General features: G+C 43.8%; 1 protein-coding gene across 1 annotated transcript; it reads right to left on the reverse strand.

Annotated features, from left to right (window-relative positions):
- Window positions 1–52,596: 52,596 nt before the first annotated feature.
- Window positions 52,597–231,293, reverse strand: LOC144800052 (cytochrome P450 4B1-like). The gene is made up of 12 exons (XM_078671650.1): window positions 231,029–231,293; window positions 211,098–211,242; window positions 188,780–188,824; window positions 171,183–171,310; window positions 169,040–169,164; window positions 167,476–167,627; window positions 167,279–167,385; window positions 143,919–144,109; window positions 124,858–124,991; window positions 100,354–100,418; window positions 75,833–75,915; window positions 52,597–53,108 (listed from the first exon to the last, which is right to left on the reverse strand). Exons 1-12 carry the CDS (start codon window positions 231,230–231,232, stop codon window positions 52,943–52,945), a joined length of 1,545 nt encoding a protein of 514 aa, XP_078527776.1. The 5' UTR covers window positions 231,233–231,293; the 3' UTR covers window positions 52,597–52,942.
- Between the last annotated feature and the right edge of the window lie 779 nt (window positions 231,294–232,072).

The raw sequence follows: 232,072 nt of genomic DNA on the forward strand, positions 1-232,072 counted from the left end.
CTTTCAGGGTGCTCCCAGTCGAACATTGGAAGTCGGTCCACCGGAGCTCTTCAGTGGGACAAACCTGGATTCTGGACTGGGGAACAGTTTAAGGTGGCTGGCTTGGGTCTTGCAGTTGAGTCACCTTATGGAGCTCCTTTCCAAAGTTGCTCCAAACCCCTCCAAACTTCTGTGCCTTGTTCCCGAAGCTCCTCTTGAGGGTTCAAAGGGTCCAAAACACAATCCAAGGGTCTGGAAGCTCTAAGATGGTCCTTGAAAGTTTAAAACCACAATCTCCACAATGCACTTGAACAAAACCCTTAAAAGTCGACTGGATGCACTCTAGGCAGTAGCCTCCTGGTGGTGATGATGAAGGTGAGCTCTGTTAACCTGTATCTTGGAGGGAATCCACTCTTTAATTCTTTAGAAGCAAGGTACATCCACAGAGCTATAGTTCAAGATTGTGCAGCGGGTGCAGTCAGTTAGAACGCATGGCCCTGTGGTGCAAATCAGGTTTTCAGCATGGCAATCTTTCTTTTTCTCTTAGTTTGAAGCAGCAGATGTGAGAGCGTCCGCACCTCTCACATATTCATTCAGTGTTCTCTAGGATCAAGCAGGAGAGCACTCTTGTCCAATGAGGTGCAAGGCAACACCCCAGACCATGACCACTTCCTCCTAAGTGTGGCATAATCGTTTCCCAGAAAGCAATATTCTTTCAAAATTCATCATCGCTGAAATCTCAGCAGAGCATAGAGAGCTAACTAAGCCAACTCTCAGTGTGGCTCATTCCCATCGCTCTCCAACTCCTAACATCTGCAGATTTCTTCCCTAAGCCTTCTCTCTTGTCGGGTCAGAGGGAATGGGGTAGGCAGACCTGGCATTCCCTGCCTGTCCGGCTACTCCCTTGAAGCCTCATGCTTTACGACATCTCCCCCCTGCTCTGGCATTCCTATGTAGCAGAACTCTTTTCAGCAGATAGCCTCTACCCAGGTGAGCCACTTATCACTTCATCAAAGCAGTCTGTCTAATCCTGTTAGACAAAGAAGACTGCTGGAAGACTTACAGTATTGAACTTCTTATAACTTCTTTTCTGTACAATTTAGGATGGATTCAATAATAGCATTGGATTTATCAATACCATTCTCCTAAGTATTTGAATGATATGTATTCAATTCCTAGTAATCTTTATGTGTTCCTAAACTATCGCAATGTTATTCTATAGGGCTAGGCATCTACAATGGGTAAACTGAAATGTGCAATTTCTCTATCACCAGTGATTTTATACGGGCCCTGCCTATAGTTACAAGTCTCCCTACCCCCTGGAAAACCTAGAGGAGACCATGGGGTGCTGAATATGCAAAGACTGTGGAGATCTTCACTCCACAGTGCTCTTAGCACCAAGTGCAGAAAGGGCTGCTGGCCTCTAAACTGCCATGAATTATTATATACTAGGGACTTATAGGAAGTTGTAATCCCCATACCCTATTATTTACATGGGGCGTATTGGGTAGGTCATGCCAATTGTAAGTGTACCCTTATGCATGTGTGTGTTTTCACTGGGTTTTCAACATAGCGCCATCCCTGGGCCTGGTTAGACAGAGCCTAGGGACAGTCAGGGTGCGTTACCTCCAGTAACAGGCAGCAAAAAGTGGGGGTGCACAAGGCACACAGGATGACTTTGCAATTCTGGTATAATAAGTGTTGCAAGCCCATTAGTAGCATTTCATTTACGTGCCCTGGGTACATGTAGTACCACTCTTTACTAGGGTCTTACAAGTAAATTAATTAGGCCAATTGGATGTAAGCCATTTTTACAATATTTACAGGAGTGAGCACAAGCACTTTCACACTGGTTAGTAGTGATAAAGTGAATAGAGCCCTAAAAGCAAATGAAAACAGGTTCAGAAAACAGGAAGTTGTAGGCAATAAGTTTGGGGAAGACACTGAAGAGAGGGCTTCAAAAGTATTTCACATTCATCAGCAAAGAGAAGCAAGATTAGTGACCGCTACATGAATATTTAGAAAAGAGGTTTGCAGAGAGGGCCTGAAAAGAAAATTATAAACTGCAGAAACAGAGAATTTTACTTGTTTGTCACTGTATCACAACCCATGAATGTCCACATTTTGTTGAATTTTGGATCAGAAGGGTTCCAAGGCTAGGACTAACAGCAAAGCAGTGATAATTTGAGCCAGTGGTTTCCGGTTCCTGGCACCAACACTTATTTGTCAACACAGGCACTTGTGGCAGTGTGCCACAAGGTGGCGCTGTCTGAGATGACCACAACAACATTCAATTATTAATTCAGTATACATTAAAAATTACTATTACCTGCCGCCCAGGCCATTCTTATAGCTTTAGGGGCCTGGAATAGTCTGCATTGTCACACTTGTAAGAGTGTGATAGTTAGTAGTTGTGTTGTTACTATCATTGGCAGCGCGGGCAGGGGCAATGTGTGGTGCAAGCTGCAGTGGCCTCCTGACAAGAGCTGCGGCTCTTCTTTTTTTTACATACTAAGCACTGCAGCCCTGTCTAACTCCGCGGTGTAAAGAGAGCAATGAGGATATTAAACCATTTAGAAAAACTGGAGCTTTGGGTAAGAAATATAGAAAAGAGACTAAGTTAATATACTTGAGACCTAACCCAAACCAAGAGAGAGTTGAGAAAATAAACGTCCAGTTCATATGAATAAATGCCTTCCTAGCATCTAAGGAAATGGCTTGTTGTTAAGATTTAGATTTACTCAGGATGGTAAAAAATTATGCTTGGCGGAAATATGACTGACTTTGACAAATCCTGATTGTCCCGTTCCTTCCCAACTGAACTTTGAGGAGCTAGTGTGGACCATTTCAGATAAGAAATTATAAGGAACTGAGGTCACGTTGCGGAGAGTGAACCCGAGGTATTCGGTAATAATTTGTGGCACCGCTTGTAAATATCAAAGTTTTGTTGCAGAAGAAAATGCAGACTAGAACACTCAACTGTTATGTGTGTTACAGTTACCCAGTGCTTAATATGTGCAGCTGTTTGGCATATGCACTAATTTTTTGGGGACCTTTGCTTATTTTTCATCATCAGACTTTGACCCAGCGTAAGCGCAAGAAATAATTAATGTGGAAGGTGAGATTAATAAACAATAAGTAGATCGAGTGACAGAGCGCTTGTCTCCTGAGGCGGAAGCCGGGAGCAGCATACAGCGCGTCTTTTTAAAAATTGTTTTAAAACTGTTTCCATTGCTGTTATTTGCACATCCCACTTACCTTTTCCCATTCTTTTAGTGGCCTTGCCCTCTGCAGCCGATTAGGCGCTGGGAGGGGAAACTGACAGATAGTTTTGCCGCCATTTTAGGGAAGGTGCAGGTTGACGGTGCAGTTGGCCAGACAATCCCCCCCCCAGTCAGTACTTAAGACGCCTACCTCAGCCGCGCGCATTAGTGACAGAGCGCTTGTCTCCTGAGGCGGAAGCCGGGAGCAGCATACAGCGCGTCTTTTAAAAAAATGTTTTAAAACTGTTTCCATTGCTCTTATTTGCACATCCCACTTACCTTTTCCCATTCTTTTAGTGGCCTTGCCCTCTGCAGCCAATTAGGCGCTGGGAGGGGAAACTGACAGATAGTTTTGCCGCCATCTTAGGGAAGGTGCAGGTTGACGGTGCAGTTGGCCGGACGATCCCACCCCCTGTCAGCATAAAATGACCTCATCCTCTCGGCCGTCTGCACCCGTTCGCGTGGGGACCGGGCCCAGGGCCGTAATCCCTGCCCAAATCCATCTTGAAAGGAGGAAGCTGATGTACTCTAGTCAGGAACTCCTCTCGCTAAGACCTAGAGCTTCTTGCCCTGTTATCGAGTTGCACAAGGAATGTAAAAACTGTCCGGGCTGCTCTCGCGCCTTTGCGTTCTCATCTATTGGGGAGTCAATCTCGCCCCTCAAACCGTCCAAGATATCAGATTGCAGACTCACCATCATTAAGGCAGGTTTAATAAATGCCAGGTCGCTGGTTAATCACAATACTCACACGGCGGAACTATTCGAAAGCCAATACCTTGACCTACTGTTTATTACGGAAACCTGGGCAGACGAAGCCTCTGATGCTGATCTGACCTTGGCAATTCCAGATGGTTTCTCCATTTGTAGAGCAGACAGAAAAGGGAAACGTGGGGGGGGATTAGCAATTATAGCTAGAGATGGGCTTAGGATCAAGAGTTCAGAAAAAGGTAGCAATCCGGACTGTGAAACACTGATCTTTCAGATCAAGATCACTAACAACTATACGGTTAATGGCCTATTAATCTATAGACCTCCCAGTGCCAAAACTCCATTGATTGAGTTACTAAGTCCTTTCTTAGAATCCAGTGTAACAGGTCCTGACTATACCATTCTGGGAGATTTTAATTTACACTTGGAGAAAACTTTCGACCCCAAGGTAGCCCCATTTAAGGATGCACTGGCTAATTTTGCCCTGGACCAAAAGGTTCTTCTAGATACTCACTGTGCTGGCCATTCTTTGGATGGCATTTTTACCTCCTATCAGGGCATAAGCAAAATAGGCACTCTTTTGGTCCCATGGTCGGACCACAAGTTGGTCACCTTCTCATTGGAAATTAAAGAAGACACGGGAAGGCCCGTTGAAGCTCTTAGGAAGGCCACCTATCCAGACTGGTCAAAAGTCAACTCACAGACTTTTCTTGATAAACTTTGTTTATCCTACCCAGATCTTGCTTCGGACAGCAACATAGCCTGTAAGCAATTTAATGAGTGGATAGATGCCGCTGTTCAGGCTGCAGTCCCACAAAGGAGAGTGATTTTCAAAAGGAAAACTCCCTCACAGCCTTGGTTTTCAGAAGCACTGAAGGCACAAAAACAGAACTGCAGAAGAGCTGAGAAAAAGTGGAGAACAAATTATGACACCAAGCTCAAAGAAGAATATAAAGCGGTCCTAGCCATCTATAAAAAACTGATTATGACTGAAAAAAGCAAATACTTTGTGCAAAAAATTAATGAGTCAAAAAATTCTAGTAAAGCTCTTTTTTCCACTGTAAAAAAATTATCAAAAATTGAAAATAATAGTACGGAGGCAATGGCTTCAGATTTTTGTAACTCATTGGGTGAATTTTTTGTTAAGAAGGTATCTTCGGTCTTCGATTCCTTCAAGACCCACCACTCAGCTACCTCAGCTCAGGTTTTTTCATACCCAACAAAAATAGCTGAGCGGTCAGCACAAACCCCATTGTTTCAATTTACTCCGCCTACAGCAGATCAAATCCTGCAAGAGGTGATTTCCACTAGTTCAGGCAGCCCAATGGACCCCTGCCCCCCTAAAGTTATGCAGCTCTTTCCAGAGCAGTTGAGTTCATTATTGGAAAAACTATTTTCACAAATCCTAAAAACCGGTACTTTCCCAGATGCCTGGAAAATTATATCGGTGATGCCACACTTAAAAAAATCGAATCTAGATCGCGAGGAACCAGGCAACTATAGACCCATAGCCAGGATTCCTTTCGCAGCAAAAATTCACGAGAAACTTCTAAATAAACAACTGTCTAGATATCTGGCGGAGGGAAACTGGCTGGATCACTCTCAATTTGGTTTTCGTGAGGGTCACGGAACGGAAACGGCACTGCTCACGGCGGTGGAAGAACTCAGGAGTGTGCTGGATGATGGAGGGAAGGCCGCCTTGGTTCTATTAGACCTATCGGCGGCCTCCGTCAGCCATGAGACTCTCCTGAACCGTTTGAGAGAAGCAAGGGTCCATGACTCAGCCTGTGCCCTCCTTGCATCCTATTTAGGGAACAGAAGTTTCTCGGTAGAACTAGGAGAGGCAAAATCCAAATTATTTAGTTCACCATGTGGGGTTCCTCAGGGGTCCTCTTTGAGCCCCACCCTTTTTAATTTATATGTTGCACCACTGGCAGAAATTATAAGGGCTTGTGGCTTTACTCCAGTATCCTATGCCGACAACACCCAGATAGTGGTGTTTATCAGCAAGGATGTGAACGAGACGGCAGAAAAATTTAAATTGTGTATGTCACAGGTTAGCCAGTGGATGCTGAATAATTGCCTAAAGCTTAATGGGGACAAGAGCGAGGTGATGCCACTGGGGGGGTGGCCTGATAACCTGGGCATTTGTCCAGATCCGTCAGAAAAAGTGAGAAATCTGGGCATTACTCTTGACACCAAACTTTCATTTGATGCACAAGCCAGCAAACTGGCCTCAACAGTCTGGTTCATCTTAAAGATGATAAAAAAAATACTGCCGTACTTACCAGAGGATTCACGAAAGACAGTGGTGACAGCTCTAGCCTTGTCGAGGTTGGATTATGGAAATGGTCTGTACGCCTGAGCTAGAGTAAAGATCCTAGCCAAACTACAACGCCTGCAGAATGCAGCCGCAAGGCTGGTGCTTGGCATCCCTAAATATGAGCCAATTGCCCACAAACTAAAAACCATACACTGGCTCCCAATAGTAAAAAGGGTGCAGTTCAAATCATTGTGCCTGGCCTATAAGGCGCTTCAGGGATCAGGCTCACAATTCCTGAAGACCCACTTGAAACTGTACAAACCGGCCAGACTTCTTAGATCCAGCCATCTGAAACTAATCAGAGTCCCGAAATTTAGACGGGCCAGTTGGGCTGGAAGAAGTTTCTTGGTGCACACAGCACGGGCCTGGAACCGGCTGCCTCTATCTATAAAAAATAGCCCATCTCTGGGGTCCTTTAGAAAAGCAGTAAAAACTTGGCTATTCACTGCGGTTATCTAGGTTGCCCGTCTCAGAAGTTTGCAGTCTGTCATAGCGCCAAGACGCCTCCGGGCATTCGCGCGCTTTACAAATGGATAAATCAAATCAATCAAATCAAAAAAGGCCTGAGATGGCATCAAGAAAGGGCACCCTTGGTATTTGCCAACCATTGCATGTGGTGTAGCCACTCTGGATCCACTTGAGAGTTGCCTGAGATGCATAATTGAGTAATAGTGGTAGGAAAGTTGTGTAAATGACAGTGGATTCTTGAATTTTTGAAAACATGTGGTGAATAGTTGGCCACATCCTAAACATCTTCGAGGGTCTGAAACATAGCTGTGGCCAGGTTGCATCTGGTTTGAGCTTGAACAGGAGTTCTTTAATGAGAACTGATAAATTGGCCAGCAGAAGTGAATCATTTTGCTTCCTTAAGGTTACCTGGGGGATATGTACAAGAAAATGGCGCAGCGCTGCACGCCATTTAGTAGTGCTGCGCTGGGTCATTTAAAAAAACCAGGGATGCACCATTTTTACAAGAACTCAGCCCTTCCCCTGTGTTTTCCCTTGTGCTGGTGCTTAAAAAGCTGGCTAGCGCCTACCCAGAGACCCTTGCTCCATAGTGCCAGGGTGCCTGCATTGCAGGGATGATTCCCTGCAATGCAGGCACCTTTGCACCACAGTGCAAGGCTGTCTGTGTTGCAGGGATTAACACCATAACCTGGGCTTCTATGGGAATTCACAAGGGCATATTATCAAGCCCATTATCGCCGCTTTATCAGCAGTTTCCTGCCGATAAAAGCGGCGATAATGTATCGCCTTTGCTTGATAATATGGCTCATGGTTCTTTTTGAGAACTAACTTTACTGGTCAAAAAAAGAGGTATATTTCTATGATAGTATGTAAAACTTTCCGGTTTTGTGCAGCAGTTGTACTCTCTACGCATGCGCAGCCTCGTTTCGAAGCCCACGTTTTTTTCTTTTTCTTCAAGTTCAACAAGCAAACCTTTCTTTATTTCAGGTATTAAATTTTGCGCTTTCTTTTCCCGGGTCGTTTTTATTATCCGCTGCTGTACTTTTGTAACATATTGATAATCATACTTTACCTATATTTATTTGAAACGTAGTGCCGAGGCGCCAAACGTTGATTACGTACTCCGTCCACCGCCATTTTAGTAGTTTTTCACCGTCATTTTTATTATATCTGTTACTTTCATTTTACCGTCCTCCTATTTTCTCTGTGATCGATGAGATTTCCTGCCACAGACACCACGGTGTTTGTCCTTGGCCTCTGATGTTATCAGACTTGGTCACACGTATACCTAAAAACTAATTTGAAGGACGTAAGCCACAGCCATTACAACGCGTGTTCGTCAACAGAAAGACATTATTAAGATTATGTGTTTATCATGCGTGGTAAATGCATACTAGTTGTAAACGCATGCGTGGTAAAGGCATGAGTGGTTAAGCTATATGCTTGCTAATGTCTTCGTGGTGACGATCACGCGTGCTTATGACTGCATTGTAATGGCTGTTTCCCCCAGGAAACTGAAGCAACCGGGTCTGGGCGTCGTGGACTCCAGGGCAGTAGGCGTAGGGCACGCAGCTCCTCATACAAGATAGAAATCTTTGTGGGGTGATTGTTTCCGTGGTTTGAGGGGCGTGATTGAGGTCCACACATTTAATTTTGTAGGGGGGTAGGTTTGCACGGGAATATGTCGCATGAGGTTTGTAAATGTGGTACACATTGTTTCGTATTATTTTGATTTCTTTTCTAAGTTGTAGTCTATCTAGAGGAAATATAACTTAGTAGTTTTCAATCCTAGTCTTGAACATCTTACTATAGTATTTTAACATTATTTTTATTGTGGACCGTCATACCCCCCACACCCCCCACAAAATAAAAGAAGTATGTAGTTTTTTTTATTAACTTTTATTAAAACAATAACTGTAAACAAAACTTAATTATAACTATATTAGAAGCAACTAGAAAAATACCTTTAAAAAAGAACAATATTGTAAACAAATTGTGAAATGGACTCCAAAATATGTCCGATTGGTAATCTGCAAAACAAAAAAGAAAATTAGAGTTTAGAATTATGTAGATGTGAGTAAATGAGCTGAAGCATTACAAGTCAAGGTAACTACGGTTTTACGTGTGCAGTGTGCCTGGTATATTTCACTTCTGTTATAGTGCCGCGTTCAAGTGGTGTCTATATGGAAGTGCCTACTGCGTTACTGACACAAAAGTGGCACAACGGGATTGTAAATATGCAGACTCATTTCTAATGCATTGCTATGAAGGCTTTGTAGATCTAGGCCTCTGTGCTTACCGTTGTATAAACACTGCGGCCAAACACTTCAGACAGTGGAATTCACAACTTCAGTAGGGCTGTTCTTCTACACGTTCAAGTGGACAGCAGTGTCTATTAGTTTAAAAGAGAAAGAGAAATGATGTCACAGAGAGTGAGAGAGAGAAAGAGAGAGAAAAGAACATTAAAACTGTCTCGCAGAGTCTGGAGTAGAGATTTTTTCTTGAAAAGTCAGACGTAGATTTACAAGCTCCTTGCGTCACTTTACCCATGTTAAAAGTGACTCAAAAGTGGCATAATAAGCTTGTAGATCTGTTTGGCAGACTGTTGTAACCTATCTGTTGTCACTGCTTGGAGGTAATTATAGGTTTTGCACAGAGAAGCTGCTGTACACTACGCACTCTCTCCTTTCACAAATAAAGGTAACACTACGGTTTTACGAGTGCAGTGTGCCTGGTACATTTCACTTGTTATAGTGCCGTGTTCAAGTGCTGTCTATATGGAAGTGCCTACTGCGTTACTGACACAAAAGTGGCACAACGGGATTGTAAATATGCCGACTTATTTCTAATGCATTGCTATGAAGGCATTGTGTATGTAGGGTGCTGTGCTTACCTTGTATAAACACTGCGGCCACCGGAGTTCACAACTTGAGTTGAACTCTGCTTCTATACGTCAAAGTATATCCAATACGTTGCAGACAATTCCATTGCTGTTGCTCGATAGGCCGCGATTGCTTCTGAAGGATGTTTGGTGAAGGAAATAAAAGGACATTTTGTTTAATCATCGTAAACTGATTTGCAAAACTACTGTCAAAAGTGAATTTTAATGTGGGTTCTTAATATTCCGTACTTAGACTGTTGCAGGCCTTTGAGTCGCAGAGTTTGTAGTTGAGAGTTTTTCTTGAAAAGTCAGACGCAGATTTACAAGCTCCTTGCGTCACTTTCCTCATGTTAAAAGTGACAGAAAAGTGGCGTAATAAGCTTGTAGATCTGTTTGTCAGACTGTTGTAACCTATCTGTTGTCACTGCTTGGAGGTAATCATACATTTCTAGACAGTGAAGCTGCTGCAGACTACCTAGTCTTATCTTTCACAAATAATTTGTTGTTGTTTCGGAAAGAAAGGGCCATATTATAAAGCAAGGGTGATACATTATTGCCGCTTTTATCGGCAGGAAACTGCCGATAAAGCGGCGATAATGGGCTTGTTAGTATGCCCTTGTGAATTCCCATAGCAGCCCAAGTTAACACAAGAACCTGGGGTGCTATGGGAATTTACAAGGGCATATTATCAAGCCCATTATCGCCGCTTTATCGGCACTTTCCTGCCGATAAAAGCGGCGATAATGTATCGCCCTTGCTTGATAATATGGCCCTCAATTCTTTGTCATCTAGTGCCATCGGGGTGATTGAAAGATGGTGCTCTACTTGTGGAAGAAGTATGTACTGTAATCAAGACAGTTAACTACTTCAACTTAGATAAGGTTGTATACAGCAGAGTGGAGATAGTAGCATCCTAAACTTTAAAAAAGAAGAGAAACGATGTGACAGAGTAAGAAAGAGAAAGAGAAAAAAAGGACATTAAAACGTGGGACACACACACAACAGGGGGTTGTACGTGAATCTAGAGGCGCAACCACAGTCCAAATTTTCGGGGGGGGGCTTAAGTTCAAGCAAAAAGAAGAGTGGAGCTGCAGGGGCTGTAAGCGGGGGGGACGACATCAAAGCCTCATTAACAAGCAAAATGTGTTTAAAAGACCTGTGACGTAGTCGGGTGCGAGTGTGTGTGGGCGCAGGAAGGTATGTCATCCCTACTGAAGCCTTGTTAGCCCAATGTGTGTTTTGCGCGCCTGCTGCATACTATAGATTCTCTTCTTTTACAGATAACTTGTTTCAGAAACAAGTTTCTTTGCTCACCTTGTGCTATTGCCGTCGTCCTTGTTACATAATCCATCGTAAGTTGTACATCTAAAAGGAATTAAAAGAAAGATGTTATGATTGATAATTGTTGCTATATTAATTTGGAGTTAGATAACATCGCGCTTTTATAGACGTTCATTGTCATATTTGTACGTACCAGGGGGCATATTGTCAAGGACCGGTGATAGAATTATCGCTGTTTTATCGGCAGAAAACTGCCGATAAAACGGCGATAATGGGCTTGATAATTGGCCCTTGTTAATTGCCATAGAAGCTCATGTTCTGGTGTTAACATGGGCTTCTATGGGAAATAATAAGGCCGTATTATCAAGCCCATTATCGCTGTTTTATCGACAGTTTCCTGCCGATAAAACGGCGAGAATTTTAACACCGGTCCTTGATAATATGTCTCTGTTTGTATCGTGAATGTATTCTGGACATTTCAGCGATTATAATAACGTTACTGCTATTGGGAAAAAAATTAAACATGTATATTAATACATTAGATAGGAGTGCGTTTGTGTACAATTTTAAGTCACATTTTTTGTATGTAGTCAGCTACAATCCTTTGACTCCTTCTGATGCGTACTCAAGTGTCACTGCTTACCTTTTGTGGAAACAACAGTTTCTTCATGATGTAGTCATGATCTCCAACAAAGAAGTCTCATATATGGTGTTGAGTCTTGATATCTGTATGGCTAACGACATACTCGTTCTCATATCATCATCGCAAGTTCTTCACCCGCTCAGTGCTTCGGGCACCACTAACTCAGTGACCAAAGAGGCCACACATGTAGTAGTGGGCCCCTTGTTCGGTGCTTTGGGAACAACTCTAAAATGGCGTATAACACGTGCGCTCCGTCTTTTTTATAGATAGGGTCACGTGTGTAGTGACGAATGCGCTGAATGGGTGTGGTGTGGGTGTATACCAACCATGAGGGAGTGTGGGTGTCGATCTGACAACTAGACCTGCAACTAAGAAATCACTTCAATGGAAGTTTGGGACTTCTTTTTTCTATGTGACGTTATAGAGTCAGCATGTATGGAGCCTATTTTGTGATGCATTTTATTGTACAATGCGTTTCAAAAACTAGTTGTGGTAGGGTGCTTTTAAATTAAACTGTGTACTCTGCTTACGAGTTTGTTGAGTGTAGAAGTATATATATTTTTTTCTATTTTGTATTCTATCATAATTGTGCTGACTTTTCTGCTTTAGCGTGCAGTACTATATTATTTTTTAAATAAGAAACTGTTGCAATCATGTTTGAAATTAGAATGTAAGCATGTAAGCTGCTCTCTGTGAGGAATAGCAATGCCGGCTCCCGCAGGAAGTGGGGAGCCGGCTGGGATCATGGAGGCCTTGGGGCTGTTTCCACGGTGCGCTACGTTAGATTTGAGCCCCGGGGCATGGGGTCCTCGGGAATTATAGAAAATTAGTGATAAAGGCTATTTTTATGTATGGTAGCTTTATCGTACGCATACCAAGCACGTATGGACGATGTGCAGCTGGAATATTGGAAGTCGTTCAGTAAGCGTACGTAAGCAAGAAAAATAAAAATAATTTTAGATATTTATGAAGTGTATTTCTTTATGTGTTGTGTGGCTCTAAAAAGAGCCCTTGTGTTTATTGGGAGATTTTAGTACCTACAAGTAAGTACCGATGCAGAGTCTTAAGTTTATGAGGAAGACTCTGTTTCCCTCATCTGTAAAATGTACGCCATCTCTCCTATAGATGTCATGCATATTGAAACGCAGATTGTTGTGGTAGATGGACCCCATTCGATAGTCTCAGAGAAAGGCAGAAACAGATTTATTCACATGTTTCCTAGCTTTTTCAATCTCTTGACAATAGTGGGTGGACCAGTTCCATTTCTGCCTTTGGCATATATTAGAATAGACAAAGGCAGTTTGGGGGAAAAGTGCCATCAATTCTCTAAAGGTGTCCTTCATAAGCATTTCCAGACGTACCCCAGTCAAAGTGCCTAGGTCATTGCCACCACAGTGCACAATTATGAGGTCAGGGTGTTGGAGATGTGAAAAGGATTTCACCAATGGCATCAACTGATGCCACTTTAATCCTCTCTGTCCAATCCATTTAATGTCTACATTTGGTAAACTTAGGTCTTTGTGAATTCTTTTCTGTTGTGCATACCTTTGACTCTAGAAAATATAGCTGTGTCCCACAATCCACACTGTAAGCATTCTGAAGAGAGGTCTGGATGCACTGAAATGGCAGTTTGAAAAGTAACATTTTTCTAAAATGGTGGACAACATGCAGTTTTTTAAAAAGAAAAGAAATGATTGGTTCTTTGACAACATTTTACAGAAAACTAGGGTGCATGTTTCTGTTTTTTAAAAGCCTTATTTTAATTGGTTAGGAAAAACTGATAGAACATAACGTTACATAAAATAAGCTGGTATATTCTCAAATCAAGCATACTTGCTGTTTTAATTTGCAACAATGTATGATGAACTTTACACCTGTGTGCTGAGCTAGGTGTTCCCTGAAATGTTTCTATGGTAACTGGCAGATTGTGGAATGGGGGAAGTGTTGAAAGTTTTGTCAGTTGGAAAGGGTGCAAAAGTTCAAGCAATATAAAAGTGTGTTTCTTTTTTAATTTAATGTGGGAATAAATGTGATTTTTTATTTATTTGTATATGTGTATAGATTGAGTATGTAGATTGATCGGAAAAGTTTACTATTTGCTATCGGACTTCCTGATCCCGTAGGACTGCTTAGGGGGATTTACAATAATCCCCAAGGTCAAAATCTTTGTGGCCTTTGTTGAGCCTTTGATGCCGGGCACGGAACGAAATTCGTTTTAATAATTTCATTGTTTACTTACCGGCAATCATCCAGATTCCGTTGTTTATCACCCCCACCCTGTCCCTTCCCCACCCCGCCTGCCTGCCCCACCGCAACTCCCTCCACGGGCCGCGGCTGAAAGACGCAGTAGCGATCTAGTCATTTACCACAGACTTGTGGGGAATCCTTGGTGAGGCGCGCGCTCACTAACGAGTGCCCACTTCACCTAAGACATTCCTGAGTTCAGACTCGTTTTCAATTGCTCCTTAGACATTCCTGAAGAGAAAGTGCAAATATTTTTGAGAGAGTTAAAGAACGTTGTATGACAAGTTAGTGAGTAAGTAAACTTACCTGACATTATAGACAATATTGAATGTATTCAGTCAATGTATTTTCTATAACTTAAAACAAGAAACGATAACATTCGTGTTAAGCAAGGTCTTAAGGGAAAAGAACACATTGAGTAAGGAATACTAGACAGACTTTTGAATTAAGAAGGAACATTAGTGAAAAACACAAGATATTCAAGGATTGATAGAATAGATAACAAGCAACTGCATAAAGAAAGGTTAGTAGAAGAACACAAGGAAATTAATAGTATAAAAATTAGGCCAACTGAGAGGGCTAGGTTAATGAATGTTAGGTAATTATAAGTTATAAGCAGTGAGAAAAATAAAGAACCGCAAGCTACAAGGTTGCAGATAAATACTAGAGGGGAGGCTAGTTCGAAAGTCGAAGGGGTAGGGAATTAGTAGGGTTAGACTAAGTTATAGATGAGGAATAGAGATAGAGTAAAAACATGAAGTATTCACAAAGTAGTGTGATAATGATGTCTAAATATACACAGATACACAGTGTTATTCTGGACAATGAATAGTATCTTTTGCATTACAGTAAAACATATTTAGTATTTTGAAATGGGTAATGTGAATAGACATATTCTACATTTTTTAGTCGTGTATTTTACTATAACAGCCTGAGTCTTTTCCTATAGTCATAAGGAGTGACTTGTTTCAAAATTTAAGAAAAGCTAAGAACAGGATATCCTTATAAGTAATTATATTTATATAACTTTGCAAAGGACTAAAACTCTACTAATGGAATGTTATTAGATAATAGTATTTTTGGGAGGCCCAAATAGGTGAAAATGGTAGTTTTATATTATATATTACGAAAAGTGATAACATTAACTGTTTATTTTTTTATAAAAGGAATAAGAACATAAAGGAAAAAGTATGGAAAGAGAACAGCCTCATACTTAGGAGATTTTGGATATTATCTTGAGTATAATTGAAGAAGTAATCGTATCTGTCACAGGCAATGACAGTGAAAAAGGGGAAATTAGTGCTGCAGACTTGGGGTGTGATTTTGAAGATGAAAACTTTGATGGAAATTTCCTGGAAGCATTAAATTATGTTGAAAGTTTAGAACAAATTAATTCAGAAACTGCTAATGAGGGAATTGATCTGAATGACATATCTGATGAACTTCTATTGGAATGTGTGTTAAATTATGAGATGTTTAAAAACAATGAAAGTTTGAGCATTATCTACTAATGTATTTATTGTACTAAAAGTTAAGCACTTATAGATTCAGGTATATATTTTGTAAATGTTTGTATTGATTTAAAAAATGCAAAGTGGGTCTGAGGGTATGGATTGCTTAAAATTCGTATGGAGTATACATGCAGTCTTGTATGCACCCGTAAACTTGTTTTTTATGCCTTCAATTCCCCAGTCTGTTTCTTTAGACTTCCTCCAAACACTCTGACACTGCTGTTTTAGTATTGTAGTGAGCCAGTCAGCAGTATGTTCTTTTCCATAGTACCGTGGTAAAACTGAAGCTGTAATAAATTTAGTGAGGAACTTTCTTTGCAGAAGTGTAATGATCCAGTTAGTATCTACATACTCATGTATTAAAAGAGGCTTTAGTCTATAGGTTGTTTCAAGCCTCTATAGACTGTGCATGCACTGTTCTATGCACCAGGAAACTCATGTTTTATATGTTAAATTTCTCAATGTGTATCCTTATACTTGCAGCAAACATTCTCACATTACTGTTTGAATATTATAGTTAGTTCAGCTAACTATAACTCGCGCGCCCGCAATGCACTACTAATGACGTAACAGATTACATCACTCATGACATGGTCAGTGACATCACTCATGACATCACTGATGACATCTTAAATGACATCACTGATGACATCATCCAGTGAATGTGTGTCTTTCTGAAAAATACATATTTTTTATATATGTATATCTAAAAGTTGATGGAAGAATAAATGGGTAAATAAGTGTCTAAATTGATGTTTTTTTCTAAAACGGATTGTATAACTGACTGATTAATTGTATCTTAGTGAATACATGGGTTAGTGAGTAATGTTTAAATATGTAAATATCTGTACCAGTCTCACACATTTTTTGAATCAGTGGCTGCATAGGTTGATGAGTGGCTACATGAGTGTCTACTTAGGTTATTAGTTGGTTTTTTGATTATCAGTATAATTGTCTCAGTGTCTATATGTTTCGGTGGGGGATATTACTTACCGCATAGATGCATGAATGAGAAACTCATTGTTTATATGTGTTTTGAAGACAGACAGCATGTGTGCAGGACTGTATGGGTGGATGAGTGTGTGCATAGGTGTGTTAGTGAGTGAATGACTGTTTCAATACTGTCTTTATGACTAAGTACATATGTCTTAAACTACTATATGCGAGTATTGGTGTATATAAGTGAGTATATATGATTATATATGATATATAGATTTCGGAATTACTGAATAGGTTGTTGTAACTGGTATTGGTATCTCAATTTTTTGTAAATTTTAGTTTCTATTTTTGAATGTCTGTATCAAGGTTTATATTACGCTGAGAGGAGGTCTGCCACTCTTTCATAACGATGATGTCATCAGTGATGTCATTTGAGATGTCATCAGTGATGTCATGAGCGATGTCACTGACCATGTCATGAGTGATGTAATATGTGACGTCATCAGTAGTGCATTGCGGGCGCGCGAGTTATAGTTAACTGAACTAACTATAACGGAGAAATTTCAATGGTTTTGTATGAGAGAAATGTCCAGCTAACTATAACATGGGTGAAACCTATGGTTTTTTCAGTGAATTTCTAAGGTTTTTTAAATGCTAATTCCTAACTATAACGTGCCTGAAACCTATGGTTTTTTCAGTGAATATATATATACATATTTTGCTCTGTGTCTTGTACATGCGATGCATGCCCTTTCTTTTGATGCACTGCAGTGCAGCAGGAAGGCTGAGCTGACATGCGTCAAAATATAGTAAATGGTCTCAAGGAGTTGAATCTGAACATTGGTGATTGGGTTTGCTTAAGAAGAGGGGTTTGAGAATGGGTAAAGCTATTTTTGGATTCAAGTTCATGATGATGCTTTCTTAGATAATCTGATAATTTGTAGAAAAAGCGCCTACGCAGGATCAGGGTAGTGTCAACCCCAATAATACAGGATGCAATGTGCCCCTAAACAGTACCCAAATGAACACAAATTAATGAGCATTTCAAGGAAAATATTCCCTCTGGAGTCGGAAGCAAATTAAAAACAGTTGAAGGTTTATTAAAATATTACAGAAATCATTACAGAAGGCAAAATATATTTCATCTAAAGAAATGCAGGCAAAATCATCATAGGAATTTTCTTATGATAGGAGTTCTGACATTAGAATCAGTCTCAAACAAAAATCTCAAAATAATTGTAATTTTTTTTTTTTTTTTTTTTTATTGAGAGTTCGTGTATTCATATCACATAACAAAATACAGTTCATTCCAGATGCAAAAATACAATAAACCGAGGCCAACAAACATAAACAAATTATGAACATGTATGAATATAGAGAGAAAACGGGAATTGAAAAAGGGGAAGGATTTTTCCTAGTTAAATTACATTAAATCTTAGCCATTCTTTCATTCCGTATCCCCGCTAGCAGCATTCTAGGATAGGAGAAACTGTACAGAGAAAAGGCCTAAGACAAGACACTTTAGTTCCCGTTCAGCTGACCCCTCATCCTTGTAGTTCTCCAACTAGCCACTGGTGCCCAAAGCCGTAGCCCCATCTCTCTTGTTTTTAAGCCCTTGAGTTCATATAGGGCACCCTCAATGTTGTGGATACCGAGAAACCTACATAGCCACATTTGAAATGTTGGGGCCTCTATATCTTTCCAGGCGGCTGATATTAATATTCGGAGTACTGCTGCTGCTATGAAAACTAAGGCTTCCTCCTCAATCCTTAATTTTAGTTTAATATCACATCCGATAATCAATAATGTTGGGGATAAACTTATTTTGACTTCTAGCAGCCCCTCTAAGAAGGCCGTTATCTCCATTTTAATTGGTTCCAGTTTCTCGCACCCATGAAACATATGTACAATATCTGCAGGTCCTTTTCCACATCTAGGGCAATCTTTGTCAACCCTCTTCCCCCAATCAAATAGCTTGGATGGGGTATAGTACAAATTAAATAAAGTTTTAAAATGTTGAGCTCTAAGATTGGAGGAACTCAAAAATCTTTTATCAAATGTAAGGGCTCTATCCAGATCAGTCTCTGGGTCCCCCAATTTTAAAGCCCAGGCTGCCTCCGTCTTAAGCATATCATCTGGAGAGCTTTCCATAAGAATTTTATACAGTCCATTAATTCTGCGCCCCCCCCCCTTCAGATAGCCCAGAAGAGTACTCCTTTTTCCCAAATTTATTCGGGGTCTTACTGATCTAATTGTATTTACCACCTGGAGATATTTATATTCTTGCCCTTCCTGTAATGAATATCGCAACCTTAGGTCATCCAGTGATCTACAAGCATCTTTCACCATTATTTGCCCGAGTGTTACAATGCCTTGATGCTCCCAATGTTTCCATAATCCATCCATACACAAGTTTGGGAAAAGTCCAGAATTCCATAGAGGAGTATGATGGTTATTTATTTATTTATTTATTTATTTATTTTAAAAATTTATAAAGCGCAGCGTATACCCATGGGTGTCTTGGCGCTATAATTTTGCTGAAAATCCCAGAATGAGGTGGTATCTGCCTTAAAACGTATTGTTACTGAGCGGATTATTGATCGAATAACCAGGTTTTTACCAATTTTCTAAATTGAAATAACGATGGTGACAGTTTTATTTCCTTTGGGAGCATGTTCCAGATTTTGGCTGCAGCGTTGGTAAAGCTTCTATCGCCCCATGTCACCGTCCTGGTGCGTGGTACTACCAGTGGGTGACTGTGTTCGGAGCGTAAGGATCTTTTTGGTGAATAGTACTGAAGTTTTCGTTTGAGAAAAGCTGGTCCGAGACCCTTAAGAGCTTTGTAGGTGAGACACAGGGTCTTGAATCTGATGCGATTTCTCACTGTTAGCCAGTGGAAATTTCTTATCGCATGCTTGGTGGACTGAAACTTAGGAATGCCAGCTAGTAACCTTGCGGCCGCATTTTGTATAAGCTGGAGTTTGGCCACCACCCTTGCCTGGGCGTTTACAAACAGTCCGTTACAGTAGTCGAGTGAAGAGAGTACTAAGGAGCTCACCACTGTTTTCCTAGCACTCTCAGGGAGATAGGGCAGGATTGTTTTAATGATCTTAAGCTTGTAGAAAGCAGACGATGCAACCTGGTTGGCATGGTTGGAGAAATTGAGATTGTCGTCAAATATAATGCCTAAGTTCCTGACCTTTTTTACTGGTTCTGGAGGGGCTCCGAGGGGTGTCGGCCACCAAAGAGTGGACCACTGTGGTGATAAATTTCCAAAGATCATTACCTCGGTTTTCTCCGAGTTGAGGCGCAGGCAGTTTTCAGACATCCATTCCTTGATGGCAAGCATGCCTTCTTGGAATCTGGCGGCAACCTCCTCACCGTTGTTCTTGATAGCGATCACCAGTTGGGTGTCGTCGGCGTAGGAGGTAAGGCTCATCCGGTAGTTCTTGATCACCCTTGCTAAGTCCGACACATAGATGTTAAAGAGTGTCGGACTTAGGGATGAGCCTTGCGGGACGCCACATGGGAGGGCGAGCTGAGGGGATTGAAATGCGCCCAGTGTCACTGCCTGTGTTCTATTGGACAAGAATGAAGCCAGAAGCTCTTTGGCCTTTGAGCAAATGCCCATCTCCTCGACACGGTCAATCAGGACGGTGTGATTGACCGTGTCGAAGGCCGCCGAGAGATCCAGTAGGACCAGTATAGCTGTTCCTCCTTGGTCCCTAATGGTTCTAATATCATCGGCGGCCTTAATGAGGGCAGTCTCCGTCCCATGAAGTTTCCGGAATCCAAACTGCGACTCATCCAGGAGATTGTTTTGCTCAATATATTCGGCTAGTTGAACATTCATTGCTCTTTCCACAATTTTAGCCAGGTAGGGTAGGCTAGCAATGGGTCTGTAATTTTTGAGAGTTGTTTTATCAATACCAGTCTTTTTCAATAAGGGTTTCAGCAGAGTGTTTTTTAACTTATCTGGGAAGATCCCAGATTGGAACATGGCGTTACAGATGGGGGTTATGACTTTGCTCACCACATCAGTTACTGGAATAAAAATTTTAGGGGGGCAGGGATCTAAGGATGAACCTGTTTTAACCAGTCTCATGATATCTCCTATTTCCTGATTCGTCATATCCCTAAATCGGGAAAACGAACAGTCCATGCTGTTTTTTGATGATTTAGGATGTGTGCTGGTGTTTGATGGAGTAACCGAGAATTCTGCATATATATCGTTTACTTTTGAAAAAAAGTAATCTGCTAAGTTATTGCAGAATTCCTGAGTGTGAGGAGGATTCAGATCTACCACCTTCCCTGCCAGAGTCTTAACTACTTCAAACAGTTGTCGACTCGAATTTTTTGATTGCTTAATTTGCTGCTCGAAGTAGTCCTTTTTTACCTCCTGAATCATTTTTTTATAGATGATGAGTTCATCTTTATACTGGGCTTTACTTAAGTTATCGTATGTTTTACGCCAGGTTCTTTCCTTATTTCTACAAATCTGTTTTTGCTGTCTAAGGTTTTTTGAGTACCACGGTGCTGAAGGCACCTTTCTGTTTTATGATATGGTTTTTAAAGGAGCGTGCATGTCTACCGCCTTGCCTACCCAGTTAAGATACTGCTCCACTGCTTCGGTGGGGTCAGACTGGATGTTCGGACAAGTGTTGGACAGGGACATCTTAAAGGTTTCGTCATCGATGTCCTTCCATACTCTGAATTTATTTTGATGATGGGCCTGTTTATCCGGTTTGGATCGTTTGAACGGTAGATGACAGAAAATAGCATGGTGATCTGTCCATGTGAGCGGCAGGATTTTAGATACCTCCAGATCACTGATGTTAGAAAAGATAGCGTCCAGGGTGTGTCCTGCGTCATGTGTTGGAGCTTTTATGTACTGGGTTAAGCCCAGTGTGTTACAATCTCCTAGTAGCGTTTGTGTATCCGCCTCATCTGTCCTGTCCAGATGGAAATTTATGTCTCCTAATGCCATAAATGAATCCTCAATGGCTAAGGGTTCCAACCAGGAGGTAAAGGTGGAGAGAAATTCTGAGCGAGGTCCTGGTGGCCTGTAGATAAGCACTCCCTTAAGATTGTGTGACGCATTCAGTTTAATGGCAAAATGCAGCGCCTCGCATGCCGACGATGGTACCGGGGAGAGTCTAACTGGGAAGATGACCCGTGTGATGATAGCCAGGCCACCTCCTCTTTTTCCCCCCTGTCTGTCCTGCCTATGCACCTTATAGCCTTCCGGTACCGCTACCTGAAGGTCGGGCTCGGATGTATCATCCATCCAGGTTTCGGTTATAAAAAGGATGTCTATTGCGTGATCTGTGATTAAATCAGCGATGTCCTGCCTATGCTTAGCCAAGGAGCGAGCATTAATGAGGGCGATAAATGTAGTGGGATGCGTAGTGGTACCGTCGGTCAGGTGTTTAACTTTGTCATTAATGAGGGGAATAGTAATTTTGCAGCTCCTACAGCTGATGGTGGCTTGATCTACATTACTTTCTGCACTGACGGAATTCCCATTACTTTCTGCACTGATGTCCAAACCCCCACTATACCTTCAAGCAATTTATACCGTGTTTTCTTATAATACCTTCTTTCCGTTCTTCTCAAGAGTACCCCAAATGCTTCGTTACCCAATGCCAGCTGAAATATGGATGGGATATCATCATGGCCCCTTTCCTGTCCCGTCCCCTCCTGATCAAAGAGTATTGCCATTTCTGTAAGAAGGCAGGACCAATGATAATTCCTAATATTAGGCATACCTAGCCCTCCCCTTTCCTGGGGTAAAGACATAAACCTGTTTGATCTTCTGATCTTGCCATATTGCCATAGGAATTTCATAAAAATGGCTTCAATTTCCTTTATTAGTTTATCCTCTATTTTAAATGGGATAGATCTGAGTTTATACAAGATCTTGGGAAACATAGTCATTTTAATGATGTTAGCCCTGCCTATTATTGATAGATGTAGTGTATTCATCCTCTTTAAATCTTGTTCCATTGATTTCAAAAGTGGTGTAAAATTATCTCCAATTATATTCCCTGGTTGTGAATTGAGTGTTATACCAAGGTACACCACCGAATTAACATACCTAACATCCCGTTTGATTATATTCTTGGAGCACAGAATTTGGGTCTTGGCTTCGTTTAATCGGTATCCTGAGCATTTCCCAAACAGATTTGTCATGGTCACTATTTCCCTCATAGCGGACTCTGGGTCGTTCGTAATAATAGCTAGATCATCCGCATATGCGAGCAGTTTTGTTTGAAATCCTTTTATGATTACTGGTTTTATCACCATGTTAGACATTATTTGTGTGATTAATGGGTCTATGTACAGCGCAAATAAGATAGGGGAGCAGGGGCAGCCCTGCCGAGTACCCCTCGTTATACTAATTTTTCCAGAGCTCCCCGCCATCAGCTGGATCCTAGCGGAGGGAGTAGAGTACATTGCCTGTATGGCCTGTCGGAACCTTGGTCCGAACCCCCTCTCCTCCAACACTTTCCACAGAAAAGACCACCTTACCCGGTCAAATGCCTTTTCTGCATCGAGGAGTACCATCGCGGCCCCCTCCCCTCCGGCAGCACAGATGTCAAACACGGTAATCGCTCTTCTAATATGATCCGTCGTGCCTCTTCCTGGGATGAACCCATGCTGCCAGGGCGAGACCAAAGCAGCGATGATCCTCCCGAAATGGGTAGCCAAGATCTTGGCATACAGCTTGTTGTCGGCATTGACTAGGGAGATAGGCCTATAGGACCCTGGATTTTCTTTGGGCTTGCCCTTTTTGTGGAACACCACGATATTGGTATTCATCCATGACTCCGGTATCTTGCCAGTTATCATGATCCCGTTAAATAGGTCTAGAAGAAGAGGGGATATTTCCTCCCGCAGACACTTATATATTTCAAGTGGTAGCCCAGCCGGGCCCACCGCCTTTCCTAATGCCAGACTTTGCAATCCTCCTATTACCTCCTCCATGGTTATAGCCTGTTCAAGATCATCCCTCTCTTGCTGACACAGTTTTACACCTATACTTTCCCAGCTGTTAATTGGGGCATCTGTCACCACCTCCTCCTGATATAGGTCTTGATAATACCTTCTGAAGGCCTCTAAAATTTCGGCTGGTTCCTCATATACTCTCCCTTGTTCCTCTATTTTTGTAATTATATTTTTTGACGTGACCTGTTTGATACGAGGCGCTAATGCCCTCCCGGCCTGTTCCCCTGTCTCGTACAACCTGGTTCTATGTGTATGGTATTCTGCCGCTGATTTTTTGGCCAGTTGGCTCTGTAATCCCGCTTTAATGGTATTGATCCTTTCGAGACTTTCCAATCCTTGTCGCCCCTGACATATATCCCTTTGATGCTGCATTTCTGCCTCACTCAGACTTTCCAGTAATTGCTCCCTTTCCAACTTGGTCCTTTTCCATTGTCTACTGGTGTAGCTAATGGTCTCCCCTCTTAGCCCTGCCTTATAACTGTCCCATACTACCCCCCGGGAGGCACTATATCTATTGGCATCAAAAAAAGCCTTTGACCAGTTTTTAATATATTCAATGTAGACGCTGTCGGTTAATAGTTTCCTATCAAAAGTCCATGGTCTGGGTCCTTTCGTAGGTCGGTTAACATCCATTATTATTACCAGGGGGTTATGGTCAGACATTATCATTGGAAGTTTAGAAATTTTAACTTTGTTCATTTCTGTAGCTGATACGAAAAAGTAATCTAATTTACAGTATTTATTGAAGGGATGTGAGAAGTAAGTAAACCCAGTATCCAATGCTTCTTTATTACCCCAAACATCTCTCAACCCATGTGACAGCAACAGCGCGGATATGGCTCTATATACCCTGGGTTTACGTCCAGTATATGGGGTACCATTAGTAAAATCTGCCGAAATATTGCAATCTCCACAAACTACTATTGGGGCTGGCCAGTCTATCAATTCCTTCTCGTTAAAATCGAAGGTCTCTGGATCATCCAAATTGGCTCCATAAATTGAACAGACAGTAAATCCCAAGTTCATTTCACATACAGCCCACCTGCCGAGGGCATCTGCCTTACAGCGCTTAATGCCTCCCAGGCCCGCCTTCCCAATGATGGCCACCCCCCTTGTAGTAGAAGTTTGAGAGGAGCAAGACAGAATCTCGAACCCTTTTAACTTAAGCCAATGCTTGTTCTTCCATGGCAAGTGAGTCTCTTGTATCGCCAGGATGTCTATATCTATTATTTTAAGATATTCCTCAAATCTACCCCTCTTCTTCCAGTCGGTCAAACCATTAATGTTTATGGAGCCAATCTTAAGCTTAGGCATATTCCTGAACCAGACATTGCCAACTTCTCATACGACAAAATAACATATTAGATATATAATTGCAACACCTCTTTTTTCGTACTTTTAGAATTGAATTTATGTGTGAATTAGTAACATGTGCTCTCTTTTCTTTTGTGTTTACTCCCCCGCATCCCGACCCTCCCCCCTCCCACTCCACCCTTACACCCCCCCCCTCCCTCACTGGCCCCTCGGCCACTCGCCCACCTCTGTGGGGTGCTCAGACTAGGTCTGTGCATGTCAAAATAATTTTAAGTTCAAAGCATGAAAGACAGAGGGTCAGTCTCTAGAGTCACAAGACAACTCAGGCTCACCTAAAAAATGTACCATCCTATATAGGAAAATATACAGCAAAAACTGTACAGTGAGCATAAAACAAGCAACATATTTCCCTGAGTTAACCATTAATATTAAAAAATAATGCAGCATCACTTACAACCATACAATGCCATCCCCTAAATATTATAATATTTAATGCACTTTTGACATCAAGTCAATGAATGTGTCAGTACAATTCTTATTATACACAAAACAATAACAAACTATTATTACCAGGCTTCTGAGCCATGACCAGATGAAACGAAAGGTTCTTGGATTGCTGCAAACTAAATGATCGCAGTATTTACTAAATACTCATTTTGCTTCATAGGCATATTCACTAGTGCACATTTTTAATGCATGCAGAAAGAGAGAAACGAAACACAGAGTCAGTCACTTGTAGAAAATCTACTTCAATTGTGTGCACAACTACTGTAAATGATATGTAAATATTAATGAATACAAAGGTATTTTTCATTGAATTATCGATTAATAAAATTGAGATTTTCCAATCTGGCTTAGAGATGGTCAATGGCAGTCAAAACATAACTTAGGGCCTCATTCTGATGTTGGGCTGAGCACCACCGATAAACTGTCAGTGGCGGTCCAACTGATATCTAGAGTATCAGTCAGACCACCGAGTTACAATTCCAGAAGTCAGAGCAATTTGGGCAAGAGGAATGACCAGCACCTCCGACAGGCTCAAGGAGCACGCCGGGACAGCGGTCAGAGCCTAATCCCTTCAACGGGGGCAGTGCCTGCGGAGGTACCACCACAGGCAGACAGAAAGGGAATTTGAGGGCACAAGCAGGGTCCCCCGTGGGCCACTGTAATGTGGCCTGGGGGCACATGTGGTGCCCTTCAACCATCTACTTAGAGCATGGATGTTTGACACCTGCCCATTTCCACTGCAGCTGGGGCTGCAGCCCTTTCCTAGGGCTGAAGCACAAGCCGCAATGAAAAAGAGCAGTTTTCCGACTACCTGCACGACAGTCGTATTGTTATCGGGCAAGTGGGGCCACCGACAATTAGTTAGTCAGACCCCTTCCTGAGGCGATGGTGGTCGGATGCTCGTTCTAATAGCAATCATAATGAGGGCCTTAAAGAAATTGCAGTTGAAAGTTCAGATAGTGGTTCTGTGCTGTGTGGATTTTCTGAAATAATTCCTTGTGAAATATCCAGTGGGGAGTGTGCATATACTGATCATACCACTTCACAATTAGATATATACAGGCCGACTGAAGGTAACACAATTGCCCAATAGTGTTCTTGACTTGCTAGATGAAGCAAGTGAAAAGAATATTTTTTACAAAGAGTGGTAGGACATTTAGACCAACCAAATATTTACATGACTAATGTGTTTTAGACCTTATTTTTTGTGAAAACACGAATCTCAATGAAACTATTTTTTAAAAGTGCTCTATTTTGCCTACTTTCTGCATTGAACCTTCCAGTGTTATCCCTCAAGAGGGAGTTAATGAAAAAAGATGCATCCTAAAACACAAAATACCCATGTATTTTCCGTAATTCTTTTTAGGAAGGGCTACCACTTAAACTGCTGAACAGCATGACATCAAATTTGGCAGGAAATTAGATAATAGTCCGCAGATTGTGCTTAAGTAATTTGGTGTAAATTTGGTGATGGGTATAGACGACATTTGGTGGAGAATCCAACGGTTTCCAATGAAGCACACCAAACTATAGAACTGCCATTGCTGTATTCGCTAGGCATTACTGCCTCAGAGATGTCCCTGATGAAGGGCCTCTGTGTTGGCCCGAAATGCATTGGATTGGATTGAACTGTCAGTATTAAAAAAACATTATGATCAGCATTTGTATGGATGATTCATGTGCAAGGATCTTATCTTTGGAACTAAATCAACTTGATTAAAGAAATTTGATTTATCCGGCCAACTGCACGCTGCATTGTTTGCTTCATTTTTATCTAGCTTATCAATATATACTGATGTATAAGCTGAAAACCCCATGTGGGATATAGTAGTGTGCACTGTGTCTAGACCGCTGGTTCTAGTTATCACATTAACTTTCAAAAAGTGGCATTTTCAGAATTGCAATTTAAAATACAACTACAACCAAATTTGGTGGTCCCATTTCTTCCCAATTGGAAATGACACTTATAAAATGTAATAAGGCGATCCTAATGTTATCCTGTTCTAGAGATAGACCTTGCAGTAGGGAAATAGGAGGAGAAGTAGGAAAGAGTATTTAACTACCAGGACATGTAAAACTTAGACGCAAAAGGGCATAGCCTTCCCTGAGCCTTTTATGGCCCTGGGGACCCCAGCCCCTACGGCTGACTCACATACTGTGACCTCCAGAGGACACCATCAGGACACAGCAGTTTCCCTGCCTGCACTGGCTTGGGCAGGGGAACTTGTGTTTGCACCCTCATGGCGGGAGTATCTTTGAACCTCCCGCCATGTGGGAGGAAATTTAAAATCTGCCTCCAGCAGGTTTGAGCTTTAAAAGTGCTTTCGCCAGCTGGGAGCAGACTTTTGATCTGTTTTCTACCTGCACTGATGTGGGCAGGGAAACAGAACAAGATATTGCTCCTGCCTGGAGGGAGCAGCATAAACAGCCTCTACCTATGGGCAGCAGCAAAGGCAGCTCCCGCAGCATGCATAGAGCTGGCTGGGGTGAACGGGCCCTTCAGCTTCCCTGCAGACCCCAACCAGGGCACCCACATTTATTTAATGTAGGCCCCAGGGGATGGGATCCCAGCCCAAAAACAACTAAGGGAGGTGGGCCACATGGCCCAATACCCTTTTTCTATGTTTCTGCCTCAGGGTGGGATCTTTGGTGTCTATCATGACTCATAGCCCTGGGGTCCCCGGGACCATAAAAGGTTGGGAAAGGGTGTCACGTGGCCCCGTCCCCTTTTAAAAACATAAGACCCTGGGGGATGGAGTGCCTAGGGCCTAATGAGCCACAAGGCTCACTCCCTTTTTATCTTGCAATTTGCCCCAGATGGAGTCCTCATGGCCCAAAGGCCAGGCTTATGCTGCACACGGCAAGGGCCATGGCCAGCATGGGTTTGGCTGCCTGCTAAGAATTTGTCTGCAGGGCCTGCTCACAGTCTAGGCCCTGAGGCCAACCCTGCATGGCAGGGATTAGCTTTACGTATGTTAATAAAATATTATTTTATGTTAAAAAAAACTAGAACTTCCGAAAAAAGCCAAAAGGTAAAAGTAATGGTTTAATTAGGTGTGGTAAAAAGATCAGTTTAGAAAATTCCCTTGAAAAAAACAAACATTAAAGTAACGTTATAGTTGGGAGAATATGCCAGTGACAACATTACATTTTGAAATAAGCAAACCACTTGAAATTAACCAGTTATAGTTAGCATTGCTAACTATAAATCCCTGCCCCCACCATGCACTGCTAATGACCTCACATCTTACATGACTCATGACATGTTCTATGACGTCATTTATAACATCGCTCATGACATCTCAAATGTCTTGTGGCCCACCCACACAAATGGGCTATCATTCTTATCGGGGGACATCTGGAAAATCAGGGTTGAAGGAAGTTTGTGGCTCCCTGCAGATTCCAGAATTTTCCATCACAGAAATTAGAGGAAATTTTGTTTTTTTAGACAAGGTTTGAGGTTTGCAAGGTATTGGAGTAAAAAAAAATGGTGAGAGTGTACACAAGTCACTCCACCCTGGTTTACCCCAGGTGTATAGTTTTTAAAATGTGCAAGTTTGCTAGCTGTCCTGAGGTGCCACATTGTAAAAAAAGGGTCAGTTTTGAGTGAAAAAATGTGATGTATCTATGTTGCGTTTGGCCATTTCCTGTTGCAAGAGCTAGGCTTACCCACACAAGTGATGTGTCATCTTTATTGGGAGACTTAGGGAAATGGTGGGTAGAAGTAAGTTTGTGGCTCCTCGCTGATTCCAGAAGTTTATATCTCAGAAATTTGAGGAAAATGTATGTTTTTTAAAAATTTGCTGCAAGCCATGCAATTCACCCCACCCTGGATTCCTCCAGGTGTCTAGGTTTTATGTGCAAGTTTGCCAGATTTCCTTAGGTGCCGGTTGACCTAGGTCCTAAAATCCTTAGCTGCCCACTCTGCAAAGAAAGTGTCAGTTTTCAATGGAAAAATATGATGCTTCCATTGTTTTGGCCTGTTTCCTGCCACAGGCACTATGTCTAACTACACAAATGAGTTACCATTTTTATGTGAAGACATTTGGGACTGTAGAAGAGTAGAACCTTTGTTATTACTAATTGGATTTCGTTGCAATTGTGCCTTCAAAATGTAGCCAGTGGGTAAGAAAGAAGGCATTTTGCAAAAATACCTACTAAATCATATGCTAGTATGAGTACCCAGAAATTCAGAGATGTACAAATAACCACTGCTCCTAAACACCATATCTTGTGTCCATTTCAGATATGCACAGGTTTCCTAATGCCCATTTTCCACTCTACAGATTTCACCATATGAATTTGTCCATACTCAGTAAACAATGAAAAACCGTTTCACAAGGCAGCTCAGGTGTTGGCTCTGATTACCTTGGATTCTTGGAGAACCTAGGAAACCTATATATTCCTGCAACCAGAAGGATCTACAGGATGTAATGGTATATTGCTTTTGTGAATCTTCCATCATGACAAAAAGTTACAGATAAAAATGTTGTCGCAAATGACAGTTTTTCCTACTCATTTGTAATAATATTTTATTCCAATAGTAAGGCCCTTATTCCAATCTCAGGCAGAAGGCCATTCGACAGCTTGTCAATGGCGCTCTACCTAACATTTGCTGCTGTGGTTCGACTGCCGCATTATAATGTGTGCGGTCAGAGGCAGAAGGTGGAGTGGCCGGCCAACGCATTCCCCTTGTTCTCCCGTGTAAAATAATACCTCACTTGTGTAGGTGGGCCAAAGGCCTGTGACTGGGAAGAGCCAAAAATATAGGGATTAAAGGTATAGCAACGCAAATTCTAAGCGCTACATTTTTAAAAAATAAATGTTTAGCGAATTCTGCATTGAACAGCCACACAAGTGAGGTATCATTTTACTCAGGAGACCAAGGGCAACACTAGGTGGTTGGACATTCATGCCGGCACAGTGATCCCACACAACAATGTGTGGAAAAAGTGTTTTTTATAGCTAAATTTGAGGTTTGCAGGGGATTCTGGGTAGGAAAACATTGGGGGATCCATGCAAGCGATACCTCACTGCACTCCACAGTGTGTCTAGTTTTCAGAAATGTGTGGATTTGGTAGGTTTCCCTAGATGGCCGCGAGCCCGGGGCAAAAAACCAGGTGCCCCCGTGCAAAACCAGGTAGTTTTACGATAGGGAATTTTGAAGTTTCCAGAGTATGATTTGGGCCATTTTCTGTTGCAGCCACTAGGCCTACCCACACAAGTGAGGTAGCATTTTTATTGGGGGACCTGGGGGAACACTAGATGGTAGGAAATGTGTGTCAGCTCGGTGATCCATCAAGATTCCTGGACAAAAAGTGAAAACATTTGTTTTTTTCAGCTAAATTTGCGGCTTGCAGGGGATTCTGGGTTGCGAATCGTTGGTGGATACACGCAACCCATACCTCCCTGGACTCCTCAGGGTGACTACTTTTCAGAAATGTGTGGGTTTGGTAGGATTCCATAGATAGCCGCTGATCCCGGGGCCAAAAACCTAGGTGCCCCCCTGGAAAATCAGGTTGTTTTGTGAAAGATGATTTTGATGTCTCCACAATAAGTTTAGTCGCGGGTTCTAGACCCACCCACACGAGTGAGGTATAATTTTTATCGGAAGACTTTGGGGAATGCGGGATGGGTGGAATATTATGGATTTACGCAGATTCCGGAACTTTCCATCACAGAAATGTGAGGAAAATGTGTTTTTCGACAAAGTTTGAGGTTTGCAAGGGATTCTGGGTAAGAGGACCTGGTGAGAGCCACTCAAGTCACCCCATCCTGGATTCATCTTGGTGTTTTTAAAAATATATAAGTTTGCTAGGTTTCCCTAGGTGCCGGCAGAGCTAGGGTTCAAAATCTACAGCTAGGCACTTTGCCAAGAAAGGGTCAGTTTTCACTGTAAAAATATTGGTTTTCCACATTGCGTTTAGGGTCGTTTTCTTTCGCTGGTACTAGGCCTACCCACACAAGCGAGCTATCATTTTTATAGGAAGACTTTGGGGAATGCTGTGTGCGTGGAATTTTGTGGACCCACACAGAATCCAGAACTTTCCATCACAGAAATGTGAGGAAAATGTTGTTGTTTTTTACAAAGTTTGAGGTTTGCAAGGGATTCAGAGTAGGAGAACCTGGTGAGAGTCACACAAGTCACCCCATCTTGGATTCCTCTGCATGTCTAGTTTTCAAAAATGTATAGTTTTGCTAGGTTTCCCAAGGTGCCCGCAGAGCTATGGTTCAAAATCTATAGCTAGGCACTTTGCCTAGAACCAAAAGAGGATTCATTTTTCACTGTAAAAATGTGGTGTGTCCACGTTACATTTTGGGCCGTTTCCTGTCGTGGGCACTACCCCTACCCACACAAGTGATGTAAGAATTTTATCGGGAGACTCAGAGGAACACAGAATTGTAGAGCAACTGTTATTACCCATTTACTTTGGATGCATTTCTGCCTTCCAAATCTAAGACAATATGTAAAAAATAAATCACTTTGAAAAATGTCCTTTAAGTCCCATGCTAGTATACGTACCCACAATTTCAGAGATGTGCAAATAGTTATTGGTTCTAAACTCTATATTTTGTTCAAATTTCAGAAATACATAGGTGTCTTTTATCCCGATTTTCCACAGTTTGTATTTCCCCAAATGAATTGCTATATACCCGGTACACAATAAAAAAACATTGCAAGATGCTGCTCAGTTATTGGCTCCGGGTTTGTCGGGTTCTTGGTGAACCTACATATCCCCACAACCAGAAGGGTCCATCGGATTTAACGGTGTATTCCTTTAAAAAGTTTATCATACTGAAAAGAAGTTACAAGTGAAACCGGTGGCACAAATGGCTGTTTTTTTCAACTCATTTTCAATTTTTCAGATATTAAACTGTTAGTTTCTATTAAAAAACCTTGAAGGATCTACACAAATGATCCCATGCTAAATTCAAAATGTTGTTTATGGTTTCAAAATGTATAGCTTTCCAGGATCCATTATTTCTTTCACACCCGATTCTACCAATAACTGGAAGGAGGTTGAAGGCACAAAACATAGCAAAAATAGGCTATGTCCCAGTGAAATGCCAAACAGAGTAAAAAATGTTGGTTTTCTCTCAGAAGTCAGTCTGTCCCTAAACGCTGGTAAGATGGTGATTTCAGCACCACAAACCCTTTGTTGATACCATTTGCAGGGAAAAAAACAGAGGCTTTCATCTTTTCCAATTTTTCCCCCCAAAAACAGAATTCGGCTGTATTTTGGCTAATTTCCGGGTCCCCTCCAAGGAAATCAACAAACCCTGGGTACCTTTAAAATCCCCATGATGTTGGAAGAAAAGGACGCATATTTGCCGTGGATACATTATGTGGTCAAAAAGTTACAGGGGCCTAAGAGCAAACTACCCCAAATAGCCAAAATATTGCTTAGCAGAGAGGGGTGGAGCCCAGCAGTGAAGGGGTTCATGTAGCCCAATTTTCTTTGAGGGAAAAAGGCTGTATTTAAAAAAGTTTAATTTTTTAAAAGACAATTGAAGGCATGGTGGTCTTGATGACCCTTGCAGGCCACCATCCCTATGTTGACAACCAATCGCTGTGTGTCGCAATTTGTGGAATTACCGCATTAATATTCATGGGATAGGTTGAATTCCGACCCACTCCAAAACTGAATTTTGGGTATTAACCTACTGGAAAATGGGTCAGTTCATAAAATTCTTTACTGCTTAAAATAATACTAGTTGCAAATTATATCTATATTTTTGTGACCATATCTTCCAACATCTGTGCATAGTATTTGATTCACTGGCTTCAGCCATCCAGATTCAAGACACTTGCACTATTATGCTAACACATAATTCTGTTGAGTCTCCCCCATTCTGAAATATTTCCACTGGTTCTCAATTCAAGCCAGAATGTAACGTGCTCTACATTATTCCCAGTTACATGTACTTCAAAGGCTCTAATTTCATTGTCAGTAGTTTATTACACCATATTCCTTTCAGAGTGCTTTGCTCCTAAAGAAAACCCCTCTAGGGGCCCATTCTATCTCTGTTGTTTCTCCCTTTGACAGTGAATGAGAGGAAGAGCCTTGGGTTTTAAGTATGCCATCATGAAGCTGCCCAGGAGAGAGGAAATTAGTGGTCTAGACGAAAACTATTTTAGGTGTTTAATAATTTCGTAAACATTTTTTTAACATATTAAACCTATGTTCCCGTTCATTTCGATGGAGAAATGGCATTTTTTTGGTTTCATTTACCTGGTGCTATTTTTGTTTACCTCAACCTTCGGTTTTTGAGTCTATTTATATCATGTTTAGTTAATTTTGCAGGGGTCCTCGGTCGCAAGAAGATGCTGCTGTTTGTTGGAACAGGTAAGTCCTTTTTAAATGTTATTTTTATGGTTTTGATGGTTGGGATATATTGAGGAAGTAATCAGTATTTTTATAGTGTTGCTTGTGGGTTTTAGTACATTTTAGTACATTTAGTTGTCATGATTGCAGTGTTTTCACTAGTGTGTTGATTTAGGTTTTCGCACAGTGTATCAGTATATTTGGTTATATTGTGTTATGTTAGCTGTTTTTTGATGATTAGGTGTGATGTGTATGAATTGATTTTTGTGGCTGGGTGAAGTGTTTTACTTTGCAGATTTTTCTTTATAAACGTGTCCTATGGATATTTAGAATTAGCAATTTTTTGTAAAGGAAATCCATTTTCGTTTCTAATAAACCAATATCTGTTACTTCGATTTCCTTTTTATCAGGTTTACAGGAGTGTTTCATTTTTCTAACAGTTTTGGGGGTTTTTATGATTCCTGGATACTTAGGATTGCTTTGATCGCTCTCTATTGGAATGGTTTTTTCTTTGTATTATATTTTCAGTTTTTGGTGGATTATACTTTACTTTACTTTACAATACTATGTGGATATGGAGGATGATATGCAGCTACAGAACAGTAAGTAATATTGAATTTGTTTTGGGTGGTAAATGTTCTATTTAATCATTAATGTGAGTGTTATGTAATTGCTATTTGATTATATATATTTTATGAGTTGTAATTATTTTTCAGAACAAATTGAATTTGTTGTTTGAAGTTTCTTGCTGGTTGAGGTTCAGGTTTTTATAGATACAATTATATTATTTTATTTGATCAGTTTCAATTAAAATTGGAGTTTTATTTAATATTTTGACTGATATAATAAAAAATTCTGTTTACTATTTATGTTTATTAAATAATTTTTGTAACATTGATTAAGGTTACGCTATACTTCTGTGGGAGCTTTGTAGGTTAGAATAGATTTTATAATACTTGGCTATTATTTTTAAGGAATCTATTCCTTTGTTGTTTATAAAGAGTTTTACTTTAAATTGTGGCTCGTCGTACATTCTTTTGATTTGTTTGCTAAATTAAGGTGCAATCTAGGTTACATTTTTTCAACCTCTTCGGTGCAACATGCCCACCCTCTACCCCCCTCACCGTGGCTGAATTTAAGCTGTGGCAAAGGGGTGAAGTGAGTTGTTTATGGTTCAGTGTGAGGAGCCATTGTTTTTAATGAGCCACTTGGCAATCTGTAATTTGATGATATAGGAATCCCTATCATGAATATAATTTGGAACCCAATCTATTTTGATTTTATGTATTCACATTTCATTTATTGTACTTTCCAATAAGATGAAATTCTAAGTTTATGCATATTGTTTTCATTTTCTCCTGCCATTCTTTTTCAAAGTATGTTTTTTATGTCTATCACCGCTGCCTTTATATAAGGGATTTGTGCATTCAGTCAAAAAAACGGCTGTGCCAAAGACCCGGCAGGGTTGAAACGTGCTGACATTAAATATCTATTGAAATCGACGCGGTGTGTATAGGCCCTTTATCTTGTTTATCTCTGCAAGATTGGTCGTAAGTGATTTAGTGGAAGTTGTGGTAAATATTGTTCAATTATGTGAGCACTCTGTGCAGTGTATCGTGAAGTATAACACACGAGACACACCAACATGGAATGACAGACAAAACATACAGTTACATCTAATTATATGCATGTAGCATTTATGCTGTTTACATACATGTTATGAGACCGTGGATGGGTCTCATGAGTCCAGCGAGGAGCGGATAGACGCCTGTAGTCAAATCCTACAGGTTTGTTTTGAGGAGAGAAACTCAGGTAAGGTTTTCCAGTGAGAGAGTAGCCTTGACGAAGTAAGTGAGCACGCACTCGACTGGCACATTCAAGCATTTTTTCACCTCCTTTAGGCTGCAGTTTAACTTCCGTGACTGCTCACATAATTAACCAATCTTTACCCCAATATCCACTAAATCACTAACGATTTTCACTTGACTGTAGGTCGTGCATTTTTAAATGTTTTTGTCTTTTTTTTTCAAACCTCTGAAGGATTTTTTTCAATTTTAACAGACCAATTAGGTGCTGTATAATCTTTATTTTCTGTATTTTTTTTTATTATTGTGAATTATAAGTTAATAGAACTTTAGGAGTGGGAGCAATTTTTCACCTTTAGGTCCTGAAGAAAAGCCTTTGGGTAGAGCTTGAAACTAGTCGACCGACCAGGGAAACGGTAGGTAGTTTACCTTAAGCATTTCCCATTTACCCCCAGATTTTAGCATATCAACTAGGGGAATGACTAAAGAGAAGAATGCTAACTCCTAAACCCAAGACAGCAGGTGTGGTTGACAGTATGCAATTAGAAACATATCTGACATAGCCAATCAGACATGTACTTACTTTAAATTTATACCACAGCCTATTTTAAACAGTGTGAAAGTAGGAGCATCTCCAGACTTCTCGTGTGTACTACTTCTCCAGCCTTCAAAATGGTTTGAGTGGGGGTATTAGATCATAGCTTTATCTTCTGGGCTATAGAGCTTGCTAGAAAGAGTAGGATTGACAGAGACCTAGATTTGCCTAATGTGGATATTAGTTGGTTTGGCCAGAGAGGGTGGAAGTGGAGCACATGCTTCCATTGGTTAAAATATGGATTCCAGACACACAGACCTCATAATCGTACACTGTGGTGGTAATTACCTGGGCACACTGACAAGGGTAGAACAAGAAATACTCCTAATGAAGACTACCTTTGAACAAATAATGCAACTTTTCCCTTACACTGCCTTGGTGTTATCTAACATATGCCAGAGGCAGAAATGGAAGTGGTCTTCTGAATTTTGCCCATAGATAGAGAAAGCCAGGAAACATGTTCATAAAACTGTTTCAGCATTCCTCAGAGACCATAATTTGTGCTCTGTCTACGATGATAATCTGCCTTTCAACAGGCATGGAATATACAGGAGAGATGGTGTTCGCTTCACTTACGAAGGAAACTTTCAACTCTGTATCCACTTGTATATGTAGAGATCATCCCAGCGCTGGGATGCCAAAGGGTAGTCATGTGCTATATCAAGTATGAATTAATAATAATAATAATAATAATAATAATAATAATAATAAAAATAATAATAATAATAATAATCATATACGCACAACAAACAAAATGGCTCTTTTAAGAGCCAACCTATTTCCAAATCAGCTATTACTGTTAATGCTTATTCCTTTTTTTTTTAAAGTACTGAGTCCTTTGATCCATCACGGATCGGCAAACCAGAAGCACATATTCAATGCAAAAGAACACATTTAATATTTCGACTAGAGGGTTCTGAATGGGTCTGAGAGTGGGTATAACAGATTCTAAATGGGAATCATTTTAGGTGCATAAGTGTCTTAGAGACTGTAACAGTGTCTTTATGGGTATGTCAGTGGGTGTGAGACTATCATTATGTGAGTGGCTATGCAAATTGCTGTATGGGTGTAAGTGTAAGTGTGAGAGTCTCCGTATGGGTTTGAAAATGATTGTAGTGGTGTCTCTAGGATATCTGAATCAGTGTGACTGTTTCTGTATGGGTGTGTGAGTGGATGTAAGAGTATCTGTATAGGATTAAGTGTGGGTGTGAGGATCTCTTTATGGGTTTGTTAATGGTGTAACAGGCTCTGTATGGGTGTAAAACTTAGTGTGGCAGTGTGTAAATGAGTTTGTGAATGGGTGCAACAGTATCTGTATGGCTGTAATAGTGGCTTTAAGAGTGTCTGCATAGCTTTGTGAGTGGGTGTGTATCTGTATGTGTATCACAGTGTCTTTATAGTATATATCTCTGTTGCACAGAGTCTCTCTATAGTTTTCTGAATGGGTATGCCAGTGTGTGCATAGGTTTGTGAGTGGATGTAACAGTGTCTGCATGGGTGTAAGAGTCGGTGTGAAAGTGTCTGTATGAATTTAACTGTGGGTCTGAGAGTGCCTATATGGGTTTGTGAATGGGTGTAAAAGTGTGTGTAGGATATCTGAATGGGTGTGACCATGTCTGTATGGTTATGTAAGTGGGTGTAAAAGTGTCTATATAGGTGTAAGTGTGGGTGTGAGAGTCTCTGTATGGCTTGGTGAATGGGTGTAAGAGTCTCTGTATAGGTTTGTGAATGGGTGTGACAGTGTCCTTATGGTTTAAGAGTGTATGTGAGACTGTCTGTATGGGTATGTGAGTGTATGTGACAGCATCTGTATATTTATTTTGGAGCCACGCTAGATCCACAGGTCCACCCTCAGAGTTACACGGAGACAGCCACGCTGAATCCCGCAACGGATCCTCGGATCTCGGGACTGGCCAAACAAAGCCTTTTTACAATTTCTGACCCCAGGACACATGCTCACCCCTTCATTCAAAATGCAAACAAGTTTTCAGCCCTGGGAACCATTCCCCAACAAACAAAATAGTGTCCGCAAGTTTTCTGTCAAGGTAGCGCCAGTCAATCAGGACTTTGCAGTGGTGCGTGAATCTGCACATGGAGAGTCTGCGTTCCTATATGTAATTTTTTTTTAGTATCCCTAAAACTCTCAAAAAGCACGATCTGTGGCCCAACACCTACCTTCCGGCAAAATTTGGTGTAATTCCGTCCAACAGTTTGGGCTGTAGTCATGTTTAAAAACCCTATGGGAATTAACATAGGGAAAATGTATATATAGAGAGAGAAAGCCAGGAAACATGTTCATAAAACTGTTTCAGCATTCCTCAGAGACCATAATTTGTGCTCTGTCTACGATGATATTCAGGCGAGATGGTGTTCAATTCATATATAATATATATATTTAGATTGATATTGTTGCATAAATGTATGCAGGTATTTGGGGTGATTTTATTTATTTTATTTTAATGATGTAATCTTTTTTTTATATGTGTATATGTTACTTATTAATTTTGTTTATTAATGATAATGCAATTATTTGGGGGATAATATTGTAGTCGATATTGTGTGCGACGATATTTGTGTCTTGTTATATTTTTATTTAAAGGTAAGAATATTTTTTTTACTGGTAATTTTGTTTTCAATATTAGTCAAAAACAACAATTTTTACAGTGATATTTATGTTAAGGTTATTTAATTTCCGATATTTTGTATATATCCATATTGTGTCAAGGAACCATGATTCTGGCATAATGTATCACGAGCAATAGACGCAATAGACACAAACCATACTTAGCTGTCCTGCATTGTCATCCAGCACCTCCAATGTTCACAAGCGAGACGTGACATAGAGTAATGGGGTAAAAAAGCAACACACACAGGTCTTCTACTGTATTTACTAATTGAAGTGAATAAATTCACATTTATGACTTGGAGCGCAATTATGCTCACGAGGAGGGAAAGAGGGGAAGAGGAGAAAAGGCAAATCAGCCTCAACCTCAGTAGCTGTTCAAAGGATTGCATGGTGTCCTGAATGGGCATTCAGCCCCCTCAACCTACAGATGACATTGTAGTTGGTTTGTTTGATACCCAATAATAGCTGGAGTTTGAAGTAATAATGTTTTGTTGCCCAAGTGTGTTGGCTGAGTGCCTAATTGTCTAAGAGTAGAACATATATATCTATAAGACTTAAGGGAAATAACCCTGCTGCATTTCAGATTCTCTAACAGCATTTGGATGTAGGAATACTGAGCAAAGTAATAGTATAATGCTGGATTAAATAGGCATGTTAGGTGTGGTCTAATCTTTCCAACCACACATCTATGTCACAATTGACATTACTGCACAACTTTTTTGAAACAGTCCTCTTTTTTGTTAAGCAGGACCCAGCCTCAAGACACTGACCACCTACTCAGTCTCCATGTTGCTTTTTGTCAGGTTTTCCTGTCAATAACCTTTCTTTGACAGTCCCAACCAACTCCACACAAGCAATCTCACACCCACTTTTCACCCACAGTGATTTCTGTCAATGATGCTCAGCTTTCAATAAATCTTGTCTGTCAGTAACTTTCACTAACCTAACCTAACCTTCCCACTTACCACCTACAATCACAGTGATTCCTATTCGACCATCCAGCCAATGATCCGCCCATTTTCAGACTTATCTTTGTCTACAGTTGGCAATAGGTATAAATATGTGAGTTTAAATTTGCTACTTTCTCTGTGAATCGAGACCAGGTTGTGCACTAAAGGTGGTAATCCAATTTCTATTTCCTAGGCTCAGGAAAGCATCTCATCACAAATGATTCAGACTCACAACTTTATCATTGGTATATGTATGAATAACATCAGAGGAGAATTAATGCTCCTCAGTACTGTGGAGCATTAGAGGGAAACAGTTGAGTAGTACAATTTCTGTATTACCTAAATAAGGGATCAATTGCGATGGCGGTGAATCCGCATCCTCCGGGCCAGCGGAAGCCACCGCCGGCCCGGAGGATGCGGATTCCCCGCTGTGGTCATAGCAAACACCCACCGCCAGATTATCATGGCGTTGGGATCAGCGCCGGACGGCAAGTCCGTCCGCCGCTGATCCGCGGTGGGTGTACGCAAATATGGGGTTCCGAGCAAAGTGAGTCCCCTGCTCGCTTTGCCACTGGAGTCAAGCAAGCCCGGCTGAAGACGGCTGTAATGCCAGAGACCGGTCCTGGGAAGCTTGATTCCGGTCCAGGGAAGACATGGCTTGGCAGTTCGGGCTGGACTGTTCCCATGAGGCACAGGGTCAGTCTGATTTGCATATTGCGATGTCTGAACTGGGGTGGCGGAGTGAGCTAAAGAACGGTGATGGATTAAACCCAGATCAGTCGACTGGGGGTGAGTGTTTATATTGTCAACGCTCCGTCCATCACCACCTTTGGTTTTTCTTTGTTCGCCCTAAGCTGGCAGGGTATGCTCAGACGTGAGTCCCTTGCTCGCTTTGCCACTGGAGTCAAGCAATCCCGGCTGAAGACGGCTGTAATGCCAGAGACCGGTCCTGGGAAGCTTGATTCCGGTCCAGGGAAGACATGGCTTGGCAGTTCGGGCTGGACTGTTCCCATGAGGCACAGGGTCAGACTGATTTGCATATGGCCATGTCTGAACTGGAGTGGCGGAGTGAGCTAAAGAACGGTGATGGATTAAACCCAGATCAGTTGACTGGGGGTGAGTGTTTGTATTGTCAACGCTCCGTCCATCACCACCTTTGGTTTTTCTTTGTTCGCCCTAAGTTAGCAGGGTATGCTCAGACGTGAGTCCCTTGCTCGCTTTGCCACTGGAGTCAAGCAAGCCTGGATGAAGACGGCTGTAATGCCAGAGACCGGTCCTGGGAAGCTTGATTCCGGTCCAGGGAAGACATGGCTTGGCAGTTCGGGCTGGACTGTTCCCATGAGGCACAGGGTCAGACTGATTTGCATATGGCCATGTCTGAACTGGGGTGGCTGAGTGGGCTAAAGAATGGTGATGGATTAAACCCAGATCAGTTGACTGGGGGTGATTGCTTGTATTGTCAATGCTCCCTACATCATTTCCTTTAGTTTTTCTTTGTTCGCCATAAGTTGGCAGGGTATGCTCAGACGGGAGTCCCTTGCTCGCTTTGCCACTGGAGTCAAGCAAGCCCGGCTGAAGACGGCTGTAATGCCAGAGACCGGTCCTGGGAAGCTTGATTCCGGTCCAGGGAAGACATGGCTTGGCAGTTCGGGCTGGACTGTTCCCATGAGGCACAGGGTCAGACTGATTTGCATATGGCCATGTCTGAACTGGGGTGGCAGAGTGAGCTAAAGAACGGTGATGGATTAAACCCAGATCAGTTGACTGGGGGTGAGTGTTTGTATTGTCAACGCTCCGTCCATCACCACCTTTGGTTTTTCTTTGTTCGCCCTAAGTTGGCAGGGTATGCTCAGACGTGAGTCCCTTGCTCGCTTTGCCACTGGAGTCAAGCAAGCCCGGCTGAAGACGGCTGTAATGACAGAGACCGGTCCTGGGAAGCTTGACTCCGGTCCAGGGAAGACATGGCTTGGCAGTTCGGGCTGGACTGTTCCCATGAGGCACAGGGTCAGACTGATTTGCATATGGCCATGTCTGAACTGGGGTGGCGGAGTGAGCTAAGAACGGTGATGGATTAAACCCAGATCAGCTGACTGGGGGTGAGTGTTTGTATTGTCAACGCTCCGTCCATCACCACCTTTGGTTTTTCTTTGAAGTAAGGATTATGCCTGCCTTCTCAAATCATATTCCGACTCATGAAAAATCCATATATGCAAGAAAATGGGCAGTGGCCCAAGCTCCTGCATTATACAAAAATCATGTAGGATGAGATGAGGATTCTCCTCCTCACAAAATCCAGTTAAAATGTCAACCCACTGCACAAAGGCAGTACCCGGTTAAACAAGAAGCTAAAAAGCAAGTCAGGGAGATCTTAGATCAACTTGAAAACCAGGGGGTGATTGAAACATGCACCTCACAAATGAACAATCCTTTGTTTCCTGTCTCCAAGCCAGACGATTCATATCGTCTAGTTTTGGACTACAGACACTTAAACTCCTGTTGCAAAACATTTGCAGTACAAAACTCACACAGTGCAGCACTAATGAATAACATCGTGCGCAAAAAATACAAAACGACATTAGACATCTCTAATGGATTCTTCTGTCAAAACATTGCACCTGAAAGCAGGTATTTGACCGCTTTCTCAATAATGGGGTTCAAAAACACTTCTGTCGACTCCCACAGGGATTCAAGAATAGCCCAGGATTATTCTCAGCAAGAGTAACAGAGTTACTACAAATATATGATGATGAAGCATTATCTTTTGTCGACGACATCTATCTCACAGATGATGACCCGGAGACTCACTTGAAAAGAGTGAACACCATAATACTTGGGTTCGCAGCAGAGGGTTACAAATTCAACTTTAAAAAGTCACGAATTGCCCCTCTAACTGTCCTGTTTTTAGGATATGAATTACCAAGTGAAGGCAAAAGCCTAGCAGACAACTTCTTAGAGAAGTGTGCTGTGCTCCAAGCACCTAAAACACTGAAGAACTTACAATCAATACTAGGTTTCCTGAATTTCGGAAGAACATACATTCTAAATTATGCAGAGAAGGTTAAACCTCTCTATGAATTAATAAAGCCTGATTTCAAACCAATAAATTGGACTCAGAAACATACAGAACTTTTAAGATCATTGCAAACAGACATGTTAGCTAAAACAAAATTACAAATTTGCGAAAACGTACGCAACCTTGTAATCCGAGTCATCCCAGGAAGATGCGGATTCACCTACCTGACCTCTAATGAGGGAGAAACGGTACCAATAGCTTACAAATCACACTTGTACACACAAGCTGAAATGAAATTCAGTTCTACTGAAAAGATCATAATAGCGGTTCAAACTGCTGTAGCAAAAGAAAGAGCCCAAGCCCAAGGCAGAAGAATAACTGTTTTAACAGCAGAATCAGCCCTTGAGACGTAAACAAGTCCACGCAATTTGACTACTGTTGCATTAGATCCAAAATGGGTACAATGGGAAAATTCTCTTGCTACAGAAGACGTGAAATACTATTTTGACCCGAAAATGAAAAAACTAGAAAATCTAGAATACGAAGAAGAATATCCTCTGCCAATCGAAATTCTGCCTCTCTAACAATACACATGTGTAATCTACATGGACAGATTTGCACAACACTACGATGTAGAGAAGAAATCCTACAACGCAGCGTGCGCGATTGTTAAAGGTCGCTGGCGCTTTGGTAAATTCAGACCATTAATTACCAAAACTGAATCACTTAGAAACTGCTCAACTCAGCGAGCTGAAATAAGATCTTTAAAGATGGCGCTTGAAAATGCCGATCGCAAATTCCCCACACTAATAGTGTGCGATTCGCATTTCTGCGTCAAGTCTTACAATAATGACATGCAGACCTGGATTCAAAACGATTACAAAGATGACACAGGTGCCACAATAAAGCATAAGAAGCTTTGGGAACAGGTAGTTCCTTTGCAGAAAGAACTACGAAAGACTCACGTGATACATACACTGAGTCATCAACGTGATGGCGTTCACGTTGCAGGGAATTCATTGGCTCCCAGAGCCACAGCGGAAGCAGCTCAACCGGCTTCCGTAGCCACAAAAAAGCGTACTAAAAAATACATAGATGGAGAAACCATGCTGGCGGTAAAAGTGTCTTTAAAAGGCGACTATGCAGCATTACCTCTGAACTATCCACTCAGTAATACATACATAATTGATGCAAACTCCGTTCCTTTTGCTCAAATCCCTGGAGTGGGGGATAAAGTAATTCCAAACACGAACAGGAGAGTCTTCTTGATTGAAGCGGCACATATGGTATTGGGTTTAAGGCACCAAGAGATCAAGGAATCTCTGAAAGAATTACAATCAGAATACTGGTGGCCGGGGATGAGCCTGCAACATTACAAATTTGCAAAGGATTGTCCTAACTGCAAAAGAGATCGCAGTCGTGAACCGGACCAGACTAGTGCCAGGATGCCTCTATTAGAAAGCATAAGGCTATCTATACGCAAAAATCCAGCAGGAGAAATGCATCCCGTTAATGTTTAAGACTAGATTCACTTAAAATGTGGCTCCAGCGCTCGGCTGACGCCAGAACTGTTATAAAAGATTTGCGAGTCTTTATCGGCACATTCGCAATTGGCATGCTACATTCTGACCAGGGTCCTGCGTTTAGCTCTAGGGCTTACAAGGAGGCCATGGCCAGCATGGGCATTGCATTGCGGTACTCTTGTCCCTTCCATCCTGAGGGAAATGCGGTAGTGGAAAGAAAAAACCGGGACATAAAGCAATCTATAACGGCGAGGGTATTAGGTTCGGGTGATGGGTGGGTCCAACATTTAACAAGTGTCCAACGTAGTCTTAATAATCTGCCAAGAAATTCTCTAAAAGGTCTCAGTCCGTACGAACTATTGTTCGGTACTAGAATGTACATTCAGGACCTTGATAGTCACACTTCAGTGGTAGAAGAAAAATGCTTTGATATCAAAGACCGTTTGGCTGTTTTACAGGAATTAAATGAAACAAGAAGAAACCTGAGTAACATAAGATTAAAGCAACAGCCAACAGCCACTGAAGAAAAACCACCTGTCCCAGCAAGACCTGTCTGGATTCCAAAGATTGGGGATCTGGTCAGAGAGAAGATCGCGGTGAAGAAGGAATTTGGGCCTTCTTACAGAAAAGCAGTACCTGTCTTAGCTGTCAGCGGAACAAGATCAGTTGTACTACCGCCCCTTGCTGGTAAAAAGGAGAACCGAGTTGTATCCATCGACCTGGTAAAACCACAATCATGTGGCCAATAATAAGTAGTAGGCCCAGTGGACTCCTAAGAAATAGCAGAATACCAAAATTTGCTACAATCCAAGAGGTTCAAACTGAGAGATTAATCACATTTGATAAACCTGCAGTGAATAAAAAAGGACTATGCAACAAAGCCATGGAACTTGTGCCTCTTGAAACCCAAAATGCAACAGTTCGTCAAGAAACACCTGTCTACAATGATGTAGCATCGGACTATACTAATGTCTCCAAGAAAGATCCAAAGACTAAAGAAAATCCGGAAGCAATTCCAACAATTGACAGAACTGCATCTGGCTACTTCATCAATTTCGATGACTTTTCTGATGATCCAAGTGAACATGAAGAAACGCCAGCAACAAAAAATTTCAAAGACAAAGTAACTGAACTCTTTCATCAACTCAAAGAAACCTATCTGATTTCTCCATGGATTGAATTTTGGATTGTGTTAGGTTTACTTTTCCTCCTGCTTTGGCTCATCATGGTTCTTTGTTTGGGAAAATTAATTGAAGGAAAATACAGTACAATGGACACAGCAAGTCAGAACATCAACTTGGTCCTAAAGCCTCACAAGTCATCTCACATCGAGAAGAAAGAACTATCATCAGTGAACGTCACAGCCAATCCAATACCCAGTGGGGTAGCATGGGACAGAACTGAGTATGACATTTTTGGCCCGATTGAGCTCTTGAAATATCTACACCAGTTTAAAGTTTCGTTAAGTGACTTTGTAAAACCAAGTACTTTCTCTGATGATTGGGACTTTGAAAATATAAATAATATGATGTCAGATTTAGTAATGTCAGCAAAATTTACAGAACATGATTATTTACAGGGTTCATCAAATTATGAAGAATTGTATTGTCATAATCATTTTGGTCATCACTATTTGCATAAATCTGCTCAACCAAGAAATGTTTTTAATTATAACCAATGGGAACATTGTGCAACACCACCCAAAAGCAGCTCGAAAACATTTTATGAGAAATTCCCATACTTCTCAGGGTTTAACACAAGTGATGCAGAAACGTTTTATTTTAAAATGTTAAATAAGACAGGAATGAAAACAATGTTGAGAAATACTAAATTTATTTATTCTGAAGCCTTTTATGAAAAAATGACTACATTTGGTTTTGAATTCTGGAAAAACAACATTGAAACAAAAACCATCTGGGGTACAAAAGAATGGCAGGTCCAAGGTTTAGAAGCATTATTTAGAGCCTGCGTGATCCCAGAACAATTAATATTCTTGAATGACACCATTCAACAGACTACTTGTCTTGGCCTAGCTAAGATAAAAGACTTAAACAAACCATCTATTCCGAAGCCCAGACCTGATAGTAATAGCACTACAGAAGTGGAGATAGAGGAATCCCATATTTTACACCAAAACAGAACACATCCTGATTGGAAAAAATGGTTGATCTGGTCCACAGACACAAATAACTGTCAAGATAGATTCCTGAACAAAATACAGGGGTTCAAAATGACCAGGCCAGACCCTAGATATTCCCAGAGACAACATCCAGGGATAGTTACAACATACAGTGTAGGGAAACTATGCCTCGAATGGCTACAGAAATCCACACTGGCTGAAATTAAGCAACACTTGACTTTACTTAAAGACGGTGCTGACTTGCATGACTTCATATTGGGACCACGCAAACAGCGTCAAAAACGTTTCATAGCGGCCGGTATATACGCTGCGTACAACGAGGCTTGGAAAGTAATACAAATTGAAACAGCAGAAAAAATACGAGAAATTGATCGTATTAATTTGGAAAAATCACTTTCTCTTGTGGACAATGGGTTAACGACTATGTCCTCCAGAATATATTCACTGGACAGTATTGTATCATCTGCTATTGATATAATAGAGCAGGACTTGCTAATGTTACAACATGGTCAGTCCCAATTACGTTCTATTGTACAGCTTGGCTGGACGTTGCAAAACCTGCGTTCAGGCTACGTGCCATGGCGTTTAATCAACACAACGTCATTATTCTCTATCTTTAACCTTACTGATAAACAAATCAGTTTGGCACAAAAAGGAGCAGACTATACGATTCTGAGCATTGAAAAACTTGAGAGATTACCATTGACAATGTCAGAAAGACCTGTCATTGAATGGATAATACACGGGATAATTACAATTCCGATAACAACTTTCCAGTTTAAATATTGCCAAGAGTATATACCAGCGGGCTAGTATGAAAGGTTGGGTAAAGGCTACATCAAGTCAACATGGAAATTACCTTATACACACAAATGTTATAATGAAAAGAAAAAGGAGATATTTCTTAGTGGTAACAATTGTAAAAAAATCACTAGGAGGTACACTTCTGTGTCAAGGTATTAACTTGCATGGGGCCTGCAAAGGGTCTTCAAATAACCTTTCATGTCACCTGCACGGCACTCCTGCAAAACAGATAGAGCCGTTTTTCAGACAACTTTCCAACTGCAGCTATGTTCTAATAAATGACCACAGCTGTTGTGGCATGGTGCCAGAAAAAGCCTATCTCGTCAGCGTTAGTTCCATGGTCACTTGCTGTATGCAAGTATTGTATCCAAACAGCACTCCAGACATGGAGGCGGCAATATGGCCTTATTTGAATATCTCTTCTATTCGAATTGATACTTTAAGCTGAATGAAATCCATTCTTTTACAAACAACTGTGCCTTTGACCTCGTCTAAAGAAACGTATGATCTGCAAGTCGCAAGGACAACAGCAGAGATACATTCCTTATTATCAACAAATTGCCCCGTGCATTTTGTAGAAATGTTAAGCCAAATCTTAAACATGTCAGATACCAGTGGCATCGCACATGTATTTAAGTCAATTTTTTCGGGACTGTTAACACCCTTTGCAACAGTTCTGGGCATCTTTCCCAATTTTGTCCATTCTGCCTTTGGCGGCCTACCTCTACTATTGGGACTCGTAGCAGGATTTTTATTTTTAATTCTTCTGCTCTGATATGGCAAGCCAAGCCGCAGACAAGACTCCAGCAACGATGGAAGAAACGATCCTAGTAATACGCTACCGGGACCGCATAACTAAAGTCCTCGGATTAGCCCGGCTAAGAGATCTAAATATGACCTGGTTTCTTTCATTCAGACCAATCTGGCAAGATTGCATCTTACCTGTGCTTCGGTGTATGCTATGCGGGGAAGAATGCGTGTTGGGCGTCTGTCTTACTCTACCATCAGCAGTACCAATGGATACAGATACCTTGCTAGGTCCGGTAACGACTCATGCATCGTGTTGTCCTCAGTGGCTACCTATTCTGATGACGGCATTCGTTGAGACTTCACCACTACGAGTATGTGGCAGTGGAGTACGAGATGAGAGCAGCATCACACACGTACAACCTTCAGTGAGCATTGCTGATCCTGACATCGATGATAGCAATCATTCTCACAACTGCACTGTTACAGCATTTTCGAACTTGGTCGAACTTTCACCTGAGGCTGTAGACCAATTTTTTGCAAGTCTGTCTGAAATGATGTTCTCCCCTGAACAACGGGAATAACTTTTTAAGCAACAAGCACACAGCGTTCCCTGAACTCTGATTTCGGCCTTCAGCTTTGATAAACAAAAGCTACTGAAAACATTTGGAACTATTTTTCCCTGAAAGCGAAATTATTTTTTTTCTCACTTCCAAAATATTTACCTTTTTCTGGCACAGAGTACTCTGCTTAAAGTAAAACTATTCTTAGAGAACATAGCTTCTAATTTAGGAACTCTAGAGACAATATTTTACCTCAACCTCTAGCATATGTACAGCATTTTGTATTTATATGTGATGGAATGGTCTCGACCTTCTCTTCTGTATTCAGAGCCATTTCAATTGTAATTTTCGCAATTCATTCAGCTGATATATATACGCATTTTTAACTGAATGATACCACTGCTTGAAAAGCGTACAGTACCAATACTCATTTTTCGTGTATTTACCATATACCATTTCAAATGCGATTTATGTATTTTGGGGTGGGTTGGAAAACACACATGCATAGTTATATGTTTACTATTGCTTAGTTTTAGTAATGATGGACATTAGATCGTGGAGTGGGTGTTGTGTTTCTATCTAGGACCCTAATTCGATATTCCCGATTTATGCCCTTATATGGCTATAATAAATAATATCCTTATAAAGGCATAAGAATCATATCCATATTTAGTAATAGCCCATGCAGTCCAAATACGGCAAGGCTACTTCCCTGGACTCCTAGAAAGTACAACGCATTCTTTAAACAAACCAAACCTCCAGCAACCTGGGAAATCCCCATGCTTCTGTTTTGATTTGTCCTAGAACTCCTGCGAGCACTGAAAGAACGGCCAGTTCTTAGTGACATCTTTATTGATGTCTTATGTCCAACCTTACGTCAAACCCGGCACCTTTCAGGTATAAATATACCAACGTTGCCTTAAGCAAACACACGGTGGTTTGGAGCAGAGCGGCTACCTACTTCCCCGAGAGCCCACGGAAGCCGCCCCTCCCTTTTGACGCACTGAGAAAGACGCTGTCTTTTTCTCCAGCCGAGAAAATCCAGCTTCGGTGTTTTCAGCCGCCCTTGCGGGTTGCTGGGATATCGAGTCCTGAGAAAGAGATACAAGACCTCCTGCTTTCTATTACCCAGGTACGGAGCTGACTAAACCCTTAAAGAGAATTCTTGATTCAGATTCTTGGCAAAACCAACTTAACTTAAACGGCTACTTACTTACTCCTTCCCACATATTAGGCTTAGGTCAGGTACACCGGGGTAGGCGTATCTAAAAGCACCAGTTGAGTACGTTAGTCAATGTTTTTATGTATGTATATATTTGATCTATTTTAAAGTATCATATGGCTAAGAAATCATATCAATGCTTTTACAGTATTATTTCATATTACTCCTTTTACTGTACGCACTTTACTTTATGATAAGTATTGCAATTATGGCAATTCATTTCTCTTGTATGAGAAAGAAGACTGTTCAATAAATAACACCTTATATTGAAAACGCCCGTCTCTCTTTTCTCTGCACTCTGGTGAAACTAAGTATGCACGATTGACTGAGTGAAATAGCTGTCTATTGTTTTCACACGACTCTAGAGATACACTCTTATTCTGAGGGAGCAAAGTTGTCATGTTTTATGGTTGTCAGAAGCTAATCCCTTCTTGTCTATCCAGGGAAGTTAAACTCCTCCTTGTTTATTCGAGAAAGTTTCTAGTGACCTCTGAGCTAGCTGGCAAAACTAATTAAGTCTAATATAGTCAGTAGAGACCTAGTCGACCTCAGTCCTACGTCTACACTGCTGTTTATATTATTCCAATGCGCAGAGCCTATTGGGAATATAGGAACTACACTACAGACTGACCCCAACCCCCACCCCAATGGCACCATGACTCAGGGGTACCTCTCAACTAAGGAGGACTCAGGCCTCCATTTATAAAGAGGAAAAAACCTCTAAGGATTATTTTTGTGCAGGAAAGTGCCCCTTCCTGCACAAAAACAATCCTGTCTGCAAGGGAGGCAGCACATTGTGTACCAGCTCAGAGGGAAAGGACAGGAATGGACTGTATTTCATAAATACGGTGCATTCCTGCCCTTTCACATTGGCGTAGGGCAGTGCAGCAAGAAGACTTGCGGCAACACCCAATGCTAATTCCTCAAAAATGAGGCTCTTACTGAGATCCCAAAAACCTCTTTTCTGAACTTTTTATGAAATTCTTTGGAGTACCCATCAGAGCCCAGGATTGTCTCTCATTTCAAGGAGGTAATGACTACATGCACTTCTTGGAAAATAATAAAGAATCCCTTTTTACTGATAGGTCCTATAAAATATTTAAATTAGTTTCCACATCAATATTATATGGTGTTTTTGTTCTTTTAAAAATATCTTACATAAAAGCCTCTTTAGTTCCTTTGGGTTCGGTCTAAGGAATGTTTTTTGCGATCTTATATTTAATGTGCCAATCTACTGTTCTCCAATTGCTGAAGCCTGTAAGCAAGCAAATAATCAACTCATTTTTCAATAGCTGTGTTTGTGCTGGAAATCTGTGAATTTTCCACTGTTTTGCATGATTAATTACCACCAATCACAAGTTTGAGGTAACTGTGCAAAAAATATAGCAAGTGCGATTTGTGCCTAGCTTCCTATGAGATCATGTGCTAAAATGGGCTGTGATGCTGTTTGCACCCACTTTTTTTACTTACTCATGGGTTAAGGTGACCATGTAAGGCAACAAGCAGAATCTTACCAAATAAATTCTAGTTGAACACTCAAGGTTAATATTGAACTGAGAAATGGGAAATTGATTTCAACTAATACAGTTTTATGTGTTCCATCGAGCGCATCTCACCCCTCACAAAATTAACACGTTTTTCGGATCTCACACAGCCTGCCCACGGTGCAAACTAGAAAATGCCACATTTGTACACATGTTCTGGGAATGGCCACTGCTACACGGGTTTTGGGGGAGAAGTCACGGCAAAACTCGGGTGAGATAACAGATAGAGATATTCAGCAGACCCCAGGTTTTTGTCTGATACACCGGTTCCCCCACACTGCCTGTTATAAGGTCACCAGTAAATTTATAGATTTAGGATTAGTCCTAGCTAAAAGAGAGATTACTAGCCACTGGAAGGCGGTCACTGCACCTAATGCTTCACGATGGCTGTGAGAATTAATAAAGTGGGCTGTCTGTGAGGGGATTTTTAGACTACAAATGGCTCAGAGAACCAATAACGATAAATTGTTGGGCACGGCTAGGGCATGGGTAGTGATGGTGGACTTGCTCAAGAGCCCGACAGATGATGATGACTGACCCTCTGAAGGGGGGGGACCCGTACTTGTGAACTGGAACGTTGCCTTTGTTGATCAGGAGATTTGGAACTTGGGTCGTGAGACTGGTATGAGAGCATCCTCCTAAGTGGAAGCTTACTTCCTGACACGGTGGTTCCGATTGGTCTGTGGGAGTGAATGCGGCGCGAAACAGTGGGGTACGGGGTAGAGCGACATGTCTAACGGGGAGTGGGAGTGGGCAGGGCTTGAGGGGGGAGGAAGGTAGGGGGAGAGTTGTTATCTAGTTAACCCATTGACGGTTGGGGTGATCCAGAGTTCGATCGAGCCTGGAGCAGTAAAGCTTCGACAAGCTAGATAGAATTGTAGATCGCAAATATCCTAACAATGTCGGCTGGGCGGACAATCCCAGGAATGTGGACGGAGGTGAGGACATCAGTGAGGAAGAAAAGGATACAACTGTGGCATAATATCTGCTCAGGATGTATGACGTTACAATGCATACTTTTACAACGCCTACCTTTACATCGCATTTTTTACAACGCATACCATTACAATGCATAATGCTTTGGGGCGCTGGATAGTGAATAGTTTAATTTACTATTCCAACTCCAGTCCCCGTGGATAGTAGGGAAGGTGTTGGATAGTACATTAAACCTATTCCCTATCCTAGAGCGCCCCCAAGCGCTATGCGTTGTAATAGTTTGCATTGTTAAAGTTGTGTCGTAATGGTAGTGCGTTGTAAAAGTTTAGTTGTAAAGGCTGTGCACCATCTGCTCAATATGTTAACAAATGTTATTTTCTGTGCACTATGGCTTCTGACTGTTGATCCTTATGTGCTTGTGATAAATGAATAAAATGTGTTTGCAAAAAAAAGAAATGGGAATTTGATGAAATGCATCCACGTTTAGGAATGCAGCAGAAAGAACGAATCATTTTAATCATTTAATTACAGATCCAAGAAGAACTGCTGGTATGTAGCCAAGTGAGGCTTAGTCCAGACAACCGTAGATATTTACGCATACCTAGGTGGAACCCTGATCATTACTCTGTAGTGATCAATGTATGAAGGAAGCCTTGTAGGAATACTACACGGTAATCTGGTTTTACATCAGATATCAGCAGCATTAACTTAAATCATCACTGAAATTTGAATTCAAGTTAAAGAGTCGTACTTAATCCATTTATTTAGGTACGCTTTACATATAAGTGATGAATTCTAAGGCCAAGTAATGTAAACAGATATTCAATTAAAATATACATTGATAATTTTGGTCAGTCTGAAATATACATGGTTTCCATATTTTAACATATAATATTACAACATAATATTGTGTTTTTTTACTACTTTGCATAGTTAGTTCCTTGGAAAAAATTAAATACAAATATAAACTACTAAATAGCAGTGTTTCGAAATTCTGTTTCTGCAAAATATCTTGTAGAAAGTCTATATTGAGCAGTTGTTAAGTCTCAATTTCTGTATTTAACCAATATCTGAAAATCAGATTTTCTCCAGCTTCAGATGAATCCCATTCTTTGAGCGTAGGATGAGTTGAGGAACTTTGATGGGAGGTTTACTTTCATCTGGAGAAAGCTTGAAGCGGAGCAGGGTCAGCGCCACAGCCACTTTCATCTCGTTCATGGCGAAGTTTTGTCCGATGCAATTTCTGAGGAAAGATATTGGATTGGTCAGTGTGGTAAATGAAAATTCCTCTTATCTTTTATATCATATTTGAAACCTATTTGAATACAATAAAGCTAGCAATAATAACACAAAAATTTCTATTAATACATTTATGTAACATCACTAATAGTAATAATAATGCAAGTGCTCCTAATATTGTGATTATTATCAATATTATAATAATAATTATTATTTGTTATTGTTATTATTGTTTTTGTTACTATTATGTGTTGTTAATGTTATTGGTATTATTAGTTTTATGATGATGATGATGATAACGTTGTTGTACAGTTGTTGCTATTATAATACTCAGATAGCCAAAGATCTGAACGTTTTTGCCCTTCTAAGGATTTGGGAGCATTTACAAATGCTAGTCATTTTTTATTTTCAGATTTTATTCTCATGTATTAGGGGAGATGATGTGACCTAATGGCCAGTGCTGCCGGCCTTACAGTTGGAGAACCAGGTTCGAGACCAGCGTTGGATCAACATTTTGTGCTTCTGGGCAAATCGCCTAATCTCCATGTGGCTTAAATAAAATTAGTCTGACCTTATGCAAGGTAATCTGTGCTGGTTTGTGCTATATAAATATGCAAACAAAAATAAAATGAGCACCCCAACTATGTTGATTTCTGGATTGAGGTTTTAAGATCTTCTGAAACCTGGTTCAGAACATTGCTTCATAAACATGTTTTGTAAAGTCATAAACGTACAATTTCTACAGCAAGACTGGTGCTAGTTTGAGGGGACAATGGTGTCTTATGTTGGAGAGATGACCAATTAGTCCCCTCAAAGAAGGTACCAGAGGTTCAGGAACCCAACTTGGATACCAAAAGCCATATTACAATTACAGGGCTCACAGCCAAGTCTATCCTGGGCGAACCTTTATCTGGTGTTTCCAGTGCAGTTAAAGACAGCGCTCCATATTATCAAAAATATGTGATGAGCAAATTCTTGGCTGAGCTGAGCAAACGCAATGGTGCAATATTGTAATAGGGGCCTGTTGGACCTGGCCCTTTTTGCAAGGTTATCACCCAAACGTTTTGCCTTCTCCCTCCTCTTTTTTCTGACCATTTTTTTGTTGGCTTTCAGGACTCAGGGCACTTTACCACTTTTGACCAGGGCTAAAGTGCATATGCTCTCTGTCTAAATTGTATTGGTGATTGGTTTATACATGATTGGCATATTTGATTTATTAGTAGGTCCCTAGTAAAGTGCTCCAGGTGTGCCCAGGGCCTGTAACTAAAATGCTACTAGTGGGCCTGCAGCACTGATTGTGCCACCCACATGAGTAAGCTTGCAAACCGGTCTCAGACCTGCCACTGCAGTGTCTGTGAGCGCAGTTTTCAAACTGCCATTTCAACCTGGCAAGCGCACCTACTTACCAGGCCCAAACCTTCCCTTTTACTACATGTTGGTCACCCCTAAGGTAGATCCAAGGCAGCCCCCTGGGCAGGGTGCAGTGCATTTAAAAAGTAGGACATGTCCTAATAGTGTAACACTGCTTATTTCGTTTTTCACTATTGCAGGGACTATCTTTCCCATTGGGATTGCCTTGAAATATCTTTTAAGTGTAATTTCCTATTGTGAGCTGATAGAGGTTTGGAGGTGGAGTCATCGAACTCACAATTTAAAATTACATCTTTTGGAGAAGTTTTTTTTTTAAATTGCGTGTTTAAAAAAGCCATTTTAAGAAAGTTTACACCACCAACAAATTGACAGTACTGACTACTCTTTACTGCACTTGATTTATATGAACACTCCCTTTAATATTAGGGATCATCAAAGCTTCGTTCACACATTTTTCATATCCTTTGCAGTTCTGAATTCTACTTGCCCAAAAAGGAAGACATATAGGTTAACATATTTTGTGATAACTTGCCAGTTCTTACATCAATGGGAACATGCCAAGATCTTCTAACCAGGGGATAGATTCATCAATTTTAAAACTATTTCACTGATTATAGTGTCTTATTTATTTGCTTGCAGGTTGCATTATTGTCGTCGATGTGTTTCGAGCAAGTCACATTATTCGTGGGTTTCTATCACAAAATATGTTAACCTATGTGTCTTTCTTTTTGAGAAGTAGAATTCAGAACCGCAAAGGTTCAATTTGAATTATAGATTCACAAAATCATTGCTGTTGTTGCTAATTAATTTGTTTGTTGTTTAGTCTCTGTATATGTATGTTGGGTGGGTTTTGTGAATTACTCAAGTATGAATTGTGTATGTATGATTTTTGTAATATGCTTCTGTATATGACATATTTTCAGATTGATGTGAAAAATGTGTACAGGAAGATTTGATGATTTCTATTATTAAAGTGAGTGTTCATATACATTAAGTGTGGTAAAGAGTAGTCAGTACTGGCAATTGTTTGGTGGCGTTTTCGGTGGCCTAGCCTTTTTGATTTATTGAGGCCCATCCCTCGTTGTTGGTACAACTTTTAGAAAGGGGGCATTTTCTAGCTTTGACATTCCGGGGCAGATTTACAAGCACTGGCGCATCCCTGCATATTAGCAGGGATGAGCCAGTAAAGATGCGACATGCAGGAATACCTTGTGCCACCAAGGATGTGTCACATTTACAATGCAAAACACCGTGGGGCAAAGATAGTCAGATGCGTGTCACCTCTTATGTCGTAAGGGCATCGCATTGCTGGAGTCGCGTTGTAAGCGCAATGCAACTCCAGCAATGCTCAGGGGCGCCCTATATATAACATGCTGCATCACCCCTTATGCCTGCTTCAAGCAGGTGTAAGGTTTTGATGCAGCATGAATGTAAAAGTGACTTAGCCTCACTTTTACCGGGCTTCCTTGCGACGGAACGCCCATCCTGCATACATTATACCTGATGCAGGTATAATGTAGCGCAGGGCTTTACAACATGACGCATGTCACTAGATGCGTCACATTGTAAATCTGTTGCATGGTGGCGCATTGTTTACGACGTCGGTGGTGATGCACTGGTGTTGTAAACATGTCGCAAGGGGCTTGTAAATCTGCCCCTCTGTGTTTCTGCCTGTCTGTTGAATCCATGTCTGGGTTAGGTTGACAGTTGGGCTCTTGTGAATTTACTGAAGACAGTCACATAAAGGGAGTTGAGTTGTGCCTTGCATATCTGAAGGGCTACCACCAGGCTGACAGGCCTTCCTGAGTTAGAGTGGTGGGAAGAGTTGTCACTGACACCTGAATAGGGTTGTGACTGTCCTCACACAAAGCTGTCTCCACCCCCGGTAGTGTATTTGGAGCCAGGACAGGAAAAGGCAGCGTCTTGTGCACTAGACTTTCCTTTGATGTTTACCTACTTCAAAGGCAGAGAAGGGTATAGGTGTTGGACCTGTGACACTCTCAAATCAGAACACTTTTGGACTAAAGGACATTCTGCCAGAAAGAAGAACAGGATGCTGTAGGAAGGACTGACACTCTGCCTGTTGCTTAGTTGTGCTGGTCTGCTGCTTGCTGCTTCTGTCCTGGGAGTGACAGGCCTGGACTTTGCTTTCTGAATCCTGCTTCCGAGGTTCTCCAAGGGCTTGTGTGTGCTTGCCTCCTGTTAAGAAGTTTCAGGGACATCAATGCTTCACCTACCAGTGCCTGGGATCTTCTGCTGAGAACGTGAACTTGCCAAGTGATGCCAAATCCATTTACTGAGCCCTTGCGAGTGCAAATTGCTGAGAAAATCTACACATCTGCTCTCAGCACCCATTTTCTCGATGCAGCACTAGTGTAGCTGAAAAATCAGCACCGTGCCTGCTTCATCGTTGCTGCATCGGCATAGCATGTCTGGATCTTCGACACGTCGTACTTCGATGCTGTCTCCTCATCAACGTTGCCCAGCAGTAAGGAAATTAAGATATGTGTCCGGGGATTGATAAGTCACCTTCCTTTCCAGTAAGGAACAAACGCATCACCTCCCCTGACACTAAAGAACCAACGTACCACCTCCCCCGCGTAGTAGTAAGGAACCAACACATCACCTCTCCTGGCAGTAAGGAACCAACACATCAGCTCAGCTGGGAGTAAGAAACTGGTGCATCACTTTGTGTTTCCAGTACTTCGCCTCCCTTGTGCCTGTTTTTGACTTTGAACTTTGACACATGCCAGGTACTTTGTGCTAAAAGTGACACATCCAAAGATTTCTATGGACTACATTTGCTTAACCCTTGAAAAGTGATATCTTTACTTGTGAATGTTGGACTTTTGTCATTTTGGTCTTGTTCAGATAAATATTGCCTATTTTTATGAACAGGTATGGACTCATTTTGTAGTGTTTTCACTGTATTACTGTGTGTTTAGGTACACACGCTGTACACATCATCTCTGAGATAAGCCTAACGAACAAGTTACTTACCTTCGGTAACGCTTTTTCTGGTAGATACTATATCTGCCTGTGGATTCCTCACCTTGTGAATATCCCCCTTGCGCCAGCAACGTTCGGAAATTTTCTTCGTAGTACGCCGACGTGGGCGACGTCACAGGAGCACGGCATCGCGCGCGACTCCGTCTGACGTCACCGACCCCATATCAGGCCCACGCCGGCGTGATGACGTCAGTTCCGCTCTTTTTTCCGTGCCTTCGAGGCACACGGACGGACCAACGATAGCAAATATGCAAATATACAATGTACACAGTACATATAGAACAAAATCAATAGTATAAACCATATATACAGCAAGACCAGGTATAGCAGAGTGGACAACGGGGAGGCGGGTGGGTCAGTGAGGAATCCACAGGCAGATATAGTATCTACCAGAAAAAGCGTTACCGAAGGTAAGTAACTTGTTCTTCTGATAGATACATCTGCCGTGTGGATTCCTCACCTTGTGAATAGATTCCCACAGCAGTCCCCACTCCCAGGGGAGGGTGCCCACTCTGCTACACCAGGAAGTCTTGGAGGACAGAGCGTGCGAAGTGACCATCCCTCCTCACCTCGGCATCCAAGCAGTAATGCTTTGCGAAAGTGTGGAGGGAGGCCCAAGTCGCGGCCCTGCAAATATCCTCAACAGGTACACCTCTAGACAAAGCAGATGTTGCAGACTTTGCTCTAGTAGAATGTGCTCTAATACCCTCAGGAGGGTCCTTACCAGCAAGGGAGTAGCAGATCTTGATGCACAGGATTATCCACCTGGAAAGTGTGCGCTTGTGCACCGCTCTGCCCTTCTTGCAGCCAGCAAAACCAACAAACAGCTGGTCGTCCATCCGGAAGTCTTTAGTCCTGTCCAGATAGAACGACACCGCCCTCTTAGGGTCCAGGCGGTGCAGTCTCTCTTCCTCCTTAGACGGGTGAGGGGGAGGATAGAAGGTAGGAAGGGTAATGGACTGCCCAAGATGGAAAGGAGTCACCACCTTAGGTAGAAAAGCAGCCCTGGTCCTGAGAACCATCCTTTCAGCATGAATGGTCAGGAATGGGGGTTTGGAACTTAGAGCTTGAAGCTCACTTACCCTCCTTGCCGAGGTGATTGCAACGAGGAAGATAGTTTTAAAAGAGAGAAGCCTCAATGGACACTTGTGCAAGGGTTCGAAGGGAGAACCCATTAAAAAAGTCAGCACAAGATTCAAATCCCAATGAGGAACAACAAAAGGAGTAGGAGGGAACATATTTGTTAGACCCCTCAAGAATCTCAAAACCACCGGAGATTTAAAGAGAGATGGCTGATCCGGCAAACATAGAAACGCCGATAAGGCTGAAAGATACCCCTTGACCGTGGCCACAGCAAAACCTTGCTGCGCCAGAGAAAGGGCAAACTGTAAAATATTAGATAAATGAGCCTTCAAAGGGTCAACATCTCTCTCCCTGCACCAAGAAACAAACTTTGACCACCTATAGGAGTAAATGGACTTAGTGGTGTCACGCCTGGCAGAGAGAATGACATCCACCACCTCGTGAGGGAGAGAAAAAGAACTCAAGTTGCCCCGTTTAATCTCCAGGCATGAAGGTGTAATGTCTGGAGGTGGGGGTGTAGAACCTGCCCCCCCATTTGAGAGAGGAGGTCTGCCCTGAGAGGGAGACGGAGCGGCGGGTGAGAGGAGAGGTGGAGAAGGTCTGAGTACCACACCCTTCTTGGCCAATCCGGGGCGACCAATATGACTTGGGCCCGGTCTTGACGAATCTTCCTCAGAACCCGAGGAATCAAAGGTATGGGAGGAAACGCGTAAAGGAGTTGATCTCCCCAACTCAACTGAAACGCGTCCCCCAATGCTCCTTGCATCGGATACTGGAGACTGCAGAATGAAAGGCAGTGAGCATTCTCGCGAGTGGCAAATAGATCCACCCGAGGATTCCCCCACATCCGAAAGATGTCGTGAACAACCTCCGGGTGAAGCCTCCACTCGTGGTCGGCAGAGAACTGCCGACTAAGACTGTCTGCACGAACGTTCAGAACTCCGGCCAGATGATTTGCCACCAGACAAATCTGATGATCCTGAACCCAGGACCAGAGACGCAGAGCCTCTCTGCAGAGACACTGTGACCCTACTCCTCCCTGCTTGTTGATGTACCACATCGCAGTCGTGTTGTCCGTTAGGACTTGAACAGAACGACCGCGAAGGGAAGGGAGGAAGGCCTTGAGCGCCAAACGTATCGCCCTCAATTCCAGAAGGTTGATGTGAAACAACCTTTCTTCCGGAGACCAAAGACCTTTGACCTCCAGGTCTCCCAGATGAGCACCCCACCCGAGAGTGGACGCATCCGTTATCACTGTGGCCAATGATGGAGGCAGTTGAAAAGGCTTTCCTTGCGACAGATTGCCTTCCACGCTCCACCAAGACAGATCCGCTGCAGCTTCTCTGGAGATCTTCACTGACTCCCTGAGATCTCCGTTGTGCTGATACCACTGCCTGCGGAGGCACCACTGGAGTGCCCTCATGTGCCAGCGTGCATGACTGACCAACAGAATGCAAGAAGCCAACAGACCGAGCAGACGAAGGACCTTCAGGACCGGAACAACCGCCCCGTTGTAGAATAAAGGAATCATCTCCTGACCGTTGTAGAATAAAGGAATCATCTCCTGAATGTCGTGAATCCTTTGAGGTGGAGGGAATGCACGACATACAGAAGTGTCCAGTACCGCACCTATGAACAGGTTGCGCTGGGAGGGCACCAGGTGAGACTTGGGTACGTTTATCGAAAAACCCAACCTGTGTAACAACTGAGTTGTCTCTTGCAGATGATGGAGCACCATCTCCGGCGACTCTGCTTTGATCAGCCAGTCGTCTAGATAAGGGAATACAGGAATCCCTGACCTTCTGAGATGCGCAGCCACCACTGCCATCACCTTGGTGAAAACTCGAGGCGCAGTAGTAAGTCCAAAGGGAAGAACCGCAAACTGGTAGTGCTGCGATCCCACCGTAAAACGGAGATACTTCCTGTGCGACTTCAGGATTGGGATGTGAAAATACGCATCCTGCAAGTCGATCGACACCATCCAGTCTTCTTCCATCAGCGCCAGAAGAACCTGAGCAAGGGTGAGCATTTTGAACTTCTCCTGTTTGAGATAGAGGTTCAAAATCCTGAGATCCAGGATCGGCCGAAGCCTGCCATCCTTCTTGGGAATCAAGAAATACCGGGAGTAGCATCCTTGACCCCTCTCCTGCTCTGGAACCACCTCTATTGCACCCTTTCGAAACAGTGCCAGGACTTCCTCCTGCAGGAGAAGCAGGTGGTCCTCCGAACAATAACCTTGGCAAGGAGGGTAATTGGGAGGGAACTTCTGAAAAGGAAGTGCATACCCATTCTCTACGAGATTGAGAACCCAAAGATCTGATGTAACCGATTCCCAATGTCGTAGAAAATGAGTAAGCCGACCACCTACTGGCCCTACATGATCCAGAATGGTGGATCTAGGGCTGCTTTGCTGATGCGGGTGGGGGTTGGGTATTTTTGGAGGAAGTGGAGGAAGAGGAGACTTGACGTCCACGTCCACGACCCCTCTGTCTACCTCTATAGGATCTATATAGAGGGTTCTGCTGCTGCTGCTGCTGCTGCTGTTGTTGTTGACCCTGCTTGAAGGGACGAAAAGAAGATTTTCCAAATCCTTTGAATTTTCTAGTCGTCGACCCTCTCATCTGCAGACCCAAAGATCTTGCGGTGGCACGGCTGTCCTTAAACCTTTCCAAGGCTACATCAGCCTTCTTACCAAAAAGGCCAGTTCCTTCAAAGGGTAAGTCCAGCAATGTAGACTGCACATCCGCAGAGAAATCTGAAGACTTTAACCATGCGGCTCTCCTGGTCGCATGGATGAACCCATAATTCTAGCAACAGAATCCACAGTGTCCATGCCACTCTGAATGACCATGCGGGCAGCAGCCTGAGTGTCAGAGACCACTTCATTAAAGTTCTTTTTATCCTCCTCAGGAAGTTTTGATGACAATTGCTTCACTGAGTCCATTAGAGCATGCACATATCTACCTAAAAGGCAAGTAGCATTTGATGACTTAAGAGCCATGCTCCCAGAAGAGAAAGTCTTCTTCGCAGACTGATCTAATTTCTTAGACTCTTTGTCAGCTGGCACCTGAGGGAAAGAGCCTGCAGCCCTATTAGAGCAAGCCGCCTGAATCACAAGACTTTCCGGAGATGGATGCGTAGAAAGAAATGCTGGGTCATCAGGAGCCACTCTATAGCGCCTTGCAATAACTCTTGAAACTGCAGGAGCAGATAATGGCCTCTTCCAAATCTCCTTTATTGGATCCGTCAAGGCATTAGTAAATGGTAGTGTAGGCTCAACAATTGAAGAAGGAGAATGCAAGACTTCAGTGAGGATGTTGGGCTTGTACTCCACTGTGGGCAACTTTAAATTAAGAAGGTCAGCAGCCTTCCTAATAACCACGTGATAGGGAGCCACGTCCCTAGACGGAGTATCAGAAGTCGAAGGTAGACCCCACTCGGGAGAGAGTTCCAGACCACTAGCATCCCGAAGCTCATCGAAATCATCATCATGATCAGGAAGCTCGCCCTCTTCCACATCAGAACTTTCATCATCCTTTTGCTCGAGAAGACGCTGAGCTCTTCGCCTCGACCACTCCAATCGAATCGAAGTCGACGGATCCAGGAGCCGGAGCAGCAGGACGAGAGTCATGAACAGGTGTGGTACCTCGATCTCGACTACGAGGTCGATCCGGAGTCGGCGAAGCCGTATGCGGAGTCGAAGACCTCGGTGGAGCCGTACCGAGCCATGGTGGAAGAGGCGTCGGCATGAAAGGCATAAATGGAGCCGGGCGTACGACTGAGGAATACCCAGATTGTACGACAATGGACCCATGGGACCAACAGGCGCTCCAGTGGGGTACATTGCCCTAGAATACACTCCAAACATCGCATTTAGAAAATGCGAGGGATCTTGTCCAGGACCAGGAAAGGGAGGGTACGGACCTACCGGATGCTCCAATGGAGGCCGTCCCGACACATTCTCACTCTGACCTTCCGGGTCCACAGGAGACTCCGCTGGAGCCGGTTCCAGAGGAATCACCTCTTCTTCTTCATGCTCCGAGGATATCGGATTCGGATCCGGCTCCGGTTCCGGCTCCGGTGCTGGAGAACCTTCTTTTGATAAAGCAGGCGAAGGAGAGACAAAGTCTTTACGATGTTTGTGAGACCTTCTCTTCGAATCAGAGGATTCCTTCTCCGAATGATGTTTCGAACTGTGCTTCCTCCTCTTATGCTTTCTCCTCGAGGAGCTCGAAGCGTGACCTGAAGCCGATTTAGATCTAGATCTAGATCTTTCTCTGGATTTTGACTTCGCTTTAGATCTCGACTCCTCTCCAGATCTCGAACCCACTCTGGACCTCGACGCCGATCCCGACTTCGATCGAGACCTTTGCTTCGACTTCGATCTTCGTGACGTCGATCTCGAATAACGACCAGAATCCTGTTTTACTTTTGCCAAAAGTAATTTAGCTTCACGCTCTCGAAGCGCCTTTGGATTCATCTTAAAACAGGAATTGCAGTTCTTGACGTCGTGACTCGAACCAAGACACCACAAACAATCCTTATGTGGGTCAGTGATGGACATCGTGCGGGCACAAGACCTACATGGTTTAAAGCCTGTTTTCCTCGACGACATCTTCGGAGAAGAATCAAGTCGTAAGAGAGAAACAGTGGCAATTAATTAACAGAAAGATACTAAGTATCGCAGAAGATCCCGAAAACCGTTAGCGTCGAAGACGCGGAAAAAAGGGAACTGACGTCATCACGCCGGCGTGGGCCTGATATGGGGTCGGTGACGTCAGACGGAGTCGCGCGCGATGCCGTGCTCCTGTGACGTCGCCCACGTCGGCGTACTACGAAGAAAATTTCCGAACGTTGCTGGCGCAAGGGGGATATTCACATGGTGAGGAATCCACACGGCAGATGTATCGATCAGAATGCTCATGCCAAGCAACCAATGGGGTGAGCAGGGGTTATCTTAGCTGTGTGACTCCCTTACACTGACTAGAGTGAGGGTCCCTACTTGGACAGGGTGCAAAACATTGCCAACTACTGACCCCATTTCTAACAGGGCCAGAGATTTGATAGTCTGTCTTTCAATGCAGCTGTCTGCCTTGAATTTAAGTAGAGAAATGGGTCCACACAGGTGGTTACAGTGTGTGATTGCACACATCTGTGGCAGGACACCTGGTAGCTCACTGCGACATATATATCCACTCACGCTACACTCTCAGGGAGCGCACTGACTCTGAATAACTTCCTATGTGACCCAATCAGTATGACTCAGGCCCCCTACACCTGAATCGGTAATAGGGTGAGGGAACACGGTAAAATGGTGTTCCCTCATTTACATGAAAAAATGAGTGAATGTCTCTTTGAGATATTGTAGGCATGAAATGTGGGTGCCCCATACACATTATAGACAGTACATAGCAAGCGCCTGCAGTCTCCTCTGCAATCTAAATGTCCTAGCGCACAAAAATATGCTCAAATGTCCCTGCCACCACCAAGAGTAATATGTCATCAGAATGCAATACGAATCATGATTGAGTCAGCTCCAAAACTGCATTGAATACCCCAAGAAGGAACTCAAACACGCATGGAGTCTTGGAGAAGTCATCAATGGAAATATTTTGACACAGCACATTTTAGGAAGCAGGAAAGTTAATTGCATATTGACATTAGCAGATATGGTCAAACTTTATTTTAGAGGGTGTGACTAAGTGGTAGAGGGAAGTAGATGGTACTCCTCTGAAGCATACTTAGCAGTCAGAAAACTTAGTTGCACAATATTGTAGGAAATGTACTTTTTCTGCATTGTCAGTCGATAATTTTTGTCTTTTGTTTTATCCTTTAGAAATGTGTGCACTTGAACCCTGCTAGCCAGGGGTTAAGGGCCTGTGCTCCCTCTTTCAACATGGTTGAGTAGGCATATTCTTTATTGGCATATTTAAAATGCCTGTAAATCCCTAGTATATGGCATAAAGTGTAAACTGGGTCTGGAAGTTAAATGCTGCCAGTTGACTACAGGATCTATTGTTCCATCCACTACAGTAGCAGAGCAAACATGGGTTGACTGAATGTACCACTGTAAAAACTGCAAAACAACCTGTAAAAATAAACCTTTTTCAACCAGTCAAAACACACCTCCCCTTTAAATATTAATACGTTTTCTAGAAAATTACCTTTTCCCAGCCTGAAGTTTGTGGAGGCTATTTTCATTTGTTCTCCAACTTCTCCCGCCAGTGATTAGCATTTGAATGGGTGTGAAGAAAGTTTTAGATACCACCCACAAGCAAAGAATAGGCTGACCTGAAAAGACTGAGATGACTCATCTGAACCTCACAGAATATGAAGGGTTGAGACTGGGGGCATCCTTTTTGACACTGCAGTGTCAAGTCTTGTTGGAGTGTCATATCTTGCTTTACAGTTCTGCTGGGTTTACATATAACACTTAGGAGTGCACTTGAAAGGGCGGGAGCAGGATGGGAAGACAAATGCTATGTTTTTATTGTCTGGGTGCTGGAAACCCTAATTTTGTTTTTCCAGTCTCTGTATCTTGATTTATTGGGGGTACAGTGGCTGCTTCAAACTTGATTTTGGTGTTAGATGTGGGAGGACACTAGAATTCACTATAGTACATTCTCTACACAGCCCGTGAATCCCCCAGAGCCCACGTTTAGAATAGCTGAAGTATTTCACCATCTTGAAAATGCCCAAAAGGGGGAGAGTTCACACAGGGAACTTGGGAGTAGGGCTCGCACAGGGAACTTTTACCTATTGGTTAGGGTGCACACGGGAGACATCCCCACCCACTAGCCCATGCCAGACAAAAATGTGGCTTTTCCAGGCACCCACTACAGAAAACAGGTGGATCTGAATAAGAGCAAAAGAAGTCAGACCACTTCTGTACCCGAGGCAGTGCAGAAGAGGACAGAACATTTCCTGGATCAGAGGAAGTTCAGAAGAGGACTGGATCTGCTGTTGGTGACATGAGAGGTGCCCTCCACGACTGGACATTCTCCTTCTTGTACTTAGGACTAAGAAGTGAACTCCAAGAATATTAAGGCTGACATCCCGTTAAACATACAGGGATGCATAAAGCTGCAAGAGGCGTTGCCTGCAACTGCCTGGTTGACCAATGGTGACTGGACTTGGACTTGACCCTGTCGTTGGCCTCTGCCTGAGCCATATAAGTCTCTAAGTGCCACCTCAGAGGTCTTTGGTGGCTTTAGTGTACTTCTTCGGTTGATTGGGACTAAAAGGACTAAGTCAGAAGGTAATAATAATAATAATAATAATAATAATAAGTTTATTGTATGTTAATAAAAGCCTTTACAATTTAGCATGTATAAAACAATAAAATGTTCAGGTCATGCATGTGAGAGAAGGTACGCCACAACAAACATATATGAGCACGGTTCTATTGAGATTTTAACTTGATCTTAACTGTGCCCTGTGTCTAATCTTATAAAGAGAAAGTGCTCTTGATGCACAAGACGTCACGCATGTACGACCCCTCTACGTCTGAATGTGCATGGAGTGGATGTATCAAACTTTATGAACACAATGGTGTTCGTTTTGAGTTCGTTTTGAGCATGTCTCTACTCGATAGCTTGGGATCATAAATTGTTTAATTTGGAAGCTGGAAATGAAGTTGACACAGACGCTATATTGCAAATCCATATACGTGTTCTTATGTTTTTTATTTTCAGGCTCCAATTGGTCTGGGAATTTCCAGAAGACCATACCGGTAGAAGTGAGTTTTACCACTGTAGGGTTCCACAGGTTAGGGTACACCTTAGCGTGCTTATACCGCCGTGGAACATCATAAAGTCCTGATGAATGCTTACCATTTGCTCCCATAAGGTGAAACATGTCGACCAAGTACTATTTATCTAAAAATCGGATCTCTCTAGCGACGCTAACTAGCTAGTTTACAACCGTCACTTTGTTTTTTATATTTGCCGGTTTACCTGGAATAAATTATTTAATAGGTTAAAATCGGTCACTTTTTAAATTGCACCACCCCAACAAAAACCTGCTCCGCTGTAATTTCAGGTGTCGAAGCACACCAGGGAGGCATTCTGCCTCTCTGGTGGGACCCGATGATGAAGCATGTCACCAACCAGGTTGGTGAGTGAGGGTTCTTTTAAAAACACTTTTGTTTTTCCCCTGCTTTTTCTTTCCTTTGGAGAATTTTTCTAGTGTATGCATAGTCACTCTTCCGTTGTTTTCCTAATATATTACTAGGGGGTTCAAGAGTGCCTCTCTCCCTCTTTCTCTCTTTGTTGTTACATATATTTTTAGGCCCATCTGCCAGCCAGTAGGGATTTTTTCTTACATGAACATTGTTGTTTTGGAGATCAACCACTTGGGTGAGGGTCGCTTTTCCATGAGGGACTATATATTTTTCCTGTTTCAGCCCCCCCGCCACCCTTGGGGGCAGATCAGCCATATATTTAGGGCCATCTTTTAAGGTTCAGCCTGACCTTGATCACTTTGCAGATCGATTTTCAGAGATCTATGTTCCAGGGAAAGAAATAGCTGTGGATGAGTCTTTGGTCCTGTTCAAGGGCCGATTGGCTTTTAGACAGTACATTCCTAGCAAGATGGCATGTTATGGAATTAAGGTTTATGTGCTATCTGAGAGTAGTTTTGGATATGTCTATAAATTCAGGGTGTACACCGGTAGGGATTCCAGTATTGACCCTCCTGGTTGTCCGTCTACTTTTAGAGTAACGAGAAAATTGTGTGGGAACTTAGTAGAGGACTTTTTAACAAAGGTCACCATTTATACATATATAACTTTTACACTGTGCAATTGTTCAGGGAATTGTTCAAAGTGGACACTGTTGCTTGTGCACAATTTGCTCTAACCGTAAAGGTTACCCAAAAGAGCTTGTTTGTAAACAACTCGAGAAGGCACAGTGCCTTGCATTGCAATGAACTTCTAGTTGCGCAATCTTCTGACGGGAGGGATGGCTACATGCTTCACAGGTGACTGTTTGAGGTGAAGTGGTTGAAGTTCACAAACCTGTGTGCATTTTAGACTACAATAATCACATGGGTGGTGTAGATAAAGTAGATCAGAGGCTGGAACTTTACACTGCTGTTCGTAAAGAAGTGCCTTTGTTATAAGAAGTTGGCTATCCATTTATTCCATTTAGTAACCTTCAATGCGTTTGTTGTATTAAAGGATTGTTCTCCAAAGTCAAAGATGGCATTTGTTCAGCTTCATCAGTCTCTGATGGGCAGCCTTGTTGTAGTGGAACAGACAAGAGTTCCTTGAGAAGCAGTGGTGAAGGATGTGGCTAGATTGAAAGATCTGTAGGTGGTACAAAAGGGGGTGGTGATGGACGGAGCATCAGAACCAATCAAACACTCACACCCAGTCAAAAGAACTGGGTTTGATCCATCACCGTTCTTTAGCCCACTCTGCCACCCCAGTTCAGACATGGCTATATGCAAATCAGTCTGACCCTGTGCCTCATGGGAACAGTCCAGCCCGAACTGCCAAGCCATGCCTTCCCTGGACCGGAAACATTGAGATTGAAAGATCACCACTTTCCTGATCACATTCCTCCCATGGTAAAAAAAAAAATTCCAGCTAAGAAATGTAGAGTCTGTGCCCAGAGATGTATCCGGAAGGAGAATTGTATGTACTTCCCTGATTGTCCTTCTAAGACTGGGCTGGGTGTGCCCACATGTTTAAAATTGTACCACACACAACTTACTTTTTGGGTGCAACCGTGAGTTTAAAAGTAAATTGATCGGTCTGTATTGTTTTATATTTTTTACTTTCAGTTATTAACAGTGCATTTCATTTTTTGTGAAATCTCTTGTTCATAACATTTTACACTCTGCATCTTCACTCGTGCCAAATCAAACCAGTGCGTCTAGGTACTTGAGGAATAGATGGATGGGCAGTAATGTTAGTCTTTTCTGTCTTTCTCTGGCAAGGTGTGCATTGTCTCTAGGGAAAATCTGCCAAATGTAGATATTTCTGTTAATTAAAAACCCAGGGGAGTACAGTGTAGTGTGCCTCACATGGATCTCGACAAGTTTTCCTACCCACAATGCTAGACAAGGATGTGTGACTTGCGTGGATCCTCTAATGTTTTCTTACACAGAATTCCCTGCAAACCTCAAATTTTGCTAAAAAAATCACACAAGTGAGGTACTCGTTTTATTGGGACACCCAAAAGAACGCTGGGTGATAGGAAATTTGAGTCAGCCGCGTGATCCCACAACTTTCCCACACAGAAATATGAGGAACTGTGATTTTTCTTGCAACATTTTTGGTTTGCAAGGGATTCTGGGACTTTCCCAGGTGTTTTGTTTACAGAAATGTCTGTGTTTCATAGATTTCCCTACATGGCCTCTATGCCCGGGACAAAAACGCAGGTGAAGTCGCTTGGAAAACCAGGTAGTTTAGGGCTATTTCCTGTTGCAGGCAATAGGCCTACCCACACAATGAGGTACCATTTTTATTGGAAGACTTGGGGGAAAGCTAGTTGGATGGGAGTGTGTGGCTCCACGCCGATTCCAAAACTTTCCATCACAGAAATGTGAGGAAATGTTTTTTTGTTTTTACAGAATTTGCAAGGGATTCTTGATAATAGAAGAGCCACACAAGTCACACCATCCTGTATTTCCCTGGGTGTCTAGTTTTAAAAAATGTACAGGTTTGTTAGATTTCCCTAGGTGCTGGCTGAGCTAGGGCCCAAAACGAAAAGCTAGGCACATTGCAAATAAAGGGTCAGCTTTCAGTGGAAGGGTCAGCATCTCGAGGAATCAGCACAGCACAGCACAGGAGAGCTATTCACAGTCATGTGATCCTGCATTCTGGCAGAAAGGTTAATTTGGTTTAGGTAGAAATAAGGCAACTTTCTAAAAGGGGCATTTCCAGAATAGTATCTTATGATCAGATTTTTCCATTAAAGAGTATTTTAAATTACAATCCAAATGAGTGGGAGAGGCATTTCTCTCTCTGTTCCCAAACAGAAGTTATCACTTTTTAAGTGCAATAAGGTAACCCATGGTTGAAAAACGACTTTGGAAGTTTTTCACTGTCAGTACATGGAAAACTTAAACACACATGTCCTGGTTTTAAATACAGTGCGCCCTGCCCTAGACGATTGTAGGGCCTGCATTAATGGTGACTTATAAGTATGAAAAAGGAAGGAAGGTTGAAGCCTGGCAAAAGATTTATTTTTACAGGCCGACATGGGAATATAAAACTGCAATACAAAGAAAGGTCACCCAGGCGACCCAGCCTAATACAGGCTTATTGCCTTCATAAACATCTAGGCAAAATGTTTTGTCTTGCTCATATTAAAGGACGTACAGTCATGAGTGGAGCAAATACATCTTATCCCAATGAATCAGATGAGCTTCCAAAAAGGATAAGGTACAAGTTTGAATTTTTTGCTGTAGGCATCCTGACAGAGAAGGTCCTTGCTGAAAAACCTCCTCTCCATGCCTGTTGGGTACATTTAAAATCTCCCATTGATAAGGTCCCAAGACAAAGGTGAAGGCGAAGCTTAAAGGATAGAATATCTCGTTATCACTACTCCAGGCAATTAAGATGCTATACACAGACACCTGTGTCATTGTTTTGTTGGGCGATGCAGCTACCTTAACAATTAAGATTCAGGTCAGTGTTGGTCTTAAACAGTAATAGGTGGAGATCTACTCTTATTTACTATGTACTTTCCTGACTTGAATTACCTGCTTGCTGAATCAACCTTCAATTCTTCTGGACTAAAGTTTCTGCCAATTTCAAGTCTTCAATACACAAACAATATTGTGTTGCAAGGCAAAACCTTGGTTGGTCTTCAGAAAATGATATGTGACTTTGCAGCCTTTACCAAAACAAATATAATGGAGATTAACTGAAAAAGACCTACATTTTGACTTTTGGAAGTTGTTTAAACAAGTCTGCAATATGTTTATCTAGAAGAGAAGTTGTAAACTGTCACAAAAAATAGTTATTTGGGTATCACGTTTGATTATCTGGGTTCCTTTAACATATGCAAGCAATTAAGTCAAAGTCCAGATCCTCTGTTCTTTGCATTTGCAGCATTGCAAATAACACTTAAGCTGCACCATACTGGACTCTCCATCTTTAGAGTAATGCATTGCAAAGGTCTCCCTTCGTTGACATACATATCAGGAATCTGTAGAGGGAAGGAGGCAACATTATTGGAATCTATATAGAAGTCTCCTTTCACACACAACTGTTTGGTCTGATGGTGAACAATACGCAAGCTCAGTTAAGCCTGGTATTTGGCCTTGCTTCGCACCAACTAGCTCGGCAAAGTGCATTTATAAAATCCAGTAAAAGAGATAAAGGAGGTTCCAAGGACCAAGTTGAATTACCATTTATGGCAAGAAATCCTGCAACCTAGACCTGATAACTTCTGGCAGAAATAGCAAGAATCTTTACTAAGTCAATTGGCCTTAACAATATGTGGACCTCGACAATTTTGGATGAAGTCTTTAGATGCTTGGTTAACAAAAGTGTAAAAAGAGTTTTGCGCAATTGTTTCAAATTCGTATGTTTTTCTTCAGTGCCAACAATATTTTATTATAATGTCCCGAGATGAAAAGCAGCATGGAAAAATGCAAATTGCAGACTTTGGATTTTAATGAAGAGACTGTTGCACAGTGTATGTATATGCCCATTTTTGCTAGAGGCTTGAAGGAAATTGCTAAATAAAGTCTTTGAATCAGATATTAAATTATCAACATATTAGGCTAAGCTGCAATTTTGTTACATTTATGGACCACTTTTCAAAGCTGTAGTACATTTTTTTTAGCAAGTTGAATTGTTCATATTGAATTCGCTGGTCACAATATTTTAATCGTAGTCTGATTTTAGCTTGTGATTTTACATAATAGTGTATGTTTTTATATTGTAATGGGTTTTATCACCCATACACAGTAAAGACTAATAATAAAGCTGCACTACATGGTGCATTAGGAGGCCTGGGGCATGTTTTAAGGAGCTACTTTAAAGGGTTGCACAAAAAGTGCAGCAGCCCACTAGTAGCATTTAATTTACAGTTCCTGGGAACATGAAGTACTGTTTACTAGGTGAATTCAATCTATCACTCAGTTGTAGGCCAGCATTATCATGGTTAGCAAGAGTAAAGTAAGCAGAGTCCTAAAAGCCAAGAAAAATGGATTTAGCAAAGGAGGTCAAAAAATGAGGGGTGACCCTACTGAAAGGGGATGGTCCAGCACACACAAATACAGTACCCTTTAGTCCTATCCATCCCTAGACCATTAAATAAATCGCCTACTTGCTCTCACCCTTACCCATCAGTGAAACATACACACCTTTACTACCCTTTACGCCTACCCATCCCTGAAACCTAAAAAGTCCTTACTACCCTTTAGCCATTCCCTCTCCTAACCCTAAGAACCCCTTTCTACAGCTTACCCTTATACATCCTGAACCCTAAAAATCCTTCACTACAACTTACCGTTACCCACTCTGAAAACTAGAGACTCATTACATTTTTTAAATTACACAAATCATTTTTTTTTTTTTTCACAACAAAATTTTATTGATTTTATAGATCAGGTAAGCAAAACCGCAGACCTCCACGGTCAGGAGAGTCCTGCCACAGTGTTAAGTATACAGAAGCAAAATGCAAGCCCAATCAAAAACAACCCCACCCAACCCCCCCCACTACCCAACACTCCCAGACAAGCCCACTACCCACCCCTTATCCCTCCCTAACCCCGTGCACGTGATCATTTCTAGTCACCAATAATCGGTCAAATCTGGTAAGAGAGCCAGTGTCTCCTCAGGCCCACAGCCCGTCCACTGAATCTGTTTCTTCGTCATCTGGTTCCACCGGGGGATCAAGTATCAAACCCCTATATTCCGCCCACCTTTTCCATATCTTGAAATGTTTACGGGGACACCCTCTTGCTTCAAATACCGGGCGCTCCAAACCCATGCAGTAATCAATACCTGCTTTCCAAGCACTCAACGGGGGGGCCCGCTCACTCTTCCACGCTTGCGCTAGGTCTCGTTTGGCAATGACAAGGCCCAACAGCAACAGATGACGCTTGTAAATGTTTCCCCCAACACCCTCGAGGACATGGAGAAGGGCCAAGCGAGGAGTCCGGGGAAGATCCCATCCCAGCACCTCCGATCGACAGCTCCATACACCCCCCCAGAACCAGGACAAACCAACACAGGACCACACAGTATGTAGCAGCGTGCCCATTTCAGCACCACATCGCAAGCACTCCGGAGACCCACTCAAGCTCGCCTTCCACAATCGCTCTCGTGTATAATAGGCCCTGTGTAGATATTTGAACTGTATTAGGCGCAAGCGCACCGCAATAGCAGCACCCCGCGGAGACTCTAGAGCCTCCCTCCAGTCATCCTCGTCCATTGGGCCAATGTCTCGCTCCCAGGCCTCCCGCAGTTTAAGGAGGGAAGAGGAACAGTGGGTAACCAACGTTTGGTATATGCGGGACACTTTCTTATCACCTAGATCGCCCATAAAAACTTTAGCCTCCAGGGGGCTGAACTCCGGCAGCGACTCCAGGCCCACCAAGCTAGGTCCTAGTGCGTGGCGGAGCTGAAGATATTTGAAAAATTGGGTATTGGGCATATGATACTCAACTCTAAGCTCTTGAAAAGATTTAAGTGCCGTGCCGGATACGACATGGCCTAGCGATGAGATCCCAATGGAGTCCCATCCCTCAAACCCGGATAACGTGGCCAATGCAGGAAGCTGCCCATTATGCCACAATGGGGTCTCGGCTGTCAGTCTGCCCCACCAACCCATACGGCGCAGCGCCTGGCGCCATATCGTAAACACCACCTGTGTGGCCTGGGGTAGCCGCCGCCGCAGCTCGGCCGAATAGAGAATCATGTGCAGAGTGTGGCCTCTCATCAGCAGGTGTTCCAACGCATATGCCGGGTCCCCTCTATTTCCATACCATCATTTGTTGAGGACCAGCAAGTGGGAGGCTTGGTAGTAGGACAATACGTCCGACGTCGCAAGCCCGCCACAGTAAGTGGATAGAAAACATGTACGCAGTGCCACCCTGGCGGCACCCCCAGCCCACAGGAAGCGTCCCAAGGCAGAGTTAACCCGCCGAAACCACTGGGGTGCAATCGGGTGCGGGTGATTCTGTAGTTGGTACAAGAGGCGCGAGAGTGCAACCATCTTAAATATTGCCGACCTGCCAAAAATAGTAAGGGGCATTCACGCCCACGTTTTAAGGCCCGACTGGACTTTATCCCAGACCGGCACCACATTCCACTCCCAGGAGATCGACGCAGATTCCGATAGGAAGACACCCAGATACAGTAGGCCTCCAACCGCCACTTTCAGGGCCGATGCCCATTGGCCCGCGCGCGCTCCATCGCCCAACACCCATAGGGTGGACTTTCGCGGGTTAAGGTACAGACCTGTGACTTCTCCGAAGATGAGCATGATTTCTAACACCCGCGGGCCTGACCTATCTAGGTCTGTAAGGAAGAACAGGACATCGTCCGCATACAGCGCAATCCTATCGGTGCATCCCCGGTCCCATCTAAAACCTTGCAGCTGTGCATCGATGCGCACCCAAGAGGCAAGGGGCTCCATTGCTAACGCGAAGAGGTATGGGGAGAGCGGGCAACCCTGACAGGTCCCCCGCCCGATTGGAAACCGCACAGAAACAGCACCCGAGACCCGCACGGCCGCCGTGATATCAGTGTAAAGCAACCGAACGTATGAAATGAAAACCGGGCCCAGGTTAAGGCGGGGCAGGAGCGCAAACAAATAGGCCCAGCTCACGGAGTCGAACGCCCTATCTATATCCGCCAGCAAAAGGGCCGCTCGCTCATCCGTGGCCCCCATCGCATCTATGGCCGTCTGAGCTCGTCTAACATTGTGTCGCGTCGCCCTGTGCGGCATAAAGCCTGCCTGGTCCGGATGAACCAAATCCGCTACATAGGGGAGAAGCCGGTTCGCCAGCACTTTCGCCAGTAGTTTAGCTTCTATGTTAAGCAGCGATATGGGGCGAATCGAGTCGTGCTTAGCAGGCGGCCTACCCGGTTTCTGGAACACCACTACCTCAGCATGTCGCCAATCAGCGGGCAACCGGCCCGACTCACGCGCAGCCTCCAGGGCCGCCTTATAGTGAGCCCCTAGTTGGAGCTGGAACTTCTTGTAAAATTCGCACGGGAAACCACTCGGTCCGGGCGCCTTTCCCGTGTTGAGTTGTGCCAGTGCGTCCCCTAACTCCTCCCCTGTGATAGGGAGGTCCAAGTTCGCCCGCGCCACAAATAATTTTTTAAATATGTAAAATAATATAATATAGACATGTATGGTACTTAACTGTGTGGTAAGGTGGTAAAGATGGTACGTGGAAAAATATGTATTATGAAGGGGACATAGCATTCACTCACAGGTCTATCCAAGGTGAGGTTTGTTTACATATATCTGCAGCTGTTCACACCCAGGCCGTGAAGTTTTTTTTGGGGGGGGAACCTCCAACTACATCTTTTGAAAGATTTGATGTTATTTGTGCTATTATATTATATCTTTGCTTCCCTTTGGACATATTGGAAATCCCGTCTGTTTTTTACCAGCCAAATAGCAAATATTGCCAGGAACAGACCCAGGGCCAGATTTATTAAAAAGTCATGCAGCACAACACAGCAAGACAACTTGTAGCGCTACACTGCATTGCAGGGAGAGAGCAGGAATGTGCTATTCCTGCTAAGATATGACACATTCCTGCTCTCTCCCTGCACCGGTGCACGGAGAACAGCCTAGCTCCCATGCAGGCACCCTTTGCACCAGGGTTTACAGGGGGCCTGAGGCTTTTGTCTCTTTCTAAGTGTTTTTGTATTTAAAGATATTTGTCCTTGTTGCACCTCTCTTGGGAAGACATATCATTTTGATACATTCCCATGTTTACTAGCTTTAGTAAATCTTGGGCTGTGCCAAAATACATTGGTAGATGCGTGGGAACACCCACTCTCCATTCATATAAAGTCACTGCCTTGCATATTGATGCAAGGCAGTGACTTACCCTGCCTTGATTCACTCCAGATTTACTTTGCCATGCAGAGTCACTCAAGGTGGCTTTGTGTGGCATAATAAATCTCACGTAGGATCTTGTGCTGCACTTGCATGTCTTAGCGCAACACATGGGCTAGACATGCTCTTGCCAAATTTGACCCTCAGGGGCTAAGACCTATTGTGACATACAACTTTATTTCTGTCAGACAAAGATTATAGTCTTAGAGGTACATACCTTGCTCCGGCTGCAAATGGTACAAAGGCATGTGAGTGCCTGTGGGACGAATTCTCTTTGGAAAATCTCAATGGATCATAGCGCTGAAACATGAAAATGTAGTACATTAATTAGGAAACAGGAACGTGCACTCACTTTACAGCATAAGGCACACATATGAGCAGAGCATGAGTTTCATTTGTTATAAATAGTGTGTGTTCATAAACCTGCTTGTCATGAGTAAGAAATGTACGTTACTGATACATAGATAAACTCAAATTCAATATGAAGTCCCAAAAGATCATGCATACATCTTTAACATGTACTTACATTCTTATCTATTTAGGCAGTTGTTTTGGAAAGCAGAGGTTGTGAAAGAAATCTACTCTGTAGCACTGATACATCACTTGTATTATCGAACAGAAGGTGAGCTATGAGTACTTTATTTAGACCACCTTTGTGAGCACTCTGTTACTCCGGGGAACGAAAGCTCTCATTTTCAGTTACCCTTTTTTTTGTTTTCACTAAAAGAAAAAGGGAGGTGGGCCCGCGTCCCCCTGTCCTGAGGCTGACTTTGACCGGGGACACCATCCCCCCGGGCTAGGCCTATCTTTATATTTTTTAATTATAAATGGGAGGGGGCCATGCGCATCCCTCCCCAAGCCGATTTTGGCCAGGGATCCCATCCTCCAAGGCCTGGCCAATTTATTTCTACATTTTCTATTTTTTTAATGGATGAGAGCTGAGCGGCCCCTCCTCCCCAGGCCAATTTCAGCCCTGTGGACCCCATCACCCAGGGCCCGGCCAACTTCTTGTTGTTCTTTTTATTTTTATTAAGGAAGGGGTCCAAACGGCCCTTCTCCCCAGGCTGATTTTGGCCCCAGGGATCCCATCTCCCGGGGCTTTGCTAACTTGTTGGGGACCGTGTGGGGAGCATCAAGATCCCGCGTTCAATGCTGGCTCCCCGCCTACTGCAGGAGCTGGCATTGCTTTTGGGCAGAGAGAGCTGCAAACACGCATTTTCAATGCTCTTGCTTCCATGAAGGGAAGCAGAGTTTGCTATGGCTTGGTAGGAGCAATGCTCCTGTACAGTCATAGCAAACTGCAATGTTCCGGGGGTGGGCACCCCAGGACATTGCTGGAGCCGGCCCTTGGGGATGGCGGTCACCAGAGACATGAAGGGCTCCTGGAGGGGGCTGCGCGTCCCCCCTCCAATAATATTTAACCCCCGGGGAAGTGGTGGTCCCTGGGGCAGTGTATGGGGAGCTCAAGGCCCCCCATACTTTAGCTCTAAATACAGCCCCAGGGAGTTGGCAGTCCCCATGACCATCACCATGTCATGAATGATATAATATGTTAGGTTATAAGCTGTGCATTGTGGTGGCACGAGTTATAGTTAGCTCAACTAACTATAACTGCAGAATTTCTCTGGTTTTGTATGAGTGAAATATCACCCTAACTATAACTTCCCTGTAACCTTTGTTTTTTAGTGTTCTAAGGTTTCTTAAATGCTAATTGTTAACTATAATGTTCAGGTAACCTTTGGTTTTTCAATTTCTAAGGTCTTTTAAAAATCTATTTCTTAATTGTAATGTCCATTTTGTTTAGCAAACCTCTAAGATTTTCATACTTTCTTTCTATAATTGGATATTGTGTTTTATGTTTACATAATACACTACTCATTTTAAAATATAAAAACATTAATTCTGAACATTGCCCTACACATATTACTCTATACATAGTTTTTTTAAAGCATGTTTAAACATATATTTTGGCACTAAGTTTCTTTAAAAACCATCTTTCAGACCTATTTTCCGTTTTTGCAGATATTCGGGATGTCGCAATGACTTCGTTAACCGAAACGATCACGCCTTTTCCATAAAGCGAAAACACACATGCGCACACATACTACATTATTGTACACACTAGGGGTTTCTTACAGTATTCTGTAAAGTCATGTTTTTGTAGAGAGTTTTTATAAAAACCCTCTGTAAAACCTATTTAATTTTTGTGACAACGGAGATTGCGATGATATTGGCAAGCACGATTCGCCCAGACATATCACCGAAGAGGAAAACAAAAGCAGACATTCAATGACCACCAACACATCTAAAAATAATATGTAAAAAAATCCATTCTGAACATTGCCCTACACACATTACTATATACATACTTCTTTCAAAGCATGTTTAAACTCATATTTTTGTACTAAGTTGCTTTAACAACCATTTTTCAGACCTATTTTCCATTTTTGCAGTTTTTCGGGACGTTGTGATGACGTCATTAACCGAGAGGATTGCGCCTTTTCCATAAAGTGAAAAGACGTATATGCACACACTTTACAGTATTCTATGTACAAGAGGGTTATTACTGTACACTTCAAACTCATGTTTTTCTACTGCATTTCTAGAACAACCATCTCTAAAACCTATTTTCCATTTACACTGTGAGGCCGGATATCGCGATGACGTCGGTCATCGCTAGCTCTACGGTTATGTCACAAAAGCAGAAACCAAAAGCAGGAATTCAATCGCCACCACTGCATAAAAAATTATAACTATATAGTTAATTCTAACCATCACAGTAGATATCTCACTATATAAATAACTCTATTAAAACATTTATCAATAGGTCTATACCAAGGCATACTAATGATTCATTGATACATTTTTAAAATATTTCCATCAATGTTCGTGACGACGTCAATAGTCGCAGTGTCCTTGAGATGGTACATGGTGGCATCGCGAATATCGCTCATGATAAGATTTTTGTCATTTACCTTCTGTCACTAACACCTCTATTTCTTAACCATGGGGTCAGAGTATATCCACCCTGACCCCTGATGTCGGCACAAATTTTAGCCCCGGGAACTGTACCCGATAGATAACATTGTGGCCGCAACTTTCTATTCAGGTTGCCTCCAGCCAATCAGAGCATTCTCGTTAGCACGTGCATTCGTGATTACTTGCGAAACAGTCACAAAATATCCGCGGCCAGTGATATCACTATAAGTTCAACATAAACTTCTCAAAAACTACTGAATGGATTAACACCAAGTAAGCAAAAAGCACTTCCTTGAACGACATCTACCATCCTGCAAAATTTGGCATAAAACCGTTTGGCGGTTCGGCCTGTAGCGGTGGCTAAAGGGTCCTTTCGACCTTAACATTACATATGCAACCTTATTTAGCTCCCCAAATTATCGGTCCCCATTGGACGGATCACCCGCAAACTTTCCCTATCAATAGTACCCATTGTGATAATTTTTGGGAAAAGTTTCATGCAGATTAGTCACACTAAGGCAAGTCAAAAATGCTTTACCTATGAAAACTAGGTCCTAACTATAACTACCTACTTGTGACCGCCAGTAAGTAGTTATAGATATGATGTAGTTTTCATGGGACGAGCATTTTTTGTTTTGCTAATAACTTTGGCATTGTTTTACTCACCCATACAACCACTGACACACACACAGAGCCACCCACACCGACACTCACATACAATACAGCCACTGACACATCCACTCACTAACCAATACAGCAACTCACCCAGCATTTCACTCACCCACACAATTACTCAAACACCCACTTACACACCCATACAGCCACTTACATACTCATACACACAAGGATACATACAGTGAAACAGCCACTCACTTAACATATGCTAGAAGTAGTATCTATCAGTAGTAGTGCATATAGTATACTAATTCAACTTTTGCTGTGGGTTAGTATCTATTTTTAACACACATAAAGTCTTTAAAACACTTACACTCACTTGTTGATGTCATCAGTGATGTCATGGATCAAGTCATGAGCGATGCAATATATGAGGTCATAAGCAGTGCCTTGCGGAGGTGTAAGTTATAGTTAACTCATCTAACTATAACTGCTGAATTTCACTGGTTTTGTATGAGTGAAATTTGAGCCTAACTGTAATGTCCCTGTAACCTTTGTTTTTTCAGTGAATTTCTAAGGTTTTTTTTCATTATATTTCCTAACTATGCCGACTCTGTAACCTTTGGTATTTCAAGTGAATATACATTACGTACTTGCGGTTATCAGTAGGTAATTATAGATAGGATGTAGTTTCCATAGGAGCATTGTTTCATTTGCTGATAACTTTGGCGTTATTTCACGAATCTTCATGAAATTTCCAAAACTACTTTACCTCTTACATTAGCTGCTGGCTTGCAAAGTTTGGGGTGATCTGTCAAGCGGGGACTGAGAAAACGGGGGGGGGGGGGCAGTTCCAAAACACGTTTTCCCAATGTTAATTTCCATAGGAACTTTAGACATGGCTACAGCCCAAACTGCTGAACAGAATTGCCCCAAATTTTGCAAAAAGGTAGCTGTTGGTCCAGAAAAGTGACTTCTATGTTAAATGGTGTAAATCTGTTCAGCAGTTTTGGAGTTATTTAAAGAAATTTCCGGCTGTATATATGGGGCCTGAAGCGTAAGTGGATCCTGACGCAGGGCTATGCGAATGCATGTGGCTAGAGGAAGGAATGCTCTTTTTTTTTATTAAAACAATTTTTTTTGGCAGAAGGACATATAATCAGGTTAACATTAGAGAGAACATATCTCAATCATAAGTGGATCAGGATGAAATAACTTCTTGAGGTGCCTTTTATCTAACAAACCCCCTATCAAACCACCCTCCATCCCTCCCACCCCTGTCAGTGCGTTCTAGTGCAATTGACAAACATTTATATCATTAAGATCTCGTCCTGCTTGTTTCTTGTTGCCAAAGTACTGTGAAATCTTAACAGGTGTCAGGTACGCGCGGTGAAGGGTGAAAAACTGAACCACCTGGAACCTGGCATTCCTGGTGCCCTTTCAGGCACGGCGGACCAACTGTGGCCAGGTCGCTTCTGGTATTGGTCGGCCAATATCTTGTTCCCATTTAATTTGCAGTTCGTCCATAGGCTGGAGAGTAGCGGTCGACAGTCTGCCATAGAGACAGGTAACGGCCTTGAACGTACCAGCCGCCATGACCACATATTGGCAGCCCGCCGATGTCGGCGGCTCGGTGAGCCCTCCCCTCCAATGCTTCTGGATACTGGCCACCAGTGCGGCATGTAGCAGATAATCTCCCCGCGGGAGATCATAAGTGTCCCGCAGTTCCTGGAAAGTAAGCAATGCGCCATCATTGTAGAGGTCGCTGACCATGTGCAATCCCACGTCCTCCCAGGTTGCCAGTGCCGACCAATCACCCCCATGGGGGAGGGCCGTGCACATCCCCAGTGGGATTTCAGGGGCATACGGGTGAATGTCAGCTAAACGTCTATGGCGAAGCCAGCAGCTACGAAAGGTACGCTCCTCCAGTGTGAGCTGAGTGAGGTCCAACTTCTGGTTCAGAATTATAAAGGAGATAATATGCCTGGGAATCATTCGGTCCTGTTGCCCCTCCGGCCCACGGAACTCCCGAGCTACCGCCTGGGTGAGCCACTGCAGCTGTGCCGCAATATAGTACCATTCGAAATCCGGAACCGCAAGCCCCCCGTCCCCTCTGGGCCGCATCAGTGTAGTCAGCGCAACCCGACGCCTGCCCGACCCCCAAATAAACCCCGACGTAAGAGAGCGGAGTCTGCGAAAAAACGCCGCCGGAACCAATACCGGCAGAGTGCGTAACAAATACAAGAAACGGGGGAGTGCCACCATCTTCAGCAACACCACCCGTCCCGCGACCGACAGCGGCAACGTACGCCAAAATCCCATGGACCCCTGCAAGGCTCGAATGGCCCGATTAATGTTGCCCTCCAAGAGATCCGGTGGGGAATGATAGATATACGTGCCCAGATAGGAGAGGCAACGACCTTCCCATCGCAGGTTTCCTTCCAACTGCGGCCCTTCCTGTCGAGGGGTCACCGGGAAAAGGCAAGACTTCCCCCCAATTAACCCGTAGCCCCGAAAGACAGCCAAAGTCACAGAGCAAGCGCCTAGCGCCATGGAGCAAATCGCCTGTGTTCGCCAAAAACATCAGTAAATCGTCCGCATAGAGGGAGATGTAATGAGGGTCACCCCTCAGCAGCAGGCCTTCATAAGCCTGGCCCAACCGAGCATAAGCCGCTAGCGGTTCAATGGCCAGCGCAAACAACAGGGGCGACAAGGAGCATTCCTGCCACGTCCCCACACTAACCTGATACGCAGCTGAAATCGTGGCCCCCGTCTTGACTCGAGCCGTGGCCGCCACATAGAACAAAGCCGTCCACCTTACAAACCGCTCACCCAGCCCAAACGCCTCCAATACGAGGAGCAGGTATGGCCACTCCACACTGTCAAAGGCTTTCTCAATATCAATTGAGAGTACAGCCGCCTCCGGGAGCCCACCAACCTCTCCCCCTAGAACCCGAAGCAGTCGGCGCACACAGGTGGCGGTAGCGCGTTGAGGGATGAAGCCTGCCTGGTCGGGATGTACCAGAGTCCGCATATGAGCCAGGAGTCGCGTTTCAAGCACTTTACTCAGGATCTTGTAGTCAGTCGTGAGCATGGAAAGCGGGCGATAAGCCGTGCGAGAGCTAGCATCACCACCGCGCTTCAACAGAGGTATCACTAGGGCTTCGCGCGCGGTTGCAGGCAAAGCCCCAGTCTCCCAGACCTCCCGATAAAAAATACACAACCTCGGGAGCAACACGTCTGCATAAGCTGCGTAGAATTCGATTGGTAAGCCATCCACCCCCGGGGTCTTGTTGCGAGCCATGTGCTTAATAGCGACGTGTATCTCGGCTTCTGAGATTTCCCCACCCAAGCGGTCCGCCTGGTCTGGATCGAGCCGGGGGAGCCGCGCCTCAAGCAAGAAGTCATTGAGCTCTGCAGGCGCATCTACCATCGTGCTCCAATAAAGGCGTTCGTAGTACGCACAGAACTGGGCGTTAATCTCCGACTGAGTATAGACCAGGCGCCCCTTCTCCGAAGCCAAGGCCACAATCGGAGCACCACGAGTCTCAGAGTTGGCCAGCCAGGCCAACAGCGAGCCCACCTTATCGCGCTCAGCTTGAGCCCTGACGAGAAACTCCTTATGATCAAAGCAGCGGAGCGTCTCCATCCGCGAGGCAACCTCCTCACGAGCGGCCGCTACAGCCCCGTGAGCGTCACAATCCTCATGGCTGGTGCGCTCAGCCGCGCGCAGTCGACCCTCACTCAGCTCGAGTTCCTGCAAGAGAGTCCTACGAGCTCCCGCGGTGGCCGAAATACAGACTCCCCTAATTACCGCCTTAAAGGAATCCCATTCTAAGGCCCTGCTCGATGCCGTGCCCTCGTTAGCCGCAAAGTAGTTCTCCACTCCCGTTCGCACATCCGCCTTAAAAGGCGCATCGTCCAGCGCCAGCGGGTTCAGTCTCCATGTGGGGATAGCTTGTCGTAGTCTGGTCCATTGGACCACCGCCATGCAGGGATTATGGTCGGATATCGTTTTGGCTAAATACTCGCTGTGTCGGATCAGACACTGAACATCAGGAGAGCAAAGAATGCTGTCAAGCCGGACATGCAGAGCGTGCGGAGGGGAATAAAAGGAGAAATCCCTCTCAACTGGGTGCTGTGTACACCATGCATCAACCAGGCCCCATCTATCTTGCCATTATCGTCTACTCTTCGCTAACCTATGGACCGCAGACTGCGCTAATGGAGGGTGAGATCTGTCTAGCCCCACATCCAGCACTGAGTTAAAATCTCCTCCCAGCAATACTGCGTTCGCTAAGACTGCCGCTAGCTTCCGAGATAGCCGTGCAAAAAAGGCTGATTGCTCTACATTGGAGGCATAAACACTACAGAGTGTCAAGTCCCTCCCGTCCAGTCTGCCCTGTACCGCCACAAACCTCCCTTCAGGATCCACCACTGACATCAAGGGCTGAAACGGGACCCCAGCCCTCACCCAAATCAGAACCCCCCGCGCAAAGGCTGAGCATGACGTGTAAAATAATTGACCTCGCCACCTGCGCTGCAAGGCCCGCCCCTCTGTCTGGTCTAAATGTGTTTCCTGTAGGAAAGCTATCTGGATCCCTCTACGAACTAGATAAGCATGTACTTTATGACGTTTCACCATGGAGTTCAGACCCCGTACATTCCAAGTCACACACCTCAATTCAGGTAGGGTCCCCATTCAAGTAACATATACAGTTTGAATCATCAGAAATCCCCAAGTGCACTGACAGTACCACAATAACGGAGTCCCAAAAAACCACCCAACAAGCCCTCTTCCCACCCACCCCCAGAATAGGCACTAAACTGCAGAAACCCATCCAAATACAACACCCCATGAAACTAGTCTCTGGCAACTACCAGAGTCTCACAGTAAGTGTGAGAGCGAGGGGGGCTTGGCACTTTACTACACGGACAGTGAGCTCCCATAGTTCGTCAGCCCCACTTCCCATAGTACACCCCTGGTGTCCTTTATCCGTACCGTTGTCCGCGGCAAGAACCACAATGCACCCGAGGCAGCAGTGCAATAGCTCTCAAACAGTCCGATGGAGACATGCCCACCCGAGTCCCATAGCATAAACCACAGACACAGATACAATACCACAGTGATGGAGATACAGGGGTTATTCATCCAGCAGGTCATCTGCAGTCCCTGGGGTGACATGAGGTAGCGCAGGGTCGCCACCTCCCGAACCCTCCGACGTCCCATCTTCAGAGCCCTTACGGGAGCCCGACTCCACCTCCAATGTCGACCCCACTGCACTTGAGATAGTAGAGACCGCCTTGAGGGCCTCTCTGCGCTCCAGCTCAGTCTGCGACACGGAGGAGGTCCGTGCAGTCGTCGGTTGACGTCTGTGTCTCCTGCTGCGTCTAGGCTTCGGCGCTTCCTTCCGTTCCACCTTAGATGGCAAGCGTGTGTCTGCTCCAGCTCTGTACAGTTCAAGCCAGTCCCAAACGTCTGCAGGAGAGTCGTAGAAGGAGGACTTATCATCCACCACAATCCGGAGTCGGGCCGGGAACAAAAGGGAGTAACGAATACCTTCCTCACGGAGAGCCTTCTTGACCGCCAGGAATGTAGAGCGCAGCCTCTGGACCTCAAGGGAATAATACGGATATATGGAGACTCGGGCATTATCCACTTGATATGGCCCTAGTGCCCGCGCCCTCTGTAAAATAATATCCCAGTCACGGAAATGCAAGAGGCGCGCAACAACCGGCCGAGAGGGACGGCCAGCGGCAGGAGGGCAGGCCGGCACACGGTGAGCCCGTTCCAGTGTGTAAAATTGCGTCAGGCCCTCCGGGACCACCACATCTCGGAGCCAAGCTTTGAGGTAGCCCACCATGTCCGCACCTTCGATTTTTTCCGGCAGGCCCACCACGCGTATATTGTTACGGCGATTGCGCCCCTCTGCATCTTCCGCTCTTCTTTCAAGCAACTGTACCCGCTGCTGCAGGTCTCCCAGGGAAGCCTCCACTGCCTTGTGGGTAGGCTCCAGCGTATCCAACCGAGCCTCCATCTGTTTGACCCGGTCCGCTAGTTTTCCGTGATCCGCCCTTCTGAGCCCCAGGCTCATGGATACTTGAGTGATGTCGTGATGTAAGGCTTCCCTCGTGTCCGTGATTGCTTTTAGGATTTGATCCAGTTGGCTTTGCGCAGGCCCGTCGCAGAGCCATTAGGTACGGTAGGGTGTTGACTGCCCGACAAGTCTTCCCCTGTGTCAGGCGGCGGTTTCTGGTGCGTTTTCCCCATGGTAGCCGTCCTCTCGTGCTTGACCAGTGGGCGCGGGGCTAGCCCTTGAAACAGCACCACTAAGGGTATACACCAATCCAGCCAATAGGAACTCAATCGCATAGACCAAAGAGTGCCCCAAGGGTCGCGCAGGTGGCAATATCTCCACAAGCCCACAGCGCAGGCCGTCGATGCCCAGCTCTAACCAACAGGACCGCCCCACCGGGGCAGGCTCAACCAGAGAGGTCCACAGCAGGGCAACCCCCAGCGTGGGTTCCGTGGCCCATCAGATGCAGCAACGGGTGAGTGTCTCAATAGTGGGCGATACACACCCCAGCTAAAAGCGCCAACAATGTTCCCGGCCGTCAATCAACTGCCTCCAGCACCCGGCCCAAACAGTTCCCCAGGTACCTCTGTAGGGCTCCAGTCCTCCTCACCGCCAATGGTTGATGAGCCACGCCGTGGACCCAGTGCCGATAAGCCCCAGTCCGGGGGCGAGTGTAACCCCTCCAGTCACCGCCGCCAGTTCCTCAGCTGGGCCCTCACAGCGTCGTCTCCCCCAGGACTCTCGTGGCTTTAGGGGTCCACCAGCGCTTCACGCCAGGAAGCCGGGTGTCCAAGCGGCCAGCAGAGCAGGGTATGGACGGGGGGAAGATCCCAAGCTCCAGCACCCGGTGGCGGCCCGCCCATGGGTGCCGACCGCAGCAGCCGCGGCCCGCAGTCCCGTCACAATTGCCCCCGGGGGTGCGAGGCCCCCTTCGCCGGTCCAGCTCCTCTCCACGTACCACAGGCGGGGGATGCAGGCCCCCACAGCTCTCCCCTGTCAATCTTGGCTGCTCGGGGGCACCTCCGGAGCCCGAAACCGCTCCGCGATCTGAGCCCAGACAGTCCCCGCCTCCGGCCAGCCCCGCAATCGAGGCCGGGGATGAGGCCGATCGCGTAGGCCGCGGGAAGATGGCCGGCGCCTCCCACAGAGGCTAAGCCGAGACTCGCCGGATCGTCGCCGCTCCGCCAGCTCCACTGCTGCGAATCAGCTCCTGATGGACCCCGCTGTGGGAGCGTGCAGTGTCATGTCCCCGGGGACACCAGGATGGCAGCAAACAGGATAAATGGGGAAGACGGGCACGGAGCACAGCGCTCACGCGTCCATTACCGTTGGTGGCCAAGCCACGCCCCCCTAGAGGAAGGAATGCTCTTATAGGCTGACCTCAAGATGAGGAAAATGTTTTGCCCACCATTTTATGCAGTGGAGCCGGTCCTGGAGGATGGTTTTAGAAGCTGAAAAGCACAGAAGGGTTAGGCTAGGAGTACTTTGCCCCCATAGGTGTATTATAAGGGCATTTTAGACGTCCATTATGAGTTTTGGAATGTGTAGGTAAGTTTTTTCCATGTGGATGTAGTCGCGACCCCAACACGGTGCTCATCGCGGACCCCCATGTAACGTGACGATGGAGGCGTGAACACACCAAAACCAATTTGTTTGAAAAAGGGCTGCCATTTTTTGAAACGGTGGTCAGTCCAGAGGAATAGTTATTAACTAGAAAAAATGTGGAAGGGGTCAGGGTTGAAGTACCATGACTTCATGGGGATATTGTACTTGTTATTGGTTGTATAATGTAAATATGTTTTTTTTAGTAACATGCAAGGAGTCACAACTCCATCTTGGTACTCAGCATGCCCCCATGTAATGTCATGGTGGAGTCGGGAACGCCACTGAAATAAATTGGCAAAAAATATACATTTAAACTAACCCTGGGCGAAGGACTTCGCTACGCCCACGAAGTGGGCGTAGTGTTGCCTACTTCACCCTTTGCAAAGTAGGCGAAGCAGGCAACACTACGCCCACTCCTTGGACGTAGCAAAGTTGCCCGCCACCCGCCTCCCTCCCTGCCTCCCTCCCGCCCTCCCGAACATAAAAAATTTATTAAATGGGCACATAGAAATAAATAAAAGTCACCTACCTTTCCGCGGCGTCCCGGGGCTCCCTCTGCTCGTTCACGCCGCCGTCTGCTAAACAATGCGCATGCGCGGCCGCCCACGCATGCTCATTGCTTAGCAGATGGCGGCGTGAACGAGCAGAGGGAGCCCCGGGACGCCGCGGACAAGGTAAGTGACTTGTATTTATTTCTATGTGCCCATTTAATAAAATTAGGTATGCAGGGGAGGGGGGGCATGTGGCGCGTAGTGGGGTACGCGAAGTGCACAGGTGGGCGTAGTTTCTCACCAACTTTGCGTAGGTTCGCGTAGCTTCGCGTAGCCCCACTACGCACACTACGCCCAGGTTTAATTTAAACACTCACTCATACATTAATGCATGCACTCACAGACTCACACAGTCACACAACCACTCACATATGCACTCAGATATATAGACCCACTCACATAACCACCCTCACACTCACATACCTTCTGACAGAGCCACTCAGAGTCACACACCCACTTACAGATCCATTCAAGGACTGATAGATCCACTCACTGACCCACTGAGACACTCAAGCACTCACATACAGTTCCACTGAGAGACTTACATAGCCACTTACAAATGCAGTCAGAGATCTTGGCATGCACTTACAGAGTCACTCAGACAGGTACTTGTCTACTCAAGATCTATTTAGACACTTAGGCACCCATTTACAGAGCCTCTCATAGGCTCACACAACCACTGATAGACCCACTCACAGACTTATGCACTCACCCACAGACCCACTCCTAAACTAATGTACTCAGAGACTCATGCACCCTGATGCAGTCAGAGACTCATGCATGTACTTATAGTGTTATACAGAGAGTCACTCACTCAGTCAGAAACCCACTCACAGACTCAAAGAGCCACTCAGAGACCTACTGAGACACTCAGGCACCCACTCACAGATGCACTCAGAGTTACAGACCCACTCACAGACACACTCACAGACTCATGCACCAACTCACAGACCCAATGAGACTGCCACACACCCACTCAAGACCCATTTAGTCACTCACATACCCACTCACAACCCCACCCAGAAATTGATGCACCCACTCACCGACCCACTCAGAGACTTACCCACCCACTCAGAGACCCACTCACAGACCCATGCACTCATTCAAAGACTCACTTATAGACTGATGGAGTTACTGAGAGACCTACTCAGAGACTCATGTGTTCACTCAGAGACTACTCACACTATCAAGCACTCACACACAGGCAGGGTCAGAGACTCATTTATCTACTCACAGATTTTCTCAGTCAGCTACACTCACACTGAATACCCATTTAGACACTGAAGCACCCACTTACAGACCCAGTCAGAGACTCACTCATCCACTCTCACACCCACTCACAGAGTTATGCAATTACTCACAGACCCACTCAGACTCCTGGACGCAGTGACAGACAGACTCAGAGACGTATGCGTTCATACACAGATGCAGTTAGAGACTCATGCATGTACTCACAGAGTCATATAGAGAGATGCTCACCCACTTAGAGACCCACTTACAGACTCATAGACCCAGTCACAGACCTACTGAGACTCTCAAGCACTCACACACAGAGCTACTCAGAGATTTACATATCCACTTACAGATGCACCCAGTCCCAGACCCTATCAGAGACTCATACACCCAAACACAGACTCACTCACACTGCTACACACCCACATGACCCATTTAGACACTCACACACCCAGTCTCATACCTACTCACACCCTCATGCACCCATTAACAGACCACTCAGAGACTCACATACCCACTGAGAGACGCACCCAGACACTTACGCACCCTCTCACAGACCCATTCGCACACTTAGACCCCCATTTACAGAATCAGTCAGATAGCCAGTCTTCCACTGAGATAACCACTGATAGGAATAAAAATGAAAATTTAAGTTAAAAACTTAAAGCAAACTTTTACTTTCCATACAAAATTGAAAAATAAACATACCAATTTAGCCAAGAAAAGCAAAGGTAACAAAGACATATTTAAAAATACAAGAAAAAAAAACTTTCCAATTTACTTAAAAAATCAAAAGTTACAAAAATGTTATACTTTAACCGATTACAAAAGTTAAATTAGTATAGTAGGTGCACTACTACTGAGTGATTCTACTTCTAACTTATATTATGTGAGTGGCTGTGTGACTGTATGTATCCTTCTGTGTATGGGTTTGTGAGTGGCTGTATGGCTATGTAGTGAGTGGTTGTGTGGCTGATTGTGATGCAGTGTGATTGGCTCTATTAGGAAACCAGTGGGGTTGTCAGTGGCTGTATAAATGAGTGAGTAGTGGTGTGAGTGACTCTGGTTGGGTAACTGGGTGTGTAGTGACTGTATGGGCGAGTGAGTGGCTGTCTGAATGGCTGTATGAGTGAGTGACTGGGTGTATAAGTTGATGTATGAGTGAGTGAGTGGCTGTTTGAGAGGGTGTTTGGTTAAGTGAGTTGGTGTGTGGGTGGTTGTATTGGAGAGTGAGTGTCTGTCAGAAGCAGATGTGTGAGTGCTTGTACGGATGTGTGACTGGGTATATAAGTAATTGTGTGGGTGTGTGAGTGAGTGATTGAATAGATGAGTGAGTGTGTTGAGGGGCTGCACACATAAGTGAGTGGGTATTTGAGAGATTGTAGGAGAATAAGTAGGTGTGTGAGTAGCTGTATGGCTCAGTGTATGTCAGCGTGAGTGACTGTTCTGTGAGTGTTAGAAATGGGGGTCTCTAGTTGGCAAGGGTTTGCACCTTTTTCCAAGTTGAGACCCTTCTTCCTAGTCAGGGTATGGGGGATATACCTCTAAAATAACCTCTGCTCACTGCCTTGGTAAATTGGTACAAGCAGACAGGCTTATCTCAGAGGCAGTGTGTAAAGCATTTGTGGACACGTCCAGTATTACAGTGAAAGCACTACAAATGGACACCACACCGGTTTAGAAAAATAGGTAATCTTTATCTAAACCAAAACAAGACAAAAATCCACAATACAGTAATCAAAAATTACTTTAAAATGGTAGAAAACAGTTCTGTTCCAAGAAAATGTTGGGTGCAACACTTTTACACAAACTACCTTGGATGCGTTGAAAAATGCTAGCAAAAAGGGTCGGAGGGAAGGTGATGCGTTGGTTCCTTACACCCAGGGAAGGTGATGCGTCAGTTTTGTGCTCCGGGGGAGGTGATGTGTCGGTTTCTTACTGCGAGGGGAGGTGATGCATTGTTTTCGTACTGAGCCCCCCAACGATGCAACAGACTTGGTACTTCAATGCGATGCGTGCAATCAGGCACAATGAAATGTGTGAAGACACGGAATGCGCTGCGAAGATATCAGCTGTATCACCTCAATGTGTTGGTTCCTCCACAGCAGGGCCTGCGTAAGAATCGGTGCAGTGAGCTCAGACATCGGAGGTCAGTGAACAGGATTCGTCGTACGACTTCAGCCATGAGCAGGCGCTGTATCAATTCTTTGGCGGCAGTGATGTGTCAGAAAATTCTTCTCGCACCTCTGCGATGCGTCAGATAAAGGCAATGCATCGATTTCCAAAGTTCCTGCAGTTTCCAGTCCCCAAATAACTTCCAGAGGTCCAGAACACTGGCAGGCACCTCTCAGCAGGCCAAAACTCCCAGCAAAGGAGTTCAGGTGGAGGACTGGTTAAGTCTTTGTGTCCATGAGACTTCAGAACAGGAGGCAAGCTCTATTTCAAGCCCTTGGAGATCTTCCTCAAGAAGGGGACACAGCACTCAGCAAACTCCTTCTCCTTTCCTTGGCAGTAAGTAGCCCTTAGTGGCCAACCCCAGACAGAAAACAGCACGGGCAGTATTCCTCCTCAGTTTCTCCTGCTCTTCTCCTTGGCAAAGGTTCCTCTTGATTCCCAGAATGATCTTTGAAGTCTTTTCTATCCCTCAGACTTCCAATAGGAGGCAAGTTCTACTTCAACCCCTTGGAAAAAACTCTAATAGCAGGATGATGAAAGCACAGTCCTGTCCTTTCCCTGCCCAAGACAGAAGCAACCAGTGCAGGCCAACCCCAACAGCACACAGCACAGGGGCATTACTTCTCCAGCTTTCCGGGTTCTTCCTCCTGGCAGGTTCCTTAGTTCAGCAGTAATCTAAAGTTCAGGGGTCTGGGCACCACTTTTTGTAGCACAAATTCCTTTATTCTCTAGAGGCGGGGAAGCTCTTTGCCCAGCCAAAAGCAGTTATCTCCTCTCTGGTGCAGCTGCCCAGTAGGAGGTGGAGACAGCATTATCCCAGGCATACCAGGCCCATTCAGGCGTGAAAGAAATCTCCTCCCCCTACTCTAAATGAAGCCAAGGCCTATTCAGCCCCGCCCTGACTCATTCAGGAAAGGCAGGGCGCACATCCACCCCTCCCCCTTGGTGGCCGTCTGAGAGAATGCACATACACAGACCCTGTCATTTAAAAGCCAGACAATCAATCCACAATCCAGCAGAGACACACAGGAATGCTAAGCAAGAAAATACCCACTTTCTAAAAGTGGTATTTTCAAACACACAATAAAAAATCATCTTTACTAAAAGATGCATTTTTATATTCTGAGTTCAGGCATACTAAATGCCATCTTTCTATCTTGTGTCATTGGGAATACACTCCCATTCTATCCTATCGGACAGATAGCTTTTCAACAATGAAAAACGAAATTGGCAGTAGTTCACTATCAGGACATGCCACAAACATCAGGGCATGTCCTACCTTTCATATACACTGCACCCTGCCCACAGGGGTACCTTCGACCTACCTTAGGGGTGACTCACATGTAAGAAAAAGGAAGGTTAGGGCCTGGCATTTCCAAACTGTGCACAGACACTGCGGTTGCAGGTCTCAGTTACATTTACAGTCTGCTCTTGTGGGTGGCACAATCAGTGCTGCAGGCCCACTAGCAACATTTGATTTACAGGCCCTGGGCTCACACAGTGTACTGTACTAAGGACTTACCAGTAAATCAAACATGCCAATCATGGAATCACCAATCCATCATAGCAATTTACAGGGAAAGCATATGCCCTTTAGCACTGATGAGCAGTGGTAAAACCAACCAAAAGAGGGCCCAAAACAAGGAGGCCAAAAAGTAAAAAGTCTGGGGATAAACCTGCTGGGCAAGCCAGGTCTAACAGTGAGTGACTGGTTGTATGAGTGGCTTTATAGGTAAGTGACTGGTTGTAGGAGTGGCTGTACACGTGCTTGAGTGGGTGTGTGAGTGGCTCATTGGAGGAGTGAGTGGGTGTGTGAGTACAGGTATGGTTCTGTAAATGGGTATGTGAGTGGTTATGTGGGTGTGTAAGTAGGCATACAAGAGGTTCTATGGGGGAGTGAGTGGTTCTGTGGATGATGTCATCAGTGATGTCATTTGAGATGCCATCAGTGATGTCACTGACCATGTCATAACTTTTGTAACATGTATCATAAGTCATGCATTGCAGGAGCATAAATTATAGTTAGATCAGGTAACTATAAAAGCTGAATTTCACTGGTTTTGTATGAGTGAAATCTGAGCCTAACTATAACGTCTCTGTAACCTTTGTTTTTTTCAGTGAAAAAAATAAATTTATTCACACACATTTATGGGTTTCAGGGGTGGGTAAGGGTATTAGGTTCTAAGGGTATGTTTAGGGTTTAGGAGTGGGTAAAGGAATTAGGTGGTAAGGGTGCTTTTAGAGTTCAGGGTGGGTAAGGGTATAGGGTGGGAAGGATGTTTTTAAGGATTAGGGGTGAGTAAGGGAATTGGGTAGTAAGGGTGAATGGGGTAGGTAAGGGAAGTGGGTGGTAAGGGGGTTTTAGGGCTGAGGGGTAAGTAAGGGTATTAAATGTGTTTTTAGGGTCTAGCAGTGGTAGGAGTATATGGTGGTAGCAGTAATTAATAAAGTGGGGTGTTTGCGTGAGTTCCACTCCCCAAAAAATAAAATGAATTTATTTTGAAATAAATTAGGGGTTTGTGGATCTCCACCCAAGAAAAAGATATTACCTGTGTGGTACAGATGTGCATGGTAAAGGCAGATGCATGGTAATTACATGTGCTATCAAAAATGCATGGTAAAGGCATGCATGATAAACGGCTACCTTGTAACCCACCCTGATGTTGATAGTTAGCCAAGTGCAGGATTGGACTGGCACTGTTCACAGGTAAGTGTGTATGCTGTTTTTTTGGCTAATTGTGGGCTAGTTCTATGGATTGCTGTGTCAGTTTTAATTGTTGAGTTCCCTTATATTCTGATATTAAAACAAACATTGCCTTCATCAAGCACAAATTCATATAGTCTTCCATACCTTACCAAACACTTATACAGAAGGTCTTTATTACTAAAAAAAGCCCCAATTTTCAAACATGGGGCACGTTTTTAGCATTTATTTCGCAAATGGGGGGGAAGGGTCAAATTTTTATTAACGTGCCCGGGCCAACTGTCTGCCCCAGTCTGATCCTTTCAAAGTGCAACTGTATACAAATAAATGATACTCATGGATTTAAGAAGTGGCTTTATCATGAGAGGTTGACATTTTTATTCGTTTCTAAACTTGACAGAGACCATCACCTTGTTTGCCATGTAAGCTACTTGAATCAGAGCTTTTGCACACTAGTTTAGAGTCTTTAGCAGCCCTCAATGAAATGGCCAAACTGAGTCTTTTGGATATTTGGGAAAGCAAATATGGTGTCTGCATTGACTGAGTTAATTGCCTTAGTCTTATCTCACAATAAATATATCTGGTTTCCAGAAGAACTGATTTTTGAACATCCATACCTCTAATCCTGACCAGGAAATTGATATGCTGATTTAGGTGTTATCTATTTATATTTTTTAGGTCAGGTCACCACATCATATCAGCTTGCACCAGGGTATTTTATAATGATACAACTTCTGAAGCATCTGTTTTTAATTATTATGTTAGATTTTACTATTAATTTTATCCTTGTTTAGTTTGAGTCATTTGTCTATTTTCTGCAATGTAAGAATGTTGTATTCTTCCACACTAATTCCTATTTTAAATAGTAAACATACAGTACTCCTGGGACATATTATAGAAGAATACATATGGTAACTGCTGCAATTAAAGCATCAATGCATGTACCCGAAGGGACCAGAGAGCAAGTTTTAGAACGCGGAAAATCACTGTCAGAGGCTTGCTCATGTAACTTGTTGAAGGGTGTCTCTGTTAGAGTGAAAGGTGATGGAACCAAAACCCTTTTCAGTTTTTCTTCACTTGTTTAGACCATGTATTTGGGCAACAGGAATTCACAGAGCATTAAACTGCAGGGATGATGTCAACAGATGCTACTAGACCATGTAACAAACCAGGTTCCATAGTGTGGTTAGACAAATGGTAATCTTTCCAATGCATCAACACCCTGACTGCAAAACCCTTCAAGGATAGCAATTCCCAAATCTCCTGATCCTTCTAATGGAACTGGGAGCCCAAATGCCCAAATGCACCTGGGGTGATGGGGGAAAGAATTGCTTAGGAAAGGGGCCACAGACACAATTCAAAACAGGAATTGCAAATTACGATGACTGTGGTATGACTGGGACAGCATAAACATATGTCTTAAGTAGTAATCTTTATTGCTTGATTAATTACAATCTTAGCAACTCACACAGCAGTATAAAAGTACATATATAACATAAATATAGAATTTCATTAAAAACATGGTATCAGTGTACAAAAACGAACAGTTGGTTAATTAAAATCCGTAAATTATAATTAAGTAAAAATGTAAAGTTCGGGTGAAGGCTGTGGGAGAGTCCCGGATTGAAGGCAACACGTGTGTCCGTGGATCTAATGGTCGCTTATTTAGTCATGATCTACTAGACTTTGTGTCGGTGAACAGCGGGTCGAGAAGTTACCGACTTGAGAGTCATAGGCAAGGGCGACTGTGCTCATGGTGCAGCACAAAGTTTTGTTTGTGCGATTTTCATAAAGCGGACAAAACTGCAGGTTAGTCTGGTGTTGACCCCATTAAAACATGCCTTCACTGCCTGTCTGCAAGACCGGATATGCATTTCGTTTATGTACGATTTTAACAGCTCTCTCCTTTCCCGGTCTAGAGACTTGCATATACACAGAAGATGCAGCATATCTTCTTTGGTTTCGCCGCATAATCTGCATGATGTGGTTGCAAATGAGCGTTTCCAGGGGGGCGTGTGGGGTTTGACAGGTAAAATGCCCATCCTCAAGATTAAGAAGCCTTCCTTTAGTGAGCCTGAAAAGCTGGTTCCGAGATATGGTTGTGGCGTGCATTTTAGGTAGCTTTGTATCACAAACCAGCTGTGGGCCCTCTTAGTTAGGCTTTCTTTATCGTTTTCAAGAGAGACAAGCTTTGCTGACTTGTTTACCAGGTCTTTAACATTTTTGAATGGAAGTCCTGACTCCCAAACATCTTCCAAGGCTAGCATCCTAATCCCTGACTGAAGGTAGGCCTTGGCGGGGGAGACATTTTTTCTTGATATTTCCTTCCATAGAAATGAGTTCAGTGATCCCGCCGCTGCGTTCTTTATTTTATACCAGCTTTTTACGTATGCGGCTTTCCTACTTATTGTCTGATTTGCTATTCCAAATTCAAGTCTTATTTGGGTAGGGGAGGTATATCTGGAAGCTTGAAGATTATCCTGAGGGCTTTGGCGACCGTTTTATTCAGGGTTTCTTCATCCAACCCTCGCATGGCCTCGCTGCCGTAGGTTAACGTTGGCAGCAGCTTTGCTTGGAGCACTTGAAGCAGCAGGAGCAGATTTGGACCAGTAATTTTATTTTTTAGATTTTTCAAAGTGATTGCTTGGATGGTCCCTCGCCTTTGAATCGCCTCCTTTTGTTGCTCATACGACCCGTTTTTGTCAAAGATGATTCCTAGATATTTATACTCTTTGACAACTTCAAGTTCACTCTCGCCCAGCTGCCATTTCAGTCGTTTTTTTGTGCTGCGCTGGTTTAGCACCATTATTTTTGATTTTTCTAGGTTAATTTCTAACCCGTTTTTTAAGGCGAAGTTGTTAGCGGTGTGAAGCAGATGCTGTAAGCCGACTGGTGTTTGACTGATTAGTATCAGGTCGTCGGCGTACAGTAGGTTTGAAAGAGGGAGGCCTCCCAGTTTTGGTGCATGGTGGTTGCAGTTGTCTAGATCAGTTGAGAGATCGGCCACAAAAAGATTAAATAAAGTTGGTGCCAGAACGCATCCCTGCTTCAGTCCTCTAGTAGTTGGGATCCGCCTGGACACAATCGTTCCGTCCCCCAGTTTTATTTGAACCCATGTCTCGGTACGTAAAAGGATGAGTTGATTCAGGAGAGCGGTAGGGATTTCCCATTGGGCTAGCTTTGACCATAATTTTCCACGATCTATGCTGTCAAAAGCAGCTTTATAATCGATGAAACAGACAAATAGTGTGTGTCTTGTCGCTTTTGAGGAGTCAGCTAAAAGCGAAAAAGCCAAGATGTTTGTGGTGGTTCCTACGTTTTCCTGGAACCCTGTTTGATTGATTGGGATTAAGGATTTTTCCCTTGCCCATTCCTGGAGTTCGGCCAGGATGACACCGGCGTAGTACTTAGCCTCGATGTCAATGAGGGCTATGAGCCTGTAGTTTTTTGGGTCGCTCTTGCAGCCTTTTTTGTAGATAGGGGAGAGGATGGAGCCTTTCCAGGATTCTGGGATTGTTCCTGTTGCAACGATGTTATCAAAAAGCCGTAATAATGTACTGGACCAGTATTTTTGATCATATTTGTATAGTATTGGTGGCAAGCCGTTGGGTCCGGGGGCACCATCTTGATGACTTTGTTTAATTCTGCCCTCAATTGTTTTTAAAGAGAAACTGAGTGCCGAGTTATACCTTTCGTGAGGTGGAGGGAGTGCAAGATGAGGTTCCGCTCATTTTTCCAAATAGCTATGGGGGTCTGCATTGAAGTAGGTTTGCAGATGGTTTGTCCAGACATCCTCCGTTATATGTGAGTTGATCCTAGGGCCCGATGGATTCTCTATGCTCTTGACAGTTTGCCAGAATCTTGCACTGTTGTTCGATCTGGCGTCATGCAATAATTTGGCCCAGACTAATTCCGTGTGGTCCTTTTTTGCACTCCAAATAATTTTCTTTTTCCTTGCCTGGAGTTTTCCTAGTTCATCTAAGGTGCCGGCTGTTGCGCTGTTTTGGCGCAAGGAGCGGATTGCTCTATTTATATCGCCTCTTAGTTGTCTTAGTTCGGCATGCTGGCTTGAAGTCAGATGAGGGCACTAGCTTGTACCCGCCCAGAAGTATTGTTTTAGCTTATGTTCTTGTTGTGCTGGTTTGGTAGCGGGCGGCGGGGCTGTTTGGCCCAGAGCTTTGGAGAAAGTATCCCAGGCGCAGACTGTACTTCCTTCGATGAATGTAATTTCGTCCCACAGTGTCTTTGCAGCGACTGATAACTTTTCGGGGTCGCGTATTTTGCATCGAATTCTCTTATGTTCGTATTTTGACCTTTGATGGAGGTGTGAGTTTGCATATGTCTTATTTTTGGAAAACCCCAAAAGCAGCACAGTGACTATTAGTATCACTCAATCATTCTATAGGTATGTCAAATGATCAACTGCTTGAAGAACTGGCTGAAGGTATTTGGTAAATTGGGTCTTGCTTTGCTCTTGGGTCTTGTGTAAAGTTTCTTGCATCTTTCAGGTTACCTTTGTACAGTATATTGTCATGACTTCAAAAGTAGTAACTTACCTTTGTGAATACAGAAAAGTAGTAAAGTTAGACTTTTGCTCTAAGTTTACCTTAATGAATACCAAAAAGTCGTAAAGTTAGAATTTTGGTCTAAGTTTACCTTTGTGAATACCGAAAAGTAGTAAACTTACACAAAGGTGTTAGTTTATCTTTGTGAATCAGGCCCAATCAAAATAAAAGGCTTATAACCTCAGATATAAATTACCTGTTCTTGGGCTAAAATGATCTCAGAATTCACAGTCAGACAAAATTAGGACAAATTAGTACATGATTTAATAGACAATAAGAGAGCTCAGTAATACCCAAGACTTCGTTGATGGTGAGGGGCGTTTATTTCTATTAACAGAATCATGGCCTGATTTACAAAGGGCATCAACACTTGTCGCAGAGGCAGAGGCCCCGCAGTCATGGGGAAGTCTCTGCACTCGGGATAGAATTTCAGAATGAGACTACCCCACGACTGCGGGGCCTCCACCTTTAGTGAATCAGACCCATAGTATTTTCTGATTCCTAACAAAATAGCAGGACCGTTTGAAGATGGATTGGTAGAGGAATTAGAGTTTGGGTGGTTCATTGCAAGTCCGTTTTCACTGCTCATAGTCTTATCCACCTGCTCCTCGACTGCTTCATCATAACTCCTCCTTTTAAAAGTCCTTTTATCCGTATTTCAAGAACCTTGCTAGAACAGAGCAATCGCACAGCCTGAGGTGTGGTGGTGAGCGTGCAGAACAATATGGCCACCTCTTGCATGTGAAACGTGTGGTGCTCTGGCAAGACTCTTCTTGCAAGCACCACAGACCACGCAAGTCCGTGTGTCTCGATCTGGCTTAACACACCATGGGGCAGATTTATGAAGGTCTTGCGCCGCCGGTGCGTCATTTTTAACATGGGAAAAAGTGACGCACCGGCGGCGCAAGGCCTTCATAAATCTGCCCCCATACGCCTAGTATCACATTGCAGGACCCTCTGTTGCCACAGGGAATGTTGAGGGAATGCTTGGTGTGCACCACCATAACAACACCAAGTATTATGACACTTGCTCAGGGCACATTGTACTCTTCTCTCGTCATTTATAAAATACATACGACTATTCAGCCTCTAAAATAAATAGACCACTAGATGATTTCACAATCGTTGAATATGCACCCCAATGTCCGAGTACAATAGTGTGCATCTGTGGCCATTAAAAACTATGATAGTCAGAATGATTTGGAAAGCTAGCCGCAGTACCAACTAAGGTTTTAGTGCCACTATTTTAAGGATTGTGCATACATATTCTGTAATGTAAAAACTCTCTGGGGCTGGTTGAACTCTCTGGACATGCACCTTTGGTTCCTGGCTGGTATTAAAGTCCAATTGATAAAATGAACAGCACACTGGAACGTTTACTTTGAATATTCTTCTACAATATATAAATGTCTTTTATTGTTATGGTTTTAATTGACTAAACAATAAACATTTACTTACTTACTTACTTCTTCTACAATAATTGACAAAACACATGAAATTGCCAGCGCTTACTAAACAGTATTTGGCTGGAAACATTAGTTAAATCAAACTGCCACAAGATGTAACTATTCAAGACCTCTAAACTCAACTGTGAACACTCCAAGTTCTCGAATTCTTTGGGAGGCTAGCACATACTGCAAGTAAAAGATATGGACACATATGTTAAGGAGTGTGCCTTCAAGTTCAGTAAGGCTTTTTCCCTGCGTTGGGTCTTTTCTCAAATCACTCCACAGTTCCCCTTTGAGCCCTCAGTGTTGGTCTGTACTGACACTGATGGTATGAGTTTAGGACATTGGTTTCAGTGCTGCCAATATAGACTCGAGGCCTGATTAAGAGGGTAGCGGCGATGAAACACTTGACAAAACTATATAATGTCCAGTCTTCCTATCGCTGCAAAGTTTAGAGGGGGTGTAGTGGGTTGATGCCATGTCAGCAGGAGACACAGCCATCACAATGGTCTTTTCCACAATAATGTGGTCAATTTCCACCTGATGGTTCCATGTGAAATAATAGACAAGTTGACCTTTACTCTTGTGTCTTTGATGTTTGGGAACCCCTGCGTTAAACACGTTCTAAATATTGATATCTGTCTATCTTCGGTTCAATAAATGTAAAGTAATTTGTTTGCCATATAGTGATTACACGTGGAACTTTTGTTGAAGTGCACTGTGCTTAAACCATATCTTTTGGCAGCATCCCTTGCAGTTTATCACAGGAAGTAAATATAAAAGTACCTCTGGATCTTCCCATACACTCGGGTTTCTGTGAATCCCATAAATATTAAATGCAATAATGGCACCTGGAAAAAGACAAAAAGGAGATGATGTTACAAGGTCAACTCCCAACCACCTTATAAAATGTGTTTATTGTTTCATTGAGAATTTTAGAAACCTTAAAGCAATGACAGGTGGGGACTTTGGTAAACATACAAAATACATTCCTAAATTAATAATCTACATATTTCCTCCACTCCTGAAGAAATCAGTCCTCCTACTATGAGTATGCAATAATTACCAATATATCCAGTAACTCCTATTACATTTGATAAATCTCAAACACCTCGGTGTCGAAATGTATCAATGCGATAATTATTGCATTAAAATCCAAACAAACTTGTAATGAGAGCCTGTGACTCGTGTCATTTCCAAGATCCTTCCCACTTTTCTGCATCCTATATTTTCTAAAGTCCCTCAGCCCTAGAATGACTGGTTGTTACCTATGGTCCACATTGCCCCCTTGGTCTTCTTGACCTTCCAGTCCTTCCTTCCTTAGCCTGCACCAGAGTGTCTATTGATTTAGTCATCCCCTATACAAATGAGCTTTAAAAATTAAGTTTTACTTGCTCCAGTTATCACACATCCTAGGACTTTGGTCATATAAAAGAAAATATTATAAGTTTGGAACAAATGCTCCCTAACTCTGAAAAAACACAAGCCCACAAAGAATCAAATAATAAGGGCAGGGTGGAAATGTTCATCTGCTGACAAATCAAAAGTAAAACTTTCAGCTTTTAAGCCTCAGCAATATCCTTCTTTGATGAACCAGGTAGAAGTTTTATGAGTGATGCTCCCGAATGGCTGCTGATCATCAAAACGGCTGCAGAGATACGCTTTGTTTGATGGACTGGTGGATCAACCTAAAGGCCAACTGTATGTTACATGTTGTTACTTTCTCCCCAGTCCACAGTCCATGTCCACTTTTATCGCCTTGTCCAAATCCTGGGAAGTCTACCTGACTAGTAAACTAATTAGAAGACGAGAAATGGTAGATAAGACTACACTTTCCTCTTTTGGAATTATGTCTAATGGTGATGTAATTATGTTCTGTATACAGTGGTGCTCAAACCATTCTGTCGTCTTTCCCACCTTGATTTACTCTTCAATTTCTTTGCTACCACTTTCTCATAGCCTTAGCAAATTTATTGTTTCCACAAACTTGCCCCACTACGCCATGTTAGAGGATCCTGAAGCAACCAACAAAGCTGTCACTGACAAACCTAGCTACCTACAATTTTGAGAAAGCACCAGTCATCCTCCCATGCAGTCCACTTCAGTGCATCCCTACCTCCCTCAGAATATACCTCTTGGTCTGCTGTAATGGTGAAGTTATTTCACTCTGCATCTTACGCATGTGTGCTTCATCTCATTTAGGAACCAGGAGCACATATCCTTGCTGAAGGCATAGCATGATTTCATGTTGGGTTCTCTTTCACTTTAAAATGTCTACTCCCAAGTAGAGTGAATGCACTAGAAATGCAGAGTAGGACTTGCAATGGGCATGCAACGAGCCCTATTAGTGAAAGCCTTGTAAAAGTTACTCACTGAAGTGATAGGTGATTATCTAGCTCACCCTATACCAGGTCATATCTTTCCGCGTTCTTCTGTGAAATTTGTGATAGAGCAGGATTGCTATCCCACCAAACGTTAATTTATTTTCCTTATAATGACCAAGTATTTTTAAAAGTAACTTACCCCTGTCAGAAAATGTTAGATCAGTCAACCTTGAAGTGATCTTCCCCCCAACTTTTTGCCTTCCTCCTCCATTTTTCCGACCTTGTTTTTGCTGGCCTTAGGACTCTGAGCACTTTAACACAGCTAACCAGTGCTAAATGTATGTTCTCTCTCCTCTGAACATAGTAATAGTGGTTCATACCTAATTGGCAGAGGTTCGTAATGAACTGTTAACCTTGCGACTACCTTTAAAATCTGAATTACCTACTCATCGACTAGGGCACATGTTAGATCCTATTTTCTGTAACTGGGATACCCTTAAAGTGTATTCCCCGGAACCCATGATCTGGACTGGCCATTATTTAGTTCCATTTCAGATCAACTGTTCCGCGGGAAGGGTCCCAGGGAAAGTAGATGGTATTTGTAAAAAACAGAGGAAATGGGCTAGATTTTCCCCGGTAGACTTCAAGGCTTGCTTGCTGAGGGGGGGATCTCCAGAAGGCCTCGGGTCATCTATTGATGAGGCCTGTGGAACATTTGATTCACGCATCCAGGCTGCCTTGGATGAGACCGCCCCTTGGTCCAATAGGGGACCCATGCGGCGCATGAAATCTGCAGCATGGTTTAATGATGACCTAAAAAGGGCTAAAACAGCCTGTAAGCGTCAGGAAAGGATTTGGAGACAAGATTATCTGCCGGACCATGAGAAGGCATATAAAGTGAGCCTTAGAGGGTATCATGCCTTAATAAGGAAAACCCGTGCCGCCTATTACACGGAGCGCATTGATAAAGCGGTTTGTTTCACGAAAGAACTATTTGTAGTATATAAGGAATTATCCTTACTGGCCTCTCTGGAAGAATCTGCAGTGACTTCTGTGCAATCATGCAATCAGATAGCCGATTACTTCCACAATAAAGTACGGGATATCTACACTGCTATTCCCAGTACGGCCAGGGCCCCGGCCTGCGAAAACATACTGAAGGAGGAAGGACCCTTGGTCATGAATAGTCTGTGTGCTTTTACTGTCCCAGACATTGACCAATTGGTCAAACTGGCTGGAGGTATAAAATCTGGCTCTCCTAGAGATCCTGCCCCAGCCAAAATTATGCGAGGCAATATGGAGGCGCTAGCGTCGTATGTGAAACATCTTCTGACCTTATCTTTTGAATCAGGCAGAGTACCAACAACCTGGAAACAAGCAGTGGTATTCCCAATCAAGAAGAAACCGCAGATTAGCTTAACCCAATTGAGTAATTTACGGCCTATCTCACTCCTTCCCTATATTTCGAAAATGGCCGAAAAATTAGTTAACCAATGCCTTTCGGCTCATATCGAAACCCATCAACTATTACACCCCACTCAGGCAGGCTTCCGCGCTCTCCATTCTACGGAGTCAGCACTACTCTACTCCACGGAGATGCTGCGGAAGCATGTGGATGAAGGTCAAACAGCGGCACTGATCCTTCTTGATCTCAGTGCCGCGTTTGACACTGTGGCACATCACACTCTGCTTCAGCGCCTGCGAGAGGGTGGAGTTGGTGGTAGGGCATGGCAATGGCTGGAATCCTTTCTCCAGGGGCGCAGTTTCTGCGTGGACGAAGGCCCCCATAGGTCTAGGGCTATTGCCCTGACCCAGGGTGTCCCGCAGGGTTCCAGTCTGAGCCCCACCTTATTCAACCTCTATGTTGCTCCAGTGGCATTAGTCACGGAGAAACATGGGGTTGATGTGGTGACATACTCTGACGACACTCAGCTGATTGTAGCCCTTTCTCAGCCAGCTGATCAGGCGGCCAGTTGCTTTGCCTCTTGTCTTCAGGATTTGGCCAGTTGGATGTCTAACAACTGTCTTAGGTTAAATGGGGACAAGACGGAGGTGCTAATTGTGGGCAAATCTCCGTCAGTATGGTCATCTGCTTGGTGGCCCCAGACTCTGGGTCCTCTTCCCCAACCTAAAGAACAGGTCAAGAATCTTGGCATCTGGTTGGATTTGAATTTATCTTTCGAGTGTCATACTAGACGAGTAGCTGGAACGTGCTTTGGCATCCTCCGTTGTTTGAGGAAGACCCTTGACCTACTTCCGGTGTCAGCTAGGAGAGCCCTGGTCCATGCCCTGGTGACTTCCAGGCTGGACTACGGGAATGCCTTATATCTGGGAGCCAATGTGAGGTGCCTTCAACGTTTGCAGCGTATTCAAAACACCGCTGCTCGCCTAGTGCTGACACTGCCGAAAAGATCCTCTTCTATGAAGGCCTTGAAGACGCTACACTGGCTGCCAATCAAGGAGCGTATTCTGTTTAAAACCCTCTGTATGGGTCACCGGATCACCCATGGAACTGGCCCTAGGTTCTTGCGGAACCTGCTCACATTGTACAAACCCACACGACTCTTGCGGCCTGAGGGTGCTGGATTAATGTGTATCCCTAAGATTACTAGGGCTAGGATGGGTGGCAGATCTTTCCGCCTGTTGGCGGCTCGAAGCTGGAATGCGCTTCCTCTCAGACTCCGGACGGAGCCCTCCGAGAAAATTTTCCGCAGGGAACTCAAAACATATTTGTTCCCAAAAAATTAACTGCACTAGATTGTGAGCTGTACAGGGTAGGGTTTCTTAGGCCACTGATTAGCGCGGGGACACACTGGCTAGTGTAACCAGGCGCTGTATAAACTCAGTAATAATAATAATAATAATAATTTATATGTCCCTAGTACAGTGCACTACATGTGCCACGGGCCTGTAAATTGAATGCTACTAGTGGGCATGGGACTCACGTCTGAGCATACCCATCCCACTCGGGGTGACAAATGCAAAAACAACAATTGATGGACAGAATGCAAAACAATGTCATACATTCACCCCAGTACAGAGATCTGGGCCTAAATCCATCGTTTTTTTGCACTCCACACCACCCCAGTTCAGACATGGCCATATGCAAATCAGCCTTGACCCTGTGCCTCAGGAGAACAGTCCAGCCCGAACTGCCGAGTATGCTCAGACGTGAGTCCTGTGCTCTCCACGCCACTGGAGTTAAGCTATCCTGGCTGAAGACAGATGATAGCCAGAAACCGGTCCTAGGATGCTTGATTCCGGTCCAAGGAAGACATGGCTTGGCAGTTCGGGCTGGACTGTTCCCATGAGGCAGAGGGTCAAGGCTGATTTGCATATGGCCATGTCTGAACTGGGGTGGTGTGGAGTGCAAAAAACGATGGATTTAGGCCCAGATCTCTGTACTGGGGTGAATGTATGACATTGTTCTGCATTCTGTCCATCAACTGTTGTTTTTGCACTTTAAGAAAGTTGGCATTTTCTTGCCTTAGCTATTTGTTGCCTGCAGCCTGTCTCTGGTCGCATGACTGGTTTTAATTGGCAGTTGGGCTTTGTGTATTCGTCCTAGACAGCCACACACAATGAGAACTTAGGTTTGACAGAATGGGCAATCACTGGCAAGATGGGAGGGAGAAGCTGTGCCCAGCCTCTTTTACACCTGAATATGCTGTTTCCTCTCTTCACACAAAAGACTGCAAACCCCTTGTAGTAAGTCTGGAGCCAGGGAAAGGATGGCAGGGAGGGCTGGGCATCTGTGGACATCAAAGGTGTGCCTCTAGAAGCTTCTGCCTACGTCAAAGGCACAACTGTGTATAAAAGAAGGACCTCACTCTTGAACCCAGAACCTGAAATGACTCTAAGGGATAGTTGGCTGGCTTCCTGACCTGAAGTCTCAGGGAAATTACAGGCTTCCAACCTCCTTGCACCTGCACTTAAACTCTGCCATCTGTGAGTCTATCCTGCCAAGTTGTTCCACCCCAGTACTTGACCCTAGGAAGTGGGCCTAAGGTGCATGTCAGCGGAACCAACACATCTTCTCTGCTGCGTGGTACATCCCCGAGCAGAACCAACGCATCACCACTGCTGCATGGATTGGACCCAACACAAAGACCTGCATCTCCCCCAAACGCTTCGGTTCCGACCCATTGCCGACAGTGCGCACATTGTCAGCCAGATTCTCGTATCTATCGACACCAGACTCCGCTTTGCAGCTCCTCGGAACCGTTGCATTCACAGCTGTGTGTCACATCTCTGACTCCAGGACTCCACATTACAAGCCCTGTCAATGGGATCCTCGACGATGACGAAACAGGACCTCGCACCGCAACCTCTCTGCATCTCAGAACCAACACATTGCTTAGGGTGCTCGGCTCATCTTTGACTCGGATCCATGCAATGTCCCAAAACCAGGATATTAGGTATACTCTGTTCAGCTTGCCTAACTGGGTCCCTGTAGCCAGCCTGTGTTCCATTGCAGTGGGCCTGAACTAGTGACTTTGTCCCAGTCCTGCATGACCAAATATCCCCAGTTGGCGCTTTGTGCTTTTTTAATTTTCACTGAAAAACCGAAAATGTAATATCTCTGGTTCTATTAATTGGAATTTTGTTGTTTTTGTCTTGTTTTATTGATTAACAATACTCTATTGTTCTAAATCTGTTGAGTGCTCCTTTTGTGGTGTTTTCACTGTTGTATTGTTTGAAGTCTTGCACAAATACTTTACATATTGCCTCTGAGTTTAGTGACTGCTCTGTGCCAAGCTACCAAGGGGGTGAGGACAGGTTAATTTGGGGTTTGTTTGTGCCTTACCCTCACAAGCATTGTGGTTGCTGCTTAACCAGGGCTTACCCCCCAGTTAACCAACAACCCAATATCTTAAAGAAAATATCTGGCAGTATTGCCGTCCATGCCCATCTTATTCTTTTCTCTCTCTGTACCTCTTGGTCTTTCTCCTAAATTGGAGCAGGAGGGACCATCCTCTCCCAAGTGGCTTGTCTCTTTTTCCCATCCTACAATCCTGAAAACTCTGACCTTGTCTTTCCATACGCTCTTCCATTTTTGTCTGTTTTTCCTCCTTATTAGTTTAGTGACCGAGATCTTTCCATTTTAATTGACAAGCAATTCTCTGTGAATGTAGAAATATTAATCTCCAGTAACATCACCCTTCTGATTCTTAATCTCATCTGACAAATCATTAAGGAATACATTATCCATTTAATTGATCAATATCATTTTAACACATCTCCCCACTGATCTCCTTCATATATAACATCAAGAGCTCTCAAATTAATTTGGGTCAAGCCCATTCCAACAAAACTAGATGTTGGGGTTTGTGGTCCGATGATGAACCATGCCACAATGTGTGGACCACAATAAACCTATCGAAAAGGATTCATGATGTATGCCAAACAATTATAGGCAACTCATCTCTTGACACCCACAACATTATATTTGTAGACTTAATTAACTTTCTTCATGCTGGTATTCAATTTACATGATCAGTGAATTCTATAAACATTTTGAATAAACAGACTGTTCTCCATTGTTTGCGCCATGATTGCACTCACCATTGCCCTTGCCACTCCGTATGCCTGCTTACTGTTGGAGTGCCAAAAGTTGGTAACAGTGTCAGAGAAGGTTTGATTCAAGGCATGAATTTGAAATAAGCTGATTCCACATAGAAAGAGCTTTTGCTCCTAATTCCTCTTAGACCCCAATGGATTTGTTTGAGAGAGCCTATGCTTCAGGTAGACAGCTTTATAAGAGAGGTGGTTGATGATTGGTTTGATTCTTGTGATGGGGAGCCAGTAGTTATTTAAGACTAGATGATGTGATCACATTTTCTTCAGGGTGCCAGAAATCTGGCGGCTCCAATCAGGACTTCTCTGATGGGGACAAGTGAAAATTGAGAAATCCCATCCAATGGCTAAGATCTAGTCAACTGATGGCCAATACATAAGCAGCCCTCTTGGAGAAAGGAAGGAGCAAAGGTGAAAGTTGGCCGAATTGGTAATTCTGTTAGTAAGGTAGAAGAGATAGTGAGAGATTGACCCCATAATTAAAGCCCTTATTATGCATGGTTTACATCTCTCTTTCCACTTCTAGCAGTTGGGACCAACACAGAGCCAAGTATAGATGACTACCTTAAATCTCTCCATGATTGAACGTCCTATTCAATTGCATCTAGAACATACCCATTATTGACTTTAATTATCTTTTCCAAATGTGTCTTCCATGTCAATGAACAAAAACTAATCTAAATGATGATTCCTAGATATAGATTTCCTATTTCTGGATAACATTTTCATTACATTTAATTATAGTTTTAACCACCTATTTCTTTATTCTAACACATTTATTCTAAGTATGAAGACTTAAAAGATAACAAGTTTTTGTGACACCCTTCTTAAGCTGCACAAGGGTTCTCTTCAAGGAATAATTATTTTCTGTCATTTGCTTAGTCATTTGCTGGTCACTGTTCTAGTTGTTTGTTGTACCAGCCACTCCTTGTGGGCTGGCTCACACTGCACCCTACACCCATCCAGCACAGGTGTCACATGAGATGTGACCCTGATAACAAAAGGTGGCGGTGCACGTGCAGAGAGCTAGTTCTATACCCTAACTAACTGTGTCTGTGTGCTCATTACTTATGCATGGGGGCCTAGGGCCCCACACCATTACATTGGCGACAAATGGGCAGAGCCCGCTTGTTCAGCCCTTTGTTGTTTGGTGGTTGAGGGGGAAAGTGTTGCCTGTGTCGAGGGCAGCCCCTACGAGCAGGCGGAGGACGAGCTTGATGGCCCGTGGTGCATTAGAAGAGCCCCGGGGGTGAAGGAGGTGGTCGGTACCCACCCCGAACCTGATGCGCCTGTGAAGGTATGCCGGCATCCGACTGCAGAAGGAGCTGCGTGGTGGGGTGAAAGACCAGAGCAATGGCCTGCTGAGGCCCCAACAGAAATGGGAGCAGAGCGAGAGCCCACCCTGCATCACAAGAGACCACTGAGTGGGAGGTGAAGGTACCCCGGCCCATCTGAAAAGTCCGTGAGAGTGGAGAAGAGACGCCCCGGAAGCCCGCAGTGCAGTGGACCTGATCGTGGGACCCCCACCCGGCACCCGTAACAGACAAGGAAAGTGCGGTGGGAGAGTAGAGGCCAGGCTGACGGCGCCCGAAAAAATAAAGGCCCTTCTGCGTCTGCTGTGATGACCAGTCAAGAGGGAGAATGTTGTGTGGCGTAAGCTTGTTTCCCAGGGTGAGTGGCATGGTTGGCGCTGCTGTGCGATGATACAGCAAGTGATAGAACAGCATGGGTGCAATAATACCCATGAGCAGAGGCACCCTGCAGCATGATCGAGGCGCCAGCAGATGAGGTAATAGAGAATGCGTTTAGGAGTGTCTCGTTGCTTGCCACTGGTGCAGGGTAGGCGTTCTGTAGGGGAGAGCCCCTGAATGGGAAGAACATGGCGGCGATGTCTTTTTTAAAACATTTTTTTTATTATTTATTATTCAAAGCAGCAGAATTAGTACACAAGTACACAGTAATTAAATCAATATAGATTGAATATAGTAAATCTGATTAAAAACCATAAATAAACCATAATAGTAATATCTCATTCCTGCAAATATTCCCTAAATGTTCCCCATATACTCAGGCCAATCCTGCGCTTCTTGGCCCCTTTCAAAGTAAACAGACCCCATTCTATTTTACAATAATTGCACATTTTCGCACGCCACAATTCAAACACTGGTGGTTCTTTCTGGAGCCATTCTTTAGCTATACATAATCGTGCTACGGTCATTGCAACAAAAAAAAAGAAATTCTATGTACATACAATGAGTTATCCCCATTGTTCCCAATTACCATCATTGCCGGTGTAATAGTCAACCGTGCTTTCAAAACTAATGACAAGAAATTTTCTAATTCTGCTATAAATCTCGACAACTTATCGCATTTAAAAAAAAATATGTACACTATCTGCATTTTCCTCTTGGCAGCGAAAACATCTGCCGTCATTTTTTGTCCCCCACTTAGCCATTCGCGCAGGAGTGTAATATAGATCAAACATAGATTTTAAAAAAACTGCGCCTTCAAATTTGCAGACATGAGTACTTCCATGGATAATACGATAAGTTTCTCGATATTAATATCTGGTTCCCCCAAATACCGCGACCATTTTAAACTATACTTATCCAAGTCATCCAAGTGATAAGCTAGTAATAATTGATATACTTCTCCAATTCTGCATTGCCGCCTAATTTTTTTTATTAAGGGATGGGGTTGCATGATAAAATTGGCCCGCTGTAGAAAGTCCCTTATCTGCAGATATTTAAAAAATGGTGTCCTGGGGATGCCAAACTGTACAGCCATTTCTTCAAAAGCCCTTCCTTAGAATAAAAGTTGCCTAAGATTCTAATGCCCTGTCTCCCCCATGCAGAAGCAATATTATCCTGACAGATACAAGGTAACAACTTCTCAGAATGCAAGGGTGTATAATAAGAGACCTTCCCAACTTTTATAATAGTTCGAATTCGTTTGCAAACTTTCTGAGCACTAATTAAGACCTTGAATCTCGTGCGCTTATAATAGCTGCCATCCACTTCAGAAAATAAACATTGCCTGGCGATAGGCCCCATTAACATTTCAAAAATCGTAGGTGTATTAGCCATACCGGTCGCCCCTTCCCCCGTTAGTATCCACCGCATTTTTAAAAGAAAGCAAACCTAAAAATACAAAGCCAAGTCCGGGACTGCTAGACCACCTCTCTCCTGGGGTAGAGTCATAAAGCGCATCGCCCGTCTGGGCTTACCTGGACTCCATATAAATTTCCCACAAATTGACTGTAGTGTTTGTAACATAGTATTTGAAACTTCTAAGGGAATGGAACGGAATAAATACAAAACCTTGGGTAGAATCTTCATCTTAATATTATTGCAGCGTCCTATTATAGTGAAATTTAGCCAACCCCATCTATCCAGAGAATTTTTAATATTTCCAATCAAAGAGTTCCAATTTACCTGCATCAGCTCATTAACATCCGATCGTATTAATATACCCAACTATGTTACTTCTTTAATTACTCGGTCATCTACAAACTGAGTACTATTTGAACAGAAAATTTGTGTCTTTAAAACATTGAGCTTATACCCAGACTTCGACCCGAACTCTAACGCTAGCCTCTCAATTTCATCCATTGCGCCAGCAGGGTCCACAGTAAGCACAGCTAAATCATCAGCGTACGCAAAAACAGAAAATTCATAACCATGAGCCAAAAAGGGAGGAATTCGAGCATTGTGCAATAATCGTTCTAAAAAGGTATTTATGTACAAAGCAAATAATAAAGGGGAGCAGGGACAGCCCTTCCGTGTACCTCGGGTAATAGAAACCACACCTGAAAGCAAACCCATTGCAGATATCTTCGCAGTAGGCAACTCATATAATGCCCTTATAGCTGTCAAAAATTTCTGTCCAAACCATTTCGCTCCATTATCTGCCAGAGGTACCCCCACTCCACTCGATCAAACGCTTTTTCCGCGTCCAACAATATTAATGCTAATTCCTTTTTTTCCACGCTAGCCAAATCAAACAAAGTAACAACTTTATTAATATATTCCGTAGTTCCCCATTGGGTAATGAAACCATGCTGGTTCACAGACACCAGGGAGGTAATAACTGAGGAGAGGCGATTAGCCAAGATTTTAGAGTAGATCTTATTGTCGCAATTTAATAAAGAAATTGGCCGATATGACCCAACCAAGTCTGGAGGTTTACCTTTCTAGCAAAAACCGCAATTGTGGCTTCTGACCATGATTTAGGTGGTTTCCCCGCCTGCGCCTGCAGGAATACCTTCAGCATCTCGTCCTTGATAAGCGGAAAAAAAGCCTATACACCTCCACCGGTATTCTATCAGGTCCTGCCACTTTTCCTGCCGTTAGACTTTTTACTGCCCTTTCTAATTCTATCAAGGATATCGGGGAGTCCAGCTGTTCTACAAGCATTGGATCGAATTCTACCACTTCCTCATAACCCATACCATTGTTCCCCCCATCTCCATTTCCGTCTCCATCTCCTTGATGTGTATACAGACCAGCATAAAATTCCTGAAATATAGCGAGTATCTTTTGCGGGTCCGAATGTATCACACCATTCTTATCTTTCATATTCTGAATAGCCCTCGCCGAGCCCTTCATTCTCAAACGCAGTGCCAGTGCTCTGCCTACAGTCTCACCAAACTCATGTAATTGTTGTTTCGAAATAAGATATTTCCTAGCATTCTCTTCGCTCCAGAAGCCAAGAACCCTCGACCTACATATGGCCACTGTATTTAATAACTCAGAAATATCCTGCATACCTGAACCAATACCTCTCGTTAACCCACATTCCGCCCCCCTGAGAGACTCATAATACCCAGCAAGCTCCTCCTTTTGCTTCTTCTGTAGATATAAACTAAGACTGAGCACTTCCCCTTGAAAACACGCTTTAAATGAATCCCAAATTATATCAATCGGTGCACACGTTCTGTTTTGCAAAAAGAAGTCCCCAATCCAAATCCCCATATGCTCCTTGAATTTATTATTTAGACACAATTTCCTGTCAAATATAAAGAAGTTATACAGCTTCCTAGCCCAAACGGCCAGAAGCTCTAGAACTACAGAGGCATGATCCGACGATATCCTTGGAAATATCTCAATGAGTGCACCATTTAATAAATAAGAGGGTGCAAAAAAAATTATCCAACCTAACTAATTTTTTATGTGGATGCGAGATAAAAAACGTGAACCCCAACTGCTGTCCCTTTATTTTACCCCACGCGTCTACCAGCCCATGATCCTGACTTAAATCATAAAGTGCTTTGAAAACTTTGGGTTTTCGTCCAGCGTATTTCTGAGGCCCCTCTAATAATGCCTGGTTTGTCAAATTAATATTAAAGTACCCACACATTATCAGGGGGGCTGGCCATGTCGCTAATTCTATGTTTAAGTCATACAAAAGCCCTGGCTCGTCCAAATTGGACCCATAAACCGTACACAGCGTGAAGTGATAACCTTCTAACTCACACTCCACAATGGCCCACCTACCCAGCTTGTCCGCCAACCTTCGCCCACACTTCACCAAACCGCTAGCTGCTAAAATTGCTACCCCCCTGGTCATACCAAGTTGCCCAGAGGCTATTAATAGCGTAAACACTAGATCTTTCAATATCACTCTATTGGACCAAGGAATATGTGTCTCCTGAATGCAAAGCAAGTCAGGCCGAATTTGACGAACTTCTGCTGCTATTTTTTGACGCTTAGCCCAATTATTAAGGCCTGAAACATTTAGCGTACAAATCTTTATCCCTTTACCCAGTATTGGCAAAGTTATACATCAATCCTCTCTCCACAACCCAAACAGGTCTATAAGAGAACAAATAAAGAAAATACAATGGCTTTACATCTCCCTCTTGTCTTTTATAACCTCTTGCATACACATTTGAATATACAGTTTGCAATTTGTACCATTTCCTGCTGCTTAGAAATTTTTTCCCCTTTTTTACCCCACAAACCCCCCTCCCTGACCCCCCGTGGTCCCTTCCACCCACCACCCTTGAAAGCCCCCCCTTCCCCGACTACCTCACCCCCCTCATTAACGAGGCTTTAGGACTTATGGTCCTTTAGATGCGAGCTCACCACCACCCCCCCTGCCTTTGCCCTCGGGCACAAAACCATTCTTACAACCTTTACACGACACTAAACAGAGAGCGAAAAAGTGGAAAGGAAGAAAAAAAGAGACCAGCGCTTCAATAAATTCTTTAGCCCTATAATCTAAGAGCGTCCTATCTAATTAACTAGTTACACTACATTAAGCCCCAAAATTATTTTGCTGATCTTATTGTCGTAAAAAAACGTGTGCGCTCTTCATAGATTATTTTCATTTTGGCAGGAAACATTAAGAATGCCTGAGCTCCCTTAGCTTGAAATTCAGGAATCCTTTGACGATACTGCCAGCGTAGCTCTACAGATTGCTTACATAAATCAGGGCGCACAAAAAATTCAAAATCACCTCCCCTTAATTTCTTGTCTGGCCGTGCTTTCACGAATACCTCCTCACAGGCACGAAAACTATTGAATGCCACTAATATAGCTCTCGGCTTCGGGTCTCGCTGATCAGCTCTAATAGAGAATGGAAATCGGTGCGCCCGCTCAACCTCCCTATCCCAGTCCCTCTTTGTCGCTTCCGGTAATGCTTTTCTAAAAAGATCAACAATAAACTCCTGGGCATCCGACCCCTCCTTCCCTTCAGGAACTTGCAAAACCCTCAAGTTATTTCGACGGGATCTATTCTCTATATCCGCTAGCTTCCAGTTAATATCTTTTTTGGTAGCCAAATGAGTCTCAATAGCCGTTTTATGTTGAGATACTTCATCCTCCAAGCTGGATATACGTGTTTCTGCTTCATTTACTCTTGACAAAAATTGGGCATGTGATTTGACCAAGCGCCTAACCGAATTCTGCAGTCTACGACAAGAGTTCTGTACCCTTTGGCTCTCTTCTCGAGTTTCTTCCCAGTGCTGCATAATTGACTGGTAAATCAAAGCCAGTGAGATTTCATTCGGCTCTACCTCTGTACCAGACAATAAATCACCCTGTTTCACAGGATTCTCTGAAAGCGTCTCCTTTCCTTCCTCATTCAAACGCAGTTTTCTCACTGTTTGGAGATCATTCTCTGGCTGATCTTCCAAATCCAAGCTGCTATGCATGCTACCATCCCCCATGCTCATGTGCGTTGCATACTGTAGGGCAAGATCCTCTGAAGAAGACATTGACTGCTCTGAAAGAGAATAAAAGTCAGCAGAGTCTGTCTCTGGAATCTGTGGCTGATGTTCCAGAATACCCTGACTTTCCGCTTTTGCACTAGAATCGATTTCCATAGATCGAAGGACAGGCTCCACCGCCTCTATAGAAATAGCCACCACACTACCATTCATAGCCGTTACATCTGTTGCTACATTTGTGGCTTCCATTTCCACTAATAGATGATTATCTGGGGCATTAGGAGTTTTTAAAGTCTCACCGACCTGGAATCCTTCTCTATTTTCAACTGGCTCAACCTCCACCTCCACCTCCACTTCAGTATCCAACTGTACCGGAGTCCCTGGGCTCCCCTCTGGTAGCTGGCTTTGCCCCCTCGTTGCTGTTTTTCAGTATCCTTATTCTTTGCAGCCATAAATAGCTCGGGAATTTTCTTGCCCATTGTCAGTGCAGCAGCCGCTACTTTGGCCCGAGTAGCCGCCACACCGGAGCCTAAATCAGTTACCTTATCCATTGTCTTGACCCCCTTCTCCGTCTGTGCAGCTGCCCTTGCCTTGGCAGACCCGGTTGCATTCTCCACCTCATCGGCTTGCTCCGTCCGCGGCTGGTCCTCCCTGCGCTCGACCTCGTCCACCATTATTTTTCGGCGGCATCTTTCCTCAAAGTGCTTCTCCCTGCACCGAGTCCTCTGAGGGGCCGCCAAATGCAGCACAGGTGAGCCGGTCTTCCAGGAACGCCCCCTGACCTCTGCACCGCAACCACCACGCTCTCAATGCCGCGGAGAGCCGAAGCCACAGCATCCGTTACTGCAACCCGTCACAACCAGCTAGCAATCAGCGAAAGGATCAGCAGACAGATGATTGTAGCTCTGCTGAGGCCAAACTGTAGTTTCACTCTCCTCCCCTCAACTCTAACGACGATGTCCGAGAGGTCCGGCAGGAGTGGTTCGCTCACGCGTCCATCGCGAACGCTATCTTGCCCCTCTGTAGCTCTGCTGAGGCCAAACCGTAGTTTCACTCTACTCCCCTCCACTCTAACGACGATGTCCGAGAGGTCCGGCAGGAGTGGTTCGCTCACGCGTATGTCAAAGATAGGCTGCATGGCACGCAGCGTGTGGAGAGATGCTGTAACCGCTTGAATGGATCAGAGCGACCTACCTCCCCGCCGCCCTAGAGTGGACAAAGTAACGGCCAGTAGGAGGAGAAAAATCAGACTAGGCACGTCCCGGAACCCAGCACTGCAGATGCGGCATGAGGACGGAGTCTTCACTCACCTGCTGTGATAATCAAAGCCACGCAGCGAAGGAGGTGGCATGGGGATCATCTGATGCTGAAATGAGGGGCTGCAAATGTGTAGAGAGAGAAACCCATACCAGCCATAGAGGAGGACAGTGGCAGCCCGCCCTGTGCCAGTGTGTACCTCCTGGTTGCAGGCAGGCGGGAGGAAGAGGTCTCGTTGGGGCAAAGGAATCTCTGGGACAGAGAGAGCAAGGAGGCCCACAGCGTTCGGAAACTGCCAGAGCCTTGAAATTTAAAGCAATACCAAAGGGGATGATGAACTGGGGTGGTGGAGTGAGCTAAAGAATGATGATGGATTAAACCCAGATCAGTTGACTGGGGGTGGGTGTTTGATTTGCTCAAACGCTCCATCCATTATCCCATTTGGTATTGCTTTGTTCTCCCTAAGTTGGCAGGGTATGCCCAGACGTGGGTCCCTTGCTCACTTTGCCACTGGATTCAAGATAGCCTGGCTGATGAGGGTTATGAACCCGAAACCGGTCCCAGGATAATTGTTTCCGGTCCAGGGAAGACATGGCTTGGCAGTTCGGGCTGGATTGTTCCCATGAGGCACAGGGTAAGACTGATTTGCATATGGCCATGTCTGAACTGGGGTGGTGGAATGAGCTAAAGAATGATGATGGATTAAACCCAGATCAGTTGACTGGGGGTGGGTGTTTGATTTGCTCAAACGCTCCGTGCATTATCCCCTTTGGTATCGCTTTGAAATTTAAAGCAGCAGTGGCCAGTGTGCAGCATTGCGCTCAGCTTAAAAGGAATATTGAACATGGACACGGCCGCAATAGTGTGAAGGAAAGCTGCTGTGACCTACAGAGAAGGGCTGACTGATGGAGGGCTGCCCTGCTGGCACGTGGGTGCCTCCAAGAAATAAATAAAACACCAAAAATAAAGAGAGAGGTAAAAAGGACCGTGACTGAGTGCCAACAAGCCAGCCCTAACAGCAGTGTTTTCCCCTCTTCAAATGCAACTTTCACAGGGCCCAGTGGAAAAGGAAACACACAGCAGCACCGGGACAGCTGCTGCAGCTCAACGTGGGGGGGGGGGGATATGTACCTTCCTAAGCTGAACTAGCAGACCCCCAAGACTGTAATGTGAGGTCTGCATACTCAATTAGTGAGTAAGCGCTAAAGGAACTTTATAAGTAAAGCTGCCATGGGCGGGGAAGGAGATATGCAGTGACGCCTCGTGGCCATAGGTGGTCACTGCAGCATCAAGGACAAAGGAAGTTTCGCCAACAGGAGAGAAGGCAGCAAGTCCCTGAAGGACTGAGGGAAGTGCGCAGCAGGTGGGCCCAGTGGTGAAAGAATGCTCCCGCAAGTGGAAGTCAGTGTGCAAGCAGTCCGAAGCAGGTCAGAGAGACAAGGTAGCCTACGAGAGTGAGAAGAGATCGACCTGCCAGAGGTCAGAGAAGACAACCTGCCAGAGGTCTGAGAAGGCGACCTGCCAGAGGTCTGAGAAGACAACCTGCCAGAAGGTCACAGAGAAGATGACCGAGAAGTCTGACAAGATTGACCAGAAGTCAAGATAGAAAAGTGCGAGACGGAGTGAAAGTAAGAACGTCTCAATGACAGGTCTGGTCACCGAAAGAAGAGTATGCAATGTCCTAGGGGTAGGACAGGACCAGGGAGAACCATGCGAAGTGAAAGTCACATGGAGAGGCCTGGCCATAGAAGAAGTGCAAGACCTGATGGGCCTAGACGGTGTTGCGAAGTGAAAGGGCAAGAAGGATGGAATTGTGTGGTATGACGCCACTGCGAAGGAACGTCAAGTAGAAGAGAGAAGAAGAGAGGAGTGTGTCATCTGACAACTCGTACACCAAAAAGTAGAGGTGACTAGGTCCAAGAACATTGAGCATCGAGCATAGTACCTGGAGAACATTGGTGGCACTTGAAGAACCTAGCTATCCATGAGTCTTCGGAATTCGAAGCAGACCTGGTGATGGCAGAGGTGAGCCAGCTGGACCATTTGTGACACCCACCTTTGGGGGCGAACGGGAGACTGGATGGCCAGAGTGCTCAGACGTCCTGAAGGAGAGGATCTGACCACTCCACACCAGACCGGGGAAATACAAAGGGCAAAGGCCTCGGGGATTCCAGTGAGAGCTGGTCCCGCCACGAGAGATGAGTCTACAGCCGCTTTTCCACAGGACCAAGGAAGATGAAGATCTTGTGCTAAGTGCCAGGGGCATCCCATGAGAGGGGAATACCCACGAGGGGGGCATTCTAGTGAGAGAGGGATGTTTACAAGTAATCCAGCAGTCCGTAGTGAGGAGCAATGCTGCCTTTATGAAGATGGCAGTGGTGGCTGGTGATTGCAAAAAGTGGTGAGGCTTAAGTCCATACATGGAATTGTACCATGCAAATGACCTACTTTCCCAAGGCGGGGATGTGGGGTCTACCCCTTGGACTTTTTTTATTGGACTAAAATAATGAACTTCACAGCAGACCCTAGCTAGGAACCACAATTACAATAGACATTTCTGAAAGAATTTCAGTAAATGAGCATGACCTTTCTGAGGGAAATTTGGACCTGGCAAGCCAGATCATCAGAAATTCTGCTTGCAGATGTGTCCATTTTCAATAAGTCGATCTGCAATTATTGTGAGCTGCTTCTTATCAAATGCCACCTGAAAACCAGCTTCACTCGATGCACACCAGTTTAGAAATTAACCATTGGTGACACATCTCCTGTCCATATCCAACACGGTATCCCGATCTGCATAGAACACTGCTTGGTTTTCTCAACTCACAATACATGGCATTTTTGAGGCCCTATTTACAATCTGAGAATTAAACAATTTAAAGGCATATTTTGTTTTCTCTGGTTTAAAAGTGTGTGCCTAGTTTTGTACCTTTGCAGTTCTCTGTCTTTTCCCTGTCCGTGTGTACCCATCTGTCTGTATCAGGGCAGGCGGTGTGTATGTGTCTGGTTGCCTATTTGTGTGCATTTACTGTATTTGTGGTCATCTGTTTTCTTGTGCCTGCTTACAATTTTGTATTTTTGTCTGGGCTTGTATGTGTTCTATTTTTGTTTAGTGCATAGGGATAGCTCATTTTGGGATAGCTCTTTCATAGCTAGTATTGACATTGAAACAGTGCTCTGTGTGATTGTGAGAGCACCATATTCTAAATTAAAGAAAAAGCACTATACAATTTCTCAATACAAGTAAACATGCCCACTGAGTTGAGGAGAGGTGGAAAGAGGAATTTGATCATCTCAATCTCATACTCTGAAGCCAAAAGGTTTAAGAGTACTCATGTTATCCAACAGAATGAAATGTTGACGGAGTTTAACAGGATTTTATCTGTACAATGGAGTCGAACACAGATCCTTCTTGTGAGTGGGCACATTCCTTAGCAAGACAGGGAAGTGAAAGCAAAACAAATACTTAAACAGGTTTTTGATTTTTACTGTGTAGCCACTCAAAAATCAGAACTTACTTTTTATTATATCCCAAAGTGCGCTAATTTACTCATATTGTGGGTCATATCTTGAGGTCACTTTAATGCCTGTTCCGTAGCTGTGGCAATTCACTAGCATTGACAGCTGGGCTGAATTGATTATATCAATTCTGCCGGTATTCCTAAACCCCTTTCATAGCTGCTGGAATACAGCATTTCACCCTGTCCTGCACTAATGAACAAAATGAAAGTGGAAACGGCCTGGCATTCCAGAAGAAGGAGTTTGCAGTATCTCGTACTCTTCTAAACTCTACCCATTTCGTAACAAGGTCAAGGTGGGGTGTGGTTATTGATTCTTCCTACCTGATTCCACCCCACCCTATGACAAAAGGAGAAAGGGTGGGGAAGGTATTCTTGATTGACGTTCAGCCTCCTGCAGCCTGAGCTGAAGAGTGAAACACCGAGGCTAATCTATATAGCGCCGCCCGAAAGAGGAGGAGACTGGGGAGCGACATCACCAGGGATCCGAGGCAAGACGAGGGCTGCAGGTGCATAAGCCCTTTTTATGTTACAGTGCAGCATCAAGACGTACATTTCAGCTACTGAAGATACCTGATGGCCTGTCCCTTGCATTAGAGCAAGACAGTCAGGCATGAACTTAGTTTAAAATGTGTAACTTCGTTTGTAGGTGAAAGGATATTAGTAAAGGGGCCACAAAGGATATGGGCAGAACCCAAATGCTCTTGTGCGCCAGCCGCTGCTAGAAGATGCAACAACAACCAGGACTGATTGGTGAAAACGTGACATCTACCAGATTCACCATCACTCCACCTGCACCGTCACAGAGAACTGGACATAGAGAGACATTGGTGTCGACTTCCACACCTGGAGTCTAAGGAGTACCGGACCTGTAGGCCAATATTTAACCGTGCCAGGCAGAACTGGTGATCCTAGCTGCAGCTGTACCATTGTCTTGTTTCTGCCAGCAGCTGAACAGACTCAGTCGAAGTTCCTATTTATTGTTTTATTCTCTCCCACAGGTTGGACTTTGTTATTCCAGTTTGAATAAAGTTTGGGAGGGACGTAGTGACCTGCTGGTCACTGTTCTAGTTGTTTGATGTACCAGCCACTGCCTGTGGGCTGGCTCACATCCCACCCCACACCCAACCAGCACAGGTGTCAAAGGACATGTGACACTGATAATAAAAGAGGCCGGGCGCACGAGCCCTAACTAACATTGTCTGTGTCCTCATTACTTATGCATGGGGCATTCACCATTACAGTCTGTATTGTTACCTACTACTCTACAGAGCGCGCTGACACCTTTTTATGAATAGACACCTGAATATATAAACAAAAATCATGGCTTGACTTGTGTAGTATGTTTATATCATTACATAATCTCCTTTTCTAATACATGCATTCTCTAAGTGGCATTAAATCCACATTCATTTGTAGGAGGCCTAGTAGCAGGCGTTTAGAGGTTCCATTGGCCAAGTTAATTGAATGGATTCCCTTTTAGGAATGTCAGTTACTGTGTGTAAAGGGCCATTGTCAATCTGAAAAATTGCAAGATGGGTGGCCAAGAGCAGTGCTTTGCAACACATGGCGGAACCACAGTTTCTTACAATGCACATTTAGATGTCTAACCTTACTCGCCAGTCAGAACATGGGTGACCATCCACTTAACTGACTTGAAACTAACAGGCCTTCCAATGGATTGGATCAACAAATGGAGTAGCCAGCGCTTTTACAGTCAGAAATGAATGAGACTGCATTTAACAAGCAATTGGACTGAGTGAGAAAACTCCTGGAGGTGCAGGATGGAGGGAGGAAGGAAGGACTCAATTGGGCTACTAGTAAAGGCATTACCTTGGAATTAGGCAGTATTACGTTCTTACAGTGCAGAAAATGACATCTGCCTTGTGATCGAGTTTACATACATTTATGAAGCCTTGGAAACTGAAGTTGCTATCCTGGAGTTGGCTAACATACATGCTTAAACAAGCTTTACCACAAATTGTCGAAAAAAGCCAGTTTATAGCATATTAATTTGAGACAACTAAGGAGTTACTTCGAGACTAGACTCCGGGCAAACACAATTAAATGACCAGTCTCAGAAAATCAGTATCCTTTAAGCAGCCAGAGGAGGCCATGTAGCAACATCAACATTAGGGGATTACCTGTCTGCATCCCACTTCTGAGATGTATGAAAAGAGCCTGCCTACTTCAGCAATTCGTTCCGCAAAGTGGATAGGCCAATGTTTAGCCTTTGCTTGAGAAACACAGGACCTGAAAATTCATTCTAATCATTCTAATCAGCCTATTTTGTTTAACTGCTAACACTCCCTCACATTTGGGCATACACAGATCTCTATTTCAGCCATCAATTGTTTTGGCAGTGGTACTCTCTCCTTGAATGAAGATAAAGATAAATATCCTCCATTCTGAAGCTCAACCTTTCATACCTGTGCAAGGCCCATCTCCTCTTCTCAATGGACTCAATCTATTTCTTTGATATAAAAGATAACACATGCTAATACAGGGCCCCATTATGATAGTGGGCGGATCGCCACCGCCCGGCTCCGCAGTGGCGATCCGCCCACCATCTGCACCTGATTCACCCCCTCCATATTAGTATGGAGGGGGTTCCGCGGCGGACAGATAGACTGTCCACCACTTTTCCGCCTGCAGACAATCGCTCCGATTGCCTGCTGTGTGGTTTTGGGGCATGATATGGTGGCACCGCCATCCATATTACAATGTGCAATTTTCATGGCCTTTCCATGGCGGCGATTCCACCATGGAAAGGCCAGCGGATTTTGCATTGGAGGCCTGTTACGGCCCCCTGAGGAGGTAGGGGGCTGCATGTGGGGGGTACCTATGGTACCCCCCTACATTGGCATACACAAGGTGGGAGGCACCGCATGCATATTTCACATTGTGGCGGATGCTGCTTACAGCACCGCCAGCTGCAATGTAAAATATGCAGGATGAGACTGCCAGGGTGGCGGTCGCATCCTAATGAGCCTAGCGGGACCGCCGTACCTCTGGCAGTCGGTCTCGTTTACTGTTAAGGTGGCGGGTGGACTATGTCCAACCGCCATCGTAATGGGGCCCTAGTCTCAGCGAATTCACATATCACTTGATTTTCCATATAGTTCCACACACGCCTCTGTGAATGTTCAAATCATCACCATGATCGATTATCTTGACTTAGTAAAAGACCTACTAAATTTACAAATCCTCATGCAAATATATTTTGTCTTCCTTACACACCTCACTGAACTCTGAGATTTGAACACATCCGATTGTATGCTTCTTTCATACTTTTTTAATTTAAATAAGTTCTGATGTAATAAAAAAATCCTCTTAGCTCTGAAAACACTATAAGAACAGGAAATTTAATAGCGCTTGGTCCCTTCACTCCTATAAATATCTGCACCGTTAACTCAACAGTGTCCACTTCATCATCTCAAAATGTGTCACTTTACTTACTAGCTAGCTTGTAAGATCTTCTCAGGGGAGCACCATGTGTCAACTAAGTAGCTGAGTTCAGGACATGTCTAGGTGCTTTCTTTCTCTGTCAGGGAACTAGCTGAGTTCAGCACAAGGGTAGGTAACAGAGGTCAAGGGAATTCAGGAGAAGCGGTTTAACATCTGCTAGTCTAACAACAAAAGGGTACAAAGGAAACAATAGATAAGCTATTTTACAAGATGGGTTGTATGCTACTAGGACAGTGATATCTACGTGGTTAAATAGATTTTACAAGAAGGCTAGGAGCAGATTAGTCTTACAATGTTCAGAAAGACACTCAGCATCTCTTATGGAGCAAGAGGGTTGGGTGGGCCTCTGTGCCAGAGGCACAAGCCTCGGGATCTGTATTTTCGTCGTACACGGGTCCGGACGTCGAAGTATGATACGAACAAGCGCGAAATCTCCGTCCAAATCGTTTCCGGGTCCGAACCGGTCCGTACAACTCAGTCACAAGCAAATCATGGCGCACAATGGAGACGTTTCACGACCGAGCTAGTACGATGCTCGATTCGGACAACCGGATCGAGTTGGAGCGTCTGGCTCGCAATAGCTCCCGGAGTTGGACTTTGGGGGTCCGCATCGGACCCCCTATTACCCGCATCCTTACAACTAGGACACAGAGGGAGACCCATGGGTCCCCCAACACAGGCATGTACGGTGCGGATGGCAATGACGCGTACCCACTGTAGGGGGCGCACTTGTCCGCGACGTACCGATTCAGTCAATGGGAGCCCATGTACGAATCGTAAGACCGGCTCCCATTGACTTCTATGGGAGTCCGACCGAACTGAGTCCGACAGCATACGGCCACATCATACTCGCTTTCCAACCCAGATCGGAATAGGCCCCCAACTAGAACAGGACAAGAATATGCAGCTAGTACAGAAACACAGACATAGGCAAGGAATTTGAATTTAATTTTCATGACAGATCAGGAAGTGTGCAGTCAGAACAAGGAAAAATGCAATCACATGTACAGAGGGGCAGGATAAACAAGAGGAAGAAGACAAATACAATAGCTTTCCAGGACAGTAAAATGGAACCAAGTAACAATGGAAACATAAATCAAAGAGCAATTGTGGAAATATACCATCAGGATTGTGAAAGAACACAAGCAGACTCAGCATCAAGGTCATCAGTGAGACCCTTCAAACTGAGCTCACAGAGTTGAAATAGCCTGAAGCAAGAAAGAGTAAACCAGGCTCACAGAATCAGGGAACCAGTAATGAAGGGAAGGCTGAATTGAGACTTGGGACCCATTAGGATGGCCGCCCAATAGGATGTCCGCCCGCCATCCCGTCGTACAAAGGGACCGCCCGCCATAAAAGCGGGGGTCCCGTGGCTACCATTAGGATGCGCCCACCACAGTGGCGGGCGCATCCTGCATTCCTAACATTGTGGCGGGCAGGGATCTCAGCACCGCCCGCCACAATGCCAGGAAGGCATGTTGTGCACTTCCATGCCTGCCATGTTTTGCATGGAAATGCGGGGGTACCATAGGTACCCCCCATGTGCACTCCCTCCCCCCAGAGTCCCTGTGGGCCCGCAGGCATCTTTCCGCAACCATGGTAATATTAAACCCTTTTCTGCCCGGTCAACTCGTTGACCGGGTGAAAAAGCGTTGGACGGTCTTCCCGTCCGCCGCGGTCCCCCCGCCATAGTGATATGGTGGGGGGGAAATGGGTGGCGGGTGGGGAAGGTTCTCAGGTGGATCGCTACCGCCATGCGGGCGTTGGCGATCCGCCTGAGATCCTTTTGGCCCTCTTGGAGAGGGGTAGACCTGGAAAACTAGGATGCAGAAAACACTGTATACCTACGTAGGCTGTATAACTAATGAGTCATATTAATCACAATTGTAGGATCTGAAAAAAAATGACATTGTATAGCTGAACATCTGTGAAACATGAGAAAAGATAATATACATTTCAGGAGCATAAGTATGACCTTCTGGTAAAGTTCGTCCATCAACAAATGTGATTGGCTTGATGAGCTGCCGACTCACTCTAGGTACTGGTGGGTAGAGGCGGAGACTTTCCTTAATACACATTGTTGTGTATGTCATTTGACCAAGGTCATCCCTGTAAGAAATAAAGTGTAGATGCTCTGAATAATGACTTGTGTTTGCACAGTACCACAGCAACAACTGGCTACATTACAAAACTCTGCATTTTAGATAGTCACATGTTGGGGATTATTGTTTTTGATTTTGTTTTTCCTCAAGAGTGTCCTTTTCAAATGGTGTTCCTGCACTTTATGTTTAGTGGCAGAAGAGAGAAAATGACAGGGCAGGATGCCAGTAGATAGGGAGTCCCTTCCTGGGTCCAGTGCCCAATCCCTGTTCCTGTCCCAAGAGGTGGGGATAGATAGGAGAGATGGAGTGTGGAGGAGAAAGGGCTAGCTCAGGAGGGTGGTTATCGCCTGAGTTTAGTATGTGTGTCTGGATTCCCCAGTATGGTAGGATCCAGTGGTGGCAGCTAAAATGTGTCCAGTGCGTGAAGTCCCATTCCCAGTTCCCAGAGTATGGTGCCTGGTGCTCAGTAGGAGGGGTACAGATTGAGAGTTAGAGGCAGTGAGGTACTGTCTCACCAGTCTGGAGGGGGAGTGTGTGGATGAGTGGTGTGTTTCCCTGGAGGAGTAGGTGTGAGTTCTTTGCTTGGCAAGAAGCTTGCATGGGAGGTGTACCTCTGGTGGTGTGCGGTAGGTCCTGAAGAGGCCCTGGAGGAGTAGGTGTGAGTTCTTTGCTTGACAAGAAGCTTGCATGGGAGGTGTACCTCTGGTGTGCTCGAGGTCCTGCAAAGGCACTGGAGTGTCTCCAAGTGTCCTAAACCCTGTCTCAGGGCCTGGAGGGTCCCTAAGGGAGCGCCAGGTCGGGGGCCTAGGCTGTACTTACAGGTCATTTGAGGAGGATCTTCCTGTGTCTAGAGGACGGGGAGTTTCTGTAACCAGAACTCCTGTGGTCCTGGTGTTGGGCAGTACCGCTCCTAAGTGGAGGGTGTAGAAGTCCTGGTTGAGGGGAGATCGGGGGAGAAAAACCCCAGTGGAAAAGCCAGTGGGTCAGGGGCCAGCCAGAAGGGCTGAGCCCCCCGTGAGGGACTATGGTGACGCCACTTCTGTTTCTTTGATAAGCAGACTTTCGCTCGACACATTAGTGATGTGTCACCCTCAAGGGGGAGCATGCGTGCTCCCCGTGAAGTCCGGGTTCGCTGGGCATTTCCCAGGAGGGGAAGGCCAAGTTCAGGTTGTAGCCTGACCTGGAAGGCAGGGCATCTGTAACCAGTGTCCTGGCCGGGTTGCCTTCTAGGGGTACCCCTGTGAACATAGGAAGGACCCATCCTGTGCTCCCTGACCTTTTCGCACCTAGCGCCGGTAAACCCTACTTGGGTATCTGTTGCGCATTACAAATTAAATATTTAAACTAAACTAACTAAACTAAACCCATCTGAAAGGAGAAGGAACCTGTGTTTCCCAGAAGGGGTGGTGCAGGCCTCGCCGGGATCCTTAGGGTCCCTGGCTGACTAGGGAAGTATTACCCTGAGCAGGGAGGGCCCATCTTAAAGGAAAGGGACCCTGCTCTACAGTGGGAGGGTGCAGAACTCTGGAAGGGAGTGCAGAGGGAGGGCGTCCTCGCCTCTGACCCCGGTGCATCCGGTGATTGTACATTCCAGACCAGTGATGGAGAGAGGTCCTGAACTGGTGGGAGAGTTGTGTTCTGGTGGGTGCTTCCCTGGGAGGGTGCAGAACCCCAGAAGTAGAGGTAGGGTGGGGCATTCTTGCCCGTGACCTCTGGTCAGCCTGAGGGTGCGGACCCTAGGCTGAAGGATCAGTGGTAGTTGTAGCTACACTGAGAGGGAGAGTGGAGAATGGCTATTGTGTGCCAGGGGTTACTGCCCCCCACTCTGTGAGTTTGTCAGGACCTGTGGCATCTGGATGGCCTAAGGCCTGGTCCTGGCCGTGGACAACTAGAGAGTACCAGTGGGGTATCCTAGTTGGGCCAGAGAGTTCTTGTTTGGAGGAAACCATGTGGGTTCATAATGGCGTAGAACCGGAGGGTGTCCCTGTTGTGTGGGCCCGCATCCGTGTTCTATTGCCCAAAGCAGGGAAGCCCATCAAGGGAGTGATTGGTCTACCCTGCATTTTGGCTGGAAAGGGGTTATGTTGGACTTGGCCCTTTTGGCAGGTTAACCCGGAAACTTTTTGCATTTGCCTAGCCTGTTTCTGTAACCTGGTGTTGGTGATTTTAGGCCTCTGTGCACTTTTTCACTGTGGTCCCGTGTAAAGTGCGTGCGCTCTCTGTGTATGTGTGGTGAGACTGGCCTGCCCTCCCATAGGAATGCATGGGGAATATGGTTGTCCATGGTAGTTCCTGATGTGTGGGTAGTGCAGGGGCGAGTTTGGTATCTGCGAACTCGTGAGATTAAATGCTGCGCGATGATGTGCGTGGAGTTATTGTGTCTAATGTGGAAGTCTGTGCAGTGAATGTGAATTAACTGTCTGGCTTGTGATTGGCTGGAGCTGGCTGGTGTGCCTGGCTCCAGGAGTCAGGATGGGTCTGCCCCGGTGGTTAATGGAGAGATCTGCATGTTGATGGGAGGGAGGAGTGCACCTGGGACCTGAATAGGGCTGGACCTTCCCTCCACAATGCTGGCTCCATCCCCTGTGGTGTGTCTGATGTCCCTGACCCACCCTGTGAATAGGGAGAGGGGCTGAGCAAAACAAAGTGCTCAGGAACCAGTTGCATCTGGTTCGCCCCTTGCCAGCACCTTTGGAAACAAAGGATTTAGGTGTATAAAAGAGGGGCTGTGACCCCATGAAAGTGTTCTCTCTGTGACCTAACTTGGAGGGGGCCTGCTGCTGCTGCTAGGCGCCAGGAGGACCACCACTGGGGATCGCCTCCCTGCTGGAGGGCCCTGTGAGCTGGCCCCTGGGTCAGCCTTTGCCCCCCTCCTGAATTCCGAAGGACTTCCCCTGGACTTCTTGCCTGTAGCGCCTGGGAGCACTGTATTTCTCATCCTAAACAAGAAGGCACTTTGGTTGACCTGAGGAGCGACGTCCTCGTGGGCTGCAGCGCCGAGCTGTGAGCGTCTACACAGGGGAACCCCCGGTGTGGAGTTTCCCCCGTGATTGTGTTTGTTTGTGGGGCGGGTGGCCAACCCGCACTGCCTGCCACCTAATTGCCGATTTTGGCGTGGGTGCCCACCCCACATATTTGCCTAGTTTGAAATCCCTAACGGGTGCCCACCCCACCAGGGACTTTATGCCTAGTTTTTACCCCCGGCGGGTGCCCACCCCACCAAGGAAGTTGTGACGATTTTCGTACCCCTAGCGGGTGCCCACCCCACCAGGGACTTTATACTGACACGGGAGCCTGCCGTGTATTGCCCCAACATTGCTTAAAACACCGCTGCCGGCCCGGGAGTCCCAGGAGCACCTCGCCAGCTCCCCGCTGACGTCAGAGGGGAGCCGCGCTGCGATTGGTGCTCGCACCGGGAGTTGCCCGGCAACGGAAGAAACCTACGGAAGCCTGCAAGGGGAGAGGCGCGTGATGTGAGGCTTGCCACCAGCCGGAAGCAGAGATGTGCTGCTGGTCCTGGCGGGGGTCCCTGGTGACGGTGGGAGCCTCGCAGATTGCCCCGAGGAGGGAGAAAGCAGAGCCTGAGGTGCGGCGGGAGCCTACCCCGCATTCCACCAGAAGGAGAGAAGCTGCAGCCACCGGTATCGAGGGGGGCATGAGGCGCATTGTCGGCGCCTGCCCCACTGCCTAACAGCCTGCCTGCAGCTTCCGCCGCACTGCTGCAGAGCGGAAACGGCACCGAAACTCTGGAGCAGCCCAGCAGAACAGAGAGCAGCCCGGTAAGTCGAGACCGGCTGGGGTGGGGGCTTCATGCATTCCAGAGTGCTGCTGAAGCAGGGCAGCATGACCCTACCTAGGTCATGAGCGGGCCCACCGTTGCGGGCGGCTCCAACGTCTAGGGGCACCATTGTTTTCAGAGTCCCCAGAGCGGGACTCCAATGTCTAGGAGCGTTGCCATAGTTTTGAGCGGCCCCGTAGTGCAGCGGGCTGCTCCTACGATCTGGGGGCAAGTTCTTTTTCCTGCTGGCCAACATTTGCCCTAGAGTCCCCGTGGGGGCATATTTTCTTTGGGGGCCATTTGTTTGGAAGTCCCAAGGAGGACTTGGAGGCACATCTTTCATCAAAGTCCCAAGGCGGATTTGGGGGAGTATTTCCTTTTAGAGCGCCCGTCGCTCCAATGTTTCGGGGCACATTTTATTTTGTAGGAGACCCAGAGGAGAGCCAGGAGGCACGCTGGTGCCAGGCTCAGTTTCCCCAGCTGCCCAACACCTAGTGGGCAGTTGCAACGTTTAGGTGGTGCCCCTGCGCCCTGCGCATTGCTGCAGTGGTAGCTTGTAGCCCTGACTCTGCTGGACAAAGGGCGTTTTGAGCCCCTGAGAGGCCAAGTTGGCCTGGGGACAGTATTAGGTGTCGTGCCCTCACTTAAGGTACATGGTTATGCCTCATGTGATTTTTGAGCAATGTGATTACCTACTATGTTTGTGATGATAATTGCCTAATGTGATTTATGCGTAATGTGCAATGCCTTTATGCCTGTGATACCTCTAAATGTGTTTATGCTTAGGAGGTTGTTTTTACCTAGTATGGTTATGCTAGTAAGGTTATGTTTCACTACGTGACCTATGTTTATGGTGACTAGTATTGCGTACTGTGTTCCTACCTTTTACCAGTGGTTACTGGTTGTGTTCTACAGGTGTGATTTTGTGCTACGGTTATTCTAAGTGCTATTCCTACTAAGTGCTATTTCTACTAAGTGCTTATTCTGACGGTGGCCCATGTGGCCCTGTCCTGTGTATATAATCCCCTGTAAATACTGCCCAGTGCCAGTTGGCACAGTGTAATTGTGTGATTATGATCTAATGTGTTTATGGTAATACAAAGGCTATTTTTATATATAAAAAAGTAGAACAAAAATAGAGAGTAAGGAAATTAAGGACTCATCCTTTTCCCTAGGTAATATACTTGTAAACACAATTGGACAAGCCCTTCAATGGAGTTATGCAGTCTATGCTCTTGACTGGAGAAACTCTTCGGGGTTTAAGCGCAAACAACTTCAGGTAGTTTATAGGAAACCCCTCACCCACCTACCTGGTAGGTGGCTAGCTTCATCATCGGGGCCCAGCCGGATTGCCTAGTACAATCCAGCTGTGCTACAACGCCTGAGTTACAGCGGAGCAGGTTGTTTGTGGTATAGAAAGTGAAGTGCTAAGTGAAGTGCGATTATGGGTTAAAAATGTCTCTGGGTATAACCCTTATAAAAGTTTTAATTGCTGGGCCCGAGGACAAGAGTTAAAAACACATGGAGGGATGCCCTTGAGGCTTTGCTATGTACCTCAGTATCCCAAATAAAAATAAAAGGAGGGTCTACTAGTTTCAGCCTTTCGGTTGTTTCATAAGGCTTTCTTCAGGACCAGAGTGATGTATATGACTCACAAAAAGAGAAGTCACTAGGGGAATAATATCAGCACACACCCTAAAGTGTGCTGTGAGTGTAGTGGAAACGTTACTTACGAATCCTCTGTTTTGAGAGTTCCTGAAAAGAAAAATTATGCAGCTGCCAATAGTTATTTTATGAGGTCATGCATTATTTAGTTATCGCGCTCTTTGATTTGTAGATATTGGTATCATGCATGTGACTGCGTGAAGACATGCACAATAATTATCCACAAAAAGACCATGCGTGGCTACAATGTGCCCTCATGGTATTTAAATAGAAAGAAATCTATGGGGGTCCATGGGGTGGTAGGACGCTCATATTTGCATATCGCGTTTTTGTTTGTGCTATATATCTCATCGCTTATTGCCACATTTTGTGTGAGGATTAAAATTATAAAAACCAGATTTGACGTGATTGCGCGTGGCGGTTCTTAAGGATACACATTCAAACATATAGTTAGACAAAACAATGACTGACAAAATGTATAAACTGACAACTTGGCCTCACTTTGACTCTGAGCTAGTTAGGCATCATGGCACCAAGCGTTTTCTGCTACTACTCTGCCGACACTATGGACGGAGAGAACGGGATAAGAAATGGAAAGGGATTACACTTTTAAAAGGCGTCCTGTTTGCTAAAGTGGCCACCGAGCAAGTCGGGTGCCAGTACTCACCTTTGTCAGGCGAGATAAAGTCAGTTCAACCTAAGCAGTCGGTCGGGTCCCGCTGGTGTGTCCGACCCGGCTTCCTGGTTTGTCTATAACGTGATTGTGGGCGTAGACGCGTGTGTTACAGGAGTCACGTGACTCCGCTGGTGCACAATGGCAGTTTGAGCGACTAGAGCACGAACCTGGCGCGTCATGTTTGTTGTGATCGTTAAATAAAGTTATTATTGACAATTGGTGAAGGTTCTCGACCTCAATGGATACATTGTGGAGATTACTGTGTCTATATTATAAAGGGTTAATGATACACTAGGTATTCTACGTTATGATAATGTAACCGATCTTTTAATGAGAGAGTTAGTATGCTGATGCATGTTGTGTCGAATGCAAGCAGATGATAATATGTTTAATTTAGATCGGGGCTCACTTACATTGTGGTTAGTGGCGTGTGTTCTCTAAATGCGGGTTCTTGAGCAGATAGGTTTAGTATAGATATTAAATTACGGTGACTGTGCCAATTTAGTGGGATAGGTCTTTATAGAATTAGCTATTTATTGGTGCACTATAAAGATGAGAAATTAAAATTAATGTTAGTCATTATTGCTAGATGTTTGGATTAGCGTAACTGCTACGTGGTATATTTATTGAGGTGACTGCTGCAGCTGCCTTTATTTTCTCTGTATGCTGTTCCACGGTACATTGTCATTCAGTCCGTTGGTGTGGGTTGATAGCCTGTAAACCCAGCGTTGTTCCTTTTCAAATAACTGATCATGGGTATTCTCCGTATGCTGATCTAACTGCTCAATGATTACCCAGGTCATGCCATTTGTGGTATATCCCACTGTTAGGTAGTGGTCTGTTAGTTTAGTGGTATTTCGTTTACAGCGGACGTTGCTCCTATGTTCGCATATTCTGGTTTTCACTTTCCTGCTGGTCATTCCAACATATCGTAGTCCACAAGGGCACGTGATGAGGTAGATTACGTTGGCCGAGTTGCAATTGGTGTGTCTTTTGATTTTCCATTCTTTCCCGGGTTCCAGATTAAGGGGCCCATTAGGATGGCGGGCGGATCGCCCCGCCAGGCTGGCGGTAGCCACCGCCCGCCTGGCGGGGGCAATCTGCCCGCCATCCTACCCTTATTCACCCCCGCCATATTAGCATGGCGGGGGTGACCACGGCGGACGGAAAGACCGTCCGCCGCTTTTCCACCTCGGTCGCCTTGCGGCCGGGGCGGAAAACGTTTAATATGGTGGCGGTGTCTATTAGACACCGCCACCCATATTAGCATTGCCCATAACAGATGCCTTTCCGTGGCGGCGATGCCGCCAAGGAAAGGCATGTGGTCTTCACTTCGGGGGCCCCCTGCGGGCCACCGGAGTGAAGGAGAGGTGAGGGGTGCACACGGGGGGTACCTGTGGTACCTCCCTGCATTTACACTAACAAAGCGGCAAGCACCTTGCGGTGCCTGCCGCTTTGTTAATATAAATGCAAATGTGCATTTTTATCATTGTGGTGGGCGGTGCTGAGAGCACCGCCCGCCACAATGATAAAAATGCAGGATGTCCCCGCCACTATGGGGGGCACATCCTAATACCCCCTACGGGACCCCCCTCTTATGGCGGGCGGTCCCGATTTCCGATAGGATGGTGGGCGGGCAAAGTCCGCCCGCCATCCTAATGACCCCCTTAGTGTTTTCACAGGTTGGGTCAAGTGACAAACACTACAATTGCCACATGGGAAATGGCCAGTGACAATTGGTAGACCCCATGCATTCAGAACAGTGTTCTGGGGTACAATTGTTTTTTGTGGCGAGTGGACACGAGACTGTCTCTGAGAGTTTGTGCTCTTTTGTAGGAAAAGAGGGGTTTGTCCCAGTTCAATTTGCCTGAGTTTACAATTTTCCAGTTACTTGGATTATTTTGGCGACCTTGTTTGAGATTGTGTTATATGTTGTGACACATGTTAAAGGTATGGTAGATGCGGTATCTTGTTTTGCTTCCAGTAGACTTTCGTGATTTTGATTTCTTGCTCTTTTTTGGGCTTTGTTCACAATTTTATTTGGGTATCCTCGATTTTGCAGTTTTACTGTCAGCTCATTGGCCTGTGCTTTGAACTCTTTGACATCACTACAATTGCGCCTTAGGCGGAGATATTGTCCCTAGGGCAGATTTTCTCGTAGTGGTCTTGGGTGGAAGCTTTCGAAATGCAGGAGGGAGTTCTTCGCTGTAGGTTTAAAGTGGGTTTTTGTTGTGAGAACCCCATTATTTGCCTCTATTTCTAAATCCAGAAAGGTGATGTGTTCACGGCTAGTGGTGTGTGTGAATTTCAAGTTTGGATCTGCAATGTGGATCCATACTAGAAACTGAGATAATCTAGATTCTGTGTTTGTCTAGATGAGGAAGACATCGTCTATATACCTCTTGTAGAACTTAATATATTGGTTAAATGGAGACTGTGGGTTTAGAATATATAGATATTCAAAGTTTGACACATACAACCCTGCCACGCTCGGTGCTAAGGTGCTGCCCATAGATGTACCATTTTGTTGTAGGTAGAAGGTCCCTTCATATTAAAAAAAATGGTCTTTTAGAGCCATTTCGGCACAACTCAGAATGAAGGACCTAGGTGTTCTGTAGTTCCAGTCAATTGTATCCAGTGATGTCCGGATAACTTCCAACATGTCGTCTTGAGGTAAGCAGGTGTATATGCTTTCAATATCTATGCTCACTAAGATGGAAGTTGTGGGGTCAAATTTTAGGTTGTTGATATGACCAAGTAGATCTTTAGTGTCCTTAAGGTAGGCAGGCGTTGCTTGTACGACCGGTTGTAGGTAGAAGTCACAAAAGCGGGACAGTGGTTCAAGGAGTGAGTTTATTCCGGACACGATAGGTCTTCCTGGTCGGGGTGTCTTATTGTTATGACTCTTTGGTATTGTGTAGAAATAAGGGGTTTTGGTACCCCCTGAAACCAGGAAAGATGCTTCTTGTTTACTAATGTCTCCATTAGCTTATGCTTCATGTACCAATATTCCTATCTTGGTTCTTAGGAAATTTCTTGGGTCTTGTTGCAGTTTTTTGTAGTTTTTTTGATCGTCCAGAAGACGTAAGCATTCGGTGTGGTATGCTTCTTGATTTTGTATAACAATTCCTCCTCCCTTGTCCGCTGGTTTTATGATAATGGCCTTGTTGTTTTTCAGGCTTTTGATGGCAGCAAGATGTTTGGCACTGGTATTTTTGAAGACCTGTGTTTCTGTTGTTTGTTCAGCCTCTTTGTAGATGGCCTGTTCAAAAGCGATGAGTTCTACAGGGGTTGTGTGTGGAGGCGGAATGAAAGTTGATTTTAATTTCAGAGTGGTATCTCCTTTGTCCAGGTTCTGGGTTTCCGTGGGTGTTTGATTTTCAAAAAAGGCCTTCAATCTAAGTTTCCGGAAGAATTCCGAAAGCTCACAGTGGAGCTTAAATTTTTCAAGATTTGCTGTTGGTGAGAAGCCTAGACCTTTGTTAAGTACTTCTTCCTCCGTGTCTGTGAGGATGTGGTTGGATAGATTGGTGACTAATGTTTTCTTGTGCTCATCCCTGGTTGTGGTTCCTTTGTCTTGCTGCGTGTGTTGTCGCTTGGGTTCTGGTCGTCTTCCCAATGGACTTGTCCTCTCTGGGGTCGTCCGCGTCCTCTTTGGCCTGTTCCTAAAAAAGGAAATCGTTGGTTCATATTTCGGAATTGTGGGGGTGGCTGAGGGAAGTGTGGGTTCCAGCCATACATTACGGGGGGCACCATAGGATGTGGTACCGGTAGATAGGCACCTTGGTAATTCATCTGTCCTCCTTGATATTTTTATATATAACCTTGTGTGGAGTTCCTTTTTGTGGTGTGCCTAGTGTGTTGCTGCTGTGTGTGTGTGTTGTGCAAATGCTTTACACATTGCCTTCGGGATAAGCCTGACTGCTTGTGCCAAGCGACCAAGGGGGTGAGCAGGGGTTATCTTGGCGTGTAACTCCCTTGCCCTGACTAGAGTGGTGGTTTCTGCCTGGGTTTGGAGCAAGCCTTAGCCAACCAGAAATCCCATTTCTAACAACAATGCATTTACGAATATAAAAATGTGTAAATTCTATTCAAATTGTAATTAAAAGAGTAAATATACATTCATGTTAAAGATTAAAAATAATTATATAAGTGATTATAATATAAGTGAAGATGATATACAATGAAGGGATACCTTAGGTTTTACGTTTTTCTGTCTCGGAAGGCAGTCTCGAAATTTTAAATTGTGCAAAGTGTCATTATAAGCTAAAAGTTCAATAAAGTTGCATACTAAATCCATTTTGTATGCAGGTGATACCTAACTTAGCCTATTATTTGTAAGTGAGTGGACTGTAGACACTCATACAGCAATGTAACAGGAGGGGGTCATAATATCCAAGTGCAGATAATTAGGCCAATAAGATAGAAAAAAGAAAAGATTTGTGAAACTTCACATTGAAGTTTCCTATGAGGAACCAGTGAACCTTGTATATAGTCTAGAGTGTGCACAAGAAATACATGTCAGTTTTGAAAAAAAAGAAGGTATGCTCATTTTTAAATCTTTGGAAAATCAATGGCTTCCACTGAATTAATTTGCCTATTTGGGGATTTGTGACACTAGACAATACAAGTGCATGTGACTGGGGGTGAATGTTTGCATTGTCCAGCATTCCGTTAATATATTTTTTCTTTTGTATATGTCGCCCTAAGTGGGAAGGGTATGCCGAGATGTGGGTCCCATGCTCACTACACCACTGGATTCAGGCTAGCCTGGCTGATGAAGGTGATGCCCTGAAACCAGTCCCAGGGTGCTTGTTTCCGGTCCAGGGAGAACCTGGCTTGGAAGTTCGGTCTGGACTGTTCCCATGAGGCAAAGGGTCAAGACTGATTTGCATATGGCTGGGTCCAAACTGGGATGGCATACTGGGCAGAAGAACAATGGATTAAACCCAGATCCTTGTGACTAGGGGTGAATGTTGCAATACAAAAGGGGATGATGGACGGAGCGTTTGAGCAAATCAAACACTCACCCCCAGTCAACTGATCTGGGTTTAATCCATCACCATTCTTTAGCCCACTCAGCCACCCCATTTCAGACATGGCTATATGCAAATCAGTCTGACCCTGTGCCTTATGGGAACAGTCCAGCCCAAACTGCCAAGCCATGTCTTCCATGGACCGGAAACAAGCATCCTGGGACCGGTTTCGGATTCATAATCCTCATCAGCCAGGCTATCTTGAATCCAGTGGCCAAGTGAGCAAGGGACTCACGTCTGAGCATACCCTGCCACACTTAGGGCGAACAAAGCGATACAAAAGGGGATGATGGACGGAGCGTTTGAGCAAATCAAACACTCACCCCCAGTCAACGGATCTGGGTTTAATCCATCACCATTCTTTAGCCCACTCAGCCACCCCATTCCAGACATGGCTATATGCAAATCAGTCTGACCCTGTGCCTCGTGGGAACAGTCCAGCCCGAACTGCCAAGCCATGTCTTCCATGGACCGGAAACAAGCATCCTGGGACCGGTTTCGAATTCATAATCCTCATCAGCCAGGCTATCTTGAATCCAGTGGCCAAGTGAGCAAGGGACTCACGTCTGAGCATACCCTGCCACACTTAGGGCGAACAAAGCGATACAAAAGGGGATGATGGACGGAGCGTTTGAGCAAATCAAACACTCACCCCCAGTCAACTGATCTGGGTTTAATCCATCACCATTCTTTAGCCCACTCAGCCACCCCATTTCAGACATGGCTATATGCAAATCAGTCTGACCCTGTGCCTCGTGGGAACAGTCCAGCCCGAACTGCCAAGCCATGTCTTCCATGGACCGGAAACAAGCATCTGGATTCAAGATAGCCTGCTGATGAGGATTATGAATCGGAAACCGGTCCCAGGATGCTTGTTTCCGGTCCATGGAAGACATGGCTTGGCAGTTCGGGCTGGACTGTTCCCACGAGGCACAGGGGCAGACTGATTTGCATATAGCCATGTCTGAAATGGGGTGGCTGAGTGGGCTAAAGAATGGTGATGGATTAAACCCAGATCAGTTGACTGGGGGTGAGTGTTTGATTTGCTCAAACGCTCCGTCCATCATCCCCTTTTGTATCGCTTTGTTCGCCCTAAGTGTGGCAGGGTATGCTCAGACGTGAGTCCCTTGCTCACTTGGCCACTGGATTCAAGATAGCCTGGCTGATGAGGATTATGAATCTGAAACCGGTCCCAGGATGCTTGTTTCCGGTCCATGGAAGACATGGCTTGGCAGTTCGGGCTGGACTGGTACCACGAGGCACAGGGTCAGACTGATTTGCATATAGCCATGCCTGAAATGGGGTGGCTGAGTGGGCTAAAGAATGGTGATGGATCAAACCCAGATCAGTTGACTGGGGGTGAGTGTTTGATTTGCTCAAACGCTCCGTCCATCATCCCCTTTTGTATCGCTAGGGGTGAATGTTAGCATTGTCCAGCATTCCATCCACATATTTTTTCTTTTGCATATGTCGCCTTAAGTGGGAAGGATATGCCCAGATATGGGTCCTGTGCTAACTACACTTGATTCAAGCTAGCCTGGCTGATGAAGGGTGATGCCCTGAAACCGGTCCCAGGATGATTGGGCCCGATTCACAGAATGAACTTAAGACTCAATCCTAAACTTACTACTATTTTGGTATTCACAGAATGCACTTACTACTTTTGGCATTCACAGAATGCACTTACTACTGTTGGTATTCACAGAATAAACTTACCACTTTTAGTATTCACAGAAGTTAGGATTTTGTCTTAAGTCTGTCTTAAGTCTGTCTTAAGTTTGTCTTAAGTCTGTCTTAAGTCGATCTTAAGTTTGTCTTAAGACAAACTTAAGACAACATCCTAACTTCTGTGAATACCAAAAGTAGTGAGTTCATTCTGTGAATGGCAAAAGTAGTAAGTGCATTCAGTGAATACCAAAATAGTAGTAAGTTTAGGATTGAGTCTTAAGTTCATTCTGTGAATCGGGCCCATTGTTTCCGGTCCAGGGAGGACCTGGCTTGGTAGTTCGGGCTGGACTGTTCCCATAAGGAACAGGGTCAAGACTGATTTCCATATGGCTGGGTCCAAACGGGGATGTTGTGGTGAGCAAAAGAATGATGGATAAAACCCAGATCCTGGTGGCTGGGGGTGAATGTTTGCATTGTCCAGCATTCTGTCCATTAATTGATTCTTTGGAATACGTCACCCTAAGTGGGAAGTGTATTCCCAGACGTGGGTCCTGTGCTCACTACAACACTGGATTCAAGCTAGCCTGGCTGATGAGGGAGGACCTGGTTTGGTAGTTTGGGCTGGACTGTTCCCATAAGGAACAGGGTCAAGACTGATTTGCATCTGACTGAGTCCAAACTGGGGTGGTGTGGTGAATGTTTGCATTGTCCAGCATTCCGTCCATTAATTATTTCTTTGCATAGTTGGGGATTTATGTCACTGGACAATACAAGTGCATGTAGTGATAAGAAAATGTGGACCTCAACATCACCTCAGTACTGGTTCCAAGATGCCCCTGAAATAAATTTTAAATGTATTCATAGCATTTCAGTAGACTGTCCAACAGCTAAATGCAATAGAAAACACTTGAAAATGGTCAACTGGAATTCTTCCTAGCAGTGCGACTTATTACGGGTGGTATTCTAAATCCTGTTCAATAAAAAGTCCACAATAAACATTTTAATACAGACCTGTCATTTGCCCTCGCTAGTTTAACCACTACCATGATGGTTCACTGACAAAATATTGAGGTCAAAAATATCGATCTACAAAATTATTGAGACATTAATATCTATTACAAAAATAATGATAATCTATACTTGAAAAGGTAAGTCCAAAAATATCGAAAACATCTTTTTGCATTAATATCGTAAAATTAAATATTGATTCTTAAAATAAATATAAAAAATAAAATTAAAAGCATTAAATATATTTAATGCATATTGCTACAAATACAAGAAATACACTAAACAAAGTTAAACACCCATACACATATATACATTTTTAATTGTCTTATAATAGAAAAATATTTGATAATATATATATATATATATAAATATACCAGGGGTCGATTTCGATTCGGGAAAAAACGCTCCGAATAGCCGTTCGGAGCGTTTTTCCCGTACGAATCGTACCCTGCAACGTCCCCCGTATGTACGACGAAGTACGATTTGTACCAGGAGCAGGACTCCGTACGAATCGTACAAAGACCGTACGACTCGAATCTCCGCACAAATCTCCCTCGGAACCCGCTGTACGCGACATCTGTACGATTAGGCTGCTTTTTCCGACCGGCAAGTACGATTCGTGTCGGGTACGCACCGTACGACCCTTTTTCTACGGGAGCTGAAAACAGCCGTAAAAGCAGAGTTCGCCCCAAAACAGGTACGGAACGGCCCCCCGGGTACAGTGCGTACACCCCATGATTGCAGGGGTACGGTGCGTACCCCTGCGATCTTGGGGTGTACGCACCGTACCCCGCGATCTTGGGGTGTACGCACCGTACCCCATGTTCGCTGGGTGTACGGTGCGTACACCCTGCGATCGCGGGTTACGGTGCGTACACCCCAAGATCGCAGGGATACGCACCGTACCCCTGCGATCATGGGGTGTACGCACCGTACGGTGTGTAAGTGATTGTGTGCTTTTCTGTACGAATCGCCCTTACCTGACGTGGACCATACCCCAGTCTGGATCGTACTAGTCGGGTCGTACGGCATGTGTACAAGTCGCATGGTTCACTGTTTGAGCCTTGCAATACGAACGGATCGCGATGATTCGGACGGATTGACGGAATACGGATCGTACTACGCGACTCGGACGGACGGGTAAGAATCGTACGGCGATGGTTTCGGATGACAATCGTACGGACGTTTTTTTTCCAGTATCGGAATCGTCCCCAAAATATTTAAATGGCAAACCACTTTAATTAAATGAAATAGCAAACAACACATACTTTTTACAATTTAATTAAAAAAATCACAAATAAAAATCATTAACAATTATACATATTATAATTTTAAATAAACAAAAAGATAATTATATCAATTAAAACAATATAACATAAATTATTAAATATTAATATGAATACGCATAAAATTCCAACTGCAATTTATACAAAAATACAAATATTTATACTAATAATATATAAAATGTTCTACTCCCATCTCACACAACAGTAATAAATTGATACATCCCACATAGGTAAAATGTACTACTCTCACTATAATACATGGGAAATTGGATAACATATTCTATTGCTGAGTACTAAAATGTACTATTCTCACTACAGTAGGAAAAGTGTTGGATTGCAGAGGGTAAAATGTCCTAGTCCCACTCCAGTAGGTGCACCAGTTGGGTAAGTGTTGGATTGCAGAGGGATAAAGTTCACTATTCCCACTCCAGTGAGTGCAAAAGTAGGGAAAGTGTTGAATTGCAGAAGGGTAAAATGTTATATTCCCACTCCAATGAGTGCAAAAGTAGGGAAAGTGTTGGATTGCAGATGGGTAAAATGTAATATTGCCACTCCAGTCAAAGCGACAGTAGGGAAAGGATTGGATTGTGGAGGGACAACATGTTCTATTCCCACTTCAGTCAGTACAATAGTAGGGATAGTTTTGAATTGCAGAAGGAAAAAAAAAGAATATTCCCAATGCAGTCACGACTACATTGGAAACAAACAAATTCCCTGCAGAACAATAAAATATTTAAAAAATATATAAGTTAAATTGTAAATATTGAAAAAAAACACAAATATATTCCAATAAAAATATTATTTAAAATAAATACATATTATAATGTTAAACACATATCACAAATAATTACAAACATTCTTAAAAGTTAAATTCAAAAATAATTTTTATATACAATTCTTTTTTTTAAATTATTTATTAACAGCAAAGAATGTATTAAATAATTTTTATTTTAGTTACTGCCTACCATATACCCCTACAAAACGTACACACATAACTCCTAAAACTTTACTTTAAAATCTAAAATCTAATTATTATTATTAATAATATTTACATTATTAACATAAATATTAAACAACAAACTAAATATGTATAAATACAAATTATTATTTAATTAAATGTAATTTTATTTCAACTACATACTCTTCCAAAATTTACAACACACTCCTAAAATGTAATTAAAAACGAATTACACAATTAACATAATACATTTTAATTTTAATAATTATAATCAATTAAAAATATTATTCTATTTAAAATTTAATTTACTTCCTACGATTTAAAAAAATATAATTGTACAATTAACATAAATAATTCTAAATTAAATAATCAATATTAAATACAAATATTAATATTAATTACCTAGAATTAATTTAATTCCCACCATGTATCCCTATAAACCCCACAATGAACCCCAAAATGAATTACACAATTAACATAATTATTTATCAATTAAATAATTAATATTAATTAACAATTCATTATTAAATAATTATAATTACATTACTTCCCAACCTGTCCCCTTAGAAGCCCCACAACCCGCAAATGATTTCTTTTAAAATATTAACATTATTAATTATTAATTAAAAAATAATATTACTTAAAAATGAATCATTATTTTATTGCCCCTAAACACCCACTCCCCCCTACAGTACTAAAAATAACACAACTTACTTACATTCAATTTAGTAACTACAAAAAAGTTTACAAATACATTACAAAAACATAAACAATAATTATACCCAAAAATTACATCATATACATTTAAAATATATACCACAATGCATAACAATAATTAAAAAACGATATTATAAACAACTATATTTTTGTAATCAATATTAATGACTTGGGGCCTGATTATAATGGAGGTCTGACTTTCGTCAAACCACCATCCTTTTGGGAATGGGATGGCCGACTCGCCGTCAATACGCCCACCATCAAGGCGGTCGCAATGTGTATTTTTTTTATTACTGTGTGTGCTGCTGGGTGCAGCACACGCCGCAGTCCAAAAAACGCACATTGTGCATATGCCTGCACTATGTGCCAGTCACCATGCAGTGCGTGTCATATGGTGCAGGGATATATAGGGGGATCGCAACACAAAAAAATCCTTGGTCTATACTAGCGTACAAAGGTGCCTGTGAAGTGATGTACTGGTGTCTCACGCAATCTCCAGTTGGGAGAAATCCCTTTCAGGACGAATCCCCTCACCCACCATAGGTGACATGCTTCATCATATGGGTATCTCCTCTTAGTGGGAAGACCTAGTCCCACTAAGGGCTACAACTTTTTTCACTGAGAGGAAGGAGCTCTGGGATGTTTTAAGATGTTTCTACAATATCAGTGATACTAAATGCCACAGATGAGTAATGGTGTAGTGAGGACGCAGTGCAAAACAAAATGTAACAAGTGAGGTAGTGAGGTTAAAACTGCCTAGTAGGACAAAAACACATTTTAATAACTTGCTCCCACTGATAGGATTAAAAAGCAGTGCAAAAAACAGTATGGATTTAAGCTGCTTAGTTATATAGACGGTCTACATGTTTCAGCCTGGTCGATCTACAAAAGATATCTAGGCTTTCGTCAGGACATAAAAGGTATTGCTGCTGCCAAAGAACAAGAAACAGAAATGTGTGTAATGATATCAAACCAGTAATCCTTCTTTTTTCTTGGACAAGCGGCCACACCTCAACCTGGCGGCAGCTCAGGCAAGGGGGCCCTCTCTGTCCGTCGGTACCCCGTTGTAGTACTGTGAACTGTGACCGGAGGTACCGAAGGACAAAGCGGGCCTCCTTCCCTGAGCTGCTGCCAGGTTGAGGTGTGGCCGCTGAGTAAGTTCGTATGAGATTTGGCTCTGCTTACATACTCCTCATTCTGCTAGTATGTAACTTATATCCTAGTGGTTCTGTCTCTGTCTCCCTCTCCCTCTGTAGGAGCCCAGGAGGCCCAGCTTCTATATCCTCAGCCTGAAGTGACCTTGCTATTTACCGGTAAATAATCCTACAAATGTTTATCCATCGATATGTTCAGTTTGGATACGTCACCCCACTAACCTCATCCCATTGTCAATAGGTGCCTCACATTCCCCCTCACCCCAGTCCTGATGAAGACCCCAACTCCAAGGCGCAAAATTTTAGTTTCTCATAGGGGTTGAAACGTTGACTTTTTGTTTTTTATTGTAAAACAAGGATGACAGATTTGATATCTGCACCAATGAAGTTATGATTTGTCATATATGTGTAAGCTAGTCATCTGGCTAGATAGGTTGTAAATACTGATTGATGATGTATATATGCTCACTACCTCCCCTTTTCACAACACTGTCATAAATCCCATGCACCTGCCACCTCACCCTCTGTGCACCGTTTCTTTAAAAAATGTGTAATTTTCATGCTTTTTTATGTGTTTTGACTGTTCTCCACTGTGACAATAATTCTTGTACCATAATTTACCTGAGTCCAGTGGCTTATCGGTTCACCTCATTGCTATATAACGCCATTGTAATGTGGCGGGCGATCAAGCATTGTCTGATGGAGGTGGGACCGCCACCGACGGCCTGACGGTGGCGGTGCCACAGCCATCGTAATGAGGCCCTTAGATATTTTAAAAATTGAAATGACTTGCCTTAAAATCTATTTTCTTGACAACGACATTCTTGCTGACGACATTTCCATGTCACAATATTTTTGATTAGATACTTTTGCAAGTCGATATTTCCAACTCAATATTTTGTCTCAACACTCATCATTAGCAACAATGTTTAGCAAGATAATTCTGAATTTCTCTATTAGAAAAAGTCCAGTAATGGTAAGTTCTCACCATTCCATTGTGTCTCGATCTCCCATGATTCCTTTAACCTCTTCTCGACATTTCTCTTGGTGCTCTGGGTACTTTGCCATGCAGTATAAGATCCAGGAGATGCCACTGGATGTTGTATCATGGCCTTCAAACATGAAGGTATCCACCTCAGCACGTACATCCATGTCTGATAAGGATTCCCCATTTTCATCCTGAGAATGTGAACATTTGATCAATGTTTACACATGTTGGCCAAGCAATAAGAATATCATATATACTTTTCTCCTGAAATATAAATTGAGCATAATTGTACATTTAAAAGAGCTCCTATCACTATAAAGGCTTCCTGATGCTAGATGAATAATCTACCTGAGCTGACATGAATTATTTTGGAAATATCCAAGATCTTTGTGACCGATTACTTAATTCCCAGATAAGTACAGGAAATAGTTGTAAATTTATAATACATTTAACAACATGAAACAGATTAAGAATACAAACTACCCAGAATATTATTGTTCTTGTAAAATCCTTCTCTGCATTTCTATTCTGGCAGGATGGCCATTCGGTTTCAGTTCATGTTTAAGTTTATTGTTTGATAATATGCCAAATAGGCAACGCGACCATTTAAAATCCTAATCACATAAACCTTAGGGGCCCATTAGGATGTAGGAATGGAATGGAATGGAAAGGAGTTTTATAAAGCGCGGACAGTTACCCTAAGGCATCCAGGCGCTGATAGAGGAACTTCTGCTGGGGTGGATAGCTGGTGATGATATTATTTAGATATTTATTGGTTGAAGAGGAAGGTTTTCAGTTGTTTACGAAAGGTGAGCAGGTTCGGGTTGGATCTTAGGTGGAAGGGGAGAGAGTTCCATAGCTTGGATGCGTTATAGGAGAAGCAGCGACCTCCTGCTCTGGCTCTTCGTATCTGTGGAACAGCAGTTAAAAAGGCTTTTGATGAGCGGAGTTCTTTTTTGGGATGGTAGGGGGTGATAAAGTAATGATTGATCGGCGGCCCCGATCTCCAGAAGGCTTGGTGGGTGATGCACATTGCTTTGAATTTTATCCTCTCTCTAACAGGGAGCCAATGCAGGGATTTCAGGCCAGACCCTATAGAGTTTCTACGAGGAATTCCGAGGAGGGTGCGTGCAGCGCAGTTCTGGATCTGCTGAAGTTTGTTTAAGCAGTATTCTGGGGATCCCAGGTATAGAGAGTTGCTGTAGTCTATACGAGACTGAATTAGGACCTGGATGACTACCTGTTTTGCCTCAAAAGGGAGGAGTGGTAGGATTTTTTTCAGCTGCCTAATTAGGCCGAAGCAGGTTGCTGACACTTTGGTGACTTGTGTATTAAAAGTCAGGGCTTTGTCTAGCCATACTCCAAGACTCTTTATGTTGTCTTTGGGTGCGGGGGGATCGCCTAGACTAGGGGGCCACAGAAGCCCTAGAGTGGAAGGGGCCTGAGGGCCGAGGAGCATCAGCTCCGTCTTGTCCCCGTTGAGCTTTAGGCATGAGCTTGTCATCCAGCTCTTTACCTCCTCCAGACAGGGAATCAGGTTGGTTTGTGATTGCTGGCTGTCCTTGTGTGCAAGGGAGACCACTAGCTGAGTGTCGTCCGCATAGGTGACGATGGTAATGCCGTGCGGACGAACAATCTCTGCCAGTGTTCTCATGTATGCATTGAATGATCGCGATCCGCCCTACACCCTTCCCCCCCGCCACCCATTTACCCCCTGCCATATTAGTATGGCGGGGGTTAAGGCGGCAAGTCGACCGGGTGAAAAAAGGGTTTAATATGGTGGCGGTGTCTGCTAGACACCGCCATCCATATTAGCAAGGGGGCGGAAACATGCCTTTCCGTGGCGGCAACGCATGCGGATTCTGCTTTCGGGGCCCGTTGCGTGCCCCCAGGGTATTCTGCTTTCGGAGCCCCTCGCGGTGCCTGTCACCTTGTGCATGACAATGCACGCAGTGCATTCCCAGCATTGTGGCGGGCGGTGCTCTTAGCACCGCGCGCCACAATGCTGGGAATGAAATAAATGCCACCGCCATGGTGGTGGTGGTATCCTGATCGCCGGGGCACCCGTGGGGTGGAGTGCGGACGGAAGTCCGCCCGTCATCCTAATGGCCCCTTAATCTCCAATCACTTCCTCTCAAATAATTTCAACATTAAAAAGTCTTCTTAAGCAAGATATACAAATATAAACAAACAAAAGGATGTCCATTCAATGAGATGGTAAATTGATGCAATTTTTGTTAATTGAAATGCATTAATCTTTCCCAACATTCTAGACAGAATCTTTGCAATCACATAACATTATTAGCTTACCATGGAAATTTGTGACTTGATTACATGTATTACAACCAAATTATCCTAAACCATTGTATATATTCTTCAACATTTCACTTAAGAGTCATCTTTAACATGTCTCCAGTTATCACACATCCTAACATTAAAAATGTCCCCTCATATAAAAATTTAAACTAGAAATGAAGAGAGGTAAAATAACTTTCATCAGTACATAAAAAAGTATTCGTTCTCTGAGAGATTGTATATTATAGCCAGCCCCAAAACAATACATTGATGCATTCATTCTGCCACGGTTTCTAGCGCCCCACTTCTAGAATTTGACTCTAAAGTGTGTGTTTAGTTATTCCTTTGCCTTTTTAGATAGCTATCTAGAATGCCAAGTCATGGGTGTTGAGCAAGTCCCCAGAGACCTTCAGATTTTTATTATAACCATTTCAAATCTGCACACATTGTTTGTTGACTATTCGCAAACTTCACTTTGTAGTATGCAGTAGTACTACTCATGCACTACAAAATTCTATGATCAACTGTATTTAACTGATTAAAAAAAAATACCTTTTATTAAATAGTAAAACTAAACTAACTTTAATTATAATTTTTTATTCAATGTACTAAATATTATTAGGAATAACATTAAAAAATCAGGGTGGTTTCAACCCATTTTGTATAATAAGTAAGGGGTTGATTATGATGGCGGGTGGACTTATGTCCAACCGCCATCGTATCGGGGATGGGACCGCCTGACAAGCTGTCAGCGATCCCACAACACGAGTTACAATGTGACCGCCTTCAAGGTCACAAAGTGTATTTTATGTATTGTGGCATGTGCACACGCTGCAGTCCAAAAACAGAAATTGTGCGCATGCCTGCACTATGTGGCAGGCACCATGCAGTGCCTGCTGCATTGTGCAGGGATATGTAGGGGGGCACCATTGGTGCCCTCCAAAAGCCAACACTGAGGGCTAACGGTAAAGGGACCCCAATATCCCATTCCACCAGGCTTTTCGTGGCGGGTAACCTGCCATGAAATCGCTGGCAGGGAGGGACATCATAATCCCTACGGCGGTGTCTGGCAGGCACTGCCTCCATTGTAGGGATCGGAGTGCCCTCTAATGGAGCCCGTCAGATCCATGAGAGTCCTCCACCCCTCCGCCCGCCACCCTAATGTTGCAGGTGGAAACATGCTTACAATGGTGGTGAGACCGTCACCGACCTTCATCGTAACCAACCCCTTTTATTTAGAAAATAAATGTATATATTATAATTAAGGCTCTCAGTTTTTTGTTTTTACTGATTTTTACAGATAAATACTGACAGAAAACTATTCACTTTCTTGTCTGTACGTATTTTTAAATGTTCCTAAAAACGGAAATTGGGTTGCTTTTTGAGTGATTCTAAATACTGTTTGACATGACTGCCAGGCCAATCACATCATTGAAACCTGCTAATATTCACGCTTGAGTGAACATTTATCGATTAAACAAATGTGGAAATATACCAGTTTTAACTACATTTTTTCACAAACCCAAAATAGATATGGATAAATACAGATGGAAATGTCAAAAAAATAAATACCATGAAACCAGGAGCCCTAATTATAATTATTTTATAAACATTTAGGGCTCGATTATGTTCCGACCGACATCATCATGGATTCGGGACCGACCAACTCCAGGTCGGCGGTCCCAACTGCATAATTACGATGCAACTGCACATGGGTGGGTGCATACTCCCATTTCCCTATGGGAGCTTGTGCTGAGGCTGTAGACCAGCCATAGCACAAGCTCCAATAGGGAAATGGGAGATTCTGTTAATCCCTGCACTACTCGGCAGCCACCTCAAGGTGCCTGCTGCACGGTGCAGGGATTAGCAGGGGGTAACGTAGTTGTCCCCTCGGTCCCCAATCAGTGGCTGTAAAGAGAAGGGGGCCCTGCTTTCTGACAGGCTTTCCATGTTTAAAGCCCGGCATAGAAAGCCTGTCAGAAATCAAGCATCATAATACCATTGGCGGAAAGGCTGTCCAGTGGGATTAGGGGCCGGTCTCCTGGCTGATGGGCTCCTTGAGCCTGTCGGAATCCAGCAGCAATGACCGGCTCGTTTCAATTCCAACCACCTTGATTGTAATTAGGCTGTCGGAATCGAAACCGTAGGCTTCTGACCTGTGGTCAGAGGAATTCCGACCGATACTGCAATAGGCCTCTTAATATGAAGAGGTAATGCACTCTTAGGGGGTCATTAGTATGTCCGCCCGCCATACCCCCGGGAATCGGGCCCGCACGCAATGCTAGCAGCGGTCCCGCACCCTCTATTAGGATGCGCCCGCCACACTGACAGGCGCATCGCGCATTTGAAACCGCAATGCCACAAAGGCAGGTTGTGCCTTTCAATGCACACCATGACAGGCACTGCGCGGTGCCTGCTACATTGTACAGTGAAATGCAGGGGGGTACCATAGGGACCCCCCATGTGCACCCTCCAACCTCCAGAGTCCCTGGGGGCCCGCAAGGGCCCCTGCAAGTAAACTCTGCATGCCTTACCGTGGTGGCAATGCCACCACGGAAAGGCATGTTTCCACCCACATTTTACCGCCACCATATTGAACCCTTTTCCGCCCGGTCGACTTGTGGACCGGGTGGAAAAGCGGCGGATGGTCTTTTCATCTGCCGCGGACCCGCGAGCCATCGTAATATGGCGGGGGGTCTTTGCTGCAAGGATGGCGGGCGGATTGCCCCCGCCGGGCCCGCGGTGACGACCGCAGGCCCGGCGGGGGCGATCTGTCCGCCATCCTAATAGGGCCCTAATATTTTATTTCATTATTTTTAGGGTAAACACATTTATTTTAACAAATTGGATATTTATATTGGTATTTTTCGTAATATTAATGAACTTTATTAATTAATCAATACTTTCCCATAGAGATATCTCCGCCATGGTGGTGAAGCTCTTCACCTACATGTGAAATTTTAGCAGTAATAATTTTACACTTGGAAATTCAGTCTTAGATGTCTTTCCACATGAACTGAGGGTGTGTATGTAGACAAGCAAATCTACAGCCAGACATTATGACTAGGGAAAATGTGTAGACTAGCAACTTTGGGTAGCAGAAGATTTAAACAATTAAAACTACATCTGTAAATATATCTTCGTGAATAGGACCCAATGAATTAAAATACTTATCTGCATAATATTTGGTGGGCCTAAAAATCTGGTTTGGAACCAGACATCTTTGCTCTACTGGATACAACTGTCCAAAATCTTCACTAGCTTACTGAGTACTTTGTAAAATTTTCTGAAAGTTTCTTCCCTGCCTCGCCTTAAGCACACAAGATTGTGAGCTAGTGATATATGATAGCAGCTTGCACATGCACATTTTAGATTGTATCTGAATACTGATAATGTAGACGATGCTAAAAAGTTGAATTTAGGTATCAAGTGAATATTGTAGCAAGCAATATAAAAATAATCTGCATACCGCAGGACCATAATATTCAATGCAGCTTGTGTTTGCTAATGTTAGATGCATATGCATATATGTACATAGAGTTTATATGACAAGTACTGAGCAATACCAATATACCATGAGCAATAAGCATAAGTTTAAATGTAAACTCAAGGCTGAATCTAAAGACACTATGGGCCTCATTACGATGTCAGTCAGAAAGCCTCTGACTGCTGGTCAGAGGCTTTCCGACTGCCTTGGTAGGTTTAAACTCTGACCACTTTATTTGGATGATGGTAGGTTGGAGTTTAAACCTGCAGGGAAATCTGATGCAGTTCCAACACGCTCAAAGAGCCTGTCAGCCCGTTCTTCCGCAGCCTCTGCATTTAGGTCTAACATCCCTGAACAGTGCGGCAGAGACCCATAGGTACTTGCCACACAGTGCAGAGATGATTACAAACTTTAATTTTTCTAGCGGAGCGTGTGCTGCAGGCAGTTCAGCCCTCTGCCCAAGCTCCCATTGTAAAATGGAAGTTTGCAACCACACCAGGGGGCTCATTTATGAGCCCTTGTGTCACTTTTGCACCACTGGTGCACTGGTGCACCACTTTTTGTGACGCACCAGCAGTGTAAAAAATGTGCCTTGTTGCGCCACATGTACAAAGTGACGCATCTAGGTAGATGCGTCACTTTGGAAACCCCTGCGCTACATTATACCTGCGCCAGGTATAATGTATGCAGGGGGGGTGTTCCCACGCAAGAAAGGGTCATAGCAGTGACGCAGTGAAATCTACCAGATTTCGCTGCGCAACTTCTAGGACTCAAATGCGTCAAAATCTTACGCCTGCCTCACAACAGGCGTAAGACTGACGCAAGCCCTTTCACATGGGGCTTGCCCCATGTGAAAGGACGCATTGCTGGAGTTGCATCACTTTTGTGACACACCCCAGCAATGCGTCACTTTTGCGCTTACAGATACGTCAGAAATACTGATGTATCTGTAACTCTTTGCGACATGGTGCGTCATACATTAAATATGACGCATCAGGTATGTCGCAAGGAGTGCGCACTGAGAAGTGACGGATCGCTGCTTTCACGCAGCGATGCGTAGTTTCTCATAAATGAAGCCCCAGGTGTCCTGATCTTAATGAGGTTATCAGAACCGCTGACGTATGGTCGGGCGGTTCCTTCCCCAAAACAATATTGGTCAGACGCAAGTCCGAATGACATCGTAATAAGGCCCTATTTGTTTGTTGATTTCTTTTACGTAATTAATTGTTATTTCTGGGCTACTGACAGATCTCTTACCATTTAACCGATTTGCCTTGACAAATGTTTTATATTTCATTATTTGTCTTTAACTGACATTGCCTCCATCATACAATTTTCTGCACTGAACTATAGAAGTCGGTGCACAGCCAGTTACTACTCTCTTACCCCTCCCCCTTCCACATGCAGGGGTATCCCTGCCTCCTTCTGAAATTGTGTCTGGGTCTCTTCTTGCAGTTGAATGCAGATCGGTGTGATCAAAGAATTGGCAGCCTTTCACTAATGACCAAGTCTGAGCTCATTACACCCAGTAAAGGGGGATTAGCATTGCACTGTAATGCTGTGTGTGCTTTCAGCAAGACAGCCCCGGATAGAATCCCATTCAAATTAGTCATATTAATAGTTAAACATGTTAATATTTCCGCACCGAGCTATCAAGTAAAAAAGACCACCCTGTATCATCCATCTAGACATATGAGGCACCAGGACCATCGATTGTTGGCCATTCCCTATGCCAAACTTAAAAACAGATGATGCAGAAGATTTTCTGTGCAGGGTTCTGTGCACTTTTGAAACCAACTTTCTTACAAACTATGGGCTTTGTTTAGTTTGGCTGGCAGGGGACTTCATCAGAACTGTGCCCGATGCCCTGTCTACCGTATTTCGAATGCATTATAACTAATGGTACTTGTAATGTGATAGACATGGAACCCGTGACGTTTATGGAGGAATCCCACTCCGACAAACTCTAAGTAAGGCCCTAAGTCGCTGACCACTTTATCCTTTTTCAAAAAATCTCTAAAGATATTCCAGGTGTAGATGCCCTACATGACGTAGGACAAGTCATACGTCATGAGTAAAATATGTGTTGCAAGCAACATAATACATTCATTCTTGTATCAATGTTTGTTTATTCTGTCAAGGCTAAATGCAACTACCCCCCTGGGTGTGGCAACACAAAATCATTTTTAGTGTCTACAGGTCCTATATCAGGAGTGGGAGATTAGGTGTGGGGTTGATTTGTGTGTGTGTGTGTGAGTGTGTGTGGAGAGAGAGAGAGATAGTGAGAGAGAGTGAGGGAGAGAACCTTGTAAAATTGCCAGTTTCTTTATTTCCTTACTTTGAGATTACCACTAAACTGTAAACTGGGATAGTAAGCTATATACTTTGTAGTTCTACATGCACAATCAAATACACATCTGGGTGTGGCTTTTAATTTGTTGCACTGGCATTTTAGCATTAGACAATCCCATCTTATATTTTCTCTCATTCTCACACCTGATGGTTGCTTTGACCTAATGACACTGAATTGTTTAAATTTGTAACTCATTTATATGTTCTTTCTTGCGATGAAAGGCGCTGCCGGGCCCTGGTTATATCCTAATGATGTGTTAATTATCTTTTGTTGGAATGTGATTTATTAGTATGGGTAAGTAGGTACCTACCACTAGAAATAAAGCCACAATCACAATATAAGGGCCAGATAAGGTCTCAATAAGTTATTCACATGCTCAACCCTTGGTAGCTGGCTGCAAGCAGGCAGGCTTAACGTAGAAGGCAGGTGTGTAAAGCATTTAAAAACACCAATACATTAAATAAGTAAGACACAACACGCAATAAAAATCAAACACCAATTTATAATAATAACAAATACTTTTTATGATTAAAATGACACCAAACAACAGAAATCCAATTTAGGGAAGTGGAGTTATGATTTTTTATAAAAAAAAACTTTCTAGTGCCTAAAAGTCAATAGCTCCGAATCAAAATTGTTTATTATGTTTTGGCTCTCAGCCGAGGGCCACATAAAATGTACAGAAATACAAACAATACAATGCATTATACAAACAAAGTCTGCCCTAAAAATACCTAAATTGAATACAAGCTAACATACACAACAGAACTGTAGAAAATTGGCAAGTCAAGAAGCATCTCCATGGATTATTAATAAATAGCTAAAAAACCTTTAAAAAATTTAAAAATGTGGAAGCAGAACATTTCATTGGGGGGACAATAAAGTGCATGTAGAAAATCATTCAAAGTGAGAATGCCCAGACGGAGACAGATAGCTTTTATCCATCTAGAGCGCAATTTACAAAGCGCCGGGCAAATCAGTAAAACATGCATACAGTCCTGAGTATTCAAATTACATAGATTACACAAAGAGGAGGAACCATACCATTTAGATAACAAGAGATTTAATGGTATTAGGTCGTAACGTAGCAAGAACCAAAATCTACGAATACCGTGAGGAAGGGACCAACGCACATAAGGTTGTGGATGCTTCATCAGATAGGTGTCAAAAAGGATATCTACATTCCTTTTTCCACGAATTAACTTTTTATCCGATTGAAAGCAAAGGTCCCAAGAGGCTGCTTTTAAAACAAGTTTTAACTGTAAAGGGGAGTACACAAAAAGAGTAGTTTCATCTAATTTTAAAAGAGTTACGGCTTTTCTAAAATTACGAACAAGTTGAGAAAACTCTTTGAAGTTACCCAATAATTCACTTTTAAGGAGAACTCTCAATGTCCCAACTTCCGCTCTCGCAAGACAGGCCACCCATCTTTCTAGGGCACATAATCCCTGTACCCAACTGCTCCTTAGACCAAAGTCGAGCCTGCAGGCGGCCAGAGAGCAGGCAGTATTTAGGGAAGAAAGCGATCTTAAGAGTTTCCCCTCAATCTTATGGCAAAAGTCCCACTTTTTCACCTCTATTAACTCAATGCCATAGAGAATTGTTGCGGGGATTTTAGATCTATACACTTCCAATAAAATCGGAAAGTGCCGTTTCCCCGTTGCATGGTATAGTGAGTTTAAACCTTTGCCATGGGCTAGAGCTTTGCGAGAGCAATGCTCTATATGCAGCTTCTCACTCAAATTAGCCGTAACGATTTTCCCCAAAAAAATATAAGACTTTACAACCTCCAATTTTTGCCCCCCGATAAATCAACCGAAATCTGCAGCTCGACACCTCTTCTTGCCTGCTATACACATGACTTTACTTTTGGTTATGTTAATCTTCATGCAATGAGCCACAGCATAACTATGGAGAGCATGTAGCCGATTTGAGAGTCCTTTAGGGGTTAAATCAAGTATAAGGACATCATCGGCGTACATCAAGCAAGATATTGGGGTCCCCCCCACCAATGGGGCGATGCCCTCTGTGGCAGATAAAGCGGCGGGCAGGTCAGCCGTATATAAGGAGAACAAAAGGGGAGCTAATAAACAGCCTTGTTTGAGGCCATTACCCGATGGAATTGGGTCAGATAGCCCCCCTTCACCCCCGAGCAGGACCCTACACCAAGTCTCTGTATGGAGAGCCCGCACCAACTCCGACAGATAAGACAGGAGACCAAGCGCAGCCAATTTTCTCCACAGCATTCCACGGTCCACTTTGTCGAATGCTGTGGAGAAATCTATGAAAGCTGCATACACTGCCCCCCGCCTCACCTGTACATATTTATCCGTGACCACATGAAGAGCAGTAAGATTATCCAACGTTCCATGGTTCCTGCGGAAGCCAGTCTGTTCAAGCGGCAGGATGTTGTTCTCCTCAACCCAAGCGGAGAGGGATCCTAAAAGACATTTCGCAAAAACCTTTCCGATTGAATCGAGGAGAGCAATCAAACGGTAATTACTTGGGCAATCCCTAGTTCCCTTCTTAAAAATGGGGACCAGGATACTCCCCCTCCAAGAGGCAGGTACCATTTTAGACATAAAACATGCTTTATACAAGGGGTACAGGATTTTACTCCACCTTACAGGATCCTGTTTGAGGACCGTCATGGGGAGTTCATCTGGGCCCATTGCCCCGGAGCCACGCATATTTTTTATGGCCATCTCAATTTCCTTTTCAGAAGGATAGTTCATAAGGCCATCCGCAGTCAAACCGATAGTGATATCATCACCTAAAATATCATCAAAGGCGATAGTATCAGAAGTACTATTCCCTGCATAAAGGTCCCGAATATAAGTGGACCATACCTCTTCCGCTATAGGGATAGGGGAGGGGCTTAATCTAGACCCACACCCCTTACCAATTATTGCCCAGAAATCTCTGATCCTACCATGAGCAACAGATTCCCTTAAGTCAATCCAGACATTGTCTTCCTTGCCCTTTTTTATTTTAGACTTAAGTCTACTTCTCTTTCTTTTTAGCCTGGAGAGCTCTTTTCCACGTTCCGTACCTCGATCTAGGTATTGTTCCCGGACTAATTTGTTAATTTCTTTATTTAGGATACACAATGTACTGGGAACTACAACCCCTCTTCTCGATCTTGAAGATTTATTAGCGCAAGAAATAATCTTCCGCAAAAATTCTTCAAAGTATACTATTTCATTTCCACGCCACTCATTTAAAACTAAAAGGGTATCGGATAAAAGGTCCTGCACCCCATTGATGGCTGAGGAATTCCAAAAGCACCTTCCCGATGAAACATGAAAGGCAGGATCACTGCCCTTAAGGGACCACGGTGCAGTAGGCAGGGAATTTAAGGAAATAGTTACAAATAGTATGGTATGGTCACTCAGAGGGGTAGGTATAGTCTTAAGGTCAAGAATAAATGGAAACAGGCCATAGTCAGCAATGACATAGTCCAAGATGGAAGACCCAAAGGGAGACTTATGAGTGAATTTTGCAGGAACGTCCGACGGGAATCTCCCATTTAATATAAGCCCATCGACAGCCAATAATTCTTTTAACAGGATCTTCTCTCTTTTATTTGTTACTGACTTTTCAGGAAAGAGAGCTTGAGGAACAAAATACGCCTCTTCTTTGGACTTATTCCTAAAGAGCTCCAGACTAACGTTGGAAATCTTGCAATTCAAATCGCCCACAATCATGACTTCCGGGGGAAGTGGAACATTTTTAATTTGATCTACATAACGAAATACCTGCTTCATTAACACATTAAAACGCTCTTCTGGAGGAATATACACATTTAAAATCACGATGGGGGCCTTAATGCCAACATTAAACAGGTTTTCAATAGTTATAGCATGGAAAAGTTTACTGGAATCAATATAATGGGAGAATCTCCATTGGAATTTATTAGATAATAGACAGGCGATTCCCCCCCTAGCGTGCCCTTTCTTGGAAGGGGCAGCAGGCACTTCCAAGACATAATAGTCCTTAGAAACATTCAACATATTGACACACCAAGTTTCCTGTAAACAAATCACATTAGCTCCTAACGAAAAAAGGAGTCCAAATTTCTCTGGGCTGCTATGAATCCCTGACGCGTTCCAGGAAATGATTTTCAGCGAGGTGTTAAAGATGCTGAAACAATCTGGGGTTATCTTTAGTTTTTGTAGTTAAGGCACTATGCAGCCAGTTCCACCGATCGTTATCCTCTATAAGGGAGGCAGTCTGCGTTAGCAGAAGTGGCTTCACTTGCAGGACCGAGCGTTTTCCCTTAGAGACCCGAATCTTCAGGTCCTCAAGGGAAGAGGCTACCCCCTTACTCTTATCTCTTCCAGGTACCTCCCCAAAGGAGTGATTAATATTTCCCAGGTTACAGATCGGGAGAATATCAATACCTGTGCGTTGGAAGAACTCAGCTTGCTGCAGTATCAGGTTTACAATAATAGGTGAATAAAATTTAACCCTTATACTGGAGACCTTGACTTCACCAAACAGGGTGACCAACTCGATGTCCCTAGTTTGGATATGGTGGAGACGTTCACTCTCACTAAAGCGCTTAAGTAGCCAGGCTCTGTTTAAGGGAAGGTCCACATCAAATAGAGGAAGAAAATCTAAAACAAGAGTGTCCACTGGAGCTTTTAATGTTATTTGGGGGTGATCCGCTATAAGGCCATCATCAGTCTCTAGAACTATAGAGAAAGGAGGAGCCAAGGGATTAAGAGGCCCAGATGGACAATAATTTGGGTCTCCACTCACAGGCTGTAGAGTCTGACTTGGAAAATGACCCCCTATTTGTGACAAAACTTCCAGAGATGTTGATGGACACGGTTCACTATCACCTTTTAAAGGTGAAGGAATGGAGGAGTTCCACTCAGCATCCGCCTTTGCGGGTAATGAGCAGAGTTCCAAGTCCACTACTTCATTCTCCACTTCGGCCGAACAATTTTGGAAAATTATTCGGCGCTGCCTTTTCTTCCTATACTTTCGAATTGGTTTCTTTTTGTTCCCTTTATTGTTTCCATGTTTGGCAATTTTTACCTTTACCTCTTGTTTAGTATCATTCGCGTCTTTTCTATTCTCAGACGTAAAAATGGGAAATAGGTCTTGAACCCCTTTAGACCCAGAGATGGATTTATTTTCTTCCTCAATCTCTAAAACCGAGTTCTTAATACAATTTGGCGCTGCAGTTAAGGGGATAGCTACAGTGTGTATTTGCAGAGATGCCGCCACATCCTTCGTGTTAGCGACTTCTAAAGGGGCATTTATTTCTCCCACTGGCTGACTGTATTCAGTCATAGGAGGAGAAACACCTCTCGTATCAGATGATTTTTGTAATAGAGCCTTCAAAATTTGGGTAACTGAGTCCAAGATGCAATCTGAGCTGCCAACAAATTTCCCCAATAGGGCTAAAATCGAGGATAATAATTGTTCCAAGGCAATCATGGATTCAGAGATAGGTTTTTCACACGCCTCCTGAGGATGGCATATACCCGATAGATTAAGACCCAAAGACCCAGAAGCATCTAACAGATTAGACGTGTCCTGACCATTTAAAGAAGGGGTAAAGAAGGGGTCAATAGCTCCGCTTTGGGACTTCTGGTCGCTCTTGAGTCAAAGTTTCAGGCCGACTGCAATGGAGCACTGGCCGGATACAGTTAGCGGTAGGGCCCAGTCAGGTTTTTGCCTTCAAACTTAGTCACTTTCTTGGATTATTTTCTCCTGATGTCAAGCAAAGGCTCCTCGTTTTGTGTTTGACAATGGCAGCTTGGCTCGGCGCAATGCCTCAGGCAGCCCCTGGAAGGTTCATCAATGATGAAAAGCTCTGGAATTTCAGGGAGGCAGACCTGAATCTCAGAACGTCCTTTTGGGTTTACAAAGAGCCCACGCCACTAATCCAAGGTTCCAGAGGCTCTGAGTTGCTCCTTTGAATGTTGGAACTACATCTCCTGCAATACACTTCGCTAACTCCTCTAAAGTCCACTTGAAAGTGGTCAGCTGGTTTCTTCTTGCTGGAGATGATACAGTTGGAGCTCTTTTCATCTATTGTTTTCAGGGAGTCTACTCCTTCACATTTCAAACCAAGGCAAAGTCCTTAGAACTGTAGGTCCAAAATATTCGGCTGGTGCAGTCATTTTGATTACAATCCTCTTGGTGCAGGCCAGGGTTTCATCAGGGCAGTCCTTCTTCTTCTTGGAGTTTCAGGCAAGGATCTGAGTTGCTGGGCAGCTCTCCCATATTTATCCGTGCTTCTGGGGTGACAAGCAGGGGGGCACCCCTGACCAACGGAGTGCAGGGTGCCGCCCTCAGGTATGACAACTTCCTCTAGATGTGGCAGATTCTTGACCCAGATAGCACTTTCCTTTAAAATCTCAACATGAAGAAACTCTCTCCTGGAGGTTAAGATCTGGCTAAGCCAACCCACTGGAGTAACTACATTTCCATAACACTCCCCTTCCAGACCTGCTGCTAATTCGATTACTGGGGCTCCTGTCTGCCTGGGGGTGCAGAACGTGGCTGAGTCCTATCCTAACTGACATTCCCTCTTTTAAGACCAGTTTGGTTACTACACCCCTATCTTGCCTTTTGCTCTCCAGCTGCAGCTCTCCTCTCACCAGATATATTTTGTCTCTATGCAAGACACTTCATCAAATAAGTTTGGCTCAGCCTGTCAAAGGCTAGCCAGTCAGGAGAGACTGCTGGAATGCTGAATTTTGGCACATCAGAAAAGCAAGTTATATAAATAATATTCTGTGATAACTATAATAATTCTAACCCTGGCAAGTTGTTGGATTTATTCTGTCATTTTATTACTTTAAAGTATGATTTTATCTCACTCCTCTCAATAGTTATACTTTATTAAAGTATTCCCATGTTAGCCTATGGAGCCAATGTCCCACAATGGAGAAACATCTAATTGGCAGTTTTTCCCTCGCCATGATATATAAAACATCTTTTATAATGTCTCTGCCTATTTAACATTGCACCCTATTCTTGGGGTGCCTAGGGCAGACCTTAGGGGTGACATATATAGAAATAAGATAGTTTAGGACTTTGAAAGTACCTTTAATACCAAAGTCGAATTTGCATTTAATTTTAATTTAAAAGCAGCCTGCAAAGCAGGGCTGACTTTTAAAATGACAGCAGGTGACACAGCTGTGCACACTTGAGTGCATTGAATTTGCTGGACTTCTAAATGTACATACCGGGGGCATACAAATAAGTTGTCATACTCATTGTAATTACACCTAATTTCCATATACCTTTTACACAGAGCACTGGCCATGGGCCTGGTTAGAAGAGGACAGGGAGCAATTAGATTCAATTACCACAAGTATCATTTAAAACATTGGGATGATCAGGGCAACAAGGAATACTTTATCACATCTTTGTTTGTCAGTATTTTTTCTGTAACCTGTCTGCCTGCTTATGGCCTGCATTACATGTATCCTTTCTGCCTGATTAGGACGGGTTGTTCTTTTAAAAAAATATATTTTTATTAGCATGTTGCTTAACAATATGCAGCCAAATATGAGATAACAGTCGCATGGATCATGAGTGGCTTTTTCAAATACATGGTTTTTGGGGGTTAGTGAGTATAGTCAATGTAAATGAGTCTGAAAAGAGGTTTGTAAAACAGCCGGACAAGGGACACTCCGCAGGTGGGAGGAGTAGTTTGCCATTTGAAGGCTAGGGCCTCAGTGTTAGACACTGAGCAAGAGGCTACAGAATATGCAATAGCTAAATACGCTTTTAAATTCATTGTTAATCTTAATAAATGTATTAATTGATAAACAATTATGTATATTTTAATTGATTATTTATTATATAAAATATTTGTTGCTTAGACTGGAGTGGGAATGTTAATCGTTACCCTCCGAAGTTCAACGCTTTCTCTACCTTTGCTCAACTGGAGTGGGAAGAGTAAATCGAACCCATATAAAGTCCAGTGCTTTCCCCAATGTTGCTTGGACTATAGTGGGAATAGTCAATCTTACCAGTTCAAAGTCCAATGCTTTCTCTAATGTTGCTTAGACTAAAGGGGAATAGTAAATCTGATTGCTCAAAAGTCCAACACTTTCCCTACTGAATCATAACTCCACTTCCCTACATTTATTAGAGTGAGAGTACTAAATATAACCCCTCTGAAATCCAATGCTTTCCCTAATGTCATATTATTTTTTAACATTTTATTTGTGTTTGTTTTTATGTTTTATATTTTGTTTTTGAAATGTTACATTTTTTTTGTAAATTGCTTTTATATATTTATTATATAACTTCAATAATTATTTGTTTCACAGTATACTTTTTAAGTTATTTTTTGTTTCTGATATTATTTCTGTTAAGTTTTTTGGAACTTATAAGTGTATATTATTTTAATATTTATTGGGAACACATTTTTTACTAGTTTTATATATGTTTGCTAATTTTCACTTTCATTGCCTGTTATTTTTTAAAATGAAATCTATTAAAAAATGATTATTTTTTTTATGTTGATAAATAATAATGTATTTTTAATTGTTTCTTTTTTTAGGAAAATTTTCTTTTTTTGTATGGTCACCCCAGCCTTTTTTGCCCCAATGCTGATGGTTATGACTCTAAAAGTGAACTGGAGCCTGCTAACAAGACCCCAGTAACAGTGTTCTCTCCTTAAATATGGGGTACGCGAATTGGCAACCCTAATTGTCAAGGAATTTAACCCTTTTACAAGTTGCTGGTAAGTGGTACCAGTGGTACCCAGGCATGGGATTTAAAGGTATCACCAGGGCCTGAAGCACTGACTGTGCCGGATGTATGACGTTACAACGCAGGCTATTACAACGCCTGCCTTTACAATGCGGTTTTTACATCACAAACCTTTACAACTCATGGTGCTTAGAGGTGCTGGATAGTGATAAGTTTAATTTTCTATTCCAACTCCAGTCCCAGTGGACACTAGGGAAGGTGTTGTATAGAAAATTAAACTTATTCCCTATCCTAGAGCGCCCCCCAGCGCAATGCGTTGTAATGGTTTGCGTTGTAATGACCGCGTTGTAATGGTAGTTCGTTGTAAAAGTTTCGTTGTAAAGGCTGTTCACCACTGTGCCACTCTGAGTGACCCAAGTAAACAGATGACAGCAGTCCTGCCATTGCAAACTGCATGAGCAGCTCAAACTGCACAAACTTGACTTTGCTCTCACCATGAGTGGCAAGGTGACAGCATTATTTTTAATATGTCAGTCACCTCTATGGTAGGCCTCCTGAGCATAGGAGACAGGGTGCATTATATTAAAGTTGTGGTCACAGAAGTGCAAGTTATAGGTCCCTACAGTAGCCTCTTTCCATTAAGGTAATTCTAAACGTGTTTAGCGTGCCATAGGATAATATGGGCTGGCACCCAGGCACCCTGAAGTTTCCAGCTCCATTATGGTCCCACTAAAAAGGGTCATGTTTGGTATTAAGCGACTTGTATCATTAAACTGACATGCTTCCCATGTTGAATTTGATGTGACAAGCACACCTGGTTGCTCCTGCCTTTGCTGTGCCCTGGCTTAGAGCGTGCAGCTGCTGCTCCCAAGACAGGAATCTAACCATCTGGCAGGTGATGTGAGTATTCCCAGAAGTCAGAAACAAAGGCTTGGCTGGTAAGGGTGTGAGACCTCCCTCCCTGACATGATGCCTAGTGATGTGGCACATCAAGGTGGTGAACTTCAAAGCTTACACCACCCCTGAAATGCATTCAGACTGCCTCTCAAAGGAGAAAACAGCTTCCCCCTTGTCCCCAGGCACATTTGTTCCTGGGGAGATGAGAAAATTAGGTAGTCAGGCGGTGTACACCCCCAGAAGTCTAGCCACAACCCTAGGGTTGGCTACCTGGTCTGAACAGCCAAGGAAGGTTTGTGCCATTTTTTAAAGTTGCTAAATATAGGGTTTTGGGTAGCAAATGTGGCACACCACCAGATGTGGTCATCTCAGGGGCGGATTAGCCACTGGGGATAGAAGCCCATTGGCTACTTGCACCCAGACCCCTAAGATCCCTACATCTGGGATTTAAGGTGCACCACCGATACCAGCACATCAGATCTGATTCGACTTGCAACCAAGGACAAAGAAGAAACTTGCAACTTCAACATCAGGACCTCCACAAAGCACAGGAGCGATACTCTGCACCTGTGGCAACCACCCTGCAACGACACAACTGTAAGTTGTCCCGGAACAGAGACCGGTTCTCCACGAAGGAGGAACTCATATGAGAACTAAAGGCAACTTCAGAACTCCCTTGCACTAGTGGCACGAGTCCCCTGCAGGTAAAAGAAGGCTGCCGGAACCAAAGAATCACTGGCCATTAGGCCCGCCGAGGGTCAAAATAAGTGGTCCAGTGCATTGTTGGAAATGATTCTTGACCTCTACAAGTTTCTGGTGGCTACGGTTTTCCCCCGGACTCCAGTACATCGAAGTAACTCCAAGCTGAGCTTTCCGCTACCAAGACTTCTTGGTGCGCCAAATGCAAAAAGAACAATTGATGGACAGACACTCACCCCAGTCAGAGATATGGGCCTAAATCCATCGGTTTTATCTCACCATGCCATTCCAGTTTGGACCCAGCCATATGCAAATCAGATTTGACCCTGCTCCCCATGGGAACAGTCCATCCCGAACTGCCAGGCCAGGTCCTTCCCAGACAGGAAACAAGCATGCTAGGACTGGTTTCAGGGTATCACCCCTCATCAGTCAGTATAGCTTGACTCCAGTGGCATGGCGAGGACAAGACCCACGTCTAGGCATACCAGTTCCACTTGGGATGACAAATGCAAGGCCTTTTGGTGTCCAGTTTGGCTATCACAACCTTTGTTTGATGCTATGCCTTGAGGGAATTCCATAGCATCTTCAACTCACCACCTCACTGGCCCAGTTGTAAGATTTTTGTATCCGTTCCCTCACTAGCACATCTACGTGGCAAAACTAGCTCCCCTGTGGCTCTCGCTTCAGCACCATGGGCAGCCACGACAACCCTGCACCTGGGTCCTACGTGCCAGGTAAGATTCAAATGACTGTCATGGCCTGGTCCTCGGACCCGCATCCCCTTAACTCCCAGTGGGTTCCACACAACTCAACCTGTGATATTTTGTAGTCACTATTCTGGTGGACTACCTCGTGGGGTACATTTTCTTTTTATATTATATTGAAAGGATGAAGTTGCTTGTGAGTTGTTTTCCATGTTTTGTGTGACAAAAATAGTTGCAAAAACTGTACATTTCTCGGACACCTAGGATATTCCAGAAACATGAAAAGACCATGGGCCCCCTAGTTAAGTACAACAAAACATTCTTTTTTATAAAACTTTTAATTCTTACTACAAAATTCATGGTGATAAATACCTTCATTCATTCCTGTCTTGACTTTAGTCATTCAGTCTTTGCTTGGCTTCAGTCAAACGACTACGGTATATTCAGAAATATAATGTTAGGCTTCTTTTTGTGATGATGCATCAGGTATTCTAACTAATAATTTTCTTTAGGTCTGGCGTTAGACAAGACTTTTGATTTTACTAAAATTATATAGTATACTTATGTGGGCTTTGAACCAGCCCTCTTCATCCATTGGACATTTTGAGTCTTTCACATTTTCCTCCCACCCACTACAGCATACAGAATGGGGAAAGGGGTCAGCCTACTTCAGCCATTGCCTAACATCACTGTGAGTGATGGCATACTGCTCTTTCACAAGAGCACATGCATACACAAAGTCGTTATCTTCAGTGCTTGAGACTACTATACTAATGGGTGCTTTATAAGAGCACAAATGTGCTTTTGGTTTTAGCCATTTAAAAGAAATATATTGTCTCGGACCTGTTAGATCCTCCAACAATAAAGTTTTTCAAAGAACAAAACAAAAAAAATCATGCATTGACAAACCCATAAGCCAATCTACTGCCTTTGGCAATGCTTGTTTTTCTTGACTAATATGTTCAAAAAGTATATTCCTAGTAGGGGTGGGCAAAATTGCAATTTATTTCCTTTCCATAATATGTATACTGTTTCCAAAAAGTATAAGAAACTATGCATATTACACAAAAAAGACTTATCTGGAATCTCGCGTGAACAATCATGGCATATGAGGGCATACATGAACAAAAACCATGCAAGATATTGGTAGGACACTTGTTTGAATAGAGAATGTCTTCTGGTTGAAACACATATCTGTTTTGCAATTCATGCAAATCAGGTTCTAATCGATTCAGCGATCTATAGGAGAAATTAATGTAGAAAATACAGTGCACAATACAACTAGGATGGTAATACAATAAAACAGGTGTAGGCGGGTAGCAAGTGTGAAACACAGTGTACAAGGGGAAGCTGTATCAAAAGTAAGAACAAAGTCAGCAGGTGCAATGTCAGCGGGCCTTTGAGTCTAACCCTATTAGGGTATGAATTTTTTCATTAGGAATCTTTTGGCTTCCACTTTGAATGCCGTCAATGAGGAGATTCTGCGAACTTCCGGTGGGAGAGAGTTCCAAATCTTAGGGGCAGCTCCGGAGAAAGCGTGGTGACAACTTTTATTTTTCTGAAGGATGAGTGGTTTCAGGTGGAGGGTAGGGGCACTTCTTGAAGCTCTTACGCCACAGGATAGTTTAAGTGTTTTTGCAAGGTAAGTAGGATTATTAAGGTGAAGGGCTTTGTGTGTAAGAACAGCAATCTTTAATTGAATTCGTGCTTCGAAGGGCAACCAATTGAGGGATTTTAGGACTGGGGATATATGATCTTTTCGCTTGGTATCAGTAACCAGTCTAGCAGCCGAGTTAAGTGCAGCTCTTAGTAAAGCCAGAGCGTACTTGGGAAGGCCAAGGAGGGTAGCACTGCCGTAGTCTAACCTCAGCAAGACAAGCGCTTGGACCACTTGCTTGAAATCATTTAGAGAAAGGAAAGGTTTGATATTTCTGAGAGAGCCCATCAAGTGGTTACTTCTTTGCATACATTGCTGATATGACCTTTCATGTCCAGGTGCTTGTCCATAGTGATACTGAGAGACTTGGCTGCGTCTACGATGAGAGGCGTACAGTTGAAAGCAGTGAGGTGACTCAGCCAAAGGTCTAGCTTGGGGATGAGATTCGGAAGGTAGATGAGCAGGAATTCCATTTTTGAGGTGTTGAGCAGTAGATGATTCTCCGTTAACCAGTTTTGAGTAAACATTAGGGTAATATTAAGTGAGATGATGTTTTCCGAGGATGAGATTTTCAGATATAACTGCATGTCGTCCGCATACATGATTAAAGGTAGATATAGGTAACCTATATCTTAGTAAGGGGTGCATGCACCACCTTACCCAGGCTGCAGTAGCAGTCCTGTGGTGCCATTTTTGAAGGCTTCCAAGGGGTGGCATAATACATGCTGTAGCCCCTGGTAGGCCTCTGGGGTACCTATGCCCTTAGTACCTAAGGTACCATATACTAGGGACTCACAAGGGTACCCCAGTAAGCAATATGAAGTGTACCTAAAGTACATGCAATCATTTTAGAAAGGAAGCAGCTAGGCTGGGACGCCGGATAGCAGGATTCCAGCCAAACTAAGTAAAAAACCAGCAAAACACCAGGAAAAAAGTGGGGGCAACCATGTAGTCAAATTCCACCTTTCTACAAAATAATTTAATAATATTTACTCTATTTTTTTTAATTGGTGTGATATTTTTATTTTGTTGTGTATTCTTTGTATTACTGTTTGTATGCAACATAAATACTTTACATATTTCCTCTAAGTTAAGCCTGACTGCATTCGTGCCAAGCTATCAGAGGGTTAAGCATAGGATAATTTAGTGACTTTTGTGGTTCACCCTGACAAGGATTGTGGCTTTTGCTTGAACAGGACTACCACCCCAGTTAACAAAAAAAACAATGTCTCACAAGAACCCTGTACAAATGCAGAGGTGGAAGGGCCAACAAAGGGGATTGCTGGTTGAAATGCAGAATTTTTGTCAATACTGTGATGAGCGCAAAATCCATTTTCATTTGTAGGGGCGGGCATAATAATGGCGAGTTGTCTGCATCCACATATATTTCTTCACTGTATTAACATGAGGTAATAGAATATGAATTGTAATAATGTGAAGTGTGATGTATTTGAGGATACTTCAAAGTAAACGTGGAGAAATTCACGTTATGAATAGATGAGACTGGCTAAAACCATTAACATGCAGAATTTGTGTACACAGCTGACATTTATTCATGTATTCAATGTGTTTATGGAACGTGTTAATTTAGATGTACACAGTCACACTAAGTGAATGTATTTATTTTATATGCAATCTCGTAAAGTCAATGTGCCATTTTTAGGTTGAGCATTCGAGACCTCTTGTATATACTTATATATTATTCGCTTCAAAACACGTCCTGGTAAGGATGATGCTCGGACACCCAGATTGACTTGCAAGTATATTTTATTCAGGCAAGTAGAAAACGACGCGTTTCGCCATTACGGCTTGCTCACCATGGTGGAAGAATCATCCTTGTTAGAATAATGCCCTTGTTTTAGGAGTTAGGCAAGGAGAGAAGTAGATATATTGACAGTTGATACAGATAAGAAGAACTTTTGTACTTTCTCACTGGAGAGAGCCTGGGAATAAAGGTCATCTCGCCACCGCTCGGGAGCATCGCTGTCAAGTGGGAAAATACCTATGAGGATGTGGCCTGGCCAAATGGCATGACCCATAAAGGATCCTGGGAAGCCACCTATAATAATGGTGCATGGTAACTAGGGAAACAGCCCCACTTCTTCTTTTTTTGCCTTTGGAGAGAGAGCATCTTGGAACGAGTTCTGTCTCAGAAGCTCCATGCTGCTCGACCGACCTAAGGTGGAGAGACTTTTAAAGAAGGCTCCACACGCTGACACCTTAACCGATCCTGCTCCGCGGTATGCTTAATTAGGGATGTCATGTTAGTGCTAGTGTAGGGACAGATCAATGCTTTATTCCCATAAAATCTTCAATGCAAGGGAACCTGAATTCCTGTGTTTTGCTCCAGGGGAAAGGTTGTCAGAAAAAACAGTGACAGCAGACACTAGATAACAGAAATGGCAAAAATTAACCAGACCAAAAAAAGTCACCCAAGAGCTCTCTGGTTATGATGGAAGGCTGCCTTACACCTGCGATTAATTGGTAGGTAAATGGATACAGGGAGAGATATATTCTGAATGAAACAGAACAATAGGAACAGATTAAAGCATATGCAGGAGACCAAAAAAGACTTACTTTAGCACTCAACAAAATATCAAGAAAATCTAAGTGTCTCTTTTGTTGGATCTTCTCAAGCTCCTTTTCATCTTTATATGCTGCTTTTCGCTGCTTGATCACTGTATCTGTGATAGAAGTAGGCCAGGTTAGCATACACTTTCCAGGTCAATCAGTACAGATACAGCAAGTGAAGGAATATGGGATCTCATAATTACCAGTGTGGTTGTGTGCCACCTTGCAGGCTCTTCGAAAGCGAGCACCATGAGGACTGAGATAGTAGATCAGATCATTGTGATATGGGAAGCGTCGGATTCTGAGATCCACCTGGTAGGAGAGGTCATAGATGGCTTGTATATAAGGGTTATTGCTGAAACATAAATAGAAAAAAGGAAGAAAAGCTGCAGAGCCTGCTTTTTGATTAAGTACATATTAATGGTGCCACTGAGAGGCGCCTTAGTTAAAAGCATTTGTTGTCTTGATGATACTGAATCTGAAACAGATGTATGAAGCAGACTGAGGGCCATGGTGAAGAAGTGAGCAGGAAATTGTGATAGCAACAATGCCTATAGACGTCTGAGATATGTTTTCTGACTCATATCCCCGAAAAGATCCTTAACTTACGTTGCTGCTAAAAATATTACTTTAGCTCCTGTTTTTGTGATGAAAGTTTATTGAAGAAATAAATTAGCATAGAATGATGATACGTTGGTGTACTCCAATCCCTAGGTCACTGGGAGTATTGGGATTGAGCTGATGTAGGACTTGTTAAAGAGATTAAACACGGGGGGGGACAGAGAGGCTAATAGTGAATGGAGTTTTACAGGTTGTCCTCCTTATTGAACATGGTGTAAACAACAAAAACATGGCTGAGCGAAATCACATAATTTTGTGGGGGTGAAATTCAATAACATTTATCTGAGATTAAGCTTTTGTCATGAAATTTTGCAAAATGTATACTTTCTAGAAAATTGCACACATTTCACGTAATGCAAAGCTAGTGAGTTTTAATAGCTAACTATAATTTCTTCCAGGCTTAGAATGAAACTACAACACGTTCTCCAAAGTATCCGAGAGGTTGACCGGAGTAACTCCCTAAAGAGTATCATCACCTATGCAATTCATTGAAGGAAATAGCACATCATGTGTTGTCTGTTTTACAAGTATGTTAACTACTATCCTGGTACAAGCACGAGGTTAGTAGGTAACACCCTACGTGCTATATCCTTCTTTGAGCTGCACAGATATTCTTGAGGACGATTGCTTTAGTGAAAGCCCATTGACCATTCACTGGCAAAAAGTATAGCCAAACATGTTGTCTATCTGTATAGACAGGGTAATTATACACTTAGTAGCTTTCAGTCTGATGAGAGTGAGGTTGCCATTAAAAACATTTTGTACGTAATTTTTTTTTATAATTTAACACGTTGGTATCCAGCATAAACATGACAGAAGCACTCCTAATCATCCCCTTGAAATAGGAAACTAAGAGTAAATGCTGTGCATACTAAGGACTTGTTAAGGTCCTTTAGAGAAAGGTGGCATCATGCAAGGCAACACTTTGGATAAATAAATGAGCTGAGAGCGTGTAGATCAAATAGGTAAAGATGCATTCCTTTAATAATCCTATGCTCTCCAAATTACCTTGAGGACATGTAGTCAGTCTATCTGCCACTAAACTATTATTTCTGCTTCAAAACCAGGAGTATGAAATAGCCTGGGTTCCCAAAATGTTAGTGGGGTGAAACATAATATTGGAATGAAATTTCCTAAAATACTCACCTATCTGTCTGACAGTTACTAGGGTAACTGAAGGCGCACTTCAAGATGGTATCCAATGTCATCAAACTGACGTGTTCGAAAAGTTCTATTGAGTTATTTCTCAAGATAAGCTTCTCCCACTTTTCCTATTGAGAAATAAACATATTGGTGTAAGGGTAGCAGAAAGGTTTTAATAAGGGAAACCATACGGCATACTTGGTCTTGCTGGAAGCATTCTGCACCTTAGGCAATATTCACATCTCCACTCTCCTTTCTAACATCAGGTAGAGGATGCTTTCGCTGTGTTAGAAAATCTCAGTTGTACTAATATTTAGTTTTTGCTTTATTCATCATTTATTTTTGGAGTACATAAACTCTATGAACTAATTATTACAACGATAAACAGCATTCATAAATATTATGTACAATTATCACTTTACACCATTAAGCGTTCCTAGCCCGAACCTAGCCTAATGGCAGCCAGTGCCCTCTTGATGCATTGGAACGCTGGGCAGTTGCCGGGTGGCCCATGAGCATAGGCACAGACCAGAATTTAACACAAATTTTCCATGAAACATTTTCATTCCTGTGAGTATTTGTGTAGGCAGGGCCCAGTGCAATGCTTTGCCCTGGGGCCTATAATGCTGTAAAGACGGCCCTGAAGGCAGCAGAGCTAATTGTTGCCCAAAATAGGTGTATGAGTACGGGACTTCCATTGGACCCATACTTACACATTCAAGAATGAAGTTGTGGGTGTGGGTGCTCATCTTCACCCAGTTCTGCTTGCATTAGATTTGCTTTTGATCTTATATGGCACTTGGGCACCAATGTCTGTCCACCTTGGTAAGGGCAACCATTTCTATGGTGTATCACTCCACGGTTGAGGTCTCCAGATATGCACAATGAAACCCCAAAATCCGTGGCATACCCCCTGCCTTGGTCTAAGCTGCTCATTTAAATCTTAGCCGTTCTCATGCTCCTGCTTCTAAGGCTGGTCCACGAATAAGACAGTGCCCTGGTCTGAGTGAATGGATCTACAGGATAGCTAGTGAGACGTAAAGGGGACATATTGATGTCTCCATAGTCCAGGTGTAGCTTTCAGTTCTAACTTCACCAATGGATATGACGAACAAAGGAATGAGGTAAACAAATAGAGTTGGAAGATCTGGAGGCGCACTCAATAGAATAAGCATGATTCAATTTAAAGCCCTCTGTAGGGTCTACAAGGCCCTAAAAAGAGTGGGTACCAACTATTTGAAACAATGGTTTCAATGGTACATTCCCAGAAGGACCCTTCGTTCTATGGGAGCAAAACAAGTGATAGTTCCCCCAGTCAAAAAAGCTAGCTGGGGCGGTGGGAGCTTTAGCACATGTGCCACAAAGGCCTGGAAAGAACTACCACTTCACCTCAGAAATGCAACTGAGCTCATTTCTTTTATGAAGGGACTACAACTTGGTTATTTAATCAATAGTCACTCAAACCACATCAACCTATTAGGCAGTGCTCAGTGCCAAGACACCCTTGTTCACCATTGCGCTTTAGAAGTTAAATTAACATAACATACCATCTCCAAAAGTCTACTGAAGTCCTGCCCGCAATACAACAGATCTCAGTGGAATACGGTTGTGGACGTCGGCAATGTCCCGGCTCGTGCCAAAACCTCCCAGATGAAACAGACTGCTTCTAGCCTCACCTGGAGTTGTTACAACCTCTTTCTGATCTTCCCTTATCTTTCTCTTCTCATAAGCCTCTGCTTATGCTTATGGCAGGTCCCTGGATCACAGGTAAATAATAAATAATGGATGTTTTTTGGCAATATTCTAATTGAAGATATTTGTCACTCAAGCTATAGTATCCACCAGGAAGGGCCGAAATCCACACACTGCCTTTGTATGTAAACCTGTTTAACGCAAAGCACAAGGATGGAGGCTATGGCTCAAGCAGAGGGATTATTCCTACAGGATAATGTCTTCCTAAGAGACAGACAAGATATGGAGAGTTTGCAAAGCTTGTCCAGTCCTTGTTCAGGAGTTTCATTATACCTGCTGCTTAGGTGACCCTGCTCATCATCCCAAGCAAGCAGATCTAATGGACACCCTAGTACATTCTGCTGCATTTCTTCTTTTTAACAAGAGTATAGATGTTCATAGAAATATTAATTACCAGCATCACTTTGGTACAGTCTGAAGTTAACTTCACGTAGGGCTTCAGGACATCGTAGTGAAATCCTGGGGTCAGCAAGCGTCGATGTTGAAACCATTTTTGTCCAGAGAGAGCCAATAGTCCATTCCCTGGGGAACACCGAGAAAGTACTTCTGATCAAAACGGCAAAGAACGTTATTTGTGCATTTATTAATTTATCGTAAGGATTCATACTCCTGAATTGTATTGGTGAACATTTTCAAACAGGCAGCTTTAACCGTGTACAACAGCTCGTCATAAGCACCAAAAGCATTCACAGAGAGGGAAATCGTCAACCATTGGTCGGTTTGGGTAGGCACCTCCCCCCATTGCTTAAACAAAGTTGAATTCATATGTTGGGGCAGGCCAGAAGAGTGTTTCTGTGTCATCCTTAGCTGCTGTTTCTTTTTTTAGGTGTGTTAAATCACCTACGTAAAGATGTTCCCCAGTCCAGTGCATGAATGGTGAAGAGAAGTGTCCATGCACAGTAATGGTGCACATTTGTGCTCCTAAATATATTTCTGCATTTCTATTTATGTTACTACAATGGTGATTTGACAGCAAAATGTAATTTTGCACCTAAATATGATGTGCGCTCCTAAACGTTCTCTTGACGTTCTACCAGTGATGATTTTGTACATTATTGGGATTTGCACCAAATGCAATTTGGGCTTCTATAGACAGTTCTCTGTTCCTGTTAGTTTTGAATCAAGGATGGCTTTGCACCTACATGTCCTGTTGAACCTTAATGTGATGTTGCCCCTAATTGTGTTTTTCCTCTTAATTTGCTACTATAATGCTACTTTGCATCAATTGTGACTTTGCACCTAAATGTGGGATTCTATAAAAAATAATTGTAATAATATTTATATTCCTAAATGTTTACATAATTCAGTTAATTTTGCACCAAGAGGAATTTTGCACCTAACGTACTTTTGCATCTAAATGTTATTTTTGATCTTCACAATGTTTTCAGACCTATTGAAGATGCAATTAAGGGTGATTATGGTTCTAAATGTGTTTTGATGCTAAGGGGCTTATTACAATATTGGTCGTAGTTGCCTCTGACCAACACAACACCGTCTCAGATTCGGGAGCGGACGACTTGAGATCGGCGGTTCCGACCACCTGATTACGATGCGACCGAACACTGTTCATCGGATTCCCTCTGTTCCTTATGGGAGCTTATGTTACAGCCATACACCGTCCATAATACAGGCTACTATGGAGAAAAGGGGTGTGTGTAAAACCCTGCACCCCATGGTGCTTGCCACACAGTGCAGGGTTTTATAGAGGGGTACCCCAGCTACCACCTCGACCACTGACGGTAGTGCGCGGAGGCAAAGGGGCCATGCTAGGGGCCCCCAAAGACGCTTTCCAATAGTCTTTCCATGTTGGAAAGTCTGTCATGGAAAGGCTGTGAGAAACCGATATCGTAATCCTGATGCGGGAATGCTGGACATAGGGGATTATGGTGCAGTTCCAACTGACAAGAAGACTCCGAGAGCCGGTCAGAACCAAGTCGGAATGCCAGGCCGATTTATGTTCCAATAACCAACATTGTCATCGCTTGGTCGGACAGCAAACCGACCGAGATGGTCAGTAAGCCTATGACCGCGGTTGGAAAGCTTCTGACTAGCAGTCAGAGGCTTGCTGACTGACATCTTAATCAGCCCCTAAATGTGATTTGTGACTTGAAAGTGATTCCACACTCCTGTTGACGTTGGACCAAAAGTTATAGTGGCCCTAAATGTGATTTTTCACATAAACATTACTTTGCATCTAAATCTGTTTTAAACTAGATTATAATCTTTGCTTCTAATCTTTTTCCACACTTCCTCTGATGTTAAGCGATGGGTGATTTTGTAGCTGTTGGAAAATGGATTATAAGTAGAGAAAAGTGGTGACTTACCACTAGTAATAAGGCCGCAAACACAATAAAAGTGTCTGTAAAGGTCTCAGTATATTTTACCCCTGCTCAACCCTGAGTAGCTGGCTACGAGCATGCAGGTGTAACTTAAGAGACCTATGTGTAAAGCACTTAAAAACATCAGTACATTAAATAAGTAATACACAACACACAATAAAAAACAACTCCAATTTATAAAACTAGATTATATTTTAATAAACAAATAGACACTAAAATGACAAAAATCCAATCGAGGAAACCAGAGATATGAATTACTAAAAATGAAAGTAAAACTAGAACTTAGAAGCAAATAGCACTCAAAGGGTTAAACAAGTTGTGCTGCACCCAGGCAAAGTCAAGAGTTTGTTACACTTACTTGCAGAAGTGTTTCTTAATCCAGGAAAGTGGTCAATAGCACCAACCAAGAGTTCAGAGGCTCTACTTTGCCTCTTGAGGTCTGGGACTACAACTCCCACAATGCACCCAGTCAGCTTATGGAGCTTTTTACAAAGGTTCCTCCAAACCTCTCCACACTTCTGGAACTTCTCCCTGAAGTTCATCCTAGAGGGTTCAAAGTGTCCACAACAAAAATCCAGTGGTCTAGAGTCTCTGAGATGACCCTTGGGATGTTGGGACTACAATATCCACAACGCACCATGGCCAGATCCTTAAACGTCCACTGGATGAACTCCTGGATCGGGAATTCTTGGTGGAGATGATGCAGGTGAGCTCAGTTAACCTGCGGGTGGCAGCAAGTCCACTCCTTAATCCTTCTTGAAGCAAGGCTGTGTTTCCAAGTGTGCAGCAGGTGCAGTCCTTTAGAGAACAATCCTTTGGAGTACAGGCCAGTGTCCAGCAGGGCAGTCTTTCTTCTTCTTGTAGTTTCAGGCAGCATATCTGAGTTGCTTGGCAGCTCTTCCATATTTATACAGTGCTCCTGGGCTTCAAGCAAGGGGGCAACCCTGACCAATGGTGTATGACCACCTCCTCCAAAGAGGGGCATATGCTTGCCCCAGAAAGCACCATTCTTCCAAAATCAAACACTTGGAAAGTCTCTTCTTGGAGTTTACAGCAGGCTAAGCCAATCTATTGGTGTGGCTAAGATTCCCTAACACTCCCCTCCCAGCCTTCTCTCTAATATAATTACAGAGGCTGCTATGTGGCTGGTTGTGGAGGATGTTGAGATGAGCCTTTGCTGTCTCTTTGTGTCATTCTCTCTTTGAAGACCAGTTTGGTCACTACTCCCCTTCCTGCTTTCTTGCTCTGCAGCTGCAGTTTTCCTCCTATAGGATAGGAAACCCATTGTTTCTCTAGCATGCTCATTCACACCTCATTTAGACAGCTTGGCTCATCCTGGCAGAAGCTAGACAATCAGGAGACAGCAGCTGAAAGGCTGGATTTTGGTTTACAGAAAAGAAAGTGTAATAACGTATTTTCTATAATAGGTATTATAGATCTAATACATCAGAGTTGTTGGATTTATCATAACTATTTTTTAAAGTCCTTGAATGATATTTTACGCTGTGATGTATTCCTATAGGTTCTGTATCGATCCCCCTATTCCTGACCCTGTTCTGGTTAACAAGTTAACTAGCAGCCATCCCATGATGCAGAAACCGTTATCTGATGAAGCCACACCACGGCACAGGAACGTGTTATCTGATTAGGTCATAACGCTTGCCATCTAATTAGACAAGCAATATTCCTCCAGCCCCTGATAAGGCATACGGAGTTCTCAAAACAAATCAAACCTATGACAACCTGGGAAAAACCCTGCGGCCATTGTTTTGATTTCACCGAGAACTTCAGCAAAAGAATGTGCTAACGACCAGCTCGTATGACATCCTTATTGACGTATCTATGTCCATCTTTACGTCAATCTCGGCACCTTACAGGTATAAATATTACCGGTATTGCCTTAAGCAAACACACGCGGTGGTGACGAGATCGGAGCAGCCAGACTTGCCGAAGCCCAGAGCAGAGCAGACCCCGCTGGCGCAGCCCCGCCTTCCTGACGCGCTGAGAACGAGACGCTGCTTTCTCCTGCCGAGAAATCCAGCTCCGGCGCTTCCGAGCAGCCCTCGCAGGCAGCTTGGAATATCGAGACCAGAGACGAGAGATACCATCCCTCAACCATCCTAGATTCCAGGTACAGAACTGAATAACCCCTTGCAGAGAATTCTTGAGTTAGTCACTTGGCAAAACAAACTTAACTTAAACTGCTACTTTCTATTCCCGCCCACGTATTAGGCTTAGGTCAGGTACACTGGGGTAGGCGTAGTTAGAAACACCAGTTGAGTACGATTAGTCAAATGTATACATGTATGTATCTATTTTATCCATTTTAAACCACCTTATGGCTTAGAAACCATATAAATGTTTTTACAGTATTATTTTATACTTCTGCTTTTATTGTATGCACTTTACTTAACCATAAGTATTGCGATAATATCGATCCATTTCTCTTGTATGAGAAAAGAGACTGGTCAATAAATACCATCTTTTATTGAACACGCCCGTCTCTTCCTTTTCTCTACAATCTGGTGAAACTAAGAATGCACGTACTGACTGAGTAAAATAAGTTGTCTTTTGTTTTCACACGACTCTAGAGATACACTCTTGATTAGGGGAGAGCAAAGTTGTCATGTTCTATGGTTGTCAGAAACTAAATCCCTTCTTGTCTATCCAGGGAGGTTCAACTCCTCCTTGCCTATTCGAGAAAGTTTCTAGTGAACTCTAAGCTAGCTGGCAAACCCAAAACTTTAAGTCTAATGTCGACAATAGAAGACCTAGTTAACGTCTGGTCTAGGCCTATACTATTGAAGGTATTATTCCAATGCGCAGAGCCTATTGGGATAATAGGAACTACACTACATGGCACCCAAACGTTTGGAAAGGCGATAAAACTAACGCAAGACATTAGAGTAACTCAGTCGTGCTTTTTCACTCAGACCCCTTTTTTCCCATAATACTCCAAAGACGTCTGGAGTGGGTGAAAGGTAATATCCGCCAAACCTCGCAGGAGGAAACTCCTATGTATGGTTCTTGGTTCAATCAACGTTGAAGGATACACTGTTCCAAAATATTGTGCATCTAATCTTTGTTTCCCTAAGAAACCTGATCTGCAAACAAATGGAATAACCTTCTGGACAGTACAATGTCAGACAGTGAAGGAGAAAGAGAGGCAGCTAGAATAGCAGCTGAACTCGTAGCAGCTGATAATGCTATGCAAGAAACAGACCCGGATATAATACTCATCCCGGTCAACGTAAGAAAATCTATAACTTTAAAACTTATAGAAAATGGACTGACACCTAGAGGTGGCACAGTCATATTCATAATAGAGGCACACGAATATCGGCAGACAGAGGTATTCTATTCATGGATACACTTTCCAGCAGCAAACGCTGTAACAAAGCACTTCCACTATTACAAAACAGAGGATCCTCCTAATGAGTACACTCCTTTCGAGGAGGTGGAAGTACCACTCAAATTTCAAGAGCACCTGCTCTTGTTTAATGGCGCCCTAAAACATAATAATCACATCACCAGGCTCGGTCCACTAGATAGACCAGGAGCAACGTGGCCGGTCCTAGCCGGATACACACCACATCCAGACATCGAAAGAATGTCTGCAGCAGATCTTTTAATACAACTAAAACAATTAATAAAAGTACATAGACAATTAGTCCAATATGTAATGCGGACTTCAACAATCCAACCAGCAATTAAAATTCCACAGCTGACCCCTCATCAGGGGAACACAAATAAAATTACACCACAGAACATACAGTCCTGCCTAGGCAAAGTACCAGCTAAACGGGAACAAATACCATTCTGGTTAGCACAAAAAATCACCCAAATAGAGGCGGTGTTTCCAGACACCACCCCGTTGGAAAAACACAGGATTCTGACTATCTGTCTTCCAATGGGAATCGCACCACACGTGGAGGACTGTGACACTTGGGGTACAGTCTTTGCTTCCATTTACACAAAAACGCATGGTGTTCCATCCATCTCGGTAATAACAGATGTGCTAAAACAAATTCAAGATGAATACGGTCCAGAACCCGCTTTAACTCTTGGTATGAAATTACTAAAAGACTTCAAGCAGGTCTCGGCTATATTACTAGCCAATATAAAGGGAGAAGCAGCAAACGTGGCGATCCGCCAAAGGTTAAAAGAAACAGATATAGCAGACCAACCAGCTGAAATTGCCAGAATTATAGAAAAATCCTATGAGGAACTAGGTAGAGATAGTTTAGGTGGAATACCAGTAAAACCCCGACTGATTGAAAGTCCTGAAAAAGTATTTTTTAATAATAATTTAACATCACTAAAAAAGAGCTGGGATGGAAACAAACAATCCAATCCTAAAGAAAAGAAATTCCAGTCCAGAGGAAGGTCTCCTCGGCGGAGAGAAAGATCTCCAAACCAAGGACACAGGTCTCCCCAAAGTGAGCCCTCTGGGAAAAGATACAACCTTAGAAATAGGGATAATATTAAGAAGCCTGATAGATATCAAGAAATTGATACACGCCCCTCTCAATCTTTTCAGACTTCCTTGCAGAAATCGGAAAGAAGAGGACGATCAGAACAAAGAGAAGAGCACGCCAAGTCCAAAGACAAGGAACCTGCTCATCTAAAAAAGAAATTACAATTTCCAAAAAAGAAGGTAGCCAGTATTAAAGTAGTTAACAATGCCGAGAATACTGAGGACACAACTGAAAAACGGAGAATGGGCTCAGACAATGCTAGACAGCGCAGCAGAAGTGAGCATAGCTCGCAAAGTCCTTATGAATTATCTGGAGACAGTGGACACGAATGAATATCTTCAAGTGGAAACTGCAGACACCAGAGTTAGCAAACCTCACAAAATATATGAAATAACATTACGTATAGAGGGGGATAAGACTAGGAAAATAAGGGGACTATTTTGTGATAATCTCTCCAAGGGCTATGACATCCTTCTAGCTGAAAAAGACTGGCCACCAGAGTTTGTCAGGGACTGCCCTCATGGCGAAGAAATAATTATGCCTGCCTTCTCAAATCATATCCCAATTCATAAAAAATACACACTTGCCAGAAAGTGGGCAGTAGCTCAAGCTCCTGCTTTATATAAAAATCACGTAGGATGGGATGAGGACTCTCCTCCTCACAAAATCCAGTTAAAATCACAACCTACTGCACAAAGACAGTACCCAATTAAGCAAGAAGCTAAAAAACAGGTAAAAGAAATCCTAGATCAACTAGAATACCAGGGGGTGATTGAAACTTGCACCTCACAAATGAACAACCCTTTGTTTCCGGTTTCCAAACCAGACAATACATATCGTCTAGTTTTGGATTACAGACACCTTAACTCATGTTGCAAAACTTTTGCAGTGCAAAACTCGCATAGTGCAGCGCTAATGAATAACATAGTGCGCAAAAAATACAAAACAACATTAGACATCTCTAATGGATTCTTTTGTCAAAATATAGCACCAGAGAGCAGATACTTGTCTGCGTTCTCAATAAATGGCGCTTAAAAACAATTCTGTCGGTTACCCCAGGGGTTCAAGAACAGCCCAGGATTATTCTCAGCGAGAGTAACAGAGTTACTACAAACATATGATGACGAAGCATTATCTTATGTCGACGACATATACCTAACAGATGATGACTTGGATACTCACTTGAAGAGAGTGAACACCATAATACTTGGGTTCGCAGCAGAGGGTTACAAATTCAACTTTAAAAAATCTAGAATTGCCCATCTCACAGTCCTGTTCTTAGGATATGAATTATCAAGTGAAGGCAAAAGCCTGGCTGACAATTTCCTAGAGAAATGTGCCGTACTCCAAGCACCTAGAACACTAAAAAACCTACAGTCAATTCTAGGCTTCCTAAATTTCGGAAGAACATACATTGCAAATTACGCAGAAAGGGTCAAACCCCTTTATGATCTAATAAAACCAGATTTTAAAAGAACCAATTGGACTCAAATACACACAGAAATTCTGAGATCCTTACAAACAGACATGTTAATTAAAACAAAATTAGAAACACGTGATAACACACGCAATCTTGTGATTCGAGTCATCCCAGGAAGATGCGGATTCACATACCTGACCTCTAATGAGGGAGAAAAGGTACCAATTGCATTCAACTCACACTTGTACACAGAAGCTGAAAAGAAGTTCAGCATTAAAGAAAACATTGTTCATGCAGTTCAAACCGCAATAGCTAGAGAAAAAGATAAAGCTGACGGTAGACGTATTACAGTCAGAACAGCAGAATCAGCCTTTGAGGCATTAACAACACCGTGTAATTTACCAACAACAGCATTGAATCCGGAATGGATACAATGGGTGAATTCAATTACAACGGACAAAGTAAAATACTACTTTGATCCAGAATTAAAAGAATTGAAAAATCTAGAATATGAAAGAACATTCCCTCTGCCAATCGACATTCTGCCCTTACGACAATACGCCTGTGTAATCTATACAGACGGACATGCTCAACCCTCCGTTTGGGGAGAACAAGCATACAACCCCACATGTGAGATTACAAAACAAGTGTGGCGCGGAGGTAAACTAAGACCTCTATTAACAAAAACACACTCAGTAGAAACTAATTCAGAACAACAGACTGAAATAATAGCATTGAAAATGGCGCTAGATAATGCAGATCGCGAATTCCCGACACTTATAGTGTCCGATTCATATTACTGCGTCAAATCATATAACAACGATTTGCAGACATGGATTCAAAACGGTTACAAAGATGACACAGGTGCAACAATAAAGCAAAAACTGCTTTGGGAACAAATAGCTCTTTTACAAAAAGAACTACCAAAGACTCACGTGACACACTCACTGAGTCATCAACGTGATGGCGTTCACGTTGCAGGGAATTCATTGGCTGAGACAGCCACAGCGGTAGCAACTAAATCGGCTTCCGTAGCTAGAAAAAAGCGTACAGTGAAATACATTGACGGTGAAACAGTGCTGGCGGTGAAAATGTCATCAAAAGGCGACTGCTCAGCGCTACCGATCAACTATCCACTCAATTATACATACATAATCGATGCAAACTCCGTCCCTTTTGCTCGAATCCCTGGAGTGGGGGATAGAGTAATTCCAAACAAGGACAGGAGAACGTTGTTAATAGCAGACGCACATATGGGCGAGGGTCTCAGACACCTCAAACTAAAAGATTCTCTGGAAGAATTACAATCAGTGTACTGGTGGCCAGGCATGAGCCTGCAGCATCACATTTTTGTAAAAAAATGCCCGGACTGCAACAGAGATCGCAGTGGCGAGAGAAACGGTATACTACCGTGGCGTTTCACTCCAGAAAGGATCAACAGTAAAAAGCAAAGCGTCCGATTAACATATACAGGCTAGTTTCCACTTATAATGTAGATCCCCAGCACTCGGCTGACGTCTGGACTGTTATACAAAGATTTGCGAGTCTAAATGGCATATACGCTAGGAGCATGCTACGTTTGACCAATGTTTTCACTTTAGCCCTCAAGCCTGTGGGGAAACATGGCTAAATGAGCATAGCACAGCGGGATTCTTCTCACTTCCTTCCTGAGGGATACGGGATGGTGTAAAGAAAAAACCAAGGCATAAAGCTATCTATAACGGAAAGGATATTAGGTTCGGGAGCTGGGTGGGTCAAACATCTAATAAGTGTCCAACGTAGTCTAAACAACCTGCCAAGAAATTCTCTGAAGGGATTCAGTCCGTACGAATTATTGTTTGGAACTAGGATGTTGGTCTTAGATCTTGACAGTCAGACTTCAGTGGTGAAGGAAAAATGCTTTGATATCAAAGATCGTTTGGCTATTTTGCAGGACTTAAACAAAACAAGAAAAGACCTGAGCAACATAAAGTTGAAACAGCAGCCAACAACCACTGAAGAACCACCACCTGTCCCAGCAAGACCTGTCTGGATTCCAAAAGTCGGGGATCTAGTCAGAGAAAAGACCCCGCGGTAAAGAAGGAATTTGGGCCTTCTTACAGAAAAGCAGTTCCTGTCTTGTCTATCAACGGGACAAGATCAGTTGTACTACCGCCGCTTGCTGGTAAAAAGGAGAACCGAGTTGTATCCATCGACCTGGTAAAACCACAATCATGTGGCCGATAACAAACAGTAGGCCAAGTGGACTCCCGATAAGTAGTAGAACACCAAGGTTTGCTACAAATACAGAGGTCCAAACTAAGAGGCTAATCACATTCGAAACGCCTACAGAACAACAACAAGGACTATGCAACAATGCATTGGAACTCAGACCTCTAAAAACCCAAATAAAAACATTTAGTACAGACACACCAGCCTACAATGAAGTAACAAACGAATATGCAAGAAACAGTAATCCTGAAGCAATTGGAACAATTGACAGAACTGCATCCGGCTACTTCATAAACTTCGATGATTCCTCTGAAGACCGCAGTGATTCAAAGACACAGCCATCAACAAAAACCTTTAAAGATAAAGCTAAAGAACTTTTGAAACAACTGAAAGAAACCTATCTGATTTCTCCATGGATTGAATTTTGGGTGGGCTTTGGTGCATTTATCCTCATACTTTGGCTCATCATGGTACTAACTTTGGGACGCTTCATTGAGGGAAAATATGCTAAAATGGACACAGCAAGTCAGAAAATCAACTTGATCCTCAAACCACACACATCTTCACACGTCGAGAAAAGAGAACTTTCTTCAGTCAACTTCACAGCCAATCCTATACCGGGTGGGGTAGCATGGGACAACACTGACTACGAAATTTATGGTCCGGTTGAAATCCTGAAATATCCACACCAAATCAAGATCTCGTTAAGTGACTTTGTAAAACCAAGCTCATTTGCCGATGATTGGGACTTTGAAAGTATAAATAATATGATGTCTGACCTAGTAATGTCTGCTAAGTTTACCAAACATGATTATTTGCAGGGTTCGACAAATTATGATAGTATGTACTGTTAGAACCACTATGGTAACCATTTTTTACATAAATCGGCACAACCTAGAAATGTTTTAAATTATAATCAATGGGAACATTGTGCAACCCCTCCAAAAGGAAGCTCAAGAACCTTTTATGACAAATATTCATACTTTTCAGGGTTCAACACAAGTAATGCTGAAACATTTTATTTCAAATTGTCAAATAAGACAGGGACAAAGACCATGATAACAAACACGAAATTGATATATTCAGACTCATTTTTTGAACAAATGATTACTTTTGGTTTTGATTATTGGGACAAGAATGTTGAAGTAAAAAGTGTTTGGGGTACAAAAGAATGGCAAGTACAAGGTATAGAATCATTGTTTAGAGCCTGCATGATCCCAGAACAAATTATATTTTTAAATGACACTGTTCAACAAACTACCTGTCTTGGCTTAGCCAAAATCAAAGACTTAAATAAACCGTCTATTCCAAAGCCAACTATGAACAGCAATAGCTCTACAGATGAAGAGATAGACGTAAACTATGTATTAAAACAAAACAGAACACATCCTGATTGGAAACAATGGTTGATCTGGCCCACAGATACTAATAACTGTCAAGATAGATTCCTGAACAAAACACAGGGGTTCAAATTGACCAGGCCAGACCCTAGATATTCCCAAAGACAACACCCAGGGATAATAACCACCTACAGTGTGGGCAAATTATGCCTTCAATGGCTACAAACTTCCACACTGACAGAAATTAAGCAACACCTAACTTTACTTACTGATGGTGCTGACTTGCGTGATTTCATTATGGGACCGCGCAAACAGCGTCAAAAACGCTTCATAGCAGCCTCTGTATATGCAGCTTACAACGAGGCCTGGAAGGTTACTCAAATTGAGACAGCAGAAAGTATACGGGAAATTGACCGTATTCATTTGGAAAAATCACTTTCTGTAGTGGACAATGGGTTAATGACTCTGTCCTCCAGAATTTTTTCTTTGGACAGCATTGTGTCTTCAGCAATCGACATAATATCGCAAGACTTACTGTTGTTACAACACGGTCAGTCTCAATTGCGTTCTATTGTACAGCTTGGCTGGACGTTACAAAATCTGCGTTCAGGCTATGTGCCTTGGCGTTTAATCAACACAACGTCACTATTCAATATCTTTAACCTTACTGATAAACAAATCAGTATGGCACAGAAGGGTGCTGATTATACAATCCTGAGCATTGAGAAACTCGAGAGATTACCAGTGACAATGTCAGAACGACCTGTCAGTGAATGGATAATACATGGGATAATTAATATTCCAATATCAACCTTCAGGTTTCAATACTGCCAAAAATATATACAGGCTGGCATGTACGAAAAATTGGGAAAAGGGTACATTAAGACAACATGGAACTTGCCCTATTCACATGCATGTGTCAGTAATAAAGGACAGAAAGTGTTTCTTAGTGGCAATAATTGTGCGATGTCACTAAGCGGTACACTTCTGTGTAATGGAATTAAGTTTGCATGGAGCCTGTGAAGGGAACTCAAATAACCTTTCATGTCACCGGCTAGGCACACCTGCAACAGAGATATAACCATTTTTTCAAAGACTCTATAATGGGAGTTACATTCTAATTGTGGACCGCAGATGTTGTAGTCTTATGCCCGGGACTCCTTATCTCGTAACTACGACTGCGAAGGTCAAGTGCTGTGGACGCTTATTGTTCCCAGCTTCTTTCCAGACAGGGAGGCAAGGGCATGGCCTAACTTGAAAATTACTTCTATTCGAATAGATACTTTAAGCAGAATGAAAACAGTGCTTCTTCAGACGCCGACCAGGCTCACGTCATCAAAAGAAACGTATGATCTCCTAGTCGCAAGGACGACTGCAGAGATTCACTCATTGTTATCAACTAATTCCCCCATACATTTCGCAGAAATCCTGAATGAAATCTTAAATATTTCTGATACCAGTGGAGTCTCAAAAGTATTTAAGACAGTATTTTCGATGGCGTTAACACCATTCAAAGCCATACTGGGTATTTTTCCAGACTTCGTCCATTCGATTTTTGGCGGACTTCCCCTCATTTTGGGACTAATTGCAGGAATCCTATTCTTAGTCCTTATATTTCGTTATGGCAAACCATGTCACAGACAAAACACCTGCGACAAGGGAAGAAACAATCCGAGCCATTGGATACCGGGACCGGATATCAAAAATCCTGGGACTTTCCTGGCTTAGAGACCTGAACATGACTTGGTTTCTTTCATTTCGACCAATGTGGCATCTATGTGTTTTACCTGCATTATGGTACTTGCTGTGTGGAGAAGAATGCGTGTTGGACACCTGTCTGACGCTACAATCAGATGCGCCAATGGATGCAGAAACATTGTTGAGTCCAATAACGGCTCATGCTTTGTGCTGCCCTCAACGGCTACCAATCCTGATGACGGCATTCGTGGAAACTTCACCGCTACGATTAAGGGGTAGTGAAGTTCAAGATGAAAGCAGCATCGATCAGCTACGACCTTCTGTCAGCAATACTAATCAAAACGTCAATGGAGACAATCATGCGCACGAATGCATGGTTACACCTTTTTCCGAGTTAGTGGAACTCTCCCAGGAAGCTGTTGACAGCTTTTTCGACAGTCTAAATGATATGATGTTCTCACCAGAGCAGAAATAGAGACTTTTGAGCAAGCTAGCACACGGCGTTCCCAACACCCTGAATTTGGCCTTCAACTTTAATGATAAAATTACATGAACAATTTTCCCTCCAGTTCACGGACAGCAATTTTTCAGCAGCACCAAAATATTTTTACGATTTTTTCAGGACACTTATCTTCTGCTTAAAGTAAGAACTATTCTTAGAGAACTAAAATTCTAATTTCAGAAACTTTATAGACAATAGCTGCCCGCTGGTATGTTCATAATTATTTTTATTCTGTGATGAAGTGGTCTCGAACTTTTTTCTGTATTAAGAGCCATTTCATGTGTAAATTCTCATATACAACTTAGCAATAGTGTATACATATGCATGATTACTTTAGCATTATTCTACAGCGTGAGTGCATATAATACATGTGACTGCTTTTTCCGTATATTAGATAATTTCGAAATGCATTATATGTATTTTGGGGTGGTACGGTATACACGATACTCTACAGTATGTTTTACTATGCCTACATTCGTAAATATGGCCATAGTTAGCGTGGAGTGGGTGTGAGGTATTCCTATAGGTTCTGTATCGATCCCCCTATTCCTGACCCTGTTCTGGTTAACAAGTTAACTAGCAGCCATCCCATGATGCAGAAACCGTTATCTGATGAAGCCACACCACGGCACAGGAACATGTTATCTGATTAGCTCATAACGCTTGCCATCTAATTAGACAAGCAATATTCCTCCAGCCCCTGATAAGGCATACGGAGTTCTCAAAACAAATCAAACCTATGACAACCTGGGAAAAACCCTGCGGCCATTGTTTTGATTTCACCGAGAACTTCAGCAAAAGAATGTGCTAACGACCAGCTCGTATGACATCCTTATTGACGTATCTATGTCCATCCTTACGTCAATCTCGGCACCTTACAGGTATAAATATTACCGGTATTGCCTTAAGCAAACACACGCGGTGGTGACGAGATCGGAGCAGCCAGACTTGCCGAAGCCCAGAGCAGAGCAGACCCCGCTGGCGCAGCCCCACCTTCCTGACGCGCTGAGAACGAGACGCTGCTTTCTCCTGCCGAGAAATCCAGCTCCGGCGCTTCCGAGCAGCCCTCGCAGGCAGCTTGGAATATCGAGACCAGAGATGAGAGATACCATCCCTCAACCATCCTAGATTCCAGGTACAGAACTGAATAACCCCTTGCAGAGAATTCTTGAGTTAGTCACTTGGCAAAACAAACTTAACTTAAACTGCTACTTTCTATTCCCGCCCACGTATTAGGCTTAGGTCAGGTACACTGGGGTAGCCGTAGTTAGAAACACCAGTTGAGTACGATTAGTCAAATGTATATATGTATGTATCTATTTTATCCATTTTAAACCACCTTATGGCTTAGAAACCATATAAATGTTTTTACAGTATTATTTTATACTTCTGCTTTTATTGTATGCACTTTACTTAACCATAAGTATTGCGATAATATCGATCCATTTCTCTTGTATGAGAAAAGAGACTGATCAATAAATACCATCTTTTATTGAACACGCCCGTCTCTTCCTTTTCTCTACAATCTGGTGAAACTAAGAATGCACGTACTGACTGAGTAAAATAAGTTGTCTTTTGTTTTCACACGACTCTAGAGATACACTCTTGATTAGGGGAGAGCAAAGTTGCCATGTTCTATGGTTGTCAGAAACTAAATCCCTTCTTGTCTATCCAGGGAGGTTCAACTCCTCCTTGCCTATTCGAGAAAGTTTCTAGTGAACTCTGAGCTAGCTGGCAAACCCAAAACTTTAAGTCTAATATCGACAATAGAAGACCTAGTTAACGTCTGGTCTAGGCCTATACTATTGAAGGTATTATTCCAATGCGCAGAGCCTATTGGGATAATAGGAACTACACTACAACGCTCATCAGCCAAATGTGATGTCGTAATGATGCACAACCTTTACACCTAATTTGTAATCATACTAATAATCATTCTCTCTCTCTGTACCGAGTAATTTTGTATTTACATTTGATACCAGGCTGCTTCTAACTTGCACACAGGGTGGGTTAGCATTTGTGTTTGTGCACCTAAATATGAATTTACTCTTTTAATGTGTTTCACCTTAACATGTATTGGTATCAAAATGTTTTCACACTGCTGCTAATGTTGCTCCAGGGGGGATGTTACACCTGCAAGTGAATTATGCTCCTAAAATGTGTCCATGGGTGTGATATTGAACCTAGTTTTTGTTTGCTGCTAAATGGGATTTGTACCTTTAAAAGTGTTTCCACACTCCTTTTGAAGTTGCACCAAGAGTGATTTTGCACCTAAAACCAATTATGATCCTAAATTTGATACCACAGTCCAGCTTAGTGTTCTCCAAGAGTGAATTGTGCCTGAATTTGTTTTTGCATGTAAATGTCATTTGTAATCCTAAAAGATTACCACAGTAATGATGATGTTGCACCGAGGATATTTACACCACAATGGGCACTTTTCACAAAGGTAAGTTTACATGTGGAGTCCTCTCCATGCACAGAACTCCACCTACACCCAAGTGGAGATTTCTTCATGGATGGAATGTACCTTTTCAGTGTGGAGATCTCCACATAGATTTATACATGCACTTCTCCACCCAGTAAAACGAAGGGTTGGAGACTCCTGTGATTGGATTTACAACTGTAAAAGTGTTATTAGTAACCTTCTGGATGTTTCTACAGATTTCTGCCTTTGGTGTGTATATTTTTGTATAGGAAGTAGTAAAGAAAATTGATAAATGTAATAACAAAATTAAAAAGTAACATGTACTAATTTAATTTACAAATGCTTAAACATGTCCTTACCTAACTCGTCTCCACCTACGGCTCTGACAGGGCACAACATACCAATTCACTATCTTAACATCCTGTTTAATTATACTTCAAATTAATGTTTCAATTTTTAATAATTTTTTTAACAATTTATAATAATTACAGTGTCAATTCCCCCTTCCCTTACAGTATTGGATGTAGTGTTATATTTTTTACTATCTTTGTTGAAAGTCATGTTTTATATTAGTATCATTTTAAACTATTTTGATTTAAATTGCCAGTTGAACTAAATTAATTTATTACAAATATATACAATTTAGATTATAATAACTGTATTAAAAAAAATCTAAAATTCAACCAGTATATAAAAATACATTTAATTTAAAATATAATTTATGTGACTGTATTTTTTTATTTTTCCTATATGTTGTTACTATTGCTATAAGAGTATGTTGCAGTAACAGTAGTTCGGTATTTGTGATGCTTGCCTTACTCCAAGGCTTGGCTGGAGTACATTTAAGCCTGTTTTGTCAATACTATTACTGCAGTAGATTTAGGTGTGTATTTTATGAGTTGAAATTGTCTTACTCATGAGTAGGTGTGTTTTTCCATTGGCACGTCTCCCTAAACCCCTCTTTTATTATCACGAAACCCCTACCCATTAATTAGTAATCAGGCCCCATTTTGCCATCACTCCCCTTTGTCCCTAAAATCTGAACTCTTCATAAAGAAATCTCATTTGCGGAGACCTACGCACTTGTGACGTGGATCTACATACAGAAAAGATAGGAGAGCCAAAGATCTCTGGCAATTGATTTGTGAATTGCCTTATGGAGTACTTTTGTGGATAGAAACCAATTTGTTTACACCACATGTACGCTTGTAATGCTTCTTTTTTATTCAGAAACTGCAGTTTTGGTGTTATGCAGCAGTAGGACCTTGCAGAATAAAAAAGTAGAGCATACATATAGAGTACACATAAAGAGACGGTTGTACAGATACAAATCACAAACTGACTTTGCATTTTCCTGCATGTGAGTGTTTACATGTGTTAACATGATGAACTCAGATCTATTGGCTTTGCCAATAGTTGTGTTTTTATTTAGCACATTATAAACATTTTAGCAATTGAAAAACTACAACTAAAGCAAAGACAAGGCTACAATAACACAGGCGCCTAAAATAAACCTAATAAAAATATTTTTTATTTCACAATGATGCAGTTTTGTTGTCAAAATGTTATACATACCAATCCATGGCACAGCAAACCGCATTCCAAGGTTAGTCTTTGGATCTACAAATAGGGAAATAGATGGTACTGAATTGAAAAAACCATGCTGATTTCCAGACCTGTTAATCACATTTTCCAAGCCATCTAAAATCCCAAACCTCTTACTTTTCTCTTTTTATTAGTTTTCAATTATAGCAACATAATAATGATTCAATGTCACACAAAAAAGCCTCTTACTACTGGTTCCTCTCAATTTTCAAGAAAATGCAGGATTTTTAGTGTCCATTGCTCTGATCTCCCCCTACCCCCGTAAATTCGATCCATTTTGCAATTAGGATTGCATTCATTTGAGTCAATCTGACATGAAAATCATCACTATGTCTCACACTCGTGAGTAGTCAAGGTATTGATCTGTCATGATGCTCTATGCTCTTGTCACAATAGGAAGAAAAGATTACTCCAGTATTGGAACTTTCATAGATTCCCATGGCTTGTATCATTCCTCGTCGTCGCAATGGGAGCCTCTGTAATAAAATATATATATATATATATATATATATATATATATATATATATATATATATATATATATATATATATATATATATATATATATATATATATATATATATACAGGTAGTAAACCAATAGAGGTACAAAAGAGGAAAAATTAGGCCTAAGCCTTATACTATTTTGTAGCCTATAGGTGTCCTTTTGTAAAAAAAAAAAGACCCAAATGTAGAGCACCAACCAATCAGAACAGCCTCACCCTGTGGAACCTTCCTGAGAAAGCTCAGAGCCTCAGATTTTCTACCGCATGTTGGTGCTAGGGAGTCTCCATAGAGCTCTGCTCTAGTTTTCTTTTGAGGTACTGTTTTCTACTAAATCTTTACAGGATTTCTTAACATCTTTATATAATGGCGGACAAGGAGAAGAAAAGCCTGTTCAGGCCTTGCGCCACATGTTCTAAAAAACGACTTTTTGCTGAGGATAAGCACAAGGATTGTATATACTGTTTATACCCAGATCATAAGGTGGCAGACTGTAAGATCTGCAGAACCTTTTCAACCAAGACCCTACGTGACCGTGAGGGGCGTCTGCTGACGTGGTTACAGAAGATGAAGTCGAGAGATAATATTATTTCCAGTGATGAAGAGGATGCTGCTTCAACTACGTCTTCGAAGAGGTCACTGAAGAGGGGTAGGTCATCTGCTTCAGTTTCTTTGGAACCCCCCTCGAAGGCTGTGCGTGGGACCTCTGACAGGTCTGGCAAGCCTGGGCCTGGCGAATCTCCTCACGGAAGTGAAAAGGAGAGGGAGAGGCCCGTACCTGAGGTACCAAGATCAAAGAAAGATGATGGCTCGGCTGGGCCATCCCATCAGGCTGATGGATCTAAAACTTTGAGGAAGACAGCTGTAGAGGTTTCTTCAGCTGCTAAAGTTAAAGAAGCAAAGACTTCATCGACGACATTGTTGTCGAGTTTACCACCGACGACGACATCTTCTTTACTGTCGATGAAGAAGAAGCTTCCGTCGACGGCGACGACGAGAACTACACCGTAGACGAAGACGTCGACGACGACCACGTTGACGAAGACGTCGACGACGACCACGTCGACGACGACAACTTCGTCGACGACGGCAATTCCGTTGACGATGACAATCTCGTCGACGACGACTATCCCGTCGACAATGACTTTGACGACGACAAAGCCAATTCTGTCGTCGACGACCTCGATGACGCCACCGTCGACAATGGAAGGGTCGACGTTAGTGAGGGCTGAGCACCCTAAAAAAAGACGTATTACGCCGGATATGACTTCGCCGAGGAAGGTAGATCCATTACCTCCAGCCTTATTGTTTGACGAGGAAGAATATTCGGATGAGGAAGATGGTGAATTTGGGGATGCAATATGGAAATAACAAGGACCCCCTGTAAAGGTAAATATAGTTCCTAGGACAGGGAAAACAATTACGTGTATAACCCTAGGCATTCAATAACAACATAAAGGAAAAATGAGATCACAATGAGGGAGAACAAACAAGGCACAAAATTCATTAAAAATTAACTTGGTTTTAATTTACACAAGCATATAAAAAGCAATTCGTATCATACAAATGTAATCAAACTCAGTAATACATAGTTGGTCATGTAAAAATTTAAACACAATTTTAAAACAAAACAATAAATATAAAATCAACTTGTGGCATTAATAGGTCTCTACGCGCGTTTAGGCATCAAACAAAACGCCTTCTTCAGGAGCCACGAATAATTCTGTAAAAAAACACATACAAATTCTGACTGTTAATTTACCATTCGCATAACACTATACATAATTAATTACAAAGTTGCACAGTGTATACTTAGAGCAGATTCACAGTCAATTCAGTGAGCATTTGCATTTGTGACTTTTAACTTTGTTTCTATAGTTTTGGTGATCATTTAGAAGCAGATACCAACCGCCTATAAAAAACTTACAACATGGTGAAACCTTACCATGGTGAAGCATTACATAGATAATGCCCAAAGTATTTCAGGAGATTGATATTTACTCAGAAAATTCCTAATTCTTTTAAAATCCATGTTACTTACTAAGCACTATTCGTAACAAGGGTTTTTTTGGGGGTATTGTAGTTTACCTTAGAAGGCTAGAATTATTATGTCTTACCATTTCTAAATAGAATGATAAGAACCATATTACTAAGGAATACTTACTTGAAATAGCTTATAGATGTTGCCTTTCCTGATCAAACAGAGATATGTTGACAGGTAAACTCTATACGGTGTAATAGCGTTGTCTTGATACAACTATTGCAACATGGACCTAGTGAATGAAAAGGTAAGGTCAAACAAATGAGACTCCTAACTTTGTTTTAATCCTTCTCATACGGCTTGGGCAGAGGAGTATGTTATATGGCACTCACCAGTTAAAAACTTTGGCAACCGTTTATACACAAATTGGTGTTCAATAACAGCTTCAAAAAACGGGTACTTCTTTATATTAATGTCTCACTTTGTTCTTTATCTGAGGGACAGAGAAGTTGCAAATGTTTTAATACATTATGTCTTATATGATAAGTTGTCAGTATGTATCTTGAAACATTATCTATTCGATTTGTCTTACCGTTAATGTTTGCATTAGTAAAGGGATAATCCTTATGATTGCATCAAAGGCATCCGATTAAAAACTCTTAATCATTGAGATATTGGTGTTCATCAAATCGGGCACCTAAAAATAATAACATAGGCTCATAAAGATATGTTCAATTAATCTCACGAGAAAGCCTAATATACATTAAACGAAACGATAATTACTAACCGCGAGCGATGGTGTCCCCGGTTAAAATTGCAAACAATTCAAGCGCTCCATCTGCGGAAACACAGGAGTAGACTCAGGCGTTTCTCGTTCGGAGCTGAATGTTACTCGGTAGATTTTAGGTACTTGAGTCTGTATATAAAAAAATTAATAGACAAGCGGCAAATCAGATCCGCTCATCAGACTCTATTAACACCCTTCCCTTTCCCTAATAAAGTAGCGTCTCATTCTAATATAGCACTTACAGAGATAGGACTTCATGCGAGCTGAAACGACGGATAACCAGCAGCGTCTCCTTGGCGATAGAAAAGGAACGGCAACCGCTTTGGAACTGCTCACTTTAAATACATCCCTTTTCCTGATCACGTGAACTGCCGTATTCTAAATTTAAAATTTTAAAGTGGCAGTGATGGAATATAAGCTTTCAGCCGCTTGAAAGTATTCAGCTATATTTCCTATCACCCGGATTAGTTGTTTAAAAGGCCGGGCCACACGATTTAATGGCGTACAATCAGCAATGATCACGAACGTGCTCTGTCATAGCCTAGAGGAACCGGCACAACGCGACCACGCCGAAGTCAATCGGCATACGGCAAGGGTTCGATACCACCCCAATTCTACCCAAACTATGCAAGCAAAAACTTTTGCAGTTATATTATTTTATAATTAGACAACATATTTTTTTCTTTTTATTAAATATGTAATACTATAGTATAATTTATTAGTATAACAAAGCGTATTCTGAGACAGTAAACCCCTTGGATATACAACTCCATGACAACTCAGAATTTAGGCACATCTAAAATCTTCGGGACATATTCCCAATATGACTTAAAAAAGCCTAGTTAAAATATCGCATTTTCCCACGGAATTTCTCCGTTCAAACATTGTTTGAATGTATTCAGAACAAAAATCCAATAGACTTCTTTCTTTTTTCGAATTGCGCATCCACCTTTATTTTCTGGTGTCCTAATTTTTTCAAGGATACGCCACTCGAAGTCCTCTGCTTTATGATTATTCTCCAAAAAATGTTTTACTAAAGGAGCTGCAAGTTTCTTAGTTCTGATTGCAGAACGGTGTTCTGTAAGCCGTACTTGGATTGGTCTACAGGTTTCTCCAACGTAGCCCAACCCACAAGGGCAACTTAAAAAATACACAACATTCGCTGTTTTGCAATTCCATATTTCATAAGCTTTGGTTTCAAAGCCATTATGTGAAAAATGTTCACCTGTAAGGATGGTATTACATGACTTACATGTTGAGCATTTGACAGTGCCATGCACTGGAAGATTATTAGTTAAGGATCGCTGATTAGATCCAAGCATGGAAGATTTTGTACCAAACTTGGAATGAACAATGTAATCCTTGATATTCTTGTTTCTTTTGTGTGCAAATAAGGGCTTAGCCAGATTCTCTTTAGATGTCGGGTTGCAATTCAGAATATGCCAATTAGCATTGATATGTTGTCTAACGCGTTCATTTAAGGTGGAATGTCTCGTAACACAGACTAGTTGATCTTTTGTTGCTGGCACTTTTGCTCTCAATAGAGCTTCGCGATCATAGAATCGCGCTCTTTTATAAGAATTTCTCACAAGCCTGTGTGGATAACCACGATCTAGGAACTTTTTTCTTATAATTGATGCTTGTCTATCATAATCAATAAGATTAGTACAATTCCTACGGACTCTCAAAAATTGAGAGAACGGAATACTTTCACGCTGGCTTTTCGGATGAAAGCTTTCAAAATGTAAAAGTGTGTTGCGTGCCGTAGGCTTTACATATAAATCAACTTCTAAACCATCATTTTGATTTTTTTATTAGAAGATCAAGGAATTCCACTTGCTCAGTGCTATACTGAGCAGTGAACTTTAAGTTCACATCAACAAGATTAATCCATTCCAGGAATTCCATCAATGAATCTCTCCCATTGGTCCAGACAAAAAAGATGTCATCAATATATCTAGACCAATGGGAGATAGATTCAAAAGAATTTGGGGATGCATATAGTCCATCACAATTGCATCTAAAGTTTCATGACTCTGAGCCAGAGAATGAATATTTTTATAATCAACAACAACAACAGCAGCAGGATCGCGTACAATATCAGGATGTCCCGAACCAGCAGGGTTTGGTCTCAATGCTGTTGTCTCTGCTTACGGACTTACGAGCTATGTTGGAGGAATATCGCAGCAGGCAAGCATCGCGTCCAGTGCAGGAACAGGCGCAGGAGCAATCTCAATTGTCGGCTGCTTGTTCTTCACTGCCCCAGCATGTAGAGGAGGCTGTAGAAGTTCCTAAGCGGGTAGAGCTTACCCAGGTTGACACTTCAGAGTACGATGAAGGAGATAATCAGGCTCAAGATCCTGATGTGGAATGGAATCAATATGTTATTCCAGATCCTACATCCCCAATACCGGACCCAATTGACTCGCCTCCGGCGGACGTGGGAGGTTTTCATAACTTAATGGATAGAGCCACAGCACGTTTTAAGCTCACCATGCCGTCAACTTCCACGGATTGTTTTTTATATGATTTCAAGGAGTCATATCGCAAGGCTGTACGCTCCATTCCCATTGTGGAACATATACGGGAAGAGGGAAAGAAGGTGATGCAGGCGCCGGCTACGTGCATTTAAGTCACTGCGCGTTTGGAAAAGAAATATAAGGCGCCGGATGACAGTCCAGCTTGCTTTGTTGGCCAACCGAGACCGGATTCGGTGATATCGCAAGCAGCCCAGCGAAAGTCACGCAATCCATCGGGTCCTCTAACAGCTCCACCGGACAGAGAAGGTAGACGATTGGATAACCAAGCGTCGTCTATTGCTAGTTTGCTGGTCAGGGCTTCCAATGCCCTAGCGATCTTGGCACGATATGACCGTCAGATGTGGAGTGACGTCTCGCCATACTTAAACCAGCTCCCTGACGATCCTAAGGCTGAGGCCCAGAAACTCCTGGAGGAGGGACAACGTTCCTCATCGGAAATAATAGATTGCGCGATGGACATCGCTACCACTGCTTTCCGTCCTCTTGGTGAAGCAGCTGTTCTTAGACGACAGGGTTGGTTGTGGGCGACCTGGTTTCGTCGGGAAGTCCAGAATAAAATCTTGGACTTACCCTTTGACGGTGACATGTTGTTTGGGAAACATGTTGATGATACTCTGCAGGGGATATAGAAAGACACAGAGACGGCTCGGTCCTTGGGCACATTACAATATAGGAAGACACCTTTCCGTGGAGCAAGAGGAAGAGGCTTCACATCGACAAGAGGTGGTTACCAACAACAACGTTATACTCAACAATCACCATCGTACAGGCCTCAGTACGGTAATCAATACTATCAGCGTCAATCGCAAACGCAATCTTTCTCTCGCCGAAGCTCACGTGGGCGACAGGGTTGTCAGGGCAGGGATGCCTCCAAGCATCAATAGCGGCATCCTGACTCTGCCGACTGTTCCTCCGCCCCATGTATCACCGGTGGGCGGCAGGATCTCTCAACATCTGAGCAGCTGGGAACAGATAACATCGGATCAATGGGTATTGAACATCATCCGTCAAGGACACACATTGGAGTTCCAGGATTTTCCACCATACAGAGCTCCCCACGCCACAAATACGAAACACCTACGCCTTCTGCAATTAGAAGTTCAACAAATGCTTCAGAAAGGGGCGATCCAGCGTGTCCCTCTATCGCAAAGAGGCGAAGGCTTCTATTCCAGGTTTTTCCTGATTCAGAAGACCAAAGACAAGTGGCGTCCGATCCTGGACTTAAGGGAGCTCAACACCTATCTCGTGAAACTCTCATTTCGGATGATCTTACTCCAGGATATTTTGCGCCTCCTGAATCCAGGCGACTTTATGGCTACGTTAGACCTGGAAGATGCCTATTTCCATATCCCGATCCACTCAGCTCACAGACGTTTCCTTCGTTTCACAGTGGGCAAGAGTCACTTCCAGTTCATGGTGCTCCCATTCGGGTTGAGATCAGCGCCGCGGATATTCACAAAGGTGCTGGCCCCGGTGGCAGCTTTTCTGAGAAGGCAGTCGCTAGAGGTTTTCCCGTACTTGCACGACTGGCTGCTAAAGGCACCAAGTTATCAAGCGGCTGCAGGAGCAGTAGGGACATGTTTGCGTCTCTTCGATCAACTAGGCTTTCAGCTCAACCGAGAGAAATCTGTCCTTTGGCCGGCCAATTCGGTGAAATTCCTGGGCGCTCTTATCGATGCGCAGGCTTGCAAAGCTTACCCATCGGAAGAAAGAAAAGAAAAACTAATTTCTTCGGCCAGCCGACTGCGAAAGAGGCAGTCAGTGTCAGTCAGGATGTACAAGTCTCTTCTAGGGTCGATTTCCTCCTGTATTCAATTGATTCCGCACTGCAGGCTGCGGATGCGTCCCTTGCAAGAGCAACTTGACCTTCAGTGGAGGCAAGTGGACGGTTCTTTCAACGACAAAGTCAAGGTCACCCTACAGATGAAGCAGGCGGCGGCCTGGTGGATAGTAGGTTCTCACCTTTCGGTGGGTCTCAGTTTCAGAATGCCTCCGGCCCCACACATCATTACAACAGATGCCTCCCTTCAGGGATGGGGAGCGGTTATGGAAGACCTCCAAGTCAGTGGGCATTGGACGCCGGTGGAAGGTCGTCTGCATATAAATATTCTGGAGCTGAGAGCGATTCGGTTGGCTCTGTTAGCTTTCCTCCCAAGGATAAGGAACTCATCCATCCTAGTGCGTACGGACAACACCACGGCCATGCACTATGTCAACAAGCAGGGAGGCACAAGATCGTCACAACTGTCCAAGGAAGCTCAACTACTGTGGGAATGGGCGATTTCGCAGGACATCTCGCTGGTGGCAGAGCATCTGCCAGGCGTAGACAACACAAAGGCGGATACTCTAAGTCGCCTAAGAGCGATTTCTCACGAGTGGGAATTGGACGATTCAGTGATCAAGGAGATCTTCGCCCAATGGGCGACACCAGCGATCGACCTGTTCGCCACGCCGGCAAACAAGAAATGCCGGTATTATGCAAGCAGGGAACACCATCGGGGATCGCTGGGAAATGCGCTTTTGATGTCCTGGTCCGGCGCATTTGTTTACGCCTTTCCTCCGTTTCTCCTAATTCCTCAAGTACTCAGGAAACTCAAGATGGACCGATGCAAGATGATTCTGATTGCTCCCGCCTGGGCTCGCCAGTTTTGGTTCACGGAGCTTCTCCTTCTGTCTCAAGATAATCCCATACATCTACGACCCAGCCAGTCTCTTCTGTCAATGTCCAACGGGCAAGTTCTCCACCCGAACCAGAACTCGCTTCAATTGGCAGCATGGCTCCTGAGCACAGAGAGTTCAGAGATCTAGACATTTCTGACGAATGCAGAAACATCTTGGCTCAGGCGCGGGCGCCTAGCACGAATAGGACGTATAGAGCAAAGTGGAAGCGTTTCTACATATGGTGCCAGCGAGAAGGAGTGCACCCTTTTTCATCTGCTCCACATCAACTCTTGCCATATATCCTGTCATTAGCTCATGCAGGTCTTGCCCATTCTTCCATCAAGGTCCACTTGGCGGCAATCTCCAGATACAGAAGAACAAGATCAGGTCCTTCTCTTTTATCAACAAGAGTCATAAAGCAATTCTTAAAAGGACTGTTTAGAGTGTTTCCACCAATCCGGCCGCCACCTCCTGTATGGCATCTAAATGTGGTCCTGGCCCAACTAATGAGGCCCCCGTTTGAACCAATTCATAAGTCTGACTTGAAATTCTTGTCATGGAAGGTGGCTCTTCTCCACGCTCTCACCTCTGCGAGGAGGGTGGGAGAGCTACAGGCTCTGACCATTAAAGAGCCCTTCTTGCAGTTCAAAAATTACACCTTGATCCTTAGAATGAACCCAAAGTTTATTCCTAAGGTTCCTACGGACTTTCACCTGAATGAACCGGTTGTTCTGAATTCCTTTTTCCCTCGGCCTTCTACTCCGGCTGAAAGGGCACTTCATTCTCTAGCAATTAATATCTCCTTATTTTGGGGTCTTTCTATTTGTGCATCATTGTGCAGCACACATAGAAAGAGCAAATCACCATTATTGATTGTTTTCCTGCACATATACAATCGCCCCTGTATCACAGGCACACTTGCTATATAGTGGCAGGGTGCCTGCTCTGGCACTAGGCTACTTTTTTAGCACCGGGGCTTGGGGAAACACAGGGGTGTGCCTTATTTTTGTAAATATGAAGCATCCCTGAGTTTTAGAAAATGTCATAGCACAGCATTGTCAAATTTGGTGTAACACCGCGCTCCGGCATTTTCTTGTACATACGCCCCAGGCTCTCTGCCATAGATTTGGACTGACTCTTGTCTTAAACAGAGCAAGTCATGGCGCAATGCTATTTTGACCATCGTAAACAGTGGTAAATGGTTGGTTCTTACAGAAACTTTCAAGGCATGTACTGCTTCTGGCTAGAAACATAGCAGTGTTTGTACGCCTCTCTAACGTAAACAGCACAGTATATCAAAATAAAATATGCACATCACAACAAAACAGTCAAAATAAAATGCAACACAACAATGATATTACAACACAACATCACATTTCAATAATGCAGAACATATATATCCTCTTCCGTGCAACGGACGGCCGTCTGACGTCATGGAGGGCGTGTGCGGAGAACGGCAAGGGGCCGTCTGAACCGCGCACGCGGCAAATTCCTCAGCACCGCGGGGGAATTCCGGCCACAGTGAAGTGGTTAAACCAGGAGGAAGAAAATAACATAACTCTTCACTACCACAGCAAAATGCCACACAACAAATATGCACAATTGTACTTGTCACACTTTACCACATCCAAAATCCTGCTTTCAAAATATGGTGGTAAAATATGTTTGGAGCAAGAACTGCCTTAACCTATAACAAGAATGTGAAATAGCCCCAGAAATGCGTCTTAAGTAGGGCTGTGCAAAATTCACATAACTTTAACTACACAAAATGTTGTCAAAATTATGCTTAATCATGGAAAATGCAAATCCATCTTTTGGCACTATGTTTTCGCATGAAATGCATCCTAGTTCAATTTTTTACCCAAGGACACATTTTGCACTAATAAAGTGCGAAAAACAATTGCTGCAAGCAACAGTTGCTTGCTTTCTTGCAGCTTGTGTTGCTTCTCTGCTCCCGCACTATAATTTTACGATGAATGGCAGCATAACTACGTGATGTGGCATCATTTTAAAAAGTTCACTTAGCAAACATATTGCAAAATTCCAGAAATGATGCCAATGACACGGGAGTAATTTAAATTTTACCATGCCCAGTCTTAAATTAGCGCCCACAGCGCTCCCTTAATGTGGTAAGGTTCTAGATCGATAGGTGAATCAAGGCCGTCTCCGATTTTGGGGATATTCCTATCACTGTCATGGGAACGATGGAAAACCTGAAATGGAACTTCCCAATATAGGGATTGGCGGAGTATTGTCAGCTGTCTTGGGTTTCTGATATTTAGCCCAAAGCAGATGTATCACTTGTGCTCGTTTGCTAACCGCCAAACATGTATATCCGCTTCTTCTATCATGTACACATTGCAAAACATATGTGTGTTTAACTTTAGTATATTCAGACAATTGGCTTTTACACAATTCAGTACATAAAAAACACACTAAGCCACAGACACATGCCAAAGGGCCTAAAGAAAAGCAGTAGTACTAGGAAAGTTAAATAGAAGATAGAAATAATAGCTCAAGGGTAGAGGTCTAACCCTGAAGGGGCAAAACCCAAACTTCAAAGGTGACGCCGTGTGCCCTAAAAAGAAGGGACTTCCCTGGGGTCACACATCAAAGACTATTTGCAATGATATTAATGTATCTTCGTGGAAAGGTGGATGTGCATAGACAAACTGTCTTGGATGTAAAGAAACTCAACAAGAACTGCACCATTAACTAACATCTCTTTCCCCAAATTATTAGATCCTATTATTGTCTTGAAATCTCTTCCAATGCAGATACACTACTAATTGTGTGCTCCATTCATCACTCTCCTCCACTCACAGCCTACCTGACCACCTGTCATTCTGCTGTGTCAAGTGCTGGGTGGCTTTAAATCTTCTTACATTCATTGCCAAGAAATGCGAAGTCTTGCAAGTGTGTAACACCATTGCAGTATGGCAGAACAGCCTGTGACCTATTCCAATGGGAAAAGTCAGTTCTTGAGTAGCTTAAGTTAAATTCTCAAGTCAGGGGGCATTCTGTACTCACCTCTCTGTTTAAAGCTCAGATGAATGCCGTGTCATCTGCATGCTTCTTCTGTCCCAGACTCGTAAAACAAAATCCTGCTATTTGAGCCTCACTATCTCCGTGCCCAGGTGGCATCAGCCTGTGTTTTGTCCAGGGACAGCTATTGCAACATTCTTGGCCCTGGCATGTCTGACTCCTCCCTAAGCAGGCCCCAAAGGGTCCAGAAATTGCTGTTCGGCTAGTATGCAACCTAAAAGATGCCAGTGATGTCACCCAGGCAAGAATAAATCTACAATGGAATCCGGGGAAACAACGAATTTTCTTCTAAACTGCCTCATTCATAGAGTTGTGTTTGATGCAGAACATGCATCCCGTTGCCTGCACTGAACTAGTCAGACGCTCTCAAGAAATGTGTGCTCTAACTGCACCTCTCCCGTTGCATAAGGAGTTTTTCATCTTACCTGTTGTTCAGACTGGCTATGGAATAGGGTTTCTTTTAATGGCCTTGCTCTTCCCCTCTCTACTTTTATTTTTCTGTTTTATTGTTCACTGGGCCATGAAGTCTCAGTGGGTGTTGTGATCAGTGATGAACCTTGCCATGCAGTGGAAGTGTAGAAAGCAAGGCAATGCTGAAATGAAAACAGAACTTTGGAGACAGTACCAGGCTGGAGTGTGGTCCATCATCTTCACTCTGCCTGTATCTTTGCAGAGTCAGCCGAAAGTAGATTGGAGAGAGCTGCCTACACCTTTATTGTTTGGAAGCAGTGATGTCATAACACCTTGCCCACCCCCTCCTTCACAAGGGCTCACAGAGCAGGGCTATCCCACAAGTTACACAAACCACGTGTTCTGGATGTACATTACTGTAATGTATAGTTAGGCTCGGGTGAATAAGAATTTACAGACTCGGAACTCACATCGACGTTAAGGAACAGATACTGACCCCTGGGTCTCTTGTGTCTTCTCTCTTCTAAACCACTGTCGCCCAGTACTGTCTGAAGACCCACCTAAGAACCCTTCCAAATCTGATGGATGCTGCTGGTATGCAACGTTTACAATGACATTTTTACAACGCACTACCATTACAACGCAGGTATTACCACGCATACCATTACAACGCATTGCGCTGGGGGGCGCTCTAGGGTAAGTAATAAGTTTAATTTTCTATCCAACACCTTCCCTAGTGTCCACGGGGACTGGAGTTGGAATAGAAAATTATACTTACCACTATCCAGCACTTCTAAGCGCTATGCGTTGTAACGGTATTCGTTGTAAATACCGCGTTGTAAAGGTATGCGTGGTAAAAGTATGCGTTGTAACGTCATACATCCGATGCTGCTATATCCACTAGCAAGGGCAGGCCAAGAATACTCTGCTTGTGTCCATCCCTGGCTGCAGCACGCATGCACGAGGGACACATCAATGCCCCAAGATAATTGTGAGCTGGGAGCTAAAAACATCCGTGAAAATCTGTTCATAAGCCCCATATTGTTCCAAGTAAGTGTAGTGAGCGAGTGACTGTGTCCAGAGACATCTTAGGGGCTGGGTGAATTTTAAGTGTATATAGTCACATCAGGATTGTTTATCATTCAGGATAACTGATGATCCCTTTCTCCATCCACCCTTAACAGCAGCACTCTAACATGCCAAGAATCACCACCATTGTGTGAGGTGCAGCATTACACCAGGCATGGGCACCTGCATGACATGGGTGTCCATATATAACAAGATTTGGTACCATTGTATCAGGGCCTATAACTTCCTATACAGCACCACCATGCCAGGGATGCCCATACATGGGCATTATTATGCCAGCTCCAGCGTTTTACCGGGAGTTGGCAGTGGGGTCACTACCCTCACACATACACATGCACCAGCATACAGGATGACTCATCATGCTTATGCTTAACTCGGACATTCACAGTGACCTGAAGATCAGAATTTCAAATCTTGGAAAGGTAGACTCAGCTTTTCATCCTTCTGAAGTCAAAAAATGAAGTATAAATAAACTAAGCAATGCTAATATTTGCTATTTACAGTGCTTAGAACAGGAGAAGTGTGTGTGTAGGTGTGTGCGTGTGTCTGTTCATTGTTATAAAAGCCAAAGGTTACTTTTTCAAGTTTATTTATAAATGTTTTGTCCTCAAGAAGTGGACAACGTAGCCCCATCAGAGTGCGATAATGAACACTCCCTGGCTTGGCAGTGTGGGCTGGGCTGCTTTGACTGGGCAGGACCAAGGCTGCGGCTTTGCATATGGCTGCCTGACCACAGTACAGGTCCTAAGAACAGCAGGCTAGTCCAGCCGCCTCGTGACGACCAGCAACTCAATGTTTCTTGGGGTGGTTTGCAGAATAACCCGTGGGGCCCGGCACAGAACTGCCATTGGCCTTTAATCTCTCCCCGGGGCCCTCCCGTCCGCCCGGGCCCAAAGGAACCGTTCATGCAAGCACCGTCCAGGGAGCATGGGGTCATTTTAGTTCACACGTGCCTGTGGAAAGGCTCTTTACTGCTGAGTTTGCACTCCCTCTTCCTTTCCATCTATGATCCGAAGCTATTTCTACTCTTCCCCTTCTTAGGTTTATTACCCGGCCCCCTCTCTCCCCCCACCCCCACCCCAACCCCCCATGGAGCTTTGCCAGTGTATTTTTAAATCTCTAAACTCATTATGTAATTACCAGTTTTATTGCATCCTGTTTGGTGCAGCAGTGAGGATTAAGAACAAGAGAACTTTGAGGATGAGTCCATCCAAAGGTACTACTCATTAGCTATTGCCTAATTCTAGTTTAAGGGATATGAATATGTGTTAGGTTCAATTATTAATTTTAATATCGCCTATCTATTTTTAATGTTATGTTTAAAGATGTGTAGTGGTGTCTATGTTTATGTATTGTTTTTTTGTACTTTTATGATTTTAAGTAATCGAATAAAGTGGATTGACTGACTGACTAACTGACAGTTTTATATATAAAGGGTTTTAACTTTTAAATGCTCACTATTGTCTCTTTTTAAAAGCAATTGTAACGATGTTGATTAATGGTACAATAAAGTATTACTAACATATGGCTGGGTCGAGTCTGAGGTACATAGCGAGCAATCCTCCGATGGACTGGAAGGCCAATTACTAATGCCTGAGACTAATTGAAGCATCTCAGACATTACTTTTTTACTTCATTGCTTTACCGAAATATGGCTGCAGTTACCGCAAACCTGGGGAGTCTACCAGGCAATACAGATATCAGAACTTAACATGCGCATTTGAAAGCCCTCCTTTTCTGTGGTACTCATTTTATGGACTTGAGAAGGATGAAAGGCTGAGTGGAGCCGCCAGGATTTGAACTTGCAACCATGAGGTCGAACACATGACACTGAAGCACCAGACCCGGCTTAGCTCTCAATTCCAGCTTCTATTCACAGCCTTCTCTTTTTACTGCACATTTGATTTAACGCACCATTGTCCATTCATGTGAATCATGTTGCAGCCTGCGTGTCAGATCAAAGAGAATGAAATTGTCTGCAGACATAAGCGGTTGCAGGTCATGACCCAAAGGCATGGGGGTGAGGGGGTTGTGCGAGTGGTGTCCAACATTCCTGTACAGTCATATATGTAAAACTCGAATAGCAAAGGAGTCAGAAGGCATCCTTGCTTCATGCTATTCTGATATGCTACTAGCTTACCCGTCGCGTGTTGCTGCGATCTCTGAAGAAAGTAAATTCAAGGAAACTCGTCATGATAACATTCAATTTACATTGTGTCATTTTTATTGAAACTTATTCATTTTAATATGGAAAACCTTTCAAAGTGTCGTTTTAATTCTATTTATTTATTCGAGTGTTTGTGGATACACGATTTTTTGTTTTTCCGTCTGGTGCATACATCAGTATTCGAAAGATTATGAGGGCCCTGGGAGGCTGATATTTTTAAAAAAAATTGTCGGAAACCTTCGCAGGAGTGTACTCAACAACTTCCCAAAGTTTCCTGGCGATCGGATGAATGGTGTTTTAATTCTATTTATTTATTCGAGTGCTTGTGGATACACGATTTTTTGTTTTTCCGTCTTGTGAGTACATCAGTATTCGAAAGATTATGAGGGCCCTGGGGGGCCGATATTTAAAACATTTTTATGCCAGAAACCTTCGCGGGAGTGTACTCAACAACTTCCCAAAGTTTCAAGGCGATCGGATGAATGGTGTAGTAATGCATAAAGGACAAACAGACAGACAGACAGACAGACAGACATACATTCGTTTTTATATATAGAGATATGAGCCATAAGGCCCCTATATACAACAGGACCTTGCACTAATTTGACATATAATTTAATACCATAAAAACAAGGCCTCCCCCTAATGACTAATTTGGACCACGGCATGTCCCTGTCTATGCATTCAGAGACTGATTGAAATCAACAGTTATTATTCAGCATGTCTTTTGCTTACCTCTTGCCTGCTCTGGCCGGCCCTCCCCCTTAGGCTAGTTTCTCGTGATTCCTTCGTAGCTCACTGCATCCCTTTGCTCTCATACCCAGTTTCTCGTGATTCCTTCGTAGCTCACTGCATCCCTTTTCTCTCATACCCAATCACAAAGTCCACTGCATGGCAAACCACAAGTTACACGCAGGCCTTGTTTATGGCTTTGCAGGAAAATTGTGAGCCTTCTACAAACCCCTGTTTGCACAGGAGACATAATTACGAGCTATGCGGACATTCTCATACGGGGCAAATGAATGTGTACCATTATGCTACTATGCATCTCCTGTTAAACGTGGACAGGCCAAACCCCTGGAATTTAATTGGTGGCGGTGGGGGAAGCCCCGTAGTTACTGACAGTGGGATTTTGGCGCGGGAAGCACCACTATCCATGTGACACTGGTGAACACTTGGAATAGGCCCTATTTATCGCAACAGATACATTCCGAGCCCCGGGCTGTCCTGTTTTATTCGGTGCGACAAAGCCCACCTCCCGGGGCACCTGTGCTCAGCACCTGAGTGTGATAACAGTGGGGGCCCTTCCACCAGGCTCTGCACTGTTAATCACACTGTATGACATAGAGCCTTCTGGTGGCTTCTGAGCGCTGACCTAAGCTGGAGTTCCATTAGCTGTGATTTAGGGACCTCTCTCTCTTAAGAGAATGCTATTCCTCGCCAGTGCTTAATTTGTAAAACATTAATTGCCAGGGTCCTTCTCGGAAGATCACTGCAGCCTGCACCACCCATTGCCCCCTGCCAGTGAGGCCACTGACAGAACTAACATAACACTTAACCATCGCACTCCTTCCTACTTTTTCAACGTACATTCACTTAATAAACATGGTTGCTGTGCTCATCTCAAAATTGAAAAGACAGCAAGACCTGTGGTGGACTGTCACTAGACTCAGTGCCAACAATTAAGTGTTGGCGCAGAGCACCGGAAAGCACCTGGCTCAAATTAAGCACTGATTCCACACCGGGAACAACACACACTGGGCAAGTCTAAAGGGCTGAGCATGGACAGACATCTGTCAGTAGTTACATTTTTTGCTTTTATGAGGATCTGGAGCTTCAGGGCCGCAACAACTTAAGACCCTCAGAGTGGCTCAGTGGAGAGAGGTTTGGTGGTGCCCGAGTGCCTTAAGTGGTAAGCTTCCCCCAGCAGAGTAATGCAAAAAGATGAGGCCCCCCTGCGGTATGTGATGAAGGGCCCCTTAGTCCCCCGTATCTCAAGGATATTCATTGACATTGGGCTGAATGGGGCCCCTTGAAGGATTAGGGCCCTTTAGAGGGTTGGGCCCCCCTGCACTGCTGGGGCTGCAGGGGCCCGTGTTACGGCCCTGGCTGCCCCCGCTTACTGCCTCTCATCCTTTTAGCTTTCTTCTCCTCTTTCACCTCTCTTCTTCCTTGCCAACCAGCTCCTGTGTCTCTCCTATGCCCCATCCGACACATCTTCTCTGTCCAGGCTCTTTCCACTGCTCAATCTCTTATTTCATGCCTACCTGTAGAGTTGCTGGAATATTACCCAGTGCTTAATATGAGCTGGTGGTTTCTGGTGCTCGGCAGTGGCACTTAATGGCAAACACTGGCACTTATGATGTCTAATTTGGGGTTGAGCATAACAACAGTTGTTTATTGATTCAATGTGCATCGCAGAAGTGGCCCGTGGAGGGAGTTCCGCGGAGCAATGCGGCGTGGTGGGGGAGGGCCAGGGTGGGGGCTTGTAAACTACGGAATAGGGCCAAACAGAGGTAAGTAAACAAATAAATAAATAAAATGAATTTTGTTGCTCGCTGCATAGCATTTGGCAATGCAGCGCACGCAATGAAATTTGTTGTATTTATTTATTTGTTTACTTACCTCTGTTCTCCGGGAATTCCGTAGTTTACTACCCTCCACCCTGCCCCTCCTCCACTCCGCCCTACCACCCAGCGGAACTCCCTTCACTGGTGCATCGGCCACAACTAACACCTACCACCCAAGCCGTTCTTACAGCTTTGGGGGCCTAGACTGGTCACTCTTGTAAGAGATGCTTAGTAGTTGCGTCTGTACTGACTTTAGCGACGCTGGCGGGGGCAATGGCTGGCTCAAGCTGCAGTGGCCTCCTAATAAGGGGCCTGTGATTTTTGTTGTTGATTTTTTTATTATACAGATTAAGCACAGATTGTACTTATGTAATGCAGAACTTAGAACAGGTGATTCGAATGCGTTCTTACGATGAAGGGGTTTGAAAAGAGAAACTGTAACAGTGAAGCTGGAGGTAACTTTATGGAAAATAAACTTGGAATGTAACTACCTATTTCATGGTGGATTTTTACATAAATGGCGACGAGTAGAGGTCTGTGCAGGGGACAGACATTGGAGTGCTTCCACCCCTGGAGGAAAGATAGTAACTACCAACTCAACTGTCTGGCATTCACACTAAGCATGGGCGGAAAATCCGTTACGCTCGCGGATTTTTCGGATTTTCGGTAAATCCGCAATCCGCGAACTCTCGCGGATGTGGCGAAAATACGCAAATCCGCGCGAAGCGGATTTTTTGCTTGTGTTCGCACTGCTCGCGGTCCGCGGCGCGGGCAGCAACAATCTCGCACGACGCCGCGCCTCGCGAATAGGGCGAAATTACCGAAAAACGAGTTTTGCAAAAGCAAAACCAACGAGCAGGTGCAAAAGTTCGAGCTCATCATTTGTAACCATTTACCTGTAGTGCTTCCTGAAGGGGCCCTCCAGAATCCGGTTGCCTACTTGCAACTATTGTGTGACCCTGCTCTGACAGTCACAGAATAGTTACAAGTATGCCATTTCATCCTGTTATAGCAACAAAAAGGAAAGGGAGCAGACAAGCAGGTGCCAGCCTTCATTAATGTCAGTTGGGGCAGGGCAGGTGTTGTTGTTTGCAAAACTTAAAGCACTTAGCAGGTGTGCTTGGTTTTGCCACAATAATGTACACTCACTGGTCAATCAGAGGGTGCTGTGATGACACCGAGGGTGGCATGGGTGTGCCAGCCAGAGGGTGGCATGGGTGAACCAGAGTGCCAGTGTTGACAGAGGATGGCAGTGCTTTGCTTTGCCCCAATAATGTACACTGGTCAATCAGAGGGTGCTGTGATGACACCGAGGGTGGCATGGGTGTGCCAGCCAGAGGGTAGCATGGGTGAACCAGAGTGCCAGTGTTGACAGAGAATGGCAGTGCTTTGCTTTGCCCCAATAATGTACACTGGTGAACCAGAGGGTGCTGTGATGACACAGAGGGTGACATGGGTGAGCCAGAGGATGGCATGGGTGACCAAAGAGAGTGCCAGTGGTGACAGAGGGTGGCAGTGATGAAGAAAGCCTTGCAAACAGGCTGGGCACGTAGAAACAACAAGTTCGCAAAACTGGCGACCCGACAAGTAAGTTCGCAATTTGCGAAATTGTACAAAACCCTCGCGAACTAGCAGAAACCCGTGCGAACACACACCCCCAAAAAAAATACGCAAATCCGCGAGAATTCGCGGATTTTGCGGATTTTCGCAATCCGCAAATACGCAAATTCGCGGATTGCGAATCCGCAAAATCCGCCCATGCTTAATTCACACGAGGAACCAGCAATGTGTGGATATAGACATTGAGATGGTGACTCTAACAAGCTAACAGCACTGGGAGCACTTGTTCCGTGTAGACATTTAGTAAATACATTTGTGGACTTAATGGAGCTATTGTGCCAACAGTGTAAAGATTAACTGTCCCCGCGGCTTCTCAAGTGTGAAGAATTTGAGGCATAAAACTATTGCAGCGTGTAGAACTGTGAATGCGGTGTAATCAGTGTGTACAGAAGAAAAGGTGAGAAGAGGGAATGCTCCCATAGGTTGGACTTCTGTGTCCTCTGAGGTGTAACTACACTGCACAAAATAAAGGAATGTGTCGGGATTGATAGCAATGGAATGCCGACTGGGAAACCTTTTGCAATGATGGTGAGTCAACACAAACGTTCCTTGTAATGAGGCATACAATGGCACTTCTTCACAAAGCCAACTTTCCCAGTCTGCATTCCATTGCTATGAAGGTCTTTAGGAGGCAATGGTGCCATCTCTGATTCAATAGCAAGGAATGTATCTTAGCAATTACTGAGTATTCAATGATGGAGGGAGAGTGTCTCTGTATTAAACTCAGACATCTGAGGAAAGTACCTTGGCGCAGCACACCATTTTGGAAAAGGGAACTTATGCAAGACAAATATCCAATATATGAATTTATCCAGGAAACTTACACAAGACAAACATCCAAATAAGAATCTATCACACTCATGCGTGTTTTGGTTGATTCTGTAAATTTGTTATGGTAATTAGTTATTTTGGTCAGTTATGTTAGTTTTTTTTGTTCACTAACCTTTTATATTTCCCCAACAGGTTGGAACTATACTAATGTATTGTTTATTTGTATGATTATTTGTTTAGATGACTCGTCAAGGTTTAGCTCCACCACCAATGTTTCTTGCTACTCTGGGTGAACAGTCGATACCATGGAAACAGTGGAAAAAGTTGTATGTCACTTACATGTTGGCAATTGGTGCCGACAAATATGGTCCGGTAAGAAGACAAGCAATTTTAATCCACCAACCTGGTGTCAATGGACGAGGATGTATGAAGACCTCTCTTTGGACATGGGAGATGGACAACCCGACAATCTTTACAAAATGTCCTTACAAATGTTAGCTGTGCATTTCATGGTGAAAGTAAACATTGTATTGGAGCGACATAGGTTTTTTCCCCCAGTGCAAAGGTCAGATGAAGATTCTGCATTTTATGTGATAGCATTAGGGGTCTGTCTTTAACATGCCAGTTTGAAAAGTTAATACAGGACCAAATTGAAAGATGCACAAATATGAAAAGAATTAAGGAGAAACTGTAGATCAAGGATCCTATGCTTGAAGAGGCAATGCAAATTGCCAAGGGATTAGGGTACATAAAATGTGGATAAAGGAAATGGATAAGACCAGTGACAGTGTGAGCGATTTAGTAAAAGAGCATTCAGCCAAAGTGTAGGCAGAGGCATCGATAGCATGGGGAGTATTGGAGGCGATGATTCTCCCCCCACTCTTACTTGCAGCCATCGTGGGGTGCCATAGCATTGATTGACAGCTCCCCCCTTCCCTTTTACCTGCAGCCTGAGGTAAGGCGGCAAAGTAGGGATAGCCAGCACCCCCACTGCCCCAGCCCGCTCTTACATGCGACCCATGGAGCGGCAAAAGCAGGGCGGCCACAGGTATTTCTACGCCATTGAGTGTAGGAAGTGTGTATGTCAACAGATGAAGGGGCAAATCATCAAAGGCAGTATCGCCGCTTTAGCGGCACTTTTTGCCACTAAAGCAGCGATAATTTTAACACCCTATCAGCATGGACACGTTAGCGCGTGTTTCCATGCCTTTGCTCCATTTCCCTGAACGCCCAGCTTTGCATCTCTAATGAGATGGAAAGTGGGCTTTCCTCCCCAAAATAACGTGAGAAATGTTGCTAACCGACATTTCTCCAATCAACTAGCTGCCCGCTAACCTGCGCAGCTGTGCAATTATCGCTGGATTTCCAGCGATAATCGCACATTTAGCAGCTGTCGCTTGGATTTCTATCGCTTTGGAGATAACCGTCGCTGAAAGCACGCTATCTCAGCGATAAAATCCAGCGATAGCCGGCGATAATTATCCTGGCGCTAAGCGCGCTTAGCGATAATTATCGCCGGCTAGTGCTGATATGCCCCGAAGTTGTTTCTTTTCCCTCCTGTCTCTCTAATATTCAGCTCTTTTTCTCAACTTCCTCTTCGTTACTTACCGGGCGTTCTACAGCTTGCTTCTCTCTTTCTCTCTCTTTGTCTCTATCTCTCCTCACCTTTCTCCTTATGACCTCGCTCAAATTCTTTCTCCTCTTTCTCCTCTCTCTTACTTCCTGTGTGCTGTTTCACATTTACCAGTCTTTTTTAACCTGCATTTCACACCCTCCTCCTCTCTCTCTTCATTTTCCTCACTGTCTTTCTCTGGTAGTACTTCTCTATTTCACTTTGTATATATTACAATTGTGTTGCTTTATTCTCTCCACCCAGCCAACATCCCACAGGGCAGACCGTGCCCAGGCGGCAGCAGGCACTGGGCCTTATTTTGTCAGATCGCACGGACACTGGATGACTGGCTCCTCCATTGCCTGTGCCTACCCATCCCTCCACCGCGGGGCAGGTCCTGCATAATGTCCCTGTTTAAAGATGTATGCAATCTATATTTCATGAATATTTGTTATGCAAAGAACCACATGTTTATTATTCTTCCACTTTTGGCAAAATCTTGTAAAATGTTTTGATTGTACAACTGCATACCTCCTCTGCCGAACACAGCCTTGGCGTAGTCTGGGTGGCTAATAAACAGAAACGGTGTGAAATTTCCGAACCAAACAGGGAAGGCATATGGATACTGCTTTGTCCAAGCAACAAGTTTGTCGAGCTCCTTTCCATCTTGTCGAAACTGAAAACAAATATGATGAAAGTGAATTGAATAAAAGCTAAGATCAAGAAAACGCAAGACAATCTCCAGCAATGGGATTAACATTCAAAGATTGAAGAACTGTATAAATGGCTGAATTAATCTATATATCAATTTACTATCTTATATGTTTATGTAGATATATTTTCTCAACTACCTCACTCTTTAAGGCTCTTTAATACCATTCAAATGAATGTATGGATGCAAAGTGAAGGCGCAGCAATGTGGGAAGTAGCCCACCAGCCCAACAGGTCATGGAAAGCAATGTCCTCCACTCCTCTGGGGAGGGCCATCACCATGACTGAGATCTCTGCTTGCCCTGTGTGGTTTGATAAACCTCCAAGTCAGAAAACCCAGCTCACGAGGTTGACCGGCATCCATGCATCAGATAAAATAACCACAGGGTGCATCTTCAGTGTGGATCATTTTTCAGTTGTCTTTTCAAGATGATAGGGATTAGCATCACAATACCTACTTGCACTTATCTGCTTGAGCCAGAGATCCAACTCAAAGGAGCAAGCCAGTGTTTGCCAGAATCTTATCCTTGGTTTATTTAAAGTGATCAGACCCTAGGATCCTAGCTTGTTTCCACGTTTATTTGGCTTTCAACAGCGACAAGAAAGGCTGCTCTTAAAGAAGGCAACATTAGGACTCCCTTAAGAATTTAATTATAAGAGCAAAATAAGTCTAAAACTTAGCAAGTTTGTGAAGGTGTGGTAAATCGCAGAAACAAACCTGTCTTCACCTTCTGCTTTACAGTTGGGAGAGACTGTGAACAGTTTCAGCAACCTCACTCTAAGAAAAATCACGAGAGGGCTGTATTGACTGGTTCTGAATTCTAGAAAACTTTTTCACGGGCTGTGCATGCAAGAATCCTGCAAATTGCTTTTCTTCTTCCTCGCTTTTCATATCCTCTATCTTTGAATTGGCTAATTATTGTTGTGTGTAAATGGCTGAGACCAACAAAAAAGCCCCCGTCCAGCGGGCATCAACATCTGTCAGTTACTGAAGGAAGTAGAACAGTCTATATGTACTGATACCTATTCCCAGCCCCTCTAGTTTATGAGGGGACAAATCACTGCACTGTGCCCAGGTTTAAAACACGCCCATTTTCATTGGCAGAAACACAGAACAAAAACAGACTGTCTGACCCAACGGGGTCAATACCAGGGATGCACCTCAATAATGTTGGACCAAAATCTGTTTAGAAAAATGTGCGAGAAACAAGTGACACCTCACGAAACACCACCAACGGGGTAACTGGTATGTAATTTCCAGACAAGCCCCTGTCTCATCATCGGTCGTCACCTGATTCTCAAAGAAAATAGAAAGGGAGTGTCCAAAACAAACAACCAAAACGTGTAACAAACAGTGGAAAGCAGAGGCGTCTGCTAGTGACAAACACACAACATAAATAAGTGCATAAAACACAGCAACCGATTCCCTTGTCCAACTTTATTCACAGGGAAATGACTGTATGCTGTACATATAAAAAGGCTGGTAGCTATTCATGCATACCATTACCTAATGCCGATAGTGTGTAAATGACTGCCTTGCCTTTAGTTACTAAATTCAAGATTTGGGGTGCCCATAGCTATAAAATACCCCTCAAACTCCTCATGCTTCATTTTCTTTAAGCCGGGCTGAAATGTGGATAGCTGACACTGGCTGTTGTGTTCAGCGTTTGCCAAACTACTGAAATATCTGCCAGCCCCATACTGCTGACAAAAAACCTGAAATAAATGTTCTAAAGTTTTCTAGGCATGCCTCTAAAATCAATAAACTCAATGAGCCTCTCATAAGTTTCCAACCCCACTGAAGAATGATAAGAGAAACAGGTTCCGAGAAACCCTGCAGTGCATTGGAGGGCCAGGGAAGCTAAAAAACACCCAGTCTGAAAGTAGTTGCATAATATCCTGAAAATTAGCTGAACCATCTGGATACCCTATTGCCTCAAGCAGATATTTATCATGCCAGGTTCAGAGCATATGGAAACCAATGCCCAAATTGCATGATGTCTATTTATAAGCCATTAGGATGGCTACTTGACCTGAACGCTCGTTTCTGATAAAATGCGGACTATGGGGGTCTTAAGTATGAATTCCAGAAAGATATACTAGACTATCCATGCTTCCATATGTCATTAAATTAAGTAATTATGATCTGCTATGCATAGGACATAGACATGCATAGGAGGTACTTATTAAAAAAAGCAATTATGATATTGTGGTTGCATCACATTTAATAAATTGCAAGAAGGTAAAATCAACCCCTAGAATAATTTTACCTTGAAAGGAGGAGAGATGCCCTGCCAGCCAAGACAATGTGGTTGGCTCCAAGAGGAACTGGGTCCTGGCTGCTGACCGCCAGAAATTGTAACCTTGCAATTGTGAAATATAGGTTAATTCAATGCTGGTGTAATTCTGAAAGTAAAAGCAGTTTACGCCCCTCACAGAACAAAACTGTGAGCACCATATGTGTGGCGGAGGATGATGAAAAGATGCTTCCAGCCAATCACTGTGGATCTTGGAATCCTCAGCATGGGGGAGAAGTGTCTCCCATAGAGAACCCCAGACGGTGAAATATCATTGAGCACCTGATAACATGATATGTCCTGCGATTATTTAATTCACTGACGTTAAAGTTTAAGATGTTTTTTTTAGAACTTAATCAGCCTTTTTAATATAGAGTATGGAAAGTGCATAAGACCTGCGTTTAGAAACATTTCTAAGAAAAAAAGCTAACAATTTAAAATCTAACATAGATTCACACAGTTTTCACCAATATTACCACTCACCTACTCGGCCAAGACTCACCCATCACCCCTCCCATCCTCTCTGCACTTCCTACTCTCTGCACTGATGATGCACCGCCCCTATCGCAGGGTGCCTCGAGTCCGACTCGACCCATTCATTGCGCAAAAGAGTGATATCTGGATGGCTGTCTCCGGAGTCTGCCGAGCAGGGTCTGTCCTCAGCATTGTGGGCACAGAAACTCTCAGGGGTGAGAAAAAAAGAAATCTAATCGAGAGACAAGAAAGGATAGAGGTAAGAAAAAAAGATGGAGGATCCAGAAAAACTCTCATTTAAATGCCAAGGACCAAAAAAAGGGAAAGTGTTACACTTGGCACCATTGGCATGGGTTCCCTTCCACTTTTTGCAGTTGCCTCATCTGTTCTCGCTGGTCTAGATGCTGTGGGCACTTTGCCACTGCTGTTCAGTGCCAAAGTGCAAGTGCTCCCTATTGTAAATTGTTGTATAGATTAGTGATTCCATGATTGGTTATTAGATTTATTTATCAGTCCCTAGTACAGTGCACCATGTGTGCCCAGGGCCTGCAAATCAAATGCTGCTGGTGGGCTTGCAGCACTGATTGTGCCACCCACAGAAGCAGATTGTAAAATGTGGCCCAGGCCTGCCATTGCAGAGCCTGTGTGTAGTTTGGGACTGCCATGTCGACTTGGCAAGTGCACCCACCCATCCTCTACGGGAAGGACCTGACACATTGCCTTCCCTGCGCTGCTGTAAGGAACAGGTGCGCCGTCTCCCACAAAGCAAGGAACTCATGCTTTGCCTTCCCTGTGACTCTTTTTTTTGTTTTGCGTGACGCATCTAAGGTACTATGTTGGAAAAGTGTTGCATTTATAACTTGCATTGAACTGAACTATTTCTACCATTTAAGAATCTTATTTTTGATACTGCATATTGGATTTTTGCAGTTTGGTCTTGTTTAGATAAAGATTACTTATTTTTCTAAACTGGTGTGGTGTCCATTTGTAGTGTTTTCACTGTGTTACTGTGTGTGTACACAAATGCTTTACACACTGCCTCTGAGATAAGCCTGTCTGCTTGTGCCAAGCTACCAAGGGGGTGAGCAGGGGTTATTTTAGGAGTGTATACCCCTTTCCCTGACTAGAAGCAAGAGTCCCTATTTTGACAAAGGTGCAAACCATTGCCAACTAGAGACCCCAGTTTCTAACATTGGTGGTCAGCGGTGATGATTTGGACTTGCATTTGTGATGTACATACAGTGATTGGTGTACACTACTAGTGAGTGCAGACCATTAAGCAACCACATACATTTTGGTCGAATTCTTCCTTTGAATTTTTTGCATCTTGAGTACTGCCAATTTTCAACATGAGCAAACAAGGATCCATTGCATCTGTTGATATTGAATTTGAAGAAGAGAGGGTTGATACCTACACTGTGTCACAACTTAAATCCATCTGCAAAAAATGTTAAATCTCCATAAGAGGTCTCACCAGAAAGGAGGAGTTCCAAAGGCGCTGAGGGCCTGGTTGAAAGCAAGTCATGCAAGTGAACCGACCGAGGATCCTACGGTAAAGTGGGAGAATTTAGAAGGGCAGCAGGATGGGTTAGTTGACCTAACTGGGGGGGGGGGGTGCCTACCAGGGAGGGCAGCAGTGTGTCATCAAAGGGTCTGTCTCCAGGAGAGTTGGAGGACAGGGAAAAAAGCAGAGTGCATGAGATGGAGCTTGATAAGCTCAAACTGGGGAGCAAGAGTGACATAGAGAATCAGAAATTGGAGTTGGAGAGCAAGAGATTGGCCATGGTGGAAAGGAAGATGCTCTTAGAGCATGAGAGGGTGTTGAGTGTGCTGGAGCTTAAGTTGAAGAGCTTAGAGATCACCCCCTATGGTGGCAACACACCATCAGTGACTGTAGAAGGAAAAGTATATATTCCCAAGGATGTGATTAAGGATTTCAAAAGCATGAGGACATTGGGCAGTGGTTTAAGCCTTATGAGGTAGCCATAATGCCAGATAGAATCCCTGAGAGAGATTGGGGAGTCGGGTTGTGGGGCCTCTTGTTGGGTGAAGGAAGGGAAACCTTTCTAGCATTGCCCAAAGAGGATCAGGTGTCCTATGCCACCATGAAGGAAGCCTTAGTAACCAGGTTTGGGTTGACCCCAGAGCTTTATAGGCAGATATTTAGAAATGGCAAGAAGCTGGAGTCTAGCAGAGCATTGGATGGTGAGGTACTGGGTTTTTAAGAACCGGCACAGAACCGGTAACCCAGCGGTGCCAGGGGATCAACACCCAGAGACCTCGGGTTCTCCTGAGTCAGACCCACAGAAACTCGGAGTCTTCCAGGTGAAGTCAAAGATTAGTTTATTGGCTGCAACCAAGGTGACAGGGTCCTAGAAGTACAATACGAGTATATTCAGGAGACTGCACACTTTCACGAAGTTGGGCTTCCCTTCTTATACATAATATTCAGCCTTGGGCAAAACATTCCTTGGATTCGTGGTATTTCATTTATGGTTACTGATTACAAAAGAAAAGCAGAGTCATGATGACATGTACATATTTCAAGTCGTGCTGCCCATAACAAATCATCCGGCAAGGCCCAACATTTCATCAGATATCGCTAGACCCCTAATAAAAATAGTCACCTCCCCATCATAAAGGAAGTGAAGGAAAGGAGTGGAGAAAGATGTGAGCGAGATATGGCAGGTGTGCGCGCTGAAATGGTTTTATGGCTGGTTGGGCCTAGATGCTATCTTGCTCGGCCACTGGGAGGGAACTGACCTAACGAGTTCGGCCTGGGGCAATGGTTCTAACTTGTACTGGGGTCAGGGAGAAGTCGATTAAGGAGTATGTGTCCTTGTGGAATCAAATTCAACTGGATTAAGGCCTATGTAAAGGGCAACATGCAGCTAAGGGTTTAGAAGGTAAAAGACGATTTCGAGGTGAAATCGTCACTCGAATATGCCGAAAATACATGTACTTGATGTACTCGTCATTCTCGGTCTTCTGATACCAAATTCGTCCTATTTCGACGAAGTTTTTATTCTCGAGTCCAGTACTAGAATATGAATCCTGATTTTTCAGAACCACAGACCCTCCTTTTGCCCTTACATAGGCAATTAATCTATCCTCATGTTAATCTGAGTCCAGATCTATATTCCTAAAGTCGTTGAGATGTTGCTGCAACATCATTCTAGTGCTGAGCTCATGTCTTGACACAGGTTTCCTTACACATGATGTAACACAGAGGCCACATATTGCAGGAGCACACTGTATGCATAGACAGAACAGGAAAAGAATGGCTAAGACCATCCCAATGACCATCAGAATTTTCCATCCCCAGGCAGATATCAGTTCCCAGAACCATCCCATTAACGACCAATCTCCTTTTTCCACATGAATAGATTCGGAAATCTTATGTAGTTTGGAGATGGCCCCGTACACTGTCGGAGCATTATCTGGAATAAAAATGCAACAACTGGACTGGATCAATTTGCATACTCCACCTCGGTCCGCCAGTATTACATCCAAAGCGACCCGGTTCTGAAGGGTCATCAATCGATCCGACTGGAGCTCAGCAGTCAGGTTACTAAGGGCACCAGCAGTTTCAATCACGGTGGATTCAACTACCCTTGTCAATTGCCTTATGTTTCTGCTGTTAGCCATGGCTCCCCAGAACGGCAGGACACCCATTGCAAAGTCACCAAATTCTTGACCTGCAGTGTCTTCTTTACTCAGAACACCTCTAACTACCCTTGTCCGATGGTAATCCGCCGCTGCTGTGTAGGTGGAAGGTAACAGGAATGAAACAAAACATGAGCCCGAGAAGTCAGGGGGCAACCATGTATAGGCTCTATCATGGCAGATAAAATAAGTACCCTTAGCGGCTAAAAAGGCAGGGGAAGTCTGAGATCCAAAAACGTACGTTTCTGTACAGACACTCTTCCCTAGCTGAGCTCTGGGATTCCTACCAATACCTTGCAGACACAGGTGACCTTGATGGGGTACGATCCAGATAGGGGACGATCTCCTGGCTTGCTGTTTCTCACTTAATGTAATGCCATATCCGGTCACATTCCAACCTACATATGCAAGTATCTCATCATCCGGGGTATCTTCGTAAGAAGTTACTTCCTTGATCATGTCAACTATACCCTTGACTAGGGCGCTAGTCTTGAGGTTGTCTTTTACAGAACGTAGGGGTTGGATTTCTCGTGCATATATGAACATTGTCCTATATGCCCATACTGACCCATTGTGACTAAATGGCAGGACCAAATAGGGGATACCTTTATCCGTGGTGTGGGGCATGAGACCACACACCCAACAGTTGGTTGTGTTCATTACAAGTTGGTGTTGGTGTAATAACTGAACGAAGGAGTTATTAATGAACTCTAATCTCCTATTTGATTCGTGGTCAGGCAAAGGGTGGAAAGAATGAGAGGAAACAGTAGGAGGAGGTATGGGTGATGTAGTGGGCGCAAATGTCACATGAAAAGAGAATAAAACATAGCTTATCAAAAAGACCATTACGCTAAATAGCATAAAAATACACATTATTATAAAAATTTTCTTCCTTATTGTTTTCAAAAGTCTCTGCTTAAAGTTCATTTGTTTGGCAGGCCTCTCCACATCAGGAAACTCCATCCTCTCTAAGGTGCTGCCCGCGGCGGTAGGTTGTTTCTGCTAAAGGATGCTTCCGTCAGTCTAGGGCAGCTCCCTTGGACCAACTGGAACCAGCGACCTATCGTCGTTAGCTGCACCCAAAAGTCTTTAATCAACCGCGACCCTAGCAGCGGAACCCGGATGGCGGTTCAAAGAAAAACAAAAATAAGCAAGTTACCTAGATGGGAGAATCTGCACTTTCAAAAATAGGATTTGGGGAAAAAACACATTTTTTATTAGTCCACAGGTTTTTCTCTCGGATCATAAAATAAATCACGTTTACTTTAGTCTGTTTTTCTTGGTCGCAATTTGTAGCGTCTTTTCCCGGGTACTGTCTGGTCCAGAAATAGTAGCTCAGGTTCCACAGAGTTCAATTGTTCTGATGGTGGCGCAGTGTCTTGAAAAACGTTCCCACTTTTACAATCAGGATTAGCTTCTTTTACACGTTCATCAGTTGTGCGCTCTGAGTCAGTGCCTCCTGTCCGGACCCATTGGTCATGTGGCAGAGGGAAGGGTATTTTCTTACAATGGATCCCGTGGACCCAATTGGCCTTCCCCTCCACCCTAACAGCCGACCTTGTAGACAGGAGGACGAGGTGAGGCCCGGTCCATCTGGGCTGGTCGTTTCTTGTTCTTTGGAAGTTTCTGACAAGCACCCAGGAACCGGGGTCAATGGAGTGACCCGGTGTCTCAGAGACCGGAGGCAAGGGGTTGTGGACCTGTTGATATAAAACACGCAATTTAGCCGTCAATTCATACAAATAGTCAAGCAGAATGGGGTGTTGCAGCTCGCTAAACTTCGTGGGCCTAGGCACTCCCCATATGTTGGCTGGCCGACCAAAGATTATTTCATAGGGGCTGAGTTTCACTCGCGAATGCACAGTCATTCTGGTGGATAGGAGTGCTAAGGGTAGAGCGTCAGGCCATTTAAGACCTGTGCTCGCTTGGATTTTGGCCAATTTAAGTTTAAGCGTGCCATTGTAACATTCCACTAATCCAGCTGATTGGGGGTGATTTGCAGCATGGAACTTCTGCCTAATGCCTAGCCCTTCACACACTCTTTTCATCACACAACCCACAAATTCACTTCCGTTGTCAGACCAGACCATTCTAGGCATTCCGAACCTGGGGAAGAACTCTTTCACAAGGGCTTTCGCTGTGGACAAGGCAGTATTGTCCCTTATGGGATAGGCTTCTACCCATCTTGAGAAGGCACAAACAACCACGAGCACGTATTTTAAGTTGTTGCACCTCTCCATGTGTATGAAATCTAGCTGCAAAACCTCGAACCGATACGTAGGAGGTGCAAAATGACCAGCTGGAGTTGGGGTTCCCCTACCAGGATTGGGTTTCAGACATACCAGGCAATTCTTGACAACATTCTCTGCACACTTGGGAATCCTTGAATTCTTCCACACTGGGGCCAACAACTCGCAAATCCCTTTCGCGCTGATATGGGCCATCCCATGAGCCATTGTAACCACTGCAGGCACATATGCATCAGGTAACAACCATCTCGGTTGCTTTGTCGATTCAATCCAACAACCATTCGCATCCATTCTCCCTGTACTTTCCCTCCACATGCTTAACTCTTTCTCCGTGGCCTCAGCTTGGATGGACTTCACACTTTCTATCGTGTCTTCACATATTCCAACATCACCAGTCCGTCTTTCTGGGCTCACAACATACATTCGGCTCATCATATTCTTTGCAGTTCCCTTAGCAGTTTCATCAGCAAATGCATTTCCACAACCAACATCATCAGTCACTTTCTTGTGAGCACTACATTTCACGATCGCTACTTTCAGGGGCAACGTCAGTGATTCAAGAAGCTCATTCACCAACTGACCATGCTGAATCTTAGCTCCATGCGAAGTCAGGAACCCACGTTCTCTCCACAATCGTCCAAAACTGTGAGCCACTCCAAAAGCATACTGACTGTCGGTATAGACAGTCACTTTCATTCCTTTGGATAACACACATGCTCTCGTCAGTGCCACGAGTTCAGCGGCTTGAGCTGAACCATGTGGTATTCGCGCAGTTTCAATGATTGTGTGCAAAGTTGTGACAGCATATGCTGTAGTCACATTACCATTTGGGAGTTTAAAGCATGAACCATCCACCCATAATGTACCATCACATTCGGCAAGAGGAGTGTCGAATAAATCAACTCTCCCTTTCGTCTCTTCCTCTGTTCTGAGGAAACAATTGTGCTGTTCTGAAGCATCCGATTCCTCTGTAATTGGTAACAATGTGGCTATGTTCAAGGTACTGCACCTTTTTATGTGCACATGGCTTGCTAGTAGCGTCAATTCATAACTGGACAGTCGAGCACTAGTTAAGTGCTGTGTCTTGGTCCTATTTAACAACGTGTCTACTGCATGCGGGACCATCACGATTAGTGTATTATTCATTACTAGACCTGCAGACTGTCGAATAGAAACAGCTGCTGCTGCTGTGGCCCTTAAACAACTTGGCAATGCTCGTGCTACCGGATCCAAAGTTGACGAAAAATAGGCGCATGGCCGCTGTCTATCTCCGTATAACTGAGTCAGTACAGACAATGCACAGCCCTCCTTCTCGTGGACATATAATGTGAAAGGTTTACTGTAGTTGGGGTTACCTAACACAGGGGCCGAACATAATGCTGTGCGTAATTCGAAAAAACTTTTCTGACACTCATCAGACCAAGGAATGGGATTGGGTGTATTTGTACACGTTAGTGCCAATAAGGGTTTGGCTAATAACGAAAAATTTGGAATCCACTGTCTACAGTACGATGTAATGCCCAAGAAAGCGCGTACTTCTCTCTGCGTTCTTGGCACATGCAATTTTGCTATTGCCTGAATTCTTTCTGGGGTCAGTTTCCTCCCCTCCTTCGATAAGAGATGACCTAAGTAGGTCACCTCTTGTCGGCAATATTGAAGCTTGGAAAGTGACACCTTGTGATGCAGATCACATAGATGACGCAGTAATGCCAACGTGGCCATTTTACATATTTCCTCAGTATCCGCAGCGATGAGCAAATCGTCCACGTACTGTACGAGAGTGGAACCTTTGGGCAAACCCATTGTGTCAAGCTGACTTTTCAGAGCTTGACTGTATATTGAGGGGCTTTCGCAGTAGCCTTGAGGGGCGCGTTTAAAGCGGAAACTGCGACCACCTAAACTAAAGGAAAAAATATCCCTGCTTTCCTCGGCAATCGGGACACTGAAGAAAGCATTCTTCAGGTCAATCACCGAAAACCAGGTGGCAGAGGCTGGAATCATAGTCAATAATGTTGTAATGTCGGGGACAACTGGGAATTGTGGCACCACTATCTTATTTACTTCTCTAAGATCAATCACGAGTCTATACACAGGTGGCTGAGAAGGGTCAGTTCGTTTTAAAACAGGCAGAACAGGACTATTGCAAACATTGCCTCGTGTTTCTTCAATTACGTCTTTTTCAATCAACTCGTAAACAATCGCTAGAAAAGCTTTTTCGCCCTCATTGGATATTCTGTATTGGGGAATTCGTGGCATTTTGACATTCGACTTCAATGTTACAACATACGGTGGAATTTCTAAAAGACCTACATCATTCGGACCAGTAGCCCAAAGAATATCTGGGAGAAGTGCCAATTCTGCTGGAAGTGCATTTCTCGACAAATACATGGGAGAAACCACTTTCTTACCTAAAGAAAGTTGTACTCCTGAGGGGGAACAGTACAAAGTCGCATACAATCTTTTTAGCAAATCTAATCCTAGCAAATTTTCACCACAACCTGTTGTCAAAATAAGGGGTGCTTCGAATTCACAAGGACCAACAGAAAGAGATAAAGGGTCAGAAATCGGATTTGTAACCGGGGCGCCAGAAAAACCTACGGAAACGTTCATTTCGCCAGACAAAGGTGCGCCAGGGAGTTTGGAGTGCATAATAGAACTCTTTGTAGCACCAGTATCCAACAGAAAAGGTTCTGACACACCCGATGTAATCACCTCAACGTAAGGTCCACTCTGATCTTCTGGAACTGAAACAACTCCCTCTCCTTGTCTTAGGCTGTCCTAGCAATCATTACTCTCCCACTGCTCATTTTCTGTGTAATACTCGTCAACGTAGTATTGAGCTGTCCTGTCAGATACGTTATTTTGCTGGTCAAACCTGTTCATAGAGTTTTGTGGTGGAAGGGGACGTGCGTCCTGAGGGGTGTTTCCACGCCCTCTACCTCTAGGCGCTTGCTGACTACCACGACCTCTTATGCCAGAAATTCCATTTGCACGTTGTGGTAGGGCAGGACAGTCATATTTGTAATGACCCTCTTGTTTGCAGTATAAACACTGATTGGGACCTACGCGGTTTTGATTGTAATCGAATCTTTGCAAGTTTCTCTGAGGCTGCTGAAAAGTGTTCTGGTAGTTATTCTGACCATTAGTATTTTTATTACCACCACCACGTGGCGGATAGGCTTGCTGTAGTAAAACCTTCGTTTTGAGTTCTCTAGTTTTCTTTTCTACTTTATCTTTCTCATCTTTGTCTCTATTCTCGTAGTACTGTGCGGTGGCTAATATCTGGGCTGACGATGAGACTGCCCAAGAACTTTCCGAATCTTTCAATTTCCTACACAAGTCTGGAAGTAGGTTGTGCACAAATTTATCGACAAACAATCTCTGACCACCTTCTGTGGTCATATCTTGACCGCTGTGGTCAATGAATGTTTCTTCAAATCTGGTGAAGAAATCTGAAACAGTTTCTTCTTTCTTTTGCTTGCATGCAGATAACTTATCCCAATTTACGCGTATTGCAGGCATTATCGTTTTCATGTAATCTACTATTCTACCAGGTAGTTCCGCTATCAGAGGCTCAGGCTTAGCACCACCAACTTGTCGTGCATCTGCAGCAGTAATATTAACCCACGTGTCACCTAATTCCTGGTAATGATCTACATGGCGAATTTTTCCCCATAAAGGCTGTGGAACAACGTTCCCGAATAACATATCGATATCGGCCAAATTCATTATACATGACCCAGCAGTTTGCGACAATTCTTTATAGTACCCTGCAGGATTTTTACGCGGATCTGGTAGTGTTTGTTTGAGTGCTAAAACTTCAGCTCGCTTCCATGGGACATGTACCCATACGCGGTGAAAGTGGGGCAGGACAGGTGGGACAGCTGTCGCGTCACCCTCTCTCCATTGTGGGGGAACTTCTCTCATAGGGTATTGTCGTGCCTTTTTCCTACTAGATGCACTGGATTCCGATGGTGACCCAGAACTGCTTCCCTTACTTCGATATGAAAATAGCATTTCAACTGCTTTTTCCACATCGGGACCTACAATCATACCCTCTCCAAATTTAAATCGTACACGACACATCTCTTGTGGGATGCATTCTTGATCATTGTCTTCTAAATCTTCGCCAAGAAAGACACACATCTGTTCGAACCCATATCTCTGTGTCGCTGCTTCCCATTGATGGAAAACTTCCATGACAGACTGTACATCATATTTTGCAGTGTCCAGGACCCATTTCCGAGCTAAACTATTCAGGGAATCTCTCTCTTGATAATCAGGCAGTTGACTTCGCAACTGTCTTCTACCTATGTTAGGGGTCGTAGCAGGCGACCCGAAAAGAGGTAAAAGAAGATTAGTAACAGTGCTGGCCATTTTCTGCCGAAGGGAAGGTGAAACTGAAGGACAAACAGATGAAAAAACGGGGTGAGATAAGGCGGGGGTAGAGATGGCAGAAGAGGTATCGGGAATAATAGATGTGGTACTAGGCAAAATCGTAGAGGGGGCATTAGGAGATGTAGAAAGTACAGTAGGCAAAATCGTAGAAAACACAGGTGAAACAGAAGTGGTCGGTGGGCCTGGAGGAGGCTGCACCGAAGAAGTAGGAGCCAGCTGAAGAACAGCTGGTGGGTGCGGTGGAAGAGCCGGAGGCGCTGCTTGTGCAACTAAAGGTTGCGGGGGTGCTGTGGCATTCTGCACATAGGGGGGTGGTGAAGTTAATAATTGCGACATTAATTGGTCTTTTTCACGCTCTTTTGCTGTCCCTTGCTGAAGAGACGGCAAAACTGGATAACACTTATCTATTGCCATTTTACGTTGCCTGTGCAACTGCTCATTTATCTGCTCTTCCTCATTATCTTTAAACTGCACGGCAGCTTGCATTACTGAAAGTCCCCCTTCTCTCTTATTTTTCTTAGCTAATTTAATTTCTTTTTGTTTGGCTTCTTTGCGCCATAAGCGGAAAGAGTCAAACATCGCCGGCCGGGCTTTCTTTTTGAAGAGTTTAACTTCAAGGTTGTCTAAGATTTCAGAATCAAAGCTACCATATTGGGGCCATTTTAAAACACCATCTTTCCTAGTGTATTTAATCCATACCTCGTTGTAAACGATGGGGCCTACCCCATGTTTAACGTATAGCTCGTAAGTCGGAGTTCCAACTGGAGGAACCGGACATGAGTCCTCCAATCGGGAGTCCCTATTATTACTACCAAGACAAAACCAATTCCCGAGTCTAAGACTAGGCATCCTCGCTCTCTAGTCTAGTTCCAAAACTTCAAAGGATTTATCGATTACGATATTTCTCGTGAATACACGAGTCCTTCGGTTATGGTGCTTGCAAGTACCAATAAAAACCTTTTGTATCTCCAAGATACCACAAAGTAAGTCCAACTAAGGACTGGGAGACGCTCCACTTATACTTAACTGAAAAATATCGATGGCTTCACCAGAAGACTCGTCTCAGCGTTTAGCTCTACCGAAAATTTCAAGGGTCCAACATCAGGGCGATAGCCAGGGCAGCAGTCCTTGTAGCCGTCTGGAAGCGGGGAACCTCGCAGTAAAGACCTTCGGACCACGTCGACATGCAGGGGTCGATGAGGTGGTGGGCCCTCCTCTGGAATTTTCACACAAAGCTCCTCACGATCTTCAGGCTGATTGGTACCACTGGAATCGCCCCAAACGCTGGGCGCCAATTGAGGTACTGGGTTTTTAAGAACCGGCACAGAACCGGTAACCCAGCGGTGCCAGGGGATCAACACCCAGAGACCTTGGGTTCTCCTGAGTCAGACCCACAGAAACTCGGAGTCTTCCAGGTAAAGTCAAAGATTAGTTTATTGGCTGCAACCAAGGTGACAGGGTCCTAGAAGTACAATACGAGTATATTCAGGAGACTGCACACTTTCACGAAGTTAGGCTTCCCTTCTTATACATAATATTCAGCCTTGGGCAAAACATTCCTTGGATTCGTGGTATTTCATTTATGGTTACTGATTACAAAAGAAAAGCAGAGTCATGATGACATGTACATATTTCACGTCGTGCTGCCCATAACAAATCATCCGGCAAGGCCCAACATTTCATCAGATATCGCTAGACCCCTAATAAAAATAGTCACCTCCCCATCATAAAGGAAGTGAAGGAAAGGAGTGGAGAAAGATGTGAGCGAGATATGGCAGGTGTGCGCGCTGAAATGGTTTTATGGCTGGTTGGGCCTAGATGCTATCTTGCTCGGCCACTGGGAGGGAACTGACCTAACGAGTTCGGCCTGGGGCAATGGTTCTAACTTGTACTGGGGTCAGGGAGAAGTCGATTAAGGAGTATGTGTCCTTGTGGAATCAAATTCAACTGGATTAAGGCCTATGTAAAGGGCAACATGCAGCTAAGGGTTTAGAAGGTAAAAGACGATTTCGAGGTGAAATCGTCACTCGAATATGCCGAAAATACATGTACTTGATGTACTCGTCATTCTCGGTCTTCTGATACCAAATTCGTCCTATTTCGACGAAGTTTTTATTCTCGAGTCCAGTACTAGAATATGAATCCAGATTTTTCAGAACCACAATGGTTGGGCGAAGGGTAGCAAGGCAAATGATTTTCAGGCGCTCTATGATTTCATTGCATGGGAACACTTGTCCAGTAGTTGTTTTCCAGAGCTACTCCCACTGACAAAAGACCATGGGTCCAGCCAGGTAAGCCTGGGCAGAAGGGTCCCAAAATCTGTTTTAGCTGTGGTCAGGCGGGTCCCAAACCAGTTACCACTGCACCCACTGGTGCACCGTCCCGGCAGATGACTGTTATAACCCTGGGGGAGGAGTTGGATGCCCAAGGTGGGTGGGGTCCCACAGAGATGTCCCTAGTCTCTTTAGAGACAGTGAGATGGCCCCTAGGACTCAACTGCCTGATAACACTAAGAAGTACAGGCAGTGGATGACCATCAATGGCTATAGGGTGGAGAATCTGAGAGACACAGGAACCAGTGTGACAGCTGTCAGTTGTCAGCTGGTGTCTGAAGAGCAGGTGATCCTGACGCATTCTACCCTGTAATTGCTGCTGACAATTCAGAGAACCACTGCAAGGTGGCTCAGGTTCCCTTTGAGTGGAGGGGTCTCAGGTACCTTTCAAGTAGCTGTGAGGCCAGCAATGCCTGTTGACTGTCTGCTAGGAAATGATTTGGAGATCTCCCCTTGGAATAAGGTGGAGAGAAGGTCTCAATGGCAGCCAGTAATGGTGCTCAAGAGAACCTGGTGCCTGAAAGAGTGGCCCAGGTTCCTGCCTTAGTGAGAAGAAGCAGTAGGCACGGGAAACCAGCCCCCGAAGTTCCCACGTCCAGGAGGAGGCAAACCTTGAGGGGGATGCCGTGGAGCCTACAGGGGAACAAGTGGCTGAACTGGGGGACCTGCCTGCGCTGACCCATTGGCAGCAGGAAGGAGGCCCGTCCAGGGAAGAGTTCTGTGAGGAGCATAAGAAGTGCCCTTCTCTTGTGGGTTTGCGGCAAAAGGCTGCAAACTAGGCTGCAGGTGATCAGTTTGGATCACATTGGATTTACAGGGAGAATGGTCTCCAGTATAATGAGCCTAAGGTTGTTGATCCTGGGTCAGCCTCTGTGCTGGTGGTGCCCCAGGGCTTCAGAGCCTTCCTACTGGGTCTGACTCATGAGGTTGCTTTAGCAGGACATTTGGGGCAAGACAAGACCTTTGAGAGGCTTGTCACCGACTTTTATTGGCCCAAAATGTGCAAGATTTCAGATAGTCATTGCAGGACCTGTCAGACTTGCCAGGCAAGTGGTAAGAGTGGGAGGAAGCACAAGGCTCCTCTCCAGCCTTTCCCTGTGGTCAGAACCCCCTTAGAAAGGGTGGGCATTGACATTGTTCGGCCTGTGGATCCCTAGACAGCCATGGGCAACAGGTTCATCCTGGTCTTGTGGACCATGCCACCTGGTACCAAGAAGCCATTCCTCTCTAGACTGTGACTGCTCCCGTGGTGGGTTGTGCATTGATGGGGATTTTCTCCTGTGTGGGGTTCCCCAGAGAGGGGGTGTCAGACGGCGGTACCAACTGCATATCTAAGTATATGAAGTCCCTGTGGCAGGAGTGTGGTGTATGTAACACGAAGGATTTGAGAAGGGTCCAAGGGGAATAAATATTTAGAGACCACAGAACACAGTCTTCACCCCCATTTTACATGTAGAAACAAAACAAAAGACTAGTAGTGGTCTATATTAAGAAAAAGACTGAGCAGAAAGACAGAAGCAAAAAACTATGTGCCAGGTGCAATACGTGTGTTAGAGACAGTCTCTAACACACGTACTGCCCAGAACGAAAGCCGAGGACCGGAACCGATAGGAACATTGCAGGGTGAGACCTTCAATTGAAGACCACCCACATGTTTCCTGGTCCTGTGTGCAGCAAGCCGACTTCCCTAATTGGACGCAGCCTGGCAGTTGACACACACAGCACATTCTATACTTTGAGGAGCAGCTACTCTACCCTCACTATATTGTTAGGATAGGGTATCCCATCCTTATTTTCCTCACATAGGGGGCTGTCATTGCCCTGAAGAAAGTCCCGGACCTTCATGGCCACTGTGGACTGAAACATGTTGGCACTAGGGTCATAGGACCATAATACCCTGACATGATCCAATTGTATAAATAATTTCTATACAGTATTTTAACTTCTCAGATAGACCCCAAAATAAAGGGACACCGGGGATCTATCTGGGTGATTTTATCTTACGTAAAGCCCCCTCCTTGAATATATCAGAAGAGCTTCCCAACACTGTGGTCGAGCCCACCCCGACTTGCAGGGGTCGGGGTGACCCGATGATGAAGCATGACACCACTAGGGTGTGTGAGGGTAATATAAACAAGCTAGTGTTTTCCCCCACATACATGGTTGCGCTAGACACAACCTTATAGTATCACTATCCGTGTCGCTCCTACTTCTCTGTTCTCTAGACCACAGGTACAGTTTTTTACATATTACTCAACTGACCACTACGTGGTCCACTGGAGTATTTTTTCGTGTTATACATTTCTGGGAGGATATACTCCGGTTACTACCTCTCTTACCCTCAGGGTACCAGGGTCATTCCAGTGTCTATTTGTGTTATCGTACTGAATAGCAGTGCCCAAAGCATCTAGACCTGCAAAAACAGATGAGCAAGAGCAATAAGTGGAAGGGAGACCCACGCCGATGGTGCCAAGTCTAACACGTGTCCCCTCCAGCTGAAATGTGGGGAGAGTTACCCACCCTCTTGGGAGCTCTCTCCACTAAGGCGGAAAAATCTGGACAGACCATCAGCATTGGCGTGTTCTGGACCAGGGCTGTGTTACACCGTGAAATCCATCCCTGTAGGGAAAGGGACCACCTCAACAACTTTGGATTCTCATCCCTCATCTGCACCAACCTTTGGAGGGGCCTGTGGTAAGTCTGAAACTGGAAGTAGGTCCCAAACAAGTATGGTCTCAACTTCTTCAGTGCCCAGACCACAGCAAATGCCTCACACTCAATCGCACTCTATCTTTGTTCTCGTGGAAGTAACCTCCTACTAATGAAGGCTACAGTTGGTCTAGGTCATCTTCATTCTTCTGTGAAAGCACAGCCCCCACACCATGTTATGAAGCATCTGTCTGCACAAAGAATTCCTTTGAAAAGTTGAGTGCCTGAAGCATGAGCGCCCCTACAGCCGAAGATTGATACCATTCTGGCTTGGGAACCCCCCAAGACCCAGACAGAGGTAAGACCAGTGCTTGCACTAACTATAGGCATTTGAACCAGACTAATAATGGTAATTTACATCCCCAAGAACATAATGGATTACATCATATTCATTTATCTATTTAGTTAGCTATCTAGAGAACATGTATTTGCTTTTCAACTGACAGTGACAACTGCAAGGATTTCTGGCACTGAGGCTTTCCCAAAACCATCCCAGAGAGAGGAAACTCTGCTCAGCTTGAGTTACAAGAGGTTTTTTTTACCTTGGAGGGTGCACTCTTTGACAGTGCGCTATGGCCCAACTAGAGGAGCATCGCCCCACTGCTTTTCAGGAGTGAAAAATAAAAAATTAAATGATAATAACACACTTTATCATAGTTATATTTTTTCTCGCTCACTTCCTGCAGCCGAGCCAAGGGCAGGGTGGGGCCATCCAGTCTGACACAACATAGCTGCGGAAAGGAGGAGGAGTGGTCGCACTGCTTCAAGTGCTCATGACGATTTGGCCAGCCGTCTAAGGCCAGCCAAACCGCTATGCGCACTTCGGTCTCTCCACCCGAGCTGTGCTGCACAGCCAGGTAGAGAGCAAGGTTGAGAGGTAGCAGAGAGACGCAGCCCCTTAGTGAGCGCCTAACTAGGGTGCTCACGCCAATCACTGTGCTGCAGTCATGCTGGGTAATACCAGCATGAAACCAGCATCTGGGTTGGCGTAGGAAAGCCTGTGGGATGACGGGAGTCGAGGAGCAGAGGCCAGAAGAGCACCGACGCTGCAGATAGCAGCTAAGTATTTAGTAAATTATTTCCCCACGCTGATCCCACGCTGCTTCCCTGCACTTCCTCCCCTGCGCAGCCCCACCACTTTAATGCCCCTGATGCGGCCACTGCCTCCCACACCCCCACATTCCAGGGCCAAGGGTGGTGGTGGAAATATACTGCAGAAACCATGACGTCACGTGAGAGGACACCCAAATTGCTTGTGAACAGGCATGATGCAACACGTGTCCAACAGGGGTCACACATCTGTATTGGGCACAGCTGCTTCCTGTGGAAGTGGCACACTACATAGAACTTCGAGTCAAGAGTTATAACATTGGCAAAAACATGTTCATTACTGTGTTTCCTGTATGTAAAGCAAGTTCTGTCAATATTCTGTTTTGCATGCATTCCACCTTCATTGTTGAACTGCGCCCATCAACAGATGTTATGATTTAAACATGAGTTTCCATTGCATATTAGTTACTGTAGCAATCTGCAAAGTATTTCACTCTGCATGGCTGCCGCATGAACATCAGCTATTGCTGACACATTTCAAGATCAACATGTTGGCCCCATCCCCCCCGACATACCTCATGGGCGTTTCCATACAGCCAGTGGACTGGAGGCCCAGGGAAGCTTGCAAACGTTTTAACCAACTCCTTTCTTTTAAGAAAAAGTTTCACCACTTTCATCAAAACTCCGGCCAGGCATATTGAGAGCGACAGCTGTAAAATCCAAAAGAAATCTAGTTTAAAGCCAGTGCTTGTCAGCAGCTTCTCTAGTGCACTGGCCATGCTGCAGGAGTTCTGGGGCAGCTCTCTGTCACCTGAAGCTGAACGTGCAAATAAGTGATCTCCCTGCAAGAGAGACACGCCTCCCTCACAAACATTAACCAGATAATGGAGTGAACGTTTGTTACCCCAACAGACTGTCAGCGGTATTTCATAGAGATAAGAAATACGAAGCCTGTGATGATTTATGTTGGAAGATTTCTAGCAAAAATGCTGGAACAAAAACGAAACCCCCTGAATTCATTGGGCCTGAATCACAATGGTGAACTTCCACTTTTGTGTAAGTTTATTATTTGTTGCTATTCAAAAATTACAGTCCACATTCAAAAAAAATCAGAATGCAGCGCAGCAGCCAAACATACAGCGCTGAGTAGCGTGACAGGAAGGGAGCAGGAGAGCGCCACATCTACAGAGATATTATTCTCTCCTCTCCGTTCCCTAGCACCGGTGCAGATTTTAGCTGCTGAGCGCCAGGCACACACCTTAGTGCCGTAGTGATAGGGTGCGTGCCTGAGTATACCATACGTTTTGTACTTCAAGGGTACCCTTGGTGTACAAAATACTATGCTTAGACACACTTTAAAGCTTTTCCTACTTTGTGTGTGTGCTGCACAGTGTAGCTCGCATGCAGAGTCGGAAAAGAAAGAATTAATAAAAGCATTTCTCTCTTTAACGCCTCCTTTCAAATAGTGTTAACTTTTGACGCTAAACCCTGTCTACTATTGTTTGTAGATAGGGTTTTGCATCACAAGGCATGGGTGATTGCATGAGAATGCCTATGTACCAGCATAGTAACTCCCCTTAGGCGCTAAGTAATGCAGTGCTTCATGCTGCTTTACGTTA

Source organism: Lissotriton helveticus, chromosome 1_2, assembly GCF_964261635.1.
Source record: "Lissotriton helveticus chromosome 1_2, aLisHel1.1, whole genome shotgun sequence".
Taxonomy (NCBI): domain Eukaryota; kingdom Metazoa; phylum Chordata; class Amphibia; order Caudata; family Salamandridae; genus Lissotriton; species Lissotriton helveticus.

Coding starts and splice junctions, on each gene's coding strand:
- LOC144800052 (XM_078671650.1), bottom strand. CDS start 231,232: ATGGCCAGTGCACTAGAGAAGCTGCTGACAAGCACTGGCTTTAAACTA. Junction 171,311..188,779: donor GTTTGCTGTGCCATGGATTG/GTATGTATAACA, acceptor GGTGTTCCCCAG/GGAATGGACTATTGGCTCTC. Junction 75,916..100,353: donor GTGTATGGGAAGATCCAGAG/GTACTTTTATAT, acceptor TTCATGTTTCAG/CGCTATGATCCATTGAGATT.